Source organism: Furipterus horrens, unplaced genomic scaffold (genome assembly GCF_987537825.1).
Source record: "Furipterus horrens unplaced genomic scaffold, mFurHor1.1.pri manual_scaffold_3, whole genome shotgun sequence".
NCBI lineage: Eukaryota > Metazoa > Chordata > Mammalia > Chiroptera > Furipteridae > Furipterus > Furipterus horrens.
In genome coordinates this window covers 208608774-208838379 of record NW_028327173.1, presented here as the reverse complement: position 1 = coordinate 208838379, position 229606 = coordinate 208608774, and the positions used below count along the sequence as shown (strand labels likewise).

Genomic DNA, 229606 nt, shown 5'->3' with positions numbered 1-229606 from the left:
AAAAACCCAAAGACAAAGTGAAGGTCATGAAAGCAGTCAGAGGCGCAGGAGAAAAACGGCAGCAAGCGTCTCCTTAGGAGCCAGGCGGGCAGGAAGAGAGAGCAGTCAAGTGTTTAAAGTGGTGAAAGAAAAAATGCCACCAACCTAGATTTCTATACCTGGCAAAATTATCCTTCAAGAGTGAAGGAGAAACAAAGACTTTTTCAGAAAAACGAAAACAGTGAATTCACCAACAGCAGACCTGCCTTACAAAGCATGTTAAAAGAAGCCCTTCACGGATAAGGAAAATGATACAGGTTAGAAACTCAGACTAGTGCGTGATCATAGCATGCACGTGAGGGAAATTAATCCCAGCAATGCCGTAGGGACGGGAGGGAGGAATTGGGAAACTCTGTTATCAGAGAGCCCCTGCCCTCCATGGAAAATGGGGTAGTATTGGTACTGGTGCACCCTGACCGGTGACCCCAACGAGGGAGGGGCTGCAGGAAATGAACAAGGTAAAGCCACACCGCCTGGGTCAACAAGCCAGTGCAGAGCATGGTGACAGGGTCCGCCCCCTCCTCTGGGCCAAGACGTGGCAGGAAGATGTTACTGCGCGGAGCGTGCGCAAGGCTAGGGAAATGTTTGGCCAAGGGAAAAGCCCTCCTACTCCCTTCCGCTCCCTGGGAGAAGGTGAGGCCGGAGTCCGAGGCTGCCTGGGAGCGCAGAAGGCCACCGTGGTGGCAGGGGGAGGTGCTGTCCCATAGTCTAGCCCGGGAAAGGACGCTATCGGCTGCAGGAGGCTGTACCCTCTGGGAGAGTGCAGAAGCCTGGGCCCGGAAATAGGAACGGAGGGGAGTGGGAAACGCGCTCTTTTCCTCTGGACCCACTTCACAGGGGTACAGGCCGGAGCTCGCGGGACCGCCCGGTCTTGGAAGCCGCGTCCCTGATGGTGGCTCCCAAAAGGAGGGGGCCTGAGGCCCAAAGCCAGCGGGGAGAGAAGCTGAGCCGCTTAGAGGAGGACTCGGGGGGCCGCCTGCTGTTCCCGAAGGGCGGTACTTTGGGTGAGAGAAGGAACTCTGGGCGCAGCCTTGGACTGATCTGGCAGAGGGTGGCGGGGTTTTCCTCTGGGTTTCCCGGAGGGGATGGGCCCTGAGGCAGGAGCCTGCCATCCTCCCAGGTTGTGCAGCTTTTGAACAAAAGATCCCTTTCCTTTCCTCATAACCCTCTGCCTCTGGAACTTGCCTATGCATGGCAGTGGGCGGCCGAACCCCACTTCTGTTCAGTAACAGTGTTACTCTAAAATAGGCTTGCATGAGTTAAAAATGCATATTTCCTCTGTACTATTTGCTCAAAATTTTCTGTAAATCTGAAACTGTCCTAAAATAAAGTGGACTAATAAAAAGTAACAGAATGAAGAAAATGTACATTGCATACTCTAGGGCAACCACTAAAATAATTTCTAAAAGGGGTATCACTGATATGCTTAGAAAGGAGGTAAGATGCAATCACATCAGGAAAGGCTCAATTAAAACTAGAGAAGGCTGAAAAAAGATGGAAAGACAAAAAGCACTTTAATTACTAGTGAACTGTTACACACATGGTCACTCTTAATTGCCTGAAATGCAAATGATCAAATTATACCAATTATAAGACAGAGTGGGTAAAAAACAAGGTTCTACTGTAGATTGTCTACAAGAAACCCACTTTAAATGTAAAGATTCAAAGAGGTAAAAACAGAGGGATGGAGAAAGACAGACCACCTTACTACTAATCAAGAGCAACTGCAGTACTAGCTAATTAGTTTAAAAAGAAAACAAACTTCAGCATAGAAGCCAGAACAGGGTCTTCTAGTCCCTACCAGGGGGCAGGGGCTCTGGCTGTTGAACACCCGGGGGGGGTGTCCGGCACGTACTGGTCATGCTGCTGTTTGTATGGACACATAAGCCCGTGAACAGAAGGATGACTGACTGAGTGAGTGGGTGAATGAATGAAATGCTCCGACTTCGTTATTTCCGTGATGCCCAAGCTCCTGCCATCACTGGTAGCCGCAGGCTAGATGGCCTGGACAATTCCACCAAATGTTTGGAGTCAGGGATGTTTATGGGGAGGTGGGGGGAGGACGCGCCTGGGTATCAGGGACCAAGCTGGTCCTTAGAGCCCATGTGCCCTCAGCCCTGTCTTTTGGAAACAGCCTTGGAAGCCAGTTCTATGGCTGAGAAAACCTCGAATTTTCCTCCCCAGACATTGGCTTTGCGCTGTCCACAGATGAGTCAGGGCCCACAAAAGCTGCCTTCTCACCCATTCGGCCTCCGCCTGGCACGAGGGGACACCCGGCCCTGCTGAAGGCTCCCCTCTGTGACCCCATGCAGACCCTCCCCCTTCCTCAGCCCCAGTTTCCCTCCCTCTTGAGTGGGAGTGGGGAAGAGGTGAGACCGGGCCACTGCGGGCCTCTCTGGGTCCCAGCCCATTGGTCCCGAGGGTTGCTGGAGGGTCCAGGAACATTGCCCACTTTTCCAGGAGCCCAGTGGGCCGTCAGCTGTCAGAACGAAGACACACTGGCCAGCAAACACCCAAAGCCTCTCCCGGCCAGACGGGGCCAGTGTGGGCATCGGCTCCCGCAGACCAGACATCTGCTAATTACACGGTCATTAGCGCCTTCTCCAGAGCGACAGGGAAGGAAGGCCATGGGGCAGCCTGTTTGCCCACTGGGCCGCCTGCCCACCCTGTCTTCAGGGAGCAGCCCAGGTCTTGGTTAACCCTTCCGCCCCGGGGCCACTCAGCCAGAGCAGGACTGCCTGCTGGGAGTCATCTCGTGCACCCTGGGGCGTGAGTGTTCATTGCTCTGCCTCGCTGGCAGTCTGACTACCCGTTCAATGCAGGTGTTTTAAATCGTTTTTTAAAAAGATTTTATTTATTTATTTAGCGAGAAGAAGGGAGGGAGAAAGAGTGGGAGAGAAACATCAATGTGCGAGACACATTGATAGAGTCCTCTTGTACGCCCCTAACTGGGGACCTGGCCCACAACCTAAGTATGTGCCCTGACTGGGAATTGAACCAGCGACTTTCCGGTTCACAGGCCGGTGCTCAAGTCACTGAACCACACCAGCCAGGGCAGGTGTCTTAAATCTTTTTAAAAGCATGAGCAACTGTGAGCCACGGGTGATGTGGGTTAGCAATCAAGAGCGCTGGGTTTGAGGTGTGGCTCTGCAGCTTGCTGTGTGACCTAGGACAGGACACTCAGTCTCTCTGTGCCTCAGTTTAGTCATCTGTTAAATGAGGATAAGTGAGGCTGTTAGAACCATGCCTGGCACACAGTAGGTGCTCCATAAATGGATCTATGGCAGATCCCTGCCCCCACACACCTCACATCAGCCTCGAAGCATTCCCTGTGCCCTGAGGGAAGTCCTCCTGACGCTGGGCGTGTGCAGGCACCACAAACAACACAGAAGTCACCTTGTGTTCCCAAGCTCCATCGCCGGTCTCTTGCCGCACGCTTTTCCTCTCGTGACTTGCTCTGTCCCCTCGATTCGGTGTTTGGGACTCGTCCACACTAATAAGGCAGAGTCGCTTCATGTAACGGCTGTCCAGAACATCACCTTTTACAGCTGCCAGGAATCAACAAAGGGCAGCTCAGACTGTTCCCAGAAACCTGCCTTGTGTGCCAACCTGCTGGTCTCTTTTCAAAACATCTGTTTTTAAGTTCGCACTTGGAAAAATATAAGCGGAAGACAAATAGCGTTTATAGAAGACCCACTGCTGCGCCCGGGGCTTTGCCCAGGTCACCTTGGGGAGGCCTCACGCCAGTGGGATCGCACCCGGGAGCTGTCTGGCACCAGGCCTCCGCCCTCAGTTCCCAGCGGGCTCCCAGGACCAGGAGGTCACTCTTCCCCCCGGACGCAGCCTCTACCGCGCTCACGTGCCCGCAGCACTCCCGAGGCTTCCCAGTTATCCTGCGCCTCCCGGGGTCTCACATGAACTCAGGGGCAAGTTTGCTGATATTCCGCAACCATGACCCCCCTGCCCCGACCTGCTGGCACCAGCCTGTGTCCTTACTGCTTTCTTTGGCACGGGTTGCTGGGGACACGGTCAGGACTGGAGCCAGGCTCCGCGGCAGGACACTTCCCTGGGGCCCTGAGGGTGAAGAGACAGGTGGGGTCAGCAACAGACTCTGCCTCCTCCCCCTCCTCCTCCACCTCGTCACCAGCTGTATGGCCTCGTGACTCCAGCCCTCGCTCATTGTCCTGCTTGCCTGTCACCCTGTGGCTTTGACAAAGCAGTTCGTGGTCTCAGCCACTCTCCAGCCTTCTCCCAGGAGGGGCCCTGGCTCTCTCGGCAGCTCCTGCAGCCTGGGGTCTGGGCGGCAGCACTGGAACGTTAGAACTGGGCTGAGCCCCGAGCCCCGAGCCCCCGATGCAGCAGTGGCCAGCGAGCTGGTGGCAGAGAGGGATGTGGAATAGGTGGCCATGCAGATGGGATTGCTGGGTCAGGGATGCCAACTGATGGCCGTTGGTGCCAATTCCACACCAACGGGAACCCCCAGTTTGGGGAGCAGTGAAGGAGGAAACTGCTCAGTACAGAAGAGCTCAGTTGGGGTACACAGGACTGTGAAAGCGCCTTGCCTGTGAGGCAGCCCTGGGGCCAGGTGCCTCCCTGCTAGACAGCGCTGCTCCTCAAGGGTGTGCTCTGCCTTGAGCGGGTCTGCTCCCTTGTGCTCCGCCTGCTCCAGCAAGACCATGTCAGTGCATCAGCCCCACAGCCCCGACACAGCCCCTGGAGACAAGGGAAACTGGGTTTCCAGAGCCACGGGGAGCTGACTTAAATGGGCAGAAGTCCCTGCCCCTGGTCCCTGATTGGTTCATTCACATGCAAATGAGGACTTCAAATCTTCATAATTTGATTGGTCCAAAAGGCACTGTACTGATTGGTTAGAATAGAGCTGCTCTGGTTGGTTGGAACTACACAGCTCCTATTGGGTGGGGAAAACCTCAGTCCTGTTGGTTGAAATAGGACTCCAGGAACTTCTCTTTAAGGGCTCAGATGGGAGAAACACAGTGCAAGCAGGTAATTCCGGGCAGGCTTCTCCCTGAAATGCAGCTTGTGTGAGAGGCCCCTGTGTAGAAATGGCTGCTAGGCTCTGTTTTTTAAAAACTTGAGCCCAGAAGCCCTGGGCAGGTAGTACAGTTGGTTAGAGTGTCATCCTGATACTCCAAGGTTGCAGGTTCAATCCCCAGTCAGGGCACATACAAGAATCAACCAATGGATGAAATAAATAAGTGGAACAACAAACTGATATTTCTCTTTCTTTTTCTTCCTCTCTCTCTCTCTCTCTCTCTCTCTAAAATCAATACTTTTCTTTTTAAAGCTTAAAAAAAAATTGAGCCCAGTTAGCCACCGGCAGCCCTTCTTAGTAGGTGCCTTCTTTCTCACAAGGAATGAATGACCCTGTCCTTATTCTGAGGGGCCCAATGACCAGCATACAGGCCAAAGGGTGCCGTGCAGAGAAGAAAGTGGCCGGGTTGCCACGCAGTCCTGGGCTCGAATCTGCACTCTGTCTCTAACCTGACCTTGGGGCAGTCCCTCCCTGAGCCTCCGTTTCCTCATGTGCACCACAACCAGATGGCCTCACCGTCCTCAGGGACTTCAGATTTCCAATGTCCTCTTCTGACCTTTCCCGTGCTCTGTTCTGCAGTGTATGGGTTCTGGTGCCTCCATCGGGGGCTGGGTACGTGGGGCACCATGGCTGGATGCGTCTGAGAACGCCACGTTCTAAGCCCCTCCTAGAGATTCAGGGCGCACCTCCGCATGCTGCGGGCTCCGAGAGGTCCTGCAGCCAAAGCCTGCTTCTTTCATTTGCTCTTATAAGGCTTCCTGTTTTCTCAGTGCACCTATTAATACCGTTCTAACCGGTCGCCTTGATACGCATCTAAGTCAGGACCCCTCCATTTTCTTAACCTGTAAAAGCACGTGGCACTCTTGCCTTGGCAGGGGTGGAGGAGAGTTAGACGGGAAGAGCAGGGGAGGGGCCCCCAGGGGGTGGGCTGACAGATGTTACCCCTGCACCCGGCAGCTCTAGAGCAGAGGCACCTCCACCGCCAGCTCCAGAGAGAAGCCCACCCATGCTCTTGCTCAGAAGCGCTGGGGAAGGTGTTTGCACATCCCGAGCCCCTAAGCCCACCTCCCCGGAGGAGCCAGGGGCTGGGAGGGTCTCTGGAGACAACTGTGAGAGCTCCTGCCTCCTGGGGAGCCCAGCACAGCCCCCCTTTCCTCCTCCCTGGTTCCCATGATGAAGCAATGGCAGCTTTGCTCATGCCCCGTCATGCTCCAGAGGTGGGAGCTCCAGCCTCGCTCCCGGGCAGCCCCAGCTCCACGCCTGACTCCTGCACCCCCAGCCCGGGCCCCAGAGGAGCCGGTCCTGCCGACACCTCAAGTTCCGAGTTGTAGCCTCCAGAACTGCGAGAGAGTACGTCTCTGTCGTTTAAGGCCCCCAGTCTCGTGGCACTGGGTTAAGGCAGTCCTAGCAAACTGAGACAGGACCTCTTTGGCCTGGGAGCCCCCGGGTCGCCGTTCCCCTCACTCCCCCCACCGTGGCTCTGTCCTGCCCACGTGCTGGTGGCGGTCCTGGGCCCACCCTTCTCCTCCATCAGCCCCCTCGCTCCTCTCCCTGCCTCTCACTTGATCCTCACAGCCTCCTTCTAGGGCTCGTATTATTATTAACCCCACTTTACAGAGGCGGAAACAAAGGCTCCGGGATGTTGGGACTGGAGGACCAGCCAGAGGCGTCCTGCCAGGACATCTTCATGTATTTTTAAGTATAGGCAATACTTCTGTGTTGTTCTAAAATCCAAAGCACAGAGCTAAACCCAGCGAGGAAGGCCCCTTCCGCCCATGCCCCAGCCCCCAGATCTGCGTCCGGGAAGTCCCAAGTGATGATGCCAGGTCCTCCTGCGACCTTCCAGGCAAAGCAGGCACCAGCACACACACTCTGTATTTTTAAATAAATGCAGGATCGCGTTCTTTTTTTATTTACGTTCTGCCTCTTGCTTGTTTCCCTGACAATGGGTCCTGAGCAGCAGCCAGATGGTACGGGAAGTTCCCTGCCAGCCGTCCACTCTGTTACACAGGGAAATGCCCACCTCACAGGGCTGTCAGGAGACATTTTCCTGGTGGCATCCGGAGGAGCTCCGGGCTTGTGTGCTGGGCCTGGGAAAGGTCTTAGGTCAGCGGATGAGCCGGACTGATCACACCCGGCCCTTGGAGCCACAGCGACTCCTCCGGCCACCAGGGGGCCCCATGGAGCTGCGGAGTCCTGCTGGTGGCCACACCACGTCCGACGTGACCAGGACAGCCAGGAGGATCCCTGGGGGGCAGGAGGGAAGCACCTGGGCTGGGACTCTGTACCTTGGGTTTCCAGAAGCACCGGCTCTTCGTCTGCCCTCCCGCCACCCTCCCTGTCCAGGAGTAGGGGACTAGACGCTGAGGTCACCCGGGACCTCACCCGCATCTCCTGAAAAGCACGGTGTTTAAGCAAACTTTGTTGCTGCTTCCATTCAGGGAAGACAGAGAGGAAAAGAGTGTCCGACACATGCAGCCATGCCCACCTGACCCGCGGCCCATCCCTGCGGGCCAGCTCTGGGCTGACACAGGCATTGATTCCGCCATCCTGAGGCTGTGGACTTGACCTCCACGCCCAGAGCTGGGGCAGCTGTCGGGCCACGACCCAGAGGCCGGGAGTGGTCTCAGACGGTACCCAGCTTTTCCCTTCATGCCAGCTGGCAGATTAGAGCAGCAGAGGACTGAGCCGGAACCCCGACAGGACACAGGGAAGCTGGGAACCTGTTCGGCAGGCTCCTCTGAGGCTGCTCAGCTCCCTACCCTGGGAAACTGGAGGCTCAGGGATCACAAACACAGGGACCTGGCCCCCCACTCCCTGACCAGCAAGCCTGCTTGGGACCACAGGACTGTCCCCGTGGCATCAGCCATTCCAGAGGCAGCGCCACCCACACGGCCGGTCTCGCTGACCCCCTTCTCCTTCCGCCTCCGGAGACAGCTCTCGCCTCGGCTGCACCCACCTGGAGGGGTGAGGATGCAGACTGCGCTGAGTCCTAGTGCACTCTGTTCTCACCATGACCTTGAGTCCCGCCTGCTGTGCAGATGGAGAAGTGGAGCAGCAGGTGCGGCCGCTTATCCAGAGTCACACAGGGAGCACTGAAGTCCAGGCAGGCCCACGGGCCCAGGTGCACGCTCGTAACCAGCGGGACACGCTGCCGTTTGCAGTAGGGGGACTTAGATTGGGGGGGGGGGGGGCTTGTGCTTTAAAAAACCAGAATGCCTCTGCTTCCCACGAGCTGCTTCAAGCCCTCTTTCTAGACGACAGCAGGACTTTTCTTTTACTGTTTAAAAGCTGTAACTTTGGCCCTGGCTGGGGCGGCTCAGTGGGTTGAGTGCCAGCCTGCAAACTGAAAGGTCGCTGGTTTGGTCCCCATTCAAAGCACCTGCCTGGGTTGTGGGCCAGGACCCCGGTTGGGGGCGTGTGAGAGGCAACCAAATGCTGGACTCACATTCATATTTTTCTCCCTCTCTTTCTCCCTCCCTTCTCCTGTCTAAAAATAAATAAACTTTTTTCAAAAGCTGCAGATTTGTGTAAAAATACATTGCTATTATGGAAAAAAATAAGAACAAGGAGCACCTCTGGTTGGATAGTTGGTGTTCCCATTCACACATCTCTGCTGGGCGCATCACCAAGTGCATTCAGGAGTCATGGGTTGGAGTTTCTGCCCAAGTCCAAGGTCCGATGGGGGTTAGGGGAGGCCTGACACCGTTGACCCAGGCTCACAGACCCAGGCCACACAATGGGGCTTCACATCTTCAGCACGGTCCTAGGCCCAGCTGGGACAGGACCTGCCTGATTCTGGGCAGCAGGCAGGCACCTGGCCCCAATGATGCAATCACCTGTCTGCCTGGAGCACCGCCCTCGGTAATAATAGTAATTATCACTATTATTAGTATCCTGTTGTGATGACAGTGATAACCACGGCAGGCCACTTGGCGTCGTGGGCAGGAAACCAGACTGCGTCAGGCCGCCTGGCACACCTTGGCTGCAGGAACTTAGGCCAATGACTTGATTTCCCTGCGCCTTGATTTCCTCCTCTGCAAAGTGGGACGAGGTTGCTGAGAGGCGTCAGTCCCTGCAGCTGTCCAGGGGCAATGCTGGCATCCTGGCCAGCCTGGTGGGGACAGGAAGGTGGGCCCCGCAACACCGCTGTGTGCTTTTAGGGTGAGCCCACAGCACCCCACAGAACCTGCAGTCCGGGTTCCCGCAGCTCTACCCCCTGCTGGTCATCAGCAGACGAGGCTTTTAGGACGTCCACCCACCGACCCCAGAATGTTTACAGAGACTCTTCTGTGGGCAGGCCCTGGAAACAGGTCTCCCCATCTCAGGCTCAGGAGCGCCCACTTTTCAGACAATTTGGGGGGAAAAGAAAACCTCATCAATCACTTGTCAATTTGTGCAATTGACCTTTTGCACCTGAATGCAATCTCTTCTGGCTGTCCCTGTTCAATTCCATTCTGTTGGTTGCAGTTTCTTGTTCACCTGCCAAGGTTCCTGGAAATGCCACGCTCTCACGGGGCGTTGCCATCGGCACATTGGATAAGCATGCCTCCTGTGGCTCCATCCAGACGCTGATTAAAAATGGGTAGGGCCGAAGCTGGAGACCTATGGCCTGCCCTTGGAGACCCTCTTTCTCCAGGTGGCACTGATTTTCATTATTATTATTATTTTAATTTATTGATTTGAGAGAGAGAGAGAGAAACATAGATTTGTTGTCACACTTATTTAGCATTCATTGGTTGATTCTTGAATGTGCCCTGACAGGGGATCGAACCCAAAACCTTGGTGCATCGGGACAAGGCTCTAACTAACTGAGCTATCTGGCCAGGGCCATGCATGTCCAGGGAGTTTGACCCCTCCTTCAAACTACCCTGCTCTTCAGCCCACATTTTCTACTCCTCCCAAAGGACAACATAAAGAGCCTGCTCCCAAGACACACTAGCATCTGTCACACCTCTGTGCCTTTGCCACAGTGCTCCTTTGTCTTGGACACTCTGTCCCTCTTCCTCGCCTGGCTGCCTCCCGTGCCTGGACTTCTCCGTGCCCCGCCCCCTCCCAGCTCAGCAGACTCCCCCAAGCCCCAGGTTCCCTTCTCGTGGCACCCTGGCCCTGTGCTGGCCCATCTGCCTACCTGCCCTCCCCCCATTTAGAGCCTGGGATCCTGGGGTCCCCAGAGCCCAGCCAGAGCTGGGTCCCTGCAGAGGCAGCACTGTGCTGTCGAAGGAGCCTGGGCTTGGGGCCGGGCAGACCTGGGCACATGGCTGAACCTGGCTGCGCCCCAGTTCTCTCATTTGTTAAATCGGGATCCTCACCCGGGTGGGATGAGGGTCACGGACCATGTGTACAGGGTGCTGGGCATGGCGGCTCTCGGCCTCCACTGGCTGAATGAATGAACCCTGGTCCCTGTCCTCAAGTTCACAGCCTGGTTAGGAGGAGCGGAGGGACAGAAAGAAGTGTGTAGAGGACCGTTGAGCTACTGGAGACCCCAGGAGGGAGCATTGATTCTGCCAAGGGGTTGCGGCAGCCGCGGGGGTGGAGTGGGAATGGGGCTGGGAAGGCTTCACAGTCCAGGAGATGCGTATACTGAGCTCGGAAGGGGGTCCTCACTTCCAGAGCCTCCTGGCTTCCAGAGTGGGCTGCCTCCCACAGCCCCGCCAACACTGCTAGTGTGTGTGCACATGTGTGTCTGGTGTCATAGTTGTGTGGAGGAGCCTTACTCCCTTTAAGGCTGGCTCTGGGCGCCACGATTCCTTAAGATATGAAGATCTTTCTCCATGAGCTCAAGACTGTGAAATGAGCCCTGCCTGGGGGAATCTGGGTGATTTCAGGGAGTGTGCATTCCAGATGACGACAGCCACGTTGGGTGGGGTTGGGGGAGGGACTGCTCCTGCGCTGAGGAATGTGGAGGGTGTTCCCAGGCGCTGGCCGCTGACACTGTGCCCGAATTCCACCGTCACCCACGCCCTTTCTTAAGACAAGGGCTTCTAGTAACCCGTAAATATTTTCTCTGGGAAAGGGAACACTTTGCTTTATTACTAAAGGAAAGAAAGATGAAAAGTTACTTTTATTGAGCACCTACTGCTCCGAATCCCCAGGGCAGCCTGGCCAGGGGCCAGAGCCACCAGCCCTGCAGGAGTGGGAATGGAAATCCGGAAGGGCAGGGGCTGCCAACGGCTTGCAGAGCCCAAATGGGAGCCCAGAGCTGACTCCGCCTCCCTCCGCTCACCTGGGGCTCCTCTGCCTCCTCCTCCGCACGTGGTTCCTGGAGTGTGATGTGAGGCGATGCCAGGGTTCTGGGGAGCCCCAGCCCTGGACTCACATGCAGCCTTGCCTCCCTCCAGCTGTGTGGCCAGAGCCATCGCTTCACCGCTTGGATTTCTCCTGTCTGTGGATGGGGCAGTGGTAGCACCTAACCCCTGACCCTGCAGGGACAGAAGGAGGCAGCAGACTTGGCGACACAGTGTCTGGGCTCGCGACCCGTAAGGACCTGTTCTTATCGGCTCCTAGAGCTTAGGCATTTACAGCCCGTGGACAGCCCTGCGGAGGGGGCCCCAGCCAACCGGGCCCGGCAGGGCCCAGCGCTCCCTGCCCACTCACAGCCCGGGGAGTTGGCCTGACCCACGTGGAAGCCCCGGTCCCACCCAGGAACAGCCAGTTTGGCTGCCCCGAGACCAAAGAGGGCCCCGGCCGGGAAGAGCGCAGCTTTGGGGTGGTTCTGTGGGGGGTGATTCCCTTCCTGTAGGGAGAGCGGAGGGCAGGCATCTGTGGTGAACTGTGGACAATGGCAGGGACAGATGGCCGAGGGGACAGGGCACCCAGTGGTCTTGATAAACAGTCATGATCCATGAATGGGTCAGCTATCGCCAGGTCTCCGGACAAGTACCTCAGCCCCTGACTCTCAGCTGTTAGTGGGCGTACCACGCAGAGCAGGGGCACTGTTGGTCACATGGCGGCACGGGGTGGGCGCTCGGCCCAGGGGACCCCCCACCCAGGGGCGGGTTAAGGTCGGTTGAGGCCCCGGGGGCAGGAGAAAATATTAGGCTCTTTAAAAAAAGAGAGACACAGGGAAAATAAAAATATACGTATGTTAACCATATTTTTAAATAAATAAAAACTATTAGGCACTATTAATGTTTTATTTCCGATAAAATTGCACCGCAGGAGAACCTCTGTGCGTACAAAGTAGCAAATATGATCCTACTGCTCCGATGGGCGGTAGCACCGCCGCACGGGGCCTCTGCAGCGTAGTGTGTGTATGGTATGTCATGAAATAATGAAAATAAGTGAATATAAACATACTATTAGGTTTTACCGTTGATTGTAAACTCGTACGTAATTAAAATTACACAAACTTGGTGTCATTTAAAAAAAGTGTAAAGTTGGGGTTTTGCAGGGCCCTTCAGAAGTCGGGGCCCAGGGCGCGCGCCCGGTGCGCCGCTGTTAAATCTGCCTCTGCCCCCACCCCCACCCCACTGTACCTCTGAGAGACAGCCATGCCACCTTAGCTTGTTCACCTCCAGGAACAGAGGGCTCACTACCTGGAGTCTGAAACAGAGCAGACACTGGCCCTGTTTTCAGAGAGTTCACAGTCTGGACGGGGCAGTACATGTGACCAAGAGGACGACTTCACAGCGCTGACTCCCCGCGCTCCTATTAAAGGTGTTCCCAGCGGAAGAAGAGCCGGACTGTCCCGTAGGTGGGTCCTGAAGAGGCCCCCTGCCAGAGGCCTGGCCCACCGTCCTCTGCAGGGAAAGGAGTCTGCATTCAGGGGGCTACCAGGAGCCTGCAAAGTCCTAGAGACTCCACCCAGCCTGCTCAGGTCAGAGCAGAGGCCTCCCTGACCCTTCATGGCAAGGCCTGCTCCTCTGGGAACAGCTAGCCGTTCCTGTTGGGCAGGTCACAGAGGCTGGGGCCCTGGGTTTCCAGGTCTCCTTTCTCCTCTTTCCCAAAGCTGCTGACAGACCTGCCTTCCTGACGACCCAAGGGACGGCTTTCTCGTCGCTGTGACCTCCAAAGGGAAAACCCATCACCAGCAGGCCCGGCGCTGGGCAGGCCCAGGAAGACAGCTCGGAGCCACCTGGGCCCTGTTTGCTCTGACAGCCGGGACCTCGAGTGCCAGGCAGGACTTGCCGGCTGCCCCTCCTCCAAGCCAGAGGCAGGCCGATCCTCATCCCGGGAGACCAGGTTAGGTTTGGGGGTTGGGGAGTGGGAATACATGTCTCCTTCCGCTCAGAACCCCCACTTCTGGGAACTTCTGCCAAGGGAAGTCCAGCAGGAAAACCAACCTGCGCACAAACGCGCCCCGCAGGAGCTCCTCCTAACCAGACAGCCCAGGAGCAACCCCATGCCCAGCGGCAGGGTGCTGGTTAAACCTCACAGGGGTGTGAAAGAGGACCGCCAAGGAGGTGGCGGTCGTGGACACCCTTCCTCAGCCACCTGTGATTCCTGAAGCCCCACGCCTCTCACACTGGCACCGGATTCACCCAGAGGTGGTGGGTCAGTCTCCAAGGAGGAACCCGGCTACCTGTGTCCCACCAGATTCGTCACCACGCAGGTGTGAGGAGCCCTGCTCCTGGCTAAGACTGCAACCCAGCCACGCATTTATTTAAATGGGCCAGCCTTAGCTGTTGCACCTGTGAAATGGGTCTAGCAGAGGGTCTGCCCTGGAGGTACTGGGAGGGTTAGTGATGTGGATGGAAAAAGGGGCGCAGTCATCCATCTAACAAATGTAACCTTACAGGTGGTCCGATTATAAATTCCTAACGGGGCAGGTCACGGTGTGTAGTCAAGCCCCAGGCACACAGCTTTCAAGTAAAAGGCTTACCTTTGCCTCAAACAAGCCCTGTGGGTTCTTTCTGTGCATGAGGTTAACACAGCGAGGAGAGGCCAGAGTGCTGCTCTTTCTCAGACCCCTCGGGGGCGTAACCGCCCTCCAGAGAGCACAGACCGTGTTAACTAAGCTGCAATCCCTCGCTCCACTTGCTCGTTTCACATGCAATGTTTTAAATCATTATTGAGACATCTTACTGTGAAAGGAGGAGGCCCAAAGCAGAAGGAGCAAGGCACCGTGGGAACAGGTCATTCTGTCGAGTCAGGGAGGGAGGAAGACACAGGCAGCCCCTTCCTTTCCTTCCCAACATTTGACTGTTATCTGATTTTTTTTTTTTTTTTTAACCTACGTGACTGCGTGAGTGAAAAGGTACTGCTGTTGTCAGCAGCACTCGAGATCCTGCTTCCTGGCACTCGTCAGTTTGTCCCTCTGCAGGTTCGGACGTTTCCTGCATTGGCAGTAAGACCACGGACGCGGTGAATCCATGCGGCGCTGGCTCGTACCCCTGTGCAGCCTGCGTGTCCCCCTCCTGGTCTGTCTCTCGCCGTCCTGTCATCGCCAGGGGAACTTCCACCTGCACGTTTCTCCGGGGCCATGCGGCAGCTTCGAGGACTTCCCAAGGCCTGGGAGCTGTGGGAAGGCTTGGACCCGTTTCTGCAGGGTCTTCACCGCACTGCCCCTGCGGAGAGCCCTGGGACCTGTAGGGGGTCTCTGCTCTGAAATTCCAGTGCGGCTGCCGCTCCCTGGCTCTTGCGGGGGCGCTTCACCTGCCTTCGTAGGGGGGTGCACCTGTGATGGGAGGGAGCCGTTATGAACCCCCCAAATACCCACCTGAACCTCAACTCCTGTTGATCTAAGGGGCATAATAATTCCTGCTCCCCCTCACCGGCCAGAGGAGGACGGGAGGAGGGCACCATGCAGAGAGGGTGGGGCTGGGGGCTGCCAGGGCAGCAGGAGAGGCCCTGGGGCCTGGGCTGCGGCTGATCGGGGTGGGGGTGGGCTTCCATCAGGGAGCATTCCTGCTCCTCCTCGCCTACAGGCAGGCAGGTTTTATTGTTATTTATACAAATTACGTTTCTATTATAGACAAAAAAAACATGTGGGCACTTAAGTGAAAAAAAGACCAAATAACACTAAAATGTTGGGACGGGAAGGAAATGGCTCCCTGCTTCCTCCTCCCCTCCCCCACTCCCCAGCACAACCTGCTTCCCCAGTGAATTCCTCCTTCTGGTCTGGGCCTCCACGTTTTCCAGTAGGATGTCTACATTGCTATTTCTAGATTTTTCAGTTCTGGACATTCCTCTTGCTTTTTGTTGTGACAGGTGAGGTTTCAGGTCTTAACCCTGCCCGCTCCAGAGCCGTTCGCCCCCGCCAGCATCCGCCAGAGGACTTGACCCAGTTCTTAGTTAACCGGCCAATGTAAATGCTGTTCCAAAGTCACCGAGTGGCCAATGACAATGACAGTTCCTCTCCCTGTAGGGTTTTGTTTGCTTTTGCCCTGCGGCTAATGCACTTTTTTTTTTTTTTTAACTTGCAAGGTATCTATCTATATCTCTTCTTAACATTTCCATCTGGTTTCCTCTAAACCTAGTGAAAGTATTGTCAGATGCACAGGCATTTGTGGTTCGCCTGGGCGGTCCAGCCCAGGGCCTCTGATAGCTTCTTGCATGAGCCCCGTCCCCTGGGGTCTGTCCCCCTGCACGCCGTGAAGGACCCTCCCTTCTGGGTCCGCTCTCAGCTCCTAGGAGAACTCCTGTTCCCAAAGCCTCTAGAAGGTGCACAGAGGTTCATTTCTTTTTGCGACCTTGCATTTCTGAAGATGTTTATATTCCTGTCTCATCCTTGCCTGATTCTCTCTGTGGGCATAAAATCCGGGCAGGAAATCCTTTTCCCTCGGACTTCTAAGGCAACTGATGACTCTTGTCATCTTCTAGCTGTCACTGTTTCTAATGGGAAGTCCAATGCCAGGTTTCAGATAGACACATTAATTTAAAAATACATGTGCTAGCTGGGTAGCTCAGTATGCCCAGGTTGCAGGTTCAATCCCCAGTCAGGGCACATACAAGAACCAATCAATTAATGCATAAATAAGTGGAACAACAAATCTATATTATTTTTCTCTCCCCTTTCCCCTCTCTCTAAAATCAATAAAATACAAAAATAAATAAAAACACACACACACAGTTTCAAAAATCAAATAAACTTATAGGGCTTATTCAAACAAACAAACAAACAGACAAAAACAGAAAAACCAGTCTCTCGCCTCTGTCTCCGCTCTGGATTTCTGCTTCCCGGAGGCAGCCACTTTCTATTCTGCCTTATCTTCCATCTCCAAAGCACACACAGCTCTTAGCACTGCCTTTGTCTTAGACACCAGGGGGGTTATTCCCCTCACACCCGTCCCCATGCCGTTCCCTCCTCTACGTATGCCTTCCCCTCTCCCACACTCCCAGTGAGGCTATATCACAGTTTTTGGTTAAATCAACATTGTTTACATATCATACTGTATAAATATTGCAGCCACCTAAGTCACCTTCTGTCCTATGGCTTCTTGGTTTCCCTCGGGTGATTAATTGCCTCTTTGCTTGACTTGCTTGAGTTTATCACTAATTCACCACCCAGCTCTCAGACAGAGCTTTAATCTGCTTCTCAAGATAGCCAAGCCCCCTGGAAATCCTGGAGCTGTGTTCTCTTTCTTGGCCAGCTCCTCCCGGACTAGCGCCACCCCCCCACCCCCATCCCCGGCCTATCCAGTCTGCACCGATTGCTTCTGGCCCCCAAAGCCCTCAGGGTCCCTTACACCCTTACCTCCAATGCCCTGTTCCCTGCATTTCACATCTTGTTTCTCGGTTCCATTTCTAATTTTAGAGAAAGGATGTCTGGGAGAACTTTTTTTTTTTTTGACTGCACTTGACTGATTAGGTACTGAAACGATTTCCGGGAGAAAGTTGAGGGCTCTGCTCCACGTTCTGCAGTTACAGGAGGGCTGTTGAGAATGTCAATGTGACTCTAATTCCTGATCCTTTGTATGTGGCCTCTCTCTCTCTCTCTCTCTCTTTATGATTGTTTTTGGGGTCTCTTCAAGTCTGGTGTTCTGATGGGCCTAGTGTTGCTGGCGGAAGTGGGGTTCTTGTGGTATGGTGAGAAAAAGCATTTTCAGGGACCCACAGAAGAGGATGAGGTCTGGGGTGAGATTTATTCAGGAAGCAGAGTCCAAAGGAGGCCCTCAAATGTCCTGTCTCTGTCTGTTCTGCCACGGAAGGTCAGGGCTGGAGATAGGGTCAGTGTCCAGAGACCCCGTGCTGTATTAAAAAGCTCAGTCCTTTGGAGCCTGTGCCATCTGCTGCAGCCTCCAGTAGATGCTGGGCCCACATGGTCATGTGTTTCCAGGCAAGAGAGGGCAGACGCACGAGGTGAGTGCAGGTCACCGAGAGAGAGAGACAGAGAGAGAGAGAGAGAGAGAGAGACAGAGAGAGGGAGAGAGAGAGAGAGAGAAAGAGAGAGAGAGAGAGAGAAGGATTTTTTGAATTCTTTGTTCCGCTGGTATCATAACCAGGAACTTCTTCAAAATAACCAATCAACTTCCCAAGCTTTCCAAGGGCCTTTGATGGGACCACCCTCGCCTGACAGGCCTCTATGGTCAAACATCCCCACCCCCGCACCCCCCAACAATCTGGTACTGGGGGAAGAGGGGACGGGTGTTAATGACCCCCTGGGTTGTGAAGCTGTGGCTTCCTGGTGCAGCAAACAGGCTTATGCTCCCCAGTTTATTAAGTTCAATGTTTAACTCCCTTTGCTCGCTTTCTTATTAATAACTAGTTAACTACCTACAGTAACACTGGTTCGGTCTCTTTTTTTTCTTTTCTTTTCTTTTCACTTCCATGCAGGCCCTTTGTGTTGTCAACATAAGAGAATTTTTATTATAAGACTTTATTTTAGCCAAACTAGTGACTTATGCTGGGGAGCAAGATCTCAGATGCTCAGTGCCTTTTGTGCATTTAAAATTAAGGAGAGGACGGAGGCATAGGCAGACACACTTCGCCGCCTGGCACAATCAGAAGGAGCATAACTAACTTCGAAACAAAAAATACCCAGCACTGCCAGAAGATCAAACTGTAGGGAAATCAAGGATTTCAAGAAGCCACGGTCGTCCAGACAGGTGGAGGGGGGTGCGGAGGCAGGGAGCTGGGGCTAAGGCAGGCTGCTGGCGGAACGGGTGCTCCAACATTCACGTGGGGTGGGTAAAAATCAGGAGGGACAGCTTATGAGTGAGTGATCCAGCCCCAGGCCAGACCGTGCAGCCCAGGGTCCCCGAGCCAGGAAGAAAGAGCCCCATCACCTCGGGCTGCAAAAACCATTGGGGGAGGGGGGGGGCTGGCAGGTGTGGCTCAGTGGTTTGAGCGCCGGCCTGAGAACAGAAGGGTCCCTGGTTTGATTCCCAGTCAGGGCGCAGGCCAGGGTTGTGGGCCGGGTCCCCAGTTGGGGGCATGCGAGAGGCGACCAATCCATGTATCTCTCCCACATGGATGTTTCTCTTCCTTTCCTTCTCGCTCCCTTCCCTTCTTTCTAAAAGTAAATAAATAAGAAAAGAACAGCGGGGGTTGGGGTGGCCCCTTCTAGCTTAGGCTGACACCCATCCAACTCAGTGTTTCTCAGCCCCGCCTACAAGGCTTGCCTTCTCCAGATACGCTGATTCAAGTGGTCTGGGGAGGGCCTTCGCGCCTGTGTTTTACCAGCTTTTAGGTGATTCCAACAAGTGCCCAGGGCAGGGAGCCACTGGGCTGACCAGCCGCCACCTTAGGACCCTGGCCTGCTGCTCACAGAGGTGCTCAGAACGATAAAGTTGGTGTTTTTCATTGCAAATGTAGGTGTCCTGGTGTTCGATTGTAGCCTGGCTGATCCTTTCTTTCTTTCTTTCTGTTTTGCTTATTTATTTTTAGAGAGAAGGGAAGGGACAAAGAAAGAGAGGGAGAGAAACATCGATGTGAGAGAGAAACATGGTTGGTTGCTTCTTGTACGCACCCTGACAGGGCACAGATGGGACCAAACCCACAGCCCAGGCATGGACCCCAACTGGGAATTGTACCGGTGACCTTTCCCTTTGCAGGACAACACCCAATCCACTGAGTCCCACTGGTCACGGCCTGAGCCTGCTCTGGAGAGAAGGCTCACCTTGGCGGTTAGGTGGTCAGGGTCCCAGGAGACTCATTCTGTCCAGGCTCTGGGGTGTACCAGGGCTCCCTGTCCCTGCGCCAGCAGCATGGAGCACAGGTTCAGAGATCCAGGTGCTCAGGGGTGGGGGTGGGGGGTGTGGCGAGACTTGCCCAGGCCACCCTGCTGGCAAATGGCAGACCAGACACACAGGCTCTAAGCCCAGCTGCCTCCTTTATCATTCATTCATTCAACAAACACTCACTGAGTTCCCAGGCTCTGTGCCCGGTGGGCGTTAGGGAGCAGCAGTGAATGAAATGGGGGACCTAATAGTCTGGTTGTTTCAGTTGCTTATGGCACAGCTTCTCTCTGCCCAGCTGTGGGCTCGTCTGGGTGTTGGGGGGACAGCGTCACTGCAGCCCAGTCTCACCCAGAGCAGGTCTCAGGGGGAATGAACGACTGAACCATGATTGCTGGGTCCGACAGGAGGGGGCGAGCAGGAGAGGGGCTGGGGCAGCCGGGCCGCAGCCGGCAGAAGCGCGTTAATAATTAAGGTCTTCGCAGACTTTCCTTCCACCCTCGGCACATGAAATATTCAGGCGGCCGAGGAGAGGAGATTGGTCTCGGATCTCTGCCTTACGGGTTGGAGAGCCTGGGCCTAGGGCAGCACCCCAGGCCTGGCACGCAGGGGGCATCGGGAGCTGGGGGGCTGCACAGGTGTGGCCCAGAGGTGTCTGACGCAGGAGGTGCAGCTGCAGACCCCCACAGAACACCACCCGGGCCTGGCCCCAGGTGTCCCAGGGAAGAGTGAGGCTTTGCCTTCAAGGAGCACAGCTGGGGGCGGAGGCAAAGGCCAAGTGCGCATCACGCGTGGGGCAGCTGGGCCCCAGGACCACGTGTCTGGGACCTGGAACCTGTCATCTGGAGTAAACCCTGTAATCACCCTACGAGTAACACAGATCATGTTGCACGGCATTTGCGCATGTGTGAAAGCATCAGTCTGATAAATGCAAACATTTCAAATAAGTCGCAGCGGGCAGACCTGCTATACCATTTCTTCTTGGTCACTGGGCACCTCCAGGATGAAACTTGGCCTGGGCTTCTCTGGTGCCCCGAGAGCCCTGAGGGAGACAAAGTGGGTCGTGGAAGCTGCGCGTAGCTTCACTCACTCAGGGTGACAGTGACAGTCGCTGGCAGGGGGGTGAGGGGCAGAGCACTCTATACCCGCTGGCGGGAGTGCAAGCCAGCAGCACCCCTTTGGGACGCAGCTTGGCACCATCCAGACACCCAGAGAAGCTGTGTGCACTGTGGGCCCGGCCATCCCGTGTCGGCACACACCCGAACCAAGTTCATGCTCATGTGCATCGGGACACGGGAAACGACATCCACGGCAGCATCGCAGGTTATAGCAAAAATAAAATTAAGTTAAAAAAGAAACAAATCTCTTTCACCAGGAGAGAAAAGTAAAGGTAATAGAGTCACACAGTGCATATTGGGAGCACAGGGGTTCTCTGCTGGGGAGATTTGACCCCGGGGGTCATTTGGCAGGGTCTGGAGATATTTTTGGTTTTCACAGCTAGGGGCGGGGGTGCTGCCTCCATCCGCCGGATAGAGGGCAGGGGTGCCGGTGAACTCTGCACAGAGCCCGGACAGCCCCCTGCACCCCCCACAGCACAGACGGACCCGGTCCGAACGCCCACCGTGCTGGAGCAGAGAATCCTCGCTGTGTCGCAGTGCACGCGGACGGGCTACGGCCTCACGGGCCGGCGTGACGAGTGAAAAGGCACACTGCAGGACACAGGGGTGTAGGGGCAGGTAATGACGTTCAAACGCAGGCCAAGCTAAGCAGCGCGTTATGAGGGGGAGGGACAGGATCTGAAGGCACAAGAGCGATCAACGTTTCAGCGTCGCTGTTCCCCGGGGGGCGGGGCGGGCCGGGCCACGTGGCAGCAGCCACGGGCTCCCAGGCAGTGGCGGTGCCGCAGCGAGTTGTCCTATGAGTTAGTTCAGAATGAGAAGAATGTTTTTAAGTGCATCGAGGGAGAGCTCCCCTGACTCAGTTTCTCCAGCGGGTGAGCCTCCCTCCTGCCTTGCTTCTGAGGGCAGTGGGGTGAGGGGATGGTAGCAGCCCCAGCTGGCAGGAGAGAAGCAGAGGGAGGCTGACAGCACTGACGCCCCCGCACGTTGGTCCCTCCAGAGACAGTGCTCCCTGGCCTCTGGCCTGTCTGGCTCTGCAGGCCCCGGCTGTCTCCCAGCCTCAGCTGAAACTCTGCCCCATGGCTCCCCAACACCTCTTGTCATGTGCTCTCTACTGAACAAGTCTGGCCTGGTCTCTCTTCTGCTCTGTGCTCTTCTGTGGGTCCCACTGACCCGGGACATCTGTGGTTCTAGGCAACCGTCCTGTGCATTGCTGACCTGTGATCCCCAGAAAGGGGCCTGGCGCACGGGGTAGCCACGTGCGTGTAGGAGCCCCGCACCCCCAGACCTCCCACTGCTGCCCTCCAGGGGACCGACATCCCGGCGAACTCTCCTAGCCATGGCCCCAGGGTCAGTGGGAGTTGGGACACTTGATCACTAAACTGTGTTCTCGGGGTCCCCACACTCCCTGATGTACCAAAAGGAAGTTGGTGGCAGCCCAGGGCTGTCTGTGGCGTCCTTTCGAGCCCATTTTGTCACAAACCCTGGGTTTCCAGGACACCCCCTTGTTTCATGTACCCTAGCGTCTGCCTCTGGAAAAAGGGTGAAAATGCTCGTCAAGGAAGACTGTGCTGGTCCGGGCGATGGGGAGAACGGGGGGGGGGGGCGGGGAGGGGGGAGTGCGGCTTAGCTCTTCAGAGCTTCACAGGAGCCATGCTGGGTGCTTTATACTAGCCCTGTGGGGGAGGCCCTGGGTGAGGAAATTGTGGCTCAGAGAGGGCTAGGCATTGGCCTGAGTTCACCCAGCACATCTGGGACTAAGGAGCTGGGAGAGACCAAGCCAATAACCTTCCGTGATCTGCCAGCAGGAATAGCTGGGAAGCTCTGACCTTGGCCAGAGGTTTGGGGTGTCTCTTTGGCTTGGTTATAACATGACATGGAAGCCCTGAAGCAGGAGGAAGCTCGGGGGCAGGCACAGGGCAGGCCTGAGCACCGCAGAACCAGAGCCACAGTGAAAGGTCCAGTCCTCCTCTTTGCCAAGAAGCAGCTTGTGTGCAGGAGGCGTGACCTCTGGGGTAAGGCACACTCCTGAGCTCAGAGGGTTCAAATCTAAGCTCATGTGTGACTTTGGGCCTCAAGACGGGGGGCTGCTGCATCGTAGTGGGGACGCAGGGAGACAACCTGTCTGCAGAAGCCCCAGCATGGGCAGGTACCTGCTGTAGAAGTGCTCAGTTACACTGTCATTTAACTGTGACCACTTTCCCATGGGCCCTGATTTCTTTCTTTTTTAAAAGAGGATTTTAAATTTTTATTTATTTTAGAGAGACAGGAAGGGAGGGAGAGAGGGAGAGAAACATTGATTTGAGAAACACCGATCAGTTGCCTCTCGTGTGCGTCCTGACCCGGCACTGAACCCGCAACCTAGGCACATGCCCTGACTGGGAATCGGACTGACGGCCTTTTGCTTTGCTGGAAGATGCCCAGCCCACTGAGCCACACCAGTCCTTGGGCATCCATAGGCCTCTGAATACCGCCCGTAAGTTCATACTTGGTGATCTGAGCTTGGTGCAGACAGACAACCAAACCTACCGGAACCCACGCTCAGTCCTGGAGGGCGAACGACGCAGCCTCCAGGACTGTTACGACCATCACATGACGCCTGGTTTAGGGTCCCCGGCGCACACTGAGGGCTGGATAGAGGTAGGAGGTGGTGGTGACTATCGTTGCTGATGTTGGTAACTCACAGGGCCCCAGGGACGGGGCCCCACCTCCTCCTGCGGCTCCCAGGCCCTCTGCATCCCGGGTGCTCTCACACACTCGAGCAATGAGACGTGGCTGCGTCTGCACACCTGCCTCATCGGTGCTCCCCGCCGGGCCTTGCTTGTGTTGCTCCCTCCCGACAATCTGACGAACTTCTACTTGTTCTTCAAGATTCAACGTCAGTGTCACCTCCTCCAGGAAGCTGCTCTGTGACTCAGGATGCTCTCAGAACGATGCGTTCTGCGCATCTCTTTTGTGGTACAATTTACAATATGTATATGACTGCACAGGTACATGCATTTATGGATAAAGACTTATATGACGTTATTTTTATTTTATTTATTTTTAATTCTTATTTATTGATATTAGAAAGAGAGAAGGCTGAGGGGGTAGGGAAACATTGATTTATTATTTCACTTATTGATGCATTGATTGGTTGATTCTTCTGTGTGCCCTGACCGGGGATCGAAACTGCAACCTTGGTGTATCTGGATGCTCTAACCAACTGAGCCACCCAGCCAGAGCTAATGTTTTTGTGTTCAGTAAACTAACAAATGAAAGTGACCTTGAGCAATGAAAGCGACCTTCTGGGGCTGTTTCCTCCCCTTCGAAATGAGGGGTTCACACTTAACTGATCATGCACCAGAGGGATGCACATTTACTCAGCAAATAGCAGATGGTGCCTATGCTGGGGTCTGTGCTCCGCGCCCCCGAGACAGGAGACTGAGAGAGCCCGTTCCCCTCCCGGTGCTGGGGAAGACGATCACTTACCACCAGCGTGCGCTCTTCTCAGTCCCCCAGCTCACGGACCCTGCGTTTGGAATATTTTATCTACTCTGTGCCGGCTCCCCGCAGCTGGCTCTCGAAAACATTTGTGTGGCTTTAAATGGACACACACAGCCTGGGAGTCTGGGGGAGAAACTGGGGGTGGGGAGGGGCACCTGTATGTTTAAAAAGACCCACAAGTGCTTTTACCAGGCACCTAGAGGATTGCCGCGTTAGAGGTCCATGATCTGGCTTCATAGTTTTCATGCCAAGGCGGGGCTTCTCCTGACTGAGGGCTAAAAAGGAAAAGACCGTTGACATTTCCGAGAACCTGGCTCAGGGTGCAGGGTCTGTACCATGAGTATTCTGGGGGTGGGGGGGTGGGGGGGTCTTGGCACCGCTTGCTGGACCCTGGGCTGTGGGTCCTTTGGGGGAGGGATGGTCTGGCTTTGCTTCCAGAGCCTGCCTCAGTGCTGGGCCTTCTCAGCCTCCTGCAGTCCTCTCCTGTCTTGCCCGAGCCTGACCCTGCGAGCCTGTCCCCCCTTGGTTCTGGGAGCAGAGATGGTCTCTCAAGCTGCCCAGCAGCTTCGCCTCTAGTGCTTTGTCTTTGCTGCCCCGGGGGGGGGGGGGGGGGGGCGGTGTTAGAGATGCTCCTAGGAGGTCTTGGCCAGGGGACCCTATGTTCCACAGTCTGCAGATAAGGCACCCAAACCCCTTCTAGAGAGAGGCTTTGTTTCTCTCTCAGAAAGTTCAGCTAAAGCTGCTAGCCAGGGAGGGTCAGGGGACCAAGATGCAGGCCACCAGAACTGCCAGGAGCCACACGCGATGGGGGAGGGGATTCCCACAAGGGCAATGGTGACCCTCTCCGCGACGTCCCCAGTGAGTCCTGTCTCCTGTGCTCACCCCGCTCTCTCCCAGGAGCAGCTCTGTGTACAGGCTTCTTCCTTCTGGGTGTGTGTGTGTGCGTGTGCGTGTGCGGGGGTGCTTTAGGGAGCTGCTCACTCTGGCTTCCTGAGTGAGAAAGACCCACAGCCTCCCCACTGATGAGCTGAAACCCCTTTTCTCTGCTCCCTCCATCTGGGATCCAAGAGTTGGCTCACTGGGGCCCTGTCTATGGGACCCTCAGCTTCGGGGGGGCTTACTCCTCAAAGTTATGTCGCCCCATCCGGCTCATGCTCTCCCACCCTCCCTCCTCCTGACCGTCTACCTGCAGCGGGGCTGATGGGTGGGGACGGAGGTCCTGAGTCTGGACCTCTCTGTGCAGATCCCCACCCCTAGTCCCTTCTCCACATATGGTCTGGAGTGAGCCTCTTAAAAGGCAAACGGGGTCATGTTGTTTCCTGCTTAACCCCCCACGGCTTTCCCAGCTGCCCCAGGATTCTGCACCCCGGCCCCAGGGCCTCATCCCTCACGCCCTTCCCCAGCTTCCCTGGCTGTCCTTGGAGAAGCCACTAACAAGCCGCCCCCAGGGCCTCTGCGCTAGTTTGTCCCTCCACCTAGAGCGCCCTCCCCCTTATCTCTGTCCTTTCCGCTCAGATCTCCGATGCGATGCACCTCCTGCGAGGCCCTCCCTGCCCTCAGGGCCTAAAGTAACCGGGCATCACTTTCTGGGACGGCAGCGTGTCTTATTCCTAGCGCGGCACTCAGTGCAGCCTCACAGTTGTCCAGTCCAGCTTCGCTCCTTCCTCCCGCCCGAGTGCGCGCTCCGCCCGCGAGCAGGGGCTCCTGCTGCGGTCCCCCGCTGGACGCCGGGGGTCGAGAACCGCCCGGCCAGAGCAGGGCTGGCGGCCGGCTGTGCGATGGCAATGCGACGTCAGCTGCTGCGGGGGCGCGCGCGCCAGGCCGCGGGTTTCCTCTCGTTGCGGGTGTCGGGGGACCGACGGCCCCCTCCCCTCGGCTCCCAGCAGACGCGCCTTCAGTGCGCTTCAGGGACACGGAGATAACGAGGCAGCCTCGCAGGCTGTGGGCAGGGGCGGGGCTGCCGGCTCGGCACCCGGCGACCCTGGCGTGAAGGACCCAGTGCTTTTTCCCTCGCGAATCGAAGCTTCTCCCCGGAGTCCCTGGGACCCGCGGACGGGTGGTCGGGGAGTGGTGCTCTGAGAGTCGCGCGCGGGGCGCGGGCCACCTTCCGGGCTCCCTCGAGGGTACGGATGATGCTCTGGGACGCGGCCGGTGAGGCCCTGGTCCCTCGGGACGCCGGGGCCACAGCCCCATGGGGTGGGGGGTGGAGACGCAGCCCCTCTGCGCGCTCCGGCCGGGGACGGCGGTGGGACAGGGGCGGCGGAGCCGCGGGCAGGGTAGGGGACAAAGAGCCGCCCTGCCGCCGGGAGAGGGACCCCTGTGTCAGGGTCCTATTGTTCGTCGTAGATCAGACTACGCTGGACTCTGGTGCCCCGAGAGGCAGGAGGGGACCTGTCCTCCGGGTCGAGGGTGTTTGATTATTTGGGGAGAGGGAGAGCAGGAGGGGGACGCTGGCCGGAGAAGGGGCTCAGAGCGCATTTCCGCGCGTCTCCTTTAAGGAGAGCCCGGCCCTACCTTTCCCACCGTCGCCCTCCCCGCACTGTACCTGCATTTTAAAAGCGCCCTGTAGCCCTGGGATTGGCCCAGGCCGCGTCCTCCGGCGCAGAAACTTGAACCGCCAGAGGGAGGGGGCAGTGTTAAAAGCCCGGGGGGTGGACTGTACTATCTGCGCAGCCTCCCCCGCGCGCGCCCCGCCCCTCCCACACACCCCCGGAGACGCCCAATCGGACGCGCGGGAGGGCGGGACCACGGCTCCAAGGCGCCTCTGTCAGGGCGCCGGGCGGGCGAGCGCACAGCGGCGGGGGACGTCGGGGCTCGGCCGCGCCTCTCCCCGCCCCCTCGCTTCCCTCCCCACGGAGGCGGGGCCGGGCCGCGGTGCCCCGCCTCCTCCCCGCCCGGAGTGGGCGGGGCTCCCGGGGCTCCCGGAGCTGGGCCGGGGGCGGGCCTCCTCCTGCTTCGCCGGAGCCCAGAGAGCACCCGGCACGGCGGCCGCCGACACAGCAGCGATCCGCGCTCGTTGATACCCGAGACGCGCGGGTTCCCGGCGGCTCCGGCAAGGCGCTGTGTGAGGACACGCGAGGCGGCGCGGGGCGGGCCGCACGCGCCCCCGCCTGCCCCCCGCCCGCGCGCGGACCGGCCCAGCGCAGCCCCGGCGCGGGGAGCGCCGGCCGGGCGAGGGCGCGGGCGATGCCGCGGTGACGGCCCAGCCATGGCGAAGCCCCCTGCGGCGGCGGCGGCGGCGGCGGCGTCGGAGGAGCTGAGCCAGGTGCCGGACGAGGAGCTGCTGCGCTGGAGCAAGGAGGAGCTGGCGCGGCGGCTGCGGCGCGCCGAGGGCGAGAAGGTGGGCCTCATGCTGGAGCACAGCGGCCTGATGCGCGATGTGAACCGGCGGCTGCAGCAGCACCTGCTGGAGATCCGCGGCCTCAAGGACGTGAACCAGCGGCTGCAGGACGACAACCAGGAGCTGCGCGAGCTCTGCTGCTTCCTCGACGACGACCGGCAGAAGGGGCGCAAGCTGGCGCGCGAGTGGCAGCGCTTCGGGCGCCACGCGGCCGGCGCCGTGTGGCACGAGGTGGCCCGCTCGCAGCAGAAGCTGCGTGAGCTCGAGGCGCGCCAGGAGGCCCTGCTGCGCGAGAATCTGGAGCTCAAGGAGCTGGTGCTGCTGCTGGACGAGGAGCGCGCGGCGCTGGCGGGAGGCGCGGGCGGCGCGGGCGGCGGCGGCGGCGGCGCGGGCTCCCGCAGCTCCATAGACAGCCAGGCCAGCCTGAGCGGGCCGCTGGCGGGCGGCGCGGCGGGCACGGGGGCCCGCGACGTGGGCGACGGCAGCAGCACGTCGAGCGCGGGCAGCGGCGGCAGCCCGGACCACCACCACCACGTCCCACCCCCGCTGCTGCCCCCTGGGCCGCACAAGGCCCCCGACGGCAAAGCCGTAGCCACGCGCAGGTCCCTGGACGACCTGTCGGCGCCACCGCACCATCGAAGCATCCCCAATGGCCTGCACGGTAAGGACGGCACCGAGGGGACGGCGCAGATCACGGCCCCTCCCCCCGCTCCAGACCCCTCCTCCAGCTGGCACCCAGACCCGGGGCCGGGAGACGTCGCGCCCACCCGCAGTCGGGCCCGGGGTGGTGTTTTCCTGGTCCGGCGCTGGAGGCGTGTCCCTGCCCCGCTGCTCATCCGCAGCCGGCCGGGGCCGCCAGACCCCAAGAAAGTTTATCTCCTGCGGGGTTATCACTATTAGCGTCCGGCACTGCCTCGCGGCGGGCTGGGGTTGGGGGGGGGGGGCGGGCGCCTCCTCTCTGCCTGGAAATCCTTGTCCGCCAGCAGGAAGCTCATGTTAAAAATGAATGGCCTTTTTAGTGCAAGTGAATTTTCCCTCTTCTTGGGAGCAACAGGCTGCCCCAAACCAGAGCTACATCCACGTGGGAGCTGGGGCTGGAATCCTGCCTGGGCCTCCTGGTGCTGCTTGCCGGCTGGGAAGAAGCACAGGCAGCAGCCAGGTTGCGACCTGGAGGCAGCCGGGCCAGAGGACCCAGGCCAAGAGCCTTCCTGGTTGGTTATTAGCCCTGCACTTCTCCGGGAGGAGAGCCCTTTCTCGACAAAGGTTCTGAGACTTTCCGGAGGGATCCCTGTGTCTGGCTTTGTGTTCCTCTTTGCGCCTCAGTCTCCTCTGTAGAATGCAGCTGATGATCCCTGCCTTGGGGGTTTGAGATGGAGGGAAAGCTTCTGAAGGGATTTATAAGCTGTTGGTGGCCTTACAGGAAGTGCCACAGTGGTGGGTGACCAGGTGTGGGTGCCAGGACCTTTGAACTCAGGAAGGCTCAGCTCCCATCTTCCGTTCCCGGCGACTGTCAGGCCCAGTGCAGGGAGCCCCCAGCTTGGTCTGTGGAGCAGATCAGCAGCACGGCCTCCCTGTTTTTCCACATTTTTGGTGGCTTGGCTCCCAGTTCTGGGGGCAATTGCTACTACCTGAACGATTTGCCTGAAGGTGGAGATTAAACAGCCCTTTCTGGTTCTTCTAAAGGCGTTCCTAGTTCAGAGAAAATGTATTAGGCCTTAAATGCCTGTTCTTCCCCAGAGTGACAACCTGAGCAGGGGAGGGACGCTCTGCCTTTGGTTCGATGGCCAAGCGGCCTCTGCAGGCACCTTGGGGTGGGGGCTGGGGTGCGAACGGGGCCCAAGAGGTGGGGTGCAAGTTAGTGTAGCATAGTTTTTCCTTTATTTACCTTCCCAGCCTGTGAGTTCAGGGCAGGACTGGGTTGAGAGGGGTATTTTGTTACTGATTAGCAATCTACGTCTACAACTCGGGTTACTTTTGGTAACTCTGTATCCAACCCCACCTCCCTAAGGCCAATGGCAGTAGCTCAGAGTTAGGTGGTTTAATTTGTTGGGGTTTCAGGGTTTGGGGAGTGAGGAGCACCAGTCCCAGCCTTTTTGGCCTAGCCTTTGGCTGGGCGGGGGTGAGGGGGTTGTTGGGAGGGTCAGATTTCTGGGCTTCAGTCTCCCCAAGTGCATCAGGAAGGAGGAACGGCTGCAGTCCTGTGTCTGGGAAATGAAATGTTGCTAGTTTCCAGCTGCATCATTGGGGACACTTGGCAGAGCGGCTCTCTGCAGGGCACTGGCGTGCTTGAGTGTCTTAGCGTATTTGCAGGGATGTTCTGTTGAAGTTGCCAGGGATGCAGGAATGGAGGGCGGGGCTAGACCTGAGAATTTCCACCCCACTGGGGGTGGGTGGGGGTTGAGGCGTAGGGTTTCCTGAAGAGTCCATGCTCTCCCCCTCTGTTCCCCTGCACGCTTGGAAGGGAGCCGCCACAGACTTTGGGATGGCAAAGCTGTGACTGTCCCGCTCATCACCTTCATCACAGATTTCGGTTACAGGCAGGATTGCTATTTAGTTTTGTCTCTTAAAGCCATTCATGGCCTTGAGTTGTTCTCCCAACATGAATAGGGTGCCTGGAAGTGGGGAAAGGCCCTTTTTCTTACTCATGCGTTTTCTGGCCTCAGACCTGTAGTTTTAAGCTGAGGGCAGAGCAAGGCTGGAGGTGGGACCAAGGAGCCTTGGCCTGGGTGATGGGGAAGGTGGAGTCAGACGCAGGGCTTATGTCTGGTGGACCTGGTCTCCGCTCATCCTCGCAGGAGCCCTGGGAGAGGTTGTATTATCCCCATTTTACAGATAAGCAAGTGGAGGCACAGAGTCTCAGCGTTGCCTGGGAAGGCAGCTGAGATTGGAAGGCCTCAGTTCCAGTCCCCGGGATGGGGCCCCCCGGGTCCTCTCCTGCTCAGGCGTGGGCTGGCTTGCATCTTGGGCCTGAGGTCCTGTTGGCTGAGACTGTTAATCAGCAGACACTGGTGATTTCCTGTTCTCCATTCCTGATCCAGGATTGTCCTCCTTCTCCCATCCTGGGAAGTGTCCCTTTCATATCAGTGGCCACTGAGCAGTTGGTTGATAACCCCATTCCCTAGGGGGTCAGGCCTTCTTGGATTTGAATCCAGTCCCCGCTCCTCCCCTTCTCTCCACAAGCTACTTGACTTGATTGAGCCTGTCTGCTCTTCTGTGCAGTATAAACCCAGAATGCTCCCTTTATCCACGGGGTTGTGGGGGCGGGGGGGGGGGGGCGAGGGAGACCAGCGTCTGCACACAGTAGGTCTCAGCCATTGTCAGAATCCTTGTCATGAATGTTTCTTCCAAGGCTTCTGGTGAAAAACCAGTAGGGACCCTTCTGGGGGGCTTGCCAAGCTCACTCCAGTGGTCTTTACAGCTGTTTGCTGTTTAGACAGACCGCTCATCTGAATGCGTCTGAGCCCTGTCTGGCTGCACCTGCCAATCTGCCAATGAGCCCAGGGAACGGGGACCCTGTGGTCCCCCGCTGGTAGCTGCGGGGTACCTGCTGCTGGCTGGGTGCCCTGGAAGGCCCAGGAGTCTGTGGTGGGAGGTGGCCCATCTGTATTCAGCGCCGTCCTTGTCTGGGCTGCTGACAGGCTTCTCAATGTGAGTGCAAATAGCCACCCCCCACCGCCGCCCCGCCCTTGGTTTTGACTGAGGGCCAATTAAAATCTAAACTACAGCGCTCTTTACTCTGATCCAGTGGGGCAGACTGAGGCAGGTGAACCCCAAACACCAAAAAGCCAGGTTTGCCCCTTGAACTGATGCGGTTTTCAAACAAAAGCATTTCCTGCAATTCTCCCTTGCCCTTCCCCCATCCTCGATGTCCCCCCACCCCCACCCCCAGCTTGTTTCTGTGCAAGTCATTCCTGTTCCCTTCCCCTACCGCTGGGGCCACTCCCCTTTAGCTAACTTAGGGACACCAGGACCTCCTGCAAGCTTTTGTATGGGCCTGTTTACTTTTAAAAGTTTGGATTAAAAATTTGAGCTTCTCAAAATAAGATGGGTTTGTTCTCTGGCTTGTGTTTTTTGTTGGTTTAAAGGGGGAGGTGGAGCGGGGGTGGTCTGGGCCTTCAAGAAGACAGATCATGCTGGCCCTGAATAGGTTTTTCATGGGCCGCCTAGCTCAGGGCCTCCTGGGCAGGACCAGCTAATAAGGAGGCTTTTCCTAGCCAGGGAGCAAAGGTCAGTGAGGACAATGGGGCCGGTTAGATAAGCCTTCTCCCTCCCTCCCTCCCTGATCCTGACCATCCATCAACAGCCTTGGGGGGCTGGCCTTGCACAAAAGGCCTCATAGGCAGGCACCCAGGGAAGGGCCAGCCCACGGCCAACACTTCAGTTTACCACAGAGCTTCCCAGACAACTCCATTTTGTTCAGCGTGCCCAAAAGGTACCATGTCATAGACGGGCCAGCGGACGCTTGGGGAACTGCAGTAACGTCCTCGGGGGCCCACTGGCCTGGTGCTGCTGGGGTCTGGGATCGGTCTTGGGTCTCCTGAGTCAGAGTCAGCCACCTTCCTGGTGCCTGCCGCCCCTCTGGGCAGGGACAGTCTGGCCAGCAATGGAAGGCCTCCCTGGAGCTTGGTCCTTGGCAGGCCCCACGACCTGTAGGGGGACACAGAGCCAGTGGAGAGGGAGCCCCAGGGGCAGGACATGTGTGGCAAAGGTGTGGCACCTCTTCTTCAGCAGCAGTGGGACCCTGAGCCTCGTCCCGGTCCCCGGTTTCCTCGCTTGAAGCTGCACAGGTAAGACAGAGCTGGCAGGTGCCCTCCTCACGTGACCTTTCATACTCTCACCTGACTCCTCCAGGGTGGCTTCCCCTGCTGGGGGCCCCACAGACCTGCCCCCCATGGCCTGGCCTCTGAGCTCCCAGGGCACAAACGTGGTTTACTTCCCACCCCGGAGCAGCACGATTGGCAAGGAGACCCTCTGTTGCTCATAACCTGTGTTTCCCCCTGGGGACTTTCCCACCACGCTTGTCATCAGCACAGAGCATTGGAAGCCTGGCACCTTAGGTCACTTCCAGAACCTCTCTGGTTTCTCATCTGCAAAGTGCGAGGCTGTTAAACAGCCTTAAGGGTGAGGGGAGATAGAGCGGGGCGATGTGTGCACACCCCGAAGTGTAGCAGTCTCCCCCACAGCGATCCCCCTCCTCCCAGCCGGGGCAGCCCGTGCTGGGCCTGCTGAAGGGCAGTGCTGCCTGCTGGCCGGCGCTCTGGCTCCAGGTCCGAGAGACCTGGGGGGAGTTCCGGCCTGGCCACCTGCTGCGTGAGTGTGGCAGCTCCCCGAATGTCTAATTCTCAGTCCCCCCACCTGTGTCCTTAGAATAGATAAAAATACTCTGGTCCTAGAGCTGGGCCTCACAGGGCAGGTTTAGTGACCCCCCCATTGCCTCCTGGACCCCTGCAGACTTGCTTTCTGGGGTCCGTATGGGATGCTTGTGCCCAAATGAGCCCTTGCTTGGTTGAAGGGCAGGGCGAGGGCATCCCAGCAGACAGGCAAAGTGGGGTCTGCTCGTGGGGCTGAGCTGCGGGGGCCGAGGGCCAGGCCTGGAAGGCAGTCTCGCAGCTTGTGCGGGGTGCTGGGAGCCTTGTCACGTGAGCAGAAAGAACTGGAAGGCTGAGCCAGAGAAGGAAAGCCTCGAGGCCCGGGAGCTGCTGCCAGGTTGTGGGACATGCTATCAGCCCCAGGACGTTAGCTGTGTGCCCCCCCAAGGGCAAGGCCGAATTCCAGGGGTTCAGATGGCAGCACCTGCAGACAGGTGGTCCCTGCAGACTGTGCTGCCTCTGGAGGTGGGGAGCTGCCTGTCAGGGGCAGCATGCAAGCCTTGGCTTGGGCACCTGGGAAAGGGCATTGCTGAACGCAGTGCGGTCGGAACAGAGGCTAGTTGTGCAAGCGGGCTACTGGGCAGACGGAGGAAGAAGGAGGGCGGGCTGTGTTGTTGGGAGAACTTGCCCTTCAAGCAGGGAGGGACCCCATAGCGGGCAGTTAATTGAGCGGTTACTCTGTCTACTTCCGAGTGCCCCCCACACAGTGATTTCTGGAGCTGGGCTCGGGGAGTGGCGGCACAGGAGCATGAATTTGGGTGTGTCCTGGTGTCGGCTGGGCAGGGGACACCAGGGGAGGGAGTTTGGGACCTCTTCGGTGGCCACAGCAGTGACAGTGGCCACGGGAGAGAACCTTCTCTACAGGCTCTCGGACCTGGCAGGTCTGCTCCAAAGCCCTGCTGCCCCCAGCCCCTGTCTGCCTGCATGTGACCTCTGACCTCTGAGCTGTTGGGCTCAGGTAGGACAGCACTATGGGTGGTGTGCTTTCTGCGGCCTCACTGTCTGGTCACAGAATAGTCACCGCCGCGGCCAGTTTGCCCACGCCTGCCACCTGGGTTCCCAGGATCCGTGCCCTGGGTCCGTGCAGGGACCACTCTGAGACGTCATCTCCCTGGAGCATGACGAGGTGGCTCCAGAGGGTTGCCCAAATCCTTGGCCACAGAGGAACAAGCTTGCCTGCTAAGGGATGTGACAGCCCCTTCCTTGATCATGAGAAGTCAGGAATGTTCCCCTCCTAGCAAGCACCCGGAGCTGGTCACTGTCACACACTGCCACTGTCCTGGGCCTCCACAGGCCGGCGGGGGCAGGTGGGGGCCGGGTTTGGGGCAGCTCTGGCGCCGGGCCCCGCGGAGATGCTGCTGCTCTTGAGCGGGTCTCTGCCCATCTCCGGCTCCGCAGGGCAGGGCGGAAGGATGAGGGCTTCTACTGGCTTTCCTGGGAGCTTCCCTGAGCTCACCCTGCAGAGAGGTTAAATGGGGTGGTGGAGCATCGGCTCCTCTCACAGAACTGGGGGCTGCAGCCGGGAGCAGGGAGGAGGTCCCCGTCCTCCTCCCTGCTCCCGTTGTCCGAGGCCTTCGCAGGGCGCCACTTGTCGCCTCCTGAACTCAGGGACGGCTTTCCCTTCTCTGTTGCAAGGGGGGTGCGTCTTGGAGTCAGCGTGTGTGTGTTGACGGAAGGGCCCCCTCACTCACTCTGGAAGAGCTGCGGTCAAGAGCATGGGCAGCTGTGACCCATGTGTCTCAGGGTGCAGGCGGGGCTTGGGGCAGCCAGAGACCGTGAGTTGCTGCATGGAGCCCTACGGGTCCTCAGAGGGGACTTGGGAGGGAGGCACACACCCCAGGCCCGGCCACGTGGTGCAGGAGCCCTGCCTGGGCCCTCAGTCCAACGTGTCTGTCTGTCTCTGAGCTTGACTCCCAGCCTTGGCAGAGGGGCAGGGTCCAAAAATGTCTTTTGTGTGGGACCAGCTGGGCCTGGCCTGGTGTTCTAGGTCACCGGCTTCCCACGACAGGGAAGAGCCCTGCTCTGCTGGGCCCCACTGATCCCTAGCCACCTCCCACCCCCCCATGCTGAGAAGGCTCCTGCTGGTGAGGCAGGTCCAGCCAGGTCAGCCAGTAGGGCTGGGGGCGGGGCCCGGAGCTCCCATTCACAGGACCCTGGAGCCCCTGCTGCCTGGGTGATGCTCTCCTGCCCTCCTCCCCAGGTGACAATTTATTATGCCCCTTTCACTCTCAGAAGTGCCCTGGTTTGCCTCTCCACCTCTTCATGGTGCTGGGGGATCAGTGGAGGGGGGGCTGAAATTGGAACCTGACAAGGGCCTCAAAGGTGGCGCGGCTAGTACAAGCCCCAGAGAGCAGGGGAGAGTCCGGGCGTGGCAGAAGGAGCAGCCGGAGCCGAGGCATGCAGTGGGCATTTGGCTGGCACATCTGGCTGCATGGGGCGACTGGCGATTGGGAACCAGGGGTCGGGCAGTAGGCAGGGCCAGGGCAGGTGGGGTCTGTGTAGCTCCGTCCACTGCACCTGTGTCTCCCTCTGAAGTCCCTGGCTTGGGCCTTTCCAGCTGTGGGTACTTCCGGATATGGTCTTTTTTTATTTTTAATTTATTTTATTAGTATAAAACAATTTTTAAAAAAGACTTTTTATTTATTTTTAGAGAGAGGGGAAGGGAGGGAGAAAAAGAGGGACAGAAACATTCATGTGTGGTTGCCTCTTACACGCCCCCAACTGGGGACCCGGCCCACAACCCAGGCCTGTGCCCTGACTGGGAATCGAACTGACAGCCCTGTCGTTCGTAGGCCGGCGCTCAATCCACTGAGCCGCACCAGCCAGGGCTAAAACAATTGTTTAAATTATTAGTTTAACATTTACTATTCAGTTACGATTGGTATACCATATTATATTAGTTTTAGGTTTACAATGTAATGATTGGATGTTTATCTGCCTTACAAAGCAAGGCTCCCGAGGAGTGTGGTCCCCACCTGGCACCGGGCGTATTTATTACATCATTGTCTGTGTTCCCTGTGCTGTGTTCGCATCCCTGTGACTGTTTTTATAGCTGGCAATTTGTACTTCTTAGTCCGTTCACCTTTTGTTGCCCATCTGCTGTGGCCTCTTCTGGTGGGCTTTTCCAAGGGATTCCAGAGTTTTCTGTTAGGGCTGCACCAGAAATTGGATCTTCTATACAGCTCCCCCCACCCCCTTTCTGCTGCTCCCCCACTTCATAAACATGGATTATCCTCTGGGCCTGAGAGTGGCCACATCAGCTGACATGTTCCCCACTTCTGGAGTTTTGTGGGCACTGTCGGGTCACCTAGCACTGTTCCGTGGATTGGTCAACACGGACAGAACCAGCAGCTTCTGTTCCCTTGTGACCTGACTTTATGCAAGGTCCCTGCCTCTCTCTGTGCCTTCATATTCCCATCTGTGAAATGGGAGCCTTCGCTGGGCTGTGCGGAGGGTCCCAGAGACCCTTGAGTCAGAGTTCCTACGGCAGACAGAGCTGCAGCAGAAAGAAAGGCTGCGTGTCCTGCCCACGCTGCCTCTTGTTGGTCACATTTGTGATTAAGTGCCTTGGCAGGTGTCAGTCTGCAGGTTGGGGCTGGCCTCAGGATTGAGCACTGGGGTGCTGATGGGGGGGTGGGGGTGCTGGTGGGAGGATGGCTGCTGGTGGCACGTGGGCACGGCTCTGCCCCTCCCTGGCCAGCCTGTCCTTGTGCAGAGCTGCACCGAGAGCCCTGATGGAATTACCTGCCTCTGCCATGTGATCGCTCCGTACAGGAGTAGGTGACAGGTTTGGCGTGAGGGGACAGGGCTGAGCTCTGGTTCTTGGGGGTGGGGTTTGCCCAGGACAAGGCCGCCTCTTCTGGACCCGAGTTCCCTCTGTTGGCTCTCCTGTCTCTGCCCTGTCCCTAACCACCTTCGGGGCAGCGTGGGTCTCCCTGGCGCAGAGGAGGTGCTCAGTAAAGGCTGGGGTGAGGAATGCGTGGCTGGGAGACCCTGGACAGGGTGCTCTCCCTGTTGGTCAAAACACGGTGGTCCCCTGCCTGTTTTCATGTGCTCCGTTTGGCACCAAATGGCCTTTAGCTACTAACATGATAACCAAGCCGAACCCTGAAGGTGGTGACTGTCACTCCCCCCCCGTCACCCCCCCCGCCCCCTTAATTACTAAATAATATACACTTGCTTTTATCAGTGGTTCCTGACCTCGGCTGCATATTAGATGTCATTCAGGAACCCTAAAAAAGGCCAGTCCTCCATGGGACCCCAGAGACGGGCATGGCTGGTCCCAGCGGCGTCGGCCATTGTAGCAGCTCCGGAGTTTCCTGGGCAGTCAGGGCGGCTGTGGGAATGGAAGCTCTGGGAAAAATCCTCGGGGTCACTCAGGGGCAAAGACACCACCCCACGCTGGGGCATGACAGGGTTGATGGCCCCACTGGGGTGGCTGGTGTCAGAGGACATTAGCTGTCAGGGAGAAACGGACCGTTCACGTTGTCCTCTCGCCGACCTTTGCGAGTGGACGCTCAGAGAGATGGCTCCGGTGCGCCCCGGGGGCGGCCTGGCAGTGGCGGGGAGCTGGGTTTAAACCTGGCCTTGAGTTTCCTGAGCGTATACCCCAGCCTGAAACACAGCCAGCGGGCCCCCCCCGCCCCCCCTGGGAGCTGTCGTGGACCCAGACGTGGCCGCCCAGGCAGGTGGGGGCCTTTTAAGGCTGCATTCGAGGGGACAGATGCGGACAGGGCCGGAGGCTCCGAGATGGCAGCTATGGAGAAGAGCCGACCCATTTCCAAAAATAGCGCATCCGCACTGTCTGGGGACGCGTCTCTTTGTCTCCCCCAGTCTGTCTCCCGGCTGTAAGGCAAGGAGACTAGCTCTTGTCTTGGAATCAGAGGCTTTGGAGCACCTGTCCCCGCCCCCCACAAGGGCCCAATTGTGAGCGGCCCTGAATGAGCCCGTGTCACCGATCGCAGCACGGCTCCTGTCCCTAATGAGCCTGCTCTGGGAGTGGCCCTTTGTCGTGGGTTCCGGCCACACTGCCCGCGCGGGGCCCTCAGAAGGCTCGATTTCCCAGTTGCTTCCCATCTCCCGTAGCTGGCAGGACAATGGCAGGCCCCCGCCCGGCCCTTTCTCCTTCTGCTGGGCTTTCCGTATTTTCTGGAATGTGCACACGCCACTTTCATACGGGACAGAAATTAAACAGGGAGTTTCTCCCTTTCAGCGCTTGGTGTCCTGGCTGGCGGGGGCTCCCTCCGGCCCGCCCCTTTCCCGGCCCCTCCTGTGGGGCCTCCCCAACCATTGTGTCCTGACTGTTCCTTCTTCCCCTGCAAACAGGCTCCTGTTTCCTAGTCCAAAGCAGCAAACACAATCCTCTGCCTCTGTCAGCCTGCCCCTCAGGCCCCATCCCTGCACCTCCCAATTTCCCAGGGAGCCCTGGGGGGCCGGCGGCCTCCCTCCCTCCCTCCGACCCACTGCTTCCTGGCTCCGCGCACCCTGGGGTCCAGGACAGGCCGCTCTGGTGTGGGCCAGAGGCCTCCTCTCAGGGTGTTTGATGCCCACCCACTCTGGGCTCCTCTCTAGGGCGGGACCCCCCTCAGGGCAGCTCCCAGCGGCCTCCCCCTCCGCCCCTGCCTGTGGGGGGCACGCCGTGCCATGCTCAGCGCCCAGTCTGCCTCTGCCCCTCGCTCCTGACCTTGAGGCCCAGACCTCCAGTGCCCTGCGGGTCGCCGCCCGCTGGCTCTGTGTCTCGGGTTGGGGCCCCTTCCTCCCACTTAGGCTCCTGCAGCCCCCGCCTCGCGGGTGAGCAAAGGTTCCTGGCTCCGGCCCTGAGCTGTCCACCGGCTGCTGGCGGTGGCTTCAGTTTGATTTAGTTACGATGAAGTAACATGGGAAGTTCCAGGTTCTGAGTTGTAAAGAGCTTCCCACCTTGTTGACATTAAAGAAAAGGAACATTTTCATCATTCCAGAGGCTTCTGTGGGGCAGCACTATCTAGACAACTCCCGCTGGGCTGTGGGAGGGCTGGTGATGGTGGGGGGGCTCCCACTTGTCCACAGAAGGAAGCTCTGCCTCCAAGCACAGCGCGGTGTCAGGCCCCCCCCCCCCCCCCCCCGCGGACCTCAGCAGGACCTGCTTGCCCCGCCCCGGCCCTTAGGGCTTCTGCTGGCAGGATGACCCTTCCCTGTTCTACCTCCCCACCTACTGAAGTCCCACCCTTCCTCTGAGACTTCGGTCAGTGCTTGGAGAGGGACCGATGCAGGATGTGTGAGCTGTCATCCTGTGTCCTCAGCGTGGAGCCAGGGTCTTGGTGGCTGCCCGGCAGCCACGGATGGCACTTCTGCTGGTGGCCTTGTGTGGGTTCACACGCAGGTGCTGGAACCCAGCCAGAGGAGGCCATGTGGCCCCAGGGGCCCCTGAAGTATCCTCCCTCAGGCCCCCCCTCCTTGCTCCCAGCCACCAGCTCCTTATCCTCAAAACGAGGTCGAGAGGTCTGCAGCATCAGCAACCGAAGAAAACGGGTTTAAAACGATGGGGAGGGGCGGTGGGCAGCGCAGCGGGGGAGTGGACACAGACCAGCCGGCCCTCCCCTCGGCCGCAGACCCTCTGTCGGCAGCTTTGGGCATGGCTCCCCTGCCCTCCGTGCTCTCGGTCCTCTGAGGCGGTCGGTGGCTGTGGTGGGCGGCGGGCAGTCTCACCAGTGCTCATCCTGGGGTTAAAGGAGCGGCCTGGGCCCATCTGCAGGCCGTAACGCCAGCCCCTGACGCCATTACGTGCCACACCTGGGGCTCTGCCCTGGGCCTGGCCCGCTGTCACTCCGCCCCTGTGTGTGTGTGTGTGGGGTGCTGGCGGGAGGATCAGAGGAAACCCCCTTGCAAACCGCTCTGCTCTGCAGCGCAAGGACAGTCTGACATGGCAGGAGCGTGTGGGTGGGTGGGTGGGGCCCCTGCTCTCAACTCCCTGGAGGTCCCAGCACCCCCTGCTGCCCCCGGGGGTCATTTCCTGGCCCACGCTGGGCGGGTTCTCTGCTGCCTCCCGCCCACTGCCACCTTTGCCCTCCATCCGAGCTCCCCCGGCTGAGGGACGGGGGCAGACAGCAGCTCCCCACTGTGTTGGGAGGTCCTGGGGGTGCTCCCTGCCCTCCTGCCGAGGTCCCCACCCCATCTTGCTCTCCACCTGTGTCCTTAATCCCCTTCCACCGAGTTCAGACCGCGTCCCCAAGAGTGTGGCCTGATTACCGGCAATGTGAGCCGCTCCCCAGTGTGCGGGGCTGAGACGCCGTGGGATGAAAAGACCCCTTGTTGTCGCTGCAGCCTAAACTCTCTGAGCAGGAGGGGCAGACGGGCGCTGTGGCACCGGCAGGGGTGCTGGGACCTCTGGGCCGGGCTTTAGCTGGGGCCGTGACAGGAGGGAGGGGCGCAGGCCAGCTCGGGGTCAGCTGTGCCCTCTTCTCCGCGCTGCCCTGGGGACTGCTTGGCTCTGGACCCCGACAGCACTGTGCATGCGTGCGTTTTTCCCGGGCCCCCACCCATCGCTTTGATCAGAGGCTGAGAGAAGTTTGGGGCCCAGGAAAGGTGGAGACGAGGGTCAGAGCGGCTCCTCCCTCAAGCCTTTAAAAAATAAAAACAAAGGAACATAATGTGTGTTCAAAGTAAGAGGCTCCACGCAGGACACAGTGGTGCTGCGTGAAATTAGGGGCTCCCTCTTTCTGCTGACCCGGCGTCCTCGGTCTGTGTGTGCCCGCAGGTTCTGCGCACCAGCGCCCTCCCCCCCCCCCCCCAGCGGGACCCACCCCTGTGCCTCTTCCCTGAGACCGTATTTATGTGAAGGTTTGGGGTTGGGTAGATGTTCTCATGCGAACCTTTGCTTCCCGGACTTCTCTCCCCTTTGTTTCCTTTCTGCCTCAGTCGTCCCCCATTCTCCCTGGGCCTCCGTTGGCTCGTTGTGAGATGAGGCAGGTGGACCAGGCCCACGGCCGCCACCGTCCTGGCTCCTCCCATCCAGCTGGACCGTGGCCTTGGGGCTTGCGGACACTTCTGCTGCTCTGCGGCCTTTAGGACCCGCAGTGGCCCAGTTTCCAACCACGGGCCCTCGCCTTCCAGGTGCCTCCTCAGGTGCTCGCCCAGGTGTTGGCCCAGGTGGGGCAGTGATCTGACCCAGAATCAGGAGGCAGCAGCCAGGAGGGATCGGTTGCCACCCCGCCCACCCCCGAGGCTTTGCTCCCAGCCTGCCCCACCGCAGGCCTCCTGAGCCAACTCCCTGCGGCCGCTGCCAGCAGGAGCAGAATAAAAACAGGGTGGCCTCCTAATTTTCGCAGAATTGCGCCCTTCTGGTGACTTTTGAGTAGGTCTGTGGGCTCCCGTCTCTCTGGCTAATAGTCATGCCTTGGGGCTTAATGAAGCTGGCCGGCCGTCTGGGCACCGGAGTGATGGGCAGCGCCTGGCCAACGACATTTGACTCTAAAAGGTGCTCATTTACTGGCTTGCCGGCTGGTGGTGTTGGCATTCTAGGTGCCAGTGGGGGGAGGGGAGTCTCGTATCAGCTGAGAGGCCCGTCATCCCCACTCGCCCCTCACCCTTCGCTGATGGGCAGCTGGGAGAAGTGGGGAGGGCGTTCCAGTTGAAGCCTGGCCTCAGGCCCCGGGGCGCTGGGGAGTGCACGGGTGGCTTGGGTGAGCGGTGGCCAGGGTGAGCCGGGAGGCCGAGGGCAGATGGAAGAGACCCTGGACTGGGCTCCGGCGTGCTCCTCACGGACTGGGGAGTAGAGGCTCATGGGAAGGAGCTCGGCTTTGTTTATTTGCGTAGCAGACGCTTGTGTGACCGCTGGTGGGGGGTGGGAGGGGCTCTCCAGGCTAGAGTGACCGCCTGCCGCCTGTCCTATTTCTGAGCTTGGGAGGGCCTTTAGGGGAGGTGGCATGCGCCTGCTGCAGAGTCAGGGGCACAGGTATGGAGGGAAAGCCCCTGCAGGTGCACCTGCTCTGCTCACCGCCTCCGAAAGTCATGGTCACTTGGCGCCCGGGCCTCTGCACCTGTGGCCCAGCCCACAGCTTATCCAGTTTGACTGGGGCGACCCTCAGGCAGGGGAGCGGTTGGAGACAGTCTGATATTGTTGGGGGCCTCCAAAAGGAGGCCCCCCTTTTCCTCCTCCCCTCCCCTTCCTCTGCTTTGTCACCTGTGAAGTGGACCCTTGGGTTAGGGATCTCTAAGGGCCACCTCGTGGGGGTTGGAATAAATCTAAGTACGACATCTTTGATTTCTTCTTTCTCTAGTGAATAAGGAAACTAACAAACACATTCTCCCTCAGAGGCCTTCAATGGGACAGTTTTGACCCTTGACATCAGGTGATTCTTAGAGGATGGGGGGGGAGAAAGTCTTGGGGGGGAGAGCGACCGATGGCAGTGGGGGCGTGGGGGCCAAGGGACCCCTGCTCTGCAGCCCGGGGTGCTGCGGTGCCGGCCTCTCCTGAAGGAAGCGGTGGCTGCTCCGGGACACTGCTCGGGGCTCTTCCTCCTGTCCTTCGGTTTTATCCCTTCAATCCCCAGCGTGGCTCAGGGCCTCTGTGACCCAGGATGGGGATTTGTAGGGGAGGGGCAGACCCCAGTGGGGCGGCGGCCCTGGTGGGCTTCCAGGCGCTGGCATTCCTGCCCTTTGTGTGCAGAGAGGTCCGCACCACCCTGGTTCAGGGAGGCAGGGGACCCGCGGGAGCGCGGCAGGTTTGCCTGTGGCTGCAGGGCTCGGCGGTGGCGTGCCAGCCGCAAGGCCACCTGGTACCATCTGGGCTGCTGGGGACCTGGGCCAGAGCAGCAGGGGCAGGGGAGGGGGCAGCTGCTGGGGGCTGGGGGAGCCTCGCAGCCCCCCCGCTCTTCCCCGCAGCTCAGACAAGGAAACACTTGTGAGCAAAGTGATGAGTCCCCATGTGGGAATGACGCCTCATTAGAGAGACGGCCCCCTAAGAACGCACACATTTATCATTGGGCGGCGGGCGGGGGGGCGGGGGGCTTCAGAAGGAATCCTTGGTGCTGCTGCGGCCGCGCGTAAGCAGATGGGTCGGTTGGCATCAGCCCCACGGCGCAGGTGAGGAAGGAAGCCACCCAGGCCCGTGGGGTGTCACAGGCGACCCCATCGCTGTCTCAGTTCCTGTCTGTGTACTGGGCAGAGAGCGGAGTTTGGGCTGTCCAGAGCCCCTGGCTGGGCCTCCTTAGCTCTGTGCTGTCTGGAGTGGGTGCCACCAGCCGCGAGGGGCGTCAGCGGCAGATGGGACCCGAGGCCCCGGCGCCTGCTGACCACCACGTTCCTGTCCCTCCCCCAAGGCGACAGAGGGTGTTTGCAGTCTCTCTGAGTTGGTGTCTGTGTGTGTGTTGAGGGGGCGTGGAGGGCTCAGGGGCCTGGTTCCGGCCCCAGCCTGTCCCGGAGCCCCTCATCAGGCCTCCATCGGGGGCCCCTGAGCTCCTCAGTCCCTGCCCAGCAGTCACGGCGGGCAGTTGCTGCTGCTTGGTCTGTGCAGGCGGGCGGGGGAGAGCTGGGGAGAGCCCTGCCCAGACTGGGGAGGCAGCTCTGTGCAGGGCCAGGCGGGGGGCTGCTACCGGTGGGCCTGGCCCCTGTGCTCAGGGCCCTGCCACCTCCCCGCCTGGGCCGTGGGTCCAGGGGACGAGGGGCTCAGGCTCAGGCTTGACTCGCCCACCCCTGCGTGCTTGGCGAAGGCCCGCCCGCTGGTGGGTCCAAGGGGAGGTGGTGACTCAGTTACCTGGGGCTGCTTCCTGAGAGGGTCTCGAGGGGGGGTCCTCACACCTTAGCTGTGGTCGTGGGTCTCCCCAGGGGCTCCCAGACAAGTCACCTGGTCCCTCGGCCTCTGTCAGGTCACCCCGGTGCCTCCGCCTCTGTCGGGCGCGGTGACCCATCTCTGCCCCTTTGGGGGCTTTGGGGGATGGCGCAAGTCGTGTGCACAGCCACGGTGCCTGCTGACAGGCTCGTTTAACCCTCACGAAGCTGGGGCACTTCTGTTCTTTCTCCCCGGCTGATGAGGGAGGAAACTGGGCTCGGAGAGGCTGCGCAGCAGCGCGAGGTCCAGGTGGACAGCGGCCCAGCGGGGGTTGTGTTCGCCGCCTGCGGCTTCTGGGGCTCACGCTCCTAACCTGCCCCCACCCCCGTCCTGCTCTGTGCACGACCGGCAGTTCCCCATCAGCAATGCTGTCCTCCAGAACTACTGCGCGTTTATTATAGAAAATGCAGAAAAGCGATCACCGTGGGCCTCAGCAGCCCTGTGGCCGGGGGCGGGGTGTCAGCGGTAACTGGCGCGCTCGCTCCCCTCCCTCGGGCGGACCGCTGTGGAAGTGTGTCTTCAGGAACAGCCCGGAACATTCCAGCTCCGAGTGCGAGCTTTCTCCCCTCCGTGCGCAGTGGGGCACTCACGTGGACTTGGAAGTTGAGCGCTGGCAGGACACTCGTTGTGGAATTTCTCGGCTCCAAAGCCGCGTGGGGTTTACTTTTTGCAGCGTGCCCCACGGTACGGGTTTCTCCTGCTGCGTCCTGCACCCCAGATGGCGTCTCTGCCTTTGGTTTGATCCGAGACGCACAGCCCCCCCTTGCAAATCCAAGCTGAGCTCTCTTGGTTTATCCCGGGACCCCCTGCCAGGGGCTGCGGAGGCTGGAATGTCTGTTGATGTGTGAACCCCACTGGGGGTGGGGAGCTATTGGCCCCTCCTTTGTCTGGGCTCTGGGAGGGGTGCAGGCGGGGTCCACACCCTGGGCACCCTTCCCGACCAAACATCCTACCCACCTGAGGGTAAAGGGCACCCCTCCAGCCGCTACCTCCCCTGGTCCTTTTAGGTTGCAGACTCCAAGCCCCCCGCCCCCTAAGATTTTTCACTGGTGGGGACAGTGTCGCTCACCCCTAATCATCTACTCGTGGTGGAGGGCTTGGAAGACGCTGGGAGGTTCAGAATCAAAATTTAACATCACCCTCTGGAGAGAACTCATGCTAACATTTTGTTCTGTTCCTAGAAGAGCTGTAGAAGGGGAGGTCCGTCCACATCCTCTGTTCAGTTTTTATTTTGAAATGATTATAGCCTCACAAGCAATTGTAGACGTAATGTGAAGGTTCCCCATGTGTCCCCTTCCCCCACATGGCGACATCTTACAGAAGGAGGGTGCGTTGTCATGAGCCCAGCCAGGGCTAGGACGTCGGCTCGGCACAGGGCCGGCCTGCAGAGCGTTAACTCGGAGGCCCTGGCCCTTCCGGGCTTTCATGTTTGTGTGTGTAGAGATGTCTGAGATCCCATGATGTGCAGAGTTGTTGTACATACCTTTTAAAGTACATTTTGCTGTTTAGAGCCGTTTTTAGATTTGCGGAACCTCTGGGGAGATAGTGCGGAGAGTTCTACACGCCCAGTACCGGGTGTCCCCTCTGACCTGCCTCCTCAGGTGTGGCTACACGTGTGTTACAGCAAATGAGCCGGCACTGACCATGAACGTGGGCTGAACCAGAGTCCAGTTGGTTCAGATCTCCTTGGCCATCGCCCGGTGCCACACTTCAGTTCAGGATCCTATCCAAGACACACTTTTGAAAACAAATGCCATCACAGTGCAGTTCTCTGGTCTGTGAGCCCACCTTTTTTCCCGTGAGATGTTGAGAATCTTATCACCTCATTGACTGCTGGAGCACGTCACTTTGAGGGGCCCTTTGCCGTTCCTTCCGTCCTCCTGGGACCTTCAGAAGGGATGCTGTATTCCCTCTGGGCTCTCCAAGGGGCAGGCCTGGCACCGCCTGCCATCTTCCATGGGAGGAGGGGACACCTTTGGAGACACACAACCTCTCCCCATGTCCCCTGCCTCTCTCGGCAGCTGGAGTCCTGCACTCACACTCCCAGGGCATCACCTGGGACGGGTGACCATGAGGGCATGTGTCTTTGAGAATGAACAAGGTCACACAGGGGCCAGTGGGGTGGAAGAAGACCTTGTCACCTGGCTCTGCCCATGCTGCCACTGTGATCTTGGGTGAGTCCTGCCACCTCTGTGAGCCTCAGTTTCCTTTTGGGGAAACTGGACACACTCAACTGCCCTCCACGCCTGCTGGGAGAAGCAAATGAGGATTCACGCAGTGCAGTGACTTGCCGTGGCTGAGTCAGTAACAAGTGAGGCCACTGATTTCAGTTTCTAGACAGAACAGCCTCTTCTCCGACCAGCATGTGACGACGCAGCCCTGTCACTCCGTAAACAGGGCGCTTCCCTAAGGTCGTTGGCCCCGCCCCCTGGTGGCCGTGCAGGGCCAGCCCAGGAGCAGCAGATCCCGCTGACAGGATGTTTGTCTGCAGCCCTTTGAGAAACTCCTCTGGAAATGTTCCTTTGGCCCTGGAAGGGCGGCCAGAGAATCACAGGCAATGGGCCCACGAAATAAGAGGCGCAATTGTTGGGGCTGCGGGGGTGAGGGCAGGGGCCGTGGGTGCCCCAGGCCAGGGAGGCAGACCCATCGGGCAGGTCACAGGGTTTCTGCCCACCGGGGGGGTGGCCGTGAGCCTGCTGTGAGGAGTGCCATGCTCTGTCCTCCTGCCTGGAAGCCCTCTTGGGGCGGGACCTTAGGGGCAGAGTCCTGTGTGGGTGTGGCCCAGACCAGCGTGGCGTGGCCCAGAGCAGCCTGGTGTGGCCCAGACCAGCGTGGCGTGGTGTCACCAGTGGCCTATTCATGGGGCTCTGTCCACCCAGCCTTGCCCAGGCCCTTCCCTGCTGAGCCTGGAGGTTACGGTGACCCACGCCAGGGTGATCGGGGCTCTCCTGCCGCCTCCGGCGTTGTCCCCATGCTGGGGGTGGGGTCTCACCCTCCCTTGTCCACCCTCTGCTTCAGTGTTCCCAGAGCTAGCCCCCCTAGCTGGCCTCCCTGTCTCCAGGTCACCACCTCCAGCCTTCACTCTGGCCTTCTGGAATGTTCTTCATACATAGCTTCCCACCCCTTGCCCTGCACCCAACCCTGTAGGGGGCCTGCAGCCTCAGCGTCAAGTGCAGGCTCCCGGGAACAAAGTTGAAAGCGCTCAACTCCTTTCCACACCCCTCTCCCATCTCTTCCGGAAGCTTCCATGACCCCAGGCCAGTGGCAGTTCCTGAATACCATCCGGGCACTTGCTCGCCCCCCTGCCCTGCCCCACTGTCTTCTTGCCCTCCAGTCCCCTTCTTCCCTGGCCGCCCCTCAGGTGGAAAATCCTGCGTGTTTCCGGTCCGTGGCTGGCACGCTGCCTCCTCTTTCCGCTGTTCTCGCAACCTCCCCCACCCCCCACCCACCTCCCCAGGGTCCAGAGTCCCTCCTGCCTTCACCTTGGGTGCTGAGAGTGGATCTCGGAGGTGTGTTTCATTCTGTGTGGGTGGTGATGGTCCCAACGGCAGCCTCTGCCGTGAGTTCCTGGGATGCTGCCATGTCTTAACCGCTGCTGGTCTGGCACCCCCGCCCACTCGGGGAGCCCTGTGAGTGACGGGGGGTGCTGGGGACACCCTTGGACTCTGTGTCCTCGCCCCAGGGCCACACTCGAGCTGCCTGGCCTTCTCCTCTGGGGGCCGAGGGGCAGCCGCCTGGATGGCTGAGTTCCTGGAAGGTGTCTGTTCTCCAAGCAGCGGCCCCAGGGGTGTGAGGCCTAGAGGAAGGGCTGACCCGCCCCAGTGACTCACTCCGGCTGAATGTGGCTCACCACAGTGGGCGCTGCCGGGCTCACTCTGTGCCCTGCCCCCTGGGCTAGACACCTGGGGCTGTGGGCTGAGCCAGGTGGGGGGGGGGGTCTGGCCTTAGGCCGCCTGGGGCCGACAGCCTGACAGCCCCCCTTGCCTCAGTGTCCTAGTAAGATGGCGAGGGTCAGGAGAGGGGACAGGCAGGAGTTGGTGTGCGCCCCGCCCCCGGCCTCCCTGCACTCACAGCCCCTCAGCAGGGGCGCTGGGGGTGGGCAGGGGGCCACAAGAGTCACTAGGCAGCCAGCCCTGTCCCATCCTGGCCCCCTTCAGCCATCCTAACCCTGCGTTTTTGCTGTTCGGGGTTACCCCACCCTGTGTTGTCCTGGGCTGGCTGGGATCCAGGAGGGCTCACAGGAGAGTGGGGTGAGTCGGCCAGTGGCCTCCTGGCTGCCAGTGGGCATCTGGAGCGCCCTGGCCCCTTCATGGGTGCCCTGTGTGTCCTGCAAGGTGAGCTGGCAGGAGCCTAGGGCTGGGACCCCCCGTCCTGCCGCTGAGTCCCGGTTCCTGACTGTGGAGTCAGGCACTGCTTCTCAGGTGACCCGAGCTGGGGTGAGAGGACGCGTGGCCGGGAGCCTTGGCCCTGACCAGGCTTCCCGAGCACCGGCCGCCGGCTCTCTCTGTCCTGCCAGGGCTCAGTGCCCCGTGTGGACGGGAGCGAGGGGTCGACATGGGGAAGATGCAGCTGGGGCGGGAAGGAAGGTACAAGGAGTATGTGCGTGTGGGCGCGATTCTACATGTGTGTCTGTGAGTATGTGTGTCTCTGTGTCTACGTGAGTGTGTCTACGTGAGATCGTGTCTACGTGAGTGTGTCTGTGTGCACTTACGTGAGATTGTGTCTGCATGAGATTGTGTGTCTGTGAGATGTGTGTCTCTGTTTCTACATGAGTATATCTACATGAGATTGTGTGCTGTGAGCGTGTGTATGTCTACATGAGATTGTGTGTGTGTCTACATGAGATTGTGAGCATGTGTATGTCTGCATGAGATTGTGTGTCTGTGAGCACGTGTGTGCCTGCATGAGACTGTGTGTCTGTGAGCACATGTGTGCCTGCATGAGATTGTCTGTGAGCACATGCGTGCCTACATGAGATTGTGTGTCTGTGAGCACGTGTGCCTACATGAGATTGTGTGTCTGTGAGCACGTGTGTGCCTGCATGAGACTGTGTGTCTGTGAGCACATGTGTGCCTGCATGAGATTGTGAGCACATGCGTGCCTACATGAGATTGTGTGTCTGTGAGCACGTGTGCCTGCATGAGATCATGTGTCTGTGAGCACGTGTGTGCCTGCATGAGATTGTGAGCACGTGTGTGCCTGCATGAGATTGTGTGTCTGTGAGCACATGTGTGCCTGCATGAGATTGTGTGTCTGTGAGCACGTGTGTGCCTGCATGAGATTGTGTGTCTGTGAGCACGTGTGCCTACATGAGATTGTGTGTCTGAGCACATGTGTGCATGCATGAGATTGTGTGTCTGTGAGCACATGTGTGCCTGCATGAGATTGTGTGTGGGAGCCTCCACAGGCGCCCGGACCCCTTGCTCCCCTTGTTCACATTCAGTGGCATAAAAGCCCCTCCCATGCTTCTAATTCTGCTTTTGACCTTTAGCTAAATGCTCACCACACTGGGCATCGGTGCGGTGGAGAGTTTATCACTGTGCAGTTGGGAGAGGGGACAGCTTTGTTTCTTTTAATAGCAGTTCTGCTCCCCCAGACCCTCCTAAAAATAGAGCTGACTCCAAGCTCTTTCCCGGGGGGAATACTTGACAGTGTGCATGACAGGGGGGTGCGTCCGTATCCTGCCGGTGCCCAAACGCCACGGCGTCTCCGTCCGTCCGCGGCCACTGCCGACCGCTGGGAGCACAGCGCTTCCTCTCTGTGCTATTGCAGGTGACAAAGCGGGCGTTCAGCTGGAGGGGTGGCGGGTCACGAGGTGAAACCCACCAGACCCCAGCTGCCCTGAGTCTAGAGGGGCCCCAGCCTGTGCCCGGGAGACGCCATGCCCAAGAGATGGAGAAGTGGAGGGTCTGGGCGCCCACTGTGGTGGGCAGTGTCCTCGCCACAGCGTCCCCATGTCATCCCCATGGCACACCCTGGCATCCCGCTCAGCCAGCAGAAGAGGAGCCCTGGGGACATGCCAGGAGGCCTAGGCTGACTTCTGCACCTGCCACCCACTTGCTGGGCAAATTGTGCCACCCCCCCACGCCCCGGTCTTCTCAGCTGTTAGGTGGGCTTGGGGACTCTCAGGGGTGCAGTGCAGGTCAGGGATGTACACCTGGCAGGCGGCAGGTCCCCAGTGGGAGGGACACTGTTGTTCAGTCAGTGTGTGGACTGGCACCCTGAGCAGGAATGACACGCAAGATGCAGACGGGAACCAGGGAGGAGACAGGCCAGGAGCATTGTTGCCGGAGGGCGGGGCCGGCCCAGCTTGGCAGCGGTGCAGCTGCCACCCTCACCGTCTTCTCCGGGGGCTGCAGGGCGGAGGGGCGCTGGAGGAGCCAGTCCCTGGGGCCTGTGTTCACAGCGGGGCGCCAGTGCGCCCCGCAGCCGGGGGGTGGAGTGGGTTGCTTTGGAGAGCTCAGCAGGGGTGCGGGGGGTGCTCTGATGAAGGCCTCCAGGGCAGCGGGGTGGGGGTGGCCTGGGCAGAGCTGCTGACTTGCTGTTACCTTGTGCATATGGGTCCCCCTCTCCGATTTCCTGCAGTGACTGACAGTCTGTCCCTTTCCCCCTGGGCATGGTTGGGTAAGAAGACTGTAAACCCGTGCAAATGACTGCCACTGTCAGCAGCCCTCAGCAGGAGCCCGGGTGTCTGCGGGTCTGGCGGGAAAGGGCGTGGGTGGATGTGAGACCCTGGGGAGCCGCGGGGGGCTCTGTACCGGGGCGAACCTCCGTGCCGCTGGCATCCCCGTGTGGATGTGGGACTTGGCTGCCAGGCCGGAGAGGCAGGTCCCCCAGGCTAGGATCATGGGACAGTGTAACCAGGAAGAGGTGACAATGCTGTGTGCTGTCTGGCCAGCTTGCCCCGTTTGCAGCGACCATGCTGGCAGTTGCGGGCCTCTGGCCCTGGGTTTGCCACGTGGTCAGTAGGGAAGGCTCGCATGCACACTGTTTTTTACTGAGGTGTCTAGAAAGCCTCACAGGTACCACCATTTGACTTTGATCTGTCTGCCCCTTGGATGTGCCCTAGGCCCCTGCCCCGTGGGACTCTGGTTCCTCTTTGGGGATGAAGGGAGAGGTCACCGGCAGGGTGGCCGTCCCCAGAGAGGTGCATGGACGAGGGAGTTGGCGGGGTGGGCGGTGGATGAAGCTGCTTTTCCCCAGGGTTTTCCAGGGCATCATTTTGGTTCACAGGCACCAGATTTGCCCTGGGAGACGACTCAGATTCCTGGTGTTCACCCCGGGCCCTGGCCTGCAGCCGTGAAACACAGACTGTCTGTGAGGGTCGGCTGGTGGGGCAGCATGCTGGCCTTGGTCCTGGGGGCCCTGGTCTGGGCTCCTTGTTCCAGAAGCCTTTCCCGTTGGTTTGGTTTTGTCTCTGATGGCCTGTGAACATCCTGGCCACACAGGGCTGGGGCAGGGAAGCCTGCAGGGGGGTGATCGCTTGGCCCAGACTTCCCAGGTGGCCGCTGCATGGCCTGGAGTCTGTTCACTGTGCCCGGAGTGTGGCTCAGAGGGCGCTAAGCAGGGCAGTGGGGGGAGGGTTTTGGGGGGGAGGCTGCCTCTTTGTCATTTCCATTTAAGGGGAAGAAAGCCTGCTGTACACACGCTTGTGACAGGCTCACTCTCATGTTGGCAGCGTGCGTTTTTGTCGCGCTTTGAGCTCCACTGAGTGAATGCTGGGTGCTGGGGCCTGGTCTGCACAGGCGGACACTTCTGTGGCCCAGCACAGGCCGGGCGCTGCGGCGTGCATGGTGACTAGGTGGCAGAGAGGGGCCCAGGTCTGTGCTCCTGAGTCCCCGCGCCTCTCCGGGTCTCCGGAGCTCTTGGTCACACCCCTTGCCGGGTCACAGTGGCCTCAGGCCGCTGAGCACCCTAATCCCCCCACGCCAGCCTGGGATCAGGAAGCGGGCCCTGCCCCACGGCTCCGGCAGGGAACTCGCGCAGAACAGGCTGGGTCCTGGGGCTGATGCCAGTTCAACAGGAAGGAGGAGGCGGGGACCAAGCCCGGTTCCGGACGAGTTCCCAAAGGTCGCCCTCTGGCTGCAGTCCTGACCCTCCCGGAAGCCTTTCCTCCCATTGCGAGTTGAAGCCATTTGCTCAGTGACCTTGGCAGGCACTCACTTCCTGGGGGGCTCCTGGGGTAAAAATGGCACGACCTGCAGGATGGCCAGTGTCCCTCCAAGCAGCGTCCTCAGCCCGGCCCTGGGGGAAGACCTGACCTGTGACCCCATTCAGCAGTTTTAGGACCGGGCCCAGGTGACAGAGCTGTGAGTGGCGGAGCCAGCAGGCATAGCCCCAGCCCACTGGCTGGTGTGCCCTTTAGGTTGGGCATGGGGACCCCACGTCACGTCCCATTGACAAGCCCCTAGCCTGTGCTTGGGGCCCAGTGGACGCACTCAGCACTAGACATTCCCTCCATTCCAGGCCTAGCCCCCCTGAAGCCCCTCATCACATGCTGGGGGAGCCCCCTACGCCCCCACCTCATCATCTTTGTCTTTATGCCCCTCACCGCCCCGCCTGGATGGAGCTGTGCAGTCTCCGCGCCTCCGCCTGGGAGGGGCGGGGCAGTGTCGGGGCACAGCCAGCACCTCTGTCTCCCTGACCTGGGAAAGGTTCATGCGGAGACCTAACTGCTTCTGCTCAGGAACACACAGGAGCCCCCAGGGCCCTTTGCGGGGCTTCACTGAACTGCCCCGTGGAGGGGAGGGCGGGGCCCGGCTGAGGCTGGAGGCATTTGTGATGATTCAGGATTTAACTCCTGCAGGAAGCTGGCAGTGAGGGTGTCTGGTCAAGACCCCGGGTTCCAAGTGGCAGCTCTGGCTGCAGCCACCTCCATCTGCTCTTCATACCCCGGGATGACGAGTAGGAGGATGCCAGCACCGTAGGAGCCGGGGCTCCCCTTGGCCAGTGGGCGGTGGAGGGCTTGTAGTGACCAGAGGTGTTCAGCAGGTGGGCGGTCGGAGGGTCAGGGGTGTGGGGGGACGTGCTCAGGTTGCTCAGCAGGTGCAGCGAGCCCTTGCCAGGCTCCCTGTCTCCATCCCTGCCCTTCCACAGGCAGGCATGGAGGGTGTCAAAGGTCTCGGGTGGGATTTTGGTGAGGGATGCGTTTGGGGACAGCAGCTGTAAAAGCCAAGTCCTTCTGGCAGGCTGCCCCCCCCCCCCCACCGCCTTCCACACGCGGCAGCACGCACCTGCCAGGTGGCTGTAGAGGGCAGTGGACCTGGTGTAATGGGAGCCCCCGCCTGCTCGGGGCTGGTCACAGTGGTGAGGTTGACATCAATTGGAGCCGAATGCTGTTGCCAGGGGTCCCTGTTCAGGAGGGATGTTCAGGTTCCTGGCTGTGACTGCCCTTTTGGGCCAGAGCAGCGAAGCCCCGGGGGCCTCATCTCTGACTTCCCACTGTCAGGGAGGCCCTGTGCCTGCTCCTCTATGGGGAAACTGAGGCCCAGTGTGCAGGAGAAGGGGCTGATCTAGAAGGCTGTGGCTGCAGCTGGTGTCTGCACATTGGTGACAGCTGAGGGTCCTGTAGTTTTCCACAGGAGATCCAATGGCCTTCAGTGATCCTCAGATCGGCTCCCCTAAGGGGCTGGAACATGGGGCCCTGGGGGCAGCACCCCTTCCTTAGTGCTCTCAGGCTGCTGTAACAGGATGTCACTGACTGGGTAGGTCAGGAACCACGGCAATTATTGCTCACAGTTCTGGAGGCTGGAAGTCCAAGGCCAAGGGGCTGGCATGGCCGCCTTTTGGCGAGGGCCTGCTTCCTGGTTCATAGATGGGCCCTCCGTGTCCTCATGTGGCGGAACGGGGAGGGAGCTCTCTGGAGCCCCTTAAAGGGGCTCCACCCTCATGGCCTAATCACCTCCCAAAGGCCCCAGCCCCTAACACCACCACCTAGGGCGTTAGGGTTTCAGTGTATGAATTTTGAGGGAATGCGAGCATTCAGACCGTAGCACCCCTCAACCCCTACACCAGCCAGAGTCAGCTCCCTGGGGGCTCCACCCCCTGCAGGGAACACCGAGGGGTCAGCCAGCTGTGGGTGCTGTGCTTGTCCCCTTTGGTACCAGGCTCCATCCTGGCCTTTGCACGTGGTGTCGCCATGACGCCCCCAGCTCTGTCATCCCATCTCATGCCTGGGACGGTGGGGCTCAGGGGCCTAGTCGCCGGTCAGGGCAGTCCTGACGCTATGAGGGAAGGGGGATTGGAGCCCGGGCCCGCTGCCCTTCACTGTCTGCAGCACGTGGCTGTGCGCTCCGCGGTCCGCTGTTGATGGAGCGATAGTTGGTTGTCCATTTTCACGCTCCGGGGACACTGTCGGGAGCCAGACAGACCCAGGTCTTGTTAGGGAGACGACCTAGCAAACAGATCAGTGTGGACAGGATGGTGTCAGTGCTGGTGAGCGCTGAGAAGAGCCTGCCTCAGGTGGTGGTGGCAGGGGTGGCGTCTGGTTGGTTAGGAGCAGCCCTGGAGGCTTTGCAGCTGCGGAGGGAGTGGAGGCCGGTGGGGATGCGTCCGGAGGCCACTGCGGCTGGTCTGGTGGCCCCGCGAACTCAGTGGGCGGAGCTGTTTTGAGTTAGGATTTTGTCTAAAGTCAGGCAGAGGTGATGCCATCTCATTTACATTTCTTGAGGCTCTCTGGTTTTCCGGTGGGATGATGGGCTTGGGGTGGGCTCTGGGGTGCCTGGATTGGAGGCCCCTGCAGTGTCCCAGTGACCAAGGCCACATGCACAGCTTCTAGCCTCCTTGGGAAAATTGGGGGAGGAGACCGCAGCGGACTTTCAAGTTATTTCTTGGAAGAAACAATTCATTTTTGAAGGAGGCACTGCTGCACCCTCGTGACCTCATTGCCTCCCATAGGCTCCACCCCCTAACACCATCACCATTGGAGGTTAGGATTTTGGGGGAGCACAAACATTTAGACCATAGCAACCCCCAACCCGAGAATGGAGGAATCCCCAGGAGGACCTCTGCCTGGCCATTCACGGAAGGCTGGGACCCCGACGGGCTGCCTGGTGGGGCCAGGGGCGCAGAAGCCCACACTTTGGTTCCTCCCACACCCTGTGAACGTGAACCGGGGGGCTTGGGAGAATAGCTGGGGCATCTGGCCCTAGCAGCTGACTTCCAGAGACGTCCCATAGGACAGCATGTGGGCAGGCTCTGGACCTGCTGCCTCTGGCCCGTGTGGGGCTAGGATGCCCACACTGCGCAGTGTCCAGCTGCCTGGCCTGCACTCCTCGCCTGTTCGTCAGCCCCTCTTCCTGTGGCTCTGGGCTAGGATGAAAGGGCAGGAAGCTGAACGCGCATGGTGTTCACGTCAGCCATGCGTCAGAAAGGCGCAGGAAAGGGCGAGGGGATGTGTTGTTCTGATCAGCCTGGTGGGGCCGGGCTCCTGGAAGCAGCCCCAGGAGCCTGGGCTATTTACATCCGTAGGCCCGGGCAGACCACAGGTGACCCTGTGCCCGTGGCTCAGTTTCCTGCCCACCTGCTTGGCATCGTCAGTCTCGCTGCGCACGGCGGAGCGAGGGAGACACAAGTCCAAGGCGCTACTGAGTAGGCGAACCGCTGTGGGCCGAGGCGGGTCTTCCGGGTGGTGGAGGCCCCAGCCTGCTCCCTCCAGAGCATCCCGCCCGGGGATGTCGGTCTCCACGGCCGGGGCACTGTGTCTCCACTTTCCACTGTTCGCCTCTCAGACGGGGGCTCGGGTGCTGATTCAGCACCGCACGGGTGCGGAAGGCCCTCGGTCATCGTAGCCGTGGGAGCTGCGCGTTTTTATAAGTTGGTACATAACTGTTGCTTTGCCAGGTGGCCTCAGCAGGCAGACCTAGGGAGATGCCCTAGGGGGGAAGGTTAAGGTCAGATTCCACATGGTCCTTTGGGAAAGCCTCCTCCGCAGCCCCTGCCCCATGGCTGTGTCTCTGGCTGAGCTTCCATTTGTGGAGAGAAAGCCTGGGCTCCTGAGGCTGGGCTTCCTGTGTCTTCGTTCCTCCTTCCTGAGCATGGCGGTGAGGTCTCTGGGGTAGGCTGCTGGAGGGAGTGTGTCCCTGGCAGGTGGGGTTGCCCAGGCCACGGTGGAGAAGGCAGGGCTGGTGGACAGTGGAGGGGCTGGCCTTTCTGCTTGAAGTCCAGGAGGCGGGGGCGGGGAGGGGTGTCGGGGAGAGGCCCCGTCCCGTCTTCTGAGGCCACGCAGTCTGTTCACCAGCCCAGGCAGGAGCACGTGCCCACTCTGCTAGGCCTCTGCCACCCCCCCTTTGTTGCTGCTGCCCCTCCGTTTGTATTGAGGGGCCTTTCTGCTCCCCCTCCAAAGCTGCCTGTCCATGAGGTCAGTGTTTTCTGTGGTTGGTGGCCCAGGAGGTTAACAGGTGCCTCTGGCTCTGGCAGGACCCTCATTCCCAGGGACCTTCTGGGTGGATCTCAGGGTCCTGGAATGCATTTCCGTTTCTCTCGCCTGGCCTGGTGGTTATAGCCCCACCTCTGACAACCCCCCCCCCCCCCCCCCGTCCTCTGGGGATGTCTTGCTGGCCTGTTACCACCTTAAAAAGCCCAGCTGGGTATCACTGTCCCAGACCCAATCCTCCTCCGCCCCCTAGAAGAGGGGTCATAAAAGACAGCCCCCAGTCCTGCTGCCCTGGGCTATGCCTGGGCAGCTTCTGGTCCCTGGTGTGGCTCCTCATCTATTAAGTGGGATTGATAAGGGACTCACATCATAGGGTCCATGTACAATAAGGGGCCAGGCACACAAGCTCACCCATCTCAAGCCTGGTGGGAGGAAGCTGTGTCCAGGGCCCCCGGGCCCAGTGTTGACTGCTGTGTGGCCCTGGGTTGGCCGGTTAACCTCTCTGTGCCTCTTTCCTTGTGGGTCAGGTCGGGGAATGCTAGAACCTTCCTTACTGCAGCTTTGTGTGAGGCTGGATGGGATGAAATGGTTAAGGTGCTCAGGACTGTAAGGAGCGAGGCCACACGTGCCTGTCACCTCCTATGGGGGCATTTTGGTCTCCGGAAGGCACAGTCCCGGCCCCACGTCAACACTTCCCTCTTCGGAGCCATCCCTGCCCCCCCGCCCTGCTCACATGGGGAGCGGCCAGTGGAGGTGGGCCCTGAGCTCAGCACCCTTCTGACCGGCTCCAGCCTTAGCCCACATCCTGAACGAGGGCACGCCTGGCTCCAGAGCCCTGCCCGGGGCAGCCACTGTGCTGTGCTGGCCATCACCTCCGTGAGCGAGGCACCGTGCTCCGCAGCCGCCCTGGGCACCTCCGAGGTGCAGAACTGCCCAATGCCTCAGGCTCTAATGAGGCCGCCTGGGGTGGAAATTTGAGGTTGGAGGTGCCTGGGTTTAGGTGTTGGCTCTAGAATGTCCTGGCTGTGTGGCCTTGGGCAGCTGGGCCTCTCTGTCTCTTGTCTGTCTTGGAGCCTCTCTGGATAGGTGGCGTTGCTTTTGTGGCTGTGGGCTGTCCTAGCACGAGGGGCCAGCCTGTCACTGCTGAGATCCCTGGGCTGTGGTGGTGTGCAGCCGTGGGGCAGGGCTGTCCTTACAACCTTGGGACACGTGCATGGGACACCTGCCGCCTGGCACAGCTGAGCAAATACCCGCCGGCCCCGCGACATCAGTGCTTCGGAAACCGGAGTTGTGGGTCATGTGATCTCCTGGTTCCTGGCCCTGGTTTTAGGGTCCTTGCAATCGGGCCACCCTGGGAATGAGATGAACTTGGTTCTTCCTTCGTGGATAAAGCAGATGGGGCCTGTGGGGCTTTTGTTAAAGAAACACGTCACATGAGTAGATTTGGGGACAGAGCTGGGATCTGGCCTTCCCTCTGCCTCTCCTCCCTGCAGCAGCCTCTCTCTCCAGCCGGCCCCTCATGGGACCCCCGGGACCCTCCATCAGCCCACCCCCGTTTCTGAGGCCCGTGTTCCTGCTGCTGTGCCAGGCACCAGGCTCCCTGGAAGTCCCCTGGGAGCCCCTCCCCCTCCCCTGTGGTTCCAGTTCTGTCTGTGACATGGTGACCGTCCCCTGGGTTGACAGCCTGGCTGAGGTCACGCGGTAGCTGCCCTCTCCTGGGAGCTTGTGCCTGGCTATTGGCCAGACTACTATAATAATGCAGCTAGTCTGTGGGAGGTGCGGCCTGGCCTGCCCTGTCCCGCTGTCCCAGGAGAGCCCAGCCTCATGATCCCTGAGGGCCCCGGCCCATGTCCCCTGCGGCATGGACACTTGGTCCAGGGGCCCCGTCTCTTCTGAGCAGCGTCCTCGCTGGGCTGTCTGCCATGCCTGTCAGGGACATGCTATCTTCTGAGTGTTTGCAAGTGACTAGGGGTCACGGTAGAGGTCTGGGCAGCTTGGGGACGCAGCGTGGCTGTGGGAGGACAGAGGGGTTTGGGTTCTCCAGGTCTTGTGGTGTTCAGGGTGTGGTAGATGGCACAGCGCCTGACCACAGCGGGTCTTGTGGCAGTTTCAGCCCATCTTCTGCCTCTGGCACTTAGGGGTCAGGGCCCGGATTCACCTGGGCCCCTTCCTTTCAGTGGAGCGTGAGGGACAGTCAAGTGCCCGAGGAGCCCCTGAGAGCTCACTGCCACCTGCAGGAGGCAGGCACCTAGCCGGGGCGACAACATGATGTGTTTAGGTTGAACTCCTGTCCGGTGTCAAGGTGGCCGCTGGGCACGGGGCAGGGTTGCTCCGTGGCCTTTTGGGTGGTAGGAGCGCAGCGGGAGGCGGGCTCCGGTGCAGACGCTGACACGGTGAGGCTCCCCCGCTGTAAGTGCGTGAGGGGTTCATCGGGCCAGGCAGGGGGACCTGCCCACCTTGCTCATTCTCCAGGAGGGGTGCCCAGGAGGCTGGCAGTGATGGGTTAGTGATGCCGTGGCTCTGAGTGGGTCAGCCCTGGGTTCAAAGTTGGAGACCCCCCCAGCTACTCCCCGGGGTGCGGTGAGTAGTTTATATCACCGCCCAGACCTCAGTTTCCCCGTCTGCAAAATGGGGTGACGACAGCGCCTCCCTCATGGGTCTCAGATAATTCATGTGACGTACGTGGCAGGATGCCGGGCACCGAGTGAGTGCCAAGTCGACTTTGTCGGTGCGGTGATGGGGATGAGCGAGGCTTCCGCACCCGGTGCTCGGGAAAGGCCAGATTCCTTCTGCATGAGCAGCACTGAGCATGACTGTGAGCAGGGCGAGCGCAGGGCTCCTCAGCTTCCTTTCCTAACCTCCCAGGACTTTCCGTGAAGGGGCCCGAGAGTTTCTCCAGCAGCCTGCAGCAGCTGCCTCCCTTGCCTTGGGGTGGGGGGCCATCAGCGCACCCCTCTGGTGTTAGTATGCCCCCCCCCGCCCCCTTAGCTCGCCTGCTGGATCTCTGTTTATGTTTGTGGCTGTACTGGTGTCCTTTCTGCTTGGGCTGGGCTGCCCGTGGAATAGCCAGATATGGGCATTAAGCAGCGAGGGCTGAGTGGCTGGCGGTACTGGTGTCCTGAGGGTTTCCTATGTCCGTGGGGGGTGAGGAGGGAGGAGGGAGCTCTTCCCAGCAGCCTGGTGCAGCCTTGGGCTGGGCACGCAGTCCTCTCTGCCTCTGTGGCTACATAAACTGTGAGGGCACCCCCAGCCCAGGGGCAGAGCAGGTGGAGTGTTAAAGGTCTAACATTGAGGCCTCCGGTTATTCTGGAGCTTCTGTTAGTCCCAGGTTAGCGCTGATCAGGTTTTGGATTATCTCTTGGGGAGGGTCCTAGGTTGTCTGACTTGTATGGGGAAACCGAAGGCCCTTCTCCACATTCCTCCCTCTCAGTACAGGGCAGGGCATGGTGTGCCAGAGAGGGCAGGGCCCAGAGTCCCCCCACCGGGGGTCAGAGCGCCTCCCTGCGTGCCCCCGCTTCCTGGCCTGCGAGATCTCAGAGCCCGTGTCCTGGGCTGTGGTGGCAGAGGAGAGGGCCACCTCAAGGAAGGGGACAACACGTCAGAGCACACGGGGCGGTCATCGAGGACACTGCAGTGCTGGCCGGCTGGTTTGGGAGGGACAGGCTGCTGCTTTTGCCTCTTCCCAGGGCTGCTGGAGGCCCCTGGTGCCTGGCACGGCCCTTCCCAGCCAGCACTTCCAGACTATCCACTGCCCGCTCACCTGCAGGCCTGGGAAATGCAGAGGGAGCCCCGCCTCGCCCCCGCCCCGCCCTACAGCCAGACTCAGCTGTCTCCCTCCCTCAGTTTCCTCCTCACTTCACCCTTGGCCTCCACATGCCTGGGACCCCAGCCCAGCAGCCTGCCTCTGGGGCTGGGGTTTTCCTGTGACCACCCCTGGTTTTTAACTGTGCAGACTTGTCACCCCCCCCCCCCGCCCCCCTTTACAGCCACGCGGCCTACTTTGGCAGGGAGGTGTCTGTACCAGGCCATGCAATGCTGATGGTGGGGCCTGGGGCTCTGGGCCTGGTGCCCGCACTTGCTGCGTAACGCTGGTCAGTCACGGACTCTTTCTGAACCTAAGTTCCTGCAATTAGAAAACGGGAGAACTTAATATAAGCTGGGAGAGATGCAAATTAAAACCACAAGGAGCTGTCTCCTCACACCTGTCAGAATGGCCATGATCAATAAATCAACAGACAAGTGCCGGCGAGGATGCGGAGGAAGGGGAGCCCTAATGCAGTGGGGGTGGGAATGCAGCCTGGGGCCGCCGCTGCGGAACGCTGTGTGGCGAGCCCTCCAAAATTAAAAATAGAACTCTCACCTGACCCGGCAGTTCCACCTCTGGGTGTTTATCCGAAGAAATTCAAAGCACTGATTTGAAAAATACGCACCCCTGTGCTCACTGCAGTGTTATTTGCAGGCGCCAGGCTATGGATGCAGCCCAGGGGCTCATCAGAAGACGGGTGGGTAGGAAAGCTGTGGCACATACACGCCCTGAACCATATCACTCGGCCATAAACACGGAGGAAATCGTACCTTTCGAGACAGCGGGGACGCACCTGGAGGGTGTGGTGCTCAGTGAGATAAGTTGGGGACTACCGTTGGATTCCGCTGACGTGGGGGACAAACCAACGAGAAGCGGACTCACAGACTCAGAGAACAAATGGGCGGTTGTCAGACAAAGGGGGGCTGGGGGCTGGGTGAGGGAGGTGAGGGACGAAGGTGTGCAAACTGCCAGTGGGAAAAACTCGGGGTGTGAGGCACAGTCTAGGGAACAGAATTAGTAACAAAATCACGGTGTGTGGCGCCAGCCGGGGACTAGACTTATCGGGGGAGCATTTGGTGGGGTACGCATTGTACATGCCCCGTCACTGCGCGGAACACCTAAAACTAATGTGATGTATTGCAGCTCAACTACAATTGAAAACAAAAACAAAACAAAAAAAAAACGGAATGAAAGAACTTAGGGAAAAATGTATCAGCTGGTCGGTAGGGTTGTTGAGGTTCCTATGAAATGCTGGGGTGTCCGCGAGCTTCCTGCCTGCAAATCTTGAAGAGCCCCAGGGCACACAGCCTGCTCCCGCCTCCCCGACATGGTGCGCTGCCGAGGACATGGGCCCATCCACCCCCTCGTGAGGCCAGGGAAGGTGGGCCCCCTTGGCTGCACCCCTTTCCTTGCCTGCCCAGGTGCACCCCTGCACCTTGGCTTCCGAAGCGAGGGCGCAGGATGCCGGGAGGCCGAGTGTCGTGGGTCCGCTCTCCCTCGGAGACACTGGACTTGCACATTCTAAGTCTCGGGGACCTGGTTTGGTCCTGTGGTGCCACCACGGCACAGTGTGACCTTGAGAGCTAGTTTCCTGCCTTGCAGCCCATCGCCCTTCCACCAGATGGGGTGTCGCTTCTCGGGCTGGGTTTCTGTGGAAGGCGGGAGGGGTGACGGGAGCTCAGGGAGGATGTGGGGCCAGGGGCCCTGGACCAGAGTTCCCAAGCGGCTGCAGTGTAGTTGACCCAGCTCTTTTTGGCAAAGCAGCCGGGGGACAGTGTGGTCGGTGGCCTGTGACTAATGCCGAGCACAGCCACTTGGCTGCGTGCTCAGAGGCCTGAGGCTGCTGGGGGGATGTCCGTTTCCCCCGTTTCTTTGGGGCTGGTCCCTGGGGGCTGCTGCTGTCGCCGTTGCCTGGATTCTTGGCAGTTCCAGAGCATGCCACGGACAAGGGCGCGTTCCTCACTGACTGTTTTCTCCTGCCCCAGCCCCCCACCCCCATCCCGTCGCCCCCTAAGCCGGCTCAGTCTGTCCAGAAAGCCTCAGGTTGGCTGGGTGCCCATCTTTCTGTAAGGACAATTTAATTTAGAGGGTCACTGAGGAGACTTAACAGGCTGGGCATTGTTCCCTGTGTCGTAAGATGGGCCTGGACAGACCAGCAACCTGCCGCTGCCTCAAATTCCTGATGGTCTTAAGCAGACGCTCTCCACCATTGGACTGAGCCAGGTACCATGCAGGGGTCGCACGTACATGGTAGATGAGTCCCTGCCCTCAGAGTGCAGAGTCAGGTGATGGAGGCTGATTGGGAAGAGGTTACATGATGAGACAGGAATCAAAAAGGGCTTAAGGCGCTGATGCAAAGGGGCAGGTAGCTCGAGAGCATGTAGCCTCTATGGGGGGCAATCCTAGAAGGCTCCCCGGAGGAGGGGGCTTCAGAAAGTGCTGACTTTCCTGCCGAACCCGATCCTGGGACGCACCTGTCTAGCTACAGGGTGACTGAGGCAGGTGGGATGTGTCCTAGGGGTGATGGTGGGGGGACATGGAACAGAGGAGGTGCTCCCCGTGTAAGAGGAGGCAGCATGGAGAATTAAGAGGTCACCAACTGGCAGCTCCTTCATTTCAAAGAACAAAGAACAAAACAAAACTTCTCGTACACACTGATGGAAGACAGATGCTCTCCTGCCTGCTAAGGGAGCATGGATGGATCCAGCCCCTAGGGAGGGCAATTCGGTGATTTTTAGAGAATTGCGAAGACATGCCCCCTTTAGCCCAGCAATGTCCCCACTGGGGACGCGTCTACCCCACAGGTGCAGATAGCAGACACTCAGGCCCCTCGCTTCAGCAGTGCTTGTGATGGCCACATTTGGAGACAGCCCAGGGGCCCTTGCCAAAGACTGGTGCTCCCCGCACCCCCCAGGCTCTCTGGAGGCCTCCCTCAGAGGGAGGGTGCAGCCCCAACAGCGGGTCTGGCTCCTGCCCAGGAGCGGCACAGCCCACCTGCTCCTGTGTGTGCCTCCACAGGACGCCCTGTCCACGGGGAAGCCTGCTGGGGGTCCTGGCACATAGGGCCGCGGGCCCACAGGAGGGGCGATTTACGTCTGCCTGCTGGCCAGCACTCACCGTGCCTTCTGCCAGCATCGGGGCGCACCTCCAGTGGGTCTCTTCCCCTCATTTCATCCCAGCGCCTTGCAGATGCAGACGGACCCCTGAGTCACCTGGTGGTTCTGCCCTCCCCACTGAGGGATGCACCTGCCCCAGGTACAATGATGGCCATGCTCTGAGCTGCCTGTGCCTAAGGGCTGGGGATAGTCAAGGCAGGGGTGAATGGGCGGCATGGGCCACGTCCCTGGTGTCCTGCCCACAGCCCTGTTGGGGCCCGAGAGAATGAGTGATTGGCTTGAAGAGGCCACTGGCCACGCCACGCCACGCCATCTGGCAGGGCTATTGTGCACCACACAAAGGATGGAGCGCGGCGGGGCAGGGGCTGCCAAGGAGCGGCAGATGAACCAGCGGAGGACGCTGGCCTCCCGGCACCCACTGCGCTGCGCACGGGGCCCACTGCGGCCCGGCTTCAGAGCAGGGGTCTGGTTTCTCGCATCTTGAGAGGAACGAGGGATGACTCCCTCCCCCAAATCTTTGGCTAGAATGCTTTAAACAACTCAGGCTCTGAACTGATTTATTGCTCTGCTAAGATGTGAAGGCAGTTTTATGTACTAGGTAATTAAGTGGCATTATGGACAGCTGAGAGTAAGTGGCTGCTGTTTTAATAATTAAAATAAATGACCCCTTGACTGCTTCCCAGCTCGATACTGTTTTCCCTCAGTGTCAAGACCCTGGGAAGAGACAGAACATATGTGTGAGAGTGTGCGCATGCCTGTGAATGTGTGAGGGTGGCTGTGCATGCCTAGTGTGCGTGTGCATACGTGTGGGCATCCATATATAGGTCCGAATGAGTATGTGCAAGTGTGCATGTGTGTGTGCGTGCGGGGTGTGCGGGGAGTGGGGGACGAGGTGGCTCCTTCCTGATCTCTGGTTCCCAGGACAGTTCTCAGGCACACCCATCAGGCAGAGGCCCGTCCTGGATAAACTGCTTCTCCGCCCTCAAGCCCAGGCCGACCCGGGCAGGTTTTGGGGGGCATCCCTGATTCTAACCTCAGCTCTGGTGCCGCGGCTGGGGCTGGGCTGCCCCTCCTCAGGGGCTCAGTTCAGCCCCTGGATGATGAAGGGACTGTGCCCCCTCGCACACTGCGCTGGGCACCCATGGGCACCCACGGGTACGTGAGCTCTCCTGGGATGGTTGCGAGGCACTGAGTTGCAAACTGCATGGGCACTGGCAGAGGGCTTTCGGAAGGCAGAGATGAAGCTGGCCTGCCCCGCCCTCGGGGTCTGAGTGACCAGTAGGGATGCCAGAGGGGGACAGGGTCAAGGGCAGCAGAGACAAAATGGGGAGCAGGACCTGAGGCCTCGGAGGGCCCTGGCCCCGGCCGGCTGCAGCACCCCTGGTTCCGTACCTCTTCCTGCTCGGGGCTGCACAGGCCTGGGGCCAGGAGGCCAGCCTGCTGGCGAGTGTCATTTTCTCCCGTCCAAACTGCCATTGTCTTCTGGAAGGGTGGCCTTCCCCAAGAGCCGTGGACTGTGGCACACTGTGTCCTCACCCTCGTGGGGCTGGCACGGGGCTGGGTGCCTGCTGGGCATTTGGGGGGTCAGGGTGGAGATGAAGGAAGGAAGGGGCCCAGGCAGTGGCTCGTGCCGAGGTCCTCGCGTGGGCGGCCAGGCAGAGAGGAGAGGCAGGCGTGGAAACAGGTCACTGGGGTCAGGCTCCGTTCGAGGCTCCCCATGTGCTGTGTTCTGCGAATTGAGTTTAATTTAATCTCACCAACCCTGCAGCAAGATGATTCTTTCATGGCTGGGGAGGTGCCAGCTCCGGGATATTCAGGTGCCAAAGTGACAGGGCGGGGCCAGGCGCAAAGTCCCCTCCGTCCTGCCCTCCGCTCTCACCCCATCCGTGCATCCGTCTGTCCTCACCACCAAAGCTCCCTCGGCCTCCGCGTGGGCTGGGAGCCTGGGGGTCTCCAGGCTGGGCTGACTCCCCAGAGCCTCCCGGTCCCTGTCTGGCTGAGAGTCCCCCATAGAACCTTCAGCCTGGGGGTGCCAGTCCCCAGCTGTGCCCGTGCGGCCAGCCACGCCCCTCCCTCACCCGGGTCTTGGCCGTCCTTTCTGAAACACGCGCGTGTCCAAGGCAGCTTCTTGACTTTGCAGTACCTAACGTGGCCGTGCTGGGATGTGTGGTGGGTGGGTGGGGGGATGGGGGGGCAGAGGGAGTCTGACAGGGCCTGACAGTGGGCCTGCTCGCCCTGGCACAGCTCAACTCCTGGACGGTGTGTGTTGTCCTCAACTGTGGGTGCCACCCCACCCGTCTGTGGGCAGCACCCCTGTCTGTGAGCAGCACCCCCACCTGTGGGCACCCCCACCGGCTCCCTTCCCTTTGCTGCTGTGGGCTCTGGGGCAAGCCCTTGCCCTCAGAACCTGTGAGTCCAGCACCCAGCACGGAGGGGGCACCCGCTGAGCTTCTGTGCCTGGGTCTGCCCGCCACGGGGCCACTGTGGGTCCCTGGCCTCTGGGGTTTGAAGCCCCACCTCCCTCCCTTTGGCCCTGCGGTTAGAGGGCCTGTCTGGCCCGGGCCTCTTCCTCAACCGACTGCCTTTTCAAGCCCAGTAAATGGAGCACCGCCAGTGCAGTTTGGTTGCCAGAGTAACTCACCGAGGCTCGTGCCGCCCCAAGCTCAGATCCAGACACGCCGGGGCGTAATTCTGCCTGTCACAGCAGTGGCAGCGTGGGAAGGTTGTCCTCGGCTGCTGCTGCTTCCCGAGGGGCCCCAGGAATCCAGGGGACCTCGGGCAAAGCCTTCTGATGCTACCCGTGAGCTGCGGGCCTGAGTCCTGCCCCCTGTCAGGGACGGAGGCACCTGCACACCCAGGAGGGGGGCCCGCGGGTGTCTCACTGTGGACTTGGTGCCACCGGCCTGTCCCCCACCCGCCCTGTTTGTGTGATCCCTGAATTCGGAGGCTGGCTGGAGGTGGCCGGTGGGGGCTGGGGCCCAGCGGGTGGTCCTAACAAGAGCGTGCCCAGAGCCAGGAGGCGTGACATAAGCTCCCTTCTGCCCTTTGCTCCCTCTGCTCTCGAGGTTGGGGGCGCGCAGGCCCAGGCTCCTGGTCTCCCTGCCCTGACCTCGGATCTGGGGTGCGCTCTTTTCACATCCACCCTCCGGAGGCCCTTCTGGCCTTGGACCCAAGAGGCCCAGAGCCATCCTGGGTCGTCAGCCTGTCGGGAGGCCTGGACGTGAGTGCCGTGGGAACTGCCCGTCTTGGGGAGGTCAGCCCTGTCATGTCTGCGTGCGGCAGAAACTCGGTGCCCCTTGGGGGGCTTGGCGGTCAGCGCCCTTAGGGTCTGTGGAGAGAGTGGCAGGCCCCCTTGGCGAACACAGCCTTTCCCCGGGAAGGGCAGGGAAGTCTGTCCCGGTGTCCGTCCCAGGTGTGGTCGGCTCTTCCCGGGTCAGGCTGCATGGGCTCAGGTCGGAGGGCCTTGCCTGGCGCTGAGAACAGGGGCAGAGGTCCTCTGGTCCAGCTCGCGGTGCAGGCCGGGACCACACAGCCAGGGCGGTGGGGGGCGTGCACGTGACTGAGCGGTCCTGGCAGGATGGGGGCTCTGGCCGGTGGCAGCAGGACGTGGCCAAGCGGAGGTGGCTCCGTGGGGCGTGGCTGTCTCCCTGCTAAGCTCTAAGGCCTGGGGCTTGGGGAGCGGTTGGCCCTCCCAGTGCCGCTGGAATCCCCCCGGGGGCTGCGGTGGTTGGTGGGCGGGCCCTGGGCTGCGCAGGGGCCTGACTTCTCATCCTGGCTCTGTGACTCCCTGGGGGGTTTATGGGGTCTGGCCCCTCTCTGGACCTTGGTTCCCTCCTGCCGACAGGCGCTCAGGCTCCGCGGGCTCCAGTGTCAGGGCAGAGCGGGGCTGTGGCTGTGGATGAACCAAACTGCGCCCTGGGGGGGCGTGACCAGTGCAGCAGCTACCTGCCTGCGTGAGACCTTCCTCCAGGCTGTGGGGCGGGGGCAGCTGGTATGGGCCCACCATGCCCGGGGCCGTGGGGCAGTGAGGCCCAGGCACAGGTCTGGTTATTTATTTTTCTGTTTTTAAAAGGGTACACATTCATGAAAGAAGCAGGAAGCTTTGGGAAAGTAGAAAGAAAACCAAAGCACGCATTTAGCCAGTGCCCCCTGGCCCTGCTCCCGACTCTCCCTGAGACGGAACTGTTCGTTTTCTCCCCAGACCCGCGTGTGTGGGCCGCTGGTCACCTCCGTGGGCGTTTAATGGGGACTCTGGTTTCTTCACTCAGCCTCACATCGGCCGCTTTCCCCCCTTGGTCTTCATTAACCTCGTCTGTGGCTGGGAGCACCCCTCCGAGTGGGTCAGCCAGAATTTACGTAACAGTCCCTCTGCTGTTGGACAGATGGTCTCCCGGTGGGACAGGCAGCTCCCTTTTGTCACGGCAGTGATTTTGGTCAGTGGTGACCTCTGGCTGGCTGGGTGGCGGTGGGGGCTCCGAGGTACCTCTGTGGAAGTCACTCTGGGAAACACAGTGAAGTGCTGCCCGGGTGGCTGCTGTAGGGGTGAGACGGGTGACTAAACTTTGCTCCGCATCTTCCCGTTCTGACCCGAAAGATCTGTAAGAAGGGGTATGTGTTCCTCAGGGCTGCGGTAACCAGTGACCACAGACTGGGGGGTGTAAAACAAGAGACTGTCCTCTCCGAGTTCTGGAGGCCGAAGTCCTAAACCGAGGTGTCGGCAGGGCCTGTTCCTCCGGAGGCTCCGAGGGACGCGGCGCCCCTCCTTCTGTCTTCCAGCTTCTGGTGGCTGCCGCCATCCTTAGCATTCCTTGGCTTGTGGCTGCATCGTCCGGTCTCCGCCTCCATCTTCACGAGGCTCTTCCCAACCTCTGTGTCCTTTTCTGTCTCATGTAGGGACACTCGCACGGACCTAAGGCTCTTCCTAATCCAGAATGACCTCAGCAGGATCCTGACCTTGATGACGATATCTGCAAAGACCCTAATCCAAAGGTCACGTTCTGAGGTTCCAGGTGGACGCGGCTCCACCGCTGCAGGAGTGCATCGTCCTCTTTGCCCGGGGTGGGAGGGGTGAAGGGCGCGGGGAGAGGTGCTCCGGGAGGCGGAGTAATGGCCCGGCTGCTGGTTAAGGTCGGAGTCGAGTCTGAAGCCGTCTCCTCCCGGCCTGCAGGGTGACCTGCCGTCAGCCGGCCCCGGAGGCCCCGGGGTCCAGGGCGACCCTGAAAGCCCACGGCAGTTGTCCCGATAGTGACGCACAGAGTGCCTCAGGTGCGCTCGGAGGTCGGTTTTCGTTTCTCCCCAAGACTGAGCTACAAAGGCCTTCCCTTCTGTGACGTTTCGTCTCCTTGACGCGTTGTGCCCGGAAGGATGCAGACCGAGCCACTGTGACTCCCACGTGTCTGCCGGTCAGCGCGCAGGGGGTTTCGGCTCGCCTCTGGCTCAGGCACCCCGACGAGGGACGCGAAATACGTTCTTCAGGGGGGGCCGTTGGAGGCATCTCCGTGGCTCGCCAGTGGGGAGGCTGGGAGGCGGCCCTGGTGGCCCCGCAGCCCTTCTCTGACCGGGGTCTCTGCCTGGGCCTGGGTGCCGCTCGGCAGAGAGCCCCTTGCTGGGGGCTGGTTATGTCCTCGGGGCTGACAGTTAAAGAAGGACCCCAGGTGACCCCAGTAGTGCACACGGGGCAGCTCAGCACAGGCGGGGAGAAGCGCTAGCCTACCGTCCAGGGTCACAGGCGAGCCAGGGGGCGGCGGAGGGCCCGGCATCGCTTGGGCAGCCTGGGTGGCTGGGTTGCCGTGGGCGGGCACCCCGCGGCCCCGTGCTCTGCTGCGCAAGAGTGCGCGTGGGCCTTGGGCTCCTGTCCCAGCTGCACACATCCTGCTCCGTGGTCTTCGGTGAGTGCCCTGGTCTACGCGGGCCTCAGTGTCCGTGCTTGGAAGTGTAAATAGCAGCCCCTCTCTCAGGGTGGCTGGGTCCGTGGCCCCCCACAGGTTTCTGGAAACAGTGGGGAAGCTGTTTTTCCTCTTTTTCTGTTTGAAGCGCGTTTTAAGTGGCAGAAACGCGGCCAGAACAGCACAAGGACCCCGGCAGCTTTCTCCCCACTGCCTTACCGCCCTTCCCTGGCGTGCGGACTGCGGTTCTTCCCGAGTCACCTGAGAGATGTCAGAGCTGACACGCCCCTTCACCTGAAACGCTTGTTCTACGACCAAGGCCTGTCACTTACATGGGGACAGTAGCACAGTGGTCAGCGCCAGGAAACTGGGCACCGATGCGCGCTTGTCCTGTCACGGGGCTTTGGGGACGCGACGTCTGGCCCAGGAGCCAATCAGGGCCGCACGCTGTGCCCTCTTCGGAGCCTTCTCCCTCGGAGCCGTGGGCTCATCTTCCTTGGTCGGTCCGTCGACACTTTGGACGAGTGCAGACCAGCTGTGCGTTGGCCCCGAGGGGGGCTGAGTTGATGACGTAGCGAGGCACCTGCTGTCGGCCGGTCTTGGGAGCAAACTTGAATCAGCTGGTTTAGGAGTTTGCCATAGGCATCCCCACGGACAGGCTAGTAACACACCCCTGTAGTTAATAAGTAGCCCGTGGGAGGCCCTGGGAGACGGCAGGTGTGCCGTCCCCACTGGACACTCCTGGCTGGGGCAGCGCCCGCCGGGCTGGCTTCCGCCCTGGCCGTGGTATGGGGACTTTCTATCTTCCTCTGTCCTTCGACACTTAGCACTTGGCATTCTGCTGGGAGGGGGAGGGGCCCTCCCCTCTCCCTTATCTGCCTGTGTGTAGACATGGCTTTTTTATAAAAAATTAGTGTGGACATAAGGCTTCTTATTTTATCCAGTGGAATAACCCCTGGCTGTCGTTATCACTGACATTGTCACTCTGCCCAGGACAGACAGCTGGGGAGGAAAAGGCCTTTCGGGTTTGACATGAACCCCTGGAGGGTCACACAGGCCCTGGGGGCAGGGCTCTGGCTCTTGTCCCGGCCCAGCCTACGACCTTGGACAAGTCGGTGAATACCCTGGGGTCCCCAGTTCGCCCCAATGTTAGAAGGCTAACTTTTAAGACCCTTTTTCCCAATTCCCAAAGCTCCCAGGGGGTCCCCTCCCAGGCCTCATGCTGTCCTCCGCTGAGGCCAGGAGTTGGCTGTGGGGCAGTTCCTGGTGGCCGGCCACCACCTGGCACCCATGGGAGTGCTGAGACAAGGAGGCCCCTCATCACGCACTCTGCCCCCCTTGCTTCCCCACGGGGCTCCTCCCCCAGGGCCCCCCTCTGCAGGGCCCAGGCTGTTTGTTCTTGTTAGTAACCAAACAGTGACCTCATCCTGGCACCGGCTCTCCTGACCTTCGGGTCTGTTCTCGTTCGTGTTTTCCTTAAGGAAGCACAGCTGCACTGGGCAGGTGCAGGGTGTGCTGCCGCGCCGGGCCCACGCCCGTTGTGCCCACGCCCGCTGTGCCCACCGCAACCCCGGGGCCCACCTCGGAGGCTCTTGGCTTCCTCATTGTACTGAGGACTGTTCTGGATCCCCCAGAGCCACACGGCAGGTGGTGTCAGGGTGACTTTGAGCTCAGGGCCCTGGTATACCAGTGCTCCACCCTCTCCGCAGGTGCCCATGTGCCCTTTACGAGGACCAGCTTCTCCGCCCCCCGCTCAGATCCTGAGGTGGTGTTTAATCCTGGGGACAGGGCTAATGGTCCCTGCTCTGTCCCAGGACAGGGCTTCGAGGGGGGAGGGCGGTGAGCAGGGATGAGAGGGTCACGCACCTTTGTCGGGCGTCAGCCCTGCAGGGACAGGTAAAGGGGCGCAGACCCAGCCTACTCAGGTGTGGGGCTCCCTGCCTGTGGGGAGGGGCTGGGGGCTCCCCAGCAGCGGAGGCTTGTCCAGAGGCGCCGCGGGGGAGCTCTGTGTGTGGGGACAACCACAGGCACCTTCAGATGAGAGGCGGGGGCACCGAGGGGAGGGAGGGGTGAGGCTGAGGCAGGAAACAGTAGGGACCCCTCTGTCAGGGGCGGCAGGGAGGCCGTGTCTGCCCGCGGGGCTGCCATCTGGAGGCGCCCTGCTCAAGTGCTTGTGCTTGTGAGGGCTCTGGGAGGACCCGTAAGAGGATCGCTGACGGCCCCCCAAATTCCCGAGCAGCCACGGCTGGCCTGGGCGTTCCCGATCCTCCTGCAGCTCAGTGGGGCTCAGGGACGCTCAGTCACTGTGAGGCCGCACAGCGATGGCTACAGAGAGGCCCAGCTGACCCCTGGCCTCGCCTGTTGGCCTCCCCCTCTGGCTCTCGGTCCTTCTGCCGGGAGATCACACCCCAGGCCCATCCTCAGTGGCCGGGGGTGACTGAGTGCCTGGCCAGCAGGACAGCGGGCTCCTGGCCTGTCAGCCCTTTTTGGGACGCCTGCTTGTGTCATGATGGGAAGTGAAGGGTTTTCCAAGCGCTGCCCAAGTGAGTAGGTGACCTTTGAGCCCCTGGAAGCATGTGCCCCCCCTTTGTGGGGAGTCCATGGGTCCAAAGGGCACTTTCAGCTGGATTTCCTGGGTGAAAGGTAGCCTGGCCTGAGCCCACGAGGGAGGGACGGCAGGACAAGAGTGCAGTGGGGGGCAAGCCGCAGCCCCCCGCATCCCGGACACGCAGCCCTGTCGCGCTCTTCTGCGAGGGCCTGGTCCACGCTCGCTGGACTGAGGGGACGCTGAGGCTCTGGGGGGCACACGCCCCCTGGCACCTGCAGCCGGACCCGCTGACTCCACGCCCAGGCGCGCTCTCAGCAGGGTGGGGACCGACTCTGACCACCTCCTTCCTGCCAGCCCCTCAGAGCCCACAGTGGCCTCAGGTGGACACGCAGAGTTGGGGGGCAAGATCGCAGTACACCCAGGCGGCAGCCCGGGCCCTGCCCACCCACCCTTCCTTCTCCCTGTGTGGCGGGGGCAGCTGCAAGTGGTCTCAACCCGACGGGCCGGGGGCGGGGCCATCAGGGTGAAGGCCCGGTGGCCTGGGAGGAGCTTTGTCCTTCCCTGAGCCCCTTGCCTGCTCCCGGTTTTGCTACCACCCTTGCAGGATTCGGATCAGACCCCCAGGGGACTCATGACCGAGGACACCTTGACTGTGGGCTCGTGGCCTGGGTTCAGCCTGGGGTTGTGCAGGCAGGGGTCACTTCTCCTCTTCTTCCCTCCCTCCCTCCCTCCTTCCCCTCCCTCCCTCCCTCCCTCCTTCCCTCCCTCCCTCCCTCCTTCCCCTCCCTCCCTCCCTCCCTCCTTCCCTCCCTCCTTCCCCTCCCTCCCTCCCTCCCTCCTTCCCTCCCTCCTTCCCTCCCTCCTTCCCTCCCTCCTTCCCCTCCCTTCCTCCCTCCCTCCCTCCCTCCCTCCCTCCTTCCCCTCCCTCCCTCCCTCTCTCCTTCCCTCCCTCCCTCCCTCCTTTCCTCCCTCCGTCCCTCCCTCCCTCCCTTCCTCCTTCCCTCCCTCCCTCCCTCCTTCCCTCCTTCCCTCCCTCCCTCCCTCCCTCCTTCCCTCCCTTCCTTCCTTCCTTGCTGACCTGTCTTTCTGCCTGGGTTTGGCTTAGGCTTTCTCTTGAGCCCTCTTTCCTAGGGGCTTTCAACAGGGGGCCAGTTTGCTGGGAGGAAGGAGGCTGAAGCTGGACTTGGTCTCAGCCTGTAGTCACCTGCTCCCTCCCTCTGTCCCCATAGGCTACCTGCTCTGTCCCATTGAACACAGGCTGGATAGCCAGTCAGTCACTAGGGTCCTTCCAGCCCCGATGCTGCTTGCGTGTGTGGCCCTCACCGCCCCGGGGTCTCAGCATGGCCGGGAGGGCTTTTCTTCTGCTGTGCGTGGCAGCAGCCTCGGTTTGTTCCCCGTCACACCAGCTCAGTGGTCCCAATGCTACCACAACCTCAGCTTAAAACAGAGAGGCGGCGAACAAACGATACCACGTTTGCTTCTCACATGGGGCATTCCTAAATTGCATTCGGACACCCCTTTTTAAAGTTTGTGGTAAGGTCTCTGCCTTGGCTAGATCTTGGGGGAGCGAGCCCAGGGGGCAGGCATGTGGTGGGCGAGTGTGTCACTGTCTCCACGGTGAGCTGGGAGGTGGGCGGGCCCTGGAAGGTCAGCCTGGAAGCCTCAGCTCCTGGTTCCTCCCCAGCAGGGCCCTGCCGTCAGGGTGTGGGCATGCAGAGGATGGGGCGGTTTTTATTGAGCATCTACTAAGTGCCTGGCACTGTGCAAGGGGCTCTCACAGCTGCTGCCTTTCCCAGTGTTCACAGTGTTCGTCCAGCATTGGTTTTTAAATCTCATTTTAAGTGAAACCAAGGCTCAGAATGTCCAGACAAACCACTTCAAGCCATGCAGCCACCACGTTTAGTTCCATGTTAGTTTTCTTTGGCTGAAACAACACACGTTTATTATCATATAGTTCTGGACATCAGAAGAGCTCAAATAGAGAGTCAGCAGGGCTATGCTCTTTCTGGGGGGTCCAAGGGGAGACTCGGTTCTCCTGCTGCCTTTTCCAGCTTCCAGAGGCCACCTGCTCCCTGGTGAGTGACCCCTCCCCCATCTTCAGAGCCAGCAGCAGCGCACTTCTGACCCTTCTCCCCAGTCACGTCTCCCACTGATGCCAGCTGGGAAAGGTGCCTAGATTGGCCCCGCCTGGGTCAGGCCCAGCTCTCACCTTAATCACAGTGCAGCCCCTTGCCGTGTGAGGTCACATTGTCACAGGCTCTGGGGTTCAGGTGTGGGCATCTTCGTGGGGATGGTAGTCTGCTGAGGACAAGTCCCATGTGATGTCATGTGGGGAAACTGAGGCCCCAGGTTGTGTGGAGGGTGCTGCTGGGGCTGGGACCCTTAACCTGGATTTTCTGCAGCCACATGGCCTCTCCCTTACAAGCCTCGGGGACTGGGCACAGGGCTTCTGTTGTTCACATGGATGACACTGGTTTCCTCCTCTTGCCACATGCCCTGGGCACGAGGGAGTTGGCCCTTCCCATCGCTGGAAAGAGGCCCAGGACCTCGGGGGCCCGGGCGGCACCCCTAAGCCGGCTTTGTGGATGATCCTTTGGTCAACAATCACCTTGCCGTGGGTTTTATGTGAAAAAGGAAGTGCAGTGTGCTGTCCCCACGCCGAGTCCGTGTTGTCGTTTCTAACTGGGCGGGTCCTCGATGCCTTGCCTAATTGCAGGGATGCTGTCCTGCAGGGGCTTTGAGTCGCCTCCCTGTCCTGCTCCACCTGCCACACCTCCGGGCTCTGCACCTCGCTGGGATGTCCCCTGGTGTCCTGCCCCTCCCATGCCTGCCCGCTGTTCCTGCCTCCTCTACTGGACAGGGGCCCCATCCTGGCCCCACCAGCTCCCACCGAAGGCCTGCTCAGCACCCACTGCAGACTTGGTTGACAGCCAAGGGTGAAAGCCAGCCCTCCGTCCTGCTGAAACCAGCAAAGCTCTCCCGTTTTTGCGGAAGGGGCTCGGCACATCCATTCTGCAGTTCAGGAAATGGTACTCCCCTACCCCCACCGCGGACTTCAGTCCTGCCTGTCCTACCCTCGTCATGAGCCCTGTAGTTCAGCTGTGTCTGCGGAGGTCAGCCCCACCAAGAGCAGTCAGGGCCAGGCGGGTGTGGGTCCCTCGGGCATGGAGCCCAAGGGGCGAATGATTGGAGCAGCCTCTGCTCCGCATGGATCAGGGGTTTGCAGCCCAGGCCCCTCCCCTAGAGTGCAGTTCCATTGGTCTCGGGGAAAAGAGACCAGATCTTAAAAGGTCCCCAGGGAGCCAGGTGCCGCAGGGCTGAGAGCCATAGGCTGGGGGTGACGTGGCCACTGTGTGCCTAGGTGTCCTGGCCTCTATCAGTTCATCCCATCCGGAGTGAAAGTGGGGCTGGCGGGGGAGGGCACATGAACAGCTCCCTTTCTGGGAAGGAGCGCTTTGTCCCCTCCGCTCCCCGGTTTGAAGCAGCAGCGCAGTTTCAGGTTGGCTCCTCAGGGGCAGACAGAGAAATGAGGTGGGTCCTGGGTATGGGAACACCGGGGGCTGTGAGCTGACCCAACCCGGGCTCGTCCTGAATGAGCCGAGTGGGACCTGGCTTCCTGTCTGGCTGCTCACTGGAGGTTTCCGTGTGGACCGGGGAGCCTCGTGGCTTCTTCTGGAATTAATTGCTGGGGGCCCTGCACGGGCAGGGCGCTGATTCGTGGGGCTCCCTGGAGGGGCGTGTACAACACACGGAGGGGCAGATGGCAGCCAGGGGACAGCCATGCGCCTTATTAGGAGAGGCGGAGTGGCCAGCGTGGAGAGATCGCAGTTCTCCTTAGTGTGACCCTTTGTCTCTCTTGGTGCACGTCCACTTTCTTTCCTCTGTGGGCTCGGGGATGGGGGGTGGGGGGCGGCTCCAGTCACGGGTATTCTGCTCCGTTATTCAGGGGTGTTTGAGGTTTCCAAGATCCCGAGTCTCCGGGCCTGGAGGTGGGGTTGTGGGCGTGGCAAGATATTGGCCAGTTGGACATCAGTGACCTGGGCAGTGTTTTTGCTGTGTGACGTTGGCATTGCAGCTTAACCTCTCTGAGACTCAGGCTCCGCGTCAATAAACAGGGACAGACAGTAACAGGGCTTACCTCGGCGAGAAGATTGCATGTGGTAATGGGAAGGTCGGGGTTTTGCTTGGTGTCTGCAGGCACACGTGGGTACCCAGTGAAATCTGTGTGTGCGATAGGGAAGGAGGTTCCCTCCTCCGTGTCCTGTGTGGATGTGAGAACTCTCCCACGACCAGGGCTCTGAAGTCAGCACTGAGTCTGCAGCCGGCTGCCCTGGCCTGCACCACCCAGCAGACCCCCGTGGGCAGCCCAGGTGGGCAGGCCAGGCCAGAGGAGGGAGCGGCGGGGGCCAGGGGCCCCGGACCTCCCCGTCTGCCTGGCTCAGGGTGGCTGCACTGAGAGGCGTCCTTACAGGAACCTGATGCTCCCCTGATAAGCCTCGCTCAGCCCTCTCGCCTTCATCCATAAATAATACCTGTCTCACATTCAGCCCGCACCTCCTGGAGCTGCGACATGTGCCAGGAGGCAGATGCTAATGGCTCAGGTGTTCCTGAACTTGCCTGTCACAGTCCCACCTCCATGCCTCTGCTCACGCTGTGCCTTTAGCCTTGCCTTTCATCCCCACCTCGCTTGTCTGCCTATCACAATCCCGCTTGCTCTTCAGTGGTCAGCTTCAATGGCGCCTCCTTCAGGAAGGAGTCCCTGATTTCTCTCCATGGTACATCCTTGTTCTCTGTCCCCCTTCCCCCTAGACTGCACCTCTTTACTCCACTCTTTGCCCTTCAGCAAACACGGTTATTCCTACGGCTCTTTCATTAGGTCGAGAGACCCTCAAAGAAGGGGACCATGTCCTCAAACAAGCTTGCGTGACACTGGTGCTGCTGGCACCCAGCTCTGTGGCCTTGGGCGGATCTGTTCACTCTCTGAGCATCTTTTTCTCTGCTCACCTGGCAGGGCCCCTGGGAGGATGAGAGGGTAGCAGAATGAGTGCGTTTGCGCTGAGGTCAGTGAGCCGCTCACAGCTACGTCCGGAACCTTCAGTGTTCCTGGGGCTTCTGTGCAGCAGCAGAGTGTGCCCACGCAGAAGCCTCTCAGCCTCTGCTTGCTTTCCCCTAGTGATGGGGTGCTCATGCCCCACTGGTAGCCTGGACTGTCGTGAAATTGACAATTCTCCTTTCTAGGCTTGCATTCTGCTCTGTAAGAATTCAATCAATGACAACCTTTTAGGGCTGCCCAGGGTCCTGGGAGTTGGTGGGCCTTCGTTTCAAACATCCTCCAAGCCCTTTAAGAAGACAGGGCCATTTGCAGCTCTGTGGATTGGTGTCCTGGGCCTGGCCGGGGAGACCTGGGACATTCAGCTCCAAGACCTGCTGAACCTGGCCTGTGGGCAGGGCAGGTGGGTAGTGGCCACTCGGGGGCTGAGCACCAGCCAGGGACCGGCTGCTTCTCAGCAGGACAGGGCACTGCAGGAAGTGTGGCCTTTCCTGCCATCTCTGGTCCGGACTGCACTGAGCCAGAGGCAGGGGAAGGCTGCCTGGGAGGACGGGGAAGCCCCTCCGCTGCCCAGTCCACAGGGTCACTCCACCTCCTTGGGCCTCCGTTCTCCGTCTGTTCGCTGGGGCCCGGTCGCCGGCTCGCGGTGGGAAGCGCTGAGGACCGAGGGGCGGAAGGCGCGCCGTTGGTGCTCAGCGGGCACGGGTGTCCGTGGTTCCGCTGACCGTCTTCGTTTGTTCTGGCCGTTTACAAACAACAGACTTTATTTCTCAAGCTCTGGAGACCGGAAGTCTGAGGTCAGCACGCAGGCAGATTCAGGGTCTGGTTCAGAGCAGGCGTCTCCCCACTGTGTTGTTACTTTGTGGAAGGGATAAGAGCTCCCTGGGGTCTCTTATGAGAATACTAATCTCACTCATGGGGGCTCTGCCCTCGTGGCCTAATTACCTCCCAAAGGCCTCACCTCCTGACAGCATCACAGTGGCCATGAGGTTTCAACCCATGGATTTGGGGGCAGGGACGCAGCAGTGTCCCTGGGGCTGGTCAGACCTCCCCGTGGTTGGGCCTCCAGGTGGCCCAGCCTGTGGGACTCAGGGCGTCACTGCACCTCGTTTCTGTGGGATGGCGGCACCTCCCCATGGTGGGGGAAGGGTCTGAGGTTACTTGTGGGAAGAGCAGCTTGCTGGTGGCAGGAGTGACAGCCTCACCCCCAGGGGGCAGGGCGGAGTGGGGGCACCCCTGCCCTGCTCAGTTTCGAGTTCCTGGCCCGTGGGTGAGTGGGGGCCCTGGTCTGCCCCTCATGGGTGAGTCCCGGGGTGGGGGGCAGAGCAGAGAAGCCGAGAAGGCAGACGCCCCGGGAGCTGTTGCATCCTCTGGGGCAGAGAGGCAGGAGCTTTGGAAAAATGCGGCACTGGTTTGATGAGGCCCTTCAGCCCCAACGGAGCTGCCGCCGACCCCTCTTAATGAAGCGGAAGGAGAAGGACGTCAATCAGCCGAGCGTCCTCGTGGGCACGGCAGCCGCCTCCTGTGGGGCTTCCACAGAGGATGCCCAAGGCGTGGAGTGGCTGGGTCTCCTGCTGATGGCCTGCCACAAAGCCCTCCTGTCCCCAAGACCTGGGGCCTCGTGGGGACGCTGCTCTGTGGGAAAGGGCGGGTCCCAGAAGGGGCAGCAGCTGGAGAGTCAGGCCCCGTGTGTCACGGTGTGTCACTGTGACAGCTCCCGAGACGCTGCTGGCACCCTGCCCACAAGGCAGAGGCCTGGACTGAGTCTGTGCCCACCTCTCCCTTCACCTGCTGGCACCCGGAGGCTCTGCCTGGGGGCATTTGCTGTCCGCTCCCCAGGTGGGTGGGGCTGGGGCATCACCACCCCACCCAGCGAGTCCTTGAGGTTCCAGAGCTCCCCTTTCATGGCCCCCTGCCTCCCCTGCCCCACTCCCCCCCCCCCCGCCACCCCCTCCCCTCACCTGGGCCCCCCGGGCTCCCTCCTGCTGGCGCTTGAGTCCTGTCTCACCCAAACAAAGAGCAAGGCTCCCGGCCAGGTCAGCCGAGACAGTGTGCAGAGCTGGGGAGGGTGGTCTGAGGACCCCGCGGCGCTGTGGCAGGCTGGCGCACCTTCCCCGAAGCTGCTGCTGGTGGGGGCATGCGGGACCCGACCCCCCCCCCCCCCCGGCAGGATGAATTCCTGCTAGGTTCTCAGTCTTTTTCTGAGGGCCTACTATGTGCTGAGAGGTGAGCTAGGGGAGGAGGAGGAGGCTAGAGGAAGGATCAGATGTGGCCTCTGGCCCCCAAATGCTTGCAGTTTGGGGTGCAGGAGAAGCAGGGGCAACACCGCCTGACCAAAGAGGAAAGCAGGCCAGGAGGGGGATGGGACCTGGCCCCGTCCTCCCAGCTCCTGAGCAGGCAGGGGGGTCTGATGGTCAGCGCCAGGACTCAGCACCAGTGGGAGGGGCTCACAGACCCCCAGAGGGTGACTTCTGCTCCCCCAGGCCGCTCAGGGGTTCTGCAAGGGGGGTGAAACAGGCTGATGCCCCGGCTCCTGGCAGGGGGAACATTGCAGGGAGCTGCCGCCCGGAAGGACGCTGCATCGCGAGGCCCCTGGAACTGGTTGAGGGGGCCCAGAAGGGGCCAGGGCACGGTCTGGGGGGAGCCGTGGGCAGCCCAGCCTGGAGTCCCTTTTGTAGTCAGACCCCCCCCCCCCTTTTCCTATAAGCAGCGAGGCTGGGAAATGACGCTTCCCTCCCCAGGCTCCTCTCCTCATTAATGCAAACCCTGGGATTAATTTAATTACATGCTCGCTCGTCTCCAAGAGGCTGGGCCTCAGAGGCGCCCGGTGGGATCACGAGTTGCTCAGGGCTGCTGGGAAGGGTGTCCTGCCCGGGGCCAGGCCCTTCCCGGGGCAGGGTCCCTGTACTCCTGGTCCTTCCGCAGCCCCCTTCCCCTGCAGGGTCCACCTCGCTCTCGTTCTTCCCTGCTGCAGGGCACCTGCTCCCGGGCTCCTGGCAGCATGCCACTGAGCATGGGGACAGGGTCCCGTGTGGCAGGGGCGGCTAATCAGGACTAGCAGGAGGCAGCCGGGGACCCTGTGAAACTTGGCAGGAACGAGCAGGCTTGGGGCTGGGCCTCAGGAAAGGCCCCCAGTCCCGATCTGGGGGGAGTGGGCAGAGGGCGACTGGTTGAGCCTGCTCGGGGTTAAAACCTGCAGTGACATCGACGGGTCTCTGTGCAGTGGCAAGGTGCCGTGATTTACTTGATTCTCCCTTTTGTAATAATAAAAAAAATTCTCCTTCTTCTTGACAGATTATTTGAAAATGAACAAGTAGTGTGAATAAAAAATAAAAAAAATCACTGGCTCCTCCATGGAAACAGCAGCACTGTCAGTATTTCTGTGTGCGCCCCCCCGACTGGCTTTGCCGCATAGATTTGTTAAATGTAGCAGCACTTGCACATGTGACTTTGTGTCCAGTTCTTCCCGGGGGCGCTGAAGTGTTTTCCCACATCGCTAAGGAGAGACGCTCCTGCTGAAGCCGTTTGAAGGGTGGCGGGGTGTGGGTCTGCTCCTGCCGGGCACACAGTTCTCCGCAGTTTTGGCCGCAATGACCCCGTCTGCATTCTTCATAATGAGAATTAATTCTTTAGGGTAAATGCCACTGGAATTACCGCATGATTCAAAATAGCTTAAGACTCTCGTATTGTTCTTTTGAAATTCAAACAAAAACCCGACACACCCGGTGACCCAAGTGTGCTTTGTTCTCTGCGGCCACTTGGGGGGTTGGGGGCAAACCCATACGGACAGATGGCTGTGGCCTCAGGCCTGTGCCCATGAGGGACAGTGAGGGCGGACAGTGGCCTGTCCCTTACTGGCAGTGGGTGGGGGTGGGGGGGGTGCCGTTGGGTCATTTGGCCTGTGTCCCTCTCCTGGGGCTGGCTCTGTCTCCACGCCTGTCCCCTCCCTGGGTGTGGGCCGGCCGTGAGCTGTGGCTGAGGGGCCGGCCGGCTCAGACAGGCGCAGAGGTGCGTCCCGCCCGCCTGCTGCCCAGCGAGATGCCGAGGCTTGCTGGCAGGTCTGCTGACTCCGTGCCAGGGCGTGACCCCAGCGGCCCTCGTCTAATGGAGAAGGAAATGCTCCTGACCCGTCCGCCCCTCATCCCCCAGGAAATGGCAGGAAGAAGCACGACCGTCCCTACGGCCCGGAGACCGCGGGTGGGCGGCGCACCCGCCCTCCGAACGGCTCTGAGGCTGCCTTGGCCACGTGAGGCTGAGTGGCGTGATGGGGCCGGTGGCCCCCCTGCGGAGCACAGGGCTGTGCCTGGTGGCGTTGTCCCGTGAGGGCGCTTTGGGGAGCAGGGCGGCTGCTTTCTGGCTGTGCCCGAAGTCTGGGCCACAATCAAGCGTCCAGGAGTGAGGCCTGACCATGAACCACGTCGTCCTCCTGGGAGCTTCGGCCGGCTTCTGGGAGTGGCGCTCCGAGTGGCCAGGCTGGGATTCCTGAGTGCTGACCACCAGGGGCGGGCTGGGCCCCGGGCCGCTCCGCTCACCTCGCAGCCAGTGGGGACATTGTGTTCCTCGTGGCCTCCTCATCTGGAAAATGGGGTGCAGGGGCTGCCGTGTGTCACGTGGGGTGGGGGGTGGGTCCTCCGCTCCCCCACCGGCCCCACCTAGAGGGAGACCTTGTCTCGTACGGATGAGAGAGCTGGGAGCCTTTGCGGTCTCCCTGTCCATTGGTTCCGAACTGGTGCCCTGGGGAGCCCTCCTGCTGACAGCGCGTGGAGCGCGCACAGGTTTGGGGACCCCAGGCTGTACCCCACTTCCTTACCTGTGCCCAGCAGGCCCTGAATGCGGAGGCCTTTCCCATCAGGCCTGTTTGTGTGGGTGGGGTGGGGGAAGGGACATAGGAACTCCTTGTCAATTCTGGGTGACTGATGAGTCAGCTGAGGCTGGGGACAGGCATGGAGCATGGGCTGTAGTGACCATGGGCCCACGAAGGCTGAGAGCAGGGTCTTGTCACAGCTGCAGGCACCCAGGCTGGCCAGGGCACGCTGCCCAGGCAGGAGGCGTCTGCTGGAGCCGGGCGTGCACTTGGCGTCCCCGTGGGGAGGCCTTCGGAGTCCCTGCCTGGGGCCCAGCGTCAGCTCCGCGCTGCCCCGCGCGGTGCTGTGGACGGGCCGCGTTACCTCTCTGAACCCTGGCTCCTCGGCGTCAGAGGGCGCCATCTGGGGGGGAGGCGGGGCTCGTGTGGGGCTCCCCGGCAGAGCTGGCCTGTGGTCATTCAGTGTCATCCCTGGAGCTGCAGGGGCCGGCCTGGCAGGGAGCCACTCTTCCGTCTCTGAGGCTTCAAATTCCTGCGAGGTGACTAGGTGGGAGGAGCCGGTCCTGTTCCCCAGAGTGAGTGGGAGGGGAGGGCTCCTTCCATTCCCACCCAGGGCCGGGTCCGGTGCTTAAACAAATGCCTGGTCCCGGGGCTGGCTGGGGGCGCTCCTGAGGGTCCTTCCTTGTACTTCGGGAGCAGAGTGAGGCGGGTCGAGGGGCAAACAGGCACGTCTGCAGGAAGCTGCCTCTCACAGCTGGGGGGTGGCCTTGCTGGTGGGCAGGAACTCTGGGGCCTGGGTCACACGTTCTGGGGAGAGGGCCACCGCTGCCCCAGTCCTGCAGGTGCCAGTGGGGGACACGCATGTCATCTGTGAGGACACCAAGAGGCCAGACTTACTGGGCGGTGCCAGCCATGCACTGGGGGTGGACAGAAGCTCGATGGTCCATCTTGTCCTCTGGCAGCACCCAGGCCCCCTTTGCCCACTCAGGAATGTTAAAAGCCCAGTGGGGTCTGGCCCCCGTGTCCCTGAGGTGGTGGCGTGGGGGAGTACGGACCTGCTTTGGTCGAAGGTCTGGTGCCTTCTGAGATAAAGGGTCCGCGGCGTGAACTGGGAAGACCCTGTGTCCTGCTGGGGAGCAGTGACTGGCCAGGGGGTGCCCAGGGTCCAGGTTGGCGTCTGGGCCATGTGAGCTCTGCCAGGTGCTCATGAGCACAAGAGGGGCACAGACTGTCCCTTATCAGGCGGCTACTGACCATCCCTGCCTTTCCGCCCTCTGCGCCCGCAGCTGCACCTGCGGAGGTGGTGCGGTCCCCTTCCTGCCCTGCTCTAACCTTCCCGGCCTTGTCTGTTCCGGAAGGGGGTGTCGGGAGGGGAGCTCTCCCATTGATGACTGAGTCTGATGGCTCCTGTGCCCCCTGCGTGTTGTTACAGATCCCACGTGCACCTACGTCAGACAGCTGGAGACCAAGGTGAAGCTGCTGGAGGGCGAGAAGCTCCTGGCACAGGTAGGCCAGCTGTGCCCACCGCATCCCCGGGGCCAGCGTGAGCCCCCCCCCCCCCCCGCTCCTGGGCCCCCTCCCCCAACTCCATGCCCATAGCCGCCCGCCGGCCCGCCGCTCCTGCTTCAGGTCACCTCCCGGCATGCTGGCGACAGTCCCTTGCTCCACGGTCTCCGGGGTCCCTCCATCATATCCTTTCACTGCCTGTGCCCAGTGGTCCCCGAGCTCCTTGGGGGCTGCACTGGGCCTGTCGCAGGGCTGCTGTGGGCACAAGTGGCTGAGGGAATGGGCTGCTTTGCCTGGTGGCAGGTGGGCGCGCCGAGGCCCCCGGGCTGGGCTGGCACGCCTCGCTCAGACCCATGTGGAAACCGCCCCGCCCCCGCCCCCACACCCAGTGCTTTCGGGGCGGGGGTCCATCCTTCTCCCTCCTGGGCCTGGCCGGTGTCCACAGACAGGTGAAGTCGTGTCTCCTGCCCAGCACGTCCCCAGCACAGGGGCAGTGGGTCAGAGACTCAGCTGTCGGGGCAGAGCGGGGTGGTGTGGCTGGAGCATGGCAGGGCCTGGTCGTGACGTCAGGCTGTGACTAGCCCCAGCTGGGGTTCTGAGGGCCAGCTGCCTTGGCTGACCCCTTTAGCCTCCCTGTCCCTGTCCCTTGTACGCATCCCTGGCTTCATCTACCATCTCCCCCCTCACCCCCTGCCAGCAGCACCCCTAATCCGTAAGTGGCCAGCCAACTGGAATGCCCAGAGAATTCCTCTGGGAACCGGCCCCGGGTGGGGTGCAGGGGCTCAGCTGCCTGGCCCTGCTGCTAGGTGACCAGCAGGCTTGGTGCTGCTGCCCTGCTCAGGAAGCCCTTGGCTGCCTCTCTGCTTGCCGGGGGGCTGGGGGGCTCACGGCCGAAACATGGCGCACAGGCCCTACACCTCACCCCTGCACCGGCCTCGTGGACAGCTCCCATAGCCCAGCAGGACTCGGCAGAGTGCATGGTTCAGGTTTGGGTTCCCCTCGCCCCTCCACTCCTATGCTCAGGTGCAGAGCCAGGTATCGAATTGCAAGGCTGGCTGTGTAACTTTATGTGGCTGTTTAAGGTTCTGCTGTGATGCCCCCTGGGGCTGGCGGGCGCAGGGAGGGGCTGGGGTCTTACCTGGCCTCGGGCTGGGACTCCTAAGACCTGATGGCCCACGTGGACTTGACCTGGGCCGGCTGTGGTTGTGAAGGAGAGGTGTGGGGTGGGCTGCAGGAACTGTGTGGCGGAAGTGATGGAGGGGGCTCTGGGTGACAGGGGCGGCTCAGGGCTCAGGGTCTGTACCTGGGAGCAGGCGTCTGGCCGGCACGGAGGTGGGGGAGCCGTCTCAGCCGCTGTGCAGTGGAACGAGGGCCGAGGCTGCCTCTGGTGGCTGTGCGAGTCTGTCCCATGGCTCCCTGGAGAAGCTGGGGGAGGGCTTGGGCTCCAAATTTGGGAGATTGTTCCGCAGTCCAGCTGAAGCGTCACTTGGGCTTGTTTCCACAAGGACGGGGGTGTCCCTGAGCCCCTGGCCCCTGCTGTCTTAGGCCCCATTGCCCCACTGGGAAAACACACCTCAGTTCTGGGTGTTGGACCTGAACTTGGGGAAGACATGTATGTGTTCAGGCCATGAAGTGGCAGCCCTTCATCTTCCTTTCTGGGGGCACCCCCTGGTTTCACAAGGAAGCCCCCCATATCTGTGTCACCTGCCCCCACACCCATGTATGCAGAGGTGGAGGTGGACGGGGGGGGGGCCTATGTCTGGGCCATCAGGGGGTGGCAGCCCTTCCCCCTTCCCAAGCCAGCTCTGCCCTCTCCCAGGGGTCAGATTGGGGGTCTTGGCCTCATCTGTGGGGTTCTGTGTACCATCTGTTCCCACACCTGGGCCAGTCATACCGGGCACAGACATTGTCAGATAGGGGCTGCAGGCCCTCGGCCCAGACCCATGCTTATTGGCCGCAGGCAGTGGGAGTAGAGCTTAGGGATGAGCAAGCTTTAGCCTGCTCGTTGCCAGAACGGGAGAGACGCTGGGGGCTCGGAGACCACCCGGTGTGGAAGGTCAAGTGTCTTATTTCTGTGGAACTTTTCTTTCTTCCTGAATGAAGCCCTGTGAAGCTGAGCTGCTCTGGTGGCAGCTGAGTGGGCCCGTGTATGTCACAGGGGTTGCCTTTCGGGTCCCGTCCCACTCTGCTGGTGGGCCCGGTCTTGCCCAGGGTCCCTTAGTGAGCAGGTACCAGGAAGGGGCAGCCGCGTGGTGCTGGGGCCGCAGCCCTGCTGGCGCATTGAGTCCTCCTGCCCTTGTGTGGCTCTTGACCTGCAATCAGCACAGGCATCTCTGGGGTCATGGATGAGGCTCCTGCTGCCCCTGCCAGCTGCTGTCACCAGAGCTTGGCCTTGAGGGTGGGTGGGTGGGTGCTGCTGGTGTGGAGGAGGGCATTGGTGTTCTAAGTCACGCAGGAGAAACAGGAGATGGAAGATGGTGAGAGGAGGCCCCTGGCTTGCTCAGGGCCTCCAGGGGCTCCAGAGATTCCTGAGGGCTCCCATGGCACCAGCCTCATAAGGATCCTCAAGCCATTCCATCCCCTGGACTCTGTTGGCTGACCTGTAAACTGGACGCTCACTCAGTGTGTAAGGGATCACCTGCTGTGTGCACGGTCCCGGGGTGACGAGGCAGAGGTCTGGTCTTGCTATTGTCCCTGCCTGACCACCTCCCTGTCCAGGCCAGCAGGATTTGTGTGCACAGGGGCCGCTGGAGGACGGCAGAGGTAGGGAGAGCATGAGGGTCAGGACTCAGCCCACGGAGAGGGCCCTGGCCTTATTCTGCGGGGGTCCAGGGAAGATAGGATGTACTTCGCCTCCGTCCTCCTGGCCTCCCGCAAGTCATGGCTCCTGGCTCTGGCGTGGCTCCTGCCGCTTGGCGCTTATGCTGAGCTCTCCGCTCTGTGGCTGCCTGCTCTTGCTGATAGGGGTCAGGATCCTCCTGGGGAGCCTGGTCCTACCCCCGCTGGATTGCCTGCTACTCAGGGACTGGGCTGCAGGGTCTGGGTGTTCACATCTGTGTCTCCAGTGCTCAGCATAGCTGGACTAGGTGGATGTGTCTTGGGGAGCCCCTGGTTGCCCATCCCCCACCCCAAAGTCCTAGGCCAAGAGGGGTGGCTGATTCTTGCCCAGTATAGGGAAGGTCTGCTTAACCAAGGGAGAGCTGCTTTAAAAGGTAGTGAGCATATCATCTTTGGAGTTAATCAAGTGATGGGTCGTCGTCGTCGTAGATGACTGTATTTGGCAACCTTGAAGATACTGCTGCTGTGGGTGAGATTCTGGTCTGGGCCACGTGAGCTCTGGCTTGTGAGATTTTATGATTCTGGCACTTAAGGCTTGTCCCTGAAATCAGATTGCTCAGAAATCTCCAGCTCTGCAAAGTGAGGCATCTGCCTGTTGGCAAAGAGCCGGAGAGAGCAGTATTATTCTTTGAACTGTCTTAAGGGGATGTGGCTTTGGGGTTTGGGTGGGAGGGCAAGGAGCCTCTATGGATTCCCACTTCCCACTGCCCCAGCCCCCTCGCCCCATGGCCTCCATTTAACTCCAAAATAGCTTTAATTAAAAATGTGCCAGAGTGTTCACAGGCTGAATGACTGTATTGCAGTTCGTATTTTCTTTTCCTTGTCAGCTTTAAAATTTCATCAGCACAGCTGCTTCCTCGGCGCTGCTCCATCGTGAGCCCCGGCACACGTCACTGTTTCTCCTGCGGGTGCTCTGGGCTCGGCCGTGCTGGGGGGCGGGGGCTGTGATTGCTGCCGGGGCCTGGGCTCTGTCTTTCCCCCAGTTAACACCCCTGCTGGGCTGGTCAATGAAGCCTGTGTGTGCACCCAGGAGCCTGCATGCCAGAGACAAAAGCGCAAGGAGCCTGTGGTGCGGGCTCCCAGTGGCCAGCGGGCGGCCACCCGGGGAGCGTGGGCAGTGGTCCAGGCTCGTGGCTGAGCTGCCCCGAGCCTGCCTGCCCCCCTCCTTACCCCAGCAGCCCCTCCTGCCTGGCCACACAGGGTGGACGTGACCCCAGATTTACACCAAGCACAGATGGGGAAACAGAGGCCTGGTTGGAGCAGTTACCTGGCGTGGGTGATGGTATCAGTTTGCTGGGGCTGCCTTAACCAAGAGCCACACACCAGGCAGTTTAAACAGGTGAAATGTGTCATCTCACGGTTCTGGGGTCCAGAAGCCTGAGGTCAAGGCAGAGGTGGCTCCTTCGGAGGGTTGGGCCGGAAGGATCCGTCCCAGGCCTTCTCCTTGGCTTGGGACTGGATGGCTGTCTTCTCCCTGTCGTTCTTTGTGACATCTTTGTGTCCCGATTTCTCCCTTTTATGAGGACACCTGTCATTTTGGATCAGGGCCCACCCTGATGACCTCATTTTAACGTGACCACCTCTGTGATGACAGGCCACATTCCGAGGTCCTGGGGGTTAGGACACCAAGGTATGAAGTAGGGAGGTCACAGCTTGGCCGGATGGTGTACGTAAGGAAGTGGCTTCGGGTCCTGGAAGAATCCCTGAGCCAGCTGTCCCCTGCCATGCGGCTTAGGCAAAATTCTGTGTGTCCTGGTGCCTTGGCCTCCTTACCTGCAGGACGGGGGATGGTGAGGCCACTGCATCTCTTGTGGCATCGACTGGGAGCTGGCACTTGGGGCCCACCTGGCTCAGTGGCTCATCTTCTCATCTGCTCCTGGTCCCAGGACCTGGGATATGTGCCACCTGGCCTGTGGCTTAGACCTGCCCGTCCTTGAAGGAACCGTTCCTCTGTCCCTTGTCTGAGTTTTGAGCCGCCCAGGCTGGGCAGAGGGGACATCTAAGCCTGTTTCCCTGAGCCCCGTCTGGCCGCTGGGCTCCCGTGCCCCAGGCCGCTGGAGGTGCTGGCCCCATGGGGCTTCTGCAGTGGCAGCTCTGCTTGCCGGGGTCTTCTGTGACCTTTGGCCTTGCCCACAGGCTCTGGGCCACTCCTGCTCCACCTGCCCGCCCGTTGGGGGTGTGGGGCTGGCTGTCGCGTCCCCATCCCCTTTGTCATGAGTGTTGAGGTCTCTTTAAATGCCTCATTAGCAGAACCTCAGAAGTGGTGCAGCCTCTCCCTCCGCCAGGGCAGAAACCCCTCTTTCCAGCATCCGAGCAGATGGCCAGTCTAGCGGCAGGGGCAGGAAGAGAGTAGGAGTTTCACCGCTGTCCCCTTGCCCGAGGCTGCCCCGGTGTCCACTGTGAACCACACACAAGGTCACGTCCGGGACTGGAAGCCGGGGTCGGGTTCATATCCCCAAAGTGCCGCTTACCGGCTGGGTGGCCTTGGCCATGGCTTAGCCTCTCTGTGCCTCAGCTTTCCCGTTTCAAAACAGGGACACCTGAGGTGCTTGCCTCAGGGTTAAAGGGCAAATCATGGAAAACACAAGGGCTGAGGGCCCCCCATTGTGGTCTCGCCTGTGGGCCGCCCTGCAGCTGAGTCTCCTTCTGGACCCCAATTTATGTGTAAGCAGAGACCCTGGAAGTTGGCGGGCTGCTCAGATCCAACCTGCTGCGATGGGGCTTGGAAGTCTGTCCCCCTCCAGAGGGGCACCCCTCCTTCCCTGGAGGTGCTGCGGCCTGCCCAGGGGACATGTGAGGGGCACTGTGTGGGGATGGGTGAGACCTGCCTGCACGCTCCCGGTTGGTCGCGGCCCCGCGGTCCTGGCGGCGCGCACACGACATGCGTGGGGGCAGTGCCCGCTGCTGGCCGCCACGCAGCAGCGCACGGTGGTGGTGGGGCCCTGCCTCACTGAGCACCTATTGGGGAGACCCCACCGGGCCCCTGGCCGTGTTCTTAATGGCCTACAAACGAGTTCTCTCAAAATTAAAGAAAAAAATAAAGTCAGGTTTGTAGGACCCATCTGCTCCTGTGAGGGGGCCTGAAGAAGAATGTGGGGGTCAGTCAGCCTGGCCTCTTTGAGCTGGCTGGGGTCTGGGGCGCACCCCGCTCCAACCTCTCACATGGAGGGCTCAAAGGGGTGCATCCCAGTGCCAGTCCTTGTTAAATCTGGAGTTTTAAATACGTGAAGTGCCTGGGGGACCCCCATTCCTGCCTTTGGTTGGGAAACCCGCTCCGGCCAAGCCGAGGTCCTGGTGGCTTTGGGCCAATGGGTGCCCGGGGCCGGGGGCAGAGGCGAGGGGCGTGGCCGGTGGGTGCCGGGTGACGTGGCCCCTCTTCCCTTGCAGCTGCCCCGCCCCCACGTCCGGCAGCGGAGCTGGCTTCAGGTAGAGAGAGCTGCGTGGCGGGACTGCCGTGCTTGGTGTGTGGGGTGGGGGGGGTGCTTTTTTGAGTGCTGTGTGGTGCCCTGTCTGCTCTGGGTTCCCTCACCTGGGTCCCCTCCTGGGAGCTGCTGCACGTGGGCCCTTCTCACCCACTCACTGGACCCCGACTCTGCGGTGGGAACCCCAAGGTGTGAGATGGGAGGAGGGGCTGGCCGAGGCCGTGTGAGTCAGTGGCGGCTCCCAGCTGGGCTGGGTCCCTGCGCGACATCCCCCGGGCCCAGTGCTGGGCTCCCAGCTGCGCCGCGCTTTGCCGGCCCCTGCCCGCACGGCAGGCAGGACTGCTTTGCCAAGCAGGGCTGGGAAGTGTCCCTGAAGCCCAGTCCTGTGCCCGGAGGGCCAGCGGGCTGGGGCCCCGTCTAGAGTCACGCGGGCTGGCCCCTCTGTGGGGTACTGCCCCTGGCCACTGCATGCAGATCGACGGGGGCCCTGGGTCTGGCGTGGCGAGCAGTCACCTGCGAGCAGGCTGCTGGGTGGGGCCAGGCACCCCTGGGGCCCCTGCCTGCAGGTGGGCACTGCTGCCTCCCAGGGGGACACACAGTAGGCGCTTCCCCAACACAAAACTGTCGCAGCCGAGTGTCTCGCTCCAGGGTCAAAGCCCATTGGGGCAGGACGGAGGGGTGAGAACACCGGCCCCTGAACAACCCCTGAAAGGGGGCCCGCTGCAGCTGCCGGCCACCCAAACACGGGGCCCCGCGGGGCCGGAGAGGTGGGGGCTGTCCCGTCTACGGCCCGCTCTGTTCAGCACCCCCTCTGACAGTGCTCCCAGGTGTGTGTGTGTGTGGGGGGGGACAAGGGACTCCCTGCAGCTTTGCCAGCAGAAGCCCTGGCAGTAAGGAAGCTGGTGGCTGAGGCCCGGGGCGGGGGGCGGCCCGAGCTCGCACAGCGGGCAGCTTGCAGTGACAGCCCTGGACAGGGCCGGGCTGCCTGTAGGTGGGCACTCGGAGGCCCTGCAGGCTTCTGCGTCTCCCTCCTGGCCCAGGGGGCTCCTGCTGGTCCTCGGGGGAGACTAGACTGGGCGGCGGGCAATACTGTGAGGCCCTGGACGGCTTCCTTCCCTTTTAAGGATTCAGGAAATCCTGCTCCACTCCTGCTGTGTGTTGGAGCCCCCCCTCCACGTTGGGGGGGGACTGCAGGCCTGGCAGGCGTTCTCCCCCCCCTCAAGGAGCCGTGCCCCCACCCCCCAGCCCCTGAGGTATAGGTCCAGCCCCTCCCCCCCAGACCCCTGAGCTCCTTTCCTTTCCCCTCGGCAAGGAAACCCGGGCAGATTGCTTCCTTCCAGGGCACTGCCGGGCAAATACCGGGATTTTAATTTGGATTTCAGTGCAGTTATGGTTCCTCATTTCGACGTGTCATTAGTCACGTTGCCCCCAGTGAGAGATTGTGCGTTTCCCACCAGCTCTGAGGCTTGCTAACAGAGTTCTGCGGACGTGCAAATGTTTATAGGTGATCTCTGGAGGCCGGGGTGGGAATTGCATGCTGCTAATTAAAAAACTCCCCCACTCCCACGCACACACCTCCTCCCAACAGAACCATGGGGGGGAGGAGGAGACGCAGCCAGTGTTTTGAGTAACAACACGTGAGCTGCTCAGAACCCATTTGGTCCGGGGCCGGAGAGTCTGGGAGGGGTGAACCTACCCTGTGCGTGTGGAAGGACGGGGGGCGGGGGGGCCCACGATCAGGGACAGTCCCATTTTATAGGTGATTGATGGCCATGCCTGAGGTCTCCCTGGTGAGCCCCTGCCCCACTGCGGGGGCCACTGTGAGGGGGTGATGTGCAGGAGGGGGGGCTCCTGCGCCCTGTCCTGCTCGCCTGCCCCTGCCCCTGCCCCGGCGGGCCTGCTCCCCCCCAGGGTTTGTTTGGGTAACTCAACAGCCTGCTGATTGATGGGACAGCCCCCCTGCCTATTATCTGCCCTGCAGAGTTCCCTCCTCGCCTTTGAAGTCAAAAAGGGGGCTCGGGCCAGAAAGTGGCAGGGAAGGCCGGAGGGCCTGGCTTCTGCTCAGCTGGCCCCAGGGGTGGGGCCTGGGTGGGACTGAGCATGGCCCCTGCCCGGTCCTCTCCCTCTCCTGCCCGGGGCCCAGCCCCCAGCCCCAGCTTCTGCCGGGAGGGGCGGGGAAGGGCTGGCTTTGCCCTGAAGGAAACTGGGTGTGTGCATTCCCCTCTTTCTCCACTCACTCACTCCTCACACGCTCGTTCGTCCTCCCCTGCCTCCTGAGCCTGCACTGGGTCCGGCGGATACACAGCGCAGGACCCAGGGCCGGCGTTGGGAGCTGCTGTCCGGTGGTGGAGGCTCACGGGCGCCCTGAGCAGAGCGTTGTGAAGGGCTCACCCTGCAGTGAACCCAGCACCTGTGGGGGCAGAGGGGGTGCCAGGGGCTGCGGGGAACCCAGGTGTGGGATGCTGGAGCAGAGGAATGAAGGTCGAGGGGTGGGAGAGCCCCCATTCCCTCGCCCACCAGCTAACCAACAAGGGCTGCGGCAGGGTGGCAGGGGGCGAGGGCCTGGGCAGGGCCCCCAGGCCGGCTTCCAGAGCAGACCCCAGCCACGAGGGGGAGCCACTCCGAGGGCCCGGCTCGGCCTGCTGGGGCACGGCCCTCAGCCCCCTCGGCCCGACTCCCCAGGCCTGACCCCTGCCCTTCTCTCCCGCGCAGCAGGCAGGCTCCGGAGAGCTCCGGATGCTGCGGAAAGGCTTCTCCCCGTACCACTCGGAGTCCCAGCTCGCCAGCCTGCCCCCCTCCTACCAGGATGCCCTGCAGAATGTAAGTACCCCTCCCCCAAGGGCCCCCCTGTGTGGGACCGTTAGTGACCTGCTGGGGCCTGAGGACAGTCTGGGCCTAGCTGGGTCAGGGGAGGGCAGTGGGTCAGCTTGGCCGTCCTCATTCTCCCGCCTTCTTCCTCGGAAGGGGCCTGGGCTCCCGGACCCTCCGAGCTTTGTAAGGGCTCAGAGCGGGGTTAGGGGTGGCAGCACTGGGCAGTGCCCGGGGGCCACGAGGGCAGCTGCCCAGGCCCCGCTGCCATCCCACTGTGCAGCTCGGTGGCCTGCGCCACCCTTCGGACAGGCGGGGAGAGGACGAGGGCTGGTGCCGGCCTACGTACGTGCGGGTCGCCACCCCCGGCTCTGTAACAGGGTGGGCGTGTGGGTTGTGAGCTTCGGTTATCCGCGGAGCCTGCAGGGCTCTCCTGGCTGCGGCCGGCCCTGATGGGGCAGCGGGGAGGGGGCGCAGAGGGGCGGCGGCGGGCCGCGCTCTGGGATGCACACGGCCTCCCCGGGGCAGAAGTGTCTGTCAGGCCTGCGTGGCCTCCTGGGTCCAGCATACCGGGGTCTCTAGGGGCAGGCAGCACATGAGTGGTGGCCAGGGGCCGGGAGAGAGCTGAAACGGGGAGGGACTGCAAAGGGGTGCGGGGTTTCTTTTTGGGGTGACGGAAACTTTCTCTCGTGGTGACTGCACCCATCTGTGAATATGCTAGAAACCACTGCCCAAGAAACACTTACCCTCCTGAGCCCGCAAGACGTTGTAACAAGAACAACCAGCGTTTGTCGAGTGTCCGCTACGCGCAGTGCCGCGCAGGGGCTCACCTTGCACGGAAGCCACTGCGAGGCAGGGACCCGGACTGTCCGGGCCGGCCCGACGTCGCTCTGTGGGTCCTGGCCCCGCTTCTCGCCCCCACCCCGGCCAGCAAGGGCCACCGGGGCGTCGCTGCGGAGCCGTGCAGGCTCGGCGCCGGCAGACGCGCCTGGCGCGGGAACAGAGCTGCGGGCACCGCGCAGACAGCAAGGCGCCGGCAGCAGATACTCCCGCTGTTCGCGCGGGAGCCTGCGGCTGACAAGGGTCTAGCTGCCTTGTGCGTAAGGGCCCTGAAAAGCCGGTGACACCCACGTGGGTGGCGCCTCCACTCCGTCTCCCTGCCCCTGCCGTCCATTCCGACGGCTGACAGTGTGTCCTGAAGGCCCCTCGGTGACCCGCACACTGTGAAGTGCTGTGCCACCCGGCTGGCTGCTTGCGGCGTCAGGCCTGCGGGTGTGGGCAGAGGGGGGGCCAGGCCCATGGGGGTGGGGTGCAATGCCAGGTGCCTGTCCCAGCCCCTGCCCACCTGGGGCAGAGGCCCAGTGTCTGCCCAGGGCCCCCGGCTTCTCGCCACAACGGTCACTGGCCCAGGTGGCCGTGGGGTAGGGTGCAGGGCTACTGCCTCAGGCTGCAGGGCCCTTGGGCCTTGCAGGGGTGCGGTCTGCGCCCACCAACCCTCCCGAGACTGGGACCAAGGCTTTTGACAGCCTCTCAGGTGTCCCCATGTTTTTTTGTCAATGGACTTTATTTTTAAACATACCATTCAGTGGTTTTTAGTATATTCACAGATTTGTGTAGTCAGTAAAAGAGAACATTTTTGTCATTGCCTGCCCCCACCCAGAAAAACTACCCCTTAGCATTCCCTCCCCGCCCCTCCTTCCTTCACCCCTGAGCAGCCACACATGGTCTCTGCCCTGCAGGTGCGCCTGTTCTGGCCCCTTCGTATAAGTGGGATCACATAATAGACAGCCGATTCTTTGTGCCCGGTGTCTTTCACTTAGCGCCATGGCTTTGAGATCCGTCACGCTGCAGCGTGTGTCAGCACTTAGTGCCTTTTTATTGTTGAAGGGTCGCGCAGGGGGCGGGTATTTCACCAGCTGCTGCGTATCTGGGCTGTGGCCATTCTTTTGCCTCCTGTGAACAGGGCTGCTGTCAGCGTTCCCGACCAGACATTTGTGGGGCACAGGTTTTCCGGTCTCTTCCCCTGGTCTCCTCTCTTTCGGCCCCAGCTCCGGAGTCCCGCAGACCCGGGTTCGAGGCCCAGCCCCATTGTTTACTAGCTGTTTGGCCTTGGCAAGCCATTTAGCCTCACTCTCCTCAGCTGGACGGTGGGGAGCTGAGAAGCTAGAGTCTGCCCAGCAGGCTGAGGATGTGGGGGGCCTTCCGGGGAGCTGTGCATGCGGGGTGCTGTGCCAGGGGTCACAGCCCTGACTGCACGTTATTGGTGCATATTCGTCCCGTGGTGGCTTCCTTTACAGGATCCCAGGGCCACGCTAGGAAAGGGCTGCATTGCACAGCCTTTCTGGGCGCCTCCGGGCTTCCCTCCTGCCTTCGCTCCAGGAATCGGCCCCCTTACAGAGCAGGCTGTTCAGGGAGCCCCAGGTACAGACAGGACACCAGACCAGAGGTGCCAGGGGCCGGGCGCCTGACCATACACGTGTGGCTGTTGCCCCCTCCTGGCGGATGCAGGGAGTGCAGCCTTCTGCCTGAGGTCGCTCACCTGTGTGTGGGCCGCCTTCCACCTGCCCCCAGGCCCCTGGGTGTTTCCAGATCTTTTTGGTTCCCCCACGGCAGACCTTGTCCGGGCACCAGAGGCCAGACACCTGGGCTGGAGTCAGGGACACAGCTGTCAAGCAGTGTCCCAGGGCTCTGCACACACTTGGGACACAGGGAAGCTTTTTGTTGTCCAGATGAGGAAACTGAGGCAGAGTGGGTCGGGCCCTGTCTCAAGCCCCAGCCAGCAGAGCCTCGCCCAAGCCCAGCTTTTGCAGACCCCAAGGCTGTGGGTCGCTGCCTCCTTAGAGCAGCAGGCGGGTGACCCTGGGAGGCCCTGGGAGCAAGTCCAGGCTGGGCAGGCAGGTGGGGGGTGGGGGGCGGGGCGTTGGCTGGTGGGCAGAAGGTCCTGGGCCCTGAGGGTCTCACACAGCATGGCCTGGGCGGGCAGGGTCCCAGGGCGGTGGCTCTCAGCCACGCTCACCAAGCCTGCCTGGGCGGGAGGAGTCATCGGGCCCATGGACAGGAAGGGAACCAAGACAGAGAGAAGGGCGGGACCTCGAGCTCACCTCCCTGCTCTGAGCCTGCTGGGGCACTCCGGGGCTTTTCTGTCCTCGTCCCCTCGGGCCCAGTCCCAGCCTCTTCTCAACACCTGGCTCCTTGAGGCCCTCGGGGCTTCACCCTCGAGGCCTCCTTGTCTGTGAGCTTCTTCCATGGGGCCCTGAATCCAGGGTCCCCCCTGCAGCCCGAGACAGAAGCCCAGCACTCGCCTCCACAGCCACCTGGGCTGGTGACCCTTGTGGGGAGAAGCTGGGGGGCGCCGGGCAGGCACTCAGCCTCTGTCCCGGGCAGGCAGGGCACTGGGAGGCTGGGTCCCCTCCTTGCCTGGCTGGCTGCCCCCTGCCTGTCCCCGTCTGCTGTGGGAGTTTGCCACCTGATTGCCAATTAGTGTTCCCTGAATCAGGTGGCCAGACAGGGCCAGAGGTGGGGCTCAGGACTGGAAGCAGCCTGTGACCCCGGGCATGGGGGGGCGGAGTCACGGTGAAACACCCCCTGGGCAGTGGAGGAGCAGGAGGGGCTCCAGAGTCCGGACCCCGGGGTTTGCCGGGTGAGCTCTGTGAGTCTCCGCCCTCGGAGCTGGACGCGCTGCCTTGCACAGCAGGGAACGGACCTTCCACGTGCTCTGCGGAGGGGGCCCGTGTGGTGTGCCGGGGTCCAGGTGCTGCCCGTCGGCCCTGGCCGGCCCCCCACACCTGCCTCCTCTCCCCAGCACCCACCCCCGTTTCCTCCTGCCGGCCCCGGCCCCGCAGAGTCAGGGACCTCACCCGGTGCTGGTCGCACTGTGGCCGCCATGTGGGCCTCTTCGGGGTGAGCTGAGCCTTGTGATTCCCTCCCCAGGGCCCGGCCTACCCGGTGCCAGAGCTGCCCTCGCCCCCCTCCGCCGGCTACAGCCCCGCGGGACAGAAGCCCGAGGCTGTCGTCCACGCAATGAAGGTGAGGGCCTGGTGCGCTGCGGGGCGTGGGACCTTGAACCCCACATGCGCTCTCTCAGGGGCGTCTGAGCGGCAGGGTGGGGCTTTCATCTCTGAGTGGGGACGGAGTGGCTGTGGCTGCCTGGGACACTGGCGGAGGGACTCAGGGAGGCTGGGTGCCAGTAGCAAGTGTGTTACCTGTCTGCCCTCCCTGCGCCTGGGGAAACTGAGGCCTGAGCGTGTAGGGAAAGGGCAGGCACTCCCTCAAGGTCAGAGTCCCGGGCAGGACCGGGGCCAGGCCCAGCGCCCCTCCGGGGGCAGCTGTCCTCCTGCAGAGGGCCGCCAGCTGCGCCTGGGTCCCTAAGGAGCCCTGCGCCCGCCCCTTCCTCGCCTCCCACCCCGAGTGGGTGCTGTCCTCGGCCCTCCTGCTCATCAATCACAGCCTGGGGCCCTGGGTGGGAGTGAGTCCACCTGTCTTCAGCTCTGTCCCCGGTGAACTGGTTGCTGCTTCCCCGGTGTGGTGTCTGCAGTGTCCCACCCCCGCCCCGGGCCTGTTCCCCGCAGGTCCTGGAGGTGCACGAGAACCTGGACCGGCAGCCCCAGGACAGCTGCGAGGACGACCTGAGCGAGAAGGAGAAGGCCATCGTCCGCGAGATGTGCAACGTGAGGCACCCCCTGGGCCGGGCGGGGCCCCCCAGCCGGGCCGGCGTCCTGGCCTGACACTGGGAGTGTGGCCGCAGCCTTCCCCGTGGGGGCGGGGGGCACTGGAGCCTGGAGGCCCCGGTCTGTCCTCGCTGCCCCTGCGCCCCCCAGTCCTGGGGAGGGCTGGTCTTGTTTACCCTCATCCTGCCCCTCAGCCCCTGCCCCAGGCGGCTGGCTTCTGGCCTCCTAGCTGGGTAACCGCCGGCCACGTAGATGGTGCTCAGACCATAGGTCAGGCGGCACCGCCAACCCACGCTGCGGGCCTGCAGGGCTGGGTCTGCCCAGGAGAGAGAGCTGCACCCCCTGACCCGCCTCACCGCCACGTGTCCTCCCTGAGTCCTGGCAAGAGCCAGCAGGGAGGGTGCTTTGCAAGGGGCTGAGCCAGGGCCCCTTGCAGGGTGGGCTGTCCCGACCCCAGGCCCCTTGCTGCCTTCTGAGTCCGTGGGCCCACTCACTGGACGGCTGTGAGGCCGAGCCTACACCCAGCGGTGACATGCTCAGGTGGCCATGAGGATGGACGTGCACAGACCTGGTCTGAGCGCCTCTGAGCCACGTGCGGCCTCAGTTCCCCTCCTGGCCCCATGGCTCTGGGGGGTGCGTGCACGGGCCAGCGGGCAGCTTGGGGGGGCCTTGCACTCACACCGCGCCTCTCCGCACAGGTGGTCTGGAGGAAACTGGGAGACGCCGCCAGCTCCAAGCCCTCCATCCGGCAGCACCTGTCTGGGAACCAGTTCAAAGGGCCTTTGTAGGGCCTCCCCTCCGTGGACAGGACGGTCCCTGCCCGGGGTCCCCAGGGGACGTGGCAGGCCCTCTGGCCGAGCCACTGACTTCTTCTGGGATGAACTGTACATAGGATGCTGCCTGCCCTGGCTCAGCTGCCGCAGGTCCCACGCGCTGCTGGCCGGGCCCCACCACCCACATCTCACACCAGCAAACCCGGAAGCCGAGAGGCCTGGGCAGCCTGGCACTCAGAGCCCAGGGACTGTGCAGGCTGTGCCTGCACCCCCTCAAGCCTCTGTCCCCTGGCTGCCACTGCACGGGGCATGGGCCACTGGCAGCCGGACCTAGTGCAGGTGGCACTTTTCATCCACCTGCTGTGACCTGAATGCTGGCTCCCCAAGCACTGGGTCCCCTGAGTCATGGAAAGGGAGCTCCTGAGGACCCTTCTCTGGTCTGTGCCCTGGCCCCTGCTGCCTCCTGGTTTTAGAGTGCATACACCGCCCCCCGCCCCCAATGTCACCCTGCCTGGGCCAGGTGTGTCCCATCTTTTCAGGTGCTCCCTGCTCAGTGCCTGAGGCATCTCCATTTTCACGGTTCTCATGCTGGGCCAGGAGCGAAGGGAGGCCGAGCCACCCGTGCCCCCTCTCCAGAGGGGGAGCACTGGGCCCGCCGTGGTGTCCCCCGGAGCCTGGCCCTGTCCTTGGTCACTGTGGACAGAGCTGCATGGCCTCAGTGACGAGAGTTCTGCCCTCTTCGGAAGGAGCCTGACCTGCTCTGGCTTGAATTTGCTGTGTGACCTTCAGCCGGTCACTCAGCCTCTCTCGGCCCCTGGCGCAAAGCGAGGTCTTCGGGGCTCCCGGCCGTGCCGCTGGCTGGAGGCCGCTGGCCGCAGTCAGCTGTGCGGGGCTGGGGGCTGGGCCCAGGCCGAGTGCCGCCGCCTCACTGCCTCATCCGGTGGACTGCCCCCCCCCCCCCCCCCCGAGCCTCAGTGTCCTTCGAGGGAGGGTGGGAGCACGAGCGCCCCCTCGCAGGGCTCTGTACCGAGACCGAGACCGTCAGTGCAGATGACCGTGTCTACACTGTCAAGTGCGGTACATGAGTTTTCAAATTTGTGTGGGAGGAAAAGGAGGCCCAGAGGGGTGTGCGATCCGTGGGAAGGCCCTGGCGGCCGCTCACCCCGTTCCGCTCCTGCCCGTCCTCGGACTTCCCTGTCCCCGCGTACGAGTGCTGCAGTGGCCTCGTGCAGCCCGAGGGCCTATTCTGCATCGGGCAGGCCCTGCCCAGGCCCGTGTGAGGGGCAGGGGCCAGGACCCAGCAGTTCCCACTGTCCATTTGCTGTCGGTGCCATTGGGGCGACACTCAGGGGAAAGGCGCATCCCCCCCCACCCCCCCACCCCATGCCCAGGCAGTGCTGAGGGGACCCTGCTTACGGCAGCAGGCAGGTCCCACCTGCCTGGGTATGACAGGGAGCCAGGGGCTCTTTCAGGTCTGGTGGTGAGCTCCTTGTCGCTGGGGGCGGAGTGAACATCGTTGGTCACGGTACCGCGTGATTCCTGCCCAGGTGGGCAGCAGTGGGGGCAGAGGCCCCTCTGGTCATGGAGTCTAAAGAACCACAGCAGCCAGGGGGCCACGGGCCCATTTTGGGGGGAGCCGCAGTGGGAACCCATTTGCCATGTTTGGATCAGGTTGACTGAAAATAAGCAATAAGGAAGGCCTGCTGGCCTCTGCAGACCCTGCACGCTGACACGGGCCCTTCCGCTCGGGAGGGAGGTGACGCTGCCCCCAGGCCGTGGTAGCGCCAGGGACCGGGTGGGGCATTCCTGCCAGAACCCTCCTGCCTGCCACAGAGGCAGGGCGGGCCGGCGCAGCGACCCTCCTGCCCCTGCCTGTGTCCCAGAGCCAGTGCGGCGTGGGATGGCTTCCAGGACAGGACCCGTGCCTGTGACAGCCACCTCGCCAACAGAATAAGCTGTCTTAAGGAAGCCAGCAGCAGCTCCGCCTGACCCCACACTGGGTCCAGTTTGCAGTTGTGGGGGGAGGGCAGGTGTGTGGAGCCCATAGGGGCAGCCAGGGGCCAGCTCAGGGGAGCCCCAGCTCTGCCGTTAACAGGGAGAGTGTGGGGTGACACTGGGTGAGTCTCCGCCCCTCCGGAGCCTCAGCTCTAAAAGCTCACGGTGGGTGGGGGTGTTGGTGAACCTGGTGTCCTTTCGTTAAGGCCCCTTTCCTTCCCAGAGGCCAGGGGGGCCCCTGCCTGTGGCTCCAGCTCCCACTGTGACAGAGACCACCCTTCCGGCCTCACCCCAGGGGGCCAAGCCCGCCTGGGACTGCAGCCCACTGAGCACATCTTCTAGGGTGGCTCATTTTTATCCCGAAGTGATTAGTTCTACACATCAGTGTTTAAAGAGAAAAGTGACCTTTCACTTTTTTTTTCTTGAAAACTTGAGAGGAAACAATACTACTGATTTTTTTTTTTAAAGAGACAAGGCCTGTCTGCAGAGCGGCAGAGGTGTATATTTTTCACGATGCGGGGCAGAACCCGCGCTTTCTGGAATAGGCCGGAACGCCTGGTTCCTGTCCCCACGCCGCAGGCAGCCACGCTCTGTTTTCTGTAGGATGTGACCCCTGGGGAAGTGGGGCCCGCCCCTCCCGGCTCCAGCCGTTCCTACCTTCCATCAGACCCCTTTGAGCTGGGGAGAGCAGAAATAGGACTTTTGATAGCGTGGTAAAACAGTGAACTATTTTAGTACAAGGTAACAGAGAAGAGTGTGACAGTGTCTACTTTGCGCTAGATAAATAAAGGCTCTTTGCAAGCCTCGCGGGGGTGTGCAGTGCGTTTGTCTCGGGGGGCAGGGTCGCCGGTGCGTTCAGACCACTGACTGCTGCTCCAGGGGCCTCTGCGTAGCCACAGGCCAGAAACAGGGTTTCACGTTCAAACCTCCCTCTGCCGTCCGGGGTGTGCCGGACAGCTCCAAGCTGGCTGGGAACCCCAGGCTCCACCCCCCCCCCCCCAGAGCCCGTGGGTGAGGCGGCGAGGCCCTCGGGTCCAGAGGGAGAGCCCACCCACGGGCCGCAGTGGGCTGAGCCCCGCCCCCCGCCAGTACCACACGCAGGTTTCAGAACTGCTTTTATTTGGGTAACTGACTGAAGGAGTCTCATTTGTAACCAAGATGGAATTCACAGTATGTTGTCACATTCACTTAAAAAATATATCTCTATGTACAGGAATCTGCAGATCGTGTAAACATACGTTACTTCCCAAGTACATTCCTCCCCTTCTTCCTGGAGGAAAAGGAAAAAAGCCATCCAACCAGGCAACCCCTTCAAAAATAACTTTAATACAAAGGATGTAAATCTAACTCAAAAACGTGGTTCTTCTGACCGAGCGAGCGTCACAGGAGAGAACGCAGAACGAGAGCCACCACCCTGACTTCAGGCGGAGCTGGAGGTTCCAGGAAAAGTAGGCACTGATTTCTAGAAGGAATTCACTCCTTACGGAAGCTATTTCTTGAGCCAATATGGCTGGTTACATGTTCACTAGTATACAGTCGCCCAGTGCAGGCCTCAGGCCTGAGCGGACCCCAGCGCCAGGCGGCGCTGCCCCACGCCCCCGGGGGTGGGGGGACCACCATGTCTGCCCGCCTGCAACTGTCTGGCGTTATACAAGGTTGCCTGCTGCTCACTCGCTCCAACTGCTCTTCAAGTCGATTAGAAAAACTGCTGTTGTTAAAAAGAAGGGGGGGGGGGGCGTCAGGTTATCTCATCCAGGCCGCGCGCCCCAGCCCCCCCACCGGAGGCATGCCAGGTGGGGGGATGGGAGGGGGCACGGGCGGCTGCCCTCCAGGGGGCACGGATGGAGGTGGATAGCTGGCTGGGGGCAGGCCCATGCCTGGAGGAGGGTGAGGAGGGACAGCGTGGGTGGGGGGCAGGCGTGGGGGTGGGGGCGGGAAGTTGGGGTTGTAGGTAGGTGGGGGTGGGGGGTAGCCAGGAGTGGGGGGCGGGATGGCAGGCGGGGGGAAGGATGCTGGGGGCGGGGGCACCGGCGGCGGGGGAGGGTTGGGGGGGTAGACGTGGGGGTGGTAGGGCAGGTGAGCGGGCGGGCCGTAGGCAGGGGGCATGGCGCCGTAGGAGGGGCCCTCGGTCTTCATCATGGACTGCAGGCTCTGGTAGCCCTCCCCGGACATGTAGGAGCTGCTGGTGGACATCCCGGTTATGTAGCTGGAGGGCGGCGGCGGCGGTGGCCGGTGCGGCAGCGGCGGCGGCTGGTGCACAGGCGCCGGGTGGGCCGGAGGGGGAATCTGGACTTTGGGGAGGTCACTGGCATCCACAGGGCCTGGTGGCTCGGCCTCGCCCAAGGCAGCCGAGAGGGGAGGCTTCCGGTCTGCGGCAGAGAGGCCAGTCAGGGCCCAGGGCTGCCGCGCCAGCCCCCCAGAGCTGCAGCGGTCCTGCCCAGATGTGGGAAGGCGGGCTCACACCCACCGGCAGGGCTCCGTGCCCACCCCCAGCTTCCCCAGGTAGTTCTGCGTTCCTGGCTGTGAACATTCAAACACACTTAGGAGTTTGCAACGCCCTCAAAATTCCTGGGCTGTGAAAGATCCTTGGTCACTACTGTCCTTTAACATTTTGGCTGCAAAGTCTCCCTTCTGTAAACTTTCCCAGAACCCCCCAAACTTGCCCTCAAAGAGGCGGGGGTGGGGGGGTGGGGAGCTGGCAGCCTGCGGCTCTCAGCAGACACTGACCTGGAGGTGGCTGGGCTGGAGGCAACGGAGGGTGAGCGGCCTCGATTTTGGGGATCTTAGGCGGCGGCGGTTCTGCGGAGACAAAGCAGATTAGAAAGCACTCACACCCCTTCATGTGACAAGCGTGCCGCAGCCACGGTTATTTAGAAACGGGCTGTTCAGGAGTTCCTTCAGGGAAGAAAGAGCAGGTCAGAAAAAAGCTTCAGGGAACCCGAGGGAGGTCCCGGCTAAGCCGTTCTGTGCTGACCCTTCTACATAAAAGCGCACAGCAAGTGCAGTCAGTCCTCTGCCCTCCTACGCTCCCCTCGGAAGGAAAGCCACACTGTCTCCCCCTTTCCACAAGACGAGCCCTTCCGACAACCTGAGAGCCACGGAGCGGCGCCCCTGGGAGTCCCCACTAACACCCAAAACACAAGGGAAGGCCCCGAGTGCGCCCAGGACACCGCCTCCTCTTCGTTATTGAGACACATGTTCCGTCTATCTTCTCTCACAAATACTTGCTCCCGGGTGGCAGCTGGCCAGCAGCAGCATGTTAACTGGCACCAGAAGAGACCTGGGGGCGAGTGACCGAGAGCTAAGAGGCTGGGGCCCCGGGGGCCCCTCAGGGTCTCATGGCTGCCTGGCACCAGCACCCACGGTGACGACGCTAAGTCGCCCAGACCGGCCACACCAAGTCCAGGCCGTGGGTCCGGCCTGTCATTTCCCTCAGAGACCAAACGCCCTCTCCAGGCGCACGGATCTATGCCGCCCGCCCCTACCTCTCCTCCGCAACTGGGGCCCCGAGCTTGGAGCCCGCCCGGGCGCAGCGGCCAGCCCTCACAGGCGGCGGCCTCCTGCATCTGTGCCCGGGTCCCGCCCCCTCCCGGTGACCGGCCCGCTGGGGCTGGCCGACAGAAATGCAAGGAGAGCCCACGTGTAACTTTACATTTTCTAGTAGCCATGTTCAGAGGAAGTAAAGTTAATTTTAATATTTAACCTGACATTTTGAAAATTTGATCATTTCAACGTATCATCAACAAAAATTTACAAATAAAAATTTTTAGGTTCTTTTTTCTTACACAGATCTGGTGTGAATTTTGCACTGAGGGAACACGGCCACTGGAGTCGGCCACATTGCCAGCGCTCCCAGCAGCCCCTGTGGCTCGTGGCATGTCCGGCACCGTGCCGCTCAGTCGGCACCCCCGCAGGCTGTGTCTGCTCCCCCACCCCCACCCCATGGCCCCCACTGTGACTGCCTCACCAGGTCTCATTCAGATGCTGGCATGCTCCCCACCCCCTCCCTCTGCTGGCACTGCTGCCGGGAGCCTCCCCACAAGGAACCTGGGCATTGCCCTCCCGTGCGAAGCCCTCTGGGGCCCGCACTGCCTATGCAGAACCTCTGCCCCTGCGGGCAGGTCGGCGCTGTCGTCTGCTTCCAGCCCCAGTTCAGTCCTGCCAACGGCAAGGCTCTCCCGGCTCTTCCTGTCCCAGCGAGACTCCTCCCCACCCACTCCCAACTCGTCTGCTCACCTGCCTCTCTCCACCTACAGGCCCCACCCCCTGGGCCCGAGCCCTCCAAGGCCACCCCCGGCTGTGGGCCCCTCTTCTGGCAGATGCTGTGCTGGGCACCGCACGACCACAGGTCCACAGGGCAGGTGCGCCCCCCTCTTCTGGGTCTCACCGTGCTTTTGCTCGTCCGGAGCTAAAAACATTTACTTGCGCTGAACTCACCATTCCCTCAAAGATCCTGGGGAAATGCGGTTTCCTGTCACTTGAGGATCTCAACAACAGCTCAATAAATAACTCACTCCGTGCCGGGACTAAGCAACGGGACACGGGGCCCAGGGAGCAGGGCCCGGGCCTTCCCCGAGCGCAGCACGCCAGGGCCGGGGATGCACGCGTGGCTGCCCGGCTCTGCCGTCACCGTGCCGAGCGCACCCACGTGCCCTGTTCCCGCCCAGCACAGCATCGAGCTGACCGGCTCCCGGCCGCGCCGCGCACGCGTCTGTGAGAGCAGGCGTCAGCAGCAGCGCGGTGGGTGGCAGCTCTCGGGCGGCCCCCTGCCCCCTGCGGCCCTTCCTCCACTCCGCCCCGCTGCTCCCTGGCCAGGACGGCGCCCCCAGGGCCCTTATTCTCCTCACTGTCCTCGCTGTGGCACGCTTCACTAATCTCTAGCAGTAAACGCTGCTCAGCAGGTCTCCTACGTTCACAATTACATCTTATACACGTGACTCAGAACATTGCGACTGACACTTTTTATCAGAACAGAATCTAAAAATTGAGGGTCTAGGGATAAACACAGAAGACAAGTGACATTTTCTGGCAAGCAGGGTCACATGCGTGATGGGCTCTAAGGTTAAACTTTAAGGCCAATCTAACCTGAACAAAACCATGATGACTAAAATGTAAAGTTTTGAGAAGCAGAAACAGAAAACTAAAAACCAGGACAGGAGGTTACCTGCTGCCTTGTTCTCTTCTTTGGGAGACACCACCTGTTGCAAAAAACAGAACGGAACTGTGAACGAATCCCCAGGAACCGTGAGAGAGTGGACGGTGCAGACATGGAATCAGGGACAGGACGTGGCCTCAGACAAACCGTTGCTGGCTTAACCTGAGGGCCACACTGCCAGCCTTGGCTGGTGCAGCTCAGGGGATGGAGCGCCAGCCTGCAAACCAAGGGGTCGTGGGTTCGGTTCCCGGTCAGGGCACAGGCCTGGGTTGCGGGCCAGGTCCCCAGTTGGGGGCGTGAAAGAGGCAACCACACACCGATGTTTCTCTCTTTCTCCCTCCCTTCCCCCCTCTCTAAAAATAAATATATAAAATCTGAAATAAATAGAGAAAGAAAGGACACTGCTGTCTGCAGAGCATCATTTCTTCCTCCCTCTTCCCGTTTCGAATCAGACAGAAACACTAACTTTCCTGAGTTCTGCGCGATCTGAGCTTCAGGCCCTCTGGGGCACGGCGCAGGATGTGATGAGCGCAGGGGGCAGATGCAGGTTTACCTGCATGGCTTCCCCGGGGGGCTGTGTGACATCAAGTGCCCGCCCTGCCGGCCAGGCTGCTACCCCCTTGTGGGGGTCGCTCCGACGAATGCCAGCACTCACAGACGCGAACACTGCACAGTGAGAGGGACCTGGAGACACCCGTCCCCGCAGGGCGGACGTGGAAAGCCAGCCACACTCACCGTGGCGCGCTTTGCCTGGCGGGGAGGACTGGGCTGCGGGGACGGCTTCTTGGGCTGCTGGGCCTGCTGCGGCGGCGGCGGCGGCGGCTGGGCCGCCGGCGGCGGGTCCTTCTGCAGGGGCTGCGGCGGCTCAGAGCCTGGAGCCGCCTGTGACGGGGGCACTGGTGGCACTTGAGGTGTAGACGGGAGCGAAGGTGGCTGCGGCAGCTGATGTGGCGCGTGATGAGGCATCTGCTGTTTTCCTTGTGAGTAAAGATCCAGGATTTGGTGGCAGATGTCTAAATGAGAGGTGACAATTACACTGACCACAAATTGATATTTTAAATAAAATTTTACCTAGGAAAAAAATCAGCCCACCTCCCTCTGCCCCTCCGACTCCTCTACAAGGACCCTCACGCGGGATCGTATCTGCCGTTCGCCCCGTCTCTGCTGTGTCCAGCACTGCTGGGTCTTTTCAGGTCACCAAACCCATGTGCTTGGACAGCGTGAACATCCCACGTGAGCAGCTAACCCAGGACGCTTCTGAGGAATGGTTTACACGGGCCTGCTTGGGAACGCCCGTCCCCGGGGCTCGCGTTCTCAGGGCAGCGCCACCTCAACAGGCGTGAGACACCCTCACGGAAGGCGCGGCGGGCCCGTACCTTCCAGCACATCCACGGGGACGTCTTGCACAAACTGCTCCCACCACCTCCGGTACATGGGCTTGGAGGTCCACTCTTGGATTTCAAATTTGCACAAGCGTCCCGCAAGATACATCACTGCCACGGCTATGATCTCCGGCTCCCACTGCAGCGACAAGGTCGTGCAGAGGCTGTTCAACGAGAGAGAGGTGACGGCTTGGATGGGCGGACACCTGGGGTTAACTCCAGGGCGGAAGTGAGATGCTGTATCTAACTGTCTATTGCCGAGTCTTCTCTAAACACATCGAATGATACATTATACACATGTGAAAGCAGGTTTCTAGTCTTCCAAAAGTATCCAAATAAGTAACTTCAGCCACAGTTACTGACTTATTCCTTAAAGACTGGGAGGAATTCCTGCACATTCAGGAACTGCCATGCTATGGAACACAAATGGAAATGATTTCTGTTCTTCAAGCTGCTGAAGTCTCAGCCCCAGAGCTGACCCGCCCCCCCCACCCCCGCCCTGAGTGATGGCAGCTCCCCTCCTGGCACTGCGGGCTCTGGAACATCAATGATCCGAAACCAGTGCCCCAAACGGGTCTTCTGTTTTTGTTTGTTTGTTTTTTGGCAGAACCACCAAATGATTTTAAGCACCAGGTGTCAAAATTCTCTGGTGTATTGTTCTGGACTTATGTTTCAAACTGGGGGCAAGAGTTCAGCTTCTTCCACGCCCACGACACGGCAGGGCCCGCCCTCGGCTGGGAGCAGGGGTCTGGGACCTCAGCCCCCGCTCTGCCCCTGACTTTCTCCTCAAGCCGGGTCAGGTCAGTCTCACACCATAAACACTTTGGGATCGTTTCTGCAGTTTGCTAAGAAAAAAGATAATTAAATCAACATTTAAACAAATGTACCTGTCATTTACAAATGTCCACGCCATCTGAACCAACTTTTGGATTTTGTTTTTATCACCTAAAAACGGGGGGAAAAGGTAAATTAGTAGTAACAGAAAAAAGCAGCAGCACAAGAAGCAAGAGGTACTTAGGTAAAGCCCGGGGAACCCTCAGCATCATCCCAATACAAAGCCAAGGGCGTCCACCTGGGAGACAAGGACAAATGAGTGGGTCCGAGCCCCACCTGTGCTCTCCCCACGTGACCTGTGCCGAGAGCCACGGTTTATGGGAAACCTGGCTCCAAGGCTGATTTTATTAGGCTGTTCAAAAAATTCTGACTCATTTTCCTGTTTCCCATCACCTGGCAGCTGGATGGCAGAATCTGTTGATACATAAGAGGCAACAGTACTAACAGCCACGGAAGTGAACTCTCCGGGCAAGCTACGGCCGGGGACGTTCCGTGCTGAATTCTCTGCTTTCTTCTTCTGAAAAGCACAATCTCAGCGACCTCAAACAATTACGAAGACTTGGTTTGGGAACAAAGAAGTTCTTCTAATAACTTTTTCTTACCTTTGAGTTGTTTTGCATATTTGAGTAGGAACTGGTATGGATGTTCTACTTGTAAGTCAAACTTGATGGTCTGTAGTAAGATTCTCTCCAGAACCATTACTTCTTCCTAAAAATAAAACAAATGCTGGGATGGTAGTTTTAATCACAGTTCTAAAATGGCATTTAAAAAGCGAGCTTTCCTATTTATTTTTAAGTTATAACTACTTTTTGTTCCTTTTCTCCTTTCTCCCATTCAGGCACAATGATAAATTCTGAAAAGACCTAAGAGATGATAAAATAGAGCTAATTTAAAAAAATACTGGAAACAAAACATTCTAAGAAATGTCACTGCTTTCAATAGATGAGCGTCCCTCTCCTACAAACCAGACCTTCCCTTTACAGATAACAGACCCGAGCTGCAGTCCCTCTGCAGACCTCCGTCAGAGCACTGCGGTCCTTCAGGAGTTTACATCGAGACCCCCGGCAGTGCGCTGTGCCTTCCCCCTGCCCCACACTGCCTGCCTGGGGCCCTGCCTATGTTCCCAGGGCCAGGGCCCCACCGCACTTTCCACAGTGGCATTCCTCACAGCTCACCCCTGGACAGCTTTATGGATACTTGATTAAAATCTCTCCCACCACTCAACTGTTAAATCCCTGAGAGCAAAGTCCACGTCTGTTTGGCCACCTGTTTTATGTCTAGTATGTAACACAGAGGCTGGAACAAATATAGGTTGAATAGGTGAAAAAATACAAGGGGACAGGGAACTACACAGTTAAAGCAAAGCTAATTAAGGCAAAGAAGTTCCACGTGATTCACAATCTTATTTTTCTTTATAGCTTCCGATGCCCCCCCAAATGACTGCTCTTGCCTCCTCTCTGCCAAGGAAAACGCCCTCCCCAGGGGCCTTGGGCCCCGACCCAGGTCCTGTCTGGGAGGCTGCACCGTCGAGGAGAAGCAGGCTGCGAAGCCCTCTGCCCACGTGGGCCCGGCTGGGCCCTGGCCTAACAGTCTCACTGGTGGGCCTGCCCCCTCGTCCTCTCGTCTGGGGCACAGGGGCTGCAGAACTCCAACCTCACTGCGCCGCCCCAGGTCTTGGTCCCTTGACGTGAGGGTACAGTGGATAAAGGCAGAAAGCAAGGTGGGACTTCTCCAAGGCACCTTGAACCACACACACCAGCTACTTCCATGTGCCTGGCCTTGCCCGCAACATGCTGCTACTCTAAAAACCAGTACACACGGGCATTGAAAACACTATCTCATGCTTACGTTACTTTTCTAAAAGTGCATTTTTGATGACTGTCAGTATGAATTCCTAATAGGTTCACCTTTTCACAAACAGGTGAATGAGTTATAAATTAGTTCAAGACACAGGGTTACCCACGTCAACAATACTTATGAAGTACTGGTATTAATCACCACCAGTGTATGTGAAAGTGTTCTGGGCCTCAAAGCAAGGAGGAAAACACACACGTATATCAGTACTGCTGGGCAGAGAGGGCAGCCACCGCGGGAGGCAACACCAGCCCGTGCGTGGTGCTTTAACTGTGGTTTGAGTCTCTTCTCCACAAGATTAGTTTGTCTTTTACTCAGCAAGTACCCGCGGAATGCCCACCCTGTCCAGCCACTGTACTAGGCACCAGACACGGCCTTTGCTCTCACAGATCTTCCACTTGAGAAGAGGGCAGTTCTTTGTGTGACTACTTAATTAAAATCTACTAAAGAGCTGTGATAACTGTTATGAAGGATATTTAACAGGTGTCCTAAGGGTTACAATGGGGGGACCGGACAAGAATGGGGGTAGCAGAGAGTTGCCACTGGTCCTTGAAAGCGTTCCTTTAGAACCTAACAACAGCACGTAGACAATCATTGTAACACCATTTCTGGTCATGAGCAGGCGTGTGGGGAGAGGACAGGTGGCTGGGGGGACCGCTACCGAGCCCTGGGGCTCTGCCAACAGCCGCAAGTGTTAATACTGCCCACCATCCTTGGGAGCAAAGACACAGCACACGCAGACGCACGTGCAGGGACGTACAGCGTGGGCCCCTTCCGTTCACCCGGGAGCTGCCGTCACCCCCGAATCAAAGCGCACGGCCCTGGGGGCCGGGGCACAGACAGCCAGGAGCGGAATTTGCTCATTTCCGCCACATGTGCTGTCGGCTGACAGTGCTCAGAACAGGACTTGGCACATCAGCAGGGGCCACCTCAGTGCCGGTTACACAACGTCCCCCCCCCCCCCCCTCACAGGAGCAGAAGGGCCTCAGGGCTGGCAGGTACCGGAACCCCAGCCCCTGTCATTGAGGCCCTGACCTTAGTGCACGGGAGTGAGAGTTCGAGCAGGACGCGGTGGCTCTTACCTTCGGGTCGTCCCCAAACTGTCCAAACTGTACGTCGTTTAATAGACTGCGGGCCGTCTTGATGATATCTTTACATTTTTTTGGTGTTTCCTCTACTTTCCCAGCCAGAAAGAGACAGCAAGCTCCTGTTACCTAAAAGAAAGACAAGAGTCCCCGAGGTGCTGTTCCCAGAGCTCATGCAGGAGCACAAGCACGGACTTCTGTCCTTCGTAACAACCCGGTCCCGCTCATCCTCCTACCTTCCCAGTTCTCACGCACAAGAACTCAGACGCCCTAAAAGCTCCATAAATGACTTTAGTCTTCTGAAGAACGTGTTATGTAAACAGAGTGGATGCCAGAGGGAAAAAAGCCCCAGACATAGACATTCTTCTCACACCGTGGTCTGAAGGAGACTCCCGGACCCAAGAGCGTGGCTGGGCGCGTCCCCTGGGTGCTGCCTCTGACCAGCGCCCAGGGCCGCTCCTTCCCTCCGCCAGGGTCCCGGTCCGGCCCCGCCCCGCAGCGGGGGTCTCACTGCTCTGTCTTCAGCTTCAGCGTCCCTGCCCGCTCTCACCTCCCCTGCCCGTCCCCGACAGAGCCCTGGTCGTCAGACTTCAGACACTGTGCCAGGGGCATGACGCCAATTCTGATCCCGTCCCCTTCCCCTAGAACTTGTGTATAAAACTAGGTAAAACCTCGGCAAAGGAAGAACCCCCAGCGAATGAGCTTCCTGTCAAGTCTGATTCTATCGGCTTCTTTACGAAACCCTCCACCACGTCAGTTTACCCACTTAGGTCCACCACCCTCATCTGGCCACACAGGGCCCCCCACCCCACGCCCGCCACAGGGGCTCCTGGCTGCGCTGCCCCGACCACACGCTTCCTCCACGTTGCTGCCACACCGGTTTCTGTGGGACTGCTGCTCTGCCCCGCTCAGCATGCCGGGCCCGCTGCCCGCCGGGGCTCCCCGCGCTGCAGCACCCCGTCCCCAGCCGGGCGTGATCCCTCTCTCTCCTGCTGCTGCGGCCTCACCCCCTGCCACGCCCTGTACAGGGCACAGCGTCTATTCGGACTCAGGGCCACGCCGGCAGGTCCCGTCCGAGTCTCGCGCAGAGCAGGGCCTCTTTAAGGAGCAACGGAAGGATGAGCACTACGGCCTAAAGCGTTTCTGTGCCCCCCGGCCTCTGCTGGCTCTCAGTTATGAGCCCAAGTTTGTCTTGGCAAAGGTGACAGGGAGTGAACTCCCACACAAAGCACACTACGACTGTGGTCCATGTTGGGCTAAATAAAAAGGCTTGAGCGTGGTTAATTAACAACAACAACAAAACAAAGTTCAAACATGATCTTGTTTATACACAGTATGTACTATGTAGAAATAAACTTTTTGGAAATATAATAAGAGATTATAATCAGTCCACTGTGTGGAAATAATCACGGGTGCTACAGCATTGCAATCGAAGTCAAATACTTACATATCTTGGGAATTGCTTGAAGGAATGAAACATATAGAAGCGATGAAAATAAATTATTCCAGTTGCCAGGGTATCATAGTGCCTGTTGTTCTGGTTAAGGACTTTAACGGAACATTTTATAGGTCGTGTTCTTAGTTAAATGGGGGGAAAACCAAAGACAAGCAACAGCAACGAAATCAGCGGAAAAGTAAACACTGTCAGTGGCGAAGCAGGTAGATGGGAATCTTGGCATCAGAGTTCTGGGCCAAGGCTCAGCAAGGTCAGGGTTACGCTATTAGCACGGGCCGGGCTTCGCCATCATCGAGAGCACTTCCGCTGGGATCCCCGGGTGCTGGGTTCCTCCGGGTGGCCACCTGCTCAATGGCTAAGTCCACATGTTTAAATGAAAAACAGGAAACAGAAAAACCCCTGAAGAGCCAACCAAGTCAGAAACAACATTTAGATAACACGACAGTCAGGAAACACTGTAGGACAGGGGCGTTATTCTATATTTGGTCTAAGCCTCTGACTTCGTTCTCAGGGGTGGAGGTGAGGAGCCCACCTACAGGATTCCAGGGAGAGAAGGATACAGTCCCAAACGCGTGCCCACATCGAAGATGAACCGGGCCCCCTCTCGGCGGTACCGGGCCTCGGTGGCCGGGTCGAGTCCTTCTAGCTGAGAGGGTGTGTGAGCCAAGTCTTTCTTATCCCAGTACCAACATGGTTTTGTGTGGTCCAGGGTTGCCGAGGTTACTGAAGGGCTTGAGTTTTCTTTATTTTCCTTCATTTATTGAAGTAGGCTTGTTCTTTTCAGAAGGTTCTCTGGAAGTGTTAGATTCCTGAGAGAGAAGCAAAGCAAACATGGGAAAGGGATACCCCAGGTGGAGACATCCCAATCACGAGCAACCCACAACCACAGGCTGCACCTGACTTTGAATCGAAATCTCCCACTGAAACACACTACCGACCGGCAGGTAGAAGCCCAGGCTCGGCTCCAAAGCCAGCTGAACACGCCCCCACGCACTGCTCTATGCCACTTCCTGTAAGGGACCTGAGCACCCATGGACTTTGGTACCCACGGGGGTCCTGGAACCAATCCCACGCAGACACCGGGGAACGCCGGTGTGTGGGAGACCCCCAGGACGGCACGCCCCGCCTTTCAGGGCCGATTACAAGGAAGAGAGCTCCCATCTCACCCACCTTCGCACGGGTCCGGACTGCGCGCCTCACCACCACCCAGGCCGGCCCTAAGCCCCGATGGGGCTGACACTCCGGCCTTCCCTGTCTCTCCCATTTAGCGCTCAGTTCAGCTCCCCCTTCTGGTTCACACGATTTCACTCAGGTGCTTCCCCTTGGAAAGGCCACCAGACTGGACGAAGCCCCGTCTGCAGAAGTCACTGAACTGAGCAGTATATTATCAGGCGGCGGTGCAGTGGTCTGGGGGGAGCAAGGCGGGGGGGGGGGGGGTAGGGGGAAGAAGTCAGTTTAAATTCTTCTTGCTTCCTCATCTGCTTCTCTTTTATTCAGAATAAAGAGATTCTCTAAAGGTTCTGTTGAGAAAAGAAAACAGAAAACAAGCACTCTCATCTGAGGTCCCAGCGACACGTAGATTCAAGGTGGAGCAGAGAGGAGACATTTTCACACCAGGAGAAGGGCTCTCCCAGAGCGCGAGCCCCGCGTGGGGCCCGACGGGAAGGCCAGGGCGTCCGCTGGCCCGGCAGCCCAGCGCTGGGGAAGCTGACAGGGCAGGCTGCTGGGGGCTCTGGGGAGAACCTGGCATTTCCTTCGACGGGAAAAGTAAGGACCCGAAGAAAAGCAATCCCGTGAACTAATTTACATTTCTGTGTGTGGCTGAACCAGGCAATGGTTCAGTGGGGGACACCAGTTAACTAAAGCCTCCTAAGTATGAGGAAGTGCAGTTACATGTCTTAAGATACCATCTCTCACTGATCAGATCAGCAAAAAAATCCAGAAGTTTCACAACACACCCTGTTGGCAAGGCCGCGGAGAGGCGGGCGCTTTCAGACTGCTGGCGGGGGTGTCACAGGGGATACTCTCCCGGGGGGACCTGGCAACACCTGACAGAATCACATCCCCATCAGCTCGCTGCTTGAGCAAGCCCACCTCCAGGAGTCAACTCTGGAAACACCACCACAGGAGGACACAACACAGGCACAAGACTACTCACCAGTGTCCTGACAAGGGGAGGAGCTGTGGACAGCCCGCACGCCCACCCGCAGGGCACTGGCTGGATGCCGTGAGGCAGTGAGCACAGCAGTGGCCCACGACCACGCCGCCGCCGAACAGGGAGAGAGTGCGCCAAGCACTGACATGGAGCCGCTCCCAGGACCAGCCGGAGCCAGGAGTGTGCGCGCAGTGTGTCAGCGCCCAGGCAGGAACGGGGGGGTGGGGTGGGGTGGGGGGTGGGGGTGGGGGGATAGGGGGGATGAGAACAGACACCTCTATTTTTGTAAACTAATGACTCTAATGGCTACCAGCAGGGTTTGGGAAGAACCAGATGGGAACAGTGGGAACGAGACTTCTCTGAGTATACATGTTTTTCTATAGTTCTGACTTAAAAAAACCTTATTTTAAAATAATTGTAGATTTACAGGAAAACTGTGAAAATAGTACAGAGAATTTCTGTATTTCTGCACCCAGCCTGCCGTAATGGTAATATCTTCTATAAGCATGGTACATTGATCAAAATTAATAAATTAACTTTGGTATGTTATTAACTAAAAACTATAGCCTTGACTCAAATTAAATTTAAGTATTTTCCAAAAATCCCTTTTCTGTTCCAGGATCGTAACCAGGACGGCACGTGGCATTTAGGTGCTGCTACTCTCCAAGCACCTCTGCTACGTAAGCGGGTCTCCGTCTCCCAGCCCCGGACCTGGTCTGTCTGACGTCTTCCCCTGGACGGACTGGGGGTTCTCAGGAAGCACGCTGGAGGCCGCGCCCCCGCCCCGCTGGCCTTAACCACAGCGTTTGGTTGAAAGGGACCTGCCGGGGCTCTCAGTACCGTCACTATTTCCCCTTTTCTTTTTTCTACTCCTGGGAAGTGAGTCAGGAAATGCGCCCACACTCAGGGGGGAGGGAATGAGACTCCACCTCCCATGGCCAAAGGTCAAAACCACCCCCATGAGTAATCACTCGGGGGTAACTATCTCGCCATGCAAAATACCACCCCAAATTCCGGCTTCTCTTTAAAGTTTCGCCCATTCATTTAGCACTGACCTCTGGAACCTGCCTGCAACCATTATTACTGTGGTGTCCTAAGGGTGGTTTTTTATTTCCTACTTCCCTTCAACATTAGTTGGACTTCTGTAAGAAAGATTTGTTCTTCTCTATCTATTCAAGCATTCATTTGTGTAAGTATGGACCCAATGGTATTTATTTTATGCTTTGAGTTATAATCCAATACTATCGTTATTTTGCTCCGGCTACAGCCTTTGCCAGGAGCTCTTTCAGGCTGGCTCCTGAGTACTTCAGTAACGTTAACTTTTGAATCATGTAAATATTTAACATATATTGATGCATGTCACTAAAAAGAATAAAACAAATCCTAAAACTCAAACCCAGAGTACACCAAACAGGCAACATAACCACAGAAAATCTTTATGAATTGATCTTGTTCCATCCTGAGTGAGATGTAGTCTAAAAACAAAAAGAACTGCAAATAAACCTTAGACTTCTGCAGAAATGCATTGTTACCAGTAGCATTAATACTGTAATTGTTAAACCATTTTTTTGTATATTGCAGGATAAAGCAAATAGATATTAATGTTGTTAAGAATCAAGGTTTTCAGTGCAAAGGAAACAAATATATATGTGCATAAAATAAAAAATCAGAAAAGAACCTGTGATTTTGGATTTTAATAGACAAACAACTGATGGTTTTATATATACTGACACACACCTCCCCCGTCCCCCCCAGCTCTACTGCAAGTACCTAGAGGCAACAACATTCCCGTCAGGAACACGTCTTGTGCTCAAGTCTTAGTTTTCAACACCATTTCCCCCTCAGAGTCAGGCCCCCTTTCCAGTTTGGGGGAGGGGCCTGCCTGGGATGTGCTCAGACCAGCAGACGCTCAGGAAAAGACACAGCCACCAGCACGATGGACTCCCACTGGGCAAACTCAGGGAATGTGAATATTAAAAAGAAAAATGACTATAACTGATTGGAAAAGACTAACCAATCCATGAGTTCATACTAATATCAAAGAGACATTTAATCATTACTGTGAAAAAAGTACCGCTACCTTAACACACTGCCCCGCCGCGGCCTCACTAACGGGGTGAACACTGCTGGGACGCCCCTCGACGCGACACGATGCGCACTAAGTCGTGCTCTGGCCCCAGACAGCTTAACCTAAGCCCACCCCGCCTTTCGACCCAGTAACTACTGGAGGAGGAAGAACAGGTTACAGAGCACAAGGAAACTGCTGTCACGCGCAGAAAGTGCCACACGCTACAAGACAGCTGGCCTAGCTTCTTCCAAAAAGGGTCAGTGTCACGCACACCAAAACCCCTAAAAAAGATGGAAGGAATGTCATACATTTGAAATAACTAAAGAGGCACGAGAATCAAATTCAACGTGCAAACTTTGATTGGGTCCTGGTTTAAAAAAACTGTAAAAGAAATTTTGAATAATTAGAGATTTTTAAAACACAGACTGTATATCAGAGGCCACTGAGGGAATCACTGTTAATTTTCTCAGCGGTGATAACGATCTCGTGACGACAAAGGAGAACGTCCTTGTTGCACAGAGTGGTATCCATTCGCTCTCATTACTGTTTGGTAGTAGCTTCCAACCAGGGGCAAATGCGCGCCCTCCAGGGAACATTTGGGAACGTCAGAAGACATTTTTTTGTTGTCAAAGTTGCGGGTCTGCTGTTGGCATCCAGGAGGCAGAGCTCAGAAATACTGCCGAACATTCTGCAATGCACAGCATAACCTCCCCAACAAGAAGTTAACTGGGGGTCCAAAGTGCTGTACAGGAAGGATTCTGTTCCCTAAAACCAACACGAGTTATCTGTCCATTCTGCCATGGGCGGACATGCGAAATGTTTCTGGTTTTTGGTTAATAACAGCTGTAAGCACTCACGTGTGTTCCTATAGAGCAGAAGGCAACTGGCCAACTGATGAGGGAATCAGTATCTCAGCACGTCTGTAACTTGTTCCTGGTTCACTAGCTGGGAATCTCTAAGCTCTATTAACAGTTCTCCATATAAGGTACTTATTCACTCAAATACTTACTGAGCATTTACTGTAACCCACACCTCAGTGACACGGCAGAGAACAAGAGGCAAGATCTTGGTCCCACCAGAAACACCGAGTGGCAGAGACAGAGAAACAAGAACGCTACTATTTGTCAGAAAGCGGCAGGTGCCGTGAAAAACAATGAGGCACGGGAAGGGGAGACTGACGAGGAGGAACTGTCAGACCTGCAGGAGGACGGGCACTGTCAGACCTGCAGAAAGACAGCCACTCGGAGCCCCCAGCAGCCGCTCCAGTGAAGCCCAAGGAGGGCCTGCCCCACACGGCGGTGGCAGGAGGGGGGCATGACTGACCGCTGAGAGGCACAGAACGGCAGGAGAGGACTTCACGTCTGCCTGACCGACAGAGAAGGGTAACGATGAAAAGGAAAACGGGGAAGAGAAAGCACTGGTTTTGATGGGGGAGAAAAAGAAGAATTTGGTTCTACGAGTAATCAGGTTTGAAAAACTTGTAAGACACTTGTGTGCAAATATCCATCAGACAGATAAACAGGCCTGTTGAAATCCGGAAGGAACCCTTCTGCTCGGGATTCACCTACACAGACCTGACGACTGAGGGCACGGTGACAGATGGAGAGATGGCGCCTGAAGCAGGGGTCTGGGGACAGAGCTTGGAAGAACATGAGGACGCAGGAGGAAAGGGGAGGCACGGTCAAAAAGGCGGGGGATAAAACTGCACCCTTAGTCGCATACAAAACCAGGGGCGTCAGCTCTCAGCTAGAGGAGGTAGTCAACAGTGACAGATCCTTAAGGGAAATTCAAGGGCAAGGAATTAAGGAGAGGTTACTGGGATTGGTGATCAGCGATTAGAGACGTTGAAAACCGACTGCAGTGCCTGCTGCACAACCAGAACACACTAGACCCCCATGCCTTGCACACTTCAAATGGGTGACTGGTATGCGAACTACACCTCACACCAGCAGCCACACACACGTATGTAAGGAGAGCCCCTTCGGATGCGCAGTGGGGCAGAAGGAAGGCTCCCTGGGATGAGTGGGCTGTCAAACAGGCTACTCTTTCTTCAGCATAAAGGAGAATGAAGGACGTCTGTAGCCAGGAGACGAGTCACTGGAGGAGGCTGAACAAGCCCGAACGGCTAACCGGTCAGGGAGAATAAAAAGCACCATAAAAAGTTAACCCTGGAAGGGCGGCTCTGCCTCTGAGACAGGGGGAGCAAAGGTCTGAGGAAGGTGTTCAGAGTATCTCCGTTTTCTCAGGAAGTAGAGAGCCAAGACACCTGCTGGGAGGGGAGGGGCAGAGTGGGGAGAGGGCTGGGAATAACCCAGCAGGGATCAGACCAGGATGGGCGAGAACCCCAGTCCCCCAGGGGACAAACCACAAACACAGGCAGGCCCGTCTTCCCTCGCTGTCAGTGACCCAAGCCCATGCTAATAATCTAGGGCGGGTGCCTTTAGAGCCCGGGCAGAATGAAGCATACACGAACTGCAGGGAAAATAAATGCGCGCAAATGCAATACAAACAGCCCTCTGAATCACCCACCCCGAAAAAGTTCTTATCTCAGTTCCGTAACTCTGTTCCCTTTACTCTTCAGCTATTTTTCACAAGACTCTCAAGTCCTAAGTTTTCTCATCAGCAGTTCATGATTACTGCGGAAGACAGAGATTTATGAGCTCCACCAAGTGGAAGTCTCTCCATAAACCAGCAGCGTGTCAAGGCATTTTAGCAACATCCGTCAGGAAGGTGCCTCGGATCTTTCATTTTACACGGGGGAAGATTAAATTCACTTTTTAACATTCAGAGTTATGGACACTTCCACGCTGGAAACAACAGTCAAGGTGGCTACTCAACTTCTCCACATAGGACAGAAATGCCCCCTGAGCAGCAATACTTGGCCACTTTCACCCGTGGGACCAGAACAGACTGCAGAGCAGCCCGGGCCTGGCCGAGGATCAGCGCCTGGTGCTCACACTAACCCCCGCGTTAACTGGGTGTTGAGTCTGACCTGCGCCGTGCATCCCGGCTCTGGCGCACACACGGCACAGGTGACGAGAACGACGCCTGCCTTCCACCGACTCCCCGCGGCCCCCACCCAGCCCCGTGAGAACACCTCTCCCTAACCGCCTGATCGCCTCCCAAATACATGAGGACGGTTCTCACATTCCGCTCCCTTCTCCAGGGCACGCAGACACCCCATTTGCTCGGTTTGGTTTTACGTGTTTCAAGATCGCCCGTAAATATCAGCCTTCAAATCAGAAGACGATGCTCTGCGTGACCGGGGCAGTGCGCAGGGCTGGGAGGCTGCGGCCGCGCCGGGTGGCAGCCTGGCCTTAGGCTGTCCGCCATCACGACTCGCACGGAGAAAATGCAGCTCGCGGGACACGGAGCCACGCGCCTCGTGCAGGCCGCCAGGGCCCGGCAGGGCCGCTGTGCCACTAGTCTAAGCCGCTGCCTCTGCTCAGGGCGGACGCTGCTGTGCTTCCGTAAACGGGGCCCACTGGGTTTTTGTGAACGCCCTCGATCGTGGCGAATCTCCATCTTGTTAGGCCGGGCCTGTTATCTCAGCCTTCGGAGCTCTGAGCCCCGAGCGCGGGCTCACACGCTAGCTGCTGCACGTTTGAGTACCCTACTAACGACAGCCCTGCCCCGCGCACATTTAAAGCCGGTAACGAAGAGCGCCGATGAGCCCGGCTGGGCGCTCAGTGGGCCGGCGCGCGGGTTCGGTCCCCGTCTGCGCGCCCACCGGCGGCAGCCTGCCCCGCATCGGGCCCTGGCTCTCAGGTCGGTGAGGATTACAAACAAAAGTGCTAATCGGAGTCGGAGCAGGACCAGGACCTGCGGCCTCCGTCTGAAGGCCTCTCATCCTGCCGGCTGCCGCCACTGCATTCCCGGCACGGAGGTCTGGTCATGGGAACGACGTAAACCCGCCCACGCAGACCCCTGCAGTGTGACCGGCCAGGGCAGACCAGGACTGGAGGAGATTACGTTTGGTGCCCTAAGGAACCCTAGATGCTCACCACCGCCCCCATCCAGCACCGATCTAATAAACTTAAAAAAAAAACAACAAAGGAACACCGCTTGTGTCCCCCCGCTTTTCTGAAAACTGAAACTCTGCTGGTTTGGGAGAACCAGCTCTCCATCCCCAACTGCACTGGCCCCTCTCTGTACTTATCGCGGCCTCGCTGTGTCGCGGGGTTTTAAAATTTTATATTTAATTATTTATCACGGATATTTTGCTATATCGCAGGATTTTGCAGTACTATATACGTATGTTGTTAAAGTTATGTAGGTTTAAGCGTGTAGAATATGTTTAAGAACATAAGCAGTGTTTATAAAAGTGGAAAAGGTTCATAAGGGACTGGGAACGGTTTGTACGTGTGTGGGAAGGGTTTATAAAGCCTTAAATATATACAAACACTAAAATAAATGCAGGGCTCCTACTTGGCGGATTGTCACCTATCGTGGGAGCGTCCAGACGTAAGGCCCGCGGAGAGGGAGGGAAGACCGTACGCACAACCCCCCTTGCGGCTCTTCCGACGGGAGCCTAAAACGGATGGTTAACGAGCTTGAGCGTCCGGGAGCCACCTCGTCACTCCGCAAACACCCGAGCTGACCCCGGGCTTCCATCATCGCCTGCGCTTTCAGGGTTCCAGCGATCTGACCGCCGCCCCTGCAGGCGCCCTGGCCCAGAACGGATCGGAGCCTAAATACGCGAACGAGAGACGTTCCTTCCGATCTCCTCCACCACCGCGCCCCCAGTGCCTCTTGTTCTTGCTCGTCCCTACCCAGTTTTGGAGGAAACGGAAAACACGTTTCTTCCTCCCAGACACTCGGCGAGCTGGCCTCTCGAAATGCGCCGCAGCCTCGCGCTGCCTAAGGACGGGAGCGTGCCCTGCGCACGTGTCCTCGGAGACGGGCGTCGCGGGGCGCACCTCGGAGGCGCTAGCAGGCGCCCAGACCCTACGCCTGCCCGGCGACTGCCCCGCGAAACGACACGAGCGCACATGGGGCGCAGGAGAAAGAATCTGCCCGCGGGAGCGCCTTTTCCTCATTCCTTTCCAGATTCCAGAGTCCGAGCGTCCAGCCGGGGCACGACGCCCAGGCCTCAGGCCTCCCCGAGGTGGGGCCGAGCTGCTGCGGAGTAACGCGAAGACCTGGGGAGGCGGCGGCTGGGGCGACGCGCGCTCGCGCGGTCCGATCCCTGTCCTTTCTCCCCACCAGCCAGAAAGCCCCCAGACCCTAGCCGCTCCGCTCGGCGAGGGCCGCTACGTGTTCCGGGGTCCGCGCGGGCCTCTTTCCTCCGCTCCTGCACCTCCAAACGCTCTCCGCAAGCCCGTCCTGCTGCCCCACCATCTCTTGCTAACTTCGAGCTGCCCCGGGGGAAGCAGAGGGAGGCGGAATCCGGGAAGAGAGACCCCACCGGCGGATGGAGGAAGTAGACCACACCCTACTCTGACCTTTAAGTACGCAGGAGGTGGGGGGCGCTGCCTGTGGTCCGTGGGTCACTCACCCCTCGATTCAGGCAATCCCCTCAGCAACGTCTCTCCTTGCTGACAGCGGCCATCTTGGACGTGGGAATGTCGGGGAATACGTCATCACTCTGCGTCGGCAATGGAAAACGAACGACGGGAAGCGCCTGTCAACCAATCAGAAAAAAGTAGAGTTCTCAGAGGAGGAAAGAACAGCCAATCTTCTTCCGATCCTCTTCACGGGAGGAGGAGCCTGTCAGAGGGCCCGCCCATTGATCCAGCTCCCGGAGCAAAGGCAATTCGGAAGCAACCCAACGGCTAACGCTAACGGAACTCGCTCGCGAGAGGCGGGCCCCGGGGAGCCCATCTTCCAATCAGAGCCCTGGCGTGGCACAATTCGGCCAATTGTGGCCCCGGAGCTGACGGGGGCCGAGCCGGCCGTTCTGGCTCCAGGAACCGGCAGGCCCAATGCCTGAGGAGGAACCTGAGCGAACCGGTAGGGGCACAGTGGGGCGGGACCGTACCCATGCGTTCAGCCGCCAGCCAATGGGCAGTGGCAGCGGCGACCCGGGGCGGGACCTGAGGGCGGGCGGATCCGGGTTGGGCCGCGGCCGCGGGCCGTCTCAGGCCGCCGACCCGCCCCTCCCGTCCGGCCTCCGCCGCCGCCTTGGGGCTTAGTTGAGGCGGACGGTAGGTCTGGGCCGGAGTGTGGCACTGGTGCCGCTGCGCGAACCGGCACGCGGGCAGGTGAGTGCCGGTGGCGGCCCTCCGCGCGCACGGCCCACGGGGCAGACCCGTGCCGTCGCCCCCGAGTGCTGCGAGGCCGAGGTCAGGTCCGCGCTCCGCCGGCCACTGCGGGCCCCGGGGTGGGGGTGGGATGCGCCCCGGAGCCGGGAGGGGTGGGCTGGGTGCTGGGGCGCCCGGCAGGGTCGGAGGGCGCCGACTGGCCTTTGCCCTCCGGGCCTCCCCGGGCGCACTCGCAGCTTCCCCACGTCCGGTCCTGGCGCCTAACGCTCTGGTCTCCGCTCCGCCCGCGCCCCGGGGTGGCGGCAGGTGCAGGGAGCGCCCGGCCCTTCCTCTCCCACCGAGCGGGCCCGCGCCCCTCTCCGCCGCGCTGCCCGGCTCGGCTCGGCTCTGCGTGCGGCCGGCGCGCGCTCTCGCTTCCTTCCTCCCGGCGTCACCCGTTGGCTGGGGAGGGCGGTGCGGTTTTCCTACGTCCCTCTCCCTCCGAGCCTCGGCTGCGCGCCGGGGGCCCGGGGACGCGGCTCCGCTTCTCTCACTCGCTCCCCAGTTACAGGAACAGTCGCTGGAAATAGGTCAGCCTGCTTCCCACGCGCCCTGGCCCCCTTCCACGCGTCCTCGTGCCCTACTAGGGAGAAGAATCCGGGGCTGGGGAGCTCGTCACTCCGGCATTCCACTCCTGCTGCGCGGGGCTCCCGCCGGGCGCGGCGGCCGCTCGGGGAGGAGCACACGACTGCGCGTGCCGGGTGCCGGCGCCCCGGGCTGCGGGGCCTCGCCGCGCGCTCCGTGCGCTCCCGGGGTGGGATCCCTCGAAGGGATGGAGGCGTAACGCTTCCAGATAAGCGCTTTTCAAGGGTCTCGACAGGTTCCTTTTGCTGTTGAGGACCTGGGACGGGCTCCGCGCAGCCTGGCCGTGATGGCGATGGCCCGGCTCCGTGCGTTTGGCGGGGCCGAGGACCGGCCGCGGGGCCGCGTGAACGTTACCCTGTAAATGGCACGCTCCCTCCCCCCCGTCCTCCTTCTCAGAAGTGACCTAACCCGGCATCTGGGAGAGGCTTTTCCTGCTGCTTTACGGGCAAGCACTGAACTCCAGCCTGGAGCAGAACCGGGCAGCTTTCCTCCGCACGGTCACGGCCACGGCCACGGTCACGGTCCCTCGGGAGGACCTGCCCGAGCCGCGCCTGCCGCTCCTGCGCCCGCGCTCGCAGCCCTGCTACCAAATTAGTCCTGCGGCTGCCGGGATGGGTATTTTGGTCTCGTTCCAGCAGCTGAAGGGGGGGGTTTTCTCCGTCCCAGGGAGGCAGCGTGCAAAGCCGGGCCCGGAGCCGCGGAACAGCCCTCCGTGCGGACCCCAGACGCGCTCGGCCGCAGCTGGCGGCCGCTCCCGTGCGCCCGGCGTTCTGTGCCCTCGGAAGTGGAAGCTCACGTCCGACGTGAAGCTCCGGCCGGAGCGCCGAGGGCGCAGCGCCGCGCTCAGGGCTGTTCCCCGGGCCCCGGCGGTGCCGGACGCGAGCGCGCTGCGGGGGCGCTGAGCTGCTCGCCCGTGGACGTTCAGACCGTGTTTTCCGTGGAAATTAAACCTTAGCTTGAGATAAAGGCTGCTGGAGAAGGAGAAAATGTGAAGGCTGCAGGCAGATATTTTTCCGTCCTGAAGTTCAGCTGTCTTTGCTTTCATGATGGCCTCCTTACCACGGGGAAGGGCATGACAGGCTAGGGGGTCGGTGTCGGGGAGAGGGTGAGCCTTAGGGACCGGGTCGGCCTTGGGGACAGGGTCGGCCTTGGGGACAGGGTCAGCCTTGGGGACAGGGTCAGCCTTGGGGACCGGGTCGGCCTTGGGGACAGGGTCAGCCTTAGGGACGGGGTCAGTGTCAGGAACAGGGTCAGCCTTAGGGACAGGGTCGGCCTTGGGGACAGGGTCAGCCTTAGGGACCGGGTCGGCCTTGGGGACAGGGTCGGCCTTGGGGACAGGGTCAGCCTTAGGGACCGGGTCGGCCTTGGGGACAGGGTCAGTCTTAGGGACCGGGTCGGCCTTGGGGACAGGGTCGGCCTTGGGGACAGGGTCAGCCTTAGGGACAGGGTTGGCCTTAGGGACAGGGTCGGCCTTGGGGACAGGGTCAGCCTTAGGGACGGGGTCAGTATCAGGAACAGGGTCAGCGTTAGGGACAGGGTCGGCCTTGGGGACAGGGTCAGCCTTAGGGACCGGGTCGGCCTTGGGGACAGGGTCAGTCTTAGGGACGGGGTCGGCCTTAGGGACGGGGTCAGCCTTAGGGACGGGGTCAGTGTCAGGAACCGGGTCAGCCTTAGGGACAGGGTCGGCCTTGGGGACAGGGTCAGCCTTAGGGACCGGGTCGGCCTTGGGGACAGGGTCAGTCTTAGGGACCGGGTCGGCCTTGGGGACAGGGTCGGCCTTGGGGACAGGGTCAGCCTTAGGGACAGGGTCGGCCTTGGGGACAGGGTCAGCCTTAGGGACCGGGTCGGCCTTGGGGACAGGGTCAGTCTTAGGGACGGGGTCGGCCTTAGGGACGGGGTCAGCCTTAGGGACGGGGTCAGTGTCAGGAACCGGGTCAGCCTTAGGGACAGGGTCGGCCTTGGGGACAGGGTCAGCCTTAGGGATGGGGTCAGCCTTAGGGACGTGGTCAGTGTCAGGAACAGGGTCAGCCTTAGGGACAGGGTCGGCCTTGGGGACAGGGTCAGCCTTAGGGACGGGGTCAGTGTCAGGAACAGGGTCAGCCTTAGGGACAGGGTCGGCCTTGGGGACAGGGTCAGCCTTAGGGACCGGGTCGGCCTTGGGGACAGGGTCGGCCTTAGGGACAGGGTCGGCCTTGGGGACAGGGTCGGCCTTAGGGACCGGGTCGGCCTTGGGGACAGGGTCAGTCTTAGGGACGGGGTCGGCCTTAGGGACGGGGTCAGTGTCAGGAACAGGGTTAGCGTTAGGGGACGGGGTCGGCCTTAGGGACAGGGTGAGCCTAGGGACCGGTCTGCCTTAGCGCCGGGGGCTTGCTGGTAGATAATAATTGAGTTTAGTGAAAACCAGGAACAGAGTTGGTGCTGCGTGGAATTTTAGTGCAAGTGTGAGTAAAGAGCTTATGTCCTGGCTCAGGGTTACACATTTTTATTTTTTACTAGTTATTTTCGTTTGAGGTATTTTAAGTCTCTTAAAATGTTTGAATTGCTTCTTTTTTAAAAGTCACTATCCGAAGTTGCATTTAGAAATGTAACTAATAATAGAGTCATTTTTGTGTAGTCTGATGACTACCTTTCACTGGGAGGGCTTTTATCTTTAGAAACGGGTCTGTAGCCGGTCCTGGTTCCTGGCTGCTGTGGGCGCTGCTTCTTCTGGGGCGCGGAGGCCGTTTCCAGCCTGCGTCCTGTCCTTCCGCCTCAACACGCGGAGGCGTAGCAGGGACTTATTACAAGGGCATGAAGCGTTTTTAACAGAAGAGTGAATGTATCTTTATCCCGACGTTATTTCAGGAGTTGCGTGTGGCCAGTTACCTGTGTTCTCAGCTCGCTGGCGTTCCCTGCGGGCCTGTTTTGATTTGCTCTGTCACAGTGGTGTTCATCTTGGGTATCTGTTCTTTCTGAGTCCTGCTTAGCCAGTTCGGAGTTTAAGACTAAGAATTCCTTGCTTTTAAGTTTTTTTAGTTGTTGCATTCACAGGCACATCTTACCTGGCAAAACTGACTTCTGTATGTTGGATTTCTTTTTATCATCTCATTTTTTCCTACTTATAAAATTGGAGATGTTAAATATTTTGATCTGTAAATATAACTAATTTATATGTTTATTCTTAAAGCAAAAATAGCTTTCTAACAAAATATTAATACATGCGATATAGTTTTCTGTTACAAAGGAGGTGAGACTTTTTTTTCAAAGTTACTTTAGTAGGCTTCAGGAAAAACATTAATTAAAGCACAGTTGGCAAGATTAGAAGTCCTGCTTTTTGTTGTTAAATTCAGTCAGTAACTCAAGCCAGAGATTAGTTGGGGAAGCAGATTTCCAGGTGGGGAGTGTCCTCCAGGTTTTGGAAATAAACAGATTGTAAAACAAGAGGTACAGACACAGATATTGACAATTTTCAGCTAAAATAGGTTTGAATGGAAGAAAAATGATACCAAATAATTATAAAATTCAAATACCAAAGTCAAGACTTAGAGTGTCTTTCTTTCTCAAGAAAGAAAGTTAATTAATAATCAAGATAAGTCTAAACACTCTTGGCTGACAACGGAAGACAAGGTTGACTCTGAAGTTGAGATTTTGAAAGGGATCTGAGGGATACTGTTTACCAAGCTGAAGTACAGTTTTACACGCGTAGGCCCTGTGACGAGGGGGCAGAGGGACCGAGCAGGAAGAAATGCTTCCACACTTCTTTGTGAAGGACTAAAGAACTGTTTAGAGAATGTAGACAATCAGGTATCTACATAGAGCTCTTAATAAATATGCAACGTTTTAGGCTTATTGCCTATCTACGGCCCTGCGTTTCACTTCCCACCTTCTTTTAGGCTAGAGTTCATTAGAACATAACCGGGTCTAAGAAATTGTATGACTAAGTGGCTTTAAGGTTTCCACCTCAGGAAACAGCCATGACTTCAATGTCACTAGTTTTCTGTTAAAGGATTAGTGTTGAAAAATACTCATTAAAATGGCTTTTCCCGTCACCTGTTTACTAATGACTAAGAAAGCTGTTCACTCGGTGATTGTACGGCTTCAGTATTGCTGCCTGTCACGGTCCCCCAGGGGCTTCTGCAGTTTCCCACTGAACGGTGCCCCCTCCGAGCGCACCTACCTGAGAGGCCCTGGTGACTCAGGGTTATGGCACGTCAGCGAGCGGGCCTTTTGCTCAGCGGCTCCGTCCCCTTTGGAATGTGCCATGAGAGCGGGCGAAGTCTGGAGAGGGAGGGCTGTGAGGGCCCAGGAAGCTGTCGTCGAAAATCGGAAGGCTGGTTTCTCTTCTAAAGGCAGGATTGGGGCTTGTCAACGGTGTGGGACTGCGGGGCTCTCAAGCGGAGGCGAAGGAGCGGGGAGCGGGGGCGCCCCCAGAACCTGGGGTCTTGCCTGCCTCTGCCACTTGAACTCCAGGCGGTGCGCTTGTTAGGGGTGACAGGCTCGTCCCTGCCTCTCTGTGCGTTCTCAGACTGGATTTGACAGTGGGTAGCAGAGCGCGCTGACAGCAGTAACTGCTGCCTCACGTCAGAAGTAATTATCTTAAACGTTGGCAGGGTTGATGGCTAGCACAGGTAACTGAAGGGCTCTTCCACACCTGAAATTCCGCAGTTCTGGACTCGTCATGGGAGGCACGTGGGTGGTGTCGGCGGTTTCCTGATGGACGACTGCTCTTCCTTCACCCCTCACAGTTTTCTTTTTTCTGTTAGAAAGCTATAGTAGGAAATGATTACTCATGGTACTAGATGATTCTTTGCTTTATGAAAAGTTTTTTTAACTAGGATTCTTTTTTTTTAAGAGTTTGTTTTTAGGGGGGGGGGAGAAGACAGGGAGAGAAACCTTGATGTGCCAGAGAAAAATTGAGCGGTTGCCCCTCACACGCCCCCACCCAGGGACCTGGCGCGCAGCCCAGGCATGTGTCCTGGCTGGGAATCGAACCCGAAAACCTTCAGTTCCCAGGATTATGTCCGGCCCACTGCGCTACACCGGTCAGGGTAATTTAAATGTACAAATTATAAATTCATTCAACAGCAACTTAAAACCAAAACTATTGTGCCACCGCGGTCGTTAGCCCTGGCCTCTGCAGGCGTGGCAGGGACACAGGGAGGCTGTGGGCAGCACGTGTCTGACCGGCATAGAACACCATGTGGGCCTTGTGCCCCTGGTCAGAAGTGGCCGTCAGAAGTGGACTTAGTCTGCTCTGTTGCCTTCTGGCAGACCGAAAACTCATCTGCTTAAGGGCCAGTCTGGCCATTTCTTACAAGATAGATCGTGCAGGGCCTCGTTTAAGTCCGTGGTCTGAAGCCTGGGACAGGGCTCTCCGAGTTTTCTGTGGAGCACAAGGAAAGGGTTGGATGAGCCCCTAGAAGCAAAGCAGGGAGAGACCACAGGCGTGTCAGTTTCTAGGCCCAGGCGACCGTTTGTGGCGCATGTATGTGTGCATAACTCTTCTGTAGGGTCAAGAGGTAAACATTTTAGTGCGCGTAATAAAATCCACGTAATGTGAAAAAATTCGAGTAAAATTTCCTTCTGGTATAGTTTTTGTAGGTAAAAAGGAATGAACTTGTCTTCCAGAGACTCTGAAGTAGGTTATTTTTTCATTTGAGAACTTCCAAGTACTAATATTTATTACACTTTATTTTTTATTTTTTTCTGGAAGGAAACTTCAGGATATGGGCCGTGGGAGGTAAGATCTTAGCATCTTAAGGCTAAGCCACTGTGGTGCCACGTTTTATTTCTTGCTTCTTTTCCTTGGAAATGTAATGTTTCTCTTTGTCTTTTTTCCTCTTCTTTGTAGTCAGAAAATGGGTAAGAAGAGTCGAGTGAAAACACAGAAATCAGGCACTGGTGCTACAGCAAGCGTGTCCCCGAAGGAAACCCTGAACCTGACGAGTGAGCTCTTACAGAGTAAGTCGCGCCCTTGGCCTTCCCGCCTTCCCATGGGGCATGAGCGTTTGTGCTCCCGCATCGGCAGCGCCACACAGGAGCGTCACCGCGCACGGGAGTGTTGCGGTGCAGTGAAGCCTGGGCTTGGCCTTGGGGCCTGGGCAGTTATAGGACCTCGAGCCCTCAGTCTCCCCGCCTGTGAAGTGGAGCTGCTGCCGCCTGCAGCTAGTGTGTAGCTACCTGTGGGACCGTGTCATTCTAACGAGGCCCGGGTGGCGTACATATTGGTTACTTTGAATGACGTGCCACATGTACTCCTGTCCTCGGGGAACAGAGGGCGCCGAGAGGGTTAGCAGGGGCATGGGAAGTGCTCTCTTGAAACCAGTACAGTTGCTTGAAGAGGAGGGAGCTGCTGGGCAGGCCAGGTGGGTGCCCAGTGTCCGGCCTCTCAGAACTCCGGCTGTGAGAAACGCTCACAATAAAACCGGGACACAGGACGTGGGCAGCAAAGCGAGGCCTTTATTCACGAGTCTGCAGAGCCGGGCGCGCCCTCAGCCAGGAGCATGTGTGCGCCCAGTAGACAAAGGAAACTGGTGTTATATAGTCTTAGCTTCCCCACCCTGAAATTGCCACCCTAAAGTGATTAGCTTCCTCACCCTAAAGTGAGAGCGATCAGCTCCCCCTCCCTAACGCAATTAGCCCCCCCTCCCCTCTCCTTCTTCCCCGTTTCTCCATTACTGGTTACTCCGGAGTTACAATCTAACACGGTTATCTAAATGCCCCTTCTGTGGTTTGTAGATATGCCAGTGATGTCAGCTCCCTTCTCAGAGACCCTCTAATTACATTTGCCCTTAAGACCCTCTAATTACATTTGCCCTTCGTTACTAATGACTTTCTACTGGTTTGGGAGTTACTATGTCCTTGTTTCTTACATCGTGTCTGTCACCATGGCTGTGGCGTCTTTGTCCTTCAAAAATAAATCATCAGCAACACCCCAAATCCCCTTTCTTCTCAAGAGCACAGGCTACGTTGAAAGACATGCCTGAGTCCTGTGGCTTCTGTGTTGCAGAATGCAGTAGTCCTGCACCTGGCCCCGGGAAGGAGTGGGAAGAGTATGTGCAGATCCGGTCTCTAGTGGAGAAAATACGGAAAAAACAAAAAGGTACATTTTCTGGAATGATAGCTGTATTTTAAGAAAATTGTGTGGAGACATGGCGTGAATCAGAGACGGGCTGAGAAGATCCAAGGTCTCGGTCACTCGCCCTCTCTGCAAGGCCACTGTGGAGGGAGGGGCCGCTGGGCTGGGAGAGTTGGGCCTCCTTTCTGAGATGCCCTTGCCCCTTGGGGACGGGAAAACTGTAGCCCACACAGAACAAAGGCTTGTTTCTGAGGGTTGAAGTGAAGCGCTTTCCCGTTCCCTGTATTTGATGAAGTAAACCTTTAGGTCTGTTTTCCCTACCATGCTTCATTCAGGGGGTGACATCAGTCCGTAATCCGTGTGCCGTCAACGCCCGAGAGGATACTGATGGGTTCATGTTCACCAGGACGCGTGGTGAACTCAGGCATGCTTGGGTTAAATAAGAGATGGAGGTCTGTGTCCCAGGCTGTGTTTTTATGGGGTGCATTCAGGAGACATCGGGCTTACTCTCAGCCAGGCTGGCGACAGGGCCAAGCGTCAGCTGAAAAAGCCTATTCAACGTGCCTGTGGTTTTCACTCTGTGAAGCGCAGACAGTGAAGTTTGGGATTCGGGGCCACGGGGGAGGGGGAGGGGGCGCATAATAAGCAGCTCGAGTTTAAAAGGATGAGAAAAACCTTATTGGGCTCTCTGTTCGTCTGTTGTCTTGAAAGTGAGTCCGAAGAGGGTGTGTTTATTTTCTCTCCGAGGCAGCAGCCTCCTTGCTCCCCACGCCCACTTGCAGACACACAGCCTTGGGGGAGAGGGTCTCACACCCCACGTGGTGACAGGCCCTTTTAGAAGGTATTTACCTGCACCAGACGTAGGCTGTGCTGAGCATGGCCCGCCAGAGGTGTGGCTGACAGTTTTGTGTGTCCTGCGGGTCTTCTGAGCAGAGATGTCACCACGGTGGACACCGAAGTGAGAGGGCGCCTTCGTTCTCAGCGGGTCGCAGATGGCCCCTGACGAGGTCGGGTTTCTTCCCTGAGCAGGGGTCTGCGTTTCCAGCCTGGCTCCATGTTGCCCAGGCCATTGCGCCACTGTGGACCTTTAGTTACATCGTGGCGACATGACCCCCAACACCTGGGTCGGCTCCACGCCCAGCTCCTCACGTTAATAACGTTCCTGTTCCTCTCCCTTGTTTCACACACACACAAAATAATGGTTTTTCCAGTGCATGGCTTTTCATCTTTCTGAAAAATATTTCTCGCTGAGAAATCCAGAAAATGATATAACAATGCCTAAGAACCTACTACTTGAACTGAATACAGGTCAGAGCCTTCCCTTCTTTCTCCGCTACTGGTCTGATTCCCTTTCCCTCCCTTCCTGGTTTATTTCATTTTGTATTTGTTTTTAAGAAATAAATCCTACCCCGAGAGCTAGTGGAAGAGCTAGGCTTCCATCCCGGCCCTTTCCCTCCCCCGGGGGAGCAGGGGGTGTGTTGTCTTGTGAATGTTCTTCTACTTCATATGCGACCCCATAGAAACATATTTTAGTAACTGGGATTTTTGAAGTTTATGTAAGTGGTGTCATACTACTTGATTTTTAAGAATACAGTGTTACATTCTGTATGGATACATGTAGATCCAGCTTATTAGAACCGCTCCACAGAACCGTGTTGCAGAGCTCTCCGGTTCTGTGCCCTTAGAACCGGGGCTCACCCTCGCCCGCGTCTTCCTGGGCACGTATGAGCTCCAGACTCGTGTCTTCACGGGACTGTGTTAGAGCAGGTGTGCGTGAGGAGGCGGCGTGTGGGCTTCCGGGGAGGGCTGCTCGTCGGTTAGCGGTAGTCGGGAGGTTTCCCCTCCTTCCCATCAGGTTACCTACCTCAGCATTCCCAGGGCCTGGGGACCCATAAACACTTCTCTGTTACCCACGGGAGTTTCCGGTTTTAATTCCCCTTTCCTGTCACTGTGTGCTGTCACTCTCTGGTGATTAGCTTTGATTTTTTTCAGGATTGGGGTGTTGTTACTATTTCCCATGTTAGTTACCATCCTTTTTATTTTCTGAGAGTAGCATGAATGATATATGTCCTAAAAGCAGCTCTTGTTTTGTGAAACATGGATTGATACAGGTCTGTCTGTTACTTTTGATGGAAAAAGAGAAGATTACATTCCTGATCTAATGAAATGGGCCTCTGAAAATGGAGCTTCAGTCGAGGGGTTTGAAATGGTTAATTTCAAAGAAGAGGGCTTTGGCTTGAGAGCAACAAGAGATATCAAGGTGAGTTTACAGACTGTTGGTTTTGTGGGGGGATCTAAGTGTGTCTGGTTTGTGTCGTGTGGAGGACACAGGCCGTGGGGCCAGATGCTTGGGCTTGTTCTGGGCCTGGGGGCCTGGGGGCAGTGGACAGCCAGCCTCTGCTGCTGCGTGTTCCTGGTGGCCCTGGCAGCTCGTCTTCCTGGGAGCCGTGCCTGGGGGCAGGTCAGTGCACATTCCTGGGATTCTGAGATTGAAATAGAGGGATGCGGGCTCAGGTGGCTTGCAGGCAGGGCACACGGGGCCCTGCGGGAGACCGGATGTGGGCGGTGGGGGCGGGAGGGGTGTGGGGGTTGCTTACCAGTTGGCTGGCTGGATGGCTGAGTGGTTGGAGGTACCACTTAGCATCATGGCAAACCAGAGGTGATAAGAGAAGAAGAGGAGTACAGTGATCCCTCGTATACTGCGGGTATTACATTTCTAGACCCCGCCCCCAGCGAAGGAGGGACCTTATGTTTATTCTGCACTCTAAAACCTCCGTAGCGTTAACAACATTCGTATACAGTACCTCAAACTCCCGCGATAGAGCGAAAAATCTGCGATAAATAATGAAATGTAATATTTTTGAAAATCCCGTGATATGTTGAGGCCGCCGTAAGTGAACCGCGATACAGAGAGGGGCTGCAGTACACATCTGGTGAGGGACAAGTGCTTTTTCTTCACTCTTGGTTCTTCCTTCAGTTGGAGGGAGCAGCGGCCTCTCTGCTTCTCACTCCTGCCTCTCCTAGAGATACGTTTGATGATTTTGGGAGAAGGCCCTGGGGTTGGCCTTTATTTCAGTGAGAGCTGCTGCTCCCGTGCCTTCGCTGTGCTGGGCAGTCTCCAGCCTCTAAGTTTTCCAGGCCGGCCCCATGCACGGAGGCCTTTGGGGCTCCGGCTCTGCCTGTAACTAGGTGGGGGAGGTCTGCCTTATTCTGGGATTCAGTGTCGTTTGGGGTGACCATCTGGTGGGGTCTCGTGTCTCTCTCAGTTGGTTCAGAACTTGGGTGGAGGAAATGGGTATCATTATTGGGCCCCCTCAGACCTTCAGCATCATTTTTGGCCAGGTTATGCAGTTAATCTTTCAATGATACGTTGATAAACCATACACTGGTTTATTAGATACTTATTAAAGAATCTACTATGTCAGTGGTACCTTGCTTGTTATTATACCAGGCTTCCCAAAAAAACCCAGGTTTCTTCCTCATGGGGCCTGTAGTCCAGAGTAGGGGACAAGGCGCGTGCACACACGTTATTCAGGTACTGGTAGGTGCTGGGAAATAGCAAGAGTCAGCAGGATGCCACATGCTCTTCTCTTGCGTCAGACAAACAGCGTCATTAGGGTGAATGCTGCCCAAGACACGTTAGCTGTGGTCGTCTTCACTCAGTGCAAGTTTTTTTAAGCTTACCGAGGTATTACCGTTACGTAAAAAGTTGCACATGTTTAACGTGTACATTTGGATGAGCGGAAACATCTGCATACGCCCGTGATCTCATCACCACGATCGGGGGACTGTGAGCAGTATGAACACACACACAGAACATACCGAAAAAAGGCATCTTGTCAAAGTAGGAGAGAAGACTTTGGAGGGAAACTAGTGTGCCAAGATCTGTCTTGTGGGCTCGTGCCGTTGCTGGTGACTGTGGTCTCAAGACAGGCCCGCAGGGGGAGTGCTGTTCCTCCAGCTTCAGACACTCAATAGTGGGAGCAGTTCACGTGGAGAGAGTCGCGTTTTTGCTGGAGCGAGGAATTTGTTTTGCTTTTAGCACTTAAAAGTATAAGCCTGACAAAGAATAAAAAAAAAAATCTTTGTGCTTTACCCCAAGTTGTTATGTTTACTGTATGTTAAAGTTGAAGTCTCTTTTTTGGGTGTCTTCTCGGTATATATAGTTATTTTCTACCAGAGACAGGATTTTAAAGCAACTTCCACTCACTTAATGACACCATAGATGTTTGCATTTAAGATACATTTGGTCATTAGAAATGAGGCGCCAATACGCACTCTTAAAGTGTCTTCCATGTGTGATGGATTAAAGGCTGTAATGTGGTGTGTTTTCATGGTTCTACTCTTTTCTTATTTTTTTCCTCCTAGGCAGAAGAATTGTTTTTATGGATTCCACGGAAATTACTAATGACTGTTGAATCTGCTAAAAATTCAGTTTTGGGTGAGAATAATTTCTGACTCTTTATAGGAAGGTGAAAATGATAGATATAAAATTTCATTTTGTGGAGCTAAGGACCATATTTAGTTTTTTCAACTAGTGAACTTCCCCCTCAAATCCACATTAGGTGTTTTCCGTGCGTATAATCTGATAGTAGATGAATGTCAGAAGAAAGGTGTGCGTCACATTAAATGTTACGAGTACTGCTTAGTTATTGCTGTGACTCTAATAGTAGAAATGAATGCTTCTTAAAGACATTGTGGAGCTTACACTGTTAACTTCTGGGTTACTTCAGGGCCCTTATATTCTCAAGATCGAATTCTGCAGGCCATGGGCAACATCACCCTGGCCTTCCACCTGCTGTGTGAGCGAGCCGACCCCAACTCCTTCTGGCAGCCCTACATCCAGACCCTCCCCAGCGAGTACGACACGCCCCTCTACTTTGAGGAAGATGAGGTTCGGTCCCTGCAGTCCACACAGGCTGTCCTCGATGTCTTCAGCCAGTATAAGAACACAGCTCGGCAGTATGCCTACTTCTACAAGGTCATCCAGGTGAGCCGCTGGCTGCTCTCCGTGAGTGTGCCCAGGGTGGGGTGGGGGGTGGCGGGGAGGGAAGCTGATCGCGCAGCTGTTCCCTGTACAGCTTGGGAGGCTTCAGCATTTTTCACTGTAAGGTAGTCTATCCATTGTCACCGCAGCAGTGTCCAGTGCTCACAGAAACGGCAGTGGGTCCCAAGGGATGGAGGTCGCCAAGGTCTTACGGAAACAAATCACAATGAAAACTTAACTGTTAGCTCTAAAATATAATACCAAAAAGTGCTCTGCATGTAAATTTTTCAAGAAAAAGTCCATTTGTGGCTTCCTCCTATGTATTGGTAGTAAAATATGGACAATTATTTACTGAATTACGATGCTAATTTCTCTGTTTTTTTCAGAGCACACTGTGTATTGTATTAGTTTTGATTAGTTCTAAGTAAAAGCCTCGCAAGTCTCTGTAAGGTTGTGAGCGAGGCCTCGGGGCCCCAGGCCGATAGGGGTACAGCTTCCTGTGAGAAAACCGAAAGACTTTGTGGTTGAGGCCACTTCTGCTGGCCATTGTGGCGGTAACTGGGGGTGGGCGCCAGGGCTGGCCTGCCAGGGTTCAGATCCCCGCGTTGCCACTTTGAGCCGTGTCATTCTGGGCAGGCCTGTGCTCCCGCTCCCCCGCCTGGGAAGGGGGTACCGCAGCACCCCCAGGGCTGCTCGGCGGGTGAAGTGAGGGGCCCTGCGGGGGGCCCTCAGTGCAGTCGGGCTTGTCTAGAGACGCTCGATCTATGTTACCTTCAGGCCGTGTTGTTCGGTGGCTTCACTTTTCAGTTTGTTTAATTGTTCTCGCCCCGTCCCCATAGCACCTACGTTAGTATTTCTTAATCTTCCCTAAGAAACCCCCGTTCGTAAGCGCCCCGCCTCAAGCTCGGAACGGCTTCGTGGTCTCACGTTCCATTACCGTTGTTGCTGGTCTTTGGTTTCGTGTTTTTAACCCTTAAAAACGGATGCAAGTGTCTGTTTGCTCGAGTTTGAAAAGTCACGTTAAATGACGTGCTGTCAAGTCAGATGGGCAGTGTGGGAAAACAACTCTGTCTCTCCTGTGACCCCACACACCCCTGGGGGTCCTGGGAATCCACCACGTTCCAGTGGGAGGACCACAGCTTCCCACGCACAGGCGGTCGCCCCGGCAGCGTGTGCAGTCTGCCTGTGGTTCTTTCCCAGAAGGAGGAGATGTGACTGTCACTTAACGTTAGTACAGAGAGAGGCGGCAGAGGGGCCTCGTTACAAAAAGAAAATAGGCCATAGTGAGCTTGGTAGAGAAGTTCTTAACCAGGGGCTTCGTTTCAGAATGAGATGCACTTGTGATAGCCAGGACGGTGTGGCCGTGGAGTAGAGGGCTTTTGCATGAGGATTCATGACAAAGAAAACAGACTTAAGCAGAAGTTTTTAAAACGTCATATTTCAGGCCTAGCTATTGGTCTAGTTTTGTGATGTTCTCGTTGCTTCTGGAAGTCAGCAGCAGGGGCCCCACGGAAACGCAAGCGCTGCTTTATCGGTGCCTGGCTCCCTCACATTGGGGCCGCGCCACATGGTGTCACTCCTGCCCTTTGGGCGCGGGTGTGGGGCCGGCGCTCCCTGTTAGGGCTTACGTAACAGCTGCGCTATCACTCGGAGCAGGCGGGCAGTGTCACGTCCGTTCCCGGTCACGTTTTCATATTTTCCTTACAGTGACCTTCCCTCAGTTTGACTTTATTTTTTTTTGTATTGTGACCCTTAACCTTTTTCACGGCCAGGGAGCCTTTCCGGAGGGACGCACGTGTCCTGCATCCCAGACACTGGCATACCGTCTGAGGATTCCAAATTCCAGAACTCGAGTTGCTCTTTTGAGTTACAACTTCCCATTTAAAAGTCATCTTCCAGGGGCCTGCACCAAGCTGCACGTCTGATCTGAAACCCACTGTTTTTCTCCTGCCAGCCACGGCTCTTGACCACTGTCTCTTGGTGCACCCGCTGTGTGACAGTGAGCATGTGTCTTGCTTCCACGTGTCTCTGGTGGCGATCCCAAGTCCCCGGGCACCAGGAAGCTCATACCCCTGCTTCAGGCTTTGGGGTTTTCATTCTGGAAGAGAAGTAGTGCAGGCACTACACCCACTAAGTAGCAACTCCTTCAGGTAGATTTCTCTGCATTGTATTTTATTTTTTTCCTCAGTGTTTCTCTTTCTCTCTCTCCTTCTCTTGCCTAAAAAATAGAAATAGAATTTCTTGTATCCTTTCCTTCCAGCATATTTCCTTGGTCAGGGGACTTTCAGTGGCCACTTGCTAGTTCAGATTACTTTCTGTCTTTAACTTGCTTTACCAAGTTCTTTTAATTAAACAGTCTTTCTGGGAAAGTCTCCCAATCTTGTTCTTCAAAGTCATTGTAACGAATTCGTATAATTTTTTCCAGGGTGCGGTGGGATGGAGAGGGGTGCCAGTCCCTTGGGGCCTCCGCTGTTCTTCCTGGTGGTAGCAGGGGCCTGGGCTTTACGGAGTTTATGCTCTGTACATTGTATTTACACTGTATTCTTCTTCAGATACTCAGTATACGTGTGTCCTTCTAGGTGTTCAGCAAATGACAGTGTGTAACCAGAAGCCTCAGGCAGGGCCTAGAATAGCCGTTTGGATAATGTTGATGCGATGCCGTAGGAATTGAACTTGTTTATAGCAATTGGCCTGCGGTAAGACGGGTTTTTACATGTCATTTCATTTACGGTTGCAGCCCCCACCCACAACAAGCGCCTGCTGGTGAAACCTCACGCTGCAGCTTCAGGGCTGAGGAATGCCGACACCCGGACTATAGAAGCTAAATTTAGAAACGTGGTTCAGCCAAAGGCTGGGAGGGCTGTGGGCATTGACAGCCCCACGTGGTGAAATTTCTGTCCATTTGTGAAAAGGAAACCAGAGAAGCAGAGGGGATTGATGGCATAAGACGGTTTATAGTTGTTTCAGTGTTTTGTTTGTTTTTTAAAAGATTTTGTTTATTTTTAGAGAGGGGGAAGGGAAGGAGAAAGAGAAAGAGAGAAGTGTCCATTGGTTGCCTCTCCTCTGTGCCCCCTGACCGGGGACTGAACACAACGCAGGCCTGTGCACTGACCAGGAATCAAACTGGTGACCTTGTGCTCTGCAGCACGATGCGCAGCCAACTGAGCCACACCGGTCAAGGCTGTTTCAGAGTTTTAAACCTATAAAAATACTAGCAGATTAGGACATTCCAGAGTTCAGCTCCAAGTTGAGTGTTTTGTGATAGAAATTAGTGGAAAAGTAGAATTTGGCTTAAACCCAACTTTGAAGTAATGTGATTATGTAAAAGCGAAGCAGGTTTTATCAGATTTGAGTTACCATAGGTGAATGATAGTCCAATATTTTTCATTCACATCAGTGAAAAAGAAACTAATAGACCCTGGGAATGAACTATGTTTCATTGGCGATCCCATCTAACGGCGCAGGCGCTGCGGTGTGGGCTGCCCATTGCCCGAAGCGTAAGAGCGCTCTTAGGAGCAGGCACGTTTTCCTGTGCCGCTGAGCTTGAATACGCTGCTCTTTTAAGTAAAGGCAAGTAAGTGTACAGGGCCTAACAGAACAGGGGCACATCTATAAGAGTCCTATTTTCTCATTGATCTCATAATTGGAGGAATTTGGCTCACTTTACTTGGGTTTTCTTTGTCGTCGTCGGCAGCCGTCCGTCTCGAGAGACGATGGTGTAGCTTCTTAAGAGTCTATCTGCACCGCCGAGAATGGCTGTGCAGTCCGACTCGGGAGTGACACGGTATCTGTCTCCTCCCGTGTTGAATCGACATCTTGACATCTTGCGATGACCCTGGAGTGTCCTCTCCAGTGAAGCTGAAGCTACAGAGCCTGGGCAGGGTGATATGGAGGGTCTGCTGTTGCCCATGCAGGTTCCTGGCTTCTGTAGTGGTTGCCCCTGAATACAGGCAGTCACTTGTCGCGCGTGCGTGCGCGTGTGTGTGTTTGTGTCCCAGTCCGTCCGTCCATCCGTCCTTGTGATGGAGCCACACAGAGCAGTAGAAGATGTGGACCGCCAGAGATAGACTTAGCCTGTGTTTTCTTAACGCTCACATCTACCCGCTGAAGTCCGAGTACATACAAGGCCTTAGGAACGAGCATCCAATTGGCGTGAAGACCTCTGGGCACCAGCTTACTTTAAAGCTCCCAACTCCCGGAGGCTGGTGCGTCGTGCGTCAGCATCTGAAGCTGTGTGTAGGGGGGGTGTGGATTGTGGACTTGAGCAGCACTGGAAGGGGCAGCATGCGGTGCGTTGGTGTGACTTCATCTCTTCCGGTGGCCGTTTCTGCAAAGCCGTATTGCACGTGGTCCTCCCAGGCGGCATGGGCTCTCTGTAGTCAGCGTCGGTGCCCTGGCGGTCCTTCCCCTCTGTCCAGAAGCCCATGTAAGGGTCTGCTCCCCAGGTGAACCAGCCCACCACCTCCTCCTGACCTTGGATTTACTGTCTTCGTTTTGTTTTTAACCCCCTGTGTCCTCTTGATTGTTCATTCATTTAACTGATATTTATTGTCTCTGAAGTGTGAGATACCACACCTGGGGGCAGCGACTAGTATCTCTAGAGATGCAAAAAATTTTTAAACTTCTTATCTTGAAATAATTTTTTAGACTTCCAAAAAAGTTGCAAACAGTACAAAGTTGAAAGCATGACCATGGCTACAGATTCCTAGATATCATTCTCCTGACCTCATTCCCACTTAAATTTTTCCCTGGAGGCAGTTGTGTTCCATTTGTGCCATTTTTGTTCTAAGCCAGCTTCATGGCACTGTCACATCTTCTGACTGAGGGGTGAGGGGTACAAGTAGCTGCAGAAGTGGAAACAGAAGGGACGGGGGGGTGCAGGAGGGAGTCACAAGCACAGAATCGAGATTTATTCCTTGGGTTGTGATAATAGGAACTGGGTAGAGATTTTAGGATGGAGCAGGGAAAGAATGATTTCTGTTTTTAAATTATTTATCAGAGTTGGCTTGGGGCCTGTTTCCAAGGTGTGGTAGTGTTTTGCACTGGGTCCTTGTGGGACTGACCAGGTGGGGGTCTAGGTGGGTGGGAGTGGCTTCTGGACACATCCTAGGGAACCCAGAGCCAGAGCCGATGCCCACGCCACCTGCCCACCTGGTCAGAGTGACCCTCCCTGGGGCTGCTTTAATCCTTACAGTCACCAGGTGAGTGAGGGAGGTTACTGCTTCCTTTGCAAACAGGAATCCAAGCTGTGGGGGGGCCGGTGCCTGCGGCTCAGGGCACCCAGGCCTGGGCTGGCTTCACAGTAGGTCAGGGACCTACTGGGCTCAGGGGCCCAGCCCGTCCTAGCCACTGGCTGGCTGAGCCTCCATCTGTCTGTTAGGCTGTTCGATCTTAATGTTGGGACACAGAAGTGGTCTGGTTTAGGGGCAGAGCCGCCTTGTGCACACCTCTCTGGCTGCTCCTTTACAGAAGTCTGGCCCACGCCACGGCTGGCTGACCGCGAGGCCAGTGCTCGCGGGACCGTCTCTGCGCCTGTGCCTACGCCGGGCTTGCCTGCTCCCTGGAGCAGAGGCCCCCTGTCCGGCCTTCGTCTCCACTGTCCGCAGCTGGGAGACGCTTCCTCCCAGAGGAAGCCCGGCGGCCCGCGGTTCCCTGCCGGCCGGGATAAGGCCTGCGGTCTGCCCTCGCTTTTATTGTTACCCTTAGCAGTGTGACTTCTGATGACGCATTTGCGACAGCGCCAGGCCCTGAAGGTTAGCCCGGGCCTGCGTGTTCTCTGCAGAGGCCCCAGCTCCTTTATCTTCATGAGAGCCTCTGGCTGTTCTGCTGCAAAGCCCTGCCTGGTGTCCTCCCTCTTTCCTTGTAGCCGACTTTGACCAGTATGAATTTGTGTTAGGTATGTAAAACGTTGTTCTTCTTGTGTCTTTACTTACAGTTTCTGGTTTTGTAAATTACTCATCCTAAACATGGATCTGATTTTCATCATTTTCAAGATGTGGACCATGTCTTACACCGTTGTGGGAGTTCATTTTAGCCATAAGTCTCTGCTGGGCAGATGACCCAAACCAATGCCCGTGTAATGGAATAGTTTCCGTTAAGAGCAGTTCTCCCGACTCCGTGCTGCACCCAGTTGCCTTCTCCGTTGCTGTTCTCACAGGATGCAGTCAGAAAGGACAGTTCCTCAGTCTGTGCCTGTCGCCTGCCAGGTACAGGTGAGCAGTCCCAGCGCCTTATCTGTAGGAAGGAGACGAGCGCCCGCCGGCTCGGCCGGGGACAAGGAAGCGGTGCCCGCGCCGCCCAGCCGGCCCCCAGGACCGCCCTCTGGCCTCCGCTGGACCGGGGCCCTGCGCAGGAAAGGACTGCCGTTAGGGCGCCGCTCCTCGCAGGGAGGCACAGCGCGCCCCCTTAGGGCCTGCAGCTCATCGTTCTTTGTTTATTTTCCACTTTTTGGAGCAAAAGAATAGACTTCATCTTCTGTCGCGAGTCCCCCCGCCCCCGGAAGCAGCCATTCAGCAGACACCTCTGCGGGCTGCACCTGCGTGGGGTCCATCAGAAGCCCACCTTCTGGGGATGGACAATTAGCTCAGTAAAAAGCGACACGTAAGGGCAGGGATTTTAAAAACACATGTAGAGAGGGAAGAAGGAAGAGTACATTCAGCTGAGAAGCTTAAGGAGGATTTTTTGGTTTTGTTTTCAAACGGGAGATGTGACGTTGGCGAAGGTAATTACCATTTAGTGTGATTGGCCGCGTTTGTGTAGGGCCTCACTGGGATGGACTGTGTCCGTCTCAGCAGCCTGTCCTCCCCGGCGCGCTGGGTCCGTCACTCTCGCCCCCTTGGAGCTAAGAAGGCTGAGTGACACCCGGGCGGCCTGGCCACCGGGAGTGGGGCTTTGCCTGCTTGTCTCACCGAAAGGCCCTGGAGCCCCGCCCAGATGTACCCAGTGTCGGGACGCACCCCTGCGGGCGTCCCTGGGCCGCGCTCTGTGTCTCAGGGCCTTGCCCTGGCGTTCCCGCCCTCCGGCCTTGCTTTCTTTGGCTTCCAAAAGCACATGCGTTTCTTCACGTGCTGGACGGTCTCTGCACCTGGCCCGTGCGCTCGCCGGGGGCTGGGCTGTGTTCCTTTGCCCGCGCCTGACACAGAGCACGCTCAGTCGTTACTGTCGGTGCTGGCGAGCGAGTAGAGCCGCCAGGCAGTGGCCACAGCGGCAGCAGGCAGCGCTCACTGAAGCTCGGGGCAGGCCTGCGTGCTTCTGTCCCCTCCTGTCAGAGCCCGGTGAGAGGTAGGGCCACTTCTCCTTTCCTGTGAGGACAGGCCTATGAGCGCCCCTCCCACCCCCCTCATCGCAGTCCGCTCCCCAGGCTCTCCCCACTTCATCTGGCCTCGGGGCTTTGCCATCTGCCCCCTTTCTGCCAGGGGCTCCCCCTAGTCCTGTGACTGCCTGCCGCCTTCTCATCTCCTGGTCTCAGCTCAGACGTCACTCACTGAGCGAGGCTTTTTCTCACCATAAAGTAGCCCCCTCATCAACTCCGTGTTAGTGTGCTAATCAGAACTAACAGCATGTGTGTATGTATACGTAGGTTTATTTGGAGGACTTGCCTTAGGTGATTTTGGAGGCTGGCAAGTTCAAAACCCCAGGATGGACCAGCAGGGTGGACCCAGGGAGGCGAGGATGGTGCAGGTCAAGGTCGGCCTCTCGGGCCCTCTGCTGCAGATTGCCTCTTGCGTGGGGAGCTCAGCCTTTGTTCTCGGGCCTTCAGCTGGTGGACGGGGCTCACGCACACTGGGGAAGGCCGTCTGCTTCTCCCGAGTCCACTAGTGTCAGTGGTGCTCTCATCCCAAAGCAGCCTTACAGAAACCTCCAGGAGCGCGTTGGAGCCCCGCGGCCCAGCTGGCGGCCTGAAGTTAACCATCAGAGCTAGGCGTGCTGCTGCTTTCTTTGACAGCGTTTGTCACGGTCCGTCCCTGTTTTTGTATTGGTTTGCGATCTGTCCCCTCCTCTGGAGTGGGATCTTCCCAGGCAGGCGCCTCTCTCTCCAGGGCTCCCGTGTGCCACCACTGCCAGCACAGGGCCTGCCACTCAGGAGGCGCAGGCAGAGCCTGTCGAGTGGGGGGACCACTGCCTTCCAGTTGCCACTGTAAGTCACTGGTGGCCAGGCCCTCAGTGGGAGGTGAGTGGCCAAAGTCCAGCCTGTCCTCTGCTCCCCAAGCTGTGTCCCAGCAGAGCTGCATGCTCACAGGCAGGCAGCTTTTTCCAGTTTGTACAGAGATACTTTGTCCCTACTGGGACAACTGCTAACCTTTTTGGGACCTCGGGAGCCAGCTAAATAAGGACCGTCTGGAATGTAACAGAGCATCCCATCACTCTGCTTAAGGTTCTGTGGCCCTGAATGTCCACGTCTGTCCTTTCTTCCTCTGTCTCCCACGAGATGAGCTTTGCAGTGAGGGAAGGATTTCAGAATGTCTGCCTTTAGGAAAGAGGTCAGCTAGCAGCTCTCCAGGTCACTGGTTTCTATTCTCTGTTTAAAAAGTTCCTCCGTGTTCTGCAGAAGACTGGGTGGCGTGCACTGTACTTCCTGCCCTTGTTTCTCCTCGCCTGGTGCTCCCTGCCAGGAGTCCTCTGCAGAGACTCACGGGGCCATTTTCTTCACCTTCTTGCCTGATCTGCTTTAGATGACATGTGCCCTTCCACCCCTGTGCCCCACCACAAGGCCCCGCCAGCCACGCCTCCTGACTGTGCCCTCATGTCACCCAGTGAGGTACCCTTTGCTGCCTGCGCGTGTTGGGCATCACATGCGTGTTCCTCCTGCGCCTCTCCCCGGCTGCCCTCCCAGAGGTCACTGGCTGTCTCCGCCTCACGTTCGGCTGCAGCAAGATGCCCTATGATTACGACAGCCCCCCAGAGTTCAGTTTCTGGACAGCCATTACCTTTAGGCCCACCCGCGTTTGTTAGTGCTCGAGATTTGTCACCCTTCAGGATTCCGATAATGTCCCTTCACTATTAACTTTATTCTTTCAGCTCTAAAGAAAGAGCAAGTCCTGAAAATGAGCAGGCAAAGCCACAGCATGGCTACCGTGCTTATTTTTATTTACATTCTATCTCATCAGGAAAAACCTAGTAACGGCGTTCTCGTTTTCTGCTGATCACGGAGTCCGACCGAATGCTTGCTTCTCTGCTCGTTCAGTGGCAGGTTCTATAAGGAGACAGAGAAGTAATGCGGGGTCCTTGCCTTCTGGAAGTTTGTAGCAGAGAAAGGAGGGCAGTGATGAGCAGAAAGTGGCAGAGAGCGGCAGTGGAGGCTGGGTCAGGGTCTGTGGCCTGCAGCCCCCGCATCCAGGGGCCCGGCGCCTGCCTGCGTCGGGGCTCGAAAGGCAGACTTGTCTGGCTGGGGGGTTCTGTCTGCAAAGGTCCGGAGCTGGGGCAAGCCTGGCAGAGAGAGGAGAGGGGATCACAGTCTGAGCCCAGCAGAGGCAGCGCTCCCGGAACTGAGGGACGCCCCTGCGGGTCTGCGGGGACCAGCTCCCCAAGTCTGACACGGGTGTCTCTCTGGGGTGCCTTTGGCTTGTGGCTCAGGCCAATGTGTGGTGAAGTAGCTGGGGCTTCAGTAGCTATTTGTGTGACACCTGCCCAATGGCTCCAACTCCGGGCCTTGGGTTCCGCCATGACAGTCTGCCCTGTCCCACTCTCGCACCTGAGAGTGCTCAGTGACAGCAGTAGACACAGGTGTGTGTTTAAACTCTGGATGGTGCTGTTCATATAATTAACCAGAAGGGGAGTCTGCACAGCCTCAGCGGTGTCATGAGGGGAGTGTGTTCTCATGCTGTGTGTGCAGGGCAGAGGGCGGTGGTGGGGGTGGGAGTCATGGGGCCTGGGCTTGCCTGCTTGTTTGAAGATAATTTGGCACTGGGGAGGCTGGAGACCAGAGAGCCTGAGGAATCTGAGAGGTACTTTTAAGACAGAGTTGACAGATCTGGTGCTAAACTGGAAACAGAGAATTTGTGAGGAAGGTAAAGATGAGCTCGTTGTTTCTGAAATAAACTTTTATCTTTTTCCCCTTGCTTCTCAATTGACTTCACCAACCTTTCTCTGTTTCTGACCTTTATGGTTTAGAAAGGATATTGCTGATCCTGCATTTCTAGCTTATTCTAACCTAAGAGACACCAAAAGTAATCTTAACTCGGAGTTTTCAGTCCGGACAGGTTTATTTTGTACTGTGGGATATATATTTCAAGCAGAATCTTTTGTATGCAGAAGTCAAGCTTGGAGCACATTCTCTCTGTGAAGTTATGAGCTGTGAACGTGAAGATTTTAATGGCATTGCTCACCCAACATTAACCTCAGTCCCGCGCACGAGCCTGTCGTGCAGGAGCTCTCCATTTAACTGCTGGAGATTTCAAGACCGGCTCTAAGGACCTTTAAAGCCTTTGTGCCAGTCTCATGTTTTCCCTGACATGCTGTGAAGTCACTTAAAATTAATAAGCCAGTTTTTATTTGGCAGCGTTAACGTCAGAAATGCTGCCATTGGCTTTGAAGTCCTCGCTCTTGGGTTCTCTTTTCATTGGTCTGAAGTGAGTTAGTGGCCGTGGTTCTAGAACCAGAGGGACATTGGTTTCCCATTAATGGGCAAGTAAACTAACCTAAGGGACGACCTAGGTGCAGCTTCCCTTCCTGGCTCGGTCCTGCCCTAGGTGACAGGAAATGTGCCTGAGAATGTTAGCGCAGGTGTGAAATGGAGTCCTGATGAGTTAGTGGGGTGTTGGACCACTCTATATTGAGGACTTAGGAATGGCATCCCCAAACTGAGACAGACTGGCGTGTCACGCAATCCCACAGAAGTCTCTGCACATAGGCCTTCCCTCTGGCCATTGACCGGTGTTATCAAGCACCACTGCCATGTGAGGGACACTGTGAGGTCTGGGACAGCAGCTTTCAGTCTCGGGGGAGAGCAGAGCTGGTGCAGGGGTACGGGAGCGACTGGGGGGCTCGCCAACGGGCAAGGGAAACAGCAGAAGAAGGGGCAGGCAGGAGGGGCTTCCAGAGGGAGGGATGGCCATCCATGCCAAAGAAGGCTGAGGTTGCCAGGTGGAGGGCAAAGGGCACAGCACGGCCACCCATTGCGGCAGAGCATCGTGTGCAGTGACAAGAAGTGGTGAGGGTGGAGAGGACAGAGGCTGGAAGGGAGGGAACAGAACCAGCGTTGGTAGCACTTTACTTGGTGCCCAGATCTGCGCTAAAGCACAATTCTTGAATGCTCACGCCAGCCCTGCTCAGTCTGATGACTATTCCCACTGGACAGGGGAGGAAATGAGGCCTGTTTTGTTGGCCTGTTTGCTCCAGGACTTAAATTCATACGTAGTTATTGGTATACCGGCGCGTAAACTCCTGTCTGACTCTGAAGCATCTTCTCCGCTGGATCGTGCTGATGTCACCTGGTAACCATGGCAGCCGGTCACGCACTCTGCTGCTCGGTCAGTCCGATCTGTGTTTCAGCACGAGCTGTGGAAGTGCTGTGGGCAGTGGGTGCTGTGCCCTGTGCTCAGGCTTCCTGCCGAAACGGACGCGCCCAGGTGGGGCCGGCCTGCGCCGTCCCGGTGCCTAGGCCGTGAGTGCTGGCCCCAGTGAGGACTCGGGCCTCAGCGGCGGCCGGAGGGACAGAACTGCTGCACGGGGCCGGTGCAGGTCGTGACTGGGTGCCCCGTGTCCGCCCGTTCTGCTGCAACTCTGGGCTTGCTTTCGAGGTGTGTGGGGACGCGGCTCTAGGAACTGGGAGCCCAGGAGAGCCTGACAGCAGACGCGTCACACCTGCCTGAGGAGAAAGCCACCCCAGCCAGCCTCATCGGCTTGTTTCCTTTTTCATTTAAAGGGGGTGTTTAATCTCAGCGAAGCCTTCCTCCTGTTGCTGTCTGAATGTGGACTGAGCAAGTGGACGGCGCCAGGCCGCAGCCAGGCCTCCGTGGGCTCGCAGGCCTCCTCCTGGCCCGGTCCTGCCCGGCACTGCGCTCGGGGCAGAGGTGGAGACCGAGCCCACCCTGACTGAGAGAGCGCTGGCTCTGGGAGGGTGCAGGGTAACAGGCATCGGCCGGGCGTCGGCGCCCCGGGGTCCTGGTCTCCCTGAGCTGCTCATTTCGTGACTGTAGACAAGTTGCTCCCGTGCGCTGATCCTCGTTCCCACACTTATGGAAAAGGAGGGGGGTGGTGTCCTGCCCTGTTTCCCCTGCAAGAGTGTGAGGCCGGGTGAGAAACGGAAGGAAAGGCATTTGTAGATGTAGAGCATTTTACAAATGTATGGGTTTTAAAAAAGAAGCTACCTGTCAGTGCCCTCTGGAGTCCCGAACAGGTGATTCATGTATGAGGTGGGACCTGAGCAAGATGGCCTCGGAGGGTTCTCCCCAGCCCCGTGTGACTGTCACAGTCGAGGTGCCTGTGGTGGAGAAGGCACAGCTTAGCCCTGTCTCTCCTCAGTCCCCAGCTCACAAGCTAGTTGGGGAAATTAGACAAACGGGGACAAGCTAAATGATAATAAAACCCGGAATAACAGTTGTGGCAATAGAAGGATTTCAATAGTTGGTATAGGATCAAAATTCTAGGCAGAAACTGCTGAGAGAAATTCAGGGCCAGGAAAGGTTCAAGTGATGGAAGAGTTTGCCACCTAAAAAATACAGCTCTACTTTAAAGCCAATAAAGATCAATAATAGCTTCCAAACATCAAGCATTTTAACTGTTTCTTTATGAGATTTATCTACAGTCTCTCCAGACTTTATATATGGCAAGTAACAGAAAAAGATAAAAATAATATGTACCTACTGACCAATTATATCATAGTAACGATATTTTGGTGATGTCAGTTTTCTTTAAAATGGCCAATAGCAATAGAGTAAATACATAGTAGGGTGAGGGGTAGGGAACGTTTAGTAGCCCCTGTGGTAAAGGTGAGCAGCTTGGGCTGTTGACTCCTGTCGGCTTTTAGTTTTTTTAAGCTGCGATGTAACTTACACATGTAAAGTGCACACATGTTACATATAGATGGGCTTTTTTCCTGAGGAGCCACACCCGAGACCAAGCTGTGGCGCCTTTCTAGCGCCGTAGGAAGCGCCCCCATCTCCCTTCCCAGTTAGGACCCGGCCCCCCTTTGCAAGGGGTGACCCTGTTTGGTCTCTCTCACTGTAGGCTCCGTGGGTGGACCGTGCAGCGTGGGCTCGTCACCTCCCCCTCCTGCTCAGTGTAATGTCTCTGGGGTCGTCCATCCACGTTGCTGGGCGTAGCAGTGGTTGGTTCTCTTTGTCGCTGTGCGGTTGTCTGTCCTCCTCCTGATGGGTGCTTTGGTTTTGTCCAGCTTTGACTATCAGAAACGAAGCGTCTTGAGGTCACCTTGTGTATCTCTTGTGGATGTGTGTGTCCCTTTCTTCTGGGTGCTCCTGGGAGAACAGTTGCCAGGGTGTTAGGTGATCCGATAGTAGCTGCAGCTGACGTTGGTGAGCAGTTTTCCAGAGTGGCCGCACGCTACACCCCCACCAGTGGTACCAGACTGTCCTGGTCCGCCGGGCTTCCTCCGGGTGCGCAGTGGGTCTCCCTTAGTCCTGCCTTCCGCTTGCTGGTGGCTGACAGAGTCGGGCACGTCTTCATTTGCGTCTTAGCTTCCTGACTCTCCTCCTTAGGGAGGTGCACGGTCAGATCTTGTACTCATTTAAAACAACATGGTAAGGTATTTAATTTCACTCAGATTCGTTTTTTAAGCATATAGCCAATAAAATGATTAATGATATATTTTACATTTTTTATAGTAAATTTTCAAAATTCAGTGTGTATTTTTTGGGGGAGAGTACGGTCTGTTAAATTTTTAGTTGTGGTAAAATTTAAAAATTTTGACCATTTTTCAGTGTACGATTCAGTGGCAGTAGCTGCGTTGATAGCGTAGTGTGGCCAGTCATTTTCATCCCCCAGACACACTTGAGGGTTAGTAGCTCCCCATCCCCCCTCCTGCCACCACCTGTTTTTTTCCAGACGTGTATTCTTTATAAGGCATGTTTGTGACTGACCCCTCCCAGTTGGTGGCTTGCCTACTCATTTTCTTCGTCATTTGAGGAATAGATGTTCGTTCTTTTAATGAAGTTTAATAAATTAAAGGAATTCATTTTAATAGTCTTATTTACCAGTTGTATTTTTTAAAGGTGATGTTTTGTTTTTTAAACAATTTTATTTATTTATTTTTAGAGAGAGGGGAAAGGAGAAAGACAGGGAGAGAAACATCACTGTATGGTTGCCTCTCACTTGCGCTCCCAACTGGGGACCTGACGTGCAACCTAGTCATGTGCCCTGACTGGGAATCGAACCAGCGACACTTGGTTTGCAGGCCGACGCTCATTCCACTGAGCCACAGCAGCCAGGGCATAAAGGTGATTTTTTTGGTGTGTTCTTTTTAAGAATTCTGCGTAGCCCAGGGGTTCTCAACAAAGAGCAATTTGCCCCTCAGGGGAGAGCCGTTTTGGCTGTCAGAACTGGGCCACGGAGGACAGCCCCACAAGGAATGGGTGGTCTGGCCCCAAGGGTCAGCAGTGCCGAGCTGGGGAAACCATGGCCCCAGTGTGGGGTCACGGAGATGCTCTTGTATGTTTGCTCTGGAAGCTTTATGCTTCCCCTTCCCCATGTAAGTCTACAGCCGCTCTCTCCGGCTCGTGTACGTGTTGAAAAGACTGTAGAGAAATCTTGATTCTTCCACATCTGTGCTCTGGCCTTTTGTTTAAAACAAATCTCAGTACAGTGATTATCTCTCAGGAGCTTTATACAGAACATGTTAGCCACAACAGAACTAACGTGCTGGTATTTGGTCATTTAAAAGTGGTATTCGAAGCATGAAGTAAGTGGCCAGGTATTTGAGAAACCCAAGATTTTTCTCCCTCCAGTCTGATAGTTAAGATCTTAATGTAGAGTTTTTGTTGTTGCTTTTCAACTTTTGGATTAAACCGCACAGAAGAGTCAGTCCATAAAGTAAGTTAACTCCTGAAGTGTGTCGTTTTGAACCAGACTGTTATCTGGTCCTTTGCACGTAAATGTGGTGATCGGACCTTTGCCAGATAGAAGGGAATTTGTTTTTTCCATGGCAGTTCAGTAGTATTTCCACCTGTCGGGCCGTCCCTAAAACCGACGGCTTGAGTGCAGATCCTGATGGCGTGGGCCGTGGTGTCCTAGGGTCGTTTAGGGGAGGAAACACTGTTGGAAGTGGAACTCCTGACCCACGCGGGAAGCCGCTCTCCACGAGACGGCAAGTTCCCTGTGTTTACTGGGCGTGCCGAGCAGATAAGGGTATTCTTACGTCAAAATCTAATTTTATGGATGAATTTGTGGCTGAAGAGTGGTCAGATGGGGAAAATCATTGCCTCGTCTGGTGCATGTCTTGGAATGGTAAACAGCTCTGCTATTGGAACTGACCCTGGCCGGGGGATCAACTGATTGAGGGCCAGATGCTTAGCTCTTGCTTAATATCCTTAAGAACACATGTTGCTATTTTAGGGTGCCACTGGTCCCCCCGCTCTGCGTTTGTGCTGTGCACGGGAACGGGTGCTGGGCTTGGGATCAGGGCACCTGGGTTTGAGTGACAGCTCTGCCTGTGAACGACGCAGAGAACGACGGGTCACTGAGCCTCGGTTCCCCGTCTGGAAATGGAGGAGCCTACGTCCCCTGGGAAACGTGTTAAAAATGGTGTTTGCTGGGCTCCGCGCCGGGGCCCGCAGGTCTGGACTGAGGCCTGGGGGCAGCCCCCAGAGAAAGCGTCCCGGACTGTAGGGCTCGGGGAGGGCAGTGTGCCCCATACTGGAGCCTGTCTGGGGTAGCTTCCAGTTTCCGTTACACCTCACAGTTCTCATCTGTCTCGAAGCACTGGGACGGGGTGTGGGACTGCAGAGAGCAGAGTGGACCCAGAGGCACGCAAGGCAGGCCGTGCGGAGGCCTTCAGAGTGCCTGCTTTTCATAAGTGACTTTGGAAACTGAAGCGGCTCAGAGGGGTTTCTGTGTCGGACTGGGTGCTGCGTAAGACTCCCAGTGCAGAAACCACTGTCCCCACATCACACTAGCCGGCGTCTTTGCTCAGAGCACGTGGCGTGTTTCACAGAACTTGCGTCTCCGAAAGCGATAAACCTGGGGCCGAAGTAGAATATTAGTTCTCAGGTGACAGAGTGAACACTGAGCGTCCGTGGGGGCCAAAGAGACAAGAAATGGTCTCACCTCCTGAATGAAAATCGTGGAACAGCCTCAGTGCCCTGTATTCTAAGCAAAGCTTCCTGCCCCCGATTTGAAGGTAATCGAGGTGTTTTTGTCTAGTTCCTTGGCTGTTTTCCATCCTTCTCAAAGCTTCCCCTCACCTCCCCCTTCCCCTTTTTCTTCACGTTCATGTCCTTGTCCAGACCAGCCCTTCCACCCGGGCCCCGGGCAGGGTGATGCCCACCCACGTGCCTTCCTTCTCCCATCGGCTCCCCATCCTGTGCACCTTCCCCTCTCCTGCCAGCGTGTTCGCTTCCTCTTTCCCGAGAGGAAGAAAGGTGTTAACACTGGCTGAGTGCCTTGGCCCTGGGGTGGGGGTGCCGTGGAGCGGAGGCCCAGCCCGCCCCGCGCCAGACCCCACCAGCACCCCATTCTCCGCACGCTCCCGCTTCCAGCCTGTCTGCCGCTGCCTCCTTCCCTGGCAAGCTTCCCCAGACCAGCCCACCCTCCCCTGCCCCGCTGACCCTGGTGCGCTCCGTGGGGGGCACCTCCTGCCTTCCTGCCCCTGTGTGGGGGCCCCGCTCTCATGCCCCCTCCTCCACGAGCCTCTGCCCTCTCTCTGTCTCCCCAGCAATGTTGGTAATGCTTCTCTGTAATAATTGCGCATGTTGCGTGTCACGTTTTGCCCACTGGGTTCCCTGCGACCACCTCGCTGGCTTCCTGTGAGTAGGCAGCCCCTCTGGCTCTGCCTGCCCCGCGGTGCCTCACCCAGAGCGGGCCCTTGGCAGTGCGGTGAGTGGGCGGTGCTCTACTTGGGTAACTTGTCTGAGATTGATCGAAACCTTTTTGAAAGTTTCCTGTTTTTTGCAGGTATGTTTCATCTTATAGTTTGCAGAGTATTACAGTAACTACTATATCTATTGCATTATGTCCTTTTTTTATGGACACGTGTTTTGAGCATTGTTAGGGTGGAAGGTGTGATTATTTTGGCCATTCTCTAATGGTGCCTTCTTCCCACTAAAAGTCAGTGGGCATTTTCTGGTCTGATTTCTGTGTATCCAAAGGGACGTTTTCCTTGTCAGCTTGTGTGCCCATGAATCGAGTGTGAGTAATGGGAAGTATGCAGCTTTGTTATTCCAACCCAAAGGCTAATTGCAGACTGATCAGCTTGCGGAAGTTAGCATGACACGGGAGCGTGGCTGGGAAAGGGCTTGGGCACCCCTGCCTGCCTGCCACCTTGGGAGTTGTCCGGCCTCCCCACCAAGTCAGACGGGATTGCTGCCACTGACTGGGCGTCCCCGACGGGGTGGCAGATGGGAAGGCGGTGTGCTGGGGCATGTCTGTGTGTGACGGGGCGGGGCAATACATGTGATGAGAGGTGCCAACGGCCTCTGCCCACCTCGGCCAGCAGGGCTGCGCACGGGCCCGAGGAGCTGGGTGGACCCTGCACCCGGGCGCTCGCCTGGGCGCTGCCTTCCTGCTCTCGGGGCCACTGCTCTCCTGGGACGGATTGAAGTGCCCTTCCACTGTGGGGGTGCCCCTCCTCTCTTTTATTTATTTATTTTTTAAAGGATTTTATTTATTTACTTTTAGAGAGAGGGGAAGGGAGGGATAAAGAGAGGGAGAGAAACATCAGTGTGTGGTTGCCTCTCACGAGCCCCCAGCTGGGGTCCTGGTCTGCAGCCCAGGCCTGTGCCCTGACCGGGAATCAAGCCAGTGGCCCTTTGGTTCGAGGCTGGTGCTCAGTCCACTGAGCCGCACCAGCCAGGGCCCCTCTCTTTTAAATAAAGGGCTAGTTTTTAAAAACCTCTCCCTTGGTCAGCAATCACTACAAGACGGGCAGTCTCTTATTTTTCCTCCAGACTGAGTTTGTGATTTATGGGGAAGACAGGAAGCAGGAACAGTCTGCGTTGGCAGGTTCAGCAGGACAGCCCCGGGCTCCCTTTGCCAGGCCCTCCTCCTCTGCTGACCCCTCTCCTCCCAGCGGAGCCTGAGGATCTGCAGCCTCTGCAGCCACCCGGCACCACACCGGAAGCCGGTCTGCCTTGCTGGCTTGTTTTCCACTTCCTGGCACAGCATCCCACTCAGGAGTGGGCACCCCATCAATGTGTGCTGAGTGAGTGAGTAAATGAGTGCGTGCCGCAGCGGAACCCAAGAGCAATATGATGCGTTAGAGTCAAGTGCCGGGTCGAGTTCTGCAGACTGTGTTAGAAACTCACAGGTCACTGGGGGTCATCTGAAGGCTTGCTGGAAGGGGGTCTTACACTGTGCTAGGGTTTGGTGAAGCGGGTCAGGGTGGGTCGGGGGTTTAAATCATTCTCATTTGGGAAGTAATACCAAATGTTCATTGTGAAAATTAGGGGAAACAATTCTCCACATCAGGATTTTTTCAGGGATAAATAAGATTACTTCCAGATTTTGCAACTTTTTTTTAGAAATTAAGGGATGAACAGAAAAAAAAAACAATGGTCATTCTGCCGAGCATAGAGTCTTAATTGATGGAGCTAATGATCTAGAAAACCCTATGTTGGAAATGTCACTTTATTCATGTGTCTGGAAGTACAGATGGGGAAACAGATTTCTTTCTTTCTGCAGTAACTTCATTAAGTGTTTAGGAAGAGCTCCCTTCCACACCCTCTTCCTCAGCGCGCGTCATCGGAGCCTGGATCCCAGCTCCGCTCGCCTCTTATCGTAGCAAAGAGCCGACAGCTGTCCTTTACCAGCAGGCCCTCGTCCTCTTCCCCATCCCTCCCTCAGCGTCTGCTCCCTGCAGAGTCGGTGGCAGTGAACTCCAGGGGCGTCAGCCCGCAGCCTGGAGGCTGCCTGCCCTGTCTCCTCCCCGGGAGTCGCCTCTGGCTCTCCAGCTCCAAGCTGCTCCCAGGCACCCCCATTCCCACTTCCTTGAGAATCCTGGGAGTGCGCCGGAGGCACTTCTGTTTCTTGTTGCCTCGCTTCAGGGTTTCTTTGTGGTGTCCCCTCCGTCAGCCTCTCTGGGAAAGAATCCCCGTAGCTCAGGTGAGTCCTGGCCCTGCTGGCGCCTGTGACGCAGCTCTGTGCCCTGTCTCTGCATTTCCCTTCGTTCTCAAGACTTTCCTTCTGTCCTAGTTTTATCCCCTTGGTTGACAGACGTCCCTGTGCCTTCTGTCAAGAATATTTCACACCCAGCCGGGGCCCTCCCCACAGCCTTCTGGTGGCTCTAGGACCGCCGTTCACAGATTGCAGGGGCGCGCGCTCTGCCCTGTCCCCATCCTCCCTGGCGGGCGGTCACGCCCTTCCAGCTCATTCTTCCCGGCTCTTCTCACACTGCCGTTCCTGTCCCCCAAGTGGAAGTGTTCCCCGAGTTTCAGGACTTCGGGCTCGGAGTCAGACCTGGTTTCCAAAGCCCCGTTCTGACGTCTTTTCTCGTCTGTGACTGTAATGAATAGTCACCTTATATCAAGAGACTTAAGTCAATATATGAGATTTCTTGCTTTCTGTTCCCTTTGAACAGCTTAGTAACGATCTGTGTTGCAGGCAGTGCTGGAAAGATACGCACTGAGTGAGCCGATTCTTCCATTGACAGTTTGCTCCCAAGTATTGACTGCTCCGGCGAAGTGGTGTCATTGTTAGAGCATGCGATGGTGTTTCCCCTGATAGAAACGAGAGTGGAGCGCACTTCATAACTATTGACAGTAAAGCCTTTAATTAAGAAGATGGAAGGCGGAGTGTAATGTTTATGGAAGAGAGGAGTTGGGTTTGCATGTTTGACTGCGGCGTGGCCCTCACTCGCTAGTCCAGCCGCCCCGCGCCCCGCCAGGTCAGGGCGGGCTGACCTCAGCAAGCTTCACAGGAGAATTCTTCGTGGTCTCTTTTTAATTTTTCCTAAGAAATTTTAATACTACTGGGAAAATAAGTAGTGATGACATCTTACAGCTGCTTTTAAAATGTATCTATTTGGGGGAGGGGAGGCTGCAGTAGTGCCTGAAAGAGTTGTGATACGTATTTTAGATTCTTAGTGAAATGAGAGAGGGCATTTTTAAAAAATCAACTGAAGATGAATATAAAATAATTTTTTTTAAGGAGAAGGAAAGCTCTCAGCTACTCTACCCGAAGGCACGGACCTTTCAAACTGCATCCGGTTAGTCAGGCGCTGCCCTGACCTGCTGTAGTAACAGCAGCGACCTGTGCACTTCTCTTCCCCTGATTGGAACGTCGTCGTTCCGCCCCAGCCACAGTGACCAGGCAGTGCCGGGGAGTCAGTCTTTAACGGGCACCGTTTGGGCACAGTGTGGCACGGGAAGGAGAGAAAAGGAAGGACCGGGACTAGTCCTGAGGGGAGAAGGGGCCCGCGCGCCCACCCTGGCTGTCCTGACACGCAGCCCGCCGAAGTGTCCGCAGGGGCCGTGGGGACGCGCTGAGCTGGGAGCTGTGTTCTCACACGCCGGCCCTTGCCCACCTCCCTGTGACCTGCAGCCGGAAGTGGTGCCGCAGGGGCCTTTGCCCTGGTTGTCGCTGTCATGGGATGTCCTCTGGGCAGCTGGTGACAAAGCAGCACGTTGGCATGTACGGATGCTCCCAGGACGTGTCTGAGACTGTGGCCGCTCAGCTGCGGGAGCCTCTGGACCCATCAGGGGCGACCTAGGACATCATTACGCGAACCCTGAGTCTGACGGAGGCGTGTTCTCAGGCTCCGGGGCGCGTCGCAGCCACTCACACACACCCTCAGCGTCCTCCAGGCTTCAGGCCCAGCACGTAGGGAGCCGGGCTCCGCTTCCCAAACAGCAGGGCCACGGGGCGTTGGAAGTAGCCCGAAGGATGTTGGACGTGGAGCTAATGCAGCTTTTCTGACTGAGGAGGCTGTGGGACGTGTCTGGGGCTGGCCAGAGTTGTCATGAAAATGATAGGAATTCCAGCTGACAGGATATGGGAGGTTGTTGGGACACCAGTGTGACTTACTTCTAGTGGAAAAGACCAGAAAGGCCAAATGTGGCTCCTGAGCTTTAAAATGCGGTGAAGGAAAGGCATGTCTGTCCCCTCTGCGTGTATGGGGTACAACGTGTTTTCTGGGGCTGGGGTTCCTCAGACCAGAATGGGGGGAACTGGGCTAGAAGACCTGCAGTGACACCCAGTCTGTGGCTTTATGACCGTGGACGGGGACTTTTTTTTTGTTGTTGTTGTTAGTAAATTTTAAAAGATTTTATTTATTTTTAGAAAGAGGGGAACAGATGGAGAGAGGGAGAGAAACATTGATGTGTGATAGAAATGTCCATCGGTTGGCTCTCACATGCCCCCAACTGGTGACCTGGCCTGCAATCCAGGCATCTCCCTGACTGGGTATCAAACTGGCGACCTTTCAGTCCGCAGGCTGGTGCTCAGTCCACTGAGCCACACCAGCCTCTGCAAAAAAAGACACAGACAACCTCGCCGGGTGATCCACACTTATTCAGGAGGCCCACAGCCGTGCAACCCCTCCAGCTCATCAAAGAAACTAGGAAAGGAACTAGGGGACTTTTAACCAAATGGGATATCCTTTCTGGTGGTTTCGGAAATCACAGATTTACAATCTTAGTTTTGCTAGTATTGCCTGCCTCTAAGCTTTGTAATGGCCTTTCAGATAAATTTACGCCGAATTTTAAATGAGAGCAGTATTTACCAATCATTTCTCTAGAATTTCACCAGGAAAAAAAATGTATTACCCATATCAGAACATCCGCTTTATTTGTAAAAGTAGATCAGCTAATAATCCTTTGCTTTAAACTTCAGAAATGGATTGCCTAGGTCGTTACCCGAGCCCCATCATTTATTAACAGGGTAACCGGGGACATGCTGCTAACTCCCCTGCCCCTCAGCTGCCTCCTCCATGGAGTGGACGGATAACAGTGCCCATTTCCTAGGCTACAGCTCCTCCCCCTCCTCCCCTCTTCTCTCTCTCTCTCTCTCTCTCTCTCTCTCTCTCTCTCTCAGCTTTCCTGCGTCCCAGGCCCTGGCGACTCCTCTGCTGGGCCGAGGGCTCCTGCGCCCGTTCCCCGTGTCACCGTCCGCAGGGAGCAAGTGGCGGTCACACTGCTCTGCTCCACGCACCTGGTGCCTCTGGTCACGTGAGCCTGAGCCATTGACCCCCGTCCAGCATCTTGATCCCAGTCACTGAAATTAAACAGGCTGAAGTGAAAAATAAATAACCGTGAGGCCAGTAAGAAATAATCCCTCCCCACTTCTTTGATGTAAGTACATTCTTCTAAAACAGTAGCTGCCCCTACCATCCTGTTTTTTCCTAGTTTCTTTGAGCTGGAGGGGTGGCACGGCTGTGGCCTCCCCAATAAGCACGGATCGCCCGGCGGGGTCATCTGTGTCTCGTGTTTGCCGACCAGGGAAGCGGTCTGAGCGTGGCTTAGCCCTTCGGTTTCTCCACAGGTTGAGATATTTTGGGCTGGGGAGTGTCAGGCAAAGAAACAAAGGGCTTAAGAGTTTAAAAGAAGATAGTGGTTGCTTTTCCGACGAGGAAACAGGCCCGGGAAGCGGCGGGCCCACCCTCTCAGCGGCGCGCTCTGCGGGGCGTTGGGGCGGGCAGGAGATGGCACCGGGGACTGGCGCGCGTGGTCCGTTTCGCTCCTCGTTGGAGGCTTAGAATAGAGCGGAGCTTTCACGAATACGTGTTTTGAAATACAGATTTGGGGGTGGGGAGAGGGAGGGAGAAGGTTCTCTGACCCCTCCTTGGTGGGAAAACGGGACGCGGCAGCTATTCCTCGGGAAGCCCGTGGGCGGCGCCTCTGCCGCGGTGCCCACGCGGGGGCGCTGTGGGGCCGGGTTACTTGGGCTGTGATCGGATTGCCGCCGGTTGCCTGGTTACCGGGCCCCGCCTCTCATCGCCTTTGGAGTCCTGATGGCTTGGGACATTGTCGCTTCCTTATCCTTACCTGTCATTCAGGCCCTTGTGGATCCAGGGAGAGGAAGTAGAAGTCCACCAGGGGGCAGCTCGCCTCCACCGTCAGGGGCCAGGGCTGCCGCGTTCCTCCGCGTTCCTCTTCCTACGGGGATGGAGGAAGAGGATTTCTCTGAATGAGGAACCGTGTGAGGCATTCGGAATTCCCCGGGGTCAAAACCGGCGTGGTCCCTGCCTCGCTGAGCGTGCCCTCTGGGGGAGGGGAACATGAATGATGTGTGCGGCGCATGCGTGTTCACCGCCCCACTCCCGCCCCCCCACCCCTGCCCCCAAGGCGGAGCAAGCTGAGGCCAGCCGGGGAAAGCGGGGCACAGGGCTGGGAGCGCGTGGGACGAGTAACCTGGTGGCCGGAGAAGGTGGCCCTGAAGAGGGGACCTGAGCCGTGACCTCGCGCCTCCTCTTCTGTTTAAGTCACTTACCTGACTGTGGCCAGGCAGAACCCCCAGAGGACGTTTACTTGTCTCTGTGCGCCTGTCACACGGTACCGAGCAGAGTGACTTCCACTTCAGAGGCAACCAGCAAATAAGATGCTTGTTGGGGAATGAATTTCTGGTCCTAACCTATCTTCAGCTTTTTTCGGAGACAGCAAATATTTGTTGCGTGAATAAATAACGGACGGTCAAAATGTTGATTGATTGTGACTCAGTTGGGCTTATAGCTGATTGTCCGTCCTCAGGGTGTCCAAACTGTAAACTTCTGAACCTGCTCACCTTTTTCAGTGTTTCAGCTAATTTTGGTTTAATTTAGACTGGATGTAGATTATAGATTTCATTGTCTTCCAATGAAAATTCTTCCATCTTAAAGTAATTTTATCAGTTTCTTGAACCATGTTGGTATCTCTCCATGAATCTCATTTTCTTAATTAAAAACTTTTTATTATAAGGTAATACACGCTTGTAGAAAAACTAAATATATAAGTGAAAAGCAGACAAATCTGATATGTATTGATGTGTTTATTCGGTTGTATTGAGTGAATTCAAAGAACTTGATGATGGAAAGCTCCCTGCTGGATGTAATCTGTGTTTAAAAATAAAAGTCTTAAAAATTGATTTCTTTTCCCCTCAAGAGCAAAATTCACAAACCATGCTTTGATTGTGATTTACGGTCATCAAAACTAAATTCTAGATTCAATAGGTATTTGCAATTTGTCATTACGTTAAACTGCGCTGTGGCCACTTGGGAATGAAACGCGAGCCGGCGGGCTGGGGACCTGGCACGGGCCGCGTCTCTGCACGCTGCTGCTGCTGCTGCTGACGAGCCTGCCTGTGCCCTGTGGCTCTGCCTGGGCCCTGGTTTGGCCACCTGCCGTCCGTAGCTCTCCTTGCCCATACGCCGCCTTCTCCGCTCCGTGTCCCGTCTCCCTCCTCTCCTCGGTACATCTCTTTCTCGGGAAGTCCCCGTCCTGCTCACCCTTGGACCCCTCTCCCCAGTGCAGGGGCAGCCCAGGCCTCCCGGGTGGGTCTCTGGAGGCACACGAGGCCTCTCTCCCTTCTCCCCAGTTTGCAGAGAACCTAACATTTGCCGAGACGCCGGACGCACCAGGCTGGGCTCGGGGAGGGTGCCAGCGGGTTTGTCCCAGGGGAATTACTCAGATGCCATTGAAAGCACCGAAGATCTCCTGGTGAGGGGGGTGGGGTCCCATTTCCAAAACTTCATATGGCCGCACCCACCCACAGAGGCCAAGTCTGAGGATTTGTAAGTGACTGTGGCCCTGCCGACACAGGAAGGGGAGCCCTTGCTAGAGCCAGGTGTGTCTGCCCACAGCGGGGCAGCCCGACTGCTGCTTTTAACCTGTGCTTAAGAAGTGCGGCCAGATCCAGTCTTGGACAGCTTTTGGTCAGAACGTTTTAACTGCATGCTGTTATGTGTTCTTTATTTTTTTATCAGCACACACTGGGTACGATTACATTTTGTCATTCCTGGTGCTACAGAGCCAATAACAAGTCACTGAACTACACTATATATATATATTTGAAATTAACAATTGGTTGTATATTATAGCAGGCCATAAATTCTTTAAAATATAGTATTTAGGAGTCACTTTTATGAACTCAGCCACTTTCCTTTTAGTTCGTTTAAAGTCCTTGTTAAATGTCTCCAACTGGGTTTCCAGCTTGGCTACCCCGTAGGACCCAGGCTGGGTGGGAGTGAGTGCATGTTCTTTGGGAAGTGAAGGTCTGACTTTGAGAAGCAGTCTTGTTTTAGAGGCCGTTCATGTGTTTAATTTCCTTCTTTCCTTTAGAGACTTGATTCTTTCTTGAGGTTAAAGGTGTTTCTTATGGGAATTATTTTAGGAAATATCTCTCCATATATATGGATGTGTTTATCTTTATTATTTTTAAGAAAGGCTTTTTGTTAGGTGTTCAAAACAACTTTAACTCAAATGTATTTTGTTCCTTCACAGAATTGGTAATGTTTCAAAGCTCTTTTACGTACTAGATGCTTCTGAATTTGGAATTCACGTAATGAATTCTGCTTATTTTGGTGTTCCACAAAGGTTTGTTGTCTGAGCTTAAAATAAGACTGCCGCTGATTCATGTAACACATATTAACTGTTTATTTAGTTTAAGTACATGTCTGTATCTCTCGTTTCTGATCACCCTGAAAAATTTGCATGCTGCAGAGCTGCCATCTTCTTCTGTACTTTATTAAATATCTGTCAATTACAAATATCAAGGTTTTACATTAATGTCAAGACAGTACATCAAAAATTCATGGAATATGTGACTTTTTCCAAGGGTATTTAATACTTAATGCATTTGTGTCATTTTTCTTTCCAGAGATATTGACAGGTTTTATTAAGTGTTTGTTAGGGAGATTTCATTTTTATCAAGGGACTATAAAGAGAAGCTGCATGCTAAATCAATTTTTTAAAGCCAGAATATTGTTCATTTTTTTCATCTTCAAACTCTTGTAATCCATAGGTTTTATGTAAATTTCTTCTTGGTTTATTTTTGTTTCATGTGAATGATAGTTCAAGACAGAACTTTAATAAGGATCAAATATGCTGACTGTAGTGGTTTTTAATTTCCTTAAGCACAGCTCCCAGACCCATGCAATATGGTAAATTCTTCAAAATGTCATACTTACATATTTAGCAATATTACTTCTTTTTATTGAAGCCAAACAAATGATTTTAGATATTAATCTTTTCCAAACATAGTGATTATTTTGTACGCGGTACAATACTCCTGTGCCCCGTCTGGAACCCCGCTGGAGAAGGGTGTCGTGGGGGGGCCTCCCCGGGCTGCCTGGCGTGGCGCGGAAGACAAGGGTCCTGTTGAAAAGCAAGCTCTTCAGGGCTGCAGGCCTGATCGTGAGCTGTGGCAATTGTTCGTTTCCCACACTGCACATATTTATGATGCTCCAGAAAATGAAAATATCAGTCACATAAAAATCTGCACAAAATCTGTGGCTGGTTTCTCAGCCTCGAGTGAAGGGGGGGTAGGAGGCGGGGAGGGGTTGGTGCTTTGGCAGACCCCATGAGCTCTCCTTCACGGTGGTCTCTGAGGTGTCGGACAGCCCCTTCCTGCCCCGTCCCGAGCGTGTCTGCAGCTGTCCAGCTGAAACTCTGGCCACCGAGTAAGTTTCCTGGTTTACTTCGCATTTTCGTTTCTGAAGGACAGGTTAGTACATGACGTCTCCTGCTGGAGAAGGCCCGTCACGCTAAACAGAGCCCTTACCGGCCTTTGCTCTGGAACGCGAGGACTGCTCAGTCACCCTTCCTTTAAAGGATGAGCTTTAAGACTCCACTCTAAGGATATTTTAGGAACTTTCAGGTAACTTAAGGTTAAGGTTACAGTTTTTACAAGACATATTTTTAAACCGTAACTTGGTCTTCCACGGGGAAAAGGCTTGGGCTTTAAACAAGACAAAATAAAAATCATTCTGTCCAGTGTTTTAAAAAATCCCTCTGTCCAGAACTTCAACAGTGTTTGAAACAGACGTTTTTCTTATTCATGTTCAGTTTTTCAAGATATGTGAAAATATTTCTCTCAAAGCTAAATGTTTTTCAAAGGCAAATTATTTCCAATCTTTGAATATTTCAAGATCCTTGTAAAACTGTTCTATAATAATTTTAAGAGGTAGGGGAGGTATTTGTAGAAACCAGATTTGCTTGAGTCCAGCTGAAGCGGAGCCGTTCTGGATGAACCTGGGCTTGCTCACGAGGCCTTACGGAGCCTCACCCGTGTGACCGTCACCGGTCTGCCCCGAGACCAGCAGGTGGCGACAGTGTCATGGTAGCGAGCGCCCTGGTGCCTTGGAAAGGATCTGCTTTCCTCGGGACTGTCACCTTTTGCTGCAGTCCAACTGTGGAGTGCGTGTGCCTGTGGCCGGAGAGCCTTTTACACTGGAAGTGCGTACGATGGGCACACCGTATTTTTCAAGCAGATAAGAACAACTATTTCTAACAGATTCTGCAAATATTACATAACCCTGCAGCCAAAATAATCTTAATCTGAAGAAAGCATTTGCACATTTTTTTTCTTCAGTTTTCTTTACAGCTTCATCGGGACTGTGAGCATGAATTTATATTCTCCGTAAGAAATGTATATGAATAGTAGGAAGGGAAACATTTTGGAGAGTGGCTTCGTCATCTTTTTAGTCCTTGAGGAGGTCACTGTCATTTGAATTGTTTCTGTGTCGTCCAAAGCTATTTAAAGATGTTTGAGTGTTAGAAGATTCTTTTTCAAATTGGTTCGGCACCCAGGCGTTCCAATTTTGAGGATTCTCATTTTTTCTACTATTCAATAAGTCAGACTTTTTTGGGGGGAGCATGGATCAAATTTTGAATACTTACGGGATTTAGCAGTGGTATTTTAGCAGCTTTCAAAATACCATAGTGCATTCCACAGTTTAAATGAATTAAAATATTTTAATGTAACAAAAGCAACAATGCTGTCCCAGCACCCGGAGTTTGAAAAGAGGCAGGAGGTGCCGTGGATGGATGTGCAGCAGAAGGACGTTTTAGCAACCGAATTTCTGAGGGTTTTCCATGACACTTGGTATCATCAAGTTCGTTATGGACAGAGGGACGGCTCTTGTCTAACGAATTTGTACTTTTACGAGAAGGAACCTGAACACTGTGTGGGGAAGTCTCCCAATCCCATGGAAAGTCTCTTCAGGACTCTTGTGACAGCCTGCGTCTCATTTGCTGCAAACAGGAGGCAGGGAGACGCTCCAGTCTCTTGGATTCTCCCATCTTAGCTGTGGTTGACCATGGTGTCATTTTTTTTTTTAACCCCCAGAGATAGGCTTTCCTGATATTCCTGTAGCAGCTAGAAAATGTCCAGGGAGACATGTTTTATATTGACTTAAAAATATCTTCTTCAATTTTGTCTTTATTATCACAACATTTAAAAGGGACGTGAATATATTTTTGTATGTTGACTTTCCTTCCAAAGGGTTAAAACTGGACTAAGGATTAGTGGGCAGAAGCTGGCACCTGGGAGCTAACACCCAGTTGGCAGCCTTTTGTAATATATAATTTGCCTAAAATTGCGCACTGAGCACAGGCTTTTGTTTTCTAATTGATTTACGGTTTGAGCCACTTTCTCCTCATCCCCTGCTGTCCTGCCCACGGTGCCATGGAGCACATTACAGTGAGCCGTGATCAATGGCTGTGCACTTGTGATGCTAATGCGTCAGCAGTGAGCCTGCTTCCTGCACGGGCTCCCGCGCCCTGACAGCGGGCGGGGACGCAGGGCGGCAGCGCGGCGCAGAGTGGGGTGCAGAGCGGGGCACCCGCATTTCGGGACCGCCGTTGGCTCGCTTGGTCACTTACTGCAGTCTGCCCATGAGACCATCATCCATACCGAAGATTAGCGTGATACTGTTACAGCTTTTAATTCCTTAATTGAGATAAAGTGTTTAAGTGCGTGAAAGGTCTCAGGTGCCGGGATGGGGGCGTGGGGGGTGCTGTGAAGAGGGAACACGGCGTATATAAAATCTCCTTGTACGTGTGAAGTTTTCAATATTTTTACCAAATGTTCTTTTGTCCAGAAAAATAAGTAGTAAAGTTTAAATATGCCAGTGTCTTTTCTTTTTTTAATGTTTGTAAAATTTATTTTGTAATTTCACAAAATTGTAGTTTTCCTGATTTTCTGTCCTGGAGCCCCGTTTACCCTGTAGATGGTTCATTTGCACCTAGCACGTTGATTCCCATCCAGATGATTTAAGTCAGAGATGAACGGAAGAACTCCCCATTTATTAGCGTGCCTTTAATCGTCCCTTTTACTGCTGTGCGGCAGGTCCGGGATCTGGGCACAGGGCACACAGCACATCGTAGCAGAAGCCACGCAGGAAGGCCGCACGTGGACACTGACTTGGGGGCTCTGGGTGTCTGTCGAGGGGGTGGGCCTGCCTTTGGTGAAGCCAGTCCACCTTAAATTTCATTTCTGTGCAGCGTCCGCGAGTTCTGGTATCGAGAGAGAGGCGAAGGGGGAAGCAGCAGATTTATGGTGGCTGCCGGGCACAACAAATCAAGTTGGCAGCGGCGCACGCGAGCATAATAGCGCGCTGACCCCTCAGCGGCGCGGCTGGACGCCTCCCGCCTCGCTTGGCTCTCGTTAGGGTCTGTTAGGCAGCTAAGTGATGCCATTCTGCTGACTGATTCCTCTTTTCCCTCTTTCTCTCCTCGCCTCTGCTTTCTCAAACTTCTCATTCCCAGACCCATCCTCATGCCAACAAACTGCCCTTGAAGGATTCTTTCACTTACGAGGACTACAGGTTGGTGTGTTGGGGGGAGGGGGCTGGTGCGTGTGTGCGTGTGTGCGTGTGTGTGTGTCGGGGGTGGTTTCCGAGTGAATTTGGGGTCTCGGAAGGGAGAAATGCCTCAGGAAGAGGCGGTCTGTCAGAAGTCCTACTGGACGGCCGGGGCCGGTGTCAGTGCTTAACAGCCACGCGCCTGCAGTGGTGGGGACTAGCTGAGGCAGCCAAGTGGTGCTGGAGGGTCACACCAGTGTGGGGTGGTCGTGGGGAGGTCTTTCTTTTTAAAAAGGCTGCTCTAGTGTAAAGTGGGACTTCATTTTGAACAAAAGATTTAATTCGCTGTACAATATAATAAAAAATAGCTTTCCACATTTCGTAGAGTTCTTCAAGAATTTCTGGTCAGAAAAGAGTTACATTGTTTGCTTTTCACTGAAGCTTAAGACAGGTGCAGAGTCAGCACCGGTTACAGCGGGTGGGCCGGCCTGGGGGGGGGCGGTAGCAGCAAAGACACCGGGAGGCCTGGAGAGCTCTGGCCATGGTCCTCCTTTTGGCGGGGGTGGGCGGGGGTGGGGGGTCTGACTTCTGGGGAACATTCTCCCTGAGTTACCCACTCCTGAGTTCCCTGGGGCTCCAGCTCCTTCCAGCACCCCCTTCCTTCCCTCGGACCAGATTTAACTTTAATGGTGATGAGCCACCCCCTTCAGGAAAGGGCTGGAAGGCGCGTGAGCAGCCCGACGTGTCTCCCTTTCCGATCGTTGCAGGTGGGCAGTCTCTTCTGTGATGACACGACAGAACCAGATCCCCACGGAGGACGGCTCCCGGGTGACCCTGGCGCTGATTCCTTTGTGGGACATGTGCAACCACACCAGCGGCCTGGTAATGGGTGCCCCCGCCCCCGCCCCCCGCGCTGTGCTTGGTCGGAACTGGCCCCCCCCCCACCCCCCCCCACCCCCGCTGACTGTTCTCTCCTGGCTGCCTCCGACAAAGGGAGCAGCGCCTCTCCTGCTGCCCGCAAATGGAGGCCGGTGTTTTCCTCTCCTTGTGTTCACCTAACCCTGAAAACCAGGAGCCTGACTTACGCCACCTTTGAACAGCGCCGGGATCCGCATTTGCGTGCTAAGCCACGCTGCCAGCCTAAACCTTCATTTGCTTGTCTTACCGAAGCACAGACTAGACCGAGTTTCTTTTTCTTTCTTCTTAAAAATACGGATTTATTGGGGGGGGGGGCTTTCTTTTCTCTTGTTTTTCTTTTGCGTTTCTTTGCTGACCGTATTCCAGGTGCGTGGGGCTCTGTGGTTCCGCCCCGCGCCCCCTTCACCTGACGTGCTGATGCACCCTTGGCCCCGTTTAGTCACCTGCCCGTGTCCCACGCGGTACTGGGTCCCTGGGGCGGGGGCACCGGCCTTGGTGGCGGGACTCAGTTGTGTCGTGGGACTGGGAAGCGCTGGGTAGAGACACGAGGAAACAGGGCGGCCGTGTGACGGTTGTTAGTTACGACGCACAGAGGGAGGAAGCGGCTCTCAGCTGCTCAGCGTTCAGTGGGCCCCGGGACAGCGAGGTGACGCCCCCCTGTGCCGAGGGGCCGTCTGAGAACGACGTCCTGACGTCAGCACATCGACATCTGCCCAACTGCAGACGTGCTTGAGTTCTTAAGCATTATACTGGTATACTGATACGGTTAAGTTTTTGTTCACCTTCTTTTTTTTTCAGTATAGGCTTTCTTTGTTATTATAAGCACTATTATAAATAAACTGGGAAATGCTGCAAATGAGTATTTCACATCTAATGCCACAAAATGGCCAGCACGTGTGTACTGTGTGCCTCACACATAAGCTAGCACAGTCTGCTGCTGGCTGGGGAGCGTCTAGCAACAAGTACATGCTTACATTGCAGAGAAAGAATAGTGCCACCTTTATACTTATATTTTTCCTTAGTTTAAGGGATAGTAGCCTATTTTATTCTTTCATTAAGGAATAGAGTTATACATTCTTTAATTAATTTTTTAACAAGGTTACTTTATTTTAATTTATCTGTTTTTAGAGAGAGGGGAAAGGAGAAAGGGAGAGAAACATCACTGTGTGGTTGCCTCTCACGCCCCCCCAACTGGGGACCTGACGTGCAACCGAGTATGTGCCCTGACTGGGAATCGAACCAGCAACACTTGGTTCTCAGACCGACGTTCAATCCACTGAGCCATAGCAGCCAGGGCTGAATTTTACATTCTTATTTTTTCTTTTTTTGGGGGGGGGATTAGATCATTGGTTTCCAAATTTGATTGGTCATTACAGTTTATTTTTATGTCTAGAATTTTAAAGTACATACTTTATTGTAAATGCACAAAATAAATTAAACAAGCCAGAAACCTCTGCGCTCCAAATGCAGAGATTGCTTTCCCAGCAGCCTCTGCCCAGCTTCAGGGGCCTGCCCGCTGCCTCCCAGGTGGACGGCTTCCTGCGGACCGCTCCCGACCTTCGCTGTGTGTTCGAACCCTCACACTGTCACATCCACACTGGTGTTCATATTGCTTTCTTGTAAATGGGATTAAACTAGTCACTTTTTGCCCTTAAAAGCAAAGAAAAAATTTAGTGTATCTCAAAACAAAAATAATGAATTGATGACATTACTGATAACTGTATTTTCGCCATTACTACTCATACAGTGCTGGCGGAAACATGGCTGACCTTCAGAAGGCTCACACAAGCCACTAGAACTTCCTTACAGGGGCCACGCCCCTGCACATTAACCCTACCCCTCTGTGCAGCTGTTCCCATTGTGATCATAGGACTCTGTGGGAAATTTTTTTGGTAGAATTTAGGAATCTATTTTAATGCTGAAAGATTATATATGACACATATGAGCAGTTCCTCTCTTTTTAAAAATAAGGTACTTGAAGGTAAGGCTGGGCTTTTCTGACAGTAGATTGTCTTTTATATGTGTGGATCCTGACAGTCGTCGTCTGTCTGTTCTGACTGTCGCTAAGGGAGTAGAGAGAAATTTGTAACCCAGCAATGCTGCGTGCTTCCAGCAATGTCCCAAAGCTGGCTGTGGGCGTCGGTGGCGGTCAGGCATGCAGGGAGCAGAAGGAGAGGAAGGGAGGACAGGCCATTCGAGCTGTTTCTGGATGCCCGCAAAAGCAGACTCAGGCGGGTTTATGAGACCTGATATGCAGCTGTAAGAAAGAACATGCCCTTCAGTTCTGCACGACTTGTTCAGAATTGTCGCCAGCAGCAGGTCTCCTTTCTGGAGGTGGCTGCATTGACACAGAAGCACGCTTCTAAGTGGCATGTGGGCCCCTGTGGCAGCTCCGGGAGGCGTAGCGTGTCGGAGGGTTCAGTCTGGCGCTCGAACCTGTGACTCCACCGTCAGGAGGGAGCAGCGCTGGGGAAGTCGGGCGCAGTCGAGGGAGGCTCTTCTTCAAGGCCTTCCTGTTTGAGTATTGAGGGGCCTGACGCTTAGGTCGACAGGAGTCTTCCAGTCTCAAAGTACAAAGTCCAGGTTCTCCCAGTAGCAGACGGGGCACCCCACTCAGCCTGTCCCCCTACACCCAGCACACAGGCCTGTTCCTCTGTGGTTCCTCAGATGCGGCTCACACCCGCCTCAGGGCCTTCGTGCTGACTGTTCTCGTTGCCTGAACCTCCGTCCCTGGGGTTTCTGCAGGACTGACCGCTCGCAGAGCTCCTGACCTGAGCACCCTGCACAGCCGCCACCCCCCCCCATGGCCCCCCTGCCCGCCCTGTCGTCCGGCTCCCGAGTCTCTGTTCATTTTGTGCGTTGTTGGCCCGCCCCCTGTGCCTCCTGCTGCCCTGACTCCCTCCCTGTCCGCGTGTGCCCTGTCCCGTCCCTGTGTGACCACACCGTGCAGTTGCAGACTTTCAGGTCTGGAGTTGATGGGCAGTTCCTGTCCCGCGTCTTCTCATCAGGGCCATGTCTGGGGTCAGAAACGTGGCTGTGGTGGGCGGGGACTTCACGGAGCCGTTGTGCTGGAACACGGCCTCGCGGCGCTCCCGTCGTTTCCGTGGTTCTCGCCGGTCTTGCAGAAGCGCGCAGGCTTTCTGGGCACGTGCTTAAATGAGCACTGCCTCTGGGGGTGCTGGGCTGGGAGATCAGTGTCACTGGCCTCCGGCCCCAGAGTGCTGTTTCCTAGACTCCCACGTATTTATATTTCGGACCCAGACTGCGGGCACCTTTATTAACCAGCTGCACTTATTGGTCTTGAGTTTTGATTCTCTAGGGCACCATGAGGAGGTCAGAAGTAATCAGTGAGCCTTTACAGACAATCTGCGAGATCGGGGTCCGGGGAGGGACGGACTCCGGAGATGGGGCTGTTATTGTAAATTGGGGGTTTGTTCTTCCCCAGGATTCACCGGCCGAGTCAGGATTCTCGCAGGCAGTGTCAGGTGTGTGCAGTGAGCTAAGCCCCGGATGCAGACGCAGAGCGGGGCGGCAGCTCTGCCGGGGCGGTGGGCGCAGGCACACCGCACATCACCTCGTGTGGTGGCCGGGGCGTCCGCACAGGGCTTCCGGTCCTGCAGCTGGAGGCTGGGCTGGGGGCTCGGGGTAGTGCCCAGCACCAGGCAGATGCGGCGCTGCGTGGTGTGGCGGGCCAGCGGCGTGTCCGGGGGCGGAAAGGGCGGCCTGGGGGCCTCCTCGGGGACGGGACTGGCTTGAGCGTTCGGACGTTTTCCTGCAGGCAGAGTGGGGCACCGAGAGGTTTCAGCCCGTCCAGCAGCACGTGATGGTGCTTGGGCGGCCGGGCCACAGGCCTGAGACTGGAGGCGGGTTGGAAGGCTTTGCAGATAAGCTAGAGGACAATTCAGAGGACAGAATGCCTCCGCTGAGGTGTGAAGAGCTCTTTGCGGCTTGAGTGCCTGGCCCCCACTAGGGCAGGAACTGCCGGGGAGAGGCACATGTTTTGGTTTTGGTGTAGTGGGTGTGTTTTCTGTCTTTGCTTGTAATGGGCTCAGAAACTCACGATACAGCTCTTAGCAGAAAGACAGCGAATGGGATGCAACTAAGTTATTTCTCCTTTGCTTACCTGAAAGTTTTAATTTCTCTAATTCCAGAGTAAAATATGCACATAACTTAGAGACGGAGCTTTTCTTTTCCCCTGATTCTTTCTCTATGGAAAGCCCACTTCAGTTTCTTTAAGGCCAGACATTGGACAGAGACCTAATCTGCAAGTCAGTAGAGTTCTCCTGAGGCTGGAATCTCCTGCGTTGCCCCTGGTGGGGGTGGGGGGTGGAGCGCGGGGGTAGTAACTTTGTAATAAATGGTTTATGTTTGGTTGAGACCAGCAAGTGATCATCTATACAATATATTTTCCTAAGAGTGAGTTCTTTAGGAATAGAATCTTCCACAAGAATTTCTGGGGTAAACAGTGTTAATTAAGATAACCACGCGGTTCTTTGCTCGGTTTCATAAAGCGCGCACGTCCCCTTAGGTACCTGTGGGTGGCGTGCGTCCTCCCGCTGCCCCCAGGAGACCCTCCTGAGTGAGAGGCCCCTGTCCTTCCCTGCAGATCACCACCGGGTACAACCTGGAGGACGACCGCTGCGAGTGTGTGGCTCTGCGGGACTTCAGGGCTGGCGAGCAGGTGGGTCGGGCAGCCCCCAGCGGCGGGGCTGGGCCGTGGGCACTGAGTTCGTGCTGGGTTGGTACTTTTTAAAAGGTATTAAACTGGGGCAGAAAAATGGGGGACTTAGATTTAGGACTGTTCGGGGAACACGTCTTGGCATCAGACCTGTGCATCAGAAAGAGAGAGAGATTTAAGTGCAGTTACTTGCGCAGTTGACCAACTATTAGTAAAGTTGTCGACTGAAAATAAACCTTACGTTATGACAGTGGGACAGGTTTTTCACTTCTGTAACCTGCCTTTTTTTTATTTCTTTTCCTGTTGAGTAGAACCTTTAAAAGGAGACCATTTAAGTGGCAGAAACACACAGGAATCAGGAACCCCAAGATCTGTCCTGTGCTTTCACTTTGATTTGTGAATTTTTGTCTAATAACGGATCAGAGGCAGCATTAAGCCTTTCCGTTCATTTGAAATTATGCCCCTGTGAACACCTGCATCGTATCTCTTGCTCTTACGACCGAGCAGATAATACAAAAAAAAACCAGAGTGATGTAGATCATTGACATTCCAGTTGAGACTAAATGAAAACTGTTAGTCTAACGAAGTACTGGTCTGCTGTTTGCAGAACACTTCATGGGCCCCGCCGCTAGGTCAGAACTGCCATGGGGCCTGGCAATGAGCTTCTGACAGGCATTGCTCTGAACTCCTGCTGCAGAAGAGATGCTCTTACGTTGAAGGGAGAGGAGAGCGGGGTGGGTGGTAAGGAGCCGCAGTGAAGCAATGGTGTTAGTGTCCCCGGGGGACGGGACTCCGGGGGAGGCCCGTGGGTGGCGGGAGGGACGCTCCCCCTCATCCTGGACAGTGTGGGAAGCGGGGGGATTGCACGCCTCGCGGGAACTGCGCCTGGCTCCACGCAGCGTCCCCGCGGGGGCAGAGCCCCCTTAGTGTAAGTCCGCGCGCGTATCTGAGAACTGACCCTTTGCCCTGCTCTGTGCAAAGAATGGATGTTAAGTCTCTTATGTCCCTTTATTTTTTCTTTATTGCATCTCAGATTTACATTTTTTATGGCACTCGGTCAAATGCAGAGTTTGTGATCCACAGTGGTTTTTTCTTTGACAATAATTCACACGACAGAGTGAAAATAAAGCTCGGAGTGAGTAAAAGCGACCGGCTCTACGCAATGAAGGCCGAGGTGCTGGCCCGCGCTGGCATCCCCACGTACGTAGCAAACGGCGGCCAGCTCGCGCCTGCGCTGCTTGAACTTCCTCCACTTGTGTGATGTTTAATTGGTGTGTTAATATGGCCTCTCGGCGGTTTGCCTGAGCCCCCTCGCCGCTCTCACACAGCACAGCGGGGCCGTGGCGGCGCCCGGGGGTGTGCCCGCGTCACAGGGCGCGCTCACAGCCAGCGCCAGGGGCCGGGCGCACAGCCCCGGGAAGTCACGTCAGTACTTTGGGATCATTAATGTCTTTCACCTTGAAAAGGTTAATGACCTGGATCAATTGTTTCATTTAATTCTTTGCCACCATTAGTTTCTATAATGAAGTTGTGATCCTCAGTGACTTCAAGAATTTCTGGTTAAACTCTTTAAGATTTTAGTGCATTTGAGGTGCAAAATGATAAAGAAGGCAAGAGTTATGATTTATTAGTTCTTCAGGGAACAGAGGAACCATTCTTAATGAAAATGGATTATCCAGGCCTTTTTTATTGAACTTGTCAATATTTGACTAATGATTAAATTGTGAGCTCAACATAAATTATTGTTAACATTTTTTAAGAGCCATGAGTGTGTTTAATTCTCTGAGTGTGCTGTTAGTGTGTGTGTGTGAGCGAAGAGCCGTTGTTGGTCAGCCAGGCCGGACGGCAGGGCTCTCGCAGCTCAGACGAGGAGCCGGGATGGCGCACACCGCTGTCCCCGCTCCCTGGGGGCGCCGCACGGCCTGTAGTTCCTGGGGTCGCTGGGAGCCCGCGGTGGGTCGCAGGGGTGACTGGTCTTCTCCTGTCCCGGCAGTTCCAGCGTGTTTGCCTTGCACTTCACGGAGCCGCCGGTCTCTGCACAGCTGCTGGCGTTTCTCCGCGTGTTCTGCATGAGCGAAGGTAAGGCGCCAGGAGGAGATGGGCCCTTTTGTTAGTGGGCGAAAATGCAAAGCCGCGGGTTTCAGATGAAAGCTAATACTGCCGAAAACTAAGGTGCCTGTGGGCAGGAGGTGCGTCTGCAGGAGCGGAGGGAGAGGGGGTGGTTCTCTTTTTCCCTGGAGATGCTCTGCTCAGTCCTCGACCTGCTGTCAGCATCCCTCGGCCGGAAGCGGTCCTCTACGGCCTTGGGGGGAACTTGGAGCATCCTCGGTGGTCGGCCTGAATCGAAACGTCACATTTGGAGATGGGAGTTTTTGATGTGCTTCTTCCCTGAGACTGGCAGGGCCCAGTTTCTCTCACGGTGTGCTGATCTCTGACTCACCCCGACCATTAATGACGAGTTGACACCGAAGTCACGTGCTCCGCAAAGGCGCATGGGGGCCACAGGGTTCTGTTTGCCAACCAGGTCTGTGTTCTGAGTCTGAACTTGCCAGCAGGCCTTTCCATGCCGGGCGTCCTGTTAGTCAGTAACGCTGCTGGCAGAGTCTGCTGAAGCCACACCATGTTCTTGTCGCCGGCCTCTTTTCAGGCACGGAAAGGGTTCAGTACATGCATTGAGCTCCTGTTTGCTTAAGACAAGTTGTTTGGGTTTCCTACTGAGATTTGACCTATTGTGGCGGCAGTTTGCACTTTTCCCCTAAAACTGCCCCGCATACCCTGGCGCCGCGGCTTCCTCCTTCACCGGGCGTGTGTCGGCTGCTCTCGTCAGCACCCTTCAGTCCTGGGCCGGACAGATCGGGAGGGGGCACGAGTGGCTGCCTGAGGACAGCTGCCCCAGCGCTAGGGAGGGGCATTTGGGCCGTGACCGTAACCGTGGTCCGCGGAGGGGACTCTGCTGTCCCCAGCTCCCACGTTCATGTCTGGATCCAGGAGAAGTGGCCTTCATCAGGGTGGAGATAGAGGACACTGAGTCCCAACACAGTGAGCGGCCACTGAACCAACTGCAGGACCTGCCGAGGCGCCGGATGGCCCTCATTCGCCGTAAGCAGCCGCAGGGCAGTAGGCTCACGGCCATTCAGGCGACACTGTACTCTGGAAGGGTCCGTGAGGTCCGTGTAACGAACACGAGCGGGGGGTTGACTGCAGGCCCTGTTTGCACGCAGCACGGGACAGAGCTGGGTGCTGTCACGGTTCCCAGGCTGAAGGCGTGGAAATGCAGAGAGTGGCGGTGACAGCCCTGTGTGCCCCGTGCAGTGCTCGGCGGGTGTCACTGGCCTGGCGAGAGACTGCAATCCCCGCGTGCTCGGCGTGGGGACGGCAGTCAGAGAGCGAGGACTGGGCTGCTCTGCTGGGCGGGGATGGCCCTGGCCGAGTCCAGAGCCCGCGCCCCAGGCATCCCACGTGGCTGCTGCCGCTGGCCGGCTGCCCGATCCACAGAAGAGTCCTAGCGCCCTAGGGGTCTGGAGGGGCCGGGCTGAGGAGCAGGGGCGCCTGCCACTCTCAGGGTGACCAGAGCTCACTCCCGCAGTGGCGGGGGAAGCTGAGCCTCACGAGCACAGGGCTGGCTCCAGGCGCAGGGCTTCCGTCCAGGGCCAGTTAGCGGAGCGGGGCAGGGCAGGGAGGCCGCGCAGGGCCCTGGGTTCATGTCCCGAGTGTAGTGACATCGTCTTGTTCTCCTTGGGTGACTCTGCTTTGCCCAGCAGTGTGAGCCGAGGCCAGGCTCCCTGTCAGAAGGAGGCAGGGAGGGGAGGCTGTGCTTGGCGCGCTGGCCGGCAGGGGGTGCAGCCAGCGGGCGGGCGCAGAGGACGGAACGGAACCTCAGTCTTGGGGCTTCTGAAAACACATCCCCACCACGAAGGGGCGTTTTAAACTTTCATTACTTTATACAAAGACTATAAACTGAAGGATTAAAAATCTAAAAATCCTGAATTGTCACAATCTTTTACTAACAAAGGCAACTTAATGATTTTCTTTTTTGTTTAAAATTAAAAAAAAAAAAACCTACTTGAATCATTTTAGAACCGCTGTTGACTTTTTGCATTTCTTCTTAGTCATCGACAGTTTGTCATGTCGAGACAATTGATGCCCCCTTCCAGCCCCTCCAGCACTGAGGGAAGTTCGGTTTGCTGGCAGCAGAAGCCCTTGCATTTGCATTGTGACTAGTGGCAGCTGTGGGCATTTTGCTCTGAGAAAGACACTGTCTCATAATTACATAAGAAGCGGGCGGGTTTCTTGAGCATGAATAGAACCAGCGTGTTTTGGTCTTTTGAAGATAATGTGCCAGGAGATAAGCTGCTCAGAGCACTGGCTGCATTCTTTCCTCTTCTTAAATATCGTTGAAGGTAATGGAGATGTTCACTTGTGTTGGTTTGCCATGGCTGTTTAAGTTCCTGACAAGTGAGGGGCATCCACACGTGTTTTCATTAGCTACGATTTCCCCCGGCCAGTTCCTTGTCGCGCTCTGTCTGTGGCTTGCTTGTCAGACGGGGTGAGGAGCGGGGTCAGGCCCGCAACGTGGGTGGCCCCGGTCAGACCTAATTTGGAAGGCTCACTGCGGGGTCCCACGGTTGCGCACGGGTTCAACTGAGTGTCTGCCGACCCGGTGGCTGCGGCCGAGCCCCTGGCCTTGGAAGGGTGCTGTCCAGGCATCTCGTGAAACTGTCCCACGGCTCTTGGTGTCCCTCACAAAACCCTGACAGTGGAGGCTTCAGCCAGAGTCCAGCTCAGGAAGCCCTCACCTCGTTTTCCTGCCTGGAACTTGGCTCTGACTGCTCCGGAGAGTCGGGGAGGGGCCTGGCTGACGGAGCCGCAGGGAAGGGGTGTTGTTGGAGAAGCTGGTTTCTAAGGTGGATGGCTCCTTGAGACGAGAAGGAGGGCTGTGTCCCCTAACAGAGGGCCCTTTGTGCTTCTCGCAGAGGAGCTGAAGGAGCACTTGCTAGGGGAAAATGCCATCGACAGAGTCTTCACCTTGGGCAACTCCGAGTACCCTGTGAGCTGGGACAACGAGGTCAAACTCTGGGCGTTTCTCGAAGACCGGGCCTCGCTGCTTTTGAAGACGTATAAGACGACGAGTGAGGTAATTGGATTGGATGAGGATTTGCGCTTTGTCATGTTTTAAAAGATGCTGAATAAGAGATTCCTTCCTGCGTGTAAGTTCCTGTGATTCTCGTTTTCTGTTTAACACGGTCACACTTACCAAAAGAACCCTGTTGAGGCATTGTTGATGAGGAGGTAAATTCTCTCCGTTATTGATACTTCTCTGTAATTTCTAACTCGTGGCACTGCAGGCTGAGGCTTTCATTTGTGCTTTCAAGTTGCCGGCGTCACTCGTGTGCACTGCTTCTCATTCATTCTTTCATCTGTTCATTCATTCATCCAGCCGTGGGCTGGGCCCCGGGCCCCACTAGCTCACAAGACAGGACAGGGGCAAGTTTAAACACAGTGAGGTTCTCTGTCAGGTTGTTACAGCACGGGTGGGTTCGGGCCCCTCTGTGTTGTATGATCGTTTACACACAGTAAAACTGTGCTGAAGTGCACATTCTGATGGATGTGGGGCCAGGCAGCCACCCCCACTGTCAAGTTCTAGAACTTTGTGCCACGCCCAGAGCCTCTCATGCCCTGCCCCCAGCAACCCCCAACAGCCGCCAGCCTGCCTCCTAGCTCTGGAGCTTTGCTGAGTAAACTTTTTATGCTCTATTGTGCTCTTTGTCATTTTCTAGGAAGACAAGTCCATTTTGAAAAACCAGGACCTTTCTGTTCGTGCAAGAATGGCCATCAAGTTGCGCCTTGGGGAGAAAGAGATTCTGGAAAAGGCGGTGAAGAGTGCGGCTGCGAACCGGGAACATTACCGCAAGCAAATGGAGGAGGGGGCTCCGCTGCCCAAGTACGAGGAGAGCAACCCAGGGCCGCTGGAGGGCGGCGAGGCGGACCCGAGGCTGCCCCTGGCCCTGCGGGGCCTGGAGGAGGAGGCCGGCGGCTGCACAGGGGCTGCGGAGGATGGGCTCATCAACGGCCAGAACTCTATCCCCAACGGGACTGCGTCAGAGAAGGGAAGTTTAGATGAAGGGGAAAGGAAACGAGCGACTGAAGGGGCCAAAGAGCCCCCTCCATTGGGCGCCGAGGGGGCCACAGGGCAGCGCTGAGGACGCCGGCTGCCGGGCCGGTCCAGCCAGGTCATGGACGGTGCACTCACATCCTGTGGTTCCTTGTCTCACGTCTTTGGGGTTTTGTTTTCTGCAGAGAGGAAAGTGTTTTTGCTGCTTTATATAAAAATAATTTTTTAAGTTATTTAAAAAATCTAGCTTCCCTTTTTTGATTAAGATTGCTATCTTGCTTTTAGGCAAAACAAGTTGTCCAACCATGACAGCGGAGGGGAAGAGAGGCGCCCTGGGGGGCTTTGCGGACCGTTGTGGGCAAAGGGTTTTCTTCCTGGGGAAGAACCAGCCCCTGTCTCAGCCGCGCCTCTGTGGGCCTGTCCTCGGGCCACCAGCGCGGCGCCTCTCTGCCTCCTGCCAGCAGGACGAGCTGCGGGGTGGCGCAGCTCGCTGCCGAGCACAGGCTGCAGGGTTGGGAGCTGGTCTGGGCAAAGTCTTTTCTTTTCTCCCTAAAAAATGTAACACTCCAGCACCAAAAGAAAAGGTAAGGTGGCAGCCTTATTTTTAATAGTTTTAAATGTTGATGATGATCCTAATTATATAAATACAAACACACACAGCTAGTGACTTCTAAAGGCTGGTTTACTTTTTGTGTTTTGTTTTAATGTATTAAGAACTTGTCTTTTCTCCTTGAATCGAAGTAGGACACACGTCATCTTTCTGGTTTCCAACGCTGGCTCTGACTTTAAGGTGGCGCGTTTGATTTCCAGCGTTGGTGACCATGTCTGTGAACACAGCGGCCACGGCTTTCCGTGGCCGGGTTCAGAACGGGGGGCTCCTGGGCTCTTCCAGTTTTCACAATGAGCTAGAGATTTTCAAAGCTACACTTTTAAGTAAAAAGCCTTATTAAAAGGAAAACATGATTAACGTATTGGTCTGTTCCTTTTCTTTGGAGTGGGATAGGCTCTTCGCTATGCAGACTGTCCTCCTCACCAGGCAGGGCCTGACCCTGAGTGCCACTGGGGCTGGGAATACCCGGGGAGGGGAGGCTTGTGCTCAGCCCTCACCAGCCACCAGGCCGGGTCCGGAGGGGAGGGGCCTGCCCGTGGCAGCAGCACAAAAAGAGGAGCGGGGAATAAAGGCTTGGGGCGGCGTCCTGGTGTGGAGGGTGGGGATGGGGCAGTCCACCCCCGAAAGCCTACGGTTGTCAGATTGTGGAAGGTCAGTGTTAACTAGAAATTCACTCGTCGACGCTGATGTTCTGGTGAGCCCATCGCTGGGTTTCAAAACACTGTGTCAGTTGCTTGCCCTGCCGTTTGGGGACGCTGCTGCTCACGGGTTGTCTTGGGACGGTCTCAGCATCTCCCCTCGCAGGGGACGCTCTCGGCAGGCACACACTTCCTTCTCCACGGGGGACGCCTGCCTTCTGAGGCCCAGCAGGCCGGGCCGCCTCTGCATCGGACACGCACAGCAGCCCGGCAGCTCCGTCCCTGTGAGCCTGTGGCTTTCGCGCGCTGTGGGGAGCATGCGTGCAGTTCGAAGCTCCTCGGGAGAGGCCACCAGTGACTGCTGCTCTCCCGCCAGCCTTGTCCCTGAGACCCTTTACCGAGAAAGGGAAGGAGTCGGCCTTACATGCGAGCTTCCCCAAGGCGAGAGCGCTGTGGTCCCCCAGCGTGTCCTGCCCTGGCGGAGAAGCCCCAGCGAGCAGAGCACCCAGGATCGATTTGCCTGTAGATAACGTTTGTCATTGGAGTGAAAGCGCCATGCCTCATGTTGACTGTGTCCTTTGAAAAGACATAACACAGTTCAGACATAAAGTTATCACCATGACATGAGGTGGTTTTGAAATGTTCCCCGGAGAGATTCGCGTTCAGATGGAGCTGAAAGACCCCCCCGGGTGGGCTCGGCCGAAGCTCAAGTCCTTGCCACCCCGTCAAGGCCCTGCCTCATCCACCTCGGGCCTGCATCAGCATTTCCTTGTAAGATGAAAGAATGCACTGAATTATCAGAAGTCTCTGTCAGAATTTGGAGACTGTTCTGTCATGGACTCTCCATCAACAGGGTCTTGTGAGTTCAGGTGACTGGACTCCCAGTCGGGGACAGTCTCCGTTTGTGACGTGGGAGTGGCGCCCGTGAGAACAGGACGTTTTCACGTCGGGAGACAGAGTGCCTGCTGAGTAACATCACTTCCCGAGTTGGGTGGGGTGGCCCGAGAATGACCGTGGAAGGTGGGCTGGACCACGGCACCGTCGGTCGCCCGCTCTGCCCTGCATGGCCTGGCAGGTGTTAGGCTGGGGCCCAGACACTTGGAGCCACCACCGAGCGTTTGAAAATGGAGAAGTGATTAAATTGGCTCTGAAGAACCCTCATTGCCATCTGTCATGAAAATAGACCTTTCTCTCAAATCATTTCAAAGTTTACTTTCTCTCCTTAATGCTTTTGGATACGAGGCTGTTCAGACTGGTCATTGGAAAAACGCCAGCGTCTGCTTCTGTTCTCTCAGCTCTGCGTGTTATTTGGGTAAACAGTTAGCAATTAGACTCCACCAGCCTAGAAAATCCACTCTGTCCATGCGAATGGGCAAAAATGATGGGTGCTTTTCCCCAGTCGTTCTAGGACAGGCTCCCTAGAAGACGTGTTTGTTTGCTGCTTTGAGAGATGGAGTGAAACACAAAATATTCTCAGGTTCCCAGGACACGTGGTTCTGCTAAATTAAACCATCACTTAAAAATGAGGAAGTTGGCCCCGGCCGGGTGGCACAGTTGGCTGGAGCATCGTCCTGTGCACCCGAAGGCGGCAGGTCCAATCCCCAGCCGGGGCAAGTATCCCGTCTCTACAATCAATAAATACATACTCAGTGGGGGATTTTAAAAAGTGAGGAAATTAATTTTCTGTAAATAACCACTGTATTTTTTGGTCGTTTACCTGTTAGAGTGAAAGACTTAAAAAAACGCAATCCAAAGAACGTCTGCGTGACCTAGGCCGGAGCTGGAACAGCACTGACTAACAAAAGGTGGGGATCACGTGGTGGGTGGTTTGGGGGCGAGTTTCAGAGAGCCCGGAAGTTAAAGTGTTGACTGTAACCATGGCTACGGTGAGCCGCTTTTCACATACTATACTGTGCTCTGTTCATATTACTATTGATCTGGTGAAATGGACGTGTTTAATAGGTACAGTCTAACCTGACCCAGGGATCTGGCTCACTTTTATTTAAATGTCAATTTCAGGTAGGCGTAGAGGAGAACCGATAACCTCATTAAGGGTCACCCTACTATTTTAATCAGCAGTACCTCCTATAATATATTCCTAAAATTCTATGTGTGAATTGAATTTGAGTTACTTGAATTGTATTTAAATGTGCTGGTGAATTTGTTATTTAAATGAAGCTACAGTGCTGGTCCTGGGTGCACTTGGCCTAGAGCAGGAAAGCCTCAGCCGGGGCCTGAGCCCTGTCGTCCTGGGTTTGCAAAACTGTCGCACAAAGGAGGGACTGACGGTGGGAGGGCCGTGCTCGCTGCGCTGGCGTGGACACGCCCAGGCTGCTGGCCGCCGGGGCGACTGGCCCAGGAGGGTCTTCTAAATGTCCGGTGCCCTTGGTTTCATCATTTGACCAATGTACAGAGCACAGGAGGCGGTCCACAGTGGCCGAGTGCAGCTCTCCCAGCCCTTGGGGGCCTGTGTGTTTTCCTTGAGGGTTTGTGCTTCCTCCTTCGGGAAGGACTGGGAGGACCAAAGGAGGCGCCTGTAGGGGCCCTGCACCGTGCCTGCTGTGCTGAGCGCTGGGAAATGGGAGCTGTGGCGGCTGCTCCGTCTGAGCCCCTCCTGGGCCTGCGGGTAGCACCCCATCCCGGCTCTGCAGGCGGGCAGCTCGCCTTGGTCCGTCCATGCAGGAACCTCTGGCCTGGACTCCGCTGCAGCCGTGTTCTCGGTGCAGTGCCAGGTTCCTGACAAACCCTCCTGGCCCCCGAGGGTGTGGAGCAGCCACTTGGACACAGGACCGTAACCGGAGCAGAGAATGCCCTGCTTCTTGATGGGGGCAGGCGGTGGAGTGCTGGGCACACGGTGCGCAGGGAAAATGGGGCCGGAGGCGGCAGCAGCTGGGCGTCCAGGGGGTTATTTGGGAGCAGTGCAGTAGGGGCAGCAAATGGCCAGGCATGTACGGGAGGGTCAGGAAGGTCTGGCCTCTGGGAGAAATCCTGCAGGAGACCGGACCCTGAACACTCGCTGCCGCTGCTGCCGCTGCGCCAGCAGGTGCCAGGAGGATCACTCCTTTGGGAGCTGACCCCATAAATAGCTTCTTCAGCTGGAAAAATGTAGCGATTTCTAGAAAAATAGTGAATGCTGGCTCCTACAAACACAGAGGTCGCCACTGCTGGTTCCCTTAGGAACAAGGTAAAACGGCAGAGAGGACTGTTCATGGACCTCGTAGCATGCTCCCTGGAGCTGGGGGTGCTCACGCTGACCGTCACGCCCGTCAGCTCAGGGTCCTAGGGCTTAGTACCAGTCTCTAGAGCTCTCCTCCCCCGTGGGCCACTTTCCTCGGGCTGGACCCTGGCACGCTCGTGCGTGAGGATCATACATGTGTTGTACGTATACACGGTGTACGTGTATACACTGGTACATATATGTACTCATGGACACGTGTGTGTGCATGTAATGCTCTCAAAACTCCCATTCTCAGATTCAGTTACCGGGGAAGTGACTCGGTGTGGTGTAGGCCGAGCTCCACGGTGCAGGCGAGGCCCCGCTGCAGGGGGGGTGCTGTGGCCTCCACCGGCTCGTCCGAACACCTGGCACCTGGCGTGTGCTCCGGAAAGGTCTCTCCACTGATGGAACAGTCACGGCAGTGGGAGACACCCCCACCCCCGGAGCTGTGACTTACGCTCCTCCAGGTCGATTAAAGTCTCACTGCTCCCCTCTGCCCGTTCCCGCTTTCCTGTACCCACTCGTGGAATCCTAGTTCCTCAGAAACATTCTGGTAACAAAGGGTCGGGTTGTGGCTGATCCGCAAATCACCTTCTCCATCTGAACAGCGCCTGGCCCTGGAGGGGCTACTTTCAGGATCACGAGATCTGCTTAAACCCCCCGAAAGCGGCCAAGTGCACCCCAGGTGGGCTGCCAGTGGGGTGGCTCGTTTCCCGCAGAGCCCACTGTCCTCCGAGCCCCAGGCTCACCACCCCCTTGTAGTCAGGCAGACTTGCTTTTCGAATAGACTAAGTGGCTTGTGGGACTCAGGCCTTCAAGAGAATTAGCATTTGAACCCACGAGCCGGGTTTTAGCCCAGAGAAGAAACTGCTCATCGAGAAACCCAAGCTTTGAAATCAGGCAGGGCTGGTGTCGAGTCCTGACCTCTCCACCAGGGTCAGAGACACACAGCAAGTGTCTTCGTGCACCGTGCCTTGGCCTTCTCGTCCGTGAGACAGAATTCCCGTCCGTGGTTGCTGGCAGGAGGGGCTGTGAGAGTGTAAGCCTGGGGCCGGGGACTGAGCAGGTGTTCTGTGCGCGGTCCCCGCTGTTACCACCCACTGAGCTGAAGGAGAACTGAAGGCTTTCCTCCCAGGATGGGCGGGTCCTGCCCGACAGTGGAGTCTTCCCATCGGCCCGGGATCTCAGTGCATGGACCACAGTTCTATCTGCCACTGTTCCAGTCACCCGCCTCATCCAGACCAGACAGATACTGCAGTCCGAAAGTGCTAACTTTATACCTGTATCTTTTTACGTATGAAGAACCGTCAGTGGGCACCTGTGAATTTCTTGGTTTTAACTTTGCAAGTGAATCTTCCAGGCAATTCAAAACACACCGTCCCCTTGCTGTGAATCCAGATGACGACCACAGGGACAGCTGGGGACGCAGCTGGGACCAGCGCCACCCCAACAGACCAGCCCGCACCAAGGTGTAGTCAAGTGAGTCCAGAAACGCGTCGGGAGCAACAGCCGCTTTTCCTCCAGAAACTAGGAGAGTTTTGTTGTATTTTGGCCATTGGCTGTTGTCAAGACACGTAGTATTGGGTTGTTACTGAACGACTTCCGTGGCACCGAGACTGCGGGGTCCTCACTTGCAGGAGATCAGTCGGACCACTCTGGATTTTCAAAGGACCAGGACTGGCCCGTGTGGCTCGGTTGGTGGGAGCATCCCGTGCATGGAAAGGTTGCCAGTTCAACTCCCAGCCAGGGCACACACCTAGATTTTGAGTTTGATATCCAGTTGGGGCATGTATGGGAGGCCCTACTCTTCCCCCCCGCCCGCCCCCCAAAAAAGCAATGAAAGAATGTCCTCGGGCAAGGGAAATAAATAACTAAATAAGTGCAAGGACCAGAACGGGTGTTGAAAGGTTGTACCAGGAAAAAAGGAAAGGGGAATTCTATTCCCGACTGCTCTTGCTAGCGGGGTCCCGGGCTCCGAGATCAAGGTAAGGGCGCGTCGGGGACCTCCTCAGGCCCATGAGCCCCCTTAAGAAGCGGGGGCTGTAACAGAAACACCACGCAACGGGACGCGATCAGCGGCTCCCACAAAGGCCGTTGTACTAAACGCCTTCACAATGTTATTTTCGCCAGAGCAGGCTCTGGGGCGGGAGCCGCCGGGCTGTGGGCGCCGAGCTGGTGACTCTGGTGCCAGGGACATTAACGCGCTCCCAGCCAGGCAGAATGCTGACCGACGACGGGCCCGGCTGCTGGGCGTGAGCTTCTGAGGTTGAGAACGCAGTGCCTGCCGGAGCTGGGTGGCCATCGGCTGTCAGCTCTTCGCAGGGAGCAGAGGCTGTCTCCTCCTCCGGGGCCTCCCTCACCCCATCGACATCAGCGACATCGCGGGTTGTGGAGGGGACGGCGAGTGGAGGGGCAGCCGCAGGACACTTGGTCTCCAGCAGAGGGTGGACGCAGCGGTCGCTCCAGGCCCGTCTTCTCAGAGGGACCTGAACGGGCTGGCCCAGGAGGCAGAGGCAGGTGGCAAGAGCCCTGGTGCACGGGTGACAAAGCACAGGTCCAGAGGCCACGACGAGCCGATGACAGAGACACATGGCCACAGGGTCCCCCCAGAGCTCCCTTTGTGTACTTCCACCCGACAGCTGGCTGAGTTTCTGATATGGGCTGGGCACTGTCCTGGGCCCTGGGCGGACCAGCAGTGTGTGACACCGGGGTCCTGTCAACAAGGACCTCACGGAGGACGAGGACAGCCACCTCCTTAGGGGCTGCAGAGGGCCTCCTGGGGGAGTTATCCCCAATCTAGGTCTTCACGTACATTTTTTTTTTATGAATTAGAAAACCAGCTGGCCAACAAACACCTGTCCCCAAATGATGGCATTTAACAAGCACCGGTTAACCCCATTGAGGGTTGACCTGACCGTCCACCAGTAACAGAAGAGTGGCGGCCATGCCTGCTGCAATCTTTGTTACGTGGACAGTTAAGGAGGAAAGGGGAGGGTCCGGGCTCCACCACAGACCACGTCCGGGCGTGGACCTGTCTGCTGCCTCCGCTTCATTCCCGTGGCAAGTTCTGTCATTGCCTGCCCAGGCCTTCCCTGGCCAGAGCGGCTGGGGCATTTGTGACCGTTTCAGCACCTGGAAATCCAAGGGAACAAGCACACCTGCCTGAATGGACACGCGTGACCCCGGAGGCGTCTGGCGAGTCTCCGGGCTGTCTCCAGGGAAGCCAGAGTTTCCAGCGGCAATTAGGTCGCATGATTGGATACAGGGAACATTTTATAATTGCTCCCAGGTGGCAATTTATTAGGACGGATGTTACTGATGACATGTGTCAAAAAGGTCACAGTTTATATTTCCTCGAACATTAAGCTAATCTTTGAAACTCTAAAAGCTACACTTTTGGGTCATTAATTTTTTTTTTCACAAGGAGAGATTTTGACAATTAACCCAGTTAATAAAGGTCAGATTTCAATTTTTTCCAATTTCTGGAGCACTTAACTTACTCCTTATTGAAAGTGGGGAGGTAGAGGAAGAGACGTGGTTATTAAGTGAACGCGAGGAGGCCGCGCTGTCGGGGTGAAGAGCATGAGTCGCTGCGCAGCCGACGGGCGGACGGCGGATCCCCAGCCGAGAAAACGGGAAAACGAAGCCCGAAGAGGGCGCAGTGAGTAGGATGGCTGTACGCGCGTGTTAAGTCACCTCAGGAGTCTGTTCATTCGATTACTCAGACCTCAGGCTTCAGCTGTTGAACCTGAATATTTCAAAATAGATAATTTCTGCAAACTTGCCACAAAGTACCAAGTGTGCCCCACCAGGCTGCCTTCCTGAAGTGAACCCCTAGACAGACCCACGCACGGGGCAGCACAGTCCTGGTGACCCTGACCCGGTGACCAAGCGGACCGGTGGGAGGGGTGCGCGTTGCCACGGCGACAGCGCCCAGGGTGGACCAAGGCAGGTGGGGGAGGCAGGGGTTTCTGTCATCAGAAGGGCCCAGGGAACAGTGTAGAGAATCACAAAGCCGGAGCCGCTCAGGACAGCTCGAGACAGCCAGGCCTCTCTTCCGCCGCCATCCCAACCCAGCCCATGTGCCTGTCCACCAGCCCATGGTCCCAACACCCTGCAGCCCTTGGTGGGCGCCCCTACCTGGGATCCTGTCCCGTCCATTTGCGCCACCTGGTGGCAGTGCCGGCCGGGAAGCCACGCCCCCTGACAGCAGGTACCTTCCCAGACCCAGCCAAGAACCTGGCCTGCGAGGTGGGGTTTCGTTGGCATGGGTATATTTGGGGGGGGGGGGGGTTGCTTTGTCTTGTATAGATGAGGGTTTCTTGGGGCAGACGTTTCCAATGTTAAGGAATGAACACATAAAACTCACATTGACTATCTGGCAAACGCCAGCGCTGTGCGAGGGAAAGGGCCCTGAGGAGTGTCGGGGTGCTGCGTGGGGCCTCCGGATGTCCCCGGGGTCAGAGGCAGGGAGCACTTTCAGGGGGGCGGGCTTGGTAATGAGGCGGGGCCTTTGGGCTGGGTTTTCTTAGCCCCAGCGCTGCGAGGGCAGGGTGCTGGAGGGGCACTGGGTGGTCAGGCAGGGCCATGCTGGAGCTGCTGTTTGGACGGTGACCAAAGTCAGGAGGGGTGGCCTGGGCGTGGGCCTGTGGGGAGGTGGGCAGTGAAACCACAGGAAGTGAGGAGGTCGCGGCAACGGGAAGCCGAGGGTGAGCGAGGACGTGGCCGAGGGGCTGTGTTCTAGCCGAGCTTACTCTGCTCAGCGAGGACCGCCCTCCCTGGTGGCTTGGCCGGCTGACGTCAGCAGCCGGAGGGGGCCTGCGGCAAAGCCCCTCCTTCCTCACCAGGCGACAAAACGCTGCCACCAAGCTGGCAGCCCCTGCTTTGCAGGAAGGACTCAGCCATCTCTGGTAATGATCAGCAGAACTGCAGAGCAAGCTCTCCGGAAAGGTCACTTCTCCGGAGAAGAACGTGATTCCTTTTCCTGGTGGCTGTCATCTTCTGCTTTAATTAATATCAACCGTGTACACACTTGGCAGCGTCTTCAAGTGTTCGAGTGGACTTCCTGTGACATTTTTAATAAAGGGGTGTAAGTCCTCGTGGGCTGACTGGGGTGTCCGTCAGAGCCTTCTCAGCTGCCGGAGTCTTCAGGGCAGACAGGCACCCGCCCCCACCAGTGGCTGGGCGTGGACAGTCACGCTCCGAGGACAGGATCACCGCCGCGTGGGTGTCCCCGGCTCGTGTGCCCGTTTGTTCACCCACTCGCTGGGAGGGCCACATGGAAGACCAGGTGGCTTGTGTTCACACCCCGGCTGCTCGGTGGAGGGACCTTACCTGTCCCTGCATCAGCTGCCTCATCTGTAAAATGGGGCAGTCGTAGCCCAATTTCACAACGCGGTGTCATGGATTTCGTCACCTTACCTGGGATGCTCAGTGACTCAACGGGCTGCGGTTACAGCGATTGGTCACGGATGCCGGTGCCCGCTGTGTCCTGGTGGTTTATGTGTCTGCGGCCCCCACGAGACTGCAGGCGGGACCATGTCTGGTTTATCCTTGTCCACGGGTGTCCGGGTCAGGGGAAGACCTGCCAGACAGGAGCCGGCGTGGGGTCCAGGGCTCCCGTGGGGGTGCCAGGCCCTCTCCCACGACAGAAACCCAGGCTCCAGCTTCTCTCTGTGTAGCGGCGACATAGAGGCCAGTCCAGTTCCCTCAGTGCCGTTTCCATTTTTCCAGGGAGAAAGGGGAAGCCCTGTTACAGGGTTTTTGGCCCCATGTCTCAGAGCTGACCGATTCCTCAAGGAACCGAGGGACAGACGCAGCCCGGGCAGCAAGCCTTCTCTGGTGAGCAGATGGCCTCGCTGTTCCAACACTCCCCCAGGCTCCCATTATCCTCACCCTGGTGGTGACCAGCCTCCCGTTGCCTGGATGCCCCTCACGCTGCTTGGGCTCCAGCATTCCCCCATCAATCACCCATGTGTGGGGGGCCCTCCTCTCCTCCTCTCCCGGCTGCAGCTCCGATACCCCACGCTCGGTGGCCCGGAGGCCTCCGCACCCCACTCGGCTCTTTGATACCCACGTCGCAGGCCTTCAGCCCGGGAAGTGTCCCCTGGCCTCCCAGCCCCGTGCTGGGCTGCCCCCCTGCCCCCTCCGGTGTGCACACCGGCCTGCCCAGTCTTATCCAATGGCTTCTGCATTGCATACTCAAGAAGAAAAGAAGGCGGGCAGGCTGCACAGTACATTTTAGGAGACATTGCCAGATTGGCCTCCAAAGTGACTGTCCCCGTTTGCAATCCCACCAGCAGTGCATGGGGGAGCCTACATCCCTGCCCACTCTCCACACTTGCTGTTGGCACACGCAGCTCTTTGCCAGTCTGATGGGAACAAATATGTCAAATTAATTTGCATGTCCCGTCTTTACCAACGGGCGGAGCACCTTTTAGTACATGTATTAACCCTTTATAATTTCTGTTCCACATCTTGTTCGACCTGTATCTTTTTCCTGTTTTCATGTCAAAGGGAGTCTTTACATAGAGTGGGTACATATATTTGTTATGTATGTTGTAACTGTTTTTCCATTTGCCACTTCTCTTTTGACCTGATATTAGCTTTCTTCATATACACTTTTAAATTTTGTTGTAAAATTTATGGATTTTGCTTTTCCTTTAAATCTTGTTTAAGATTCCTCAAGGTCACAGATGTATTTTCTAATGTTTTCTCCTATTACTCGTGCAGCGTTTAAAAAAAGATATATGGCTCTTTTCCCATTAATTTTAGTTAATCGTATGAAGAGAGAATTTTATTTTTTTCCAGGTAGTAAATTGTCTGGGTGTTTATGCAATAATCCACCTTCCCCCACTGGCCTGAGATGCCACCTTTGTTCATGCACTAAATTCCAGTGTATGATCTTCTGTTTTTGTTCCAGGAATCTATCTATTCCTGTGCTAATATCACATTATATTTATTAAAATTAGTTTGTAATATGCTTTGACATCTTGTTGGGCAAAATCCCTCTCTTTGTTTTTTCTTTTTCCAAGCTGTCTTGGCTATTCTGGAACATTTCCTCTTCCTTGGACTATTAGAATCAGCTTGTCAAATCCCATGAAAGTTTTGATCAGGTTTTGATTGGGATTGTGTTGAATTTATAGATTTATTGAGGGGATTAAATTGGAGCAAAAATATTAATTCTCAGCATCATGATACGGCCCCGCGAAAGCGTGCGGTCGGAACGGGCTCTCCGTGGAAGGTGGGTCGAGGTGCTTTTGGTCACTGTGCCGCGCTCCTGCCTGGCGTGCAGGCACCTGGTGTGTGGCCCTCAGGTGGCACTCAGTGTCCCCAGCCTGAGCCATGCAGGACCACCAGGGCTCCCTTCTTCCAGAGGGGCTGTGGAGCCTCCCTTAGATTCAAAATCCTGGCCTGGAACGGTTGATTCTAACCCCACTCACTCATCCTCATTAAGTGCTCACTGCGCACCGGCCGGCGGGGAGCCCAGGTGCCAGGCGTGCAGGTGACCCCGCGGCCCAGCAGCGAACTCCTGCCTGCGGAACACCGAGGAAAACCGCTGACGGCCCCTGGAGAGGACAGCACCCAAGGTGGACTTTGCGGGATGGGAAGGGGCCACGAGAGGAGAGGCCGTGGTGCGCAGGACGCCGCGTGGGGACAGGGTGGCCTGAGTTGGGAGGGGCGACTGGAGATGAAGCCCCTGGGTCTTATCGAGGCCTGTCTGGGCGGGGGCCGTGTGCCCTGCAGGGGCGCCTGGATTGGGTGTGAGGTGGGAGGCCCAGGGGTGTGTCCCTGGGGTGGGGGGGCCCAGGAGGAGACCAGGGGGCCAGCCCAGGGGTGGCTGAGTCCCGTGTTTCCAGGGCCAGTGGATTTATTCCCACGTCGTTGTCCGTGGTTGTAAGAGGGTGAAATACTGAAACGTGCTGCCCTGAAGCTCACACACGTATCATCCAAACTCAACAGTGGCAACAGCAGCCGTTGTCCGGGGTGCGGACCAGCAGATTTTTCTCCAGGGAGGGCTCTTTATCGCTGACACTGGGCAGAGCCGCAGGCACATGACGACCCTACAAAGAAGACGGACCTTTACTTGGTTTTATTATGTTTCATTTCTCTACCAACAGTGTGCCTGGGTGGCGCACTGCTGCCACGCACGCCCTGGGGTACCACCGCCCCGCGCCCGCACGCCCCCCCGGCCACTCTCCCCCCTGGACTCACCTCCGCAGGTGCCGCGTCCTCCACCCGACGTTTGCTGAGTTTGGTAGGACCTGTGGCACCGTGTCAGGCGCGCAGGGGCAGTACAGGGGCCCTGGCGTCGCCCCAGCTCGCTGAGGAAACTGGGGGGCCCTCTGGGGGCCTCCCAGGCCCCATCCCTGGCAGTCACACCCCTGGATTTTTGTTCATGTGTCTTTCTCTGGCCGTCCTTCGTTGCTTTAGCATGTGCCCGTGGCCCTACACGTGACATTGTTTAGCGTTGCGTGTTTCTGAACCTCATGTGCTTAAGTTTGTGTGGCCTTCGGTCCTTCGCTTTTTTCTTTCTCAGCTCGAGGCCCCGAGATCTTACTGCGTTTTCACTGCTGTGTAGCGTTCTGCTGTGTGAAGAGACCACGACTGACGGACTCCTTCTCCTGCTGATGGAAGGTGGGCGGTTGCCAGTGTCTGCTCTTTCGCTGTCCCAGCAGCGCTGCTTGTACAAGGCCAGACTTCTCGGAGGTGGGCCCCCCGGGGTACAGGCGCTGGGTCACGAGGTGTGCGTTTCTCCAGCTTAATTCCACAGTGGAAAGAGAAACTTTGGTCACTTGGACTCCTGCCCACAAGAAGTTCTCGCAGTTCCACGTCGTCATCAATAATTGATAGTCTCATTGCCTAGAATTTTAAAATTAAAAAAAAAAAAATTGGCAGGGTGCCCGCCTGGCCAAGCACAGGAGTCAGGTCGGGGCCTTCCCTTCGCCCCTCAGTAGAGTCTCAGACGTTTTTAGATAGAAGGGACACACCAAGTTTCAGGCAGGATCAGCCGGGCAAAATCCCTAAATTCTAGGGAAAACTCCTTTTAAAGCTCTCAAAATTCCAGACGGATGAAGAAGGTCAGCTAAGAGAATCCAGGCTGAAGCCAGAGCTCACGTTTGCTACGCTGGACGTCAGAAGGCAGGGGAATGGCAGCCTGGAGCTCAGCCCGGTTCTCGTCCCCACGTCACAGCGGAGGGAACAGGGACGTTGGGGACGTTCTTAAAGGGCACAAATCCCATGAGTAACTCACGGCTCAGACTTACACTGTCTGCCTCCAGGATACACACCTTTGAACTGCTATACTCTTCTAAGTAGGAGGGAATATAAGAAAACCACTGAACTTTGTAAAGGTCTTTCACCCGAGTTGACAGCAAACAAATCCTAGAGGCAGGGCCATTAGGATTAGGACCGAGCCGGCGCCTGTTCTCAACCCTCCTATTCCACACTGACCCAGCTAATGCGGCTGGGGGGAGCATTAGCAAGGACAGCTTCAGTTCATGGAAAGAAATGATAAAATTGTCTTTTTTTTTTGCAGGTGATACACCGCCTAGATGTGTAGATCAGAGGAATAGAACTGAGTCCAGAAATAAATCATGTATCTATAAGAAACTTATTTTTGGCAAAGGCGCCAAAACCATTCAATGGGGAGAGAAGAGTCTTTCCAACAAATGGCACTGGGGCAACCGTACAGTCACATGCAAAAGAATAAAGTTGGATCCTTACCTCATACCATATACAAAAATTAACTAAAAATGGGTCAAAGAGCTAAACTAAACCAAAGCCATAGAATTCTTAGAAGAAAACACAATATTTATGACCTCACTTTTGGCCATTAGATATAAATACAGAAGCATGAGAAAGAGAAGAACAGATAAATTGGGCTTCATCAAACTAAGAACTTCTGTGTTTCAAAAGACACAATAATTCTGTGTATTTGCCAATATATTAGAAAATACAGTGCTTTTATTAAAGTGTAACAGTTGCTTCTGAGTAAACTAGTCCATATCTTGTTAGTGTTTAAAAAAAAAAAAAAAGACACAATAAAATGAAAAGACGGCCCACAGAATGGGAGGTAATATTTGCAAACCATGTATCTGATAAGGGACTTCTATCTAGAATGTATAAAGAACTCATGTAACTCAATGGTGGAAAGACAATCCAATTTAAAAATGGGCAAAGGACTTGAACAGCTATTTCTCCTATGAAGAGACACAAGTGGCCGTTAATGTGCTGCGGAGAAGATGCTCAACATCATTCGTCATCAGGGAAATGCAGGTCAAACCACACTCATGACGATGGCTAGATCCAAAAGCCATATAATGACAAGTGATGATGCAGATATAGAGAAATGGGAACCACCAAACACAGCTGGTAGGCGTGGAAAATGGCGCAGTCATGTTTAAAAACAGTCTGGCAGTTCCTCACATGATTAGCTGCAGAGATACCATATGACCCAGCAAGTCCACTCATAGGTATCTATCTACCCAGGAAGAAAGAAAAGATTCGTTCATACAAACACCTGAATACATGGTGTATGTTTATTTACCCCGTGTTCATTGCATCATTATTCATAATAACCCAGAGGTGGAAATGTTACAGAACCCCTGGGCTGCTCCAGTTGAAAACAAACCCACGGGCTCTTTAGTTAGGGGCTCGATTGCCCGCCGCCAAAATTATAACTCTCAATACCAGAGTTTGGTGAAAAGAAAAAGAATTGTTTATTTAACAGTTATATAGATTTAGTTATTTGTGGATTTCTGTTGTTAAGTCTTATGCTCTTTAAAATACCCACAAACACATATCCTTGCCTCCCCACCTTCCAGACCAGGCTAGTTTTAGGAAAGTCAGAGAAACCGTTTCCCTACTTTCCAAACACAGTTCAGCTTTACCAGCAGCTGCCAATCATTCAATCCTGATTGGGGAGGTCCTTTCTGTGCTGTGGTGCCCTCCAGCTCTCAATGCAGAACCACCTGGATTCTCAACCTCCTTGCAAACTGCCTTCTTCCTGCAAACCGCGTGGATCTTCTCTCCTTCTCAAAACTGCATGGCGAGAGCCTCTTAAAGCAGCCTGGAGACCCCTTCTCCAAGCCACATGGAGAAGGCCCCTTCACCAAGCCATGTGGAGGGAGCACACGAGAGAGCGAGAGCGAGCGCGCCAGAGAGAGAGTCAGAGCGCCAGAGCCAGAGCGAGAACCCGAGTCAGAGAGCGAGAGAGAGTCAGAGTGAGAGCACGAGCAAGAGCCAGAGAGAGTCCGAGCGCCAGAGCCAGAGCGCGAGTGAGAACCCGAGTCAGAGAGCGAGAGTGTCAGAGAGAGAGCACGAGCGAGAGCCAGAGAGAGTCTCTGCTAAAATGTCTGCAGCTGCTTATATATCCCTGACTGTGTCATCTGACACAGTGGGCGTAGCAAACAGTTCTGACCATTCACAGGACCTTACGTAGGCTCTGTGTGCTTTCCATACTGTCCCCTGGTTCAAGGCTCCTCCCATCTACCTGAGGCTTTGGATGCATTAAAGCCATTTGCATAAGAAAGACACTAGCCACCAGCCTCAGGCATGTGGAGGCATTCTAAAAGCTGCTTCCTTCTCCCCATCCCCCAGCTGCAAGCTTTGGGGATTTTTGGACTCCCCTGTTTCTGTAACAGAAACAACCCAAGTGTCCACCTGTTGATGAACGGAATGAACAAAATGTGGTCTATCCACACAATGGAATATTATTTGACCACAAAAAAGAATGAAGTATTGACACATGCTGTTGTGGGGGACAGACAGGCATGGGGAGATGTGGGAAGCAGACAGGCTTGGTTTAAAAGACTCTGACCGCTGTGCGGAGCCGCCCTCAGCTGGGCCCTTAGCCATCAGGTTGTCTGCCAGGCCTGCTCTGAATTCCACCCTCTGGGGGATTTTAAAGATACAAGAGAAATACAAAGTGGCTTTTACGGAAAAGGGAACCTGCTCTGTTTTTCTCTGTAAAGCCTCAAATCCTTGTCAGTAAAATGTGAAGTAAGCCCTGGCTGGTTTGGCTCAGTGGATTGAGCGTCGGCCTGCGAGCTAAGTGTCGCTGGTTCGATCTTCCAGTCAGGGCACATCAGAGAAGGAAAACTCTGATTCCAAAAAACCTCCGCTGCCTTGCGGCATACCTCTTCAGGGGAAGGGCTAAGGGAGTAAACCCCGACAGAAAATCCGGAGCCGGAGTCCCTAAGGCGGTTTGACGTTGTAGTCAACACCGGCAACTCCTGCGGCGCACCTGAAGCCAAGCTGTATTGACTCCGTCTTTCCCTTGGACCCTTCAGCTGCGAAGAGAGGGGGGGTCTGCTGCATGGGCAACAGCAGACCCTCCATATCACCCTGCCCAGGCTCTGTAGCTTCAGCTTCACTGGAGAGGACACTCCAGCGTCATCGCAAGATGTCGATTCAACACGGGAGGAGACAGATACCGTGTCACTCCCGAGTTGGACTGCACAGACATTCTCGGCGGTGCAGATAGACTCTTAAGAAGCTACACCATCGTCTCCGACGAAAATGTGAAGAGCAGAATGATTAAGTAAGAGGAAGTGCTTTTGACCTTGTGTAAAATACCTGGATGTTTCAACCCTGTATTGATCTGTACTTCCCTTTCCCTCCCTGCCATCTGGGGAAGGGCTGCATGTTTTCCTTAAGTACTTCTGCATGTGGAAAGTGGATAAAAACCCTGGCTAATAAACGGGGGCGATTTTCCACTAGAGAAAACCCCCTCCCTTCCTTCCTCAGATGGAGAGTGTCTGAGTAGTTTCTTCATCCACTCCGAGGGACCCAGAGTCTCTCACAGGCTGAAACACGGATGGACCTGGAAAACATGCTAAGCGAAAGAAGCCAGCTTCAAAGACCACATAATGCGTGACTCCATTCCTGTGAAGTGCCCAGAATAAAAAAATCTACAAAGACGAAAAGTAGGCGAGGGGTCGCCCAGGGCTGGGGAGGACGGGGGAGTGAAGGGGGAAGTCGTAAGCGGGACTGTCGCTGAACGGTGTGCGGTTTCTTTCTGAGGTTATAAAATGTTCTAAAACCGACTGTGATGATGATCAGCACCTATCTGTGGATACCCTAAAACCGCTGAATTATGTGCTTTAAATGGGCCAATTGTGTGGTATGCAAATTACATCACAATACAGCTGTTTGTGTGTGTGTGTGTTTAGAAAGAATAAATTGGAATAATATATAGGTGTGGAGAGATTTTTATAATAAATGCTGAAGTGAAATATATCCCCTGACCCCTCTCTTGCCCCCGCCCCCCCCACCCCCAACGAAAATTTCGAGCTGCAGGAGGTCCCTACGAGTCCACATTTAAGTTTGAACTCCCAGGGAATCAGAACGGAACCTCACCTGTAAAGAGGGTTGTTGCAGGTGTACTTAGTTAAGCGGTCCTACCGGAGCAGGGTGGGCCCCAACGGCGGTGACTGCGGTGCTTAGACGAAGGCGCCACTGGGCACAGACATGCACACGGGGAGAATGAGCTGTCACACGCCGAGGAGCCAGCAGGAGTCAGCAGAGAAGCCCGGAGCAGGTCCTTCCCAGAGTCGTCCCAGGGAGCTGGGCCGGCGGACACTTGCATCACACTCTTGGGGGACAGCGACTTTCTATTGTTTCAGCCATTCTGTTTGAGGTACTTATGAAGGCAGCCCGAGCCAAGCAGCACGCAGAGTAACAATGGAAATATTGGGCTGGCCAGAAAGTCCGGTACGTTTTTTCCATAAAGGAAAAGACCCATTTTTCATTTTCAACAATAACTTCATTGATTTGGGTATTTTCAGTATGTGGGCCATCTCTTGCATTGGCTTCTAGTGGGGAAAGGCCAGGGCTGCTGCTAAGCATCTTCCAGTGCATAAGCCAACCCCGCAGCCAAGGATTATTTGGCCAAAATCTTAATAACACCAAGAAACTTCGCAAACCACTTTTGACCCGTTCGATCAATCACTGCACCTTCTCCATACACTGCACAAATCTTTTTAAAAAATTTCAGTTGTATTTTTACCTTTCTTGAAATAAAGCATAATATGCCCAAAATGTTGTGTATCTTCTTCCATCTTCAACATTAAAATGGCTGCACAAAAATTCACCAATTTTGTTTTTTTTAAATGCACGCTGATATGACAGCTGTCACAATACAATCTAAGAAAATTGTTTTCAATGAAGTTAAAGACAACTAAGCACTCCTAGAGCCATTGTACGGAAAAAAAGCTAAATAAAATTTTTGGCCAGCCCAATAGAAGTTAATCTGTATTAATTCACTTTGTTAACATTGGTTATCTTATGGGATTGGACTGGAATGACAGAAACTGTTAGCTTTTATTTTTTTTTAATATGCTTTATTGATTATGCTGTTACAGTCGTCCCAGTTTCTTTTCCCTTTGTCCCCTCCACCCAGTGACACCCCTCCCTCCAGCTATTCCCACCCCCTTAGTCCATGCCCATTGGTTGTGCATATAGTTCTTCTCAACATCTTCCTGTCTATCCCACTCCCTCCTACTATGCTTCTTAATTCCTGCACCATCTCCCTCCCTTTCCCCCCTTCCCCCTCCTGCTGACCTCCCCCCATTATGTTCCCCACACCTATAGTTCTTTTCCCACTCTCGTTGCCTACTTAGTCTGCCTTTGTTTCGGTTCCCTGGCTTCTGTTGTTGGTTGTGGTGATACAGTTTTCATTTTAATGTTCATAGTTTTGATCCTCTTTCTAGACTGTTAGCTTTTTAAATAGGCTTTTATTATTTGCATTGTTTTAATGAGCATGTACTTTATTTGCATTTTAAAAAAACAAAAGATTTTTATTTATTTTTAATTAATTAATTTGTTCATTTATTTTATTTTTAGAGAGAGGGGAAAGGAGAAAGAGGGGGAGAGAAACATCACTGTGTGGTTGCCTTTCACTCACGCCCCCAACTGGGGACCTGACGTGCAACCGAGTCATGTGCCCTGACTGGGGATCGAACCAGCAACACTTGGCTCGCAGGTCGATGCTCAATCCACTGAGCCACAGCAGCCAGGGCCCAAAAGATTTTTATTTTTAAAGAAAACTGGGCTGCAGAGTTTGGGGGGCTCTCTTCATTTTTCTTTTACCTCCCATGCTTAGATGCTTTTAAGGTCTTCTGTAAAGGTCCTGCTCTCCAGCCCCCAAATTTTTTGACCAGACATGTGCTCGGAAGCAGTCCGGAGGGGCACAGAGTGCTGGGTGTGGCGGAAGCGGGCGGACTGTGGCTCTTGCTCTGTGGTCTGGGGAGCGAAGACTTGTAGTGAGGATGTGGCTGTGACCGTGAGGACAGTGATGGAGAAGGAGGGTTAATGCACGTTGAAATTTCCCTTAATGGTCCATGGCGGTATCTTTCACCTACAGATTTGGAAACTGAGGCTTAGCGAGGGGGGGCAGGGGACTTGGGTGGGGAGCCCACAGCTAATAAGTTGTGGAGCTGCGATCTGAACCTGCATTAGCTGAGCTCCAACCCCATGTTCCTTCCAACTCCCAGAGGCTAAGGTGCCCCCTCTCCCACCCCCAACTCTGCCCCAGGTAACAGGCCTGTCCCTAGCCGAGCGGGAGCCGCCTCCAGTTCAAAACAGTCACGCGGTGGGAAAAAAATCGGGCTCCTACCACCGTTTGTCTGCAGCTTCCCGGTGGCCCCACTGGTTTGCCTGCATTATTCAAGCCCATGGAATATTCAGGCTGTTGGGCAGAGGAATGAGCTCTTCTCTCACAAAAGGCCCCTGTGGGCTGGGGAAGCTGCCTGCGCCTCTCATGTGAGGACCATGTGTCATCCTGGCCTGACCCAGGTGGGGTGCCCGCTGCCTCTGCCACCTGATGGATGTCCTCATTTGGGGGGAATGTATTATTGAGCACATGGGCTCTTTCCAACCAGACTCCTGGACAAAATGGCTCAGCTGTGTCCCGACTGGTGGGAGCCCCAATGAATCCTCTCCTGGTGGGGGAGCTGGCCCGGTGTGCTGAGCCTGTGCAGACCTTCTGGGGTGGTGGACATTCTTGCCTCCGTTCCTACAGGGAGCCAACCTTCAGCAGAAAGACCTGGCATTTGGGACACCTGGTCTCCATGCTGTGAGATCCCATGTTTCCAGAACCAGGGCACTCACCCTTCCCGACCCCTTGCCCCCCCCCCCCCCCAGCCCATGGGCGTGGTTCTAGAGCTCCAGAATGCCATGGTGGGCAGGTCTGGAACCTTGTGGCAGAACTTCCTGAATCTCAGAGTTGGTGTTTCTAGAACCCCGGGGTGGTTCTGAAACCCTGGGGGTGGTTCTGGAATCTGGCATGCCCTGGTCCCTGAAATCAGCTCCAGACACACTGCAGAGCTCCCAGCGCCGTCTCGGGCCTGTGTCCGCTCCTGAGTCGGGCCTCATGGTCGTCCCCCACCAGCCCTGTCTGCTGCTTGACCCTCCCCTCTCCCCAGCCTGAAGATGGCCGTCAGGGCCCCAGGAGAATAATCCAGTAATCTCCATTTTACAGAGGAAGAGGTGTAAATTGCTCCAGGTCACACAGCGAGTCAGCAGATTTAGGATCAACCTCGTATCTGTCTCTTTCAACCCTACCACGGTGTCCCCCTCATTCCTGCTGAGATCCTGAGCTCGCTCAGTTATTCAACAAATATGTATTGAATCCATAAATCACAGCCCCTATTAGATGCTGAGCAAACAGCAGTCAGCAAGACAGACAACCATCCTTGCCCTAAGGGGGCTGACATCCCAGTGGCAGGGGGTATAGAAGAACAAATACCCAGCTTGGCAGCAAGAAGAGAGGACCCCAGGGATGTCCAAACGCCCCATCCTCAGCTGGGCTGTGACTCGGAGCTATGAGAGCCCCCGCCAATAATCAGAACAGCGGACCCCTTTTCACCCTGCCACCCCGGGAGACTGGAGCCAGGAGCAATGATAGTCTTAGGTCTCTTCTCCAGCCTGATGCTCAGTTTCCCAAAGAACAGGGCTGAGGAGCCAGGCCAGGGCCGCTCCTGGAGCGTCTCCATCCCCTGACATCTGTCCAGCTGTGCAAGCGGGCGCCCAGCCGGGCTGTACCACCCACACCCCCATCAATTATGCACATCGCCCCCACTTCTAGATGGAGGCACTGGAGAAATTACGGCTCCCATTAAGTGACGCTGCGCAGGCAGCCCAGCTGTTTCTCCCGCGCTCCGGCCTTCCAGGGCTGGGGGGGACGGGCTTGGCCGTGGCAGGGCCGGAAACGCTCGGCCTCTCCAGGCCGTAACGCGCCGCGCTCTACTCGTAACTTGTTGGCGGAAAGGAGACTTCCGACCCCCGCCAGACTGGCGCTGGAGCGGGATGGTCATGTTTACGGAGAGGCCAGGCAACGCGCCGCAGGTGCTGCCCGGCCGCTGCGCGCGTAAGGGGCGCCTCCCGGGAGTCCCCTTGCCCACCCCCGCTTGTCCTTGAGGTTGCATGCACGCAGAATGGGCTGGCCTCCCCTGCAAGTGGCAGGCGCCGGCCAGGAACCTGCCACTGTGAGCGTCTAGGGCGCAGAAGGGGATCTAGACGGGGCCAGTAGGGATGGATCGTCGGTCCACTCAGCCCGGGGCGGGTGTCTCAGCCAAGACTGCGGGGGGTGGGGGGGTTCGGGGCAGCGCTGGACCTCGGAGTCGGTGCCACCTGCCCTCCTGAGGACGGCAACACAGGTACCTGCTTGTGTAGCTGATGGGGCCAGGGCTTGGGGGCGGAGCCAAAGACGACCTCAGGCAGGTGGAGGCGTGAGCTCTGTCCAATAGGAACACCCCGTCCTGGAGCGCGGCCATCTGAGCCAATCAGAGCCTCCCACGTGGTGGTGGTTGGGGGCGGGGCTGGGGTGGGCTGCTATAAACGCTGGCCCACGGGCCGCGGGGGCACCTCCTCCAGGCTGGACGGAGTAGGTGCTGCTCCCTGCCTTCCGGGGAGGCTCGGGCCCGGCCGCTGCCCTGGGGCTGAATCTCCAGGTGAGAGCTCGGGAGGTTCCTGGCGCAGGCCTCTGGCAGCCGTCCAGGTGCAGGGTTTCAGCCATGTCGCCGGAGGGCATGGCGGCGTCTCCGGACTGTTTATAGTTCAGGGCAAAGCCCAGCGATATTGATGAGCATCAATATTTACAAAAGAGGCAGCTTTTTCCGGGTGGAAGGTGCCTGTCTGCTGGCTCCTAAAGATAATAATTCATAGGCCCAGGGGTATTGGAGCCGAGAGCCTGGAAGCCCAAACTCCCCACTTTGGGGGCAGGAAAGCGGGCCAGGCAGGAGCAGAGGCGCCCCCCCCCCCCAGTCTTGTGCTCCCCTCTGGGGCCCCTCCTTCCCTATACCTGCTCTGTGTTCTGTGCTGGCCGCAGGTTCGTTGTGCCGGACACGTTAGAGAAACTCTCTAACACCCTCAGTGGTAAGCTTCCTCATCCTCTTTGTAAAGATGGGGAGACTGAGGCCCGCAGAGTTAAGTAATTTACTCACGACCGTATCTCTAGGAAAGGGTGGGACCCAAAACCGCACCCCAACTTCTGATTCCAAAGCGGTGCCCCCCGCCGCCTGTGTGGCCCCTGAGGTGGGTCCCGAGGAGGCGGGGGCAACACTCCCTCCCTCACGGGTGTACGCGGGCGTTCCTTCGCTCATCCAGCCAGCGGATCCCCCGGGGCTACCGCTTTCCTTCTTAGGTTCCTAATCTGTCGTGCTCTCGTGTGTCCGCCTGCTTTCTTGCTGTCTGGACGGTGACGTCCACGGAGGCAGGGGTGGTGTGTGCCTTATTCACCGCAGTAGCCCCAGGGCCTGGCGCAGAGCTTGTCCTCAGGGAGTGCTGGGTGACTGTCCAGTGAATAGCGAGCGGCACATCAAGAAGCCAAGATCTATTTAGTTGTTGAATTGCTCTGTGTTCAGGCGTTGGAGTCGGGTGGTCACGGCAGCGCGACCGTGCCCAGCCCGGCTCCTGGGGTCCTGCGTGCCGTGGCAGTGCCCAGAGCAGCGGCCATGCCCCGGCCCATCACCGCGAATCAGGCCTCTTCTTCCCCGGCTGCCAGCGACACTGACTAGGGACAGTGGAGACATTTTCCTCCGGCTTTCTCAGCGGGCTCTGCCGCAGGAAAGCAGAGAAACCCAGACATGAAGTCACCGCTTGTTTTCGGCGAGAGAGCGACAAAAAAGCCTCCGCAGTATTGTGTTTGCCTTATTAAGGCTCATTTTCTCATGACAATTTTCCCTTCTAATTGCTAATTTTTCCAGCGTCTCCAAGAGCCATTCTACTTCCGCCCTGTTCCTTCCACCTCCAAGAGCTGGCGCTTCGAGAAACTGACGCAGATGGCGAAGGAGAAACACACATGCTTGTTTTTAATTTACTTGAAATCCTCTTCACTTGGTGCTACTGGGACGGGTAGCTGCCAGGCTGTTCTGGCCACGTGACTGGGGACTCAGCCCTGAGGACCTCCTGGAGGAGGGGGGCCTGGTGCCAGTCCAAGACTCCATGGCCGTCCCCCTCTGGCCACAACACCAAGCCTCAAGGACATGTACTCACAGTCATTCAAGAGGATGGTGGTCATGAGTCCTTGGATGAGGCACCCAGCATGCACCCAGAGCTGGGACTGGTATGCTGTGTCCCTGTGCCAGCTCTGCATCCATGGATCCCCTCAACTGGAGGGAGCCCTGGGCACCCCATTTTCAGAAGCAAAGAAGGAAAGACAGACTCAAAAAACTGAGGAGCCTCATCTAAGGCTGCTTAAGTAGCAACAGCACAGAAGGAATTTCCCCTAGGTCTGTCCATCTGTCTGTCTGTCTGTCTGCTCCAGGCCCGCCCAGATCAGTAAGAGCCCATCACAGTGACAGAAGCCTCTCTCTGCCCTTCCCTGAGCCGCCTCCCACTCCCTACTCCCTGGGCACGGGAGTTTCTCCCTCCTTAGGGTCTTGGTCCCCTGCATTTGACTGAGCGGGTGGGACCAGGTGCTGCCTGGGCATCTGATATTTGGGACTCCAGGCGTGATACTGTCTCACGTGCCCCCATCCCCGTGAGGCAGGGAGGACAGGGACTTTGGGCAGACATTGCAGGTAATCAGACTGAGAGCCATGCAGGAGGCTTGGAGAGTCGCGCTGCTCTGCCACCAGTGGGCTCTGTGTGTGTGGGCCAGCCCCTCACCTCTCTGAGCCCCGGCCCTCCCCTGTCAAGGTGATAATCCTGCCTCGTCGCTGGGAAGCGAATATAAGTGTAAAGCAAGTAGCCTAGGATTTGGGCAGCAAGCACACATTCCTGCCACTGTAGTTACCATCGTCATTGTCATCGTTGATGTCATTATGCTGGTTTTCTAAGAATCGGCAAAAGTCACGGCTGTTCCATTCCCAAAAGGCCACCTGGTTCAAATTCTGTTCTATACAAATTGGGACACCAAGCAAGAGAAGGGAAGTGCCCTCAACCTGGGACCAACAGAGGGTTAGCCGAGCCCTGTTTTACCCGCCTCCCCACAAATGGGAAAGGAAAAGAGGGTAGGTTTTGAGCACCTGCATTTGAAAGCAGTGGGGGGCTTGTCATGTCCTCTCTGGGAAGAATCCATCAGAAGCAGTTCCTGCTGAAGAACGACGCTGTCATCAGAGTCAGGAGAGCGCTGTGCCCATCAAGGTTACCCAAGGCCGGGCCGGAGCCCGGAACTCCAAGCTGGGTCCCAGTGGTCCACCTCTCGGCGCTTTGGGGTCGGGCATTGCCCTGGGGCGAGAAAAGGCCCCGCCCAAGATGCGTACCAAGGGCCACCTGGACGGCCCAGAAGCAGCTCTTCTTCGAGGAACGGGAACCCACATCGCTGCACTCACTGACCTGACTGCCCTTTTCTTAGGGGGCGACTGCACCCCCAGAGCCGTCGTCCCGCGCCTGCGAGCTCAGGCCCCATGCCGGTGCTAGTGGGGGCGAAAGAAATGAACCAAAGGCTGCTGAATGGAATCTTTTGCGTGTCTTTACCAGTTTTTAGTTCGTGACATTTCTTTATATCCAGTTATCTCACTCGCCTTTCAGAATCCCTGGAAGCGAGGGATTCATAGTCCCATTTTGAGGATTGGAAAAAAGGCTCAGAATTTGAAGCTGGGTTTGCCAGCAGGGCAGCCGCATGCGGCTCTTTTAATTAAAGTTTGGTACACTTTGAAATGTTCCTCGGTTGTATGAGCTGCATTTCCAGCGCTTCGTAAATCAATGAGACATGTGGCTAGTGCCTGGCATACTGGGCAGTGACGCGTAGAGTGTTTTTGACATTTGGCAGGAAGTTCTATCAGACGGTGCTGGCGAGAAGTCACAAGGCCACTTTCAGGGTTCTGTGACTGCTCGGGCAGGCTGTTGGGCAGGGGTGAGCATGGAATTTGGGGTGTCGGTGGGGTGTATGGGGGGATGTGCTCGGGACTTCTTGGGGCCTGGGTTTCCCACCGTGTGCTTTGGGGCTGAGCGCCACCTTGCTGCGGGCGGGGCAGGCGGGCAGGTGTGAGATTCGGGAACAGCCTTGTACCCCACCAGCAAGAGCAAGTTCTGTTTCCTGCTTTGCACGAAACTAGCAGGAACTGCTCTGTGAGCTTTGATGCAAACAGCTGGGGTGGCGATTTGCTTAATTGTCATTTGCTTAATGAGACGGCATGTGCACCTCCATTGACAGGATGTCCGGGGTCTGCCCCTTGGGCTCCGCTCCTCTTTCCCCAGAATCACCTGAGCCTGGAGCTCAGGCACCCTGAAAGGGCCTCTAGTTCCTCCTCCTCCTCTGTCCAGCTGGACAGAAGTGGGCTCTCAATGCTCTGTGGACATGACTGCCTGGGCCGGATGCTTGCCTGGACCTGTTGGCAGTGGCGAGGAGGTGGGCTGTCTGAGAATGTAGCAGACACCCCGGGGCAGGGGATGGGGGCTGTGCAGACCCAGCAAAGCCCCTCCTCCTCCTGTGGATGCACGTGGCTGTGTCCAGGATGCAGCAGAGCATGAGTGTGGGAAGGGAGGTGGGAGGGATTGAGTGGGTGGGTGGGGCCAGCCACGAAGGTGGGTTTCGAGAGCCTGCTGGGAGCCAGGTGGGACTGGAGGCTTCTTTGCATCTACTCTTGACTGAATCTTTATAGCTGTCTGTCTGTGTGAGTGAGGACACTCGGACTGCTCAAGCCAAGAATCCGTGGGCGCCTGGGTGCTCTGAGGCAGGCACTGTTACTCCCCTTCTCTTACTCAGGGGTCGGTGACTTGCCCAAGGACACACGGTAGCAGGTGGCTGAACCTGGCTCCAAACCCGGCAGCGTTTGACTTGCTGGCCCATGGCCCTTTTAAGACAAAAGAGCCAGGATTTTTCTAACCCTGCAGCTCTGTGGCCTTCCAAAGCTTTGAGGGGGTGGGGCTGGGGCAGGCGGCCTGGGACTGTCCCCAAATCCCAGGGTCGCCTTGGAAGAGTCTCTTCTTGTAATTCTTGTTTCTGTCACCCTGGAGTGTTCTCTGTCTCCGCATGTGAAAAAGAAAGAAAACAATTTAACGACAACAACACAGAAAAAACTTAGTTCATTTGAAAAAAAATACAAAAAAGTCTGACTTATGTGCAATTTAATTTAATTTATTTTTATACCAGCAGCTGTCAGTTCAAAGAACAACAACAAAGTAGCCATCTGTGCTTAATTTCATCAATCCACTGCCGATGGTCACGTGAGCGGGGCTTTTGGACTGGAGGCAGAGCACGTGGCCAGATCTCAGCCCCCCTGCTCCCCAGGGGCCCTCCGTCCCGGTGGGGGTCTGGTGGCTCCATTCGGGCATCCGTGGGGCACAGCACCTGGGCACTTGGGCCGAACTTGTTGCCAAAAAGGAAATGCAGCAGTCTCTTCTCAGGACACAGTAGCCCCCCCAACTTTTCATCTTTGCTTAGCCCCATTTTTAAAAAAAGTTATTTTTGATTTGAGAGAGAGAGAGAGAGAGAGAGAGAGAGACATTGATTTGTGACCCCGGGTTATTTCACGGCCTCCACATGCAGCGGTGCGTGGGCATTGCAGCCTTGAACGGGGCTTAGTGAGGAAGGTGCGCCCGTCACCCTTCTGGTTCACCGTGGGAGACCCGCCTGAGGTCATGTGAGGAGTGAGTGCCGGAGGTGGGGTCAGATCTTAGCCCCTGGAACACGGGGCTTGTCCAAACCACTAGAAAATCTGCAAGAACCCAAAGCCACAGGGTTGAATCTACAGGTGCGCCCTCAGGGACCTGCGGACTTCTTCCTCCTACAGCTCAGAGAGGGAGAGGGACATGCTTGGGGTCCTGCAGGGTCAACTGTAGAACCTGCCTGGGATGGAGTGGCCTTAGGCTTCATCTGCATGGCAAGGCCTTCCTGTCACCTGTCACCTGTCATGGTGACCTGTCCTCTCTGAAGTAGGCAGGGTGTAGGGGGCTCCCCAGGGCCCCATTTCTGTGTGATTTGGGGAGCAAACCCTGGGATGGAACTGGCTCCTTCCAGAGGCAGTCAGGAAGGGTGACCCTCCTATCCCCCCCAAAGACCCACCCCACCAAAGCAAAATCAGAAGAAACCCCAGCAGGAATTCCTGGGCAAAGCGCAGCTTTATTTACTGCTGGATTAAGAGAATTAAGAGTGAGCAAGGCAGAATCGTTGAAATACAGATCAAGAAAGTCACATTTTTCGATTTGCCATATTAAAGAGAAGGGGGGAACATGCCAATTGGCTTGTCATCTTCTCATTAAATAACAGATGGCCGCTGAGTCACGGCTCCAGGCAGTCCGGACGCTGCTGTCTGCTGGCTTCCTCGCTGGAGCCCACCCGCTCGGAACTGCGGGGGTCTGCGGGGGCAGAGGAGGGGGCGGCCCTACTCCCTCCACTGCCTCCTCCTGCGTCCAGCCCTGACCCTCATCCTCCAGCCTCTGAAGATCTGAAACCCCTTCCATTCCTCTCTTGTACACTCAGCAGTGGCCCTGAGCACCCCTACGTGCCTGGCCCGGGCCCCCACGCCCACGGAGGCCTCAGCCTGGGACAGGAGTCAGAAAATGGGCAGAAACGTGGCGCCCTGGAGTTGGGGTTATGGGAGGGGATGCCCAAGGGCTGTGGGGACCCAGGAGAGGTGCCTGACCTAGCCTGAAGGAGCGGGGCCAGGCCCCACATATACGGGGAGGCGGTTCTGAGGGCCACCGAGGTAGCTATCCTGGGACCCTGCCGCCCACCTGCAATGTGGCCCTTCCCACCAAAGGTCTTACCCCGGGGGCCCTTTCTCTTCTCTCCCCTCCGTGGTCTTCCAGCCTCTACCGTGTACACTTGTTGGGCACCTGCACCTGCCAGGCCCAGGGGTGGCACAGCGAGCAGAGTCCCTTTTATCCGTGGCCATTTTTGGCTTGCAGACTGTCATTCATAGATCCCTCTTTGTGACCTGCTGGCTCTCCTTACGTTGCTTTTGGGCACTTGAGTGCAGACCACTCATCAAGTGGGCAGTGTGTTTCAGACGCTGGTCCCGTGGAGCTCTTGGTAGGCCCAGCAGAGCAGTAACCGAGTAGAGATGGGGGGAGGGGGCCGTGATGGGCTGGGCTGGTGACTTGTGATGAGGTCCCTTTCAATGAGCAATTTGAGCCAATGGGACTTTTGATAGGAATTATATTTATAGATGGTTCTGCGTAGTATGAGTTTTTTCAACAATATCCACTCTTCCCACCCATGAGCACAGGGTGTCTTCCTACTTGCTTGTGTCTTTGTCCATTGCTTTCATCAGTCTTGTAGTGTTCGTTGTACGGCTGCAGCACCTCCTTGGTCCAATCTAGTCCTAGACGTTTCATTGCTGTTGACGCTACTACAAAAGGGATACTTTTCTTGATTACTTTTTCAGATGTTTCATTGTATAGAAACACAACTGATTTTTGTATGCAGATTTTATATCCTGGAACTTTACTGAATTGGTTGATCAGTTTCAGCAGTGTTTTGGTTGAATCTTTAGGATTTTCTATAGATGGGATCATAGCACCTGCAAGGAATGACCGTTTTACTTCTTCCTTTCCGATTTGGATTCCTTTTAGTTCTTTGTCTTGCCTGATTGCGCTAAGCTGGGCTTTCCAGTGCTGTGTGGAAGGACAGTGGGGAGCGTGGGCATCTTGTCTTGCCTTTGACCTTGGAGGAAAAGCTTTCAACCTCTCGCCATTGACTGTGACATTAGCTGTGGGTTTGTGATATACGGCCTTTATGATGTGGAGGTATGTTGCTTCTATTCCCAGATTGTCGAGGGTTTTTAATTCTGAAAGGAAGTTTTGTTTTGTCCGGTGCTTTTTTGGCATCTATGGAGAGAACCACGTGGTTTTCCTTTGATTCTGTTATGTGATATATCTAATTGATTGATTTGTGTTGCTGAACCATCCTGGCCTCCCGGGGATAAGCCCCACCTGGTCCCGGCGAATGATCCTTTACACGCGTTGTTGGGACCTGCCAGTGGGGATTCCCAGCTCACACGCCTCGGACTCTCCTTTTGCACGTCACAGGCTCAGCTTGAATCCACGCCCCACACGCTGAGAAGCCTTGATTTTACAGGACATGAGACCAAACTCATCCAAGTATGGAAATGGGTCTGCGGGGTCCCAGCAGTGGGAGCTGGACAGCTTCCTGCCTTCTCTGTCCCCGAGGCAAATGGCAGTCCTTGTGGCCTGGGATGTGGGGAGGACTCAACAGCACGAGATGGGCCTGCCCAGGAGTGGACCTGCCCCCCCGGGAGGGACCCAATCATACCAACGCGGGGATTTCAGGTCAGAAGCGCACCAGAGGAGGGGTCCCCAGAATGTGCGAGTCACGGGGCTCCTCCACGGAAGCTTGGATCCAGACGTAGCTGCTCTTCCATGGGGGCAGCTTTGCCATCGGTGCAGGTGTTCACGGAGGCGTGTCTGACCGGGCTGGGCACCCACTGGTAGTGGGCGGTCCCATTCACCACCCCCACCCCGCTGAGATTTCCTGTCCCACACGCCACTCCAGGCTTCCTGAGCTGACCTTACAGGCTCTTCTTGTCGGTGGGATAGATGATGAAATTCTTCGCATTTTTGGTGCTGTCACATCTGGTCTCGTTCACCCAGAAGCCCTGAGGAATGGGTGTCGAGGTGCTTTTTCTGTCTCCTCCTGCCGGCTGGTATTTTCCACCTGTTTGAAATCAGTGTTGTCTGGTGTCCGCCGTGACATGCCTTCTGAACGGCGCCACGGGCTGGTCTCTCTCCGGATGGCCTGCAGTGTGGGTATTGGCTGGCAGGTGCCGCCGCACTGACTGCTCTGTGATAATGTCCTCCGGTCCCCGCTGGCAGCTGCTGAGCCCCGCACGGGTGGGCGCCCTCTCCTCCCCGATACGCCCTGACACCAACAGTTCTGCACGTCCCCAGCTGCGTCCCCTCCCCCTGCTCCTCTTGGCCCTCTTTCTCTGTGAGGGTCCCCGCCGCCACCCCATCGCCCACCCAGGACGCCTGCACGCCTGCAACCCTGTTACACCATTTTGTAGAGTCGCGTCCTAAACCAACCGAGAAGCCAGCCGCCTGGGTCCTGCTTGTCAGTGGGGTTGGCTTCCCGGCTCCAGTCCTGGCTTTCTCCGCCGTCCTCCGACAGCCCGGGATACAAGTTTAATAACCTCACTCCCTCTGGTTGTTCTGTTCTTTTTTTTTAAATAATTAATTAATTGTTATTTTATTTTATTTTATTAGAGAGAAAAGGAGAAACAGAGGGAGAGAAACATCACTGTGTGTTTGCCTCTCACTCGCGCCCCCAACTGGGGACCTGATGTGCAACCTAGTCATGTGCTCTGACTGGGAATCGAACCAGCGACACTTGGCTCGCAGGCCGGCGCTCAATCCACTGAGCCACAGCAGCCAGGCACGAAGCCTTTTATTTTTTATTTTTGCTTTATAGCCCTAGTGGATAGTCCTCAGGGGTTAAAAAATATGCTGCTTATATGGGGTGATAGAGTCAGGTGGACAGATGGCAAAGGATTCATTTCTTTCCATCCACCTAAAATGGTTCACAGCCCCAGCATCCAAGACGGACACATAAATGAGCTAAAGCCCGGATAAGCCAGGCAGATGCCTCCCCTGGGAATGCTCATTCACCAACATGGCACTTAGATTCAAATGAAACACAAATGTAATAACTTAGTGGGCGGTCCTAAATACGACAATCCCAGCAAACCCTGCCTGCCTGCCCCACGGCGCTGCAGAGTTGGCAGGGCGAGGGGCCACGACCGCCTGTCACCGAGCTCGGTGCAGGTTCTGGGGTCCGAGCACGGAGGAGCCCAGCACCAGCCCTACCTTCCTCTGGGGCGTTTGGGACGGCACCTGGTCATAGAAGAGATAACACAGGAGTGTGAGGGGCCCTTGGGTCCATCCCACAGGCCAGCTGTCCCCCGGGGGCGGGGGTAAATGGAGGCCAGAGGGAAGGGGCTTGCCTGAGGCCGTGAGACTGTGTCTGCGTCTCTCCACTCTCCATCCAATGAAATAAAAACGGAATTTAAAAGTTCCCACCTGACTCAATAAATGGTGCTGGGAAATGGACAGATCCCTGCAGAAGATGAAGCCAGCGCACCTTCCTGCACCGCACACAGGAATAAACTCAGAATGAATCACGGACTGAAATGCTAGACTCGAAACCATAGAAGCCCTAGAAGAAAACATAGGCAGCGAAGTCTTGGACATCGCTCACAGCCATTTTTCATTGGATCTATCTCCCCAGGCAAGGAAAACAAAAGGAAAAATAAACAAATGGGACCACATCAAACTAAAAAGTTTTTGCACAGCAAAGGAAATCATCAACCCAAGGACAGACAACCCACAGAACGGGAGAACATATTTACTGATATGTCTGATAAGGGGTAAATTGTCAAAACTTACAAAGAACTTACAAAACTCGACACCAGAGAAACAAACAACCCAATTAAAAAATGGGCAAGGGACCTGAACAGACACTTCTCCAAGGGGGACACACAGAGGGTCCATAGGCATGAAAAGATGCTCAACATCACTAATCATCAGAGACATGTAGATTAAAACCACAATGAGATACCACGTCACACCTGCTGGAACGGCCACCATCAAATCAACAAACAACAAGTGTCAGCGAGGATGCGGAGAAACGGGAACCCTGGTGCCCTGCTGGTGGGCGTGCAGACTGGTGCGGCCGCTGTGGGAAACAGTGTGGAGGTTCTTCAAAAAGCTAAAAATGGAACTGCTTTTTGACCCAGCGATCCCACTTCTGGGAAAATATCCAAAGGAACCCAAAACACCAATCCTAAAGAACATAAGCACCCCTGGGTTCACTGCAGCATCATTTACAGTCACCAAGCTACGGGAGCAGCCCAGGTGTCCCTCAGTAGATGGGTGGATAAAACAACTACGGGGCATTTACACAACGGACTAGGACTCAGCCATAAAAAGGAAGAAAATGTTACCCTTTGCGACAGCATGGATGGCCCCGGAGAACACCATGCGAAGTGAAGTAAGCCCATCGGAGAAAGACAAACGCCGTGTGTTCTCACTCGTGTGTGGAATCTAATGAACACACTGAACTAACGAGGAAGATGGGGGCAGATCAGAGCTGGAGAGCAGAGGACCGCTGGTGGGGGTGGGGAGAGATGGAGCAGAAAGGAAAAAGGACTCATGGATACAGACAGCAGTGTGGTGGTCGCTGGGGAAAGGGGGTATAAGGGGACTAAATGATATTGGAGAAAAATACAAAAAAGACTAAAAAATGCCCGCCTGGGCACGGTGCTCAGTGTCTGGCGGTCGGCACAGCACTGGTGCTCTGAGGGATTCAGGGCCGGGATTTCCTACTTCATTTTGCTGCTGAGGAACTTCAGGTTCAGGGGCACAGATTCCCGGATGCTTCCCTCCCTGGCCTTTTCTCTCCTCCCTCCTCGCTGCCCCATCTTTTGTCACCCACGAGGCTTAGGCCACCCCACTGACCTCCCTGCCGAGGGCTGCGATGACACTCTATGGCCTGTAGGGACAGGTGTGTGGGTGCCTGTGTCCTTTCCACCAATCCACCCGCCCAGCTCCATCTCTGGTCCCTCGGGACAGACTTGGAGGACTTGGGACACTTGGTTTGGCACTTTCTCAGGACGGACCGAGTTGCTCTATAGTCAGTCACACGTGGTCCCGCTCTGTCCGTCGCGCACTCTGCTCGGCCATGTTTGCTGAGTTCCGAGCTGGGTGGGCTCCTGTGGTCAGGGCAAGCCTCGTGGTGTGACGGCCATCGGGGAGCTCCTGGGGACTCTCCCCAGCCAAATGGCAGCCAGAGTTCATTTCCCCAGGCCTTCTGTCGGCTCATTCCTCCCTGTGCCACCTTGGCCAGGCCAGGCCCTCCCTGGCCCTGTTCCTCATCTGCAAGGGGGCTTCTGTGAGCATGTGTGTGCATGTGTGTGCACTCATGTGCCCTGAAAGTGCCCTCCCAGGCTCCATTCGGTATGGTCCTGGCTCTTTCTACCTAGAATCAGTGTCATGCCAATGACATGTGCACGTGACATGGTGTGACCTCTGCCCCATCAAACCCTCCTGCTTTTACCCCCGAGGGCCCCCGGCAGTAAAGGAGCTCAGGTCCCACCGAGACTGAGACCAAGCTCCACAATTCCACGCACAATGGACAGCTTTCTCTTTCAGCAGCTTGGGACACAGAAGTAACACACATGGCTTTTAATATTCAAATGAGCCAGGCCCAGAGTCCCTCACCCCTGCGGGTCCTGGAGTGAGAGGCTGGGCTTCTCCCTCCCGAAGTCTCCTCTGGTCATGATCCAACAACTCCAGCTGTGGACTCAGCAGGGGCTTTGGTCCCTGTGTCCCCGCTGAAATCGACTCAGACACTCTCCCTGGAGGCCGGGGGTCTTTAAAGCAGCCACGAGAGAAGCTGGTCCCACAACAGGCTGGCTGGGATGCCCAGTGATGGCTTTTGAGATGCTGCTTTTTGTGCCAAGATGGCTGAATCAGACCACGATCCGGCAACAACAACCCTCCCACCAACCAGCCAGCAAACAGCACCAAAAAACAAACAAACCCCAAAACCAACCAAACAAACAAAAACAACCCGAGGTGACCTGGCAAGATCTCCTGCTCCTCACCACACTTTCCCTACAGGAGTCCCTGGAATCTTTTGCCAGCTGGCCTCCGAGGGGGCCACCCCACCACCCCGTTTTCAGTCCTCACATTGCTACCCATCCAAAATTCGTTTCCCTCGAAGCTAAGTGACAGTCAGTGACGTATAAGCGGAAGTGTCCTGGGGGACTTCCAGGAATCACCTTGGGAACTCAGAAGCGCGCCCTTCCTCACGCCTCCCTTGGCTCTGCTCTCTGGAACAGGGTGTGACGGCTAGAACTCTAGCGGCCACCTTAGACTGTGAGGGTCGCACCTTAGCAAGGGTGGAGCAGTGAGGTAGAACAAGCCCGGGGTCCCACTGTCCCTGTGTCCTTCACATCAGCCCGTATTTCCTACTGCTGGACTTCTTTCCTGTGGGAGAGAAATGCACGTCCCTTGAGTGGGAGTCACCGTTATTCTGGGTTTTCAGTCACACGAGGTTGGACAGATCCACCAAGCAAGCTTGATCTCTAACCAAAGAGGAGCTGTGAAGGTATTTGTGGACCTCCCATGTTCCCTTTCCGGTGGCAGCCGCGGAGCCTGTCTTCTGTAAGGGGACACGCAGATCCTTGTGTACCTTGCTTAAGAACAGGAGACAATAGTTACAATCTGTTAATCCCATCTGTGTTCCGTGAGGGGGAAATGGCGACGTGGGGATGACAGCCACTCTCAGGCCGGCGGGGAGTCTCCCGTAGCAGGGACATCGGGGATGGAGGGGCACACAGAGGAGACATCCATGGAGCCCCTCATGAGGGATTTCTGATCAGGCGTTGACAGCATGTGTCATTTCCGAAGCCCATTTTTGTTATAACCACGTCAACTCCTGCTCCTCTGTCTCTCGCCGGGTACCTCCCACAGCAACATTACGAGCCCCACTTCACACACGGTGAACTTGGGGCCCAGAGGGCAGGGTGGCTTGCCCAGGGAGAAAACAGCGTAGCTGGGCTGCCAGGCTTCTTCTTGTTATACTTTCTCTTAGTGGGGAAAGAACAATCTAGCAACACATATGCTAGGTTTTCCAGGAAAGTTCCAGGTTCTTTAACTATTTTTTTTCTCAAAAAACATCTGTTCCAGACAGATCACTCACACTGAGTTTTGGTTTGTAAAAAAGATTGGTTGTTGGGAAACACCTTTTAAAATCATTCTCCAAAGTAGCAAGTGTTTCAAAGGATAGAGACAGTGCTGGGAGTTTAGAGGAAGTCAGGGAAGACTTCCTGGAGGAGGTGGTCTTTGACCAAGGTGTAGTAATATCACTGGATGGAGGAATATGCTCTGGGGATCATTAGGGCAGCAGAGAGGAGTTGATGAGGAGGAGATGGTTGTGGGAGGTAAGATCCTTCTGGAAGGAAGAGCACCAGTAGTGCAAAGACCTAAGGGCTCTAGTGAAGCATCAGGGAGCTATGAGGCATGTGATGTACCTGGAGTGAGACTGAGGGGGATAAGGCAGAGGAAACAAGATAGTGGTCCCTGTGAGAGGTAGGGTGACCTCCTCCAGGACAGGGGCCTGGAGAGAGGAGAGGAAGAGACTCCAGGACAGGACTTCACCACTGATCACATGGGCAGACGTGGGGGAGCAGGCAATGAGAGGGCTTCCACCACAGGGACCACCACGTGAAATGACAGGTTCCTTTTTTCTCAACAGTGAGGCGTGAGGTCATCCCATGCGGATTAGTAATGAAGGTTATTTCATGAATATTTGCTTAAGGAAAAAGTAATTACCTATTAGTAAAAAGTGTATTCAGAAACAGATTCACTTACCAACTCTCTTCCAAACAGCTGAGAAGATTTAACCCAATGTTTCCGATACTTTTCCATCTGTAGCTCTTGTTCCCCGTTTGGTTTTGTGTACCTGGTTGTGTCTTTCAGAGGCCACAGAAGATGACCCTAAAGTGTCGTCCTGCCTACTACCTTTGGCATGTGTATAGGCGATCAGTTATTTTTCTTTGTGTTGCCCACATTTCTCTCACCGAGCAGAGAGATATTACAAAGGGTTTACCAAAAAAGAAGGAAACACGGGCTCACTCCACGTTCCTCCCGGAAGGCTGCACATGGGAAGAATTTGGAGGGGAAACGTTTGTGGGCCCAGGGTTAGGCACCAGGCACCAGCCCAGAGTCGTTCCTGAGTGAAGGCAGTGTCCTCGGCTATAGGCCAAGACGAGGAGAAACGCGGTTCACGTTACCTTCCTGGGAAAAATTACCCGAGGATGTACGGCCAATTCTAAGATGAGGCAAAATGAAGATCACAGACTGGAAAGCGGCAGCGACGGGGCTGGCGAGACGCAGGGAAGCCAAGTTGATGGACAGGTGGGGTTCTAGGCGCTTCTGTGAACTGGGAAACATGGCAGAAGAGGGAGGCAAACATTTCACGAGAAAAGGACTTACAACATAAAAATACGCAGACGGCTGGATTTCTAACACCAAATTGAAAAAGCCTTGGGGGGCAGGGAGGAAGGAAGGCGTGGTAAATTACCGAAAACACACGGCAAGCGGTCAGGCCTTACATACTGTTCTCGATTTGGCGAGTAGAGAAATGTAAGCCCGAGTGTGTGTTTGATGATCGTAAAGGCAATCGCTAACAGAACTAAAAATACACCCCAAAATATATTCGATGAAAAGCGTGGCAGAAAGGCTTCTACGTCTGTGGAAGAAGGAAGAAGATACACGCACCTGTGATGCTTGCACAGAGCTGGACACCTGCTGGGGAGGGTGGTGGACGCCCCAAAGGGCTGATCTCCCGTGAGGCTTCGAATGTGTTAGACCAGGTGGCTGGCATGTAAAAAACAGCATAATGCGGGCATCACGGACATGCAGTAACCTGCACATATCTGAGTGGACAATTTCATCCATTTGACTCAGGTGCGCACCTGTACAGCCATCACTTATACTCAAGGTAGCGAGCAAGCCCATCACCCCCATGTCCCTCCTCTCTCCCCCGGGCAGCTCAATGTGAGCAGCGCTTGACAGAGACAGCAAGGAACGGGAGCGACAAGGAAGGGAAGTAAGAAACAGAAAGCGTAAAACAAGACCACAGAAGGCTGTAAATGAGTTAAATGACCTAAGAAAAGGCAAAGACTCTCGGAATAATCATATCAATAAAATGCCTGTCGCAGACACGAGCGAAGGACCCACCTTTCCATGGTCCGTGGGGCATTGCCCGGCGCCGAGAGTGTGTGGGTCGTAAAATTCCTGTTGTGTCCCAAGACACAAAGATTTCGCAGATCACATTTTCTGGTAAAAATTAAACTAGAAGTAACTGCAATTTTTAAAATCCCTCTTAATAATAATTGGAATACAGAGGACTAAAATACATTTACAGAACATTTGGAGAGTAACGAGAATAAAAACACTATACCTGGTAAGAATAAAGCTGTTCTCCGAGGCAGAGTCATAGTATTAAATGGATTGTTTTATAGGAAAATGGAGCTAAAGCAAGTATGATTTAAGCATTCAAGTTAACAAATTAGAAAAGGAAGTAAAAGCAACCCCAATCAAATAAAAAAGAGAAATCCAAACTTAATGCAGTGAAAAATAGAGCTGACAAATAAACGTGATTTGATCTGAAACATAAACTTCAGTAATCTTGTGATGCTAATTAAATAAAAATATACAAAATGCAAATAAAATGACAAAGGATATAATTGCAGGGAGGTGGTTTACAAAAAGAGTAATATATATAATGATGCTAATGTGTGTAAAATCTCAATGATCTGGAATTATCCAGAAAACTATAAATTACCAAAAACTTCAATAATTATAGAATACATTGAAATGTTGACAAAAATACTTTTGAAAGAAGGTTGTAGGCTTGGTAGTTTTATACGAAAGTTACTTAGAATATTTAAGGAATGGAAGTATAACTCTTACAAAGTGTAGAAAGGACCAAAAGCTACCTAAGTAATCTCCCAAAACTAGAATAACCTCATCACCAAAAATCTATCAAGGCTAGCGTCACCATGGAACAACTGACCTGTCTCACTTATGAACACAGGTGTGAAAATTCTAACTAAAATACTGGCCAAACTCAATAGTATGTTAATTATTCATCATAGTCCAATGGACTTTGCCCAGGGATGTAAGAATGGCTTAATGTTAAGGAAAATCGGTCGGTGTAAGAAATTGCATCAATAGGTTACATAAGAAAGGCCACAGTGAGATTATCTCAGTGCATGCTTCACAAACGACGCCTTTCCATTCTTAAATGCTGTGTTTAACGCAGACTAATTTTCACTACGTGCCGGCCACCTTGCTAAGTCCCTGGTACAGTTTATGTTAAACGTCCGTAGCAACACCTGGAGACGGGTCCCTTCCCCTCCCCGCGGCGGACCCCTCCACCTGTGCACACGTGCCTTCCCCCGTGAGAAACGCTCACAATAAAAACCAGGACACAGGACGTGAGCAGCACAGCGAGGCGTTTATTCACGAATCTGCAGAGCCGGGCGCACCCTCACAGCCAGGAGCATGTGCGCGCCAAGTGGATGAAGATGGCTGGTTTTACGGTCTTAGCTTCCCCATCCTGAAATTGCCGCCCTAGAGTGAAATTGCTTAGCTTCCTGGCCCTAAAGTGAGAGCGATCAGCTTCCCCGCCCTAATGCGATTAGCTACCCCCCCACCCCCGCCTCCTTCCTGTTTCTCCATTACTGGTTACTCTGGAGGTACAATCTAACACGTTATCTAAATGCCCCTGTTGTGAGTTTTGAATATGCTAATGCTGTCAACTCCCCTCTCAGAGACCCTTTAATTACATTTGCCCTTTGTTATTGCTGATCTTGTACTGGTTTGGGAGTCACTATGTCCTTCTTCCTTACACCCCCATCTCAGGGACCTTACCCAGCCGATCCCACCTTTCCTATGCCCCACCTTCTCCCCCTCCCCCACGCCTGGCTCCTTCCCATCTGTACTGAAACAAGGTCACGACCTTGGTCTGGCATGACGCTCCCACGGGGACTCCTGAGGGGCACCGTCTGTGCATTCCATTTTCTCACGCTCCCCCGGCCCCCTCCAGGCAGGCTGCGCCTCCTTGCACTTCCCAGACGAGCTGCCTGCTGCCCAGCTCTCTGGCCCCTTTTCGGTCCCATCACACGTGAAAGGAGGCTCTCGGGGCATGAAGCACCGTCCTGGATGGTGACTAACAGAGGCGTGTGTGCCAGTCAGGGTGATGCCTGCCCTGTGCTGACAAGGTGCCCCCGAAGCCAGTGGCTCCGTGAGAGGGGGGTCCCACTTTCCTGCCTCGCCCACCCTTCAGCAGCCTCCTCTGCTGCTGGTGGTGACTTGGGGATCCAGTCTCCTCCTCCCTCCTGCCTGGTGCTCAAGAAAGCCATGCTCCAGGCCTACAGATGGTGTTTTCCACTTTGTAAAGCAGGGCAGTTTACAAAGCAAAGGCCCCTATGAGCTGCAGATTGTTATCTGGGTGTGTAGATAATGAGAGGGAAGCTCAGAGGCCCTCAGCAAGCCAGCACCCCCAGCGACAAGGGGGCGGGGACAGGACTGGAAAGCAGGCTCCCCCCCACCCCCACTCCCCCGTCACACTGCTTCTGACCGGAGGTCACCTTTCACAGACTGGCAGCCGTGCCTGCCTCCAACCGATGGCGAGGGCTGGGGGGAGCCTGTCAGCAGGTGCCTTCCTTAGATTGCAGGCTCAGAAAGTCCCCTTGGTTTCTGGAATGCTCCTCTCTCCCCTGCCGGAGTATTTCCTGTGGGCCCAGCAGCCCCCTCCCATCTGCATTCAGGGGCCTGCCAAGCGCTCGCGAATGTTCCCCAAGAAAAGACCAGACCTGCTCATTGGGCTCTGAGGCTGGCCAGACACCGCCCTCCTATATGCTGCTCAGAAATAAAACACGGAGGTGACAAGCAGCTTGGAGGAGTTGAAATGTCAGCGCGACACCCTGAAGTCTCCTCCGAGCCTGTAGTAACTCGGCAATGCGGAAGGGCGCCCAGAAAGCAAACTGCGAGCAGGAGCCGTGGGAAGTTCCTGCTCTGGGTTCTGGGAGCCGGCAGCTCCAGAAGGAACGATTCTGCTGCCAGGAGCCCACCCTGGCTCTCAGGCAAGCCCGTGGCCCCGGTCGGTGCTCGTGCTGCGCCCAAGGACTTGTAGCTCTCGTCCCCTCTGAGTCCCCTTCCTGAATGCGTCCCTGCCCCTGTCCTCGGCTCCGCTCGGCCAGGGAGCCACCTCCGCTCACGCCTGTCCCCTCCAGACCTCGAGCGCCTCAAGGGCAGACGTTGGGTCTTTCATTTCATACCCCATGGCCCAGCTGGGGGGCTGGCACAGAGCGGGGCTCAGCGATGTTGTCCAGTGAGCAGATGACCCTTCCCTGAGCTCAGCATTCGGGCTAGACCAGAGGCCAAGCCCTGGGGTCCTTCCCACCACGTGCCGGCAGCAGGAGGGAAGGCCACCCGTGTCTGGGCACCAGAGGAGAGGACGCTGGACGTGGAAAGAGGGCCACCCTGGGGCGGGGCTCCCACTTGCTCTCAGCGCTGGGCCTCAGTGTCCTCATCTGCAGAATGACAGGGGTGGATGATGTCTAGGGCACCTCCAAGACCTGCTCTGCCCAAATGCTCGGCAGTGAGTCCCTCCTCCTTGCACTGGTTGCAAAATAGCCCTGCCTGGCCTGACCCCAGCCTTGACTTTGGCTGCCAGACCTCAGGAGGGCCTGAAACAGAGCAGTCCGGGAGCCCGAGCTCCGTCCACTTATAGGAAATCCACCGGGAGGAGGCGCGTACGAGTGTGAGCACGCGTGCTGGCGTGTGCTGTGGGCGTGGGCGTGGGCGTGGGCTGCGGTGTGTGTGTGTCTTAGGTAGCAGGCACGAGGTCCATGCCAGCTTCTGCCTGTCTGTGTCATCCCATAGATTCCGTTAGCGGCCGATCCGGCTCAAGAGTGGAGCCGGGGAGTGGGTGTGGGTCAGGTGGGCGTCGCCTTGAGGAGGGAGTGACGTGTGTCAACAGGCATGGGACACGTACCATGAGTCTGGCCAGTGGACATGCCTGGGGGTGGGCGAGGGAACATGTGTGTGTCTGGCTGTCTGTGGGTCTGTGGGTTTTTTGTGAGGGTGTGTGTGTGCGTGTGCATGCAGGCTCCCCCTTGACCTGCTCAGGAACAAGAGGAGGTGTCCTGGCGGCAGGTGGTGGCCGGGGTCAGCAGACACCCTGATGGCAGCGCGGCTCATCTTCCCTTGTCATCCATCCTTACGTATTGATCGTCACGTCTGCAAGTGCTGGCTCGGCCGCCGGGGCGCTCAGAGCCAAGGCGCCGTGCGAACTGTGAAAACCGTCTACCCCGTGTGGGAGGCAGAGATGCTTTCCTATTTTAATCCTCTCTGAGCTGCCAAAGGTTAGTGGTTTCTGCAGATCAGACCACGGGGGCATGCACACGAGCCCCTCACCAGTGACGCTGGTGGCTGCGGACTGACTGGAGGGGCTCCCTGTGTGCAGTGCCTGCAGGGACTGCCACCTGAGGGTCTCCTCCCGCAGTAGAAACCCGGACCCGCAGGGACATTAGAGCTCATGTAGTTGAACCTTCTCGTTAACAGCTGGGGACGGGCAGTTAGTGAGTGTGAGTGCCATGTCCAAGGTCGTACAGGAACAGAGATGTGAACCGCGGTGCGCGCAGCCCTGAGGAGCAGGCGCAGGACTTGCGGGAGTGCTGGGGCCTCAGGACGGTGGAGACCAGGGTCAGGGACAGCTTTCCTGCCAGCAGGGCAGGGCCAGCCAGGGGTGGTTTCTAGCAGGAGAGGCCCGAGATCTCTGGCACATTTTAGGGAACGTGGTCTGTTGGGAGGGGAGTGCAGACAGAAGCCGGGAGCCTCTGTCTGGGGGGTCTTTGCCGAGCCCAGGTGTGCTGCGGAGCGAAGGATGATAAAGCAGGGCAGGAGCGTGTTCTGGGCAGAGGGAACAGCGGGTACAAGCGACAGGGGCGTCCTAGGTGTGTGTGTGTGTGTGCTGGGGGGCAGCTTCGCATTCAGGTGTGATTGGAGGGTCCCAGTAAGAGTGGCAGTACGATTGGAGGGTCCCCATCAGTTGAGCTAAGAAGCCACGAAGGAGAGCCTTGAACTAGGAAGGACCACCCCCCTATGGCCCTGCCTCCCCCATTCCGCCCACCTCTCTGAGCTGTCTTTGGACACGCCACGGGGCCAGAGAGGGAGCGCAGCCCTCCCCTGCAGAGTCCACGGTGCAGTGGGGGAGGGACATCAGGTGCTGCCGCCCTCCAGTGGAGCACCAGCAGGAGGTCCGAGGGTCAGGGACAAGCTCGGAATCCTCCGGAATGTGGCAATGGGGGGAAAGACCTTTTCCCTGGAGACTGGCTTTCTCCTTCCAGGTGTGAAGGTGTGACCGCACCTCTGCAGGTGGCTGCTCAGACCCCACCCTGTCCCATCGGCTGCCTGCTCCTGTCCTTCTCAGATGTCCCTGAGCACCCGTGGCCTCAGCTGAGTCCCATTCTCCCCCCCACCCCCCAAGGAAGTCACCTCTGCAGACTGTCCTGGGCACGTCCCACACCTGGTTCCTCCCCTCCTCCTCTGCTCCCTTTTGTGGATGGGGGCATGGAGCCCAGAGGGCCAGTCACTTGCTTAAATAGCACAGCTGCTAAGAGGCAGAGCTGGGACCCTCACACACTGGCTCCAGGACCTGAGGACACAGGGACGCGGAGATTGCACTGTTTAGGGATGGGGGCCCTGGAGCCAGACAACTTGGGTTCAAATCCCACCTACCCCCGCCCTTCAGCAAACCACCGGCTGACCTGTGTCCTCCTCTCTACACAGAGGGCGGTTCTACCCAAATCTGCATTCCTTTGCCAGCGCTGCTAGAACGTATTTTCCCGCAGTTCTGGAGGCTGCAAGTCCAAGATCAAAGTGCTGGCTGGGCTGGTTCCTTCCAGGAGCGGGATAGGGGAACCCGGGCCTCTGCCCAGGGAGCTGGGGGCTGCTATGCATCTCTGGGTTCCCGACTTGTGGATGCAACACCCTGACTCTGCTGTCACCTTCGCGTGGGGTTGTCCCTGTGTTTGTCTGTGTGTCTGTGTGTTCACATTTCCCCTTTTACAAGAACACGGTCCCATCGGATCAGGGCCCGCCCTCATGGCCTCATCTTAACTTGCCCCTGTTCTGTGTTAATCTCTAAGGACAAGCTTGGTGGTCTGGTGTGGGGGCGGATGAGAGGTCAGAAGCTGGTGCCAGACGGGGAGAGACGTGCCCTGAAAGCGGGGGTGCAGAAGCATGGCTGTGCCCTGCGCTGGGGCCCCAGCGGCTGGCTGCCTGGCACATGGTGGGTGCTTGCTGCCTCTCTGTGGGCAGATACGTGAACAAGGACAGATTAGGAGGGGACATAGGGTGGCCTGTCCCAGAAGCATGAAGCCACTTCAAGAGGCAAAAAGGAATTGCTTGCCCCGGCTCCAGCGCCTTGGGTGGTGAAAGATCAGATGCCGGGCTTTCATCGCTGTCTAGTCCCTTCACCAAGCCTGAGGTCTGGGGTGGCACTGGTGGCGTGTGAGGGCTTGACGGAGGGCGTCAGTGCAGCCTGGATCCCAGGGGCTGCCCCGGCAGCTCGGTGCGTGGGTGGTCCCCTCAGAGCATCGTCGAGTCATCCAATGGTCCCTGTCTACACACTGGAGGGACCGTCCCTTTGAAACAGAAGCCTGGTTTTCCGGAGCCATATGATTTAATAATTACCGGTGCGGTGGCCCCCAGTGCTCTGCAGGTGTAAAAAGCCCCACGTGGCCCCAGACGGGGCGGGTGGACGTCACTTTGCTTTTCCCACTCTGTAGCCACTGGCGTCTTGGCTTTCTGGGGCAGGGGTCCCATGGCGGGGGCCACAGAGGGCTCTGAAGTTCTCCCCAGCTGGTGTAGTGACCAGAGTAGGGAGTCCTCCGTCAGCCACCCTCCCACGGTGCAGTCCTGGAAAGTCACTTTCTTTCTCTGAGCCTCAGTTTCCCCACCTGTACCACACGGACTAAGACATCAGGTGTAGGTGATTTATCAGAATTCTCACGGTTTGAAGTTTAATGATTCTTTACGGCATGGATGACGTCCTCATTATTGTGGAGGAATGATGATGTTCTTCTGGGGAAGCCAGTGACAGTAATCTGTCATCTGGGGGCAAAGCTGGCAGCACTAAGATGATGTTCAGCTGCACAGTAGGTGGGGGGAGGTGACCCTTGACCCCTTCGCTGCCTGCTCAGCAAGGCTTCGCTTTGCGTTCCTCATGATATGGGCAGGAGACAGTTGGCTCTCCGTCATCATCCCTCTGTCTGCCCCCATCCCTCATTCTTCCGTCTGTTCCCGAGCATAGCACAAATAAAATGACAACTTGTGGGCTCCCGCCAATGTCAAGATCAACCAGCTCGTTTGGCATTAGCCAGAGAGGCTTGGCCACCGTCGCATCTTGGAAGACCAGCCTGCTCTTCCCAGTGTTCTCACCACTAAGCTGGCAACCCTGGAAGTCAGCATTTGTGAGCATTTCAAGCGCGTGGGGGATTCGTTCCAAATGCCATCAGGGAACAAACCGTCACTGTTTGTTGAACAAACGGATGGATGTTTATTCTGGGGCAGATTAAACGTCGGTCGAGCCTCTATTCTGCTCATCTTCACGCTAGCCCGATTATCTGCTCTATCCATACACAGAATCACGGAATTCGGGGGCCGGGGCGGGGTGAGAGCAAACTGGGGATGGACAAGCAGGACTCTGGCGAGGAGGGAACGCGCGTAAAAGGTGACGTGGATCGCTCACGGGGGCAGTCGCCCTGCGTGGCCGACAGGGTACAGGCCGGTTCTGCCTGATCTCAGTCCAGGCCACTCTCCTCTTACGGGAGGTCAGACACAGGCCAGGCAACCATGGCGGATGGGGGTCGGGGTTGTAGGTCCCCTGGGCGAAGCATCCCGCCCGCCAGGCGGCCGTCACACGGACAGTTCCGTCACAGGCGCTTCGTGCCCTGGGCTCAAGGCGTCTGGCCTTCGGGTGCTGCCAGGGCCTTGCAGCCGCCCTGGGAGGAGCAACCGGAGAACTCGGCCTGCTCCTTAGGGGGCAGGGCTGACACGCCCTGGCTGCGGACTCAGGGTGCCCTCTGAGTCAGGAGATGAAGACCAAGGATCCAAGGGGAGGACTGAGCGCTGAGCGAAGGCAGAGGCACGAGGCCCTGCGGCCCTGCACGCACAGCGGGGATGTGCATAGAGCGTAGGGCAGGGCGGGGAGCCCGGCCCCATTCCTTGTCTCTCCGTTTCTCCCCGCAACCTGGAGGAAGCGAGGGACTCAGCATAAAGGCCAAACCATGGCAGGAAAGTAAAATGAAGCCACAGTACAGAGCCCAGAATGTGTGCAAACACCTGGGACACATTTATACTAAAACAACCGTTCATAGTGGCTCTGAAGTGCACACTGAGCTGGGCACCCTCTGTTCTTATTTGTAACTTCTGGAAAGCTACCCACAGGGACATGGGGCGGTGGGGCTGCCGGCCCCCTCCCGGGGACCTTCCCAGCTGTTTCTTATACCGTCTTTCAAGTGGGTGGGGACAGAAGGGCCAGGTGGACAGGTGCTCTGATGCTGAGCCCCCAGGTGTGTGTGTCAATTGCCTGGGCCACACGGCCCCCAGGCATTTGGCCCCACGTGATTCTGGATGTGTCTGCGGGGTGGTCTGGGATGAGACAGACAGTGAAGCTGGTGAACTGAGCGAAGCGGATTGCCCTCTCAGGTGACCCCCCACGGGAAGAGGAACTCCTTCTGTCTGACTGTCTTCAGCGGGAACGGAGGCTCAGACGAACATAGCGGTTCTTCCTGGGCCTGGAGCCTGCCCACCTTCACGGGGGAGCGGCCCATGGGCTCCCCCGGGCCCCCAGCCTCCCCACCAGCCTCCAGAACCCTGGGAACCAGTTCCCGTGCTCAGTCCCATACATACGGCCTGTAGACTCTCGGCCTGCTGTCTGAGTCCAGCAACTATGGCGACAGTGAGTTTGGAGCTCCCGTCCTCGTGGCCCCCACAGCTGCTCCCTTCGCCCGTGCCACGTGCTGGGGCCTTGCCGCCGACAGCCGGGGCTCTGGGTGGACTGGCACAGGCTGCCACGGGAGATGCTTGTCGCCTGCCTGCGCGGTGACTGGGGGGCTCTGGGAACGGCTTCAAGGAGGAAGCAGACGTATTTTTTAGGAGGGAGACGCGCTCTTTGTTTCCTCTCAGATTCCCCGGGATGGCAAGAATCTGCTTTTTAAATGCAAGAGAAATGTCATGTTCCAGGAAGGAGGGCGGGAGGGGCATTGATGGAGTGCCTCCAATGAGCCAGGCTCTCTGCAACATCATCCCATCCGTTCCCTCCTTGTGAGGACCCTGGGGACGCAGGGAACGTCATCGCAGCGTGTGCTTTAGGCCACCTGCTCGTCACCGGCCCAGTGTGTTTGGTACGCACAGGGTGGGGCAGAGCGGGTGTCCAGTTGTGAGCACGCGAGCCACAGAGTGTATTCTTGTCATTGCTCATTAATTGTTGTATTATTTCCCCTGTGCACACTATAAGCCTACTTCTTTTAAAAGCATATTTTATTGATTATGTTGTTATAGGAGTTCCAATATTTTTCGCATTGCTCCCCTCTGCCCAGTACCCCCCTTCCCTCCAGCAATCCCACCCCCCTTAGTTCATGTCCATGGGTCGTGCATATAAGTTCCTTGTCTTCACGCTTTCCTATATTATTCTTAACTTCCCCCTGTCTATTTTGTACCAACCAATTATGCTTCTTAATCCCTGCACCACTTCCCCATTTCTCCCCCTTCCCCCTCCCAGCTGATAACCCTCCAGATGATCCCCATACCTATGATTGTGTTCCTATTCTGGTTTGCTTAGATAGGTTTTGTTTTTGATTTTTAGATTCAGTTGTTAATACTTGTGAGTTTGTTGTCATTTTAGTGTTCATTGTTTTGATCTTCTTTTTCTTAAGTAAGTCCCTTTGACATTTCATATAATAATGGCTTGGTGATGATGAACTCTTTTAGCTTTTCCTTGTCTGGGAAGCACTTCATCTGCCCTTCCATTCTAAATGATAGCTTTGTTGGATAGAGTACTCTTGGTTGTAGGTCCTTGCTTTTCATCACATTGAATACTTCTTGCTAGTCCCTTCTTGCCTGCAAAGTTTCTTTTGAGAAATCAGCTGAGAGTCTTATAGACACCCCTTTGTAGGGAACTCTCTGCTTTTCTCTTGCTGCTTTTAGGATTCTCTCTTTATCTTTCACCTTTGGCATTTTAATGATGATGTGTCTTGGTGTGGTCCTTTTTGGGTCTAGCTTGTTTGGAACTCTCTGTGCTTCCTGGACTTGTATGTCTATTTCCTCCACGAAATTTGGGAAGTTTTCCTTTATTATTTTTTCAAATAAGGTTTCAATTTCTTGCTCTTCCTGTTCTCCTTCTGGTACCCCTATAATTCAGATGTTGGCATATTTAAAGCTGTTCCAGAGCCTCTCCTTGTTTTTTTCAGTTCTTGTTTCTTCATTTGTACTGGGTGACTCTTAATTTCTTCCTTATGTTCCAAATCATTGATTTGAACCCTGGTTTCCTTCCCTTCACCATTGGTTTCATGTGGATTTTCCTCACTTAGCATAGCCTTCACTTCTTCCCTTATGTGTTTGCCGTACTCATGCATATCTGTCAAGCCTGTGAGCATCTTTATCACCAGTGTTTTGAACTCTGCATCTGTTAGGTTGTCTGTCTCCTCATTTGTTAGGTTGGCTACCTGCTCATGGCTTAGTTCTCCCACTGGAACCTTGATCTGTTCCCTCTTTGGGCCACACCTCTCTGTCTCCTCATTCTGACAGCCTTCTGTGTGTGTTTGCCTCTGTGCCTTAGGTAGAGCTGTCATTCCTGTTATGTTTGTAAGGGGTGGAGCCTTAGGGATTCATCAGTACAGGGCGACCTGTTTCACCATGTTGTGGCGATGTATGTGGGGGAGGGGTCTGAGAGGGAACAATGCCACCTGCCCCGCACTCGCCCCTTTTCCAGGCACTTCTCCCACTTCTGTATGTGACTGGTGCCTCTCTAGCTGCTGCCCTGGCTGTTATTCCCAGAGTGGGTGGGTCTGCGGATCCTCTAGGACCGTGGTGACCCTTTAAACAAGCGGACTCTGCTGAGAGACCGGCAGTTTCTTCCTCCACCCCAACCCCCACTGGTCTGCACAGTCAGAAGCAATGAGGCTTGATTTTCCCCGGCGCTGGGACCACGAGCCGCACGGTCTGGTGAGGAGCTGGGAATGATCCCCAGGTGTCCCTCCTGACTTTTTAAAACAGGTGACTGCGCTTTCCACTGGGCTGCCGCCGCCGCCGCCGCCGCCGCCGCCGCCGCCACACCGTGTCCTCTCTGCCCCTCCTACCTGTCTGGGTGAGTGTTTCTTCTTTATATCTTTGTTTGCTGGACTTCTATGCAGTTTGATTTTCTGGAACTTCGGGTTGTCTCTAGTTTTGAGGTAGTTGTTTTCCTTCTTAGTTGTGGAGGGAGACGCAGCATGTCTGTCCTCGCCTCCCACTATAAACCTACTTTTGCCCCGCCCTGTGTTATGTATATCAATAATAACTCCACGGCCCCCCACCCAACATGGGAACTAGACATTGCTTTTTGTTGTTTTTAAAGAACATTTTAGTGATTATGCTATTACAGTTGTCCCAATTTTTTCCCCTTTGCCTCCTTCTGTCTACTACCTCCTTTCTCTCCAGCAATCCCACCCCTTAGTTCATGTCCATGGGTCATGCATGTAAGTTCTTTGGCTTCTCCCTTTCCTAAACTATTCTTAACATCCCTCTGCCTATTTTGTACCAACCGATTATGCTTAGTCCCTGCACCATTTCTCCATTTCTCCCTCTTCCCCTCCCAGCTGATAACCCTCCAAATGATCCCCATACCTATGATTCTGTTCCTGTTCTGGTTGTTTGCTTAGTTTGTTTTTGTTTTTTTAGATTCAGTTATTGATAAGTGTGAGTTTGTTGTCATTTTAGTGTTCATAGTTTTGATCTTCTTCTTTTTCTTAAATAAGTCCCTTTAACTTTACATATAATAATAGCTTGGTGGCGATGAACTCCTTTAGCTTTACCTTGTCTGGGAAGCACTTTCTCTGCCCTTCCATTCTAAATGAGAACTTTGCTGGAGAGAGTAATCTTGATTGTAGGTCCTTGCTTTTCATCACTTTGAATACTTCTTGCCAGTCCCTTCTTGCCTTGAGAAATCAGCTAATAGTCTTATGGGACCTCCTTTGTAGGTAACTCTTCTTTTCTCTTGCTGCTTTTTAAGATTCTCTCTTTTCTTTAACCTTTGACATTTTAATTATGATGTGTCTTGGTGTGGTCTTCTTTGGGCCTAGCTTGTTTGGGACTCTGTACTTCCTGGGCTTGTATGTCTATTTCCTTCACCAAATTTGGGAAGTTTTTCTTCATTATTTTTTCAAATAAGTTTTCAATTTCTTGCTCTTCCTGTTCTCCTTCTGGCACCCCTATGATTAGGATGTTGGAATGTTTAAATTTGTACCAGAGCCTCTCCTTGTTTTTTTCAATTCTTGTTTCTTCATTCTGTACTGGGCGACTCTTAATTTCTTCCTTATGTTTCAAATCATTGATTTGAACCCTGGTTTCCTTCCCTTCACCATTGGTTTTGTGTGGATTTTTCTTAATTTCATTTAGTGTAGCCTTCACTTCTTCCCTTATGCATTTGCTGTACTCAAGCATTTCTGTGACCATTGATATCACCAGCATTTTAAACTCTGCATCCACTAGGTTGTCTATCTCCTCATCTGTTAGGTTGGATATCTCCTCGTTGCTTAGTTCTCCCACTGGAACCTTGATCCGTTCCCTTTTTTGGGCCATACTTCTCTGTCTCCTCATCTTGACAGGCTCCTGTGTTTGTTTGCCTCTGTGTCTTAGGCAGAGCTGTCGCATCTGTTACATTGTAAGGGGCAGAGCCTTAGGGATTCATCAGCACAGGGTGACCTATTTTACCCCGTTGTTGCACTGTATGTGGGGGAGGGGTCTGAGAGGGAACAATGCCGCCTGCCCCCCACTTGCCCCTTTTCTAGGCACTTCTCCCACTTCCGTATGGGACTGGCGCCCCTCTAGCTGTTGCCCTGGTTGTGGTTCCCAGAGTGGGTGGGTCTGCGGACGTTCTAGAACCATGGGGGTCCTTTAAACAAGCAGACTCTGCTGAGAGACCGGCAGTTTCTGCCTCCGCCCCAACCCCCACTGGTCTGCACAGTCAGAAGCAATGAGGTTTTATTTTCCCTCATGCTGGAACTGCAAGCTGCGTGGTCTGGTGAGGTGCTGGGAGCCCTCCCCAGGTGTTCCTCCTGACTTTTTAATGTGTGACTGAGCTTTCTGCTGGCTGGCCACAGCCACTGACTTGCTGGCACTGTGGCCACACCACATCCTCTCCGCCCCTCCTACCTGTCTGGATGAGCATTTCTTCTTTATATCTTTGTTTGTTGGACTTCCATGCAGTTTGATTTTCTGGTAGTTCTGGTTGTTTTTTGTTTTGAGGTAGAAGTAATCCTTCCTATGACTGTGGAAGAAAGGGAAGCATGTCCACCTGTTCCTCCATCTTAGCCGGATGTTTCCAGAACGTTGTTGATAACTTGCTTCTACTCTGGGGCTTCTGTTCTATCCCTGCCCAGGGGATCACACTCCTGAATCTTTTTTATTTTTAAACATTTTATTTATTTTTAGAAAGAGGGTGTAGGGGAAGAGAAAGGGAGAAAGAGAAACATTGATGTGCCAGAGAAACATCAATTGGCTGCCTCTTGCATGTCCCCAACCGCGAACCTGGCCCACAACCCAGGCATGTGCCCTGACCGGGAATTGAATGGGTGACCTTTCACTTTGTGGGACGAAGCAAACCCACTGAGCCACACTGGTCGGGGCATTGAATCTTATGTTTGAAAAAAATATTATATAGATTTTCACAAAGAAATATTATAAAAGATATATTTAGTGTTACCTTTTAAACACTTCATAAAAAGGCATCTCTTTATACAAACTTCCCAAGAAAGGTGTGGCACCCCAATCCCTCTAGAGTTGGCCAGAGGCTGGGACAACCTATGTGTGCCCAGGTCTCTGCGTGCGCCTGGGTCTCTGTGTGTGCCTGAGCCTGTGTGTGTGCCCGGGTCTCTGTTTATATCCGGGCCGCTGCCTCCCGGGGCGGGGCTGGGCTGAGCCTTCCTGCTGCCCCAGAACTGGTCCTCCGGACGCCTGTGCTCCCCTGAGCATCTGGAGCAGACTAGAACCTGCACCATCAGAGCGTGCCTGCTGGCCGCTGCCCGCACAGCACAGGACGAACAAGTGAACTCACAGGGAGAGCCCATAGCAGGGACAGGCCTGTGGCCGCTGCAGTCCCCCGAATCACTATGATGGCCCAGGGCAGGGCTTCCAGAGGTTCCCACCAAGTGCGTCTGTCTCTGAGGAAGACAGGTGGGAGAGGATGAGGCCTGGGGGTTCAAACTTTATTTTCTAAGTTTCTGTTTATTAAACACGTGCCATTGGTTGATAAACACATAGGCTGAGTGCTCAGGGGCTCAGAGTTCTCACTGCACTCAGGAAAGTGGCATCCATTGTACAGGTGAGGAAGCTGAAGCTGAGGGAGGCGAAGGACTTTGCAGCCAAAAGGGGAGGAGTCACCTTTCCTAACCCCCCGAGGCTGGGACAATGCGAGCAATCCCTATGGGCAGCATGCATTTCTCAGCACATGGGAAAAACCCCTCTTTGCCCTCAAAGAGGCTGGGAAGATAAGAAATTAATAGAGGAGAACCAGGCAGTCTGATGTCGGTCAAGCTGGATGAGTTAGTGGTCCAAAGGGGGAATGATCCTTGAAGCTGGGCAAAACAGGAAGGCTTTCTGGAGGAGGGGGCACTAGAGTGGGGAAGAAGGGGAAAGGGTGGCCAGAATCAGGGTGCAGGGGTGGGTAGGCTGTCAGGTGTGCACAGGGGAATAGAAGCTGCATGGTGGGACGGGTACACGTGCTCATCTGGGTCTGGGCTGGTGTTCCCACTCTGCAGGTGAGAACACTGAGGCTGTTTCCATGGTGATACGAAAGGTCAAGCTCAGACCTCAATGTTCCAGTTTGTGGTCTGCTCTCTTCACTTCCGGGGCAGCTGGGTGGGAGTACTGGGCTTGGCGGGTCTGAGGTGTGGAGGGGCTGGTGGCCGCTGAAGCGAGCTCACATAGCCCACAGGGAGCACCATGCACAGGCCAGGGGCTAGGGTCAGAGCCAGAGCAGGTGGGAGATTGGGCAGGTACACCTGTAGTATGAGCATCTGGGAGAGGTCAAGAGACAAGGGCCAGGCACCAGTCCCAGAAGGAGGGGTGCTGGGACACACCAGCGGACAAAGACAGGTCTGGTCATACCCTCGGGTGGGGCCAGGCTCCAAGGGCAAGGCTGGTGTGGGGCTCTTGGCTCAGGCCAGCTGGCCCCTTCCCAGACCTTCTTTCCAGTGCTTTCCTTTTCCCCAAGGACTGAGGCAGGAACCAGGGTGCCTTGGAGGTAGAATCATCTTGGGAAGGGGAGCCCCCTTCCCAGAGTGCCAGGTCCCAAACTTCATTGGGCAGGAAGCTGCCTCCTGGAGCCTTGGAAGGAACAGAGGGGCACAGAGTCCTGGGGTCGCTGCCAAACACAAAGCTCGCTCCCCAGGCGAATGCCTCCGGAGGGGAGGAGAGAGCAGCATATGGAAAATCAGTATCTTCGGCATCGCGGGAGAAGCAGCCGCCCCTCCACAGTCTGCTGTCCCGTTCCCTTTCTGTTCCCTCTGGTGCCTTCCAGGGACAGTGACTCAGGTCTCTGCAGCTTGGCCCTGTGTGGCCTCCAGCAGTGGGCGCTGGGGTCACACCAGCCCCTGTTCTCAGGGAGCCTGAATGTTTAGGGAGAGAGAGACAGGAATGGGAGGTGATGGGAGGATGTGGCTGGGGGTAATGCACTGATGATACCTGCGGAGATCAAGGAGGGCTTCCAGAAGGAAGTGGCAGTTGAAGTAAGCTGGAGTCAGGCCAGAGTAGGAGAGGTGCCAGAGTTGTGTTCCATTTATACATGTATTTGAGATGTTGAAACACAAAGAAGTGGAGGCTCAGAGGGGCGAGGTGAGATTTGCCCCACATCACACAGGAAGCAGCAGGTGGCTGAGGCCAGGATGAGGACCGGGCAACCCGCCTCACAGAGCCACCTTGATTCCTGAAAAGGCTTGCCCCGGAGCCATGCCAGGTGACAAAGGAGGCAGCTAGGTCAGAAGCTGGTTTGCTCGTGCTGGTATGGGAACTGGGGAGTGGGTCTGGGGACTGAGAGAGGAAGGAGACGCCCCCTGTTTTCAGGAAGGGGGAGAGAGAACTGGGGTTCTGGGCACACCATGCAGAAGGCCCGGGAAGCCTTCAGTCTCTCTTCACCGAGGCTCAGTGTGCCCCTCAGTGTGAGCGTGTAATGCGTGTGCGTGTGTGGGTGTGCATGCCTGAGGGTGCGAGAATATGTCTGTGCACATGTGTGGGCATGCCTGTGTGCACACCAGCCCCCTTAGCCAGCGGTGCACAGCAGGACCGGCCTCCGCGGTTCCAGGGGCGTGGGGCACAGACACCGAGCGTGTAGAGGCTCCCAGACAGCGGGCCGTGTGCCCAGGGCTTGGCGGTGGCTTGTGCCCTGCCACTTGCTGATCACGCCGGAGTGGGTGACGGCAGCACGTGGGCCATCAGACACCCGCAGGAGTCTCGGGTCCTCTGGTCTGTCTTCCGAAAGAGGGGAGAGCAGGACAGGAGCCCACGAGGAGGTGTCGGGCGACGCAGCATCCGGCCGCAAAGGGCCCAGGGAAGCAGGGGAGCCCCCCCGCCCCCACTTTGGGCCCCTGTAACGGACCGTGAACAGGAGGGTATCCCCCGTTAGCCCTGACAGGTGGAGCATGGGTCCGGGTG

At 56.8% G+C, this 229606-nt stretch overlaps 3 protein-coding genes across 5 annotated transcripts; 2 read left to right on the top strand and 1 right to left on the bottom strand.

Annotated features, from left to right (window-relative positions):
* Positions 1-26669: 26669 nt before the first annotated feature.
* Positions 26670-97894, top strand: CCDC85C (coiled-coil domain containing 85C). 3 transcript variants are annotated; one of them, XM_090271381.1, is made up of 7 exons: positions 26670-27757; positions 82283-82356; positions 88582-88620; positions 91329-91436; positions 95355-95450; positions 95993-96091; positions 96790-97894. In XM_090271381.1, the coding sequence occupies exons 1-7, from the start codon at positions 26965-26967 to the stop codon at positions 96877-96879; spliced, it is 1299 nt and encodes a 432-aa protein (XP_090127507.1). In that variant the 5' UTR covers positions 26670-26964; the 3' UTR covers positions 96880-97894. The 3 variants fall into 3 exon arrangements, with proteins under 3 accessions (XP_090127507.1, XP_090127506.1, XP_090127504.1); XM_090271380.1 differs by lacking the exon at positions 88582-88620 and having other exon boundaries at positions 26912-27757; positions 91332-91436; XM_090271378.1 differs by lacking the exon at positions 88582-88620 and having other exon boundaries at positions 26913-27757.
* A 2067-nt stretch (positions 97895-99961) lies between these two features.
* On the bottom strand, positions 99962-120472 carry CCNK (cyclin K). Its single transcript, XM_090271377.1, has 11 exons — positions 120346-120472; positions 111186-111434; positions 110617-110698; positions 109167-109298; positions 106833-106938; positions 106284-106341; positions 105391-105560; positions 104750-105027; positions 104024-104057; positions 101587-101658; positions 99962-101228 (listed from the first exon to the last, which is right to left on the bottom strand). Exons 2-11 carry the CDS (start codon positions 111380-111382, stop codon positions 100603-100605), a joined length of 1755 nt encoding a protein of 584 aa, XP_090127503.1. The 5' UTR covers positions 111383-111434; positions 120346-120472; the 3' UTR covers positions 99962-100602.
* Positions 120473-127509: 7037 nt separating this feature from the next.
* Positions 127510-176212, top strand: SETD3 (SET domain containing 3, actin N3(tau)-histidine methyltransferase). Its single transcript, XM_090271376.1, has 12 exons — positions 127510-127615; positions 128664-128756; positions 130844-130992; positions 133101-133173; positions 133466-133722; positions 163503-163561; positions 164305-164419; positions 169062-169136; positions 170167-170333; positions 171127-171212; positions 174107-174267; positions 174911-176212. The coding sequence occupies exons 1-12, from the start codon at positions 127513-127515 to the stop codon at positions 175331-175333; spliced, it is 1761 nt and encodes a 586-aa protein (XP_090127502.1). The 5' UTR covers positions 127510-127512; the 3' UTR covers positions 175334-176212.
* Positions 176213-229606: the final 53394 nt, after the last annotated feature.

Bases quoted from the DNA above. Each gene is read 5' to 3' on its own strand.
- CCNK (XM_090271377.1), bottom strand. From the start codon at position 111,382: ATGAAGGAAAATAAAGAAAACTCAAGCCCTTCAGTAACCTCGGCAACC. The intron at 106,939-109,166 runs GTAAGAGCCACC...TTTTATTTTTAG, and splicing joins AGTTTGGGGACGACCCGAAG to GAAGAAGTAATGGTTCTGGA. The intron at 101,659-104,023 runs GTAACCTCCTGT...TTGTCTCCGCAG, and splicing joins AGAAGAGAACAAGGCAGCAG to AACCGCCGCCGCCTAAGATC.
- SETD3 (XM_090271376.1), top strand. From the start codon at position 127,513: ATGGGTAAGAAGAGTCGAGTGAAAACACAGAAATCAGGCACTGGTGCT. The intron at 128,757-130,843 runs GTACATTTTCTG...GGATTGATACAG, and splicing joins AATACGGAAAAAACAAAAAG to GTCTGTCTGTTACTTTTGAT. The intron at 171,213-174,106 runs GTAAGGCGCCAG...TGCTTCTCGCAG, and splicing joins CGTGTTCTGCATGAGCGAAG to AGGAGCTGAAGGAGCACTTG.
- CCDC85C (XM_090271381.1), top strand. From the start codon at position 26,965: ATGGCGAAGCCCCCTGCGGCGGCGGCGGCGGCGGCGGCGTCGGAGGAG. The intron at 27,758-82,282 runs GTAAGGACGGCA...GTGTTGTTACAG, and splicing joins CATCCCCAATGGCCTGCACG to ATCCCACGTGCACCTACGTC. The intron at 96,092-96,789 runs GTGAGGCACCCC...CTCTCCGCACAG, and splicing joins TCGTCCGCGAGATGTGCAAC to GTGGTCTGGAGGAAACTGGG.